We start from the raw sequence: 268,275 nt of genomic DNA on the forward strand, positions 1-268,275 counted from the left end.
CCAACAAGTGTATTTGTTCTTTTTATTTGACAGACAAAGAGAGCAAAACTTAAATGCGTTTAACTTCGGTGATGTGGACTGGCATGTAATCCAAAGTTCTCAGCAAGTGCCTGCAAAAAGAAAGAAAAATTTGCAGTCACTTTCAGTCTTTAAGGGTGATTTAAACTATATTGCTTTGGAATTTTAGTGTTTGCAATTTCATAGGGAAGGGGAAATTCTTTATTTAGCCATGTGAAGGAAAGAAAACTTTGAGCAGAAGAGGAGAAAAGGCTTAGGGGAGTGTTGAATTTTTCATTAAGTCTGTGTTAGTTATAATGGCATAAGAGATTTTTGGCGATTTTTTATCATGTTAGAAAGTGGTTGTGTGAGTCTGTGAGTTGAAGACTTTCTTTAGCTATTCTTTTGAAGACTTTCTGTAGCCATTTGTCCGTTTGTAATTGAAGTTACAACTTCACTATTTCATTTTAATGGTGTCCAACTGTGAAAATGATGTTACATTCAAGTATAGAGTAATAGCAAATAATAAGTAGGATGGCTGAAAATGTTATATTGGTAGAATTTTCTCACAGTTTTTACTGCTGCTTGTTTTAACTGCTTCAAATAATGTACATTTTAAGTGTTAGATTTGAAGGTATTTTGATCTAGATTTGTTTTTTATTGAAATTCTACTAGTATTAAAATATCTTTGAGACTTTGTTGCAGAAAAAGAGCTCAGTTCTTAGACTGGGGTTTTTCTTTCAAAATAAATGTCAGTAAAAACTGAAGCTTGGGAAGCTCAAGCCTGCCAAGAACTCCCTCTGAAAATGATGTTAGCAATGGATAGTGACTAAGTTTTCTGCCCTAAGAAATGCATCATGTGGTTCACTGCAGTATCCAAACAGTCATGGGCGTATTTACTCTTGCAGATTTCTGATAAGGCAGTAAAATGCTATTGTTAAGATGCAGAACTAAGGCAGAGAAATTTAGTGACTAGCACATATTTCCATGGCAAATATGCAGCAATATTTATATTCCTTTTACCAGCACCTAAAGCATCAACCACTAAATCTGGCAATGGATTTTTTTCAGCAGGCACTACCTTTCTTCTGTCTAATAGTACTTTGTAAGTCTGATGATAAATTTCCTTTAGGACAGGCATGTATTTTAGGAAATTTTTATTTTTTCTTCTGAGAAAAGGGGTTTGTTTTTTTTTTTTTCTTCTGTCCTGAAATAATCAACTGCAATTGTGTTTTGTATGTAATAGGGAACTTCAAATAGAATCACAGTGCAAATATTTTTTACTTTGCTTCTAATTGATAAATAATGCACAAAACCAGAGGAACAAACAGAATTTCATCAATGCTCCAAGTATTCAGGTTTGTGTAAATTACAGGGAAATGAGGCCTCAACACAGTTAATGAACCTTATGACACAAGGAGAGGCAGGGTGATTTAGGTATCCCAAAAGAGCCTGTGCAATAGCCTGTGTACTTTCAACCAATGCATAAGTAATTAAACTCATATATTTAGATTCTTTTGGCCTGGCTTCTCATTCAATCAGTATAACTCTGTTCTTCTGGATTTTAGGTACAGTATTTCAGTGAGAGTCTATGTCATTTGTAATGAGGAATGATGTTTTTCTTAGAAGCCAGGTGCTATTCAGTGCCATGAAAAAAGATACAATATATGTCTAGAAGAATGATTTCAGCATGTAGTGCTTTATTAAAAGGACATTTTATTCTACAAATTATTGAGAAGCTAAAGATACAAACACAACTGAGATTTCCATCAAACCAGGTGCATTTTGCTTCAGAATGCTTTATTTGTTCTGTGTGTGATTTATGACAATGTTTGGATGGTTGGAGCACTAATTCTGACTCAGGAGTTACGAAGCTGCAAACTATTGGTCACTAAAAGGTGTGTTTGTAGGGAAGTACAATTAATGCCTACCTTGTTCTCTTTTATGTTTTCCAGGTGTCTGGTTTAGGTACAATATATGTGTTAGAGACTGAATGTTGGGCAAGATGGAACTGGTCTGGGCCAGTATGGCTAGTGTTCTGAATGCAGAATTATAAAGAGCAAGACCTAGTGATTCCAAAGTCTGCATCTTGCAAAGTGGCCAAAAAATGATATAAGTTTTTTGTCTCTTTTGTGTTTGTTTTAGGAACTAAATAAATTGTTGAAGCAATCTAGAAAGGTATTCTTATATTGTGCCCAATCATTGTTGTTTTTGACCAAAGAACCCATTGATCAAATTATTGTTTTCCTAGTATGGCTCTTATGAGTATGTGTGTGTGTCTTTATGGAATTACTGGTAAAAAAGAACATTCAATAACTCCTGAAAAAAATAAAGGTTAGAGGTAAAGACAAGTAATGAAAAAAAAAAAAAAAGAAAAAACCAAGGAAAAAACCAGTTAAAAAATGTAAAACTACTATTTTACTAACTACTATTAATAGTAATTAGGATTAATAATAACTATTAATTACTGCAAATTAACCTGATGCAACATAAGATTGTACAGTCTTGCACTGCTTAAAATTGCTATGTTCAATTGTAGGTCTTGCTTGTGTTCTGAAAACAATGCCTTGAATTTGAGTGGTGCAGCTTCATGGAAGAGCGCTGTGATGTAGTCCTGTTTCCTTTGTGTTTGGCATAGCATTAGTAAAAGGCCTTTTTTGTGGACAGTTAGCTCAGACAGTGTGCTGCTAACATTCTCATTATGTTCTTAACTTTTAACTTCCCTTGTTTTGAGACAGAATTTAAGTAGAACTTAGGCAATTTTTTTTCTCTTCTCTTACCATTAATTTTATTGGGGTTTTTTGATTGATTTATTGGACGATTGTTATTACAGAAGGCTGAAAGTATACAGTGAAACTTGGTTTCAGTCTGAAATTTACTAAGAAACTATCTAGTGTTTGTTGGTGGAGGAAATATCCTAGGGGAAGGCATTACAAGCAAATGGCACTTTTTCTATAGGACTAACTTTGACTGCCAAGGAAGAATGTGGTCATAGCAAAAAACTTGTAATTGTACTCATGGATAGATTTGCAAAATGTTCTCATTGAGAATTAAAATAAAGGCTATAATCAGTGTGGTTAAATGGATCAGGGATTTCATCAATCGCTATCAAGCTACTTATTTGTAGTTTTAGCCATGGTATTTAACTTAGTGTAAAACACAGTTTGCTGTTATATTAAAACACTAAAGAAGCATTAGTTTACTTCTTGGTTTGTAGAAGACATAAGTGATTGCTATGTCATTTCTCTTTGCTGACATTGTGAGGGAAGAAGGATTAATTGTTGTCAAAAATACAGACAACTGTCTGTTATGTAGAACAATGGAAAAGACCAAGGTTTCAGTTCCATTGGGTTGCTCATCTCTCTGCTAAAGGGTGTGCCAATTGAAATGCAGCATTAGGCATGAATGACCAGTCTGGGTTTGTGAGCTCCTTGTGCGAGCTCGGAGCCTGGCAGGAACGTAAGGCTTTGGAGAGAACTGTGCAGGCGCTCTTTGACTGGAGCTGGTCCAGCTCCGGTAGAGCAGGCAAGGAACTGAAGCAGTGGAGTCCTGGAAGTAAATGCCTCCATGTGGTCTGTTTTGTGGGTCTCTGCACTGTGCTTATCAGCTGCTTTCGGTCTGAGGAACGCAGTGTAGGAAACTTGGGCTCTGTGTTTCAAAAAAGCAGTTCTGGTGCTGCAGAGTTGAGGCTGTCTTTGGAGCAGAACAGCTGCTGTGTGCATAGACTACAATTTCAGAATGCTGCCTTGGTCTGTGATGGTTCATGCAAGGCATTGAGTTCAAGTGTCTTACCTGAAAATCACAAATTTCTATGATTGTTAGTCATAAGCATGAATTGGAACAAGAGCAGACTGAAAGGAAAATGAAGTGGTTGGTTGATCAGCTGGTATATCTTAGTACTAGATGTTAGCATGGTGTCTAGCCATAATTTTTTATATTTCTGTTGATTATGAATGCTTTTTCTAACCAAACAAGTTTTCTGATAGGGTTTAGAGGGAAGAGGTAATGTTCCTCTACTTTATCTGAGAGAACATACAGAACCGTAACTAACTTCCATTTAGGATTTCCCTCTACTTTTTTGCTGTTTTCCTTGCATCAGGCAGTACAGCTGATGTATTATCATTTCAGTTGTATATATGTCAGTGTTGAATTTTTCTTCACAATTACTTTGGGAGCACATAACCGTAGAGTTTTGCTTTTCTGCATTTTTTTCTGAATTAAGAAACTAATTAACTGTAACCCACATCCATTTGTAGAACATAGAAGCTCATTCATAAGAAAAGCCATCAACTTTGATATGAATAATCCTTGTAATTTTTGGAGATTAGATGTTTTGCTTTGTCTTTGTCTTTGCAGTTTTGCCAGTGCTAATCTAGATAATGAATCTTTCCTGGCAGAGGGGTTTTTTATGGGAAATCTTTGGTTCCTTTTATAAAACTAAGTAGTCCGAGACATTCCCTGAAGGATAGTATTTACAGCTGAGGCGTATTTTGTGTTTTGTAGACAAAGCTGTAAACATTAGATGAAGAGCAGGGATGGAAACAAAGTTTTTGTATTATTCTATGCCTATTCTCCTACTGTTTGGTTAGTAATTAAAAATGCATGTGCATTCCTTTATGCTCTCCAGTCCTGAGCTGATGTATCAGTGTTTAGATAATCTTCTATTGAGCTGCAGTGTAAGGCCCGGTTTCCTTTAATTGTTTTATTTATTGTTATCCTTACTGTAACTAAGCTTTTGTGGGGGACAAATAGGGAGGGAGTCTATTTTTTCTTCTAACATTGAGCCTATTTCTTCTCTACCTCCTCTCTCTGTTTCTTTAGTCTTCACCGGGGACTCTTGTCCTATTAAAAAAATTTGGAAGGAAGAGTCACAAGGGCTTCTTTGAGAGTAACTTTGGTTTAGCAGTCTTTATAGCTGAAAAGAAACAGTGAAATATATAATCCAAAGCAGAAGTAAGAATGGGAATATAGAAGTTTAGTGATTATGATGACTTTTTAAATCCTTCTTGTTGAAATGTAATACATGAAAGGAAATGCAAGACACAGCGCTTTAGTGTCTAGGAAGGTGATAAATTCAGTTGTATCTGACTCTGCAAACAGTGAACCAGTGCTTTGGGTATTCATATCCTCAAACTTTATAGTTCAAATGAAAAAAAAAAAATATCTGTTGATAGCTATACTGCTTGTGCCATGTTTTGTGTGCACCTTTATGATGTGGTTAAACAACCCTAAAATATGTTTTTCTATTAATTAAAATTAATGGTCACAAGTGAACATTAGAAAATTAAAAATAATTAGATACAACAATGTTAATATATGATTTTTATTAAGTATAGGGATTTTTCATACATTTAGAAATATACAAAGAGGTAATATACGTCAACATCTTTGTTGACAATTAAAAATATTTTTTTAAATTTGTATTTTGATTTACTTATACTTTATTTATCAGAGAAAGCAACCAGTGAGATGAATACTGCAGAGGACTGGGGCCTCATCTTAGACATCTGTGATAAAGTTGGACAGTCACGCACAGGGTAAGTAACTTCAGGAATTTCCTCCCCAAATGTTTTTAATTCTCTTATTTCAGTCTCATACCCAGGTAAGAGGAATGAATTTTTTGTTATCTTTTATAAACTTCTGCAACAGCTGAATTTAGCTTAAATTAATTACAAGTAAAAGGAAAATGTATGGGGTTTCTGCTGAAATATTTTGCAATCCTTACTTTGGATATACTGGTTGATGCGTTAAAATTAGGACTTGTGTACAGCAGCTTTTCACCAGTGTAACAGATAAATTGATATGTTTTAGCCGTATCCCTGTAAACCCAGGAGGCTTCATGAGGCATTTTTCTTACAGAATCGTAATCTAAGTTGGAAGTGACCTCCAGAGGTCATCTAGTCCAACCCCCCCAGCTTCAAACAGGTCTAATTAGATCAAGTTGCTCAGGACCGTGTCGAGTCTTGAATGCCTCCAAGGTCAAAGGTTCTGCAACTTCTGTGGGCAACGTGTTTCAGTATTTAACTAGTTCTACTTACTAAGTAAGGAAATAAAAAATAATTCTGCAATCTGTTTGCAATTTTTACTGTTCTAACTTGTCTGTTGTATCTTGTCCTGTGACTGTGCAGCTCTAAGAAAGAATCTGGCTGCATCTTCAGTGTATACTCTGAGTAATTGGTTGTTGAAAGCAGTAAGCCCCACTTTGTGGCTCTTCTTCTCAAAGCTGAAAGCACCTCTCCCATCTTTTCCTTGTATGTGACCCTCCCTGATCATCCTGGCAGCTATCTATTGGACTTAGGTAAATAGCCTTCTTGCACTGGGGAGCTCCAAAGTGGACAAAATGCTCCAGATGGAATCTTACAAGTACAGAATGGAGAGAAAGGCTCACTTTCCTGATCTTGTTGGAAAGGCTCACTTTCCTAACCTTGTCCATGTGGTCAGCTCCTTTCTTCATTTAAAACGCAATAGCTTATCCTTGTTCTTATTGGACTTCCAGTCTGCCCATTTCTCCAGCCTGTCCAGGTCCCTCTGAACATTAGCCATGGACTCTAGTGTACTGATTGTTCCCCTTCAGCTTGCTCTGGTCAGTAAGTTACGGAGAGCACTGTTGCTTCAAGCAGAAATCCCTGAAGGATACTGCCTGCTAGCTGGAATTTGCAGTACAAGTGACAACTCTTTGAGCCTAGGAGCTGTTTATACCCACCTTTATCCAGCTGTGTGATAAGGACACTACAAGGGCTTCAGCTGTATGTCAAAAATTTCCTAAAACCAAGGTATAAAACATCTGCTGCCCTCCATTGCTCTCACCATCAGACCGCCAATGTCTTTGTTACAGAAAACAATAAGGCTTTGTGATTGTTCTTCTTGTTTTTAGAAGCTATTCTCTGTCAGCAGGTCTTGAAAAATGTACATTTTGGAGATGTGATACTAAATTAAACACATCTTAACATGGGCTGTTAATGTTTCCATTTTTGATTATTTACTGAGCTCTTTCATAGAATTTATGCATGAACTTCCTTCTTGGACAAGAAAAGATAAAGTATAATTTGAACTAGCAACTAAAAATACAGTTTAAAGACATAATTTCAGAATATTTATAGTGCTTTCAGTCAGTGTAGTATTAAGACTAGTATTAAATACACCTTCTTGAAGCATTTCTTGTAAAAATTTAGGAGTGGAATAAACTCAAGAAGAAAGTTTTGTCACTGATGCTGTGGAAGGCTTCTCTGAGAATGACTTGGATTGCCTTGTAGAACTGCCAGAATCAGTATGAGATGCCAGACAGCAAAGTCCCACCTGGGACTTTTGTTCCCAAGGACTGGTTTGCAAATAAACTTATTCCTTGGGATTAGAGACGGTCTCTGGAGGAGTATATAAAAATAGCACGGCATATTGAGACTTCTGTGCTGTTGTGTATAACTATAGTTAAGATAACAGCTGGCAACTTGTTAATAATGTTTCCTATTAGTCTCTATATGTAAAAATGCATTTCTATTCCTTGAGCATGTTGATGCCAAACTTGTAACAGTTACTATATTATTGAATGTTTCAGTATTCTATTTGATCACTGAAAGCCTTTCCACAGATGAAATTTACTCTCACAGCAACATAGTCTGAACAGTGCTCTAATGTGTGTAGCTGCAAGAGACAGCAGTACTGATAAATCAAGAGATCTTCTGGTAATGTGCAGTTAAATTCCTCTTAGGATTTCTAAGGTTTGTGTTGGTTTTGGTCTTTTTCTTCTGCGTGTTTGTATTTTAATCTTTTTCTTAATAAAATTGTTTTAGAAAAGTGGGACTTTAACCTTTGTAATATTTATCCTGCTTGTAATAGGCTGCCAGCGGACTTGTTGCTTAAATTCAGATTCTGTTAAAACTTGCTGAGAGTGGGTTTTCTTTGTTTTTAATGGATTATGTTGTACAATAGCAAGGTAAAGCAAGACAGTGTTTCCCATTAAGAAGTTTAAGTGAGATATGCTTAGCTGTTTGAAATTCTCCTGCAGTCTAAGTTCCTCTGACAAGGATGCAAGTCTTCTTAGCTGGGATCAGCTTTAATCTTTTAACCAATTCTGCTCCAGTACAAGCTGTTTGTTACTGTTCTTGGCAGAAGTTTAGATTGCAAAAATCTCTCCTTTGTGGATTTTCTTTGTACTAGTCTGTAAGCTCCGTTGCATCCTGCAGCATTCTAGATGTGGATTGCCTTACACCTGAAGCCACAGCAGCCTAAAAAACACTTATTCATTAAGTAGCGCTTCTGGTACAGCACATTGTCTGCAAACTTGTTGGTATCCTGATTAATTGTTGGAAACCTGTTACGCTACAAAGGTGTTGCATTTTCTCATAAGATAAATTAGTTACAGTTCCATAACATAATTGCTACTGTTATTTTTTATGTTGTTATACTTTCCATACCAAGAATTGCAAATTGCTGAAAATGTTATCGTGCTTCCTTTAATCCAAACAGCTAGAACAGATTTTTAGCAAGGTAGAATTCCACTGAATCCCTCTCTTTTGCTATTTTCTCTGTTTTTTATGAATTTCAAAATCAGAGTTGCTATTAACATTTTTGTAGAAAACACAGGAAAGACAGAAAATATGTCAATATTTTAAACAATATGACTTGTTTACAATAGCTTATACTAAATACCACTCTATGTAGTATAGAATTAACATTTTCTGCATGTTTCTCATATCAGGGTCATAGGTGATCTAAAATTTGTCTAATGATGAGACAATACTTTGTTTAATCTCTGAATTTCCATTAGGAAGTCATACAGCTCAGCAGTTGCACATCACATTGTTTGCATCCTGTTTTTTGCCAATATTAGCTCAATGAACAAGTTGCCTTTTCAGCATAAAAATATGATTAAAACAAAAGTTTTACTGTTAGAGGCAATCCTTTCTGTTTCCTGGTTTTGTACAGCATTCTTGAAAACTTGTTCATTTTTAACATTTTTAAAATTTTAATCACAAGTAGTGATTGTTCACGCTATCCTTTGCAGGGCCATGAGTTGGACTTCAGTGGTCTTTAGGGGTCTCTTCCAGCTTGGGATGTTCTATGATTGTATATTTGACTGGCATTTTAAATGCAGGAAAAGCATTGATTTTTGCATAGTGTTGCTTTTCTGCAATGAAAATGCTTACAAAACTGAATCTATAGTTTATCATCTCAGAATAAAATAACATTAAAAAATTTGAATGATTCATTAAACAGAATAAAAGGAAAATTAATGAACAGGTATGGTGTATTTTAGCAAAGATGGCCCCCCTTTTTCAGTCATTTCAGTGCTAGTCAGTTCCTAACTCCAATCGGGTTTGCATTTGGCTTTGAGACACTTGTACTGTTTATTTCATGAGACGTATCAGTCTACATTGCAACTTTCACAACTTCAGATTTTTTCTGGAAAAGTTACTCAATAAAAAAAAAGATGGCTGAAAAAAAATGGAGTCAGTGGCTGAGAGGCACATCAAGGGTTGAGAAAATAGAAAGGTTCATTGCAGCACTCTCTGTTGGGGTGGGTATTGGAAAATTGTCATTGGGAAATGGTTTGTCCATATTGCTGCTTGCCTAACTTTGTCTTGATTCCTGTAGGATTAATCACTCTCTCAGCAAGTGAGTGTTCTGGTTAGCTGTTTCTTCTTTGGTTGTTTTTGTGCCTGTTCATGCAAGAGAGAACAGCAAAATTGCTTACTTGATAGTTTTCCGATGTGTCTTCCATTTTTTCCCCCTCACATTACGCAATCTCGGTAGCATTTTGCATTGTAATTGCAGTGTATGTCTAGCAGGCTGACCAGGAAGCTTTGTGACCAGTCTGTTTCTGAAGAAGCAAGAAGGAAAGCTGAGTCCCACTGAGTTACCTTAGACTGTAAATAAACAATAAATTCCTGAACATATCTGAAATGTTTTGTGCAGAGTAGTACTTTAGATTGCAAATGCTGCTAATTGTGCCCTTGTTAAATAAAATACAATCAGATTTTTTTTCTACTTTCTAAAAAGAAACCTAAAATTCGTTGTATTTTCTATATGAATTTGTTTATGATACCATATGATGCCACATATGATACAGAGCTTCTATTGTATCTTGCCATATTTTCACCCTACTTATTTGTTATTACTACTCATTGTGATGCCTCTGAAATTATGATCATAACATCATTGGAGTGGAGCTGTGGCCAAATATTTATATAGTACAATTTGGAGAGATGCCTAATAAGTCGATAGAATTCTACACTCATAGAGTGCATGCTTCCCTCTGGTTTCTGCATAGTGCTTCTCATAATTTACACACTAAGTTGTATGATGAATTAATTAGAAGTAAAAATAATAATTACAGGCCTGTCTAGAATAGGTTTTCTTACTCTGTGTGACTAAAGATTGGTACACCTGGATTATTTTCTTTACCTACATGTAATCAAAAGATTTCTTATTTTAAACATTTGAGTACTTAAAAACATTTAACACTCAAGTATTGATAATTTCTTTTAAATATATGAACAAGTAGATTTTGCTTGAGATATGTGGATGATCATTTGGCTTTGAGGCTTTCTTGTTACTTTTAATAAGACTTTGGATTCCTTTGTAAAAAACATCATAGGCGAATGATCCTGTTCTTGATCTGCTAAGCTCTTGATCCTGCCTTTATAAATACTGGCTTCACAATGGGCAAGTACTTTTTTGAGCTTGCAATCATATCACATTGTTAATCCTATCATAAACTAATGGTTAAAGAAAGCAGTTATTTCTAACAATTTTAGTCTGTATTCTTTCTCAGTTAAAGTGAACATATGAGAAGTCTTGGATAATTAATAGATAAAAAGTAGTACTTGCCTTCATCTGTGATAATTGGTATATGAAGGTATACACTGAATGATATGTACTTGTGCTGCATGACAGCACTTTCTATAATTAGTGCCACTAAATATGAGGTGGACATTTCTGTAAAATGTAGACACTGCCAAATATAGTATAGCCAAGCAGTAGTGTAACTTATACTTGAGTTTCATGTTAGTTTTTGGATATCAGTTCAACAGAAAAATACTTATGCTTCCAAAGACAACCATGCTATAAATGTGTAAACTCTGTAAACAGTGTGTAAAATCTTAGTTTAGATTTACCTTCTCTTTTCCTCCTTCTCTACTTACCCTCTTCCAGGGTTATCTTTCCAGGGCTCTTCAACAGATAATGATTGTATGCCCTTGACAATTCCTACCTCAGCCTGGCTCAGCTTTCTCCTACTTTATAGATGGAACAAAGTATCAGAAAGTCACATAGATTTTAACATGCTAAACTTTCTGAAGTCCCCTTTCAAATTCTTTGTTGAAGTTGCTTTTCATGTTGTTTCTATCTACCACAACATAGGTATTTAATTGTTTTGAAATTTTGATGTAGATTGTCTAACAGATTTTTTTTTAGATATTATTGGTTCATTACATGCCTTCTTTATAAATGTTATTCTGTAGATTAATAGAGACTCTGAGGAATATGGTGATAAGTCAAAAGTAGCAAAAGGGTGTTGGTAAATCAGTATGTAAGGAAGTGTTCTTGCATATATATTTGAAATATAGAGGAGTAGGTGCATGGACTGCAGAGAATTCCAGTTCTCTAATTGTAAGGGATTTTATGCATTTCTGGAGTATTTACAGTAATTCGCTCTAAGTACAAGAAATAATATAAATTACTGAGAGATTTTGATAATTAAGAGAGATACATCCTAGAGATATAGTCCTACAGATAGAAATGGTGTTTAACTGTTTATGGTGTTTAACTTATTTTTGAATGTTCTTGTTTTAAATTATAAGCTACTAAATAATTTACTCATGGTGTTCAGGAGCTCTTGCTATCTGTATGTTGTCAGCATTGTCATGTGTGCAATGGGGAATGTTCATTCCATTCCATATTTTTGAAGCTGTCTTGTGTTTTTTAGGCCTAAAGACTGCCTCCGCTCTATTATGAAGAGAGTGAACCATAAAGATCCGCACGTCGCTATGCAAGCATTAACAGTAGGTTCTTTTAAACGTAGTTCATTTTTTTCCTTAAAAGTTATATTACAAAAAAATTTCTAAGTTTTAATCTTTCTTTCATTAGCTTCTAGGAGCATGTGTATCAAACTGTGGCAAAATCTTTCATTTAGAAGTCTGTTCAAGAGATTTTGCCAGTGAAGTAAGCAATGTGTTGAATAAGGTAATGTATTACATTGACTTTTACATTTCACCTGTAAGTGAAATTAGATAGAGAGTTGGGGTAATCTGTAGTGGAATAGAATCTACTTTTAGAGGACTGGAAAGAGTGGGGAGGGGAAGGAGAGAAGATTACGGTAAAAACTGTGGCTGTCAGAACTTCCTGAATGCCACTTCATACTAGTTAACAAAGGTATTCTGCCTGGTCGAGGTGTGGCGTGTTAATTTATAAATAAGCTATTATATTTTCACTTTAAATAACATCAGTAAAACATTAAATACAAATATGATGAAATGGAGATAGAATGGGGGTTCTATGTAATCTTATTTTATTAAGCACATACTGTACTGGCACAAACAAAATGCTGATGTATTCTGCCTTTATTTATTTTACTATTCTAATAAAGACTGAGTGCTAAACTTGACTACAAAGTAAGGTATCTGTATGTTTTATATTGACAGTAACATGCAGTTATTTGAAATTAAGGTCAGATTCTTACATTAGTTAACTAGTTTCTACTGTCCATGCAGGGTCATCCAAAAGTTTGTGAAAAGCTGAAAGCCCTTATGGTGGAATGGACTGATGAATTCAAGAATGACCCACAGCTTAGTTTAATATCCGCTATGATAAAAAACCTTAAGGAGCAAGGAGTTACTTTCCCAGCTATTGGTTCACAGGTATATTGGATTTTTGTGTTTGTTCTCAAAGTGTCACAAATCCTTTTTATCCTCAGCTCTGTATTTTACAGTTTGTAGTCTTGAATTCTAAAATGTTTGGCAAACAAAATGAAAGCTACCTTGTCTTAATAAAAGACTTTGTGGAGTGAAATGCTCTAAATTATTTTAGATTTTTATGTGGCAGATGAATACAAAGCAAAATGGTGAACTTAATGCACTGTCAATTTTTTGTTGGATTAATTTTTGCATCTTTTATTTTTGACCAGGCTGCTGAACAGGCAAAAGCAAGTCCAGCTCTAGTTGCCAAAGATCCTGGTACGGTAGCCACCAAAAAGGAAGAGGAGGATTTAGCTAAAGGTGAGTGCGTTTATTTGCTGTCATGATGCATATTGATTTATTTAAATGAACAGTAGCCAATCTGTATGTGTTATTAATGGTTTCTTCCATAGTCAACCCACCAAAGTCTACTTTTAAAGTGGTCTGTGTCTCAAAAGCATATCTGCATGAGTTTCATAATTTTGTGTCCACGCTGCCCCTTCTTAAACATTTTTTTCTGTAAACTTGAGCTGCGTTTAATATGAGTGAAACTTCTCTGCTCAGTCAAGCTTAATTGAAAATGACCCAGAAATGTGAAATTATTCAAGGAAATGATAGGGAGGAAAATAAAGGAAGGGGCAATTTTTTTTGCTTGTTTAAGCAAAAATAATTGTGTTAATTATGAATTAAGGAGGGAATTTACTGTAAAGGTGAACAAGCACTAGCACAGGTTTCCCAGGGATGTCATGGTATCTTTATTCTTGGAGATGTGAACAAATTGTCGTTGGCAGTCAGTTGTAGTGACCCTGCATGAAGAGGGGATTGGACCAGATGACTTGCAGAGGTGCCTTCCAACCTCAGCCAATCTGTGTAAATCTGATTCTGTGAATCCAGGCTAAGAGCTTCTGTCTAACAGAGAACCAGTGTGCACTGGAATAGATGTACTTTTTAATGTTTCAAGCAATCTGGAAAAGTTCAACAGGGTGTAAGATGTAAAATAAGAATGTAAATATTTTACATCAGTTTAAGGTTGTAACAATAATAAAAATTTGATGACTTTGTGGAGTTATTCTCTTTGTTCTTAAATGCTATTTATTCATCCTGTCCATGTTGGAAGGCTCAGTAAATCCATAGGCAGAATTCTGCTCTCTTTGTTATTTACCATTAATTCTAAGAGAAAGACATAAAGTCATTAAAATGCAACAGGAATAGAACTATACTAAAAGTTTTCACTGAATTAAATTTTCATATCAATCAACCCATTTTTATAGGGAATTTTCATCTGAATAACTGTTCTTTTGTAGCTATTGAGCTGTCACTAAAAGAACAAAGGCAACAGCAAACAACACTTTCCAGTTTGTATCCAAGCACCTCAAGCCTTTTAACAAATCACAAACATGAGGGCCGAAAGGTTCGTGCAATCTACGATTTTGAGGCTGCTGAAGATAATGAACTAACTTTTAAAGCTGGAGAACTTATAACTATACTTGATGACAGGTAAGTTATATAGAAAACCTACTAGAATTATGTTAAACTGTAAAAATTAACTCGAAATAATTATATCTTCTATGTAGAAGCATACCCTGAAATACAATGAATGGAAATTTTTTGTATCAATACTTTTTGTACTTAATACTTAATTAATTAATACTTAATTTTTGTATTAATACTTTATTTTGTTATCTTTTCAATTTTTTTACAAATAAATGTATTTACATAAAAATTCCTGTGTAAGGATTTCTGCATATATGCAAGTTATATTTATGTGCTAGTGATATAAAAGCCTTTACTGTGCAATTCCTAGGAAAGTTCCATGTAAGTATGTGATTTCTGATGTATGGGGGCTTTACTTTTTTTTTTTAATCTTTAGTGATCCAAATTGGTGGAAAGGTGAAACTCATCAGGGTATAGGATTATTTCCATCTAATTTTGTAACAGCTGATCTTTCTGCTGAGCCTGAAATGAGTAAGTAATTTTACATTTCTGTATATATGTCTAACTCTGCCGTGGCTCATGGGTGATTTCCTTTCCCTTATGCTGGAGTCAAGTTGAAAATGAATGTGATAATTGAATTAAAACTGAGGAGCCCTTGCTATGCTATCATAAGTTGCCCAAATTGTCTTTGCAAAATAATTTGTTTTACTATTTTATTTTAATCATGAACCTGCTGAAAAATGCTGCTGTCTGCTGCTGCCTTTGTCAGGAGGTTTTTTAAGACTCATGAAATCACTCCATTAACACCTAAATAAACATGGGCAACAGCAGCTTTTTTTCCAAATTACTTTTTTGTCCAGTTGTTCAATGGTGCATGTCTAACTGAGATGAAAATGAAGGCCCCATGGCAGATAGGACTTGGAGACAGACTACCAGTGTTCAAATTGTTCAAGAAACCCAACTACTGTAGATATGTACATGTGCATAGTGGACAGAGGGATTTTCTGCATGCAGCTTATTTAGATACATCCAATCTACTTTAAATATTTAATAAAATATTAAATATTAGGTAAGACTTCCAGATTCTAGAGCTGATTTCTGTAAATCTCATGGGTTTGTAAGATTAATCTTCTGTGATCTCAGTTTGAGGGTGTTGGAAGTATGAGCAGGTCAGCAGAATTACATGCTCTACAGTCATTTGTGCTATGCTAAGACTATCTAACAAGAGTCATATTTGGCTTTTTTGCTAAATATAGAGCTTTTTTAGAAGGATGAGCAGGTCAGCAGAATTGCATGCTCTACCAGTCATTTGTGCTATGCTAAGACTATCTAACAAGAGTCATATTTGGCTTTTTTGCTAAATATAGAGCTTTTTTATGCTAGTCTCCACTATAGAGGAATGAGATCCTTTGCATATAGGATTTGGTGATGAAGGAATAGAGAAACATGAGACCTTTCCACTGTAGGCTTTGCTTTGGAGAAAAGAAGGCTCAGTTTGTCATAGATTGTTTTATCAATTTTATCTTAAACTTGACTTGGTAGCCCTATTGTTTCCAATCATTCTTTCCAAGTCTTTTATCCTGATGACTTTTTAATATATGTTATTTGTAGGGAGACAATGCTATAGCCATTTGCTTGCTAAATCATATTTCTGCTGAGCTTGTGTGAACTGATCTATTTTTTACAATGTGATTTACAGATCAGAAAATTATTTAGGTCTGTGGCTTTCAAATGTCAATAAAATACTAATTTTTAAAATTGTCACAGTAGAGATTTCAAATGCAAGGAACCTATAAACTATAGTTTATATAATATTTATGTCATTGTTTATTTTTTCTTTATAAAATTAAACTTGGCTGTTTATCTTACAGTGAAAGCTGAGAAGAAAACAGTGCAGTTCAGTGATGAAGTTCAAGTAGAGACAATAGAACCTGAGCCAGAACCAGTTTATATTGATGAAGTAAGCATGGCAAAAATACTGATTGGTATAAAATGCACTGCTGGGACATTTAAATATATCATGTTTAACCCTTTCATCTTATACTTCAAAAGTGTGATAAAAAGAGCATGGAAAGAGAGTTTTCTTTAAAATAATAAATAACATTTTCAGTATTCTCTTTTCTTTAAGAGTCTTGAACTTTTTAGGAATTTCTGAAACTGATTTTGGAGCTGCATTCCATTTAGGACCCTACTTGAGGGTTGTACATCTGTTTACTTCCAAGCTAGAATCTTCGTGCTGAGTGGCACATCTACTTTCAGATTTTCTTTGAAGTACTTCAGTACTTCATAGAGATACCCATCTTGACTGCTCACTTAGATTTATTTCCAGTGTAACTACCACTGTCTACCCTCTTTCTGTCCCTGAAAAGTCTGAAATTCTGTTCCCGTGTAAGTAATATTTAGTAAGATATTTACAATCTCACCACAGTGATCCTATAGGGTTTCCAGGAACATTCAGTCCAGGAAGTTTTTCCCCCTTCTTTTTTTTTTACCTCAGCTTGGGTTCTGTCATTGTTTTTTGAAATGAGAAATCAGTTACTGCCTTCCTGAAGTCCTATTGAAGTCCCACCTCAAAAACTCTTCTTCCCAGGAGATACTAGTTTGTAGCCTGCTGAAATAGATTATCTGAGGCCTGTGTTGAGGTGCATTCCAGCTTTTGTTGTCTGTGAGTCCATTGTTGATTTTTGTTTTAGTGTCTTCTTTGGTTTTTAAATTGGCCACAGTATAATTTTTAAGGAAGTAGTTAATTTGACTTTTTCCAACCTTTCCATGGTTTAAGGAGGACAAAGCATGATTTTCTACTTTCATACAACCTATATAACTCAATGTGAAAAAGGCTATTTATTTGATAGTGCTCAGCTAATAAATGATTAAAAATAATTTAAGTGTAATGTTTTTGGTACTTTAACCAATATACTTCAGTCCAAGACATATTTTTCAAAGACTTTATGCCTGTTTGTTTTTTAACCTTTGATGTTTTTATTATAAAAGGGTTGCACTTAAACTCCTTGCTCAAGCTCAACTTATTCTGAAGTAAATCCTAAGATGCCTCCAAACATTATCTTAAAACAACATTTCATTACATTGGTAGTGACATGGCTTGTACTGAACAGGCCTCATGCACTTAAAATTGCTTTTCAGTGAATTTGAAGTACTTTCTCAATGTATTCTGTCAAAATATATCCAGCAATCCCACTAGGTGGTGGTATTGCATATGTAATATCTAGGCTGGAAAAATAGGAGCTGCTCAGAAAACAATACATGTTCAGAAGGACTTTTAGGAATAAAGGACATTCCACTTGTTACCACTATTTTTTCTTATTTAGCATTTCCTTGTTCGAGCATCTTCATTCATGTAAAGTAGCATGTATAATTTGCATTTTCTTAAAGTTAGTCTAGTTGATTCTCAAGCGCCAAGAGATCAAAATGGCTGTTCTGAACAGCGGCTTTAATTCACTATCCTGGAAGTGTTAATTCCCTTGCTGCCACATTTGCCCTAATAATACAATTTGTGTTTCAGGATAAAATGGACCAACTTTTGCAGATGTTACAAAGTGCTGATCCATCTGATGACCAGCCAGACCTCCCAGAACTGCTTCATCTTGAGGGTAACAGAAAAGAATGAGTTTTTTCATTGTTGTTTTCCTCACTGGTAATTTTCTGTATCAATGCAAATTGAAACTAAGCTGAAACTACTTCAGCTTCGTGTACATGTGAGAAGCATGCCTGAGAAAAGTGCCTGAGCCATAATTATCTTCTCAAACTATTTACCCTCTTCAAGACACATAAATACTTAATTTGGTCATATTCATTCATCATTTTTTCCTTCACAGGGTAGCACAGCATGAGTAGCAAAGGGAGTGTCAGGAAGATTCCATGAGAGGAAGCAGAAATACTAGGGAGATTAGAATAGATCTGTGGGTGTGCCACATGCTTTTCACTTTCATGTGTATTTGTGGAGGAGTTGCATATTAACAAATAACTCATAGAGTGCTACAAACTAATCTTCTCTTTGAGTCATTGTTTAGACTGCTTCTTCATAGAGATATTATAGATCATTTTACCTAGGCTGATAGATGGACCAAAATTTTTAAAATGGAATTTGAAAAAGGAAGAAAGGAAACTTCCCAATTACAAGACACAACATAGGCTTAAACTGTTAATTCAGATGACACCAGACTTTGTTAAGAAAATGGCAGTTTCTACATCTATCTAGAAGTTAATAATTAAAAAATGAATAGGTTTGTAAACTTTTAGATATCTCCCGTCTTTCCACACCCATTTGGTTCATCATGTCTGTAAATGAATCCTGTTTTAGAAACTCACATCAGCAACATGTCTGCACATATTCTAGTTCCACTGAAACTAAAGAGAGGTGAAAAGAAACGTGACTGGTTTTATTCTTTCAAGTCCCAAATATAGGTATAGAGGCTGTTATCTAAGAAGCAGATTGCCTGTATTTGATCCAGGGCAGAGGCAGAGAAATTAAAGGTATGCTGGTCAACCAGCCTACAGATATGGCTTACTTTAGGAGTTGCTTCAAAATGCACTGTGAGATCATTAAAGCAATGCTGAATTTTATATTGAACTGTGGGACTGCTCCTAGAATTTGAAAGCAGTAGTGTAGTCAGATGATTACTCCCCAGCTACCTGTAACAGCACTTGCCAAACTTATGGCTACATATAGTTCTACAATGCTAATTCGAGATTACTTGCGCTACACTTAATTAGGTTTTGGTAAACTACTGTTTTTGGCGTAGGTTCTGAAAATTTTGCTGTAGATGTGTTTTGAGTCCTTGGTTCATACCAGTGATGGTACATGCTGATCAACGTTTGATGGAAAAATCCCTTCATTTTCTTCTGCCATCCATGTGTCCAGTCACAAATGTCTTTGAACTGGAGAGCTCATCTGTTCAGGAGCCCAGAGTTTGTGGTTGGCAGCAGAGCCGTCATCAGGTTAACAGACATCTAAGCGATCCTTGTCATGCCTTTTGCCACACTTTGTGCTGTACATAAAAGCAGGCAGAACAGCTTTTACATCTTTTACCAACACTTTTGCCAATGTATTACTGATCCCAGGTTCAAAGAAGCAGATAGGTACCTCTCATACAACTCCTCTTTCACCTGGACTTGCCTTCAAGGAACTCAATAATTATGTCCTTTGACTCATCATGGCTCAGATGTTTTCAGGACCTTCTGCATTTCTAATATTCGAAATTTCCCTTTCAGCTTCTGAGTCTGTTTATTTTATATTTTACAAACTCTGCCTTTCTGCTAATTAGCCGTGGTTTGCTTGGCAGTCAGATGAGCCCCATGTCCTTGTGCTGAAGGGAGGCATGGGGTGCATTTTTATTTTAATGCTTTTTCATTCTGATTCTGGTAAGATTTTGTGTTGCTTTTTGTACATGTCAGTGGTTTGAAAAACCCCCTTCCCCCAGTTAGAATTCTAGTGAGACTAATGTGCAATTAGTGTCTTTGATGTGCAGATGATTGAATCATTGCAACCAGTTTTCTCCTTCATTGTTTTCATAGTCTACTTGTGGTAAAGTTGGATGTGCACATGATCTAGGTTGCAGTGCCAAATCCCCTTCCTTTAAGAAGAGGTCACCTTTGAATTCACATTAACCTTTTATGCAAAATAATTTCAGTTTTATACTTCCTAGATGTTAAATGTGTTTTGTTTCACTTTATTTTTATTTTAAAATATACTTTTTAAATTCTACCAGTACTGAAAACTTTAGCTGGGTCTCGTTCTTAAATTGGTCATGACGCTACCTCTGTTAGTAAAAATTTTTTGACGCACAAATTATAGTAATGAACTACAACAAAATTGGACTAGCATCTATTTCTAGCTAATTTTTTAATTGCTTTCTGACTTTGCAGTATAGAAATGTTTATTACTCTGATATATTTTAATGTCTTGCTATTTTAGCAATGTGCCACCAGATGGGACCTCTCATAGATGAAAAACTGGAGGATATAGACAGGTAAAAAGAAATGTCATGTGCTTTGACCAAAATTAAAATTCGTTCTTAGAAACCAGAGTTATTACTTGATAATATCTTAATTTCTGTGAATACTGGCAAAGAAAAGATGTGTATTTATTAGTAGTTTCTCTGAGAAGAGGACTGATGATTTTTTTTCCCCATAGTCACATAACAATTTATAGTGTTGTACCATGTGGCTTTCTGGCACTTGTCAGGCATCTCTTTGCAGTAAAAAAATGTTACTTAACACACTTCATGAAATTACTCTGTGTTGTCTGTCTTATAATAAAGTTATCTAAATTGTAAGATTAACTGTAATATATATTTTCTAGGAAACATTCAGAACTTTCAGAGCTCAATGTTAAAGCAATGGAAGCTCTTTCTTTGTATAACAAATTGATGAATGAGGACCCAATGTATTCCATGTATGCAAAACTACAAAACCAGCAGTATTACATGCCGTCATCTGGTGTTTCTGGCTCTCAGGTATGGATGTAACCTTTAATAGCCATTGACCTTATCAAGTTCTCTCTGAGTGAGCAGTGTTTTCTCTTAATTTTTTTGCACAGTATGTAAAAAAATAAAAATGAAAAAGTTTGTTTTCAGCCACAAGCTTTGGATGCTCTTCTTTTGTGGGTTCTAATGCTTTTAGTATTTTTCTGTTCAGTTCCTTTTGATCAAAGAAAAAGCCCATCCTGGGCTTTAAGTAGCATAAAATTTAAAAATTGCCAGGACTTTGCATAGTGGGTCAAAGAAAATAAACAACCAAAGGTGTACCATTTCTCCCTATCTCGTCATAGATAATTCAACATGAAAATGATGCTATGAAAGAATTACCATTTTTAACTTCAGTAATTTAAATGCTAAATGCTCTTCACTGATATTTTAAAAAAAGAAAAAGGAAACAAAAATATTTGAGAAGTCTTTAAGTTCTAAATCAGATATTAAATAGCAAATTTTCTTGTATTTTATTTCTAATACTGCTTTATTTAACTTCCTAGGTTTATCCAGGGCAAACTCAAGGTAATGCATATTTGGTGGCAGGGAGTGCACAGATGGGCCACATTCAAGGTTACAATCTTCCTCCAGAACAGCTCCCTTCTCTCAGCCAAGGCACAGTTACTCCATCTGCCAGCTCAGTAATTCCTGGGCAGCCTGCACAGACGTCTTACACAAAGTAATTTTAAGCATTTTTTTTTATTCAAGTTTAAATCAATTTAAACAGAGACTCTTTTTTAAATTACAGAAGTATAATTATAAACACAACTGAAAGATATTTTAGTGCAATCTTTTCCAGAGTGCTTTTTATTGTTTTTGTGTATTTGGTAAAAATTCCTGACAAACTTCTTAAGTTTTCAATTTTTTTTAAAAATTTTATGTAGTTTTTAATTTTCTGTATACAAAATATGTAATATATATAGCTCTATACTTTTTATATAAAAAACATAGAGAAAATGATACAGACATGATTTTGTAGTATTAGTAGTAACTTTTAATATAGTTTTAATGGTGAAGATTATATGCTGCTCTGGCTGGCTCTGCATAATTTCTGAGAGCATAAATTCTACTGCTGCTTTGTCAAATATCTTACCACAGAAGAATGGGGAGAAATCTGCTCATTTTGGGAAAAGAAGTGAATGGGCTATGAATACTGACTGAGCCCAAATAAGGAAGCTAAAAGAGGCTTTTTGCATTGGCTGGGTGGCCAAAGATGCTAAGTTTTGGTTAAGTTACCTATATTGTGGAAAGGTTTGTGGGTTTTTGTTAATTGGTTTTTGTTTGTTTGGGTTTTTTGTTTTTGTTTACTCTCTGTGGAAAGTAATTTTATTCTAAAAGGATGGGAGAGACATCTGAGTCATTAATGTATTTGTTAGTCCTTGTCCCCAAAGGTACTTATTTGGGATAGTAAAGCATACAATGATAATGAGTTTCTGCATATTCATCTGACTTGTTTTGCTATTTAAAAGAGTTTGTTGGGTTTTGTTTGTTTTCATGAACAGAATGGAAGATAGATGGTATTCCATGTTGCAATTAAAATCAATCAGAAATACAGATACATGGTCTCATTTTAAATCCATGGGGTGTACCTACTGGTATGTTTAAATCTGAAGAGTGTGTTTGAGTTTTAATGGGAATACTCATTGGCTACAGTTTTAAATCTGCGGTGTGTCCAGAGTTTTTCTGTGTATAAATACAACAACTGAAGAAACAAAGTGTTGCTGTTCTGTTGGTAAATTGTTAATTCTGCACTTTAAATATTTTTTTCATATTTTCTCTTTATTTCTTTGCAGTGCAATGGTTGGTTCTGTTGCTGGAAGTACCTTCTCTAACCAGCCTTCAGTGTATAGTCCACCACCTGGTACTGTTGATGTTGCTGCTTATCAGAATGCTGGAACTAATATGTCCCAGGTGCCAAACTATAACTTATCATCTACAGCTCTGCCACAGACAGCAGGCAGTCAGCAAGCACCTCCACAACAACCACAGCCTCCACCACCTCAACAACCACAGCACAGTTACTCACAGAAGGCTCTGCTATAGGATCTAGGACTTCTGATTCCTAATCTTCTTTAACCTCTGCTAAAGGCGGTTGGCGATTCTATGAGTTCCTTCATTTAATCTCTTAAACTCTGTTTATCCTCAGCTTAATAAGAATCTCTCTTGGTGAACAAGTTCAATTTGCACTGACTTTTTAGGATTTTTTTTTAATTTTGCGGAAGAACTGATATATTTAGGAAATTTAATTCCTTTTAAAATGCCTAAAATTGGTACAAGATTATTTATGTATGGTTAAATTGGCTAGTTTGTGAAAACTCAACCATTGCAAACTGTTGTGGCATATATGTTATGTACATATAGTGTGTGATTGCAGTAGTGCCCATTTCGTATAACTATGGTGGTCATGTGAATATATTTAACACAATGTTTAAAAATAATTTGCTTTACTATTTAATTTTAATCATGAACTGACAACCATATTTCATAGTTTTGTCTAGTTTTAAGACAGATGCAATGTCTTTTTCCAGTGCAGGAAAAACAGTAATTCGGCATGTCATGGTTACAATTACAAGCTAAGGTCTATATATGAATTTATAAACTTAACTAAGTTTCACTACTTCTTGAATTGAACAAAAGTGTATCGTAACTATTAGATAGCTTATCTACCAAAGTAAACTTGTTAACTAGTAAATAATTTGGGGGGATAACAGCAAATTATGATTCTGCTTTGGACATAATTACTAACTTCAAACTACTATTCAGAGGCTGCTAAACATATCATGGGACCATGAAATAGAACATCATTTTATCATGAGAAGCATGTAATTTATTTTTCCAAGTTGTTTTTTAAAATGAGAACCAGAACTGTATTCTGTGTGTGTTGGTAGAGATTACACCAAAGAAAGACAGAGGAACTGATGTGAAAGAGAAACAATGGAGTTTTAAGCTGGAACACACAACATGAATTACACTATTTTATTCAAGTCTTCTTAATTAGAACATGTTGAATTATGGACATGTAAATTACTTTGCTGAACAAACCTTCAGGGCTTCATTATATCTCTTGTGGCCTTGCTTAACAATTTGTTCTGTTTACTGTTCTAACACAAACACTTCTGCCTTAAATGTCTGTTTCAATTTCCAGTTGTACCATTTAAGTTTATTAGCCCTTCTACAGTTTGAGTAGTTCATGAGGCATCTCATCTAAATCCACTTTTAGGTTACTTTAAATTTTCTTCTGCAGCAACATGCATTAGCCTGTTTTAAACCCTTGTGTTCCTCAGTAACTTTTTAAAGCATGGTATTTTCTTTCTGTGAATGAGGTGCTGCAAAAGAAATGTGGTAATGGAAGGCAGCATTTCACGTGTGCTTGAGCAGAGTTTCTTGTATAAAGACTGTTGTTACTTTGTGCTTGTAGTCCATCTTGTAATGCATCCTGGTTTCATCTTTTCCAGCAGTTCTAATTCCACTAGAGCGCTGGGTGGTTTCAACATCAGATCTGGTTTTAGTCCTGTGTGTATGTCAGAAGTTGTTTGTTTTGTGTACTATATTTTAGTGTGATGCTTCTGGAATTAAATGTTGCAATTGTACATTATACTATAAAATGAGCTCTGTTATCCCATATACTGCATCTGTTCACAGTTACCTGACATGTCTTTGTTTCACTATTTTAATTGACATCACTGTTCTGCCAGATACTTTCAGGTGACTGCTTTGCATAACTTCTGACTGGGGTGGTTACAAAACGTGCCCATGGTTGATCTATTCCAGCTGGGGATGTTCTAGCCAGCTGGTTGATCTAATGCTAGGATTTTCACGTATTTGTTTTCTCTAAAATTTTTAAGAATCCTTGAAAACTGTCATTAATTATTTCAGTACTTTGTGTGACCACAAAAGGCTGTGAAATTTGAAAGGAAATACTAAAGAAAAAAAAAATAATCTGACATACTCTGTCATGGATGGCTTTTTATGGATTGAAGAAGTGATGTCTTTAGAAAGGACTTGTAGTATAATTTAGATTGTGTTCTTTGTGTGCATTAGGTGTCTTATTCCAAAATCAGATAGTCAATGTATAGAAATGTATAATTTATACATAAAAGTGAAAATAATTTTTTTTATTCCATTGTTCTTAGTCCCTGATTCAAGGAGAAGCTTGAAGAATCAAGGTAGTCTTTTTGATATTAACAATTGTATTCTTAGGTTTTCACATGTTGTGTCACATGTTCCCTAATGTGAAACTTCCATACAGAAATGACCCAGAAAAAAATTTGTTAGTAATCTGTCATTGTTTTTAAAACTTTTGAAGCTTTGCCGAAAAAAATGACCCAGAAAAAAATACATTTTGTTAGTAATCTGTCATTGTTTTTAAAACTTTTGAAGTTTTGCCTTGATTTACAGAAATGTTAGATCCTGGTTTCTCATTGGAATACTGAACCCTTATGTGCATCACAGTTTTTCTGCTCTCCAACTTGCTTATTTTGGTCATTCATCCACTTTTATGAAAATTAAAATCACCTTTCATGTTCATCATGAAAAAAACCTCCACTTGCTAAAATTCAATGCCCCTTTAAATTCAATATAATGAAAGTTGTGAAAAAAGATAGACATTTCTATTTTCCTTCATACTTTTATTTAAGTCACTGCTCTAAGGAATCTCCTGTAGCAGGCTGGGAATTTTAGTTGACTTTGATTCAAAGTTCATTGTCTACAGTTGGTGGGGTACGTCACTATAATTTTAGGCTCCAAGTCTTAGTGTTTCTGTTGCAACCTACATTTTCCATTTCACATGCAATTTTCAGATTAATTTGGAGCTGTGTTACTTCATGTTGATTTTTTTATCAGAAAATGTCCTTGGTTGTGCCCTGTATGCTTGATACTCTGAAGTGATGCCTTCTCCTACTTTGCTAGATGCTGTTACTGCATGAATTCCTGCAGTCATCCTCTCATATTCTCTTTTATAGCTTAGAAATGATACTTCAGTTCACCTCCTCTTTGCTGGTTTGTTATAATGAACCTGGAGATGCCATTGCTGGTGCTTCTCTGCCATGATTTATTCTCAGATTCTTTTTTTATGCGTTTTTTTTGACCAAGTTCACTTTTGTTCTACCTTATTATGGTGTTGAACACTGAAATGTTAGTGAGCAGGGGAAAGTACACGTACAGCTACTGTGTGGAAAAGCTTTTTAGGAATTAAATAGTGTCAGAATGTAAACTGTTTGAAAGTACGGAATCATTGGAATTGTTATTCATGTTCCAATAGAAGACCTGATTTTTGAATGTCTTGTTTTTTTACATGTAAATTGTCAGTTTAAGGCTAAAATGTCTTCCAGATATTTTGTATAACCCTTTTTTACTTAACCCTTTCATTAAGAAATACAATAATGCTAATTAACTTCAGAAGGGGCATTTCAGTGTCTTGGTTAGCATGAACTGGAGCAAACTCTGGAAAGTGCCTTTTGTGCATTTCACTTCTATAAGCAAAATTTTTTTAGCCATATGTATCATCTCAATATATGTGGGCACAACAAAGGTGTCAAGATTTACTGTAACACCTCCCAAGAAAAATACTGGGGTACTATGTTAAAGTTTTCTGTGTTGACATCATGGCAGTGTGTTCCAGAGTGTGCAGCTGCAGGAACAGTCACAATATATTTGCCCAACTCTGTTTAGTAACTGGTGCTGTGTAAATGTGTCTGTAATGTCATTGGCCAAAGCACATAGAGACAGCAGTAAAAAGGAGCAAAATGTAAGAATTCCTGCATGCTTCTCAACAGGTGTGGAGCAGCATGTCACAGTATTTATGTCAAAATACTGTTCATGAATTTTGAGGCAGGGAGAACTGAAATAAATTTGAACTTCAGAAAATTCTGCCAGATTGCAAATGGTTAGATGTAACAGAGATAGATTTGCTTTTCGTACTATCTACATATTTTGCTGATCGACTCTAGGCTGCTACTATAGTTCTCTGATTTCCTCTAGATGGCAGGAACATCAGATTTACACTGGAGAACTGCTTAATACCTCATTCTCCAATTTTTTTTAGTATTGTCTCTTTGTTTTTCACTTATATTTCAAAGATATCTGTGCAGTCTTTATATACAAAGGTCTTGTCTTATTCCTTCTCTGCTGGGGTTCACAGAATGAAAAAAAGTCATCTCTAGTTAGAGCAGCTACACTGGCACTTTGAATTACACAACTGCACCTTCCTTTGGAGAACATGTATGTATCTGTTTTAAATAACAAGGGAGCATAATTTTTCCAGTTAAGAACTGGAAGATACATTTTTAAAGATAAAGGTAGAATAAAAGTTACAAAAACCTTCATTGCCAACGGCAGGCAGAATCATTTTTTACTCTGTTATTCAATCTTAGTAAAGCTGATCAACTCTACACTACAGCTTCTCCTTTCTCATTTTCAGCTGCGGTGAAGTTCTGACCTTCATACATACACTGTCCAACACCATAGGAAAGCATGGAGAAGGCCTTGACATTTGAACTTTTTGCTTCAGTATGTAAAAAACACTATGTACATTTTTGAAGCCTTGTTTCTTAAATTAGGATGGTTGTGTTTAAAAACATTCCATTTGCTACTATGTAAATTGCAGATCTAAAGTTCCCTTTTCATGTTGCTTCCTTGGCAAAAAGGTGGTAGCAGTTTTTGTTCTATCCTGCATGTTCTTCTGGAATCCAAATAATTTTTGTCTATGTCACGAAAAAGAAAAACCTGCTGCAGTCTGCTTTGGTTTTAATAAAGTGTACACAGTAGCAAAGTGCATTTTTGTTTGGCTTTGTTTGTTTTAATGCTCCCTTTGATGTTGGCATATGTATATATTTAGATATACTGCACTGTTGTACAAGAATTGTTTTAGTAAATAACACTATTTGTAAAAACTGTTAATTGTTTTTGGTATGAATGCAAAATATTAAAGTTGGAGTATTTAGTTCATTATGTTGCAAAGTCAATTTATAAATTTTATAGAATAATAATCTGAAAAGGGCTTCTTTTGCTGGAAGGACTTAAAGATACAATAAGCAAGGTCTATTAGAAGTACTTAAGTTTTCTGGTTTCAGATGAGGTGGAGGTGGGGTTTTTGTTTGTTCTGGTTGGGGAGGATTTGTAGGTTTTTTGCTCTTGTTTGATGCTTACACATAAATTACATTATCTTTTTTAAAACAATCTGTCATTGATTTCCTTTAGCTAACTCAGATAATCCATTGTAGATCTTATTTCAAGTATGCTGCATGTCCTCTATCTTTTGGTAAATACAGCATCGGTATTTTAAAGGGATTTTAAAGAACAAATGGAACCAACTGTGTCTGTACTGTCTGATGTTGGTTACAGATGAATAAGCTGATTTTATGGTAGCTTGACAGTTCATTTCTGATGACAGCAACACAAAATAATATAGAACATGCTGTTTTGATTGATGTGAAATGTCTTGAAGATCAGGCTAAAACCTAGTTTATGAATCTTAAAGTGCTGTCAGAACTGAAGCTTAATAGACTTGACAGCTGTATGCTGTGCTCTTAAAACAATGTTAAGCGTAATTTTCTTGCTTAAATTGCTATGGACACCATGCATGGGACTTTGGGAGCAGTGGGCAGCAGTATCAGTGGCCTGTTCTTAGGGTCGCTTCTTAAAATGTTCTTAGGGTCGCTTCCTAAAAATATGAGCCAAACCCCTTAGAACAAGAGGTTATGTGGATTGTGGGTTAGTCAGTAGGAAAATTTTTGTCTTTCAAGAGAATATCTATTTAGTTGACAGAATTAAAAGTTCTGCAGATTGTGTAGAAATGAAACTTGTGTTTTGGAACAGGGAGGGGCAATTAATGTCGAGTTTACTTTATTGCCTATCTCTTAGATAGAAAGCATTTCTGTTGGGATGCCTATAATAAAAATAGATTTTGAGAGTTTGTTTCATAGTACTTAAAGCTTATTGTAAAATCTGTTGCCATGAACCTGGGCAAGAGGTAATATAAGCACGAGTCTGTATTTAAGGAGCTGGAGCCAACTCAAACTTTTGAAGAACTGGTTCAAGTCTCTCTTCATAGCACTCACTTCATAACACATTTGTGAAGCTGGAGACCTTTATGAATTGTCATGTTACTCTAACTGGTTTTTGAAGTCTTATTCTACTCTGTTGCAGGATAAAGATTTTTCTCTCTCACAATATTTTTGAATTTAAATTTCTAGATTATTTTAAGTCAAGTCTGTTATTGTTGATACTGATTGTGATCTAAGTTTTAAGTGAGAAATGAGAATTAAGCCATTATGAGACAACCTGTGGGAGAACTTCCACTGATTAAGGCTGATTTGTACTCTTTAAAATTCACATCAACCCTGGGCGTGTACATGGGGAGAACACACTAATGCAGATAATCATGTAGGGCTAAAAAAGACAAATGTGTTTTGAGTAAAAGGTTTAGAGCATTTTTAGCATACAATCTTCTGATATAATATGTGGAATGTGGTGATTGTGTCACCTAATATTTTGCTTTGACTTTGCTTAACCCTGTTCAGCATGAGTTTGAGTCCTGCTGCATGCACCTTTGATTGCTAACAAACAATGCAGCTTGCTGCCTACGCCCCATGTTCCCATCTTGGTGACGTGCACTGCCTTAGCAGCTGTGCTTTGGGCCCTTGGAGAGGAGAAGAACCCAGCAGGAAGGTGGAGGGTGCTTGGCAGAGCCTGTTGGCATTGGGACACTGCTCAGCAGCACAAACTGGCTGGTCAGTGTCTCTGTTTATCGCTTTCTGGCTACAGGAAGCATGCATATCAAGGAGTGGAAGCCTTCAATACATACATACCTGGGCCGCTCACGGTTTTGAAGCTTGATTTACTAATGACACTGACTGCTACTGAAATCACACTGGAATCTGTTTCTGACCCGTTGTGATGGCTCACTCCTGTTGACTCATGCATCCTCAGGTATTTGTGGATTATGCAGATGTGCTTTATTTTGCAGTCTGTGTGTCAGACTGTCCCAAATAACTGTGCTTTTTAAAGGAGTGTGATCATTTAGTTTTACTGTGCTTCTTAAAGGACTGTGAACCTTTAGTTCCCTTGGTTTTAATGGCTTTTAGACTTGTCAAAATTTCCCCAAATTAGTCTTTTTCTTTGCCTTGTGAAATATTGTCATAGCTGATGCTGAAGAATGGTTAGGCAAATCCTTCAGCAAAACTCATATGGCCTGATGATTTATAGGCAATACAATGATTTTCATAAAAATATGTTGGTTTACATAAGAACAAAGGGAAGTCTCCAGAGAATGGCAGAGAAGCCATGGTTCTCTGAACTGGAGTTTGAGCACAGGGTCAGGAGCAAGCATCTCACTGAAATGTGCTGTTGAAACTTTCAAATAAGTTGGTTGGGTTTTTTTTTTCAGAGAAATCATGGGTGGTGTCTAAAAAACTCTTGTTAGGGGTGTGTTTGTTCAGAGAACTCCCTTTCCTCCTGGTGGGGTGAGACAAAACAATAGTGAAGAATTTTTTGCTTTATTCAAGTCTACAATCTCACTTTTTAGCCAGTTTCTTGAAGCTTCTCTGTAGTACTGATTTATATTATCTGATTGTGTGGCTAATGACACCCTGCTATATCCACTGGGATATAGCGTTAGGAATTTTTAAAGCTCTTCCTGCTCACTTAAGTATAAAGTAGGGGATTTTAATTTAGTTGTTTATTTTAGTAAGCTTGTTCTCTCAAAACAGACATGCTTTCTACTCGAGCACTTCTTATCTTTTGGATAATCAAGGCTTTCTGTAAACGTTAGCTGTTCCTTCCAAGGTTTCAGAATCCCATTGATCACTTCAGAGGGCAGCTATGTGTTCTAGTTGCTCAGACCAGTTCCTAATTGCCTCATCCAAGTACTAGACTCCTTGAATTTGTCCATTCAGGAGGCTCAATTTGACACCAGATTTGTTCCAAAGCTTTCTTTATTCAAGACAGACAGCAGGCAGCATGAAACAATTTTGTGTATCTGTGAACAACACTGAGTTGAGCAGCATTCAGTGTGATCCTGTCCTGCAGCAATGCAAAAAGTCAAATCCATGCTCTCCTCTATACATATTCAATCATTCATGTAGCACGTGTATTTCTTAATGATTATCTCCTTTCATATGCTTTCTCTTACTTGATCCTTACAGCAAGCATGCCCAGAAATATTAATGGTTAATAATAAATTAATTAATTTCATATATACACATACATACAACCTCTCTCTCTCTCTCTGGATATTTCCAGTCTGTAGATTGTCCTTCCACATAATGCAGGTGTCTTATGGAGTTTTTACCTTGTTTTCTGAAATGCAGGCAGTCCTGATCTTTAACCTCTGAAGTACTGTGTCCCTCATCACTGGTCATACAATTGCTGTGACTGGGCTTTGTATTTTTCATGTTTCTGCCATATTCCTTTGGCCTATTGGGTATCATTTACACAGCACCTTGCCAATTAACTTGGGATCATTGCTTTCTTACTCACTTTATTTTCTCTTCATCACTGCTGCAGTTTCACCAAGGGAATTGGCCAGATTTCAACCCAGGAAAGAAGCACCTCTGTGCTTAGGGATCGAAGTTTGGTTCCAAGTTGTTTAATGATACATGCTGATAGTTCCATCCTACTTGCTAGTTTTATTTGTTGCAGGATTGAGAAACGCAAATACTGTAGTATGTGTGGCAAGTCCATCATAAAATTTCATGAGTAGTTTGCAATACGCTGTGTGTTCCTTTCAAGATTCACAAAATCATGGAATGGTTTGTGTGGGAGGGGACCTTAAAGATTATCTAGTTCCAAACCTCCTATCATGGACAGAGACACCTTACGCTTTCTCAGAACCACATTCAACCTGGCCTTGAGCACTTTCAGGGATGGGGCATCCACAACTTCCCTGGACAACCTGCTCTTAACTGTTGTTAAGAATTGTTGTTATTACACTGCAATACAGTTTCACATGTGGGCAGCAGTCAGGTAAAAAACAATGTTGACCTCCTACATGTTCAATTTAATACTGTTTATTAAGGAATATGATCTCCTGGCTCATCACTGGTGGTTTTTATCAGCAACTCTACTTCATGTTCCACAACAGTAAATCCTGTAGGCTTAAAAATCTTTCCTATCAACAAAGTCAGAAAAAAGTCTCCCTTTCATGATTCCCTCTTAAACTCTGGGATCCTTCAGGTCAGCTGTAGCATTGTCTACATATTCACAGAATATCTAAGCCTGCCTTGTACACAAAGTTTACTAGAATATCAAAAATTGTCTCTATTTTTTTTCCCACCGGTGTTACAAAGTCCTTTGGAAAATAAAGGACTCAGTCCCTGAGGTCCAATAGTTGGGTTAATTTCTATTAAGAATGATAATCAGTTTTGCATAAGATCAGTATCTGCAGCACAAGACTAAAGAGATTGTATTTCATTTGAGAAAGCTGGTAAGAAAGGATCTTTGTCTTCTTTGTTAGGAGAATGCTGTATTCAGGTATTGATACAGATATCACCTTTTGGTATATGCTTTGCATGGATAGTAATCTTTCCCTCACTGATTTTTCAATCTTTCAGTGATTGTGACTCCCAATGCAAAACTGTAAGGGATGTTGTTCTGTTAAGTGGATTTGACTCCAGATTGAGCCTGTCATAATCACTCAGAAATACTTTGTCTGAATTTTCAGCTAAGCTCGACTTGACAGGCTATCCATAGCTTGGTACAGGGATTCAGTCTTTTTTTTTTTTTTTTTTTTTTTTTTTTTTTTTTTTGTGGTAATATTTTTTGTCTTGCAGAAAAGAACAGAAGAGGCAGCTGTTGAAGGTATATCTGACAAAACATGAAATGTAGTAGTCAATATTTTTGGGTAATATTCTACTTTGGAATAATGATAAGCAAGAGACCATAATGAAATGTTTTTAGTCCCTATTCTTAGTGCTTTACTGCCAATGTGGCTTCACTGTGATTGAGCATGACATGTGGGGCAGGGTATCTAGGAACCAAGAAAGGTGGAGAGGTTGAAAGAAAAAAAGCAAGAGAGAACTTGAGGTGAATGATGCAATTAGGAGAGACAAAGAAGGAATAAGACTTTGTGCAAATAAATGAGTCTTTAGTAATAAAGCTTGGTTTCTGGAGGACACACATTCTTTGTCTAGAGAGGATTAATCCATAGAAACCCTTTAATTTTTGTAAGCTAAGCAGTATTTTAAGTCTGTGTCAAAAGTAAATCAGGCCTCTGAGTGAAATCGGAGTTCTCATTGGCATATTCTGTAATTTCAAGAGATTTACAGAAGTTTTCTGCTTTGGGTGCATTAGTCAAACATCTCACCCAGAAGAATTATTAAAACAAACAAAATTTAAGGATGTTTAGGGCAAAATTTTTTGGACCATGTTTTGACTCCAGTGGCATGTGATATCTTGAGCACTTAATGTTCACATTCAGTTGTTTATGTTCGCACTGAGTGGTTTGTAGGGAGAATCAGATTTTAAGATTTATGAAGCTCTTCAACTTCTTCCCCCCTTATACCTATGTTTTCTGTTTGCTATTTGGGTCTCAGCTTTAAACGTGTAAAGGAAGCTCAGGATGTATATGTGGAGCATGGTTTACTATATCCTGCTTTGCTGCCTGTGTGACATTTGCTGATTTGGTTTCCTGTGAAAACTGATGGATCAGCTCACTTCTGGTCATAGATAACAGGCAGGAAGAGCTGCCAGGACTCCTAAGAAGAATAGTCCATTAAAATCCTGCATGCAGAACAGAGCTGAAGTGAGTATTTTTATTTTAGGAAGAAAAAGCAAATGTCATGTTTTGATACTGCAGAAGGAAGCTGTTCTCAGAAAATACAGATATTTTGAGTTGTTCGTGATTTCAACCCCATTACTCTACAGAAAGCTTAGATAAGGTGACAGTGTCAGAATGAAACACAGAGAGGATGAAGCTGTTGTCTCGTTGCTGTCTGGGTTGCTTGGCAGGCTGCCACAGTGAGCTGCCTGAGCTCACACTATTGGGGGACACAGCAAATGGCACAGTTGCTGCTGTACCTTCAGAAACAGACTCTGAGATCCTCTGGTACTGGACTGACTGCTGCAGATATCTAATTTCTGGTGGAGGTAACCTAGCCTGGGTTTAAATGCAGGTAGCATGGCTGGCTACTAGTCAGTGAAAAATTGGTTTGTTTTATTTAGGAGCTATCACGGTGTTTGAAATAGCAGAAGTAATTTGAAATATTTAAAAGTTTCTTATATGAAATAGTGGAGATGGAAAATTGCAGAAAAGATATTGGCAAAATAAGTCTCAGAAAAGCAAATAGCTACCCTATCAGGAAACTATTCTTAACCTACCAGAGTAATTATTTTAATTTGATTTTTTTCTTTTTTAACTGCCATTTAATCAGTCTTGCAACTTCACATTCAGAATTAAACTAACATCTAGGTTTCAAAGTTATTATACCTAACTCCCACTGAAATGAAGCATCAAAATAAATTTGCCACAACTTTGTCTGATCTCTTGCTATTAGCCAAGGCACAAGGAAAGGCAGATACCAAATCCAAACTCTATTTGGTTTGGGATTCTTTCTGTGGAAATACCAACAGAAATTGGAGTCTAGCCCACCCATAGACAACCTGTATCTGTATGGAAACAGGAGATGAAGCTCTCCTGGTAACAGAACTGCTGCTGTTTGGTCAAGGAGGAGGAACAGGACTATTTTGTAGGAGAGATGGGGAGATGGTATGAGGATCCTTAGCCCTGTAGTGCTGTCAATATCCCCATGTGTGAGGGCTGGTCTCCACTGCTGGTGCAAAAAAGGCTACAATAATCACAGAAAATACTGTGGGAGTATTGTATCCTGAATAATTTTATTGGACAGGACATTTTTCAAGTAGGACCCAGGTGCTGCTGCCTTGTGTTTTGGTCTTTGATGTGGTTTTCAGACCCACCTGGCTCTCTGCTCTTCCAAGGGAAGCTTTCGTGATTGTACTTAATTGCTCCATCTACAAACAAGTTTTTTCATGATGGAGCCATCGTACCCAGGAGTTGCCATCGTCCTGCGAGTATTGACAGATTTCACAGGACACTACATCAGCATGTCTTAAACCGGAGAAACGAGGCACATGGTGACTGCCACATACCATGAACATGCAGAAAAATGGAATCTGAGTCCCTTATTCAGGTCCTTCTGGCCTGAGTCATTTCAGTACTGGCTCACCCAGCACTTTGCCGGTGGCAGGTGTTTCAGGGTGGTGCAATGCTTACATGTATTTAACATATTTTATTAACTTTAACATTTTTATTAACTTTGGAGCTAAAAAAAAAATTCAAGACAAGACCGCTGAATTTCACAGAAATTATTATCTACAGACTTAGACTCACCCCTTCTATGTTACCAAAACTTCATAAGAGGAAGAGAGCAACTTAAACTTCTGTTTTCTCTTTATCTTGTCCAACTAAGCCTTGTGCAGGAGACACTACATCAAGAAGAAGTGCTAAACTCTCTATCGCTTGGAGCCACACTGCCCTGAAGTTCAGTTACAGAGGAGTAGATGGAGGAAAAAGTGAAAAGGCTCATTATTAGGTTATGGCATTATTTTAATTTCAAGTGTGTTCTGCTCTACTCCCACTGAGTTCCAAATTTTAGATATTAGATTTTTTTTCCCACTGAAAGAGTGGTTAGGCATTGGTATAATTGGCCACGGATGTGACGGGCTCTTCCACTGTCTCTGGAAGAATTCAAGAGATGTCTGGATTTGGAGATTTGGTTTAGGGGAGATTGTAGTGGTGTTACTTTGATAGTTGGACTTGATAATCTCTAGGGTCTCTTCCAAACTTGATGGTTCTCTGCGATTATTATGCTTGGAGAAACCTTATAGACCACTGGTGCACTCACAAAGTTAGGACCAGGATTAAAGATACGTTTTTATTTTGTTTAGAGAAGTAGTCTTATCAGGAGGCTTATTGTACCTAGACAAAAAAGACAGTGCAGTCCAGAATTTGTCTCTTGTGTAGATAACAGCCATGGGTCCCACTGCTCTGGGTGTGTACAGTTCTTTAACATGTGGAACACTGTAATTAAAGAAAAAAATCTGACAGTGATAGTTAGGAGTGACTTATTACTACAGAATGAGAAAGAAAGTGGAATAGGCTATGAAGATCAACAAATGCTTCTAGAATTCCCTTTCTGCCTTCTGGCTGCAGGGGATTTGTAGTATGGATTTCATGTAATTTTAAAAAGGAAGACGTGTAGGGTTTCACAATAAAAGCCTGGGGTGTTGTCTCAAGGAAAAAAAAAAAAGTCATTCTAATTTAATATTTATTCTTTTGTACTGGTTAGTACAATGATGTATCTATCCTGTTCAGGAAGGCAGGCTCAGGCTCAAGTTAGGTAAGAGCAAGCATAAGAGTATGACATCTACATTGGTCCTCTGTTTGTTGCTCCTCCTTTGCCTCATCCACTGACAACAAAGGGAGGTGAGGATGACTCTACTGCAGTTTTAGGACATGCAGGAGTTGAATATATTTGTGTATTTTCTTTTGGTTTTTCTTTTGGCTTTTCTTTTGGTGAAATTTGAAGTGATTACAGAGCAATGCATTTAATTTCTTAGTGTATTACTGCATTATTTTTCTTTTTTTTCCTTTTCTCACCAGTGGTCACAATTTATTAAGATAATGGTATTGTAAAACCAGTGCTGGACTGGATCCTACTGATATGTTGTTTTGTGCATTGCTCCTATTAGCTGTGTTGTGTGCTTGCAGAAGTTAACAAGATGAGCTTAAGCCTTGCAAAGCAAAAAATTAGATGGAAAAGTTCTCAAAGTATTCATAACTCTTCTTTCTACTAGCTCCTGTATAGAGGAAATGTGTCTGATTCAGCTTTAGCTACACTTGGAATCAACTGTGGTGGCTGTTGATCCACACCCAGCATTCACAGGTTTGTATCCTGGCTCTGTTAGTTTATACACAACACTGTATGAGCTAAAAAAATTTACCTCAGCTTGATAGATGCATTTGGTTTGACTGTCATTGAAAATTCAAGATTTCTGTCCGTTTTCTGTGATTTTCCTCTTAGCTTTTGATCCTGAAGTATTCTGGTTTAAATGAAAACAAATCTATCACTCCTAAATACTAATTGGAATGTGTAGAACAGTAAAGTTATTGAAACCATCTTAATAACTACTGTTTCAATCTATGTCTGTTGTAGTTTTACCCCAGCTGGCAGCTCAACTCCACACAGCTGCCTGCTCACTCTCCAGCAGCAGGGTGGGGGAGAGAACAGAAGGGTGAAAGTGAGAAAACTCATGGGTTGAGATAAAGATATTTTAATAGGGAAAGCAAAAGGCTACATGAACAAAACCAAAAAAGAAAAAAAATAGATTTTTTCCACTATACTCCAGTGGCAGACAGGTGTCCAGCTACTTCCCAAGGAAATCAGGGCCTTGGGAAGACAGACACCATAACTCTGAACGTCCCCGCTCCTTTCTCATTCCTCCAGCCTTTATGGCTGAGCATGACATCATAGAGTGTGGAATATCTCTTTGTCCATTGGGATCAACTGTCCTGGCTGTGTCCTCTCCCAGCGTCTCCCCACCCTAGCCTACTCACAAATGGGGTAGCATGAGAAGCAGAAAATGCCTTCAGGCTGTGCATAACTGTTCATTAATAACTAAAACATCCCTGTGTTATCAGCACTGTTTTGGTCATAAACCCAAAACATAACACTATCTGAGCTGCTACAAAGAAAATTAAGTCCATCCCAGTCAAAACTAGTATAGTGTCTAATTTTAATTATCTTCTTACAGCAGTAAAATCTTCTAGAAAGCTCTCTCTCCCAAATCAGTCAGTAGTGTGAGAATGTTGTTTAAATACTCTAAGATGACTAATGAAATACAAAAATGGTTTTAGGCTTCCATTGCAGGTAACCCACTGCAGCACCCATGTGAATATTAGTAACGTGTAGATAACTATTGAATACTATCTGAGAGATACAGGTTCCCAGAGGAAACATCAAAAAACATCTTGGATGCAAATGTAAAAACATGGACAGTAATCCATGATTGGATTTCTATCCATGTTTTCCTTCCACACATACAATTATTCCACACATATTATGTTTTAAGTCTGGATATGATTTCATTTAGGACTGAACTTTCCATTTTCCAGTCTGTTATAAAAATCAAGGGGCTTCAGGATTTCAACATATTTTGCCAGGAAGAATGACCAGTTGCAAGAATTGGATGTGCCACAAGAAGAGAGGGTCTGACCTGTCTCAGAGGAATTCAAGCTTTTCTGTTCTGTGTAAATGTCAGCTGGCTTCCTACCCACGGGAAAGATGAAAACATATGTCTATCTAGGACATGTACCCTCTCATTAGTTATTTAGCAGATTGAGCTTTTGGTAGCTTTTTGCCTTCAAATTACTACAGCCTGAGACTTTGCTGAATACTTTTGTCTCAGAAGAGAGAAAATCTTTCCCTTTGACTATATTAGATCAGAATACATGATTCACGATGAAAGAGGGAGCCAGATCCAGATATAATTACTGATGAGTGTGCTGCAGATGAGACACAGAGAATATGTGAATAAGTTCATCAAGACCTGTGTTGCTCTAGACAGGGGCTGTGTGTACACACATAGACATGTAAGTGTGTATCACACATGTCTGTGTCAAAATGGCTGGTAATATCTCCAGTATATACATCCAGTGAGAGTAAGGGACAATGAGAAAAAGGCAGTTTTCAGATCAGGAGGGGAGGCTGCAATACTTCACTGGGAGGTAGCTCTTCTGAAGTCTCATTTTGGTTGGAAGAGACCTTGGGAGGTCATCTAGCATGACTTTCTCTCTAAAAAGAAGGGGCTGACTTGGATCAGGTTACTCGGTATCTTGTCCAGTTCAGTTTTGAGAAACTCCAAGAACAGCCTAAAACAGTTTCTTCTGTCACTTCGAGAAATAGCTCATTCCTCATACGGCCACTGACAGCCAAAAAGGTATCACTACTCATCTACTTAATTCCCTTTTTCTGCCTATTTGTGCAACACATATATTAATTTAAGTTACATGCAGCCTTTGTTGCACATAATCATCATATAATCAGTCTTACACAACCCTGTAAAGACTTTGGTGGCAGTTTTATTTTTTTTATATTGGGACTGAACTTCACACAACATCTTCCTTCTCTGTTTATCTTGAGTCAAAAGAATACCACAAATACCCAAACTTTCAATGATTGTCTTAGAAATAGCAGTGTTCTATTAGGGCAGCAGCACTTTCTGAGTGTTCTGACTTGTTCCTTTTAACACTAGATGTTTTCCTGGGCTTTCAGGTTTTGCAGATAATTAGGGAAAAATAAATATCTCCTATACACTACAGCAAGAGATTAAGTTTCCCACAAGACAATTCATCAACACAACAATACAGAACATTGCTGATTATGGCTGAAACACTTCCCACCTTCTGTCCCTGGGCCAGGCTGTTCCTGACCTTTTTGTGGTTCTACAGATGTTGAGAGAAATTATGAAGCACTTCCTCTTTACTCCCCTCATGTAGCCCCCAAGAGGACCCAGCACAGCTGAAGTGCCCGGCTGGAATCCTTTCCAATGCTAACAGGAGTTTCATTGACTTCAAATGAGCTTGTTTTTCATCTCCATTTTTTCTTCTTCTCTTATAATAATGTCAGAGTACCTTCTAACTCTGCTCTGCCTATTTCCATACTAATCTCATATTGGTGTTTCCCTGGATGTGCTGTATTTTCCCACCCAGAACTTCCACCAAGGAGGATTTTGATGATTTTTTTTAATACTTACCAGAGATTTCCAAGTGCATGACAACACAGGGGTGGAGCCTGCTGCACAACAGGCTTTATACACATGGTAGGTTTGATGCCTTACAGGTTCACAGAATCATAGACTTTTTAAGGTTGGAAAAGACCTCTAAGATCATTGAGTCTAATAATTAATCCAGCTCTTCCAAGCTAATCCATAAATCATGCCTATAAGCACCACATCTCCACACTTTTAAACACTTCCAGGGATGGTTATTCCACCATTTCCCTGGGCAGCCTTGATGCTTGACCACTCTTTTAGCAAAGAATTTTTCCTCATATGCTGTCTAAACCTCCCCTGGTGCAACTTCAGGCCATTTCCTCTTGTCCTGTCACTTGTCACCTGGGAGAAGAGACCATCCCCCACCTCACTAAGCCCTTCTTTCAGGGAGCTGTAAAGGACAGTAAAGTGCTCCCTGAGACTCATGTATGCCCCGTCAAAATACCCAGTAAGTCCCACATGTTATAAAAACCTTTCTATGTAAAGCAAGACTAATGTTTTCAATCCATTTGGGACTCTTCAGACTGTATATTGATAGTGATCTCAAAGAAGTAGCGTGCTCCTCTGTATCCAGCACAGCAAGAAGCTGTAAAATCACCAAAGCTGACTGTGCTCTAAAGGCACACTTTCAGAAAGATCATTTAATTCCAGGCAGGTGCTTAGCTTGTGAAACCCAGGAAACCAGCAGGCAAGGCTTTTCCCTTTCCTGCACTGATTCACGAGCAAGATTTGAGTCCTGTTAACAGCAGATAGTGCCATCACTGTCGGTAGGATAAACAAACAAACAAAAAAATCGGCTGAAGTTAATTTATTGGACTGCAGATAATGCCTCGTAGTGTCCTTACACCCCTCGTCGCCTGGTCGGCAGCCCCGAGCCCCGGCCGCTCCCCGCTCCCGGCGGAGCGACCAGCCGGCGCCCGGCGGAGGAGTGATGGGGACGGGGCGCAGCCAGAGCCCGGGCTCCCAAAAGTAGGTCTCTGCTCCCGCTGCAGTCCTCGCTCTGAGGAGCAACCCGGGTGTTTGAGTAGGGGTTTTCTTTGAGACTTGAGTTTCTTACCCATTATCCTTCTCCTTTCCTTACCCCAGAAGAAAAGGAGAGGGATATCCTCCTCCCTCCGAGCGGGGTTGGCTCATTTTCTTGGAAGACAAACCACTGACCCAGATGCAGCGCTGTCAGAGTCGCAAAGGGGATAAAAGAAAAAAAAAAAAAAAAAACAAACGCCACGCACAACGGCAACAACACAAAAAGCAGCGCTCCTCTCAGCTATCACCGCGTTATCACCTGCACATGCCTGGAAGAACGCTCTTTCCTCCGCTAAGGGAAAAAAATCAGCTTAGGAAAGCAAAGTTTGAACAGCGAATTCCTGTTATTTCAAAACGCCCCATGTGACAGGATATTTCCTTATCATTTGGAGCCCAGAGTTTTCCCCTGATCCAGCAGCCCTTCCCAAGCGCGGCGGACCTGCCCGCGGGACGCCCTCTGCTCAGCCGCGGGGATGGCTCCCGCGCTGCTCCTGCTGCTCCTCGCAACTCTCCCCCGGGCTTTTCCGCTGCTGGGTAAGTGCCCGCAGGGGCTGTGCGGGCCAGGCGAGCCGAACAACGAGGGGTCACGGCGGGCACAGAGCCGAACCTGCTCTGGGGCCCGCGGGGGGCAAGGAGGGAGGTGCAGATGCGGCGCAGGTGAAGCCCACGACCATTTATTCAAGGCCTCTCTGCGGCGGCTGATGGAGGCGGCCTCCCCTCGGGACCCCTTCCTCGCCCGCACCCAGAGGTGCCCGGCGGGCAGAGCTGCCTGGCAGGGCGGCATTTTGGGTGCCCGCGGCGCTGTGGACTCCGAGCAGCGCTGTCACCGGCGCTGCCTCAGTTTCCCCCAGCGCTCCGGTCAGTCCCTGATTGATTTAACACCATCACCCCTCACAGAGCTGCTCACCGCAGAGGTTTGCAGGAGTGCCCTGTACTGGGGCTCTGCCCGTCCTCCAGCCCTTCTGGATGGGCCCTGCTTTTGACAGATTGCTTTCATGGGGAATATTAGGGTAGCTGAGGTGCTGGGATGGACAGAGGGGTGAGAACAGGGAGAAGTTGTGTTGCTTGGTGGTACCTGGAGTTTGTACCCACTTACTCTGGGAGTGCCGTGATTTCCGGCTCACAGCTACTTTTCAGTGAAAGTTTTGCACCTGCCCTTCCTGAAAACCTTTCAGCATCTCTGCTCTCTAGATTGAGATCTAGCAATGCAAATCTTTGTAGCACTGCTTTGTAACCTTTCATCCTTTTTGTGTAACTAGCAGCAATCAGTTTAGACCATCTGGTAGGCAAGAGCCTGTGTAGGGAAGACAGTCGTCCTATCTGCATCTCCCTCCTCTTTTGCTTCTGGCTTTGGTTCTGTTTTTCTGGTGCTCTTCATTAGAGTTTAATACTGGTAGCACTTCACTGGCTGCAAAAATTACTTCCTTATTTACGCTCACGTAATCTGTGATGGTTTGGAAAAGCTGCAGAGTGTGAAGTCAGTTTGGCATCCTGGAAATCTCTGCTATGGAGATGATACTGTCCGGTGAGATTCTGCAGTACTTGGCACAATTCTTAAATACAGCTTGGGGCCAGAGATAGATAGGCAAATAGCCACAGTGTGGTGAGTAAAGAAAAATGAAAGCCTGTGAGAAAAATTCTTTTGGGATCTACTGGGGACATTTGAGGGAAAAGATGTTAGATCTCCTTGAATGGCTGCTTGTGCACTGGTAGTGGTGAAGTTGTTTCCCAAGGCTGGCACGTTCTTATGCATTTTAAAGACCTTCCTTCCAGGAGTAAGTTTTAAATTACTGTTAATTATGAATTACTGTTAGAAATAAGTTTAATTCAAAGTACTAACATTGTGGTACTCATAAGCACACTGTGGTGGACATGAAAGTGTTCCACCCACGGTTCATCTGTAGTGAAGAACAGCACCTGTTACAGAGTTCTATAGCAAGTGTTGCTGCAGAACACTGAAACACAGCTAATGGTGCTATGTCTGATTCTGCTCAGCCCATTTTACAGATACAGCTCATCATGTTGGCAAGAGTGGTATCAAGTGTTTACAGAGAGGACTTGGCAGGGCAGAGGAAGTGCTGCACAAATACCTGGCTTGTTTCTTCTAGACTATCTAATTACTCACACAGATACTGCTATGTGGGGATTGCCTTCGGTGAGCAAGATGGCAGAATAAACAGAAATAAATCTGTAAACTTGAGCAATACAGCACTAAGTTACGAGTCTGCTTGATGGCCATGGATTAGAGAGGAGCAGCACTGAGGGAAAGGAAATCCTGCAATTACAGCCTCAGCCACAGTTGTTCCAGCATCCTGCTCCCTCCTGTTCTATTCTCCTGTTTTGGTGTCAGCTTGTTTTCAGTGCCTCCTTGGCTGAGTTGGCCTTTTCGCTGCTTGCATATGTACTATCCCTGCATTGGGAATATGCCCTTGTGTAAGCAGGTGTGTTGGGTTCACACACTTCTAATGCTTTGTAAAGGCACCATCATAATAGTAGAGAGCCTGTTTTGTCCCCTTCTCCATCCCCACTGGCCAGACCGCTTTGTTCAGCTCTTTAACTTCATTTTTGAAGCCAAAACTCTGCACCCTCTCATGCTTGGATGCAGTAATCCAGGCTTTTGACTTAGTGATACTTTTTTTCCTGTGAAATAGCATCTTCTCTTTAACACCACAAGAACCAGAAAATAAGGACTGTTATTTTAGGCCACAGATACAATTTTAGCAGTTTGAAAACTCAGGTAATGTTTTCTACACATGTGAAATTGTTTGACATCTCTTTTATCCAGAAACTTTAAACATTATTTCAGGAAAAGGAGAGTTGCAAGCACTGCATATATCAGTTTACAATAGCATTGTGCTAAATGCTAGTAGAAAAGCAGAATAAAAAGAAGTTGTCACCAGCAGTGATAATTATACATTTCCTTGTATTGTCTGTGAGTAAAACAGATTGGCAAAAGACAACAATTTCTGCCTCCAGTGCTCATCAGTTTTACATTACTTCCTAGTGAGTTGGAAGCCAAAGGACAAGAGAAGGAAGCTGAGCTATAGATGAGATACGTCTAGGTCAGCTCTTTCTCTGAGAGAGAGGTTGTTTGTTCCCAGATTGTTCTTCTGCAGAAAAATATGATCATTTCCACATTAGAGCCACAGTAGAGAAGGGAAGACTTTCTGTGGTTAACCTGCTTTCCCCTTAACTATTTCTCCATTATAGAATTTGTTTAGTTTGGTAATCATGCACTAAAATAAATAGTATTTTAATCAGCTTCCATCCCCAGAGTCACATAAATTAATATTTATCATTCCTATCTCATAGCCCACTTAAAATACAGTTTTAAAATGTTGCGCATCCTGTTATCTTATGTGAAAGAGCATGATAAAGTTACTGTGCCAAAAAGTATCTCAGGTGGATCAGAGAGGAGAAATTTTCAGTTTTTCAGCAAGACTGGCTAAGAAATGTTACACTCATAGCACATCCAAGTGCAAAAGATGTTAAACATTTCAAGTGGCTACAATTTTGAAACCAACCTCTAATATGAAAATGCATGCTGTGAAGCACTGTTTGCTAAGAGGGACAAATAACCTGGGAAGCAATGAAGAGCTTTGTATATTTCCATAAGTCATGAAGAGGCATGACTGGTGATGGCAAATCCCACTGCTGTTGGTATTTCATTCATAATGGAGAGATGGAAGAAAGAAGTCACTGATGACTGAATTGAAAAATAAATATGTTTTTAAGCATATTGAAGAATATGTTTTTAAGCTTTATACTTAAGCTTCTTGTTCTACAAGAAGCTTAAGTATAAAGCTTAAAAACATATTCTTCTCCTCAGTTAATACCTTAAAGATTTTAGCAGAGCTTTGAGAACAGAGCTCCCCACTGTGAGGAAATGGAGCCTGAAGAACCTAGTGGCTGTTGTCATCCCCCTGCCTGGGAGCAGTGCTGCTGGAGAGTTCAGTGTCAGGATCTGCTCTCTACAGTGTCCATGCTCTTTCATTTCAGTAATTCCCATGGGTGCAGCTTGGATTAACACCACGAGTGTGTTTTCTCTTTTCAGTTTACCCATGTTTTAAACCTACAGGAGACACTAGGTCTACACCTCTGCTGCCTTTTACTTTTGTGTGTAGATGCTTTCACTGACACAAAACAGTTGAAATGTCCTCACACCTAAGCTGGTTGCATCATGCAGCCACTTTAACAGATGTAGTCCACACCTTCTTTTGCTGAATGATGAGATGATGAGATTTTCACATCAAGACGAGTGTCCAGATTCATATTTCATTTAGATAGCAGGTAAGGTTACTTCAAACCAAATCATTCCAGAGGTTTTTTTTTTTCTTACAGATACTAGCATCTTCTTAATATATAATGAAGATCACAAGCGCTGTGTACTGGCTCAAAGTTCTAATTCAGTGACCACTGCTCCTTGTGTTCAAGAAAATGAGTCACAAAAATTCAGGTGGGTCTCAGATCACCAGCTTATGAGCATAGCATTCAAATTGTGCTTGGGAGTGCCTTCGAAGAAAGACTGGGTTCCCATCACTCTGTATCCCTGTGACAAGGCTAGTGAACTTCAGCGATGGGAATGCAGAAATGAGACTCTCTTTGCAATCCAAGGGGAAGATTTGTTTTTCAACTATGGAAACAAACAGGAAAGGAATATTATGCTGTACAAGGGATCTGGTTTATGGAGTAGGTGGAAAGTCTACGGAACCACAGACGATCTGTGTTCTCGAGGCTATGAAGGTAAAGTTCTGTAAATTAATTTCTGTATTTCAAACTCGTTTTTATGTGTAGATAATTAAAATATTTTATACGTGTAGAAGAATTTCTTTAATCTTTAATGATTAGTGAGTGTGAATTCAGGTGTATTGCAGAGGTTTTCCTAGGTGTTTGAAGGGAGTCTCAGAATTGGTGCTAAAATGTTAGACAAAGAAATAAGATATTTTAAATAAATTTAAAAAGTTATGTATAATACTTCTCTGTATATATTCATTCATCTCTATGTATATTCCTGATAAGTATCTGGAAATATATTTGACTTCCCATTTAGTATTCCTTGATAAACAAAATGGTCACAGAGGGAGGTATGGGTGCAGTTTCTGTGTTTTACACTATGGCTGATTACAGTATTAGTCCTTGGCCAAAAACCAGACTAGAAGAACCCTAGCAAAGCAAATTATGTGAAAGATGGCAGAGGGGGGAGAGGTAATAATGTCCTGCTATTCCTTCCTCCTCTGTTTTCTAGCAGTTCTGTGAGGCAGTGACCCTGGTATGTCACCTCTCCAAAAATCCTTGTCAAGTCCAGTTCCCCTGTATGTCCTTCCATCAACGAATGTACACAGATATTAAATGTGTGCACACCAGAAAGCTGCTTTAGTTACTTTCATCAGTTCTATTGAGTCAGGTTTCTGATAAAACAAAATGTATCATTACATGTGAATACAAAATTTATTTGGCCTTAATATACTGGAGTCACTCTATGGTATATCTTTCAAGTTTATATGGACAAGCTCTTCCATGTCCCAAATGATCAGCAGTTGACTGGGTTGTTGACAGAACACTCAACAGTCTTTTGTGCTTTAAAAAACTGCATAAGTGTGTGTGTTTTACACTTTTGATTGTTATGCATGGGAAATTTAGCATACTTAGATGGGAGCATACTTGTCTTAGCTCAGTCAGTTGTGGTCTGTTGTCTCCCTTAGCAACAAAAATTTGTCTCACTGTGAATGTGGGTATCAGCTTAGACCTAGAGAAAAATTATTGAAGTTCCAATTCTAGTACAGTTGTATAGTATACTAAGCTAGCAAGCTTTCCTTGCTATAATATTTTGTAACAGGATCATATAGACGAACTCCTATATATCTCATGCTTATTAATTTTTATGCGTTTTTGAATTGTTTTGTCTCCTTAGATACCTACACAGTGAAAGGAAATGACAATGGAGCCCCTTGTGTATTTCCTTTTAAGTTTGGTGGTAAATGGTATGCTGACTGCACAAATGCTGGCAGATCAGATGGCTGGTTCTGGTGTGGAACCACTTCGAACTATGATGTTGACAGGAAGTATGGATTTTGCCCAATGAAATGTAAGATTTTTACATTCACAGTTCCACTGTTCTGTTACTCAGCTGCCTGGGAATATGTCCATAACCTGTGCTTTATAGTTTGAAATGTCTCTGTTTAGCCTGTTTTCCTTTTAAGAGAAACATAAATATCCAATTATAGGACCCAGCATAAAAAACATTGCCCAATTATTTTTGGGTGAAAGTATTTTAATTGTTTTCTGGAATCCCTATATGCACCATTTACTTAAATAGAAATTAAATTAGATGCTTACATTAGCATAAGTATATATAAAAGGTCAAAAAGTAGAAGTCGATGAAGTGGAAATGAAAGCTAGAATACAGTTTAATTGAAAATTAAGATTACTTTGGAGAATGAGTTGCCTTTTAGACATGAAAGAACTTTCATGAACTCTTTAGTACATCCCAGTGTTTCCCAAATCTGTGTACTATGTTTTATTTCTGTCTTTTAAATTCGAATGAATTTTCTCTGGACCTCTGTAAAATATGTACTAAACATTTTGTCTGCAAGCTGCTTTTTCTGTCATGCTGAGAAGGGTAGCACTTTTTCCTCCTTTCTTCTTTATTATTGTGTTTTGCTGTGAAGCTCCAGCTGACTGCAAGCAGAGCTAAGGAGAAAAAAATGCCTTTCCTTTAATGTGAAGAAAACTGTTTGGGTTGATCTTAACTGGTTTGATGACAAAACTGGTGTCCTTGCCTGATTTCCATGAATGTTGCATTCAGTATTTCAGAAAATAAAAACTGCACTCTTTTTTTTCTTCTATGCCAGTATCATTTTCAGGACAATAAAAACATGCTGGGAATATCAATCCCACTAATAAAGCACATGCAAAGCTGACTTAAGAATACTCCCTGCTTAGTGTTATTTGAGTGCAACAAATAGGAGGCATCATTAAAATTCTGTTTAATTCTTTGGCATAATTCAAGGAAATCCATTCAGATGGCAGTGATTGTTTTTGGAAAAAGCTGCTTTATGCTGACTGCCTGCATGTTTCCTTCCTGATTCTTCAGTACCAGCTATAAAATATTCTAGTTTGGGTCATATATTTTAGTGACAGACAGGCCATGGAAGCAGAAGTTTTAGTCATCCCTATGAAAGAGAAATGAACGAGATATAAGAGTGTGATAAATTAATAAACTTCAACAACACCTTTAAAAACAGAATGTTTAAGTCTGTGTGTGTTAAAGTTTATTTACTAAGAATAAAGTGTTGTTTCCTAAACTGTCTTAAACGGACCAAGGATGCAAGCACAAAAATATGCGATGCAGTCTCTTGCAGCTGCTCATACTGGGGCCAGGACCTTCAGTGAAATTTCTGTGACTGACAGAATTTCTGTCACTTCTCATTGTGACCAAAACCACCTCAGATGTTCTCCAAAATGAAGAGGGCGTGAGGCTGTACCTGCAGCAGTTATTGTAATCAATAGAGGTGGAGAAATTTTATCAGTGGAGGTGACACAATTGTGATTATGACCCTTCATTTGGTGATTTAGAGAGAGATGCTGAGACAGTAACAGCAGAAGCTTAAACCCTAAGGAAAGGAACTGAGCAGTGTTGTTACAGCAAACAATTTTTAGTAGACTAGGAAATGCTGCTTCTTTATGGGTTACACCGCGAACTGTATGCTGCACTTCAAAGAAGGTGCTGGGGAAAAAACAAGTTGTACAGTGTAAGACCATCAGGAGAGTGACTCAGTGTGTACCTATAGCTCTATTCCAGTGAGAAAAAGTCCATTGAGGCTTCTCTTGATGGATGAAAGATTCAGAAACCATGCTGAAGGGTTTTTTATGCATTAAGCAATGCATAAAAATGCAGAAACAAAACCTGCAGAAAATAAATGCATGCTGAATTCATCTGTGTAGGGATAGAGTTCAGATTTTTATTAATTTTCTACTTGTGTACTGAGGACAGGTGTGATTTAACTTTAATTTATCTTAGGTGCTAAAATATATTATTCCAGGGAAGTGTTTCATCTTTTTGTTTCTCTGGGGAACTAAGTTTTCAACAATAGCGACAGATTTTCCAAAATCCTGCTCTGCGAAGGCACTTGAACTCTGAAAACTCAAGCAACTTAAAAGCAAATTTTCCAAGACCTAGAAATGAGGTTGATTTTTATGAAAGGCCAAAATTCTACAAGAGAGCACCATATGGAAGTCAGCTATAAATTATGAGACGAGGGAACTGAGGTGGAAGGTTGGATGAATGCCCAAGACTTGCTTACCTCTTCTCTGTAATAATTACACAAGATTTATAAACCCCTTACTATCAGGTCAGAGCCAGTTTTCTTTATTGAATTATAGATTTTATTATTTTTGCAATATTAATTTTATCCCAGACTTGTGCACAGGGATTTATGGTCTTCTAGAACATAGTGTAGCAAAGTTTTGATTCTGATAGTTATAAAATATTTTGGACAGAAGTTGATTTGTGGATAATGACAATCACATGAAAGTTACCATTTTTACTGAAATGCCGTTATTACAGTAGGTTATATTTTATTTCTTTTTAAAATAAAGACAATGTGAAAAGAAGCACTTTATATTGCCTATAGATAATCAGATTTAATACAGGAAAAAGTGGAACTGGTAAGCAAACTCCTAGTATTTAACATGATCATCCTTTGTTTTGAGTTTTGTTTATTGTACTGTTTCCCTCTTTTTGCAGGCTGAAGTATTCTGAGCACTCTGAATTTAGATAAGACCTCTTTCTCTCAATTTTTTCAGATTGCAATTTGAGAAGCTGATAAAGGCTTCAGGAATTCATTTTTTTTCTCCTTTTTGGCAGACATGCAGTGATCCCTGCTGTGTCTGCTTTAGTCATGCAACTTTATTCCCTTTATGTGATATTTAGCTCAGTGCTGGGACCTCACGTAGGTTCCATTTTTGGCAGAACGAGATCACACTGTTTTCTGTTGCTTGTTTGTGGAAAAACAATTGAGATGAGCCAGGAGAGACTGCAGCAAAGAGTGTGTTACCTTCTGAGGCAGCTTCTACTCTTGGGTCCTTTTGGATGATGCTTTCACTGGCATTGCTTGAAAGTGCCAATTCGGGTATTCAAGGAGTTCAGTCAGGCTCTGTGGCAGAGGAGAAAGTCCTGCCATGTCAGACACACTTAAGAAATCAGGAATTGCAGGGAAATGTGAGATTGATGCTGATGATGTCAGCCTTGCATTCAGCACTTGGGTCTGATTACCACAATCACAGAAAGAAAATCCATAGCAACTTTACATAGTGACCCAAACTAGTACAAATAAATTGGGGTTTATCTCAGAAAAAAGGCCAGCTTGATATACACCTTAGCTAGCATCAGCCTGAAAGTTTTTAGTCTTTTTCTCCACAAATTCACAAATCAACTTTTTAGCATGTTTTTAGCCACTTATTTTTTACCTTAAACAGCAGATTCTTTTGTACCAGAGAAAACAGTGACCTCGTTTCATACCCTGTCTACTGTCCTGGATCTACTATTACATTAGAGAACCTCAGGATTCCTTTCAAACCACTTGTCTATAGCAGTGTTCAGGCATTTTTTGTCTTTTGCTATGCAATTTTTTTGTATATTTTATCTGGCTCTGTCTTTGTGATGAGTTACAGCGTTTTCGTTTCTCCCTATAGTTACTAGCAGTGATTTGTGGAACACAGACCCTTTAACAAATGTCCAGTACCAGATAAACTCTGAGACAGCTCTGAAATGGCATCAGGCAAGAAAAAGTTGTCAGCAGCAGAAGGCAGAGCTATTAAGCATCACAGAGTTACACGAACAAACATATCTGACAGGTAGGTTAATATTATCCATCTTTTCCTTAATAAAGTGTATTATTGCAACAGTGTCACTAATATGGCATGTTCCATCTTGAAGATTGTATTTGTTCAATTCTGGTAAATAGTAAATTGATATGGTTATATTGAATGATTCATCTGGAGATGTAGGAGAGATAATATTTATTTTATCATGATTGAATATTGCCATAAACTAATAGTGACATAAAAAATACAACAATTAAGTCATGTAGGCAATAAAGAATGAATGTTAGAATGCAGAGAAATGCAAAGCAGTTTGTAAACTGAAGATGCAGGTACCAAGATTTCACCTTTTTTCCACTCTTCTTGTATTAGTCAGCAGTTTTGCCTATTTCACTAAAGCCACTGCATCTTCAGTATATCCTAAAATATGAAAAGAAAAAGAACTAATAAGCAAAAGGACTCATAAATATTCTCTTTTAGTTTCAATCTCCTTCAATGTTTTTGGAAAGAGTTTTCACACTTCTCCTATGAGAAAATTCTTAAATTTTACTTGAATATAATACATTCTACATTGAGAAAGTCCTCATTATACCTTCTCAGCCTGTGTAAAAGCATGAAATAGTTCACTGGTTCATCTATTAAATAGATTAGAAACTATTTTGAATATGTTACATCAGTTGAAAGATAAAATATTCTATACCATAACTTATATGTTGTACTCTCTAAATTTGTAGAATAAGAGGATTAGAGAATGGTTTGGGTAGGAAGGAACATTTAAAGATCAACTAGTCCAACCTCTCCGCCATGGTATGGGCTATCATGGATTTGACTAGGTTGCTCAAAGTCCCATCTAATCTTAGCTTGAACACTTTCAATGATGAGGATCAACAATTTCTCAGTGCAATCTTCTCCATCAACATTGTAAAAATGCCTTCATTATATCCAATCTAAATCTACTCTTTTTCGTTTTAAAACTATTATCCCTTGTCATGTCACTACAAGCTCTGGTAAAAAGTCTTCCTCCAAATTTATTAGAAGTCCTTTCAATTTATAGAAAAGCCATGATAAGGTCTCCCCACAGCCTCCTCCTCTCCAGGCTGAACAACCCCAGCTCTCTCAGCCATTCTTCACAGGAGGGATGCTCCAGCCCTCTGATGAATTTTCTTGCCTCCTCTGGACTTGCTCCATGCCTTTCTTGTACTGGGGACTCCACAGCTGAATGCAGCACTCCAAGTGTGGCTCCCCAGAGAAGGGTTGAGGGTCATAATCCCTTGCCTTGCCCTGCTGGCCACGCTGCTTTGGAGGCAGCCCAGGACATTTTTGGCTTTCTTGGCTGTGGTCATGGCCAGGTCATGTCCAGCTTTTCATCCACGAGCACCCTGAAGTCCTTCTCTGCAGTGCTGCTCTCAATCCATTCATCCCCTAGTCCATATTGATATTGTGAATTTCCATGACCCAGGAATAGGACCTGGTGCTTGGCTATGTTGAACTTCATGCAGCTGGCATGGGCCCATTCCTCAAGCCTGTCAGAAGCCCTCTGGTTGCCATTGCTTCCCTCCAGTGAGCCAAACCACCTCTCAGCTGGGTGTCACCTGCAAAGTTGCGGGGGGTGCACCAGTCCCACTGTCTCTGGTACTGACGTAGATATTGATAATATTGGTCCCAATACAGACCCTAGAGGAACGCCACTTGTTACTGGTTTCCACTGGATGCTAAGCCATTTGCTGTAGCTCTTTAGATGCAGACATCCAGCCAATTCCTTATCCATCTAGTAGTCCACCTTTCAAATCCATATTTCTCCACTTTAGAGGAAGGAGAAATGTATTTTTAATGCTATGAATGATTTATTCTGTCTAAACTTCTGTTTTCAATTTAAAAATTTGGTCAAAACATGGGTTGTTTTTTAAATGACTGTGAGAAAATTACAGTTGAAATTAGTGCTCGAGGCAGCAAACTGGTGCTGGCACAGAAGGTAGCTATTAGTTGATGTGTTTTAATTGCAAACTGATAGATATGGCTGCTAAATCTAGGTGAAGATCAGTTTTTCATTATACAAATACCCTGGCAGTAGTAGGATTTCCTGTCATGCTCACTTCTCAGTTCTCCTAACCACAAATTGTTTGTCCAGGAGAAGTAATAGAGCATGTTAATGTGTTGGTGCAAAACTAGGTCTGAGATTCCAATTCTTTCCAGTCAGCTACCTCTCCTTTTAAGTTGGCCATGCTTCAAGTGCTGCCCATCATTGTGGTATCAAAGACAACTACAAATTGCAACATCTTGGCACAATGCCATCAATAGAAGCAGAAACAAATGATACATATTGCAAAATGATTTTCTGTGAACTATGCAGAAACACACTTAAATTAAAAAAAAACAGCAGGCATCCAGCTGCTCTTCCAAGCTTTATACTGAGGGCAGAGATAGACTGATTAGTACTGACTATGAATATGTTATATATCATACATAAGCATGATATTTCCAAGTGCTTTTCAGAGCTGGAGGAATACATTTGAACTGGGTTTTTTTTGAAGCCTGATTTAACATTGGCTAAAGAACTGAAATCAGATCAGTCTGAAAAATGCATAAGATATGCTGTTAAAAAGATGTTTGCAATGATTGCATTTTAATGTATTTTGGTAAATGAGAGCAGGTTTTTTACACTGTGAAATTCACTCTCATTAATTTTATGGAAGAGAAAATACACCCTGGGAAACTATATCTTTCATTTTCAAAAACTGATTTTTGGGTTTGTGACCTTTTCTGCAATTTTATCCATTTAATATTTTATAGTTCTGAAAAAAACAAGTTTCATGCTTGTTGTCAATGGTGACAGAGTAATTTTGTTTTCTGTTGTAATGAAATTCTCCAAACCTAGATATGTCAAAAGTCTAAAACTGAACTGACCAATGTAAGATGACTGGTTTATGAGGTTTCGCATAACCACCTTAACTAGAATGTTAAAAATTGTTTAAACTTGTACTAGGAAAAAGAAGAAGGCTTAACAAGAATTCAGCTCTCAAGTTTTGAGGAGTGTTTTCTCTTGCTGTGGACTTGCAATGTCTCTCTCTGTCTCTGCTACCCAGGTCTGACTCGCACACTGAGTTCAGCTCTCTGGTTTGGTCTCAACAGTTTGAATTTCAACAGTGGATGGCAATGGGCTGGTGGTGCTCCCTTTCGGTACTTAAACTGGGTTCCAGGTAAGGTTAAATGCATTGCTACTCGGTTCAAAAGGCAAAAATTTGGTCATTGTGTAACAAATATCTTTTCTGGCACTTTATTCTCCTGCAATTATTGAGCTTGTTTTGGTGCTGAATGATTCTGATTGTGATTATCAACGCTGTGAGTAATGGCCCTTATGCTAGGGGATATGGCCCAGGCTTAATTTATTATTCATAAGGGAAATGGTAGGCTCAAAATCCATAGGCAAGTTTTAAGTCATCTGTTGGCACTTCATTTGCATATCCTCCTAATTTATTTTATTTCTGAATACAGAAGAAATCAAGTGTTGTAGAAGTCTTCATTTGTGAGATTAGAGTGATCAGTGGTGGGGGTTTTTTTGTTTGTTTGCTTCTTTTCTTCAAATTCCTTTCCAATTTGTTTTTGTTAATTTTTTTATTTGCTTCAAGCATAACTTTTCATTTTCATTTAGGATTAATCTACCCTCAACAGTAACATATATCAAACTGAAAATTTGAAGCTAGACTTCTTTGATGGAAGCCCAGCTACTCCACAGCTGTGGCAGCAGTGTTGAACTCTGGTGCCATCATTAAAAAGTTTCTGTGCCCTCTGTGCACGTGGTGAAGGGCTGCATCTCTGGTTGACCATTCAGGGTGCCCATGTAATAGTGGTTTTTTGCAGGACCCTTGCCTTGTACCTTTGCACTGGCTATTCAGTGAGCTTTTGGAAACTAATTTAAAGTAGGTGTCTGAAGTTCTGCAGTGTGCTCTTTATCTTCACTGAGCATTTAATCACCAGTAACTATAAGTGCATGCTCCGGTGTATCACCCAGAGCCTTCCTTGCGTAGATAAGGTCAAAAGCACATTTTGGGAGGACAAACTTTGTGAGCAAGCAAGCTTTGAATTGAACAACTTTATAAATAACTCTCCAGTGGAGAGAGTACACAGGAAAACAGATGAACTACAAGTGTCTGGGGAGGTATTTAGAGGTCTGTAGTCTGAGTGCACTGATGAGAATCTGCACGCAAAGAGGAGTGGGGGAAACACAGCTGTGAGATGGAGCCAGAGCAGCAAGAGGAGCTGCTCATGATTATTAAAACTGCAGACAACTCTCAGTTGTACTGTAAAAAATTAAATAGCTAAGATGGGTTTTGGTGTAACAAAAATGGACTCCATTTATCCTTAAGTCCTTACAGTCCTTAATTTCATTAAAAGGTAATACTCTACTCTTATGTCCATATAAGATATTTTATATTTGTGCTATCTCCTTCATGACTTTACATTGGCTCAGCCATTCTCTGTCTCATCCCCATTACACTGGTTGCTTAAGAACTGGCTGTTTTTCCATTAACATATTTTAAGGGAATTTGTGGAAACTTCATATTCTTCCATCTCACTAGCCCTAAATAAATAAATAAAAAATTGGAACTGTTTAAACAAAATGGATTTTGCTTAGACATTTTGGTGATCTAGCTGCTAATAGCTGAAATTCTTTGTGCAATAAAACAATTTAAAATTGTATTTTTGAAGCATATCTATTTTCCCTATGGAAAGAAGATAACCAACTCTAACAAAAAATATACAAATATCTTGATATTGTCATGTTGCTTAGACAAATTAGGAGGAAGTTCACATCAGCAAAATAAATTCTTATTTTTCTCATACCAAGTACAGAATTTGACTAGCTTATGGAACAGTTTTTAAGTCTAAAACTGTCCTCTGGAGCTTACACATTCTCCATTTAGAAAAGATAAAAATCCTAAAGAAAATAAACACATACACTGTAATACCTTCTACCAGGACTTTGAACATGTAAAGAGGATGTTAAATTATGAACTTGCAACTTGTGGTTGCTGTGGAAAAATTTTCTCTTAAAGGAATGAACTTCCCCTTTGAGGCTAAAGGACCGTCGAGTACCGCAGCTGTCTTTGTGTTAATGCATTTTATGGTTGAAGAGTGGACCAGAAGGGAATGTGAGAGTCGGGAGGATGAGCGTGTTGTGCTTATACTATGTTGCTGTTGAGATTTGTGGTGGTAGTTTTTTGGTTTGTTTGGTTTTTTCTTTCTCTTTTTAAGGCCATCCTTCTCCAGAACCTGGAAAAATCTGTGGTGCATTGAATCCTGGCAAAGGTGCTAAGTGGGAGAACTGGGAATGTGATAAGAAACTTGGCTATATTTGTAAGCGAGGAAATGCTACTTTAGACTCTTTCATTATTCCTAGAGGTAGGTTTGGTAATAAACCCTCAACAAATCCTTAGTGACCAGTGTTTTTACCTATAACTGGAACAGGTGTTCTTGCATGTGGTAAAATGAAGCAAAGGACTCTGTAGACTGTGGTTTGACCAAGATTCCCTCTAAAAGTAAACAGTGTGTACTTTTTGCTCTAGCCTCCCTATCTACTGTAATAATCTTCAATCATCTTGAGAACTCCACAATTTTGCAATTTAGAACTCTTTTCCAAAGCCAAGCAGAACTGTGAGATTCTGATTATAAAATAATAAAAAATTAATTTAATGTTTTTTATATGATGTAATTGTCTAAAGCCACATGTACATAATGAAACCAATCCACTTCTTCCTGTAATTTTTACTACTTATGAAGTGCAGCAAGTCAGTAGTGGAGCAGAAGAATGTTTTTAAATTCTTTTCAATTAGATATTTTTAATGTATCTATGTGTTTATAAATATAGAAATATTTACAGAGAAATATAAAAATCATTATTTGTATACATAGAAAAACTTATACAATTCTTTATGAAATTATTTAAATTATATATGTATATACACTTTTTAGAAGAAATATAACTCTGGAACCTGCCTCATGTACTTTAAAAAGACAGAAGAGAGATAGGCTTTATTTTGACCTCTTTCCTTATTATCTGTGTACTATAAACATCTTGTAACTTCCTCCTTTGTTTCATCACTCCTTCTTTCTGTTCTGAGTTCCTTTCTTTTTCCAGGTCATACCTGTATCTCTTAAATCCTCTGATATTATTTTGTATAGGCTTTAGAAGCAGAAGGCTAAACTGGAACTAGATTTCCAGTTCATTTATTAATATGCATCACTACTACATCCAAAACAGATGTTTCGGAAAATCAGTGTTTGATATTTGGCTTAAAAAACAGTTGATGTTTTTTAATACTTTTTCTGCTTTTACCAATATAGAATCAGTCCTGTTAAAAACAATTAGGACAGAGAATTCTGCCTCATTTTTTTTTGCTTTTTTTGCAAAGAGAAAAATCAAGAATTAGCTGGTGTCTCATTAATTAGACATTGAAATACATATTAATAAATTGATTTGATATTGAAATCAAGTATGTTCATTGCCTTAGCTGAGAAATACTTCAATGTGTGCTAAAATTATTTCTTAATTTAATATGTAAAGTTTTGTTAGTATTTGTATACAGGTGATACCCAAATAGTTTCATTTATATAGGTTGTTTTAGGTTGTTTTTCTGGCTACCACTCAGCTTTTCAGGTTTCATACATCAGTTCTGACACACTGGTGCCTATAAATATAATATCAGTTTAAGACTGGCTGCTATATTATTTATATTTAAATTCAGGGGTTTTTTTTGGAGGGAGGTGTGTGTCTAATGGTCATTACTCTCTTTTGCATTCAGCTTTTGTTGCTAACCCCCACCTCCAAGTTTACCAGCAATTTAAAGGAAGAGAAAAAAAGTTTTCAATTAAACAGAATTTGCTGAGTAAACACTGTGACAGCTAAACCAGAGACTGGCAGTAGTTCAATTAATAAAGTATTTTCCAAAATGTCCCATGGGGGGAAGTAATAAAAGGAATAAGCATGGAATCATGCAAGGTGTTAGGTGCCCTCAGCTTCTAAAGGTGTAAAGGAACTCATGGCTGAATATGTTTTCCTGAGTTAAGAAATAAATTAATTGCAAAACAAATTCATACCTGCGCTTCATATATTGTTCACTTGACATTAAACACAAAGAAAAACCTTTGAAATTGTGTCTAACAGGGCAGTATGTGGGACAGAGGAACGTTTTACAACAGAATGTAATCATACTTGCATTCAAAACAAAGTTGGGAAAAATCTTTACAGAATTTGTTTTCATTACAGATGGATTTTCACAAAGCAAACACCTGCAGGATTGTTTTTTTTCTTCTTCTTGTAACAAGCTATCTTTTTCCAGCAGGGGGCCACATCATGTTGTACATCAAACTATCTTCGGGCTACAGAGCGTTTGTTCTGTAACCCAGCAAAGTGTATTAACAGAAATGTGTTAATTTCAAATTCAAAATGCTGAAAGGCTGTCTATCTATCTACCTCCACCAAGGGACTGCCAACGCAGATTTCATCCCAAGCCAAAAAAGTGTGGTGATCCTAAAATACTGTTTACAAATGCTTTAAATATTCAGTTATAATGGGGTAAATGCTCTTACTGTTATTGCTGAGATGCTGTGCATCTGTGTCTTATCAGACCATCATAGGAGGGGTCTAAGAGAGTTATTTGAATTTTAGAATCATGAGACTGACTTCAGCTAGTGTTTTCACCCTTTTAAACACACGAGTCAAGCACTGTGAGAGTTTTCAGACTTCAGAAAGTCAAACTTACAAGAAAGTCAGCTTCACAAGAGTACTTGCTCTACATTTGAGGAATAACTATTCTACAGTTACAGGCCAATAAATTTATCAGCTTGACATTTGGAATAATATTGTTTGAATGTTAACGTAATATTATCTTTTACCTTTCATTTGTGATATTTTGCATTGCTTCTTTTGTTTAAGTGAAATGATGTCCAGGGAGTAGTACTTGTTTCCATTAGGATGAAAAAGTACACTGGACCGCTTTGAGTTGTCTACTAGTCTCTTTAAAAGTAGAATGGGGAAGCACAGAGTTAATTTTTGCTGAGTAGCTGAAATGAAGAACTGAAGAGTTTCTAGTACTAAGAAATCCCCAGCAATGTAATTCAATAAGACTTACACCAAAGAAACTAGACCATCAACAGCCTTTTTTATTTTTATTTTTTTTTTCTCGTGGCCTGCAATAAGTTCCCTCTTGTTACTGAGTCTACAAGAAAAAGCTTTGCTCTCCTGCCATAGTTGCTTTAGTGTTTAGCAAGTAATATTGTCACAGTCTGCATCCAATTGAAAAAGAGCTGCTCAAGGACTCACTGAGACACAAATACCTTTGTGACTCTCTGTCTTGTGGCTGTTGTCGGAACTGCTGATTTCTGTTCTGTGCAGTGTTTGTAGTTTGCAGAAGGATATGCTGATGCTGAGTATTCTCTGATTTGTGGCAGAGCACTGTAAGATGCTCAGAGCTGATAGCAGGTAGAGGAGTAGGCGGCTGACCGAAGCATCAGACTAACTTCTACAGCAGCGTTTGTCACCTCTGCGCTCTCTTGTTTCTCCCAACATCACCACCTACATTCAGTTTGTTTTCCTGGGGTTCCCCCACCCTCTATTTCACCTTTTCCTCTCCTTTGGCAGAGTTGAGAAGTCTTTGACCAGTCATTGAGCCCCTTGTCCTGGGGAAAAAGTTTAGTTTTACTCAAAATTTGTGAGAATGTGCCGGCACTTTTTAGTTGTAGGTCTGAAAGAGTAGGTACTGTTAATAATAGCAATGTGTGTTATGACACTAAGTATCTATTAATCATCAGTATCATCCAGTGGAAACAGAGTGTGTGCCTGCAACAAGGGCCTGACTGACTGGTCGTGAGTTTGGGTGCCTGTTTAAACATTTCTATGGGATACATCACACTGTTAAAAAACCACCTTGCTTCTTCTTCTGATAGATACAAATTTTTTGCCAGCAGAATTTCTGAAAACCTGCTGTCATCATTCTACTGTATATATTGGTGTTTGCTAAACCCATCTGCTGATTATGAATAAAGAGCTGCAATAATTATAATTTGTTTCTACAACAGAAATATCCTGTTTGTTATATGTTCGGATGGCACTCCTCCCAAGGTTGAATTGTTTGCTGAGCAGTAATGTGTTTGTTGGCAATACCCTGGTGCTCTTCTACTGAGCTTCTGAAAGCAAGTTTTAAGCATAAATAGTTTACTTTGACAACATAATTTTCTCAGTTAAGCTTCTGAAAAGGATTCCTAAATGCCATAGTTTTATTTGGGTTCTTTTAGGATTTGCATAACCAGGTATTTCTTTCAGTAGTCTAGCAGATGGGCTAATCCATTTTGTGCCTAGGTTTTTTTGAAAAATAATTACTCTCATAAATATGTATTGTAAAGTCAGGTTCTTAACATATAGCATGGGGGTTAAAGAGAGGTGCTGACATCAGTGTAGAAAAATTATAAAGCACCATTCTGCAGACCTTACATTTTAGTATGTATATATGCATGCCTATAAAAGACAAAACTGTGTTTTAATTTAAAAGCACTTGTTTGCAATTGTAGTGTTCTTTAAAAAGTGTGGAAGCTTCAGCTTTTAATCATTCATGCAGATTTTTATCACTGTGCATATTTTTAACCTCTGTTGTTCTTTGTGAAGAAAATCTATGATTAAATTTTTTGTTAAATATTTTCTGATGTGATGTTTAGTCTTTAGTTAAGAACAGAATTCCGAAACTCTTCATGGCAATTTTTCTTTTCAGAGACTAATGTGCCTATTAGGTGTCCTGACCAATGGATGTCATATGCTGGTCACTGTTACATGATTCATAGGGACCCCAAAATATGGAAAGATGCCTTAACATCTTGCAGAAAAGAGGATGGAGATCTGGCAAGCATCCATAATGTTGAAGAATACAGCTTTGTTATTTCTCAACTTGGGTACCGTGAGTATTTTTTCACAATAACATGTATCTATATATACTAAGTAAAGAAGGTGTTTTGAAGGTGTCTTACCTGCTAATAAAATGAGGAGACTGTTTAAAAACACTAATTGTCCTGATCACAGGGTGCGAAGGAGCTACATTTTAAATTTAAAAAAAATCAGAGGAAGATGAAACACAGAAGAGTATATAATAATATCTTATAATTGTCCAGATCACAGAGCACAAAAGGACTTTAGTTTGAAACGAAAAAATCAGAGAAAACAAGAACATAAGAGAAAAAGAAGAAGACAGGATATGAGCACCAAACCCAAACAGGCTTTATAGCCACTAAAAAGCTGTGGTCAGTGATGCAAATTGAATTATCACCAAACTCTTATTTCTTAGGGTCTGCTTCTCCTTCCTTTCTTCTTTCATATAGGTCAAAGCAATTTAAAAGTTTTTGATACTATAAAAGGATTTTACAATTGACGTTCAAAAATAAATGGGGGGAAGTGAGGTCTGCTGGTCCAAGACAGTTTGGGAAGATCTGTGTCATATTATTAACACTGCCATGCCCTTATGTCTCAAGTCATGCTGGTTGTGTTTCTCCTGAAAAAAGAATCCATCTGTCCCAGTATATGGATTCAGGTGTGCCCCATATGAAATACAGTACAGTATTGATTTCTGAGCACATATTTGAGCAGTTACAAGGCAAGTTAGCCTGCAGGTGCAAGATGTGTTCATTAGGAGAACGCAGCCATGCTGACTCTGGGGCAATTTCGTGGCTATTGCTTTACGTGAGCCTGCTCTTGCATGAAGGAACACTTAACTGCTTTTCCATGGAAGAAGCAGGTTCACATCTACTCGTGCTTCTTGGCAGTGACTGATCCTATGTGTGCTTTCAGTGCCACGTAAAGATGAGTTCATTTATCCTTCACTTAAAGTGTAGCTGTGTGCTTTGAGCTGCAGCATAGCAGCAGTCCTGGAGTGGAAATCATAAAACAGCTGATATGCTTTACTTTTGTATCCTAGCTACCTCCACAGCAACTTGTGCTTATCTTCACATTCCTGAAAGAGTGACTTGTTCTCTCACAAAACTTTTACTCTTTCAAAAGATATCCTTAGGAAAGATGGAACCTCTTGATGAGATATTAGGACATTTGATAGAAGTTAGGTTCTAAAGGAAATAGTTGTATTTTCACCTTACATATGCAAAGTAGGTTATTTCATAGTTTGATACCTCCTCCAAAGACCTTTCCTGAACTAACTGCTGTTCTGTTTTTGTAAAATTTAGTGTTTATGAAAGGCAAATAATCCTGAAGGAAAAGAGGCTTCTCATAAATGACACACTAGATGCAACAGACTATTTTGAAAGCATTCTTTTCAGAGGAGTAAAATTGCAGTAACTAAAGAAGCCTTTTACGACAATTTATGACTGTGTCAGATGACCCTTGTTCACTACTGAGAGGAGAATGCCATGTATTGCAGTGACTAGAAAAATCTTGTCTGCCTCAGACCACTGCTGTACAGAAAGAACAAAAGTCTATCTTTGTGCCAAACAATTCACAGTCCCATGATAAAACAAAGGAAGAAGGGGCACAATGAGGTGAATATTGTCATGGTAGCTGAGCTTTTGTTGGCATCACCCACAAAGGAGAACTTTAGAGAGGAACATGAAGAATAAAGAAGTGCATTCTGGATGTTTACACGGAAGTCCAGCATGTGACATGGCACAAATGTGGCCCAGTGCATGACTGAGAATGGGAAGCAGCTTTAAAAACTGCTGGAAAAAAATCCTTCTCTTGGTATTTAGTCATACAGCTGTAGAGATGATTGCAAAAAAAGCAGCAGTTCTTCTAGTGAGAGAAAAAATGTTATGTAGGAAGAGACTCCTGGCTTTTTTTTACATGGCTTATTAAATGGCTTTGATGTAGTTATTTTGTTGAAGAATGTTGTTTATTCATATTACCATGGTGTGAGCCCACCATTGCAGGAGATCTGAGCATGGACAATGTCTCTGCTGTGCTAAATGCTCAGTAAACACAGACAGGAAGATTTTAAGAGGTAACTCGACAAAAAATAAATTAAAGAGCATGGATGGCAGTGGGCAAGGAGGGAATAAGAGCATGATGGGCAGTAGAATTGGATCAGCTTTCAACGTGTTACCAGAAGACAATTTAAACAAGGGCTCTGAAATGTAATTTTAGGAGACTTCTGAGCATGAAATGCAGTCTGCAAGAAAGGGTAAAGGTGTGCGTTTGAAAATGGAGCCTGAGAATTTGAGGGCTTAGGGGTAGAGAGATGGTAAGAAATTATGGATGAGCTATGAGGGCCGATCACGCTTAGGTGTAATAAAGGCAAGAGAGTCAAGGGAGGGTAGGAGAAAGCACAGAGAACTGACTCTCTCTGTCATTCAAGTGACCGGCTGCAAGGGTGACATTTGCAGTGTCAGTCGGCCGGAACGGAAAACCTCTCAGAAACAGATAGGGTGAAGCAAATTTCTTGACTGGCTCTGCTGTTTCCTACAAGCCAAAAGCCAACAGCTAACTCCTTTAACTGTAAAGTGAATCCAACAATCACAGTAATTTCACTTTACTCTGAAATAAAATATAGGAACACATAATGGAAAAAACTTGCAAGTATTCTGGTTTTCAGCTCTAAAAGACATCACTGGGTGTCTTAGCATTAGAAAATAGGACATTTCTTTCTTCACTATACTAAAAGTAGGAGGAAAAGGGGAGGTAATGTTTTATTTAGGTGTTTATTCATACCTTGTTAAAAGAGTTTTGATTCAGAAAAGAACATGAACCTAGTTGTGTTGCAATATAACTCAGAAAAGGGAGTATTTTGGCTGTTTCTATGAAGTTGAACACCCTTATTTTATTGCCACTTTGATAAGTGGCCTTTCCTGATGACTGGAGTGGGTATATGAGAATCAGTCTGACCTCTACGAGGCTGAGAACCCTAATTTCCTGGCTGCCTTGTCAACTTCCTGAGAATAAATTTTTTCTTTTCTACAAAGAAGAAATTTCACATTATGTGACAGGATTGCTAATTGTATGTTTTAGAGCCATCTGATGAGCTGTGGATTGGGTTGAATGACCTCAAGGTTCAGATGTATTTTGAATGGAGTGATGGAACCCCTGTCACCTACACTAAGTGGCTTCGTGGAGAACCCACTCATGCAAACAACAGACAAGAGGACTGTGTTGTTATGAAGGGAAAGGTAAAGTCCCACAGCTATTGACTAAATTGTCTTATGATTCCCTTTATATTTTGAGCTTTTTCTATGCAAGAGCAAATAAAAAATAATTTTGAAAATGGGGATATTACTGCTTGAAGCAGCCTATTTTGGAGTCAGGAATTAATTTTTTGAGGAAGGATCTCTGTTTGAGGTTTCCAGAAAATTTCAGTGTCTTCACTGAGAAGCAGACAAGTAGTGGCAACTCCCCCCAAGATCCATACTTCTGGATTTGAATTTGTGCATGTGGAGTTTTAAAAGAATCTTATAATTACTCCAGGAAGCAGACAAACATGTAAATGTATTTCTTCAGGAAGCTAAAGGGACATTTTGGATATGTTTGGCTTTTGTTTTGACTGAGTATGGGATTCACTGTGAAAAAATGCACAAGCAATTTTTATTGATGCTAGAGAGAAGTACTCTCTTTAGAAGAAAATAGAAATCTTAATTTTATTTTTCTAGGCAAAGTTATAAATCTTGGATCTGGGTGGTTTAATTGCTATGAGTGTATCTACACTGCACATGAAGACCTGTGAGGAAAGTAGTAAAGTAGCAGTGGCATTAGTGAAAGCCTTTCCTGAGTGACTTTATACCTACAGTGTAAAGGCTGCTTTGAAAGGACTGTCTTCTGGAATCTGGCAATGATCAGTGACCTAGGAGTATTACAGGAACAGAGCTAACACTGGGCATAAAAGTCAGTCTGTGTTGATGTACACAGGCATCTCTTTTTGTGACAGTTAAAAGTATCAAACCACCTCCTTTAGAGTTTGCCTATTTTATCAGGAGGAAAAAAAGCATGTACCATACCAAAGGTATTTTCTTACTTTGTAAAGTTAACAATGCACAACTACAAGTTGACCTTCTCAGTTTGTTGACGTTCACCTGCTTAAGTACATTTATGTTTCCATTGTTGATAACAACGGAAACATTGTTGATTAACCCATTTTTGGGTTAATCAGTCCTTGGTGGAAGCCATCTGAATCTATCACTTAGTTTTATGGAACAAAGCCTGGCCCTGTCTGTACCATCACCTTTTCCAAGGAAGCATTTGGGTTTAGTTAACGAGAAAATAAGAGAACAGAGATACATTTGCAAAAGGCAGCTCATAAGACACGGTAAGGAGTATCTAGAAATTACTGCATGAACTTCCCACTGAAGACATAGTTACAGAAAGGCAGGAAATGTTCTTCCTGCAACCAGAGACCTGTCACAACATCGGTCACAGTCGAGATGGCCAGGATACGCAGAGCATCACATACAATAACAGAATGCTTCAACCCATGCAGACTAACACCACACCTCATCAGAAGGCTCCAGGTATCTGCCCACAGAGAATAACATCCTATCACATCAGAAGGCTTCAAACATCTACCTTTCTTGTTCTTTAGCCCAACCTTTTATACCCCTCACGTGAATGCATTGCCCCTGTGTGCCCTCTGCTCCCTTTGGTCGTTGGGCAGTGCCCTGGGCACTCCAGGCTCATTGCTGTCAGTGGTGCTCACCTGCTGCTCACAGCTGTGCCCACTGGGGATGAGGTTCCACCACAGCCCCACTCCCAATTACCACAAACTCTGTGCCTACAGAGACCCACAGCTTCAGAGTAGGTTTTCCTGTGTTGAAGAAGTCTGAAGGTTTTGCAAAGCTGGTTTCTCCCAGGCTGAGAAGGTCAGAGATTTGGGTGATTATTTGAAGGGTCTGCCACCGTATGAGAAAGACATGGTAGGGAATGATGTAACAGCAACCAATGGACTTTCCTTGCAGTAAGCATAGGACAGACACAAGCACCAGGTGAACATCTATGGCTTTGTTGTAGGCAAGTGTTGAGCTTTGGGAGAGTTTTTGCTGGAAGCAGGGTTTGTTGAGTGTCCTGAGAAATTGGAATATTCAAGTTTTATTCTTTAAAACCCCCCTCCCTGCCAAAAATGTAAAATAATAATCATGTTAATACACAAGTGTCTGTGTATTAACATGATTATTATTTTACATTTTTGGCAGGGAGGGGAGATTTTAAGAATAAAACAAATGGAAAAAAAAAGATATTGCCATCAACTGCTGTGAAATTACAGTTGTAAAGGTGTAGCAAGGCACAGGTGAATGGTGCACAAGTTTCCTTTTGTCTCCTAATATCTTAGTTCATCTGTTCAGTCGAAATGTACGTAAAATATTTTGGGAACATGGTGTGATGTTCCTTACTTTCAGTACAACTCCCACTGAATGTCATTGTTTCTTCTGAGAACCTGCAGTATGAGGAATAGGAATATTAATTCTAACTTTGACAAAGAATTTTTCACATCTTCAAAGTTTTGTGTAAGTATTAACTAAGGAATGCAGTCCTCTGGTGTTGTTTTTTTGCTGTTAGAGCTGTATTTCTCTGGGGATAGCTGATATCTCCCCTTCCTTCAACATGATTATTAAATCAACAGTCTTTGTAAAGATGGTACATTGCAGTCACTAACAAGCGATTGCTTTTCAGAAGAGTAAATAATCAAAGAAAGTGTAAGTCAATGGTAAATCAGCTCCAGAAGAAGTGAGATAGGAATGATGTTGGAATTAAGTACCTTAGAAGTACTTAGAAGTAGAATCTTAGAAGAAGGATTTTCTCTATTGAAAGCTAGCATAAAATTATATACTTGGAAATATAAACCAGCTTTTTTTTTTTTTTTTTTGAGATTAAAGCCCAGTTGACTGAGGTTCTGTTTGTATGTTCAGGATGGATTTTGGGCAGACCATTCTTGTGAAAAGAAAATTGGCTACATCTGTAAAAGGAAACCTATGTCAGATGCTCCTACAGAAGAGGAAACTATTGACATGGGCTGTCAGAGAGTAAGTGAAGAAAAAGCTGTCTGATCTAAATAAGCTGCTAAGAATGATAAAAAAGATAAACTGCCACCTAGGTGGCAGAAAAAAACATGAAAAATAAGTTATGTTTCGTCATAATCAGAAGAGTTTTCCTTCTCATTTCTATGGCAGAATGACTAAATATGACTAAATCTAATCTATGACTCTCATTTGGCACTTAATATTCACTTTCTTTTTCCAGAACTTAAACCAAATCTCAAACCTGTTATCCCTGCAGCAGACCATTTATCCTTGATTAGCATTCAAGCTTCCCTAAAGAGTTTCCCGTACCATCAGCTGCACTTCAGCTCTGGCTACAGTTTTCTAAAAAATTGTTCATAGCAGGAAGGGTGTCCCTGTCTAAATACTGTTCTCAGGGCTTTGCTGTGGTCTCTGGCAGTGCTTTCTACTTTGAATAGCTTATTACCACTGGCCAAATAAAATTAATCTATTGTGCTTCTTCTGAATTGTCAGCAGATCTATTTTTTACTTGCTTGCTTTCTAATGACATAACACCCAGTAATTACTAAAACCTACTGAAATTTATTATGCCATAGGAAATCTTATTGAGTATTTGTTTTCCTTGAAGAAATTGCCTTTTCTTCCAAGTCTGCTTTACACAACTTCAGAAAAAGTCTCTGATGATTATTCCCAGTATTTGTAAATATTGCCTGGAATGCTTGCAAGTGTTGGAGGAAATAAAGGGTTCCTCATACTTACATTGCCTACAGAACTAAGCGCTTGCTTGTAGAAAAAAAGTCTTTCAAAAGTGAGCAATTAAAAATCATCAGAAGAAATTTTTTGTGAACTGCAGCTGATCACAGCAAGGTTCTCTGAGAGTATGTTCCTGAGTAAACAATATTTGAGTGACAAAACTTTGGGAGTGAGTTTTAATGTTAGCTAAGAATAAAAAAAATTGTTTGAGGTGTCATTCCCTTTCTGAAAATTCAAGCTGAAGTTTGCTTTTCAAGACTGTCCTCATGATTTCATGATGCCTATGTGCTGGTTGTAATCCTGTTCTGAGCACAAAAAGTGCACAACAAAACCTCTCATCCCTTTGTGAATGGAATACAATGATTGAAAATTAATTAGATATGAAAAATTGTTTTATGAAACAAAATTCTAAAAAGCTTTGATCCTGCCTTCTTCCACTCTGAATTTTTCAGTTACATTTTTCCTTTGACTAGTGGTTAGGTAATGGTGGTATAAATGAGTTTTCTGTTTTGTTGGTTCCCTTTCCTTTTCCCTTTCCCTTTGTGATCTCTTCACATTTATTTTGACAGGGCTGGAAACGACATGGTTTTTATTGTTACTTCATTGGAAATACATTTGTAACATTTTCTCAAGCAAATCAAACCTGTGGAAGGCATCAGGCTTTTTTAGCAACAGTTGAAGACAGGTATGTAAGCATCTACTTGTCTGAGGGGGTCACATGAGGATTCGACTTCTAGCATGACCTACATATCAGAATAAAGACTCTGACTGGGCAAAAATCTAGCTTCAGAGGACAGCTATCTGCCCATACAGAACTTCTCACAGTTTTTACATGTAAATTCAAATCGCAGAATCTGTTTAATACTGAAAGTAAGTCATGGCTGTGAAATCAGTATTGATATAGATGGTTTTGTCAAATAAAAGCAGAACTATATCTTCTACTTCTTAATTGTGGTGGCTAACTTGAGTAAGGAATATGGAATCCAATCTTGATTATTAAATGAAGAGGTATGGCTCTGAATTCCTCTCAAAAAGTAGTACAAATGAGCAAGATCATATAGTTTTCCACTATCTGGTCTTTGAATTGAGGTACTTTTAAAAGATTAAATGAGAAATGAAATTATGTAAAGTGCTTGGTACCTGAAAATCTGTCACAGTCCAGGTTCAGTGTGTGCAAAATTTCTGGAGAAGTGGTGCACATTACTCTATGTGAAATACAGGAAAAATAAAAAGTTTAAGAAACAAAAAACTTCTAGATGACTTGATGCTTTACACAATCTCTTATTTGTTTCTATATAATCAAAATTGGTATGTTCTACTGTTAGAGCTCCAGCTGTCACAAATGGTGGCTCTATAAACAGCACTACAGCTGCCATAAAAATGTTTTAACATTAATGTGGCCTTCTGACTACACCTTGTTAGGAGGTGACTTTTTTTATTTGCTCTGATTTCTTAAGAGATATTTGTGTAAACACCATAGTGAGCTATGACAGGCTTTACCTCTACGTAGGTTTGTTTGCTAGATATAACTTGACTTGCCCAATCATTGGATCTAATTTACAGTGTTTCTTAGTTTTATAATTTAGTACCATACTACTTTAGCCTCTACTTTTTTAACTTCAGTAATGCTGAGATTCCTTTTTCAGTTTTGGATTTGTCTGAAGCAAGAAATAATGAAATACAAGAGTACTAGAAACTCACAAAATAAGTGGTATAAAACATAAGGACTGTCAGGTTTCTTCTTTACCATCAATTTCCTGTCAGTCCAAGATTAGGCCATCTTATTCACTGGGCATCTGAGAAAAAGCAAAATACTCTGACATCGAAGCTTACAAAATACCTATTATTTAATGGTTTTGTTATATTCTTTGCTAAAGAAGATCCATTCAAGCTAGGCTTTCAAGAAGGTGCAGCTGTAATTCTGAGAAAATAACAAGCCTTTTGCAACCTTAAAAAATGAATTTAACAGTATTAATTTATTGACTGATTTCTTTTTAACAGATATGAACAAGCCTATCTGACCAGCCTGGTTGGGCTGAAAAAAGAAAGATACTTTTGGATTGGACTTTCAGATGTAGAAGAAAAGGGAACATTCAAGTGGTCTAATGGTGAATCTGTCTTATTTACACACTGGAATTCTGAAATGCCTGGTAGGTGTGACTCTGTGCTGTTTAATGGGTCCAAGGCCTGAAATAAATTGCTCACTGCTTGAAGATTTTTCCTTAGCGATCTCTTGATGACATAATGGACAATGACTTTCAAATACATCAGGCTGCTCTCCCCAAGAACCCAATGAGGCTGGTAAGTTCCTGCCTAGTGCTGAAATGAGTTTTTAGTATGAGTCTGGGAAGAAACTTTTCATTGAGATCAAGTTTCTGATTTACAGCTGTTTTGGGAAAGTGTGCACCTGTACTGCTCTGGAGGAGCAATCTCTGCAGGACTAGTGACCCTCCTTGCAAGTCCTGCCTGCTCAGCCACATCTCACAGCACGCTTGTTCACTGCATGTTCTGAGTGTGTGGGATATCAGCATGCATGAAGCATCTCTGAGTCCTAGAGAAAATAGGATTGCAAGGTCGGACAAAAGGGCCAAAGTGTAAAATGGGAGGTCATTTAATCTGGCATGATCACATCAGAAAGTGGGTGGTTATTGTGTTCAAAGTTCTGGTACGTTGCATATGCCTTTCAGGAGGTCCTTTGATTCTGTTTAATTCCAGTACCTAATTGCTGATTTGAATGTGTCAGGTGAAGTGGTAAGGCTATGTAGGCTTATATATACCTAGTTAGTTCTTGAAAATTTTAAGTCAAATTAGAAAAAACCTGAAAACTTCTCTCTAACCACAATCAGTTTTAGGAGGGAATTTCTTGGATCTGAGGTTATGATTTAGTTAGCGTCAGCCACTGCAGGTGATTTGGTGTGAGGCATAATTCAGTATTTCAGAGTGGATGAACTACAGACTTTTTCACCTTTTTTTTTCTTCATGAATTAGAATCATAGAATCACAGAATGGTTTGATGGTTTGTGTTGAAGGAACGTTTCAAGATCACCTAGTCTCCACCCACTGCTATGGACAGCTTTCACTAGACCAGGTTGCTCAAATTCAAGTCCAACCTGACCTTGATATCTTTCATGAATGGGGCATTTACAACTTCTCCAGGCAACCTGTTCCACTTACTCACTACATTCGTTTAAATAAATAAAAAAAAAATCATTCCTTATGCCCAATTTGAATCTACCTTCTTTCACTTTAAAATTATTGCCTCTTGTTCTGTCACTATAAGCTCTGGTAAAAAGTCTTTCTTCACCTTATAAGCACTCTTTAGATATTGAGCAGTCAAGGTAACATTTCCCTGGAGTCCTCTGTTCTCCAGGCTGAACCACCCCACTCCCCAAGCCTCTCTTTGTAGGAGAGATGATCCAGCCTTCTGATCATTTTGTGGTCCTCCCAGGGAGCTGCTCTAACATTAGAAACATTTTTGACTCTGGACAACAACTTTATTTCTACCAGGCGAGAATATAAAATTTTCTAACTTATAACACCCTAAATGGCATTTTTGTGCTTTCCTGTTTACAATCAGGAAGAAAGCCAGGCTGTGTTGCCATGAGGACTGGAATAGCAGGTGGATTATGGGATGTAATAAAATGTGAAGAAAAAGCGAAGTTCGTATGCAAAGTGTGGGCAGAAGGAGTGACACTTCCACCTGTTCCCACAACAACTCCTGTTCCCCGGTGTCCAGAAGGCTGGGAGTCAAGCAATCGTATTAGCTTCTGTTTCAAAGTAAGTAGGTTGGTTATTTCTGCATTAGGTAGTTTTCATTTGCTCCACATACATGTGATTAGCTCAGTTTGCTAGAGCATGGTGCTTATAATGCCAAGGTTGCAGGTTTGATCCCATTATGGGCCATTCACTTAAGAGTTGGACTTGATTTCTGTGGGTCTCTTACAACTCAGAATATTCTGTAATCCAAATAAAAATTGGCATATGTGTGTCCTATTGTTTCATAATCATTTTTCCAGATAATCTGTAGAAGTCTTCCTTTCTACTGAAATGCTCATGGTTTTGTTTATTCTGTTAAAAACTAATCTTCAGGTTTGACCTTTTGTTCCTAAATTCCAGTTCTGGTTTGTGGTCTGGTTGCAGTAGAACCTCCTATCAGCAATGCAGTGTGCTAACTTGACTTAAAGAAATAATTCCAAGCCTGTGTTTCACAGACAACACTCCTAAGCCCTGTACTCAGTTTCTGTAATCCTCACAGAATATAATTGTAAATCAATTGCTTTGGGGCAGCTAATATTTCTTGATCTTGTGCTCTGTATGGTCTGTTTTGTCTGATGCCAAGATGGTTTCTTCAGCCTTTTTCCAGAGTAGAGCACAAGAAGACGTGGCTGGAATCGCAGGAGTTCTGCCGGTCCCTAGGAGGAGACCTGGCCTCCATTAACGGCAAAGAGGAGCAGTACGTGATATGGCGCTCCATCGCGTGAGTGTCCGCGGGGCCAGCGGGCCCCTTCCGTCGCCTCCAGAGCTTCCTGAACTGTTTCTTCTTGGCTGTTTGTGTGTTCGCTTCTGTATAAGCCAGTCTGCATTCCGTGTCTGTGTCAAACACACAGCAAAAGCGTAGAGCTGATGAAGTGGTTGTATGACTAGCAGCAATCACCTCAAAAGCTAGTGCTGAAATGGCGTTGGCAAGATATCTAGTTAAAGCAACATTTATCATCTGAAGTAAAGCTATTTACTGTGGAGTTGTTGATATTATAAAATTACTACAGATGCCAGCCATTTTCATGTTAGTGTACAAAAATGGTAACAGTTTAATAAATCTTGATAATTGATTTTTTGTCACTTTTATGAACTAATATAAAAGAGGCAACTTCAGATTATTTTTTTTCTTACATAAGAAAGGTTTAGTAAGTCCCTGAACAGCAAAAAACAGGTGTGAGATTTCTAAATAAGATGAAAAGCTAACACTTGCAATATGACCAGAACGAACCAGGCTCGAGGATCTTGTACACCCCTGGCTAACCAAGAAGCAAGACTGAAACATCATGGCCCTGCAAAATGCTATGACCATACTAGAATCCCAGTTGTGTATTTACAGTGAGGAAGAAGTCTCAGATGCCTCATTGTCACAAATTAACCGAATATATTCAGATTAATCGGTAAAGTCTGTCTGCTTGCAGACAAGGATTAGTTGATGTTTTTAAAATGTGATTCAAATGCAGAAAATAACTCTCTCTTTGAAAGCTGTAAGTGCCTTTACAGAGAAAATGAGGAGTTGAGAAATGGAGGAACAGTAGCCAGTGAACCATTATATGAAGGTATTAAGCCACTTTATGTACAGGAGTTGTATCTGGTAATTTTCTTGATCTGTATTTCAATCTGAGTTAACGCATAAAGACAACAACTAGAAGCAGCTGCTTTTAAATTTATTTCCACCTTGGTTTTTATTGTTTTTAACAGCATTATCATTAGAGAACTCTTAACTGTAGTAAATAATAGATTGTTAAAAATATTGTAATGCCATTATTAGTATTGGTACATTTTTTTTTTAGAAACAATGGCTATTACCACCAGAATTTCTGGATGGGTTTATACTACTTGAATCCTGATGATGGCTTTGCTTGGAGTGATGGATCTCCAGTGAGTAATTTAATTTTCCACAACTGTCATTTTGCATTGCCTGTGCTTCTTATTTATGTGTAGTGTGTGTGTTTCTGTGTATTTTTATGCTTAATCATAACCCTCAGTATTGTGCACTCTTTAGGCAAGTTAATGAATAGCAACTTCATGGCTAGATATTTTTGGCTAAAACATGCTGATTTTTGATAATAAGATACACATTGAATCAATAAGGAAACTAAATACATGCAGACTAAAAGGATATTCTTATGAATGTGAGGATTTTTTGTGGAAAATGGTCCTACTGTAGTTGTTCTTTTCGTTGCACGTTATCTGCAATGGCTTACATTCCATGGAATGAAGACAATTTTTAGTGCCAGTTGGACTTACTGCACTTTAAACTAAGGTATAAAACTGTAGAAATGAAAATTATTTTGGAGGTGTAGGTCTGTTTGATGCAAGGTTGGTCAAGATATATTGATGGGGATTTACCGTACAGAAACCTGAAACTGGATTTTATATAGGAAAATTGGAATAGCAGTAATGTTTTTGAGGCAAATGCCAACATTTTTATTGCATCTAAATGAAATCCTATTCTACTCATATTGTATACTTAATTAGTTTTATATAAAGTTGTAGCATGCTCCAGCATTGTAATTAAATGTATTTTAAAGAATTTAGGTCCCATCAAAAATGTTTATATTCTTCCAAGAGTGTACAAAAAGAACTGTTACCTAAACTGCCATCCATTTGCAATCTGAGAAAAGTTTGAAATGTCAGCATTTGCAAGGGAGGATTCTCGTTTCCTCCTAAGTTTTTAACCTGATAATAGGAACAATTTGTAGGTCTGTGCTTTGATGCTGTCTCCTCCCCCTCTCCCTTAATTTATTTCCATATAACAAAATCTTCAAAAAACTTCTTCTGTCATAGGTGAGGTATGAAAACTGGGGCTTTGGAGAACCAAATAATTATCAAGGAGTTGAACTTTGTACAGAGATCAGTGGTGATTCCAGCATGCTTTGGAATGACAGGCACTGTGATTATATGTATGGATGGATTTGCCAAATAAGAAAAGGTATTCCTCACTCCTGTGTATTAGTGTAATAAGAAGATATCCTTGGCTGACTTTTGCCTTCATTTTAAGAAATAAAAAATTTGAAAACCTCTTTATAAGAATAGTTCCACCCTTCATTTGCCTCAGGTGCTGTTTTGTTTGATAAGAATGTGTAGTTTGAGGATGGAGCTTGGATTCAAGATACTTTATTTCTATATTCACATGTTGATTACTTGCTAAATTCCCATGAAATATGTGTTTGGATGCTTTTTATTTACTGAAAATATCAAGACAATATTTATAATTTAGGGAACACTTGAGTTTCACTGGCAGTGCATCTATCTAAATTTGAGCTTTTTAGAAAGTGCAGCACATTTAAGTGTTTTACTGCATTCTTATAGCGGGACGGAGAGAAGCAAAATAAAGATCTTGCATTAGATTAATGACAATAAATATCAGCTCTGCCTTTTACTGGTAAGATAATTTCTTAGGCATATATTTTCTTAATAAATGTCATTACTAGTAAGATTACATTTTAGTAAAAAACTAATTGGTAAGCCTAAACTGACAGAGTTTTTCTGTATAATAAAAATCCCTTTCCTGAGATACTACTTATGGCATCCAAGATCCCATCTCCATGATGCCATTGCAAAAACAAATGGGAATTCTTTAATCAAAAGTTTTTCTTTTCATTAAGGACCACTTAATTTCTTGAGATCTTTTCCAGTGAGATTTTATCTAGGGAAATTTGTAAGATCAGGATAGAAGTTACTCTCAACCAGAGGACGATGGAAAGAACCTCACCCTGTTGAAGTTAGGGCACTACATCAGATGATAACCCAGCCTGCATTCCTGCTGCCTCTGGCTTAAGTCAGAGTTCAAGTATTTGTGGCCAGGGGAAGAGAGAGAGATGGAGACCCAGGACAACTGTCTTAACAGAGTTAATGCTTTGGGACATAAGGTTTACTGCTTTCAATGAGTAAAAAAAATTACTTGATTCAGGTAAAGTTACAGGTATTTAGAATACTTTGCATGTAAGGAATAGCTTCAGGGAAAAAGACTACGTATTTAAAATTGAATATTATACCAAAAATAGGAGATTTAGGTTATTTAGTTCCTTCTACATTTTGATGCTAAATCCATTGCTAACCATGAAAGTCAATGTCAGTACTAAAACACGCCTGTCAGTCACAGAAAATATTTTCTCTTCAGACAGAAAGCACACAATCAAAATAAGTATTTTTTTTTTTCTCACAGGGGCAACTGTGAAGCCTGAACCAACAGAATCTCCTACACCCAGTAGGTGTTACTGCTATTGTTCTTTGTGTGTGTTTGTGGTCAAAAGCATTAAAATTTTATTAAGGAGGACTCTTGTATCTCAGGAGCAGAATAGTCAGCTTGGCAATTATCTTACAGAATACAGGACTACTGAGGATGGATGGATTATACATGAAGACAAACAGTACTATTTCAGCACTGAGGCTGTTCCTATGGAAAAGGGTCGTGAGTTCTGCAAAAAGAACTTTGGAGACCTTTCTGTCATTGAGAGCGAAAGTGAAAGAAAGTTCCTCTGGCAATATGTAAGAAAAATCATTAATAATATGGAATAAACCATCCAAAACAAGTGAGCATGGGCACAGATCCTTTTCACCGTGGTGTTCTCTCTTTAAGTTTTAATAGTGTAGTTGCTGTTACACTAAGCCAGATTAGTATAAAGAATAATCTAATGCTGACTTTTAGGGAATCTGTGACTTCATTTTAGCAAAAAGTATTGCACTGATGAGTTATGATTGTGTAGGATATCTTAAGTGGTGGATCAAAGCAGCGATTGACTTACATGCAGCACTCAGAACATTGGATTTAGATCTTCCATGTTTATCTGGGCTATAGTCTACCTAGCATACTCTTTTTGGTCCTCAAGTTTGCTTCTTTGCCTCCTTCTTGTGAGAATATAATTATGGAGAGAGAAGAAACTGGGACATGGATTATGCCAGGAAAAAGACCTTTGAAATCCTATTTCCTATATAATTGGAATTGTTTGCTTTTTATGCTGGCTGAGGTCAACTTATTTTTAATCAGGGATGTGCTTAAAAGTTATATTTGAACTACACAGAACATTTCCTGAGCTAGCTGAAGAGTGACAGTGAGAGGACACAAGGACATGTATCAATTTATATCCAAAATGTAGTAAGGGGCTTGTCTTTGCAAGAAATTCGTCAGATAAAGTCCATTGCAGAGACTGTGCAATAGGTGCTGATTTCAGAGGCTTTCAAATAAAATGTGGGAAGTGTTGGTACAGTGACCACACTTTTTGGCCAATGATGAAGTTTGACTGTGGGCTGTCAGCTGTGAGCTGCTTTACCTTAAATGTCGTAGCTAGAGAATATATCCAGTTCATATCCTCTGTCAGTTAGAGGTATATTACTCATCAGTAACATAATAGGTTTATATGACAATAGAGGGCATTTGTACAATTTTAATTTTTGCATTCTAGATATTGAAAAATGGCAAAGAGGATGCATATTTCATTGGTTTACAACTGAGTATTGACCAACGTACGAGGTAGGTCATACCCAGTTTTGAGTAATAATTAAAAAATTATTGTATTCCCTAGTGGTTTAATTACATCTTAATTTAGCTTTAGATAATCCAGAAGAAATACTGCATGTTTCCCAAATAGAATTTGCGCAAAGCTAGACAAAAAATTACACTGCAGCTAATGTATTTTGAATTTTTATTCAGGAATTCTAGTTTCCTTTATTATGTGATTTATACTGAAAATATAAGTAGACGTTCTAACTGTAAATATATAAGACTTTTTGTAGTTAAAAATGTTCTTTTACCCCATACTTAACTGTTGAGAACAGACTCCAATAAAAGAACAAATGAAACCTATTTTCTTTTTCTGGAACAATGACAGCTGTTGCACTGTGAGGTCAAGCAGGTTTTCTGCAGGCCTTTCTGAATGTCAGTATGCAGCACCATATTGATTTTGACAGGTTATGTTTATTTAGGCCTGGATTCAGTTCAGTCTGTGTTTGAAGTGCCTGGATATATGCCTAGTAGTTCTCAGTTCTCCTTATAGCCCAGAGTAACAGTGAGGGACATCCAGAGGATAATTAGGATGTTAGGTGAGCCTCTAAAAACGAGGTGTTTCTGCTTTGCTGGTTTTGTAGGGACCCTAAGATGAATATACTTTTACATACCTTGTGCATGTGTCTGAAGGATGAGCCTGGGCACCTCTGTCACTTGCAGACCACTAGAAAGATGTGTCCTAATAATTTTCCTGGTTACAATTTTGTTCTTCATTGCCCAATCTACATGGATGTTCAGCTTATTCAATGCTTGTATTTTACCTTGTATGTTTTTGAGCAGAGAGTAAGTTTAGTGTAACTAGTAAAGAGGCAATTTGTTCAAAAAACCTTGTGCATTTTACTATGAGCAGCTATATTAAGCTTATTGAAAAATTACTTTTTTAACATAGAAGAAGTTCTGTTTTATGTTAAAGAAGCATTTTGTTGGATTGTTTTTCTTAAGCTGGATGGATGGCACTCCAGTGAATTATTTGGCATGGGCACCACATGAACCTAACTTTGCAAATAATGATGAAAACTGTGTTGTTATGTATAAAAATTTAGGTGAGTTTTGTATATTATTTCATGAATTTCATTATTTGTGTGTTTGCATCACAACATTTTTTTTTCTTCTGAGAAGCACCTCTTCCTCCTGTTTCTTCTTTTTTCTCTTTTATAAAAAGTAATCAAAGTAGACCATAATATTACTTACAGGACTTAATAGTTTTGTACCCTGGTGCTTATCTGAAGCCTAACATGGGGAAGATCTGATAGAGATCTGTGGCCAGAGGTCTATGGTTGTAATTGCTTGTTTATCTGTTTTATTAAAATTGACCTAATGTGTCAGTATGAAATTTCTAGTACCTGGTTCTACAAAGCTGTTAGCATTCTGTAATTATGGTATGTAGAAAGTGACATTTTTTTCCTAGACACTGATATTGAATGATAATAAACTGAGAGACAGATTTGATCTTATCTTTCAACTAAAAAAACTGTATGTGAGAATGACTGAAACGGATTTCCATTAACAAACTTGAGAAGTGGTGTCATACAGTTCCCCATTTATCTTACACCCAGGATTTTGGAATGATATAAACTGTGGCTATCCAAATCCCTACATATGTGAAAGGCACAACAGTTCCATTAATACAACTGTTCCTCCAACAACATTTTCAAGTCCAAGAGGATGTCGTCCAGCTTGGCTTTCTTTTCGTAACAAGGTACCATAACAAATGTGGTCTTTGCTGGATGTTTGGCAAAGCATTACATAGAAAACAAGGGAATTTTTAATTCATACTGTTTCTAATTAAAATAGAATGTTGTTATTTTTATGCAGAGAACTATGATACATGCATGCTTTTCTTTGTTTGCCCATCCATTGTTTTGCAGGAAACGTGCTTTTCTGATGCTTCTAATGAAGCAAATTCAGTCACAGTTGATGAAAGACAATTCTCTAGTCAGCTTCTCATATGTTTTGATACATATTTAGTCAGAATTCCTAAAGTATTGATGCCTTGATCTTGGTGTTTTTTTAAGCAAACCATAATCCTTTTTACTGACTACATTTTGTCTTCCTTAACTTTACTAACATGGTATGTGTTGTAGAATAAAATTAATAATCAGGCAGATTAAGATCAGTCATGCAAACTTAGCACTGTTAGCTGTTTATAGAAAAGTCAGGATTTGCTAATTTTCTAGGGATTTCAGATCAAATCTAGTTGTTGAATAAAACACTTTAGTGAGACTTCTAATTTTTTATAGAACTAGAACAAACACAAAAGCTCATTGAAAGTTGAATGCATTTTTTCAGATAAATGCATTATTTTACTGCTTTTTTCCCATCCTGCTTTGTTCAAAACAGTGATTATCAATTCAGGGATATTGGAGTGAAGATAATATATAGAGAATTTGTTCATATTTTAGTGTTACAAAATATTTGGATCTACAGAAGAGGAACGTGTTACTTGGCATGCTGCACGAACAGCTTGCATGAATTTAGGAGGAAACCTGGCCTCGATCCCTAATGAACAAGTGCAAGGTACTGTGCACAGTTTTGTAGCACCTAGATGAGATGAATTTAATCCTTAAGGGCTGGCTGGGATTTTTGGTTTTTGTCTGAATACAAACAGATTTGAATAATGTTGATTTTTGTTCTAAAACATATAATTTTTAGAAATCTACAATGAAGTCTTGAATTTACCAAATTTTAGTGTTGGCTCAGAGATATATATATGCATATATTGTCCTGGCAGCCAAACTGGTGTTTTTTTGCGTGCACATGATGCCAGCTGGACCCTGCAATTTCCATTCCAAACAATGTGGTTTCATTAGATGGCATTAACTTGCTGCATGTCTTTCCTTTTAAATCAAGTATGACACCTTTAGGATGAGAACCTGCCTGTGGACAACTTGAAACAGGCTTGAGTGCTCACACACATAGCCAGAGCTCTCCACACAGAAGTGCCACTCTTTTCACTAGAGGAGCTTATTGCAATGAACCCAAGAGCTGCATCCATGCCTTAGGGAGATGAGAGAGGGAAAGCTGCCCCATGCTTGGAAAAACAAGGCACACGACCAAACTAAAAATAGGGGAAGATCTTGATAGATTGACTTTGATAGATAGACCCTTTTTTTAGGCATATTGTTTTATTCTACATGTGAACATGATGAAAAACAAATGCTGCAAAAATTTACTGTCTGTGAACTCAAGAGAGCACAATGAAAACTCAACCATTGTAAAGCAATGCATTGAAGTCTGAGCAATTAAATTGTTTTAATTTAAACTTAGTATTAATTATGTTTTCCATTTGTGAAGAGCTGAAGAATCAAACTTTCATTTTTCAAACAGTTATATTCTTATTCTACATAATTTCTGCAGTGGTTAATTCATGCACAGGACTTGAATTCTAGGTGAAAGAGAAACGAGGAATGGAGCTATTAGCACAAAACTGTTATCTTTGCAGGAAGCACAGACATAAAGGCTCAAGTTCCTGTTACAGTTTTTGGCAGGACAACAATGCTAATGTTTGGCAAAAAAATCTACAGGTTGCATTTCTGGAGGAGTAAGCTGCATACATTTAAAAATGCTGAAGGAAGGCAAATGATTAACAGAGCAGGCAGAAATTAATCTATTCCTTTCAGAGGAAAAAACACTCATAACCATGACAGCAGCACTTGGCAAAAGTCATGGTATATTCATTTTATCACCACATTTGATGTATCACGGATTAGTAGATTGAATATAATTCATAATGGATGAATATCAGCCGACCTAGCCTGCTCTATTTGTGAGCTAGCCACCTTTAGCTAAGGCACATCAGCGCTCACCTGGACTGTGCAAAGCAGTGATAATTGATTTGCTTGTGTTTAATAGTTCTGTTAAGTCTCATTTGAAGCATGTTTCTTGTGCAATTTGCTCCCTGTCAAGGCAGTGCAGGCTCTTGCCCAGCTGTCCAGGGAGGGAAGAAACACTCTCATGGTTCTGGAGCAGCACTGCTTATGCAGATACACAAATAGCAGGAGCTTGGTGGTGCTGTTGTGTCACTGGGGGGCAACCACTGCTGTGGGATAATCAAAAATGTGTGTGATCCCCACAGCTGTTAATGTCTTGAACTAGGATTGAAAAATGTCTTGGGACATTATAAAAACAGTTTCTGTTATGGTCTTGGGGTTCATTCCAGTACCAGCTTAGATACATAGATAAAGTGTTTTGCCCGAAGCTACTCATTCATCAAACTCAACATTCATCCCCTTTTCATCTCACCTGCTTGTGTTATCAGCAATGGAGTGTTCTGTATTTCAGAAAAAGGATTTAATATCACCAGTCTCAGTGAGGCCAAATGTTTCAACTACTTTATATTAAAATTATTTATCTTTTTCTTTGCATTTTTTTATTCTAGCTTTCCTCACCTTCCATTTAAAAGATTTTGCCACTGAGACATGGATTGGATTAAATGATATAAATCATGAAATGAGGTTCCTCTGGACAGATGGAACAGGGGTTTACTTTACAAACTGGGCCAAAGGTTTCCCATCAGGACATTTGGGTTTGTATGCATATAGTGGCAAGGTAAATAGCAATCACAAACTGTTCACTGAAATTTGATTTTATAGAATCATATGATCATTTAGGTTGGAAAAGTCTTCTGAGATTGTTCAGTTCAACCGTTAATACAGAACTGCCAAGGCCAGCACTAAACCATAACCCTAAGTGCTGTATCTACATATCTTATAAATACCTCCAGGGACAGTGACTTAAACACTTTTCCCTGGGCAGCCCGTTCCAACACCTGAAAGCTCTTTTAGTGATGAAATTTTTCCTAATATCCAATCTTCTTGTGTCAACTTTGGGCCATTTCCTCTTGTCCTGTCACTTGTTATACTAGGGAAAAAGATCAATACCCACCTTGCCTAAGACTCAATTCATGCATTTGTGGTGATTTTAGGTATGTCACTGCTTGAGTTACTACTTTGATACTTGTACACATCAGATATAAATGCAGGGAGTGAATGCTTTTGAGCCCTTGTGCAGTTGCTGTATCAGCCGGTGACAGGATCCGTGGAGTGCTCATACAAAGCCTTGTTTCAGTTTTCAGTTTGTGAGGACTACACAGCTTTTTTGTGCAGCCTGTGTTCTCTCATGGGCTGTGTAAAGGGGGCAGTGGTTCTCCTGCCCCATGGCACTTTCCCAAAAGCACAACAATGAGAACATCCTCCTGGTCCTCTGGTGACAGCTGTGCCGGAACTCGGCAGGTTTCCCAATTGGCATGCAGTTTGCAAGGGGGCATTTACAAACATTCCCCTGAAGCAGGTGTCTTACATGTAAGAAAACAAGTAAATTCTGCCAGTCACAGTTGCAGAGAGGACATGAGTCTATAAAAAGACAGCCATTCAATTTTTACATGGAAAAAACCCCGAACCACCAGAAAATCGCTTTCTCTATTTCTCTGTGAAACAAACTGATCTGATAGGTGACAGAGTTTCTTTCTCTCTGATCATGTGTGTGTACTCTGGAACTACAGCACTTTATAGTGCTAACTCTACTTCTCTTGAATAACATTTTTAATGTAGAAATTTTATTTTTATGTACAATATCCTTTTCTGTGTCTTTGAAAGTAGCATCTGTGAGCTTCTTATCTCTAAAGGAGGAAGAAAATTAGGTAGAATTTGGAGTTCTAAAGGAAAATACTTAAAAAATGCTACTTCTCAAAAAAAAGAAAAGTTTGTCTCTTTTTATGCGAAGTAATAGGACTTTATGAAGGCTTATGTGACAACTTCTAAAGTCCCTTTTACTTAAATTTTATATATTTTTAAGTTTACTTGATCTTAGACAAAACATTTTCATAGGTAGTAAAAATTAGTACAAACTATTCAGTTTGAAAGATTTAAATCCACATTGTTTTCACCCAAAAAAATTAAGTAATTCTTATGAACAAAAAGAAACCCAAACAAGTAAACAATAAAATAAATATGGATGTTTCATTGCACAAAGCCACTTGTAACCCTACAGGCTTTTGCACAAATCCCTGTTTATTTAATATGTGCTAATCTAATTTCTGGTTATTGTGTCCATGTCAGAGAAGTTGAAATGTCACACTAAGGCTGGTGCTGACAGAGCAGTGGATGCCTTTGGGCATGAGCTGTTCTAACTTTGCTGTGTGTACTATTACAGCCTGAAACAATAAGTTGTTGCATTGCACTTTAAGGGTTCTGTTTTATTTCTGGGGCAAAGTTTTCCAGCCTTTTCGACAATAACTGATCTAATTTCTCTTTAAATTGTCTGTGACTCCCCTCCATGCTGTATGCCTGGGGATTGAGGACACTGAAATTTCTCTGGTCCTCTTACTCACCTCAAGTGGTGCAATAGAAAGTAACAAAGAAACTTGTGAAGTGTGAGAGGAACAGAACTTCCACATCACTTGTGTGATAGGAGACTAAAATTGCAGTCTTACTTGTGTCTGAAGATGCAAATGGGGGTTAAAAGTTTCATATTTATTTACTGGAGCTATTTTTAACTGATGTTGTGTCTCTTTGCCTCGAGGCTGATTGTGTTGCCATGAAAAACAAATCTGTTAAGGAAGCAGGAAAGTGGGCTGATCAGAGTTGTGATAACAACAGAGGATATATATGCCAAATTAATGCAGGTACTTCTCTTTTTAGTCAAAACCAAACATTTTAATAAATACACAAATTATTTTTCAGGCAGGAAGAAAAGAGTCAAATAGTCAAATGTGTCAGAAGTCCAGTTAGTCACTGCTCTCATCTGACCCTTCCCAGCAAATGCTGTGTTGCTGTTTTCCTGAGCTGGCATTTGTATCTGCATCTTTGTGTCTAGTATGACCATTGATATGACATTTGTTCCATAGTTTTTTAATTTTCTGAGTACATTGGCTTTCAAAACATTTAATGGAAAATACTAGCTTGTACATGTAGCATAAACTGTCTGTAATGAGACTGTAAGCCATCTGCACTGAACTTGACAAAAATTGCCTCCAAAAACAGATTTAAAATGTTTAAATCTATCATATGTTTAAGTATCTGAGTAATTTTTAAGGACTGGTCTGTTGTGACCATTTTGTTTCTTGGAAAAAAAAACTTTGGGAAACCAAACAGTTGCTGCAAACCATTTCATTTGATGAAAAAAGATTTTATGAAAAAAAATATGACATAATCCTAAGTAATTTCAGTAATACTACTCTTGATGATTGTACAGAATGCTCTTTTACTGTTTATCAGAAGTTGCTCTAAGCAGCTTTTCTTCCTTTCTACAGCTTTGTAATTGAATTTTACTGCTGTTGCTGGCTTAAAGCATAGTGCATCTTACCCATGCTGATTATAAACCAGGGAATATGAAATAAAGAAAGAAGACTTTTTTTTTTAGTTCTATTGGCAACCACAGTGAAATCATGCTCCCATTTGAACAAGTATATGGGTCTTTTTTCATTGTTTATTTTACAGAGGCTGAATTTCTGCCTTCTACAACTTCATCCCCATCCAACGTTATCCGTTATGGGAATAGTAGTTACTTGTTCATCCACACCAAAATGACGTGGGAGGAAGCACAGAAAAACTGCAAACAAAATCAGTTTGACCTTTCCAGTGTCTTAGACACCTACAGTCATTCGTTCCTGTGGCTGAAGATATTAAAGTATGGGGTGCCTGTGTGGATTGGTCTTAACAGTAATATGGTAAGAACATTAAACTAATTGAATATGATGTTCCTTTTCTTATGGACAAGAACTGGAAATTTTTATCATCTCTCTTTACTTTAGCTTATTTGCTTACATCTTGGACCTAAATACTTTGTGCTGTCAGAGGAATCCCTCCTCTTCTGTTAATGCGATTAAATTGTATATATTGCATGTGCTTTTCACACTTTTTCCATGATATTCCACTCTGTGCACTTCCAAATAAGGCATTTTAGTCTAGCATCTTGGAATATTTCAGGTATAAGTGTGATATATAAGTGATATAAAATCCTAATATTTTAGAATTTACAGAAGAAAACATCTACTTTAATAATGATACCTAATTTTGAGAAGTATAAAAAGGTGATATTACTATGAATATTTTAACATTTTTGAGGATAGTTAGCAAAATAATTAATTAGTTTACCTGGTTTAATTTTATTTGTCTCCCGCTTCTCAGCTGTTTGGTATTTTAATACTTTCTGCATATTTAAGTACAATATAATTTTCTTCTTGGCACAGATACTTGCCCCACACACTCTGGCTGAGCAAATGAAAAAATCCCCAAATATAAGAACATAGCATGCCACTTCCCAAAAATCAAAAGATGACTCTAAAATTAATCAGCAGAATAAATCACTGAGTTAAATAGCTTTGGTGGGAAATGATTATGGATTAAAATGTATTTCAAGTTAAAATATTCTACATGTCTTGAAACTTCTGGGGAAAGAACTAGTGCAAAAATTAGTCATCAGAATTTCACTCCCAATAAATTTCAATTTATTTTAAATAAAATTGTTATTAATCCCAAATTAAAGGTATTATTAAGTTTAACATTATCTCAATGTCACTTTGCATTCCTTTTGCTGAAAAGTACTTGTTGCACTGCTGTATTTCTCAATAAATATCTGTTACAACAAAAATTTCAAAGTTTAATCCATTTGTATTTTTTATTGGTTTCTAAGAAAAGACCCAATCCTTTTAGCAGAAAGTACTGTGTAGACAGAGTAGATTTCTAGAGTTTAATCATTCCAGCTGATGTTTTTTTTCCTTAGACCAATGGGCGTTATGAATGGATTGATAACTGGAGAATGAAGTACACAAAATGGGCTGAAGGGGAGCCAAAGCAAAAACTAGGCTGTGTCTATCTTGACATTACTGGAGTCTGGAAGACAGGATTCTGCAATGAAAGCTACTTCTCTGTTTGCAAAAAGTCTGATGGTAAGAACCTGAAATCTGACCATTGCAATTTAATAAATATCTCATTAGAGATGCTGGGGTTTATTTCCAGAGCTAAATAGACAAAATCATTAGAATATACTTAGGTTGAATTGGGTTACTTTAAAGTTAGGGTAAACACATAGTAAGAAAGAGCTAGTGTGACTGTGAACAGCTATCACTTTACATCAATTGTGTTAGACAAATTTTGGGAAGCTAAAACTCACACTACTCTGCTATTTATTCTCCTATTGAATAAACTTGTCAAAAACTGCAAAAATCAAAAGGCAGTGAATGTAAGGAAGTAGTCACATGGGGTTTTTTAAACTATTTTTAATCAGTTCAAGCTCCCACTGAGCCCCCTCAGCTACCAGGAAAGTGTCCTGAGTCAGAAGGACACAGATCTTGGATCCCTTTCCGAGGTCATTGCTACTACATTGAATCTTCATCTTCAAGAAACTGGGCCCAGGCATCTTTAGAATGCCTTCGACTAGGTGAGTATCCTACTTTTCCTAAAACAAGTATCAAAAGTGTCAAGTAACAAAACCTACTTGTTTTCCTAACTGTGGAAAGTGAACATGTGTTATGTGTTTTTGTGATTTCAAGGATGGTCCAAGTGTTGAGACAGTTTTATCCAATTATTGCCTTAGTTTGAGAGGTAATGGAAAACCTATGGCCCACGCTGTCTCATGCATGTGGGACCAGGCGTGAGAGGAGCTGTGTGGCCTGGAGTGAAGATGATGAAAATGGAAATCTTGTACTTTGACCCTAATAGGAGATAAACAGCTTCATCCTCAGCAGTCACTAAAGTTTAATGGAATTTGTATGTTTTGTATTCTTGATCTAATTTCTCCCTTGATTATTGCAGTTTTATACCACTGGAGTGAAAGCTGTTTAGTCTGGATATTATATGAGTAAACTAGGGCTGTTGTGCAGTTCCATTCTCTCAACTTCCTTCTTTGGGAAAGGGATGAAGATTGATTATGCTGAACTTCATATGTCCGTAGCACTGTTGTTTATGGCACTGGTGGTGATGTGACATAGGTGTCTGGTCTCCCATCAGATTATGCAGAGATGTCATTCACTCTCCAGCAGAATTTATTATAGCTTTGTCTTCACTGGAAGTGTATACTGTCGTGCGGTCAATAAGAACCTACCAGTGAAACCCATGGCAAATGTAGGCACCTGGTACTGGGTGAGAAGATTTCCCCCTCTCTTTTCTGATACTCAGGTTGAAGCATTTTGTTGAAGCAGTTTGTTGACAGGACAATGAGAATGTTTTCCACTGTGAAACATCTCTAAGAGATTTTTCTTTCCCTGTGTTTTCCAGGTGCCTCTTTGGTCTCAGTTGAAGACTCAGCTGAAGCCAGCTTTCTGACCTACAGCCTTGAACCACTTGAAGGCAAAACATCAACATTTTGGACAGGAATGTACAGAAATGTGGATGGTACTTTCTCTACTTTTAATGTCTTTTTTTTAGTGAATAATGACTGCAAGCTTTTTGACATGAGTGTTGAAAATTTCACATAACAATTCTGTAATAAAGAAGTTAAAGCAAGACAGAATAGGCAAGAGGCTGCTTCAATTAAATACGATATTTCATGATTATTGCTTTTGCATTAATGCAATTAATATTAAATTAGATATTTCTGTCCTTATCATAGACTTTAAAGTACAGTCTTGTATTGTTCAGGTAAAAATTACCAGTATAACTGTCAGTGACAGGGTTGCAAAATAGTTCAGGTGACTTGAGGTGGGGTTTCCTTGAGTTTTGGAAGATTATTTTTACAACTACCTACCCAAGCACTTGAATGACAAACTTCTTAGGGAAAAGACAACTTTTCAGTTAATGGCTTTTCAATTAATGGCTTGAATCTTGACCAGAAATAGTGAAAATTTTTGGTAAAGGAAAGAATTCAAGGGTAGTCATTTATATGCATGACACATAGAGGAAAGCTGGGGTTTACTCATGTGGTCAGCTGACACAAAAAGTGTTTCTTAAAGTGCTTCTAGAGCAGTGTGGAACAGCACACTTGTCACAGTGATCTTCAGAGTTCTTCAGCTCTTCATTATCATTCTAGATAGTGATTATAGCAATTTCAGCATAACTGCATAGCTAAATGTCATACCTTTATGTGTGTATCCAGATTGTATTCATTTGCCATGTCCTCACACAAAGGGTGTCAGCAATTATAAATAAAAACCCCAAACAAATGCAAAATATGTAGAATCTTATAAAAATCAAAATACTATTTTCATGCTGAGTCTAAGAATTTGCTTGAGTACAACTTACAGTCACAAGGAGTACATTTATTCTAAATAAATAGCACTATTAAAGGAAAGAAAAAAAAAAGGAACCGGAAGGAAGAAGTAGAAAGTCCCAAGCATAGCTGAGCAACAGTGATCACAAGATTTTGGAAGGAGATCTATAAAAAGGAAAATTGTCTGTGTAAAGCTTGTGGAAATGAGTAGAAACTCAAAAACAATTTAAACAAAATTGGACCTAGAAAGTCTTCAGTGGGGGATTTGAAAAGAGTAACACAAAACCTTCCTACAAATTGCTGAAATAAAGAGCATTCTGGTGAAGTTATATTTTAACATCACTTATTTCTATAAATTGAATAAATAATTGACATTGCACCATTGCTGTCACTTGTGGGAGATTCTTCTTGGAACTGTCTTGCCTTTGCAACACCTTAAGCTAGATTTGTCTGCCATTTTCCAAAAACTGATATTATATAATTTACATAAAACTTAGGAGCAACTTGTTTTGTCAGAAGTAAATTGTTTAGTGGTCTGTCTCCAAAAGTGGTGGCAAGTAAGTTTCTCAGGAAGGCAATAAATATGGAGCATGTGAAAGTCTGGAAATTAAGACTATCTTTTTTTTTTTTTCCTTATTCAATGTTTTTAAATTAGGACTATGGTTGTGGCTAGACGGCAGTGAGGTGAATTTTGTCAACTGGAATGTAGGAGAACCTTCTCCTCAGCAAAATGAGCACTGCGTTGAAATGTATGCAGACTCTGGGTACTGGAATAATTTCTATTGCTCTTCCTACAAGGGATATATTTGTAAAAAACAAAAAAGTAAGTGCTGCATTTATGAATTTGTTTTATGTATGGATTATGCTCTCTGTAGGATAGTATTAGTAGATGTTTGTTACACACAATGCATTTCAGCTGGATGTTCTGAGGTTTTATAAATGAAAAAGGACGCACATTTCCATGCCAAAAAAAGATAGAATGATGTAATATTTCTCTTTTCAGAATGTAGTTCTGGACAATAGTAAAATCCCTTAAGAACTGCATTTAAAAGACTGTGTTCATATCATAGCTGTACCTAGCATATACACTTCACAAGTTTGCGTGTTTTCTATCAAAAATTTTTGAGAAATCACAATGTGAGGACCATGCCTTATATACACAAATCTGTCTCATCTATATGGAAACATATTCCTCAGGGTATCCCCTCTGATCTGCTTGTGGAGTAGCCATTGTTTATTTCCCTCTGCCAGTCTCATGTGCGCGTGTTTTCTGAGTGTGAGGTGGTGTTTCTATTAATTGAGTATTTATAAAGCATGAATTATTTAACAGCTTGGGATCTTTTGTCTCTGTGGCCTCCTGTTGTGAAAAGATGAATGAATGAATGAAAAGCAAAGCAAATAGCATAGTTTGAATGTGCTAAACTGAAGGTGTCCTAAAATAACTGAATGTGCACATTTGAAGTAGGGACATCTAGTGCATATGTATTCCTAAAAGTCATCATAAAAATTTCTTTCAGCATATATTGCAATATCAAAATCTCTTACTTATGCTTCCTAAGAAGGTTGAAATGTGTAGCTGCAATATACTAACTTCCTCTACAATACTGGAAACGAGAGAAATTCTGCTATCCTTTCTGTAAATTTGTTCTCATGCAAAATTATTCTTACTTACTCAAATGCTTGTAATGATGACTGTGTCTTTTACAGGAAGTACTGCAACATCTCAGTATACCCACCCTTTCAGAGTCCATTTATCAATCTTTTCGTATTGTCATTGAGAAAAATTCATAGATGTGGGTACCAAGTGTTAAAATAAATAATCACTGCTCCTTTTTGACCATTCAGTTCAATTATTTGTGCTGCTACTGGCATTCACCTGTTTTGATGCTGACCAAAGAGCTGAAGCAGATGAAAGCTAGTTACTTTTTTTCTAGGATTAACTTTAGCCAGTCTAGTCTACTAATCTGGAGTGCCAAATATTCAACCTAATTTCAGTTTCAATGCAAGGATTATATAGTCACCCCAAATCACGACACAATCTAGTCCTACATTGTCATAGCAATGCAGCTGTTCTTGGCATAGTTTTTCAGAACTGACAATGCTCCATGTGCAGAATTTAAACAAACTGTTATAGCTACAGACCAATAAATGGAGAATTAGAAGCATGGCTTTACTGTGTTGCACTGGCTATTGCTGTCTATGTTTGCTGTTTTCTGAAGAGACTGAAACAAAATAACCTGATGGAGGTCTTTCCATAGAATAGATGTTGTTTTCTGTTTCAGTTGTTGAGCTGTTTTTTACCATAGTAATTTGAGAGTTCTGTAGCAGGTCTATTCCACAATGTATCTAACTTTATTTCACAAGTGAGGAGATGCTCAGTCTGGCAAAGACAAGACTCTAAGGAGGCCTTAGAGCACCTAAAGGGGGCTCACGAGACATCTGGAGAGGGACTTCTTATAAGGGCTAGTGACAATCCAAGGATTGAAATTCACAACCTCCCTGGGCAGCCTGTGCCAGTGCTCAGTCACACTCACAGTGAAAAAGTGTTTCCTAATATTCAGAGGGAACATCCTTGTGTTGCACAGTGGTGCCCACACCCTCTCCTCTGTCACTGGGCAGCACTATGGAAAAGATGTAAGTGGGGAGTGGTAAAAATAATTTAAATTCCTGAGTTTACCTTTTTCACAATGAAACTTGATGTATTGATACAAGATTTAATAATACACTGATTTTATATCCACATGGCAAAATAAAGACCTTCATCTTAAATGATGGCCCATTTACCCAGCAAGCCAGATTTAATGGCCCTGATGTTAAAATTTAAGTGAGTTACAAACCCTTTAGTTCAGATGTGATACCTGCTAGGGCACTGTGAAGTTCCTGAGTGATTTCAAGTGTCTATGCAGGTAAGACATCAATGTCTATTGGGAAACAAAATTTATTACAGTTTCTATGTTTGTATGACAAGTATTGGAAGAATTTTTAATTATGTTGAGGATTATGTTTGACCATGTCTGTGCTCAAGATACTATGTAGATTTTCTTTTGGTTTCACTCTGATGTCTGAATCAGTCTTCATGGAGCTTTTTGATATTCTATTTTTGCTAGTTTATGTAAATAGCTGCATATGAGACGAGAATACACTAGACCATTGTGCTATGCCTTAGGTGTATAAAATTTTGTATGAACTAAGCCCAGGTGTTTTCAGTATTTAGTGGTTTGTATTACCATATATTTCTCTGAGCATGATTTTCACTATGTTTCAAAATATAAAAATAAATAATGTAGAAATAAATAATAGTACAAAAATATAATTTTTTAAAATGTTTTCAAGTTCCAGCAACTGAAATGCCACTAGCATCTGAAATGGCACCAGCTGAAATCCCTACAATGGGTAAGAATATTGTCTTTCAAGTAGAAAAAAAAAATAGTCCCGCATAAGATCATAAACCAGAAATATTCTATTTTGTATTATGTCTCTTAAATTTTCTGTTACACCCAAGTACTGTACCTGTTTCCTAGGATGACACTGTTTCCTAGTAGTCTATTTGGGTGCCTCTCCAAATGCAGATTTAAAAAAAATAACAATTTGTGATATGGCATGAAATATTAGTGATTTAAAATCAAGTTATTTTATGTTGCTACCTCTCCTTCTCATTACATTGAAACAAATGAATCCCTTTTTCTTAAAAGATCATGCATTCTAAAGAACTTCCTTCCAGTAATCAGATAGAGACTTCTGTAGCATTCTCTTGATTTCTTCCTATTTGTTTTCAGCAATGACAAAAGATGAGAAGGCTTCTACCCTAAACCACAGCAAAACAGGAGTTATAGTTATTGTTGGTGTCATCATCCTAGTTGGAAGTGGCCTTGCAGGATATCTCTTCTACAAAAGAAGAAAGAATTGCTTGCCAACAAATGACAGCTTTGAGAATAATTTGTATTTTAATGGTGATGCAGTTCCTGGAATTAGTGACACAAAGGATCTTGTGACCAACATAGAGCAGAATGAACATGCAGCACTGTAATGTAACAAAAGGAAATGTAATGTAATATGTAATATAAAATGTAATGTAATAAAATAAAATGTGCCTTGTTTTATTAAAATTATGCAACTAGAATGAAGCCAAAGGTATTTTCTCATGTGCAATTACTGTACTAGCCTGTTTCTGTGTGTGTATAATGTCATACACTGCAGTTATTTTATTTTGTAGCCATTATATAAAGTAAAATATTTCAGGTCTCAGGATTTTCTGATCACATTGGTGAATGTGGGTCTTAAGAAAAGTGATAATGTTGACTAATTATTAAATGGAACAGTAGAAATGGATAAAATAAAGTAAAATCTAAGAGTCCCTTGAAGAACACATGCAAGATTTGATGTTTCTGCATCAGATTTGTTTGAAACCATGCTATTGAACAGATACTCAAAGCTATTCAGTAAACATCTTCTAATTATACCATCTTTCAAGTATTCCCGTGGACTTAAGTACAGGCATAGTCACTAGAGAATAAGTCAGTATTTGGACACATTTCCCCTTTGAGCCACGTGGGCAAAAAGACCTTTATAAAATTTCAGTTCTCACAACTTCATACAACACAGAAAACAAAGAATGTAGTACTTGCAGTTTATGTATTCTAGGATTTAATCAGGTGAAATCTGAAGACAGACCTCTGGAGTGGAAAAGTGTGGTTGATATTAGCTGCCAGTTTTGGCTGGCCACAAGTGGGTTTGGTGGTGAGAGGTGATGAAGGTCGTGGCAAAACTTCCTTCTTGTCAGGCAGCAGTTACTGAGGAGAGGGAGGAAGATTGCCTGTGCATGTTCTGAAGGATTCTAGGAGCAGAAGGTTTCTGCACTGCTGTTATGGTGATCACACGTTGGTACTGCTCTCTACAGCTTCTCAATAAGTAGCATAGGTTTGTGGTATGTGTGATGCAAGTAAAGAACAATTTAGCTTTACCAATATAGTAGTTACTATTGATTTTATTTGCTTTCTGAAGTGGTTAAATCAGCTACTATTTATGGACATCTTTTATTCTCCAAAGAGTTTATATTCTTAATTTTTGTAGATCCTGTAAAATGTAAATCATTTGTGATTCCTCACTTGCTTACAAAGATTTGCAAGAATTGATTTTGTGGTGTCAGATTTTGCTCTGTGAAATTAAAAAAAAAAAACCAACAGAAACCAACTGCCTTTGACTTTTAAAATAGGTTTGCATTTTATAGTCTCATCTATATAAGACACTGTAACATGGTAAAGTGAAAAAGGAGATGATACCACAGGGGACACATTCCAGCAAAAGTTGTGGTCAAGTATTGTATTAACCATATTTTCCTGAATTTGTCCCAGGATAATCTGCTTAAAGACTGAACAAAAATGTGAGTCAAGAGATTTAGTGAAAGTCTTAAATTACATACATATGTAGGTAAGATGGGAAAATTTGTTTGGGAACTCCTTTTCTTTGGCTCTGCTCTCTTTCTCCAGCTATTTCCTTGCTCTGTTCCTACTGGTGTTTCCATTTTTAATGCACAGTTGTTTAAGCATGTTTTTTCAAGGGTTGGTACCTCTAATGGTTTTTTATGCCATCTGATATGGCTCCTGCGTGATTAATGATATTAAGGGTCATGTTGTTGCAGTTATATGGAGGAGTGGTGCCAGGTAGAAATTTATGTGAAACAGACAATGAAAGGCCAAGAGAGCCTGACTGGAATTCCAGCCTCACTGTGTTGGCTGTTGAGCAAGCAACAAACTTGTGCAGTCTCACCTAAAAGAAGCTCAGTCCTCTTCTGGGCCCTGCACAGTCTTAAAGTGGTATCTGTACAGTGAGTCGTTCTTCCAGATCACCTTTATTCCCATGCACATATGCAAAGGTTGCAAAGAAGACAAAAATAGAGGGGATATTTCATTTCTGGTTCTTTGCCATGCTTACAAAGTACATCACTGAAAAGCATCAAGGAGGGAATCCAGCTACTGGAACCTGGATAGTTCTGAGTTCATTATTGCATTTAATTTTCCTGAAATCCAGCATCTTCTCTGAGTTGAGGAGAATTAAAAATGCCATGCTCATTAATAGCTGGCAGTAGATGTAGGTGCTTCTGTGTCAGTTCTGCTCTCCTGTCCAAACAGGTATAGAAGAAAAAGAGAAGGTTTCAAAAAGGAATCCCTACTCTGAAGATGGAGCTGCTTAACCTGCACATTTTAGAAAGAGTGTAAGTTTAAAAGTCTTGAAAGACTTTCAGAAGAGGGGGAAATTTAAGCTGTATGGCTTACAGTATTTCCTATTTCAAGACAATGGAATTGAAGCAAATTTCCTATTAAAAGGATGGATATAGAAACAGTAGCATATAGAAACAGGAATCCATGTTATAAGCAGAAGATGAGCACTGATACTTTATATACAAACCATAACAGAAATTTTTGAATAAAAGGTAGAGTAACAAACAAACTTGAACACCTTAAACAATATCTAATTAATATAAGATCAAATGGAAAGCTTTTACCTAGGAACAGAGATAAGTAATATATACTTCTCTATTTGACTGGAAAAAAGAAATATGTCTTACTGGAAATGAGTCATGTTCATATGGGCACACTTGAATTTTATATTTTATATATTCTGATCCTTCACCAAATCTTTCAACCTTTTTCTGCCACTGACTGCTGCTCATATTGGGGCTGGTCAGGTGCCTTAGAATCAAACTGTTGCTCTTGTGATCTTTAACTTTGTCTCCCAAGTAAATGATACTACTTAGGGGAGGTCTCAGGCTGTATTTTGCATACATATATATATATATGTATATATATATATATATATATATATTCACAGAGGGATTGGGTTCTTGCTTTTCTGAAATATACTTGCTGTAAAAACAAGGAACATAATGTCTTGAAAAACAAGACAATGAATAGTATGAACAAGAGAATATGAATAGAAAAGCAAATAAATGTTTTTATATATCCTTAATAGTTTATATCTATAATCCTCTGATGCTGCCAAGATTTCTTACATTTGATCAGGAGGTTTAGAAAAATGAAAGGAAAAAATCTTTCATTATGTAGCATGAAAATAGAAAAATAGAAAGGTTGTTCCCTTTTTTTCTTTTGGGTTAGAATGTTCCAACTGAAGTTTAGAGTGTTTTTTTTTTTAAAGAAATAAATGTTTATAGCTTGGAAACTGTGATTGTCCTCTGTGTGGGGATTCTGGATTGAAATCTTATATCAAGTTATAACAGGCTAAATGATCACAAATTACTTTCATATTTTAATATAACTAGGTTTTTGAAAATGAATATAGGGAAGCATCCAGTTGAATCCAGATGGCCTCACCCATCCATTTCTGTGAGCACCTGAGGAATGACTTGATGGCAATATTCAATAGTGTGTGGGGTTTTGTCTCTTCACATTGCTGTGTTTCTTGATGCACTTGTGTTTAATTCTCATTTCCCCTTTTCTCTGAAAAAGTTTGGACTTTAGAAGAAAGGTGGTGAATCTGCACACTGCGAGTGTAACTTCCTGCCTGGGAGCAGAGATTGCCAGAGGAACAATGCTGACTCAACACAAACCCCAGCAGCTTTTGTTCCTCGCCACTTTTAAAATGTCAGACTGTGCCTTGCCAAATGGCAGATCCTGGAGCACATCTTCCCAGTCCTCTGGTTTTCTTTCCCGCTTTATGGGCTGTGATGTAATCTGCTCAAACACACAAACACTGAGGTAAAGCTGACTTCAGTATGTTTTACTCTTGTTCAGCCTCTCTCAACAAATTATCAGTACCAGTCCCTCACCAACCACTGGTCTTTGTTCAGAACAGAACCAGTTTCCTTTTCTCTGTTGTAATTGTCCTTGTTACACTCTGGTAGATTTGTATATTCTGGGATGTTTTATACAGCAGAACCACAAGATATATTTGTCTTGGTCCTGAACAAGGAAGGAAGGAAAGTTGGAAAATTGAGGCTGCATGTTCAAACATTCCAGTGTTGGGGAGTACCAGAATGCTTGACTGCAGCCATCCTTACATATGGATCATAGCTTAGTGAGTAATTGGATTCTGCTGCTTTGTGGAGCAGCCCTCATTTCTTCCACTTTGCTCAAGTCTCAGTATCCTTTTCAGGCTCCCTTCTTTGTGTGGCTTTGCTCTAGCTGTGTCTGCTGGCCTTGGGGTTCCACCGTTCTCCCTCACTGTTGTGGCTTTGTTCTACTCCAATTCCCTGCATACATTTTCAGACCCAGTCGTTCATCTACATTTGAGTCAGAGTAATAGAAGCAAAATCCCACAACTTCATGTGGGTGTCCAGGGTTTTCACTACCTGTAACAGCAGCAATTTTGCTGCAGATGTAATACTGGGGAAGGTATGCCACACCAGCCTCTCCTGCAGGTATGGGAAATGAAAAATTTCAAAGTCCATATGCAAAAACTGATGCAAAGCTTCCACCAGAGTTCCTTTTCTTGTCCCTGTGCTCTAAGATTTTTGAGCTCTTTCAACTATCATGGAGAAAGTTTTATCAAAGTAAACATCGGAATTTTGTCAGAATGCCTGTAGGGTGCACACTTTATGGGGTGCAAACTTTCACAGACTAGTGGGATGCAAAATGAGGCAGTATTCCTCATCAGTTTAATTTTCCTCACTAGCAGTAGTTGAAAATGCAGTATTTTCCAGTTACAGGTTTTTTTCTTCCTAGAACTGTGTGTTTTCTTTCCCAATTTTTTTCAGCTGTTACTGTCAGTTGGGTAATTATTCCTGCATATAGTCAAGAACGGAGCAGAAGAAAGAATAGGTGTCTCCTGTAGAATGCAGATCTGACTTTCTACAGCTTATTTTTTTTCTTTTCTGTGGAATTTCAGGCGTGGAAAATTCTGTTTCTCTCCGACTCCAGGGTCATAGTTACTTGATGTAACTATGCATGGTCTCCCAGCAGATTTTTCACAAAACTGCAGTGCACTCTGGCTTTTTTCATCATGTATTGATACAGACATATCTTGCTCTTCTTTTTTACTTCTTTTATATATTTTTGCAAATGAGACAGTAACCTCATTTTTTGGTAAAAATAATGATTCTGAATTATAAGGTATGTCTTAAAATCTTACCTGTTACATCTTATATTTCCTTGGCAAACTTTTATACAGTAGAAAAACTAGCTTAGGAAGCAAAGTTTACTCATTAATGTATTATTTCAAAATTACTCATGTGACATGACACAGTTCCTTATTTGAAGCTCAGAACTTCCCTGTATCCGTCGGGTCTTAAAAAGGGTTTGTTAATCCATTTCAGTGCAGTGGGGTTTTCTTGCAAGGCACTGACTTGGTCTTTAGGACGAATACGAGGTGAAGGGAAGAAAGGGGTGAAATATTTGCCATGTCTCTCTACTTGCAGCTGATTTTTCTTCTCTCCATTAGTACATCTCTTCAAATGTCTGGTAAGTCTTTGTCCTCTGCTTAGTGTGGAGGTTTTCAAGTTCTTTAACATGTGTTCTTGTTATCTCGTTTAGTGGCCAATGAATTTAGATCTAGTCACAGCATATCATTTGAAAATGTTATGTTCAGCTTGAAGTTTGGTGATGCCTGCATAGGCATTCTCTTTCCTTAACCCAGGTTTCAATGTGGCATATGAGTGAAAGGAATATGCCAGCAGAGGTGGCCATAACCTTGTCAGTGCTGATTCTTGAGAAAGCTGATTGCAGACAAAAGCTGACAAAATTTTACTCCATTGGAGGATAGAAGAGTTCAGTACAGAGCACTTCAGCTGAGTGAAGTCTCAGCATGCACAGAACTACGGGCTGATGTGTGCTTTGAGTTTTTGGCCTCTCTTTTAGACCATAGCATGCTGATCAGTGAATATTGAAAACTTGTTTCCAAGCCGAGAGCTTTAGGAAGGACCTTAACATCTCCCATCCATTAGATTTCACACTCTCCTACTGCTGAGAGATAAAAAAAAAAAAAAACACTGTGTCTTTTCCATGGCAAGTTCCCAGCTAGAGAACTCTGGAAGTCCAGTACTATTGCTTGAATGGCAGCAGGGACCATCCAATGCATCAATGATGTAATCCACCACAGACAATTCCTTCTGGGCATGCTTTTGGGTGAGACCAAGCCAGCTCTATCCCATCCTCTGCTAACCTGCCCAAGAGCCACTGCAGCCAGAGAGCTCTGTCAGGGAAAATATTATCTGGCTTGTTCTGGTCTGTAGCCTTTCAGAGCAACAATACCAAGGCTGCTCAAGCACTCCCTGTCAGCTTTGGGATGGGAGGGTTGTGAAGGCCCAGTTAAGCACTCTGGCCTTGGCAAGAAACCTTGGGTAAAGGACAATGGCACTGCCCAGTGAGTTGGGTGATGTTGCCTGTCACCTAGAAGGGAGCAAAGGGATGCAAGCTGAGATGCAAAAACAGTGAAGATTTGGAGGAGGCTTTTTGTTGAAGTGGATTTTAAGAAACAAAAACCTGATGTTCTGTGTCTCACACTTCTATTTACAAATGTAGTTATTAATAGCACTTAGGACATTGGTGTACTTTAACTGTTCTTAGAACTGATGATGCTGCAAGTTGTGGCTTCCCTCCTGAGAAACCTACAAGTAAAACTCTGTGAAGAAATGAATTTTTGCCCAGCTGCTAAATATTTCCAAGATAATTAACCAAAAAAGAAAAACACTTTCTTGGTGAGCTGAAAACCAGTGTTTTTCTGGACCAAATATAAAAATTATTTAATTTTGAATATGCAAATAATTTTTAATAGCTCTAAAGCAAAAAAGTACTCTTACATGCAGAATTAAAGCCCATTTAAATATGATTTTGTGGAACTTTGAAGTAATGATGAAATGTAATGAAGGTCATTTTTGACATGCTTTTTGAGACCACTGTGGTTCAGGAGGGATATGAAGAAGAACAATTTCTCTTGAAAGGGCTGTATTTTCAGCTCTTGTGTTTTTTCATTTTAAGAATATTTTCATAAATGTCCTTCATACCAATGATTAACTTTGATTGATTTATCTCTCTGTGAACTATATATACTATTTTGGGGTTTTTTTGGTTTGGTTTGGTTTGGTTTTGTTGGTTGGTTTGGGGTTTTTGTTTGTTTTTGTTTTTTTTTTTTTGTTTTGGTGTTTGGTGGTTTTTCTTTCTTTTTTTTGGTAGCAGACTGTCATATAGCAACTAATTGCCTTTATCTCCTAAGAAACCTCTCCTCAAGTGTTTGCATTACAATTTTATTTTGTAGGTAGGGGAATGTTTTCAATCTATAATGAAGATAACAAGCTCTGTGCTCAAGCTCAGAACTCTAGCTCAGTCATAACCACCACGTGTGATGAGCATGATGAGTTTCAGAAGTTCAGGTGGGTCTCTCCCACGCAGCTGCTGAGCGTGGCACTCAAGCTGTGCCTGGGAGTGCTTGCCAAGGACGACGAGGCTGCCGTCACCTTGGAATCCTGCAACAGGACAAACGAACTCCAGTGGTGGGAATGCAGAAATGAGACACTTGCAACCCACGGCAAGGATTTGTTTCTCAGCTATGGCAAGGGGAAGGGGAAGAAAATGAGGCTGTCCAAAGCATCCAGCAAAGGGAGCAGGTGGAAAATCCATGGAAGTGCAGACAGCGTGTGCTCTCAGCGCTATGAGGGTGAGTACTGAAATTCCATCTCTATTTCTTGGTGACTTGACTGCCCCTTCCTACAAAGCATGCCACTGCCTGCTTGACAGGCAGAACCATTATCATAGGGTGACATCAGCAGAGGAACTAATTATAAATAGGGTGTAGAAATAAAAGGTGAATATATTAGTATACTCTTCAGCAAATATAGCTGTATACATTTCTGCATAACTTATAAAGGGCAATTCTTCCAAATGATAGAATAAAAGGCCCATGATGCAAACATAAGGAAGAATGGGAATTCTGTTTGTGCAACAACAGCAAAAGGAAATCTATGACTGCTTTTAAAATATGTCTGATCAATTTGTAGAAGAGATGCTTGTGTTATATTTAGTTTTTATTATTGCTTTTATTTGTTTGACCATTAATAATCTCTAAGAAGTGAAATTCTACTTTAGATAGAAGGAATCCACAATTAACATTATTTACCTAGTGTTTTCCAGGCCTAGTAAAAACAAAAAGTAGAAAAAAAAAAAAAAAAAGGAAAAATGGGGCAAAATGGTGCAAAATGGTTTAGGATGCAAGGTTTTATCATCCTGGAAAAAGACCCCTAGAGAGTAAGACCTCCTTTTCCTACAATTTTATGACTCTTGGGCTATGTAGAAAGGGCATTCAGGATCAAGTAATCAATCTCCTTTCTGTTGTGACACTGGTATGTTGGGAATTTATATAACAATAGAATAAATTTTTGTTGTACACTACAGCTGTTGCACAGGAACCAAGTTTGTCATAAGTTTGTACAGACAAATTAGAGTGGAGAGTGATGGAAGGGTCACTTCCTAGCAGAGTCCTTGCAAATTTAAGATACAGTTTCCTCTCATGAAGACTAATAAAAATGTTGTGATACTTCCTTTCCAAGTTTTTTCAGTAATGCAGGGGAAAAAAAAGAGAATATATATATTATCTAAGGACAGAAGTATGTATGTCATGGGAAAAGCTCAGTCACAGGGACCTCTGACACAATAGTCCAGAAAACAATGGCATGACAAAGATAAACAGAAATTAGTTTGAGGCCCAATTAAGTGTTTGAGAGTCTAAAAGTTCTGAAGGTTTTGCCATAGCCATATCTGATTGGCACAACAGCCCTTTAGAGGTTTGGAGCAACAAAGCACTGGTGTGTTGAGCCCTGCATGACTCAGCTTTGCCCATGGAAAACTGGCTGTGAGCATCACTGTGGTGAGCATCTGATGCCAGCTGACTGTTGAGTATTGATGTCTGCTTTTCTCCATAGATATCTATACCCTGGGAGGAAATGCCTTTGGTGCACCCTGTGTGTTCCCTTTTAAGTACCAGGGGAAATGGTATGCTGAATGCATCCCTGGAAGGGATGATGCAGACTCCCTCTGGTGTGCAACTTCTCCAGATTTTGATAAAGACCACTTGTTTGGAAACTGTCCACTAAAAGGTAATTTATTTATAAAAATCTCAGGAGAGCTGTTAAGAAAAAGTGTCATCCACTGTCATGGTCAAAACGTTCTTGGGATGTGGAAGTAGCATTGGACAGTGAGCTGAATTCTGGCTCATCTAGTTCACTGGTGAGCCGTGCCACAAGGACATGAGGCATCAACCAAGGACATGAGGCATCAACAAGGACATGAGCCATCTGCTCTGCACTCCCACTGTCCTACAGTGTCCCCAAGACTGGGACTCACAGGGAGTATTCTGAGGGTGGTGACTGGGACTGATAGATAAACAAAGAGGAAACCCCTAGGACTTTTGTCTTCCTTTTCAAGACAAAAGGAAGTGCAGTGGACGAGGAAGGTGAGATTTATCAGGAGACTGTGGTGGGTAATGGATGGAGGGCTTTAGTGAAGGGAAGGGTGTAGGACACACTGAAGACAGTGACCTTCACCTGCCTTCAGTGCTTCCATACACAAATTCCCTGCCCCTTCATCCCCAATTCACATGTTGTAATTTCTGTTTTATTGGGTGGTCTGGAGGAGCATAAGACCGATCTCAAGGTAAGAAATGGGTGTGGAGACCAAAACTTCTATATGGTGAAGAGAGAAATATTCGTAGAGGTAGAATTTATCAGTGAGTGGGTTAATGTGGACTGAAATGTGAGAGAAGTAGATGAGTTACATAAATAAAAAGGAACGGGGTCAATGTAGAAAAATTAGGTTTGTAAGGATAAACAATTCCTAATGTGATTGAAACATTTTTAATACTGAATGGACAAAAGTATATTTATGTGAGGAAAAAGGTATGTAAAAATCATCAAATCACACAGTTATATAGTTTTAGTCTGCAGCAAAGATTTTATTTTCTGGGTTAGTAAACATGATTATCTTGTCAAATTGCTGGTATCATCTTTTATAGACACCACCCACAGAAAGTTTTGGAAAACAAATCCTGTGACAGAAACACACTATCAGATAAACTCAGAGTCACTTTTGACATGGCACCAAGCAAGAAAAAGTTGCCAGCAGCAGGATGCAGAATTATTGAGCATCACAGATCTTCGTGAAGAAATGTATTTATTAGGTAAAGTAAAAATACCCTAAAATTAAAAAAAAAAAAAAAAGAAAAAATACTGTTTAAAATGTAAGTCAGATCCAAGGCTTTAACATGGACACTTGTATTTATCTCTTAAAATAGGTCCCAGTGACATTCTTACAAGAGTTGTTCTTCTCACAGAACCCTATATTAAAATAATGAAAATAATCTAATTTATACTGAAAAAATATACCACTCGTGTTTTAAAATATTATTTCAAGTTTTGTTGAATAATTTAAAAAAATCAGTGGTATTTAAAACCTGACTGTTTTGGCCATTTAGGGCTCACTAGTGACCTGGGCATCAATGCAAAGCTCTGGATTGGTCTCTATGATGCACTTGACAGCGGCTGGAAGTGGGCTGGGGGAAGTCCTTTCAGATACCTCAACTGGGCTCCAGGTAAGTGCACTTTTCTTAAATGATGATCAACATCTGGGTCAAAATTTCCTCCCCTTCTCTCTCCTCCTCTCCTCTTCCCATCACAGTGATGCTCCCTTGTCACACCTCTTGGGATTTATTACTCTAGAGAATAATACCCCTGTGGCTTTGCAGCTGCAAAGGTCATGCACACCCCCTCCTGTGAAGAGGTGAAAAGTTTAATTGTTAACAGAGGGATTCTGTTGCTTTTTTTTAAAGGAAATCCCTCAGTGGAATCTGGAAAAATATGTGGGACCTTCCAAGGTAGGAATGGCAAATGGGAAAACCAGCTGTGTGATCGGAAACTGGGATATATCTGCCAAAAGAGAAACACCTCCTTGGATTCTTTCACTATTGCCTCAGGTACACTGGTCAATAGCTAAGGCCACTTTTACACTCAGTGAGAAATATTGTGAGGATGTTCTACATGAAAAGGGAACATACTGTCAAAACACACTGCTTACACTTGTTGGCCTGGGTCAAATATTAAGAAGACTTTAATTTTCTGGCTCATTTTGAAGATGATATCTAAATGTTGTTCATCATTTGGAAAAGAGCCCAGGGTACTGAAGAATGCAAGATTAGGTGTTTAGCCGTGTTATCCAGACCATGAAATACTGATAAAATCCTCTGATCTGATATACACTCTAAACCTATGTCCTGCTAAAAGATGTGAGCTAGGTTCATGCTCCCCTGCTGTCTGTGACCCTTTTTGTTCTATTCTGAAAGAAAAAAATCAGACTATGCATCTGGAACATTTCCGCTGTGGAGCTCTCTTTTTACTTGAGGCAGATTAGGTCTTAGCTATGTGAAGAAATAGGTGCAGTTGCTTAACTGGGAATTCCCAGCACACAACTAACTTCACAGCACCTCACTCCCCTAATCTGTATGAGTATCTGAGATTATACAGCTCAGGGGAGCATGCACATCCTGTACTTTCTGGCTGTATCCAGGCAGCTCACTTGAACACGTATCTGACCCTGATAACCTTCAAACCATGTCTGGATGTTGCTCAGGGGAATGTAATTTGCGCAGGTCCAAACCATGCCCAGAGAGCATCAGACAAAGCAGTTGTCTACACACCAATTCTGGGCACACATCCTCCCCTCTTCAGTTTGCTCTGTAGGTGCAGAGCATGGCAACTTTCCAAGCAATGGAAGATGGGCTGGCCATACTGAATTCATACCAAGAAATCAGTGTTGAACAAAGTGTGTGGCATTTCTGTGCAGCTGGAATGCCTGGTATAGCATTTCTGGTACAATGTGGTTGTGTCTGGACTCTCTGATATGATTTGGGCTGTGCAGGAGCTCCAACTGGCTCCTGAGCACCTGCTGCTTCCAGAAAAAAATAAAAACAGCTACAGAATTCACCAAGATAGAGTCCCTGAGTAGGAAAAGAGGCCCTTTTCTCTAGAACTTGGCTGTTCCCAGCCAAAGGAGGAATTGAATGAGAATTTGTGCCCTGCACTTTTGCATGCCAAATTACTCAGTGTTTATTTAATTCTGTAAAACAGTTTTTTTGGGAGCTTGAAGCACAAATAGGAGGGGAAATTTTGTATTTTAGTCTTTGTACCCTCAGATTTTGGCCTCTCTCCTCTTTCAGTATGTGCTCCAATATTTCAAATTCATATCGGCACAGGTAATTTTTTTATGTAAATAAAACAATGAAAAAGAACTTTTCATTAATAACATAATTCTTTTAGGCGATTCAAAGCATTTTAAATGCCCCAGGGAATGGGTGGCCTATGCAGGTCATTGCTACAGAATTTATAGAACACCAAAAGTATGGAAAGAAGCCCAGTCTTCCTGTAGAAAAGAGGATGGAGATCTGGCAAGCATTCATAATATTGAAGAGTACAGTTTCACAGTGTCACAGCTCGGGTACAGTGAGTATTCCTGAAGATCACTTTCTTTCTTTTTGTTTTTAACCTGGGATTATGCTCTTGCTATTATTCATGTAATCATTATAACCATGGTCTTATTTTTTTTTAAGTTCTTCAGTCAAAATTGGGTGTGAGATGTAATTATTCCATTCTATGATATATCCATACCCACAATTAACTTTGTATTCCCAGAGCCAGATGATGAACTCTGGATTGGTCTAAATGACTTCAGTGTTCAAATGTACTTTGAATGGAGTGATGGCACACCTGTGACTTATACCAAATGGCACTATGGACAGCCAACCCACACTTGGAATAAGGCAGATTGCATCCTTATGAAGGGACAGGTAAAAATACCTTCCCCCTTTCATACTTTCTTCCATCCTTTTGCCTCCCAAAATGAAAACGTTAATGATTAAAAAGAAAAAGAAATTATGAACTTGGTTTAATTTAAGATATTTTACTGTGGAGGGATACTTGAAACCAGATCTAGGAAGCTGTGTGATGCACCAGAAGCAGTACACTGCATGGAGACTTTGTCTTCTCTGAGACAATTCCCATCTGAAATTGGTTGAAATCACTCATCATCCACATGGAACATGACTGGTCATAGACAAACAGATTCTTGGAGCACAGACATTCTCATTTTTTTTCTAAAACTACTAAAATATATGAGTTTTAGAGTTACTTTGGAGGCACAAACCCAGATTTTATTTTGCTTTCTACTCATTATTAAAAAAAGGTGTAATGTTGTGGAAAAAGACTTACACAAGACATTTTTTCATATTTTATGTTTGGTTTATCAAACATTTCCTTGCCATAGTCATCATTATATGACCATAATAGATGCTATGCTGGTGAGAATAGAGAGGAACCTAATGTTTCTTTCCTGCTCTCCTCAGTCCCTGAATCTTTAATACCTCACCTCTGAGGAAATGTGTCCCTTACTGTATGTATTTGTGAGTTTTAGAGAAAAAAAGAAGGCAAGGAAGAGATCTGATACAGTCTCAGACATAAGAAGACTGAAGGGTTCTTTCTGAGGATGGATATTCTTGTTGGACCTGAACTGTCTCTAGCTTTCACTTCTCTTTATGGTTTCTTACAATATTTAGGATGGATCCTGGGCTGACAGTGCTTGTGAAATGAAATTTGGCTATGTCTGTAAAAGGAAACCCTTGGCTGAAGAAGCAGGGGAGGCTGAAATTACCTACCCAGGCTGCCAGAAAGTAAGTGTAAAACAGAAGCAGTAAAAGGTGATTGGATATTGCTTTCTCTCCCATGATAATAACTATGATGGAAGTAAATTATTTTGACTGTTCTTGGTGGAGTCTAGAAAACTGCTAATTTCATAAGTATTGATACTTAGACCGATAGGGAAACTTTTGCTTTATTTAACTGAAATGTAGATTGACTTATTTTTTTATTCCCTTACAAGTGTATTTCACTCAGCTGTCTCCTACTGCAGAACTGATCACTGCACCCATAAAAGCTGCTCTCTGCAGAGCAATCTTTTCAGGGTGTAACACACGAGTCAAGGGTTGTATGCCTCCTCAGTTCTATCAGTCTGCCACAGGAATCAGGAATATTTGAGCTGACTGTTTTGCAGATTGTAAACTCTTGTAACAGCTGCTTATGCACTGAGAAGGCAGAGGAAACTTTACACAGGGAGCTGCAAAGTGGTTGTGGCTGCCAGCCCCAAGGCATAACCACTGCTCACTGCTTGCAAAGACCCCTGGTGTGTCCTGTATCAAGGGACAAGACATGGAGTTATAGTCACAAAAGCGATGCTTGATTATCCTCCTGGTTCCTTTCTTGGCCTTTGGGATTGGTTTTGACTTGGGGTGTGGTACTAATGTGGCTTTTGGAAGTGCAAAAAACCATGCGATCTGACAGCCTCTCTGCACATCTCTGCTTTTACACTGCCAGGGCTGGATGAAGCATGGCTTTTACTGTTACTCCTTGGTGCAGTTGCCAACAACATTTTCAGATGCAAAAAAAGTTTGTGAAGAAAACAAAGGTTACCTGGCTACTGTAAGAGACAGGTATGGAAACACAACTGTCATCCTCTAATGTATATAACAAGGATGGATGTGCTGAACAGAAATTTCTTCTTACCTAGCAGCAATTCATAATGTCTATCTAGTGTGATACCAATCTTTCCCAGGAAAATTTAAGGTAGAGCTGATGAAGTATTTCATAATACATCAGGGGCTTTTAGGTCATCAATAGAAACATTCAGGCTATTGTTACTACACACACTGTTGTCACCTCTGGAAATTAAAAAAATGGGTCACCTGCACAACAACTCCAGATTGGCAGATTGTTTTAAAACTTTTTGAACTAAAAATAAACAGATAAACATGGAACTATTTATTTCTATCGGATTCAAGCTTTTCAGCCTTTTTTTTTCATTCTTTGCAACAGCCAGATCTGGAAGAATATTAGAATAAAAGTTGATTTTTTTCCCCCCCACAGTTACAAGATTTAAAGATCTAGAAGCTCTTACTGAGCTTTATCATAAAGCTCAGTAAAACTGTAGCTCTTATTTATAGAGAATAAGAAATATGTACGCATTACTTTAAGTAATGGCTTGTGTTCATTGCACAGTATAAAAGGTGAATAGAATCATCCTAAATTCTAGATATAATTTACTTTGGCAAAATATAAGGGAAAAATTATTTAGTATGATAATTATACCTATGGAAGTAAGATAATTAACAAGTGCTTCACTTCATTTGTACTGACAAATCACCTTAGCCTTACCAGTTTTGCTACCATTAACTGTTTGAAGAAATGCACAGATTCTGATAAAATGTGATACAATAGTTCGGTGCTTACTCTTCGCAGATATGAACAAGCTTTTCTGACCTCCATAATTGGATTCAAACCAGAAAAATACTTCTGGATTGGTCTTTCAGATGTGGAAGAACAGGGGACATTCAGGTGGGCTAGTGGAGATCCTGTCACCTTCACTCACTGGAATGTAGGAATGCCTGGTAAGTGCCATGGGGCCATTGAGTTCCTGCTCTGGGGAATGACAAGGTGAAGGTTTGAAAGCTAAAAAGTGTTTTGGGAACTCTCTGGCATAAAACAGCAAAAAGGATAATGCTGCTTTTTATTTGTGCTAAAGGGATAGATCAGGGATTGTGGCAACTCCCTCTAGAAGATCACTTGGGACTGCACATGTCTGTGGGTATCACTAGTTTTTTGTTGTTTGATGGGTATTTTTAAGTAACTCCTAGCATAACATAAAAGAAACTTACATTACAAAAATTTTTAAATGATTTAATAGGAAGGCATATGAGCTATTGTGAGCCACTGGTATCCAAACACAGTGGGAACAGGTTACTCTTAAATAAGCAGCAGATATTTTGAGAAGATGTAGTCATCAATAAGATTTAACAACTTTATGTTTTATGAAGGAGAGGAGACAGGCTGTGTGGCCATGGCAACAGGACGTTCAGCTGGATTATGGGATATTTTGAACTGTGAAGAGACAAACACGTTTCTCTGCAAGCAGCTGGTGGAGGGAGTCACCCCCCCCCCTCCTCCCCCAACAACATCCCCTCTCCTGTTTTGCCCAGAGGGATGGCAGTCTGTTTCTCAGAGCAGCTTCTGCTTCAAAGTAGGTGTTTCGTTTCTGAATGCAAATGTTTGCCATTTAAATAAGAATATATTTTGTTCATGCATGGGAGGTGGATTTTACCCTGCCTATTTAACAGACAGTCTGTGATAACGTGCCCAGCCATCCCCAAGTGGTATGGTTGGGAAATGTTGGAAAAATCTATATGTGTGTGAAGTTTGAAGCCACAGGAACTCTGAGATGACAGGAAAAGCAATAATCAAATTTAATAGACAACCACAGGTTGAACGGTTGAACAATTAAATAGTCAGTAATAGAATGAGACCAGAAGATCACAACAAGATAGAAGCACATATTTGTGTTTTTAAATATCTGTAATATCCAATAGAGTATTTAATTGCCCACTTTCTATAGATTTTTCAGGGAGGAAGGGAAAAAATGCAAACGTGGTTTGAAGCAAGAGATTTTTGCAGAACTATTGGAGGAGATCTTGCATGTATCCACAGTGAAGAAGAACAAAACCTGATAGCTAGACTGTAAGTATCTGCAAAGTCCATTATTTAAATGGAAGAAGAAAAAAATTTAAAAAGTACTTGTCTGAAAGACATAAAGGCTTTCAGGGGATCAATTTCTACTTTACAAAAATGGTGTAAAAAGTGTCAGAAAAAAAATGGGTAAAAAGAGGTGAGCAAAAGGTTTTCTTGACACACCTCTGGGAAGGTGGCGCCATGCACTAAAGTTGCCTGAACATAAACAAAATTGAGAGAAATATAATCAAAATTGGTTTTAACTGAAGTTAATTCAAAAAGATAAAACAGATCTTCTTACCTCATTTGTAGCTGATCAGTAGATAAAATACTCCTGATTAAAAGAATGTTTTGTGCTGGTTTCCTACCTTAAGTAAGGGGGAAAATTGGAAGACTAGGAAAAGCCTGACCTATTGATATGCTTGTATAAATGTTTAAATCAAGTCCATGAGTGCCTAAGCAACTTAGTGGAACCAAGACCTTTAAATATATTTTCTTTTAACTCGGTTTTTGCGGACTTATGGCATTTGTGATCTTTCCCATAAAGATCTGTGTTTCACTGTTTCCTGGCACATGTAGTCCCACATGATAATTGAATGATTACTTTATATCATTGTCTCAAATTATATCTAGAGTATCAAGTTTGCTGACAATAATGTAATGCTATACATTCCACTTCTCTGTTTCATGCTGTGTCTGATTCTCTTTATTTGTAATCATTCAGAGACAGAGGTTATATTCACTATTCTTTCTGGATGGGTTTAAGTGCCTTGGACTCTGATAGTGGATTTACATGGAGTGATGGCTCACCAGTGAGTAAATAATTTGCTATTTCAGATTTTTGACACTTTTTAAAAATGTCTCTCTTGGCAGAAATCTCTCATATCTCCTATATAAAATGCAATTAACCTTAAGCCTAGTACTTGATTCCTTTGTAGGAATTAGTCTTAAATCTTCTAATAGTTCATAGTTACAGATAAAAATACAGAATTTACAGTAATAAAAGGTGATGGAGTCTAGCTCCTGTTTCAAGCAAGTCTGATTGTGCTAATCTCTATATTCCCATTTGTTATTTGCTGCAATAAATAATTTTATACACCTACACCAGCTCAGCTTTGCTGCCCTCATTGTCTTAAGTAGATCGAGATCTGCCAGGCCCAAGGCCATATGGCCGAGCCAATGGATTGTCTTGGGTTGAAACATCTGAGCAGGACATACAACCCAGAAATCAGAGAACATATTTCTTTTTAGAGCTTGACATGAGAACATCGTCTCTCCTGGTAACAAATGGGGCAAGAGTTTCCTGGTTTACTAACATGGCTTACAAACACACAGATGAATTGTTATTCTACTCAAGTGTCATGCACATCTCCTTAAAAGGTCTGGCATTAAAGAACAAAATGGACCATGAAATCAAATGGAGTACATTCTTTAACAGAATTATTGTTTCCTTTTACAAGGAAAATAGTAACAAAGTTGTGTTTTCACTACAGGTAAATTTTGAAAAATGGTCACATGGAGAACCAAACAATTATGATGGGAATGAAAAATGTGGCGTGTTTACTGGCTATCTCAACATGAACTGGAATGATTTATTTTGTGAACACATGCTGGACTTTGTTTGCCAAATTAAAAAAGGTAAGATAACTTTCTCTCTTTAGCACCTTTGAGAGGTAAATAAGAACATCCTTCCCAGGTCAGATCACACTATCTGCATGTGTTAGAGACAGCTGTGCCATCAATCACAATAAAACAGTTTATACCTATAATTTCAGTAAAGGCAGTTGAAAGCTATTAATTAATCCATGAAATACACAGACAAGTTTGGAAGGTATATGTAGTATGTTGGGGAAGAGAAACACAGCAGCCTAAAGTTGGGCAGTTTCCGAAAGGTTAACTTATGATGAGCTCTAACATGCTGCTTGCTGAATGAAGCCCTTGTTTTTTTCAGATACTCTGAGAAATTCTGTGACAAAAATAAGCATACACTGCGTAACCCTTAAGATTATTGTTTGTAATTAAAATGCTAACTACTGTGTAAATATAATTGAGAGACAGCTGAGAAACATACTCAAATATTGATTTATATTGCAGGAACCTCACCGAAACCAGAGCCTAATTCCACATTCAGTAAGTCTTGTGCTTCCAATGAAAGAAAATTAATTAACATGTAATGAGGTTAATTTCTATTACAGGTAATTAATGTTTTCATTTGCAGATTATGAATATGTTGTTGGTGAGGATGACTGGATCATATACAAACACAAGGAATACTACTTCAGCAAAGAAGCAATGTCTATGGAAAGAGCCAGAGGCTTTTGCAAGAAGAATGGTGGTGACCTTGTTGTCATTGAGAATGAAACTGAAAAAAATTTTCTTTGGAAATATGTAAGAAATATGTTTGCTTGAAAAGTGCACCGTTTTCTGTGAACTGAGGCACATTTTTTCAGCTGGTTTGTGAAATATTAGAAAGTAATCCCCATCATAAAAAAAAAAAATCACTTCCACCTTTCATCCTTTCATTGGCTTATCTACTTAAAAGCTTTATTATAATAATTATTTTAATAACTTGTTATACATAGACAAATCCTCAGCTTCCTTTTAGGAATGCTCTCAACTTTTTAGGAATGCTTTGCAACTTTCAAAGATTTTGCTTTTTTTAGCTGAAAGCTGCAACTACTAATTATGTTCTTTTCTAACTCATTCTTTTCACAGAATTCAATAAAAGCTTTTTGTCAAAGTAGATCCCATATTTGCAGCAAAGGTTTAAGTTAGGATATTGTCTTATAGGAAAAGAATGCCCTGGTGATGATATACTGTTTTGGAATCAAATAAAATCAAATTTTATTACATTCTTTCCTCCACATGACCAAGTACAAACCCCCAAAATTAACTGGTAGCCCTTCAGCAAATTCTCACTATGTTTTCCTAAAACTCTCAAAAATATTGTTATAAGCCTGCTTAAGAAGTCATTCTTGCCTTCTTAGCCTAGTTTTTTTCTCATTTTTTTCAGATAATTTAAAAATTTTTTTGGTTGTTGTTTTTGGTTTTGTGTTAGTTTTGGTTTTTTTTTTCTTTCCCCTAGTTATATACTGAAAATTGGAGGAAAATTTTGCATTTTTGCAGTTTGGGCACGTAATTCCAGCAACTCCCTGAACATTACATACTCTGCCATTGACCAGCAGAAACTACAGCATTTCTGGAACTTTTTTTGATTTTACTTGAAATCTATTTTATTACAGCTAAGTAAATTTGTTTTTTGTTTTAGATTTTCTATAAAGACTGGGGGAACAACTTCTACATTGGCTTAAGTGTGAGCCTTGACAGGACGTTCCGGTAAGTAAAAACAAATTAATTTTGTCAGACTCATAATGTATCCACGTTTGACACGGTTGGCTCTAGGAGATAGTTGAAATTCAATGACTGACACAACCTGTAGACAGGCTTATCTCCTCACATAGTTTTGAAATGGAATTCTGCTCTTCAGCAAAGCACTTCTCCCATCATATTTCTACTATCTATTTCTACTTCTTTTGGTTCTTTACTCTGCTTTTGTGTTCTGAGGCTGAGATGTTGGATCACAATAAGTCAGGCATCATCATCTTTTCTTTGTTAGATGAAAGAAAAATTTGGTTGGAGGTCTCCAACATATTCCAGACAGTATTTGTAGGTATTACTTAATGTTGAAATGATCAAAGAAAAAGAACCCTGGAAACCTGCAGTGAGAGGCACCAAAGGGGTTTTTAGAGGTGAAATATCAATCCTGGAGAGCCCTTGTCTGGTTTTCCAGATGGTTGTACTCTCAGAGTTCAGGGCAGGACAGCTTCAGGTGACATGGAGTTGTTGCTTTTCTACAAATGTTTTTGGAAACAAAGTGCCCTGGAATTATCTTAAATGTCCCCTGGAGCCTTGGATGTCTCCTGTGGCATTCTTCTCTCCTGCTGCATCTTTTTCTAGTGCATTATTTTGGGATTCAGAGCTTGGTCAGATGAGTCTCAGCCTCTTCATTTTAGTCTTTCTTCTGTTGTCACAGGTTGCCTTTGTTGGCCACAAGCCACAGAGACTCTGTAGTCTCAGCTCCTGGAGATTCTGCTTTCTACATCACATTCACTGCTCAGATGATCGTTGTTTTCCCAGTCCTCCCTTGTTCCCTCACTAGTTTAATTCTCTTCCCTGTTGGATGAAGGTGCCACTATTTGCTTTGTATTCTTTCTCCTGGTTTATTACGTACTGCTTTTTCTAATTTGACTCAGGAGGTTTGCAAGCAGCTAGGCATCCTGATGAACTCCTAATCTGTAATTTACTTCCAAAGCCATGCATGTACTTAGTCTCAAAACTGGAAAAACACTGGATTGTCCTGGAGGTGTTGTTGCCTGAAGATTGTCAGTCTTGTCTGATTCATCACTTGACTTCCAGCACACTGAGGCCTTTTCACTTTTTTCTTGGCTACTTTTTGAAAATAAATTTGTGAATCACCAAGCTAGGAAATGATTGATGCATGATTGGAAAAATATAGCACATAGGTAAATAACATGAAAGATTTCCTATGCTTAACAAAATGGTTCCAAGTGGTTCCCAGTATATGGTTCAAGACCATTTCTTACCCTACAAGATTTTGTATTATTGCTTTTGACCCATGAAATTGCTAGAATAAGCTCAAGTGTCTGTTTCTGTGCCCCAGAGAAATCCAGGTCCAGTCCTAGACTGATGCATTTCCAGCACACTATCAATGTTCAGAGACCAAGAGAAGCTGGGACCACCAATAAAGATGATTTGTTCAGATCTGGTCTGAGTCAACACTACAGTTGATATGAAAATATTTTTCACTAATTCCAAGTAGAAGGTCTTGGTTTCCTTTTAACAGAGAAAAATGTGTTAGTAAGCTATGATACACAAAACTTAAAATAAAAAACTCAAATGTGTCCTTTGCAAAGAAATATTAACTAATTCAACTTATGATTGTAATTCCCTCAAATTTCTTCTTTCAGTTGGATGGATGGAACATCAGTGAACTATGTTGCCTGGGCTCCAAATGAACCCAATTTTGCAAATAATGATGAAAACTGTGTGGTCATGTATACCCATACAGGTGGGTGCTGTAAGAACATTCAGTCTCCAGAATGTGCCTTAGGCCTGGGAGGGCTGTGTGGGCAAGGCTGGATGGGTCAACATACTGAACAGGCTGATGTTTCATAATGTTCAAAAAGCAAAGAAAACTAAATTCTAGTCTCTTATTTATGTACTTTAAAAAATTAAACTCTATGTAGCTAGCACGTTGAATTACACCTGCAATTTTGTAGGAAAATTGCTAAGTGGATAAATAAATCAGGTCAGCATCAGACAATTGGCAGATAGAGTCAGTATTTTTTCTCCTCTAACTTCTGTCCATTTTATGCCCACCTCCCCAGGATATTAGCTATCTGCTTTCATTTCTGCAGTTCCTAAAAACTGACGGTTTGGCCACGGCTTGGATTATTATTATTAAGCAATGTTATACAATATTTAAATTAAAAGAAAATATTCTTTAATGTCCATTAATACAGAGAACTGGAAGCAATTGTGTTTATACCAGCCAAGAACTCAGTCCTTTTTTGACCAGTAAATCTGTTCTACTTTTAAACATTTCTAGTCTCAAAATCTATAGCTGAGGTGATTTTCCTAGGCTCTCTTAGAGGTGAATGGAAGGATATGGACACTTTTGGGGAGTAAATATTATGTCCTGTTTTGAAAACCTTCTTTCAGATAAGATGAGTCATTTCCTTAACTTCTCTGAATTAAGATGACAATGCCTCCATTAAACATTAGGTGTGAAAAATTCTGCTGTAGGTGGTTACCTGTAATGCAGCCAATGAAATGTATGTCATTTTCTTATTCATTCCTGATCTGTAAAATGGGGGTGATGACGTTAATGCTGTCCTCTTAAATCACGCTCCAACAGGCAGAAAAGATAGCAGAAAGCTCTCAGATTGTGAGAAGCTCAGGTAGGAAGCCACCCATGACTGAGTGCCTTACACAGAGAGATTCCAGAGATTTTACAGACCTCAGAGGTTTAAGCATTTGAACTAAAACTCCCTTTTGTCAATGCAATGGTTTAGCAATATTGAAATATCTGTTTCTAGACAAATTATTTATATTCTAAATTTTGCTGGAAACATGAATATTTTGAAGAAACAGACATACAATAACTTATTGCTCCTGGGGGAGAGAAGTACAAATGCTTCCAATTTTGCAAAACCAATTTTGCAAAACCAATTTTGCTTCCTACAACAGATTTTCTTTAGGAAAGGACAATTTTTATCTCAGTCTTGGTTGCGTTTTGTTTTGTCTGGTTCTAATTCTAATTTTCTTACAGGCACGTGGAATGATATCAACTGTGGCAGTGTTGAGTTGTTCATCTGTGAAAGGCTTAACAACACTGTTCGTCCAACTGTTGCTCCCACTTCACCACCGCCACAGGGTGGGTGTATGGAAGACTGGCTCCTCTTTGATAACAAGGTGAAGTAAGAAATGTCAATGTACTGTATTTTTAAAAGAGCAGAATGAAAAAAAAATCTTTGAATCAGTTTTTCAATTGTAGCAGGGTTTTTAGTTACCACAAATTTGCTTGAGCAAAAATATTTCAGTTTGATAGAAATCCTTTGTTTGAGATCCAGTGGCTGATGTCTTCCTTTTCCTTCTCTCTCTCAGCCCTGAGGAAAAATCACAAACTCAGTGTCTTCTATTTCATGGTGCTCTCTCAGCCTAAAATCTCTCTCTCTTCCTCACCTCCTGGAAGAGGAGCTTCAAACTCTCTTCCCTTAACTCTTCTCTTAGTGTTTATATACCACTTCTGCCCACTGTCCATTTTCCTCAATTATTCCACAAATTAACTGCTTAACTTTTCAGTTGCATGCTTTAGGTAGCACATTTGGGTTGCTTGACTCTGACAAAGCTATATTATGACTTAAACCTCATAAGATCATATTACAAGAAATTATAAATTCATGGCTTTCTTTACAATGTCAGAATAATTTCCTTTCTGTGATTTTCCTGTGAGAATCAAATCCTGTTTAACAAATAGGGCAACAGAAGATGAAATATTTTGCTTCAATAACATATCCTTTTTTTTTTTTTTCCCTGACGTCTTCTTAAGCATTCTTCTCACTGTCACATCTCAGAATTATGCTCACAAGTTTTAATGCAATTTCTGCTGAGATCAATAGACTGGCATATCCCTTCTTTTAAATATATGCCAAAATATTGGGCTCTATAATTTTCTAGTACAGATCTTCTCTGTCATTTAAACCTGAAGACAAGCTAGAAAGTACTGTTAAATTAGTTAACCTCCCCTTTTACATAAAATATCCAGTTTATTTTGTTTGTTACAAACAGAGATATTTTCATCAGAAATTAAAACAGCATCTAGATTCAGATTTGGCGCACTTCTTTTTTTCAGTGTTTTAAAGTCTTTGGCTTTAATGAAAATGATACGTTGACATGGCATGCTGCACGAAACAACTGCATTGATCTTGGAGGAAATCTGGTTACTATATCCAAAAAGGAAGAGCAAGGTAAACATGCCAATGTTTTGACAACGATGACACACCATGTAATTTCTGAAAAAAAGATTTAAAAATATGTTAGGCCTTCTGCCATATATGCAATTATTTATTCCATATCAATACAAATTTATGCTGAATGAGGAATTGCACTTTTGGAAAAATGCTTGCACAGGTTTTAGTGTCATGATTAAATCCTGAAATCATATTTTGGAGTGTAATATAGGACATACTGCTGAAATATTATTTTTAAATAAATTATATAAATGATTTAAATTAATTTCTAAAATTATTATTCTGATGAAATTTTTTTTAATTATATAAATTATTTTATATAAATTATATATATATATTAAATTTTAATAAATTCCTTTTTATTTTGCCATATAATTAAATGCCCACTTTTTTTCCTTTTAAGAAGCTAGCTGATCCTTGAGGTAACATCCATCTATGGTCAATCTCTGATTCTATGATTCTATGACTCTATGACTCTATGATTCTATGCCAAAATGGCACACAAAAGGAGTAATATCCAAACCCAAATCACTGGGCAGCAGCTTCTGAGCCAGGTGCTGTGGGTGCCAGTGGAGGACACATCCTCAGGCAGCAGAAGGCTCCACTGCTGATGTCCCAGCTTCTCCCTGTTCCCCTTGTTCTGCTGGACCTCAGCACCTGCTGGTCTTGCTGCTCAGCATGTTGCAAATATTTTAAGAGGCCTCATGTTTGCTTGGGAGGTGTGCTGCCTCAGGTCCTGAGGGATGCATATGGACCATCTCCTACCTCACTCCATCAATGCTAGTGGTTTACATTTCTTTTTTTGTAGCAGAGGAAGGAGATTATTTCAGTGGAAAATCAGTCTTGGCAGGAACTAAGGAGAGCAGCATCTGGTATTCCACAAATTCATACATAGTTCATAGGTACTTGGTTACTAAGTCAGGTTTATTTAGTGCTATGTATGTTTAGAAATTATGTTATTAAGTCATGATAAAAAATGAATTAACCAAAGAAGAAAAGGGAGTGCACACTTGGTGGACTCAATTTCTATGTGCCAAGGCTTAGTGCACTCATGTTAATTTCTGTAATATATTAGGACATTTTCCATGCTTGCCAGATGATGAACAACATAGAAGAGTGTACAAAAAAATTCCTGTTTCATTAAAAATTTGCCCATCCTTGAATTTGTATACACTTTTTTCCAATTTCAACTTCGGATGACTGATGTTAAATATCCATTAATATATATAAATTTCATTCTTGTCCTGAGATTGGCATCTTATTATAAAGAGAAAACTCATCATCCTGGTTTCAGGCACTCCAAAGTTTGTGGAATTGGGGAAGAGTGCATTCCGTTTCCTTTCTTATGCAATTTTTCTTTTTTCCCTTCAGCTTTCCTTATGTCCCTCTTAAAAAATGCAGCAACTGATGCTTGGATTGGACTGAATGATATAAATCAGGAGCACACATACTTGTGGACAGATGGAAGCCCAGTAGACTACACAAATTGGGCAAAAGGTTCCCGAAGTTATTATAGTATGGTAAGCATCAATTTCTGTTTGTCACTTGAACACTACAACTTTGGTAGATGAACAAAACGTATGCAGCTACTACTGTATTTCTGTCCTTCCCTTTATGAAGGTTTTTGTTGTCTCATTGCTTTTTAAAAGCAGAGTATCCATGTGGGAGGTGTATCTACACACTTTTTTTCAGCTTCTGTATTTGTCATGGTTCTGTATGAGTTCAGACAGAGGTTTAGAAGAATCATGCGAAACTGAAACATGTGAGCAATTTCCCTCGCTTTACCATGACTCATCAGGATATTCAAATTAACCATAGCATAAACTATATCATTTCGGGATGCAGTGAGTGTTGTTTAGATTTGAAAATACTCAGATAATTACATGCATTGACATTTCCTGGCACTGAGCCTGTCAAGATAAATGCATTGAATGAAATACTCAAAAGAGGGAGTCTGGGTCTTCATTTCTAATTTTTATCTTCCCCTAATCTTCATTTTGAAAAATCCTTTCTCTGTGCTTTGAAATTTCTGGGTTCTCTATACCTTTTGTGTGTAATTGTAAGACAAAACTTAGCTTTACTCAGTAATTGTGAAATGGTCAATGTAGAGTACTGTCCAATAGTATTGTTTCTACACCCCTGTGCTAGCTCTACCAAGTTTCTCTTTTTTCATTAAGAGTATTGCTTCACATTCAGTTAAAATGCAAAAAAGTTCTTTGAGGTACAGCTACCATCAGGCTAGAGTGGGATTTTGGAATCTCCAGGGCTTCCCCACCTCACACATGCCTATGCTTTCTGCAGAAGACTGTGACCATTCCCCTCCAGAAATCACTGCACGTGCAACTTCTGTCTCCTGCAGACAAGCCCTGGGCTGGTGCCAGAAAGGGGTTTGGAGGAAGCATAGGGCTAAACTGAGACAAGGGGGGCCTACCCCTGCAGGAGGCCAAGCCACATCTCATGCTGTGGGAGGAAAGGAGGAAGGTAAAGGGTCCAAAGTGCAGCAGGAAGGGTGTGGGAGTTTCTCCAACAAAAGGTTGTTTCTGACAAACTACCTCTACATTACTGCACCGTGGTGACCACTTTGCCTCCTACTCCTGAACTGGGGCAGAAGGAGGAATGCAGCTCTCCAGGTAAGCTTCAGTGCTGAGGAGCAATTCCCCACAACTTCTAGGAAAACAGCAACAGACCTGTGGGCCAGAGCTAGCACACACCTGGGAGCTTGCACACAGGCACACACGTACAGGGCCGCGCACAGAGCTGTGTACGTCCAGGCAGCCCCAGACACATCCTCCTGCCTCTGTGCTGAGCCTTGCAACTCCCTCTCTCATCCAAGGACAGACTTTCCTAGGGCTGAGCTGCAAAGGCTTATTGCCATGCAATATGCCTGAGCATTGGTTGTATGAGTTTTATGAACTTCATATTATTCCTCTGTATCTGATGCATGAGTTTGTGTATCCAGAAGACGTAGGAATGCTTCCTACTTATCCACAGCTTTTTTCTTGTTAATCTCACTTGTCTTGTAGGATGATTGTGTCTTTTTGATGAAGAACCCTATTGAACAGGCAGGGAAATGGAAAGATGAAGGGTGTAAAGCAAGCAAAAGTTACATCTGCCAAAAAAATTCTGGTGAGTTTTCTTTCACCACTTTATAGTAGACCTGATTTATTGTGGTGCTAAAAGTGACTTTCCTGTAATTTTGCTCTAACCTAACTGAAATTAATGACAGTATCATATGCATTATGGACCATTTTAAAAAGATGATCACATATTTTATTTCTTTGGAGAAAATCTCTTAATTTTTTTTGATTTCAAAAACTAGACCTGTAAACAACAACAACAAAATAGATCTATGTATCATCATGCAGTTTACAACTTTTAGTAATCAAAGGTGGCTGAGAGAATTTGCTTTACATCTTCAAAACTGGAATTTTTAATGGTATACTAAAAACACTGCAAGTTCTTTATTTTTTAAAACTGCCCTGCTTGACTTCCTTTACCTTCTTTCTCAGACAATTTCAGCAGCAGAGTTACATCCCTCTGCTTGCCCATGGTGTGTTTATCATACCCTGTTCCTTGTCAGAAATACAACAAATGCCAATATATAATGGAAAATGGAAGGAATGCCTTTAATGCCCTACATTGATACAATGTGATTTAGGTAGGTCTGCTGCTTACAAGGCTTATTTGTGGGCATGATACAGATACTTATGCTAAAAGGTAATTCTGACAAGTATTAGAAAATCTTGTCACAGTACATGAACATGTAGATTTCATCATTGCAGGGATTTTTGGACATATCTTAATTTTTTGTTGCAGTTTCTCATCATTACATGACGACTCCAGTATACTAGATTGTCTCTCAGTGTTATAAGTCTGAGCCAATATAACGTTAGATTTTTGGTTGCTCTTTTGCTTGTTACAGACCCCAAACTGCTGCACTCCCAACCCACAGTTCCAGTGTTTGGCTTTAACAATTATGGTGATGACCGCTACGAAGTTATCAACTACAAAATGAGTTGGGAAAAAGCAGAGAAGAACTGCAGGGACCAGTCTGCAGAACTGGCCAGCATCCTGGATCCTTATGCTGAATCTTTCCTGTGGTTACAAATATTAAAGCATGGGGAGCCTGTATGGATTGGCCTTAACAGCAACATGGTGAGTCCAACCCAATTGCTTGTGACAGTCACAGCACCACCTTAGATGAACTATTGGTCAAATCCATAGACGTGTGACAGGAATCAAAATCTTGGAGAGGCTCCTAACTTCCCTCCACTTGAAGGGATTTACACATCTAAATGTTTGCACATAATGTAAACAAGAACTGCCACAGCCCACACTTCAAAGACCACCAAGGATGTAGCTGCAGCCCTGAGTGGCTTCAGTGGTAAAAACAGCAATGGAGCTCTCACTTCCTCCTCCATGGTCTACCACATGCTCCTGTGGTGGAGCAGTGCTGTTTCTGAAGGCATGCTGTGGAGAACAACAAAGAAGAAAATAGGTTAAAAATAGTTCTTTCTTTGTGAGTTTAAGTTTTTGTTTCAAGTCACAGCCCAGCAGTATGAGAGCTCGTGCTGGGCAACAGTGGAAAAAGCAGGGCTCTGGCAATGGGGACTCCTTAGGCTGGCTGTTGGACCTGAAGCTGGTGCCTTGTGTAAAACTGACAGCAAACTCAGCTAAGAGTGGGAGAGGTCTGAAATGACAAGCATCAACACAGGCATATAAAAAAGAACACGGATAAATAAAATGTAGCTGGATATTTTTGGAATTGAAGCTGGGTAGAAATCAAGTGGAGAGAGGTACAGCAAGAGCTTGGTGGGACACAGGTCTGAGATAGGGCACAGGTGCTGAGGTGAGAGGAACTGGAGCTGCACCTCAGTGAGACCACTGGGAAACTGGGATTAGACAGGAATCTGGAATGAAACATGGCCAAGGGTCTCAAAGCAGACAGGAAAGGAAATGACACAAAGAACAGGATGGGAGGATCTAGGCTGCACAGGATAGGGTGGCAGAAGCCATGTGTGACTAATGTCAATTATCCTCTGCAAACACTGGTGAAATCCACTGACAAAATACATGCTTAGCTCATCTCTGGTAGCTGGTCCATGCAAGGCTCACAAACTTACTTCAAGCCCAGTTAATATGGGTGACAGAGTTCTGTGGTCCAGCCCCAAGGAAAGCCTCATCAGTTTTCTCTCTCCAGTGAAACCTTGGATTTTCCTCTTTGCTTTCTAAATACCTAGAGAAGCCTGTGTTAGAGGAATAGTTTCTCTGCAATCTTTATTTGATCTGTGTGCATATGTGGACTCATTTGATGAAATCTTCATCTGTATATTCACATTTATTACCTCAAGACACTTTGTCCACTTAGGGCATGAGACGAATGGTGTGAATTGAATAATGTAGGCTGCATGCTAAACATCTGTAGGACCACTGCCCTATCTGCTGTGGAGAGTAGAAGTATGGACCAGTTCTTACATATTCATTACATAATCTTGTGCAAGAAACCATGATTCTAATTTTTTCCTAACTTTTTGCATGCATTCATGTGCGATCTTAATGTTCTTCCAATCTAATTCTTGTATGTGACATAATCATAACTCTGATTTTCTTTTAGACTGGTGGCCAATACGTGTGGTCAGATAGAAGGAGGAGCAGGTATCTTAACTGGGGCAGTGGAGAACCAAATAAAAACAAAGCCTGTGTCTATTTAGATTTGGATGGTTTTTGGAAGACAGCATCTTGCAATGAAACGTTTTTATCACTCTGTAAGCAATCCAATGGTAAGTTCCGAATTAGACAAATGTTTTTTGGGAGGTTGGAATTTAAGTTAATGTCTTTATTTGAATTTAGTTTTTCCACATATGCACAAGTTGTGATAGACAGTGTATGCCTTGTGATAAACTCTTACTTTTTTAAAGGAGTAGATCCAGTCTGATCCAGTCCATCTTGTGTGATTTCCAGACACTTCATTTCACAGTCCAGTCAACACATGCACATCATAAAAACATCTGCAATATTTTGTGCCACATGCCATAGTGGTTTTTTGCATCCTTATTTGTCAAGAGCTACAGAATCAATCAACTTTAGCCTAACTATAAATATATTAATGATATACTTTCACACTTAGAAGTATCTTTTGAAATATTGTGAGTTAAGAAACTTCTGTCAGTGTAGTAGCCAAATCAATTAGTTTGTTGCTTCTGCCCGAGTACTTTAGTGCTCAAATATTTCATGCAATTTTCAAACATGTTTCAAATTATATATGAGATTCATAATTTCTGACCCATAATTCCCAGCAAATTTTATATTAACTTAAGCTCTGTTTTGGCTTTAATCAGGTGATGTAATAGGCTATAAATTCTGCTTTTACATTGATTAGGATGTATGATGCACAAGGGCAGGTACAGACAACTTCTCTGACTTTTCTAGAAACTGGCTAGACACTAGCCACAGAGTTGTGGTGTTGAGATCCCTTACGTACGCTGATTCATTCCTCATTCTGTTTCACAAATTATAGATAAAAATTACAGTGTTGAAGACAATTTCAATTAGACTGGTGTAAGCCTCCTTTAGCAGACTGGAGAACCAGCTCCAATCAGGAAAATGTATTGCTAGTTTGTCAAGCTTAATTCAATACATTATAATTAGTTAAGTCTATGGGATATTCCTTTTCCTGGAATAAATGTCACATTTGTAGGGCTGATGTGTGGTTCAGGAGTACATATTTCCCTTAGGTTTTAAAACTCCACTGAAACCTGTGTGTCTTCTTAACAGAGTTAATCCCTAGTGAGCCACCTCAGCTTCCTGGGAAGTGTCCTGAACCGAAGCGTGGTAGATCTTGGATTCCCTTCCGTGGGCACTGTTACTATGTTCACACCACTTCTGAGGAAAGTTGGCCTGATGCTTCCATGATGTGTATTCAAATGGGTAAGTGCCCTTTTTTTATTAGGATATTTTACAGGTTGTTTTTATGTTTGGCTTTTTAATCCAGAACCAAATTATAATACTTAATGTGTGTATCAATTATAGGCTACACCTAATTTAAATTTGTTATCAAGCAGTTTTACTATATGGCAATGCTGATCATGGAGCATGTAATGAATTTTTACTGAGATAATTAATTTATAATGAAAAATCTAACTGAAATTGTATGTAATCTTTAATTAATATTTTTAGGTGCCTCTCTGGTTTCCATAGAAGATTCAGCTGAAATGAATTTTCTCTTACTTTACTTGTCTCCACTTGCAAGTGACTTCAGAAAGTTTTGGATAGGATTGTTCAAAAATATTGATGGTAATTATTTCACAATGCATACTGAGATGAAAATAGATACTAAGTAAACAGAGTGAATGCTGAGCACTACTAACACACTAAATAATAGTACAAATATGCTAAATATTTAATAAATAATCAGTGAAAAAACCTTATAAATATTCAATAGCTTTTCTGCTAAAATATGTAAAACATTAACCACCAAGAGGTTTATGCTTTCTGTATCTTTGTTGCAATTAGAGTATATTTGTCTGGAAAAGATTTTAGCTTAGCATTGCAGTAGTTGACTAAAAATATTTCCTATTGCGTTTTTAAATTCAAATTACTTAACATTTAACCACTGTAGTATTTTAAGCAAAATGTTGTCTTGTCATTAAATGCTGAGTTAAATTAAATTTAAATTTATTTCTGGACAACACAGGGCATAGCATCTCATATGAGCTGCCTAGAAAAAATTTATTAATCTAAATTTCAGTGGTTTTTTCTGTAAATTTTTGGTGGAACCTTTCATTTATATCCAAATATATTTAATGTGGTTCTTTCATGTTTTTTTTTTAACTGCTGTAACTTCAAATTTGATACTGTATTCTATATCATCATAATTCTGAATCCAGTTTCTCTTGTCAGACTTTGAGGGTAAACCTCCAGACTGAGCCTAGACTGGGCTCCAACTTCTGCTCAAGTCTGTGTCTCTCACCAGCAGGAATGGTGGGCCAGGCTGATCTGTTCTAGCTGAAACTGAGCACTACAAAAGCAGTGACTTGTTCCTGACCTGTCCCCTACAGTGCCACGGTGCAGGGGCAGGAGGGAGGTGCAGCTGCAGGGGAGGGACACAGGAAGCAGCACTGAGGCAGCTGGATACACCAGGATATGCTGCCCCAAAAGCACACACAGAGGGAGGGAAGACAGCTATTATTCCTACTTGATGGGAGATGCTTGACAGTCAGCAGATGAGATTATTAAAGAGAGAGCTAATTCAATTTGCAAAGATAATTAATTAATCCAGCTGTAATAAAATAGTCATTCACTGATCTTGAATATACACACAAAGAAAATCTCCTGAACATTCTGTATGCTGAGCACTGCTGATACTGGCTGGTACAGGTGCTCTGCTTTTCTTAGGGTCCTCAGGAACAGCCTTGGGTGCAGGCTTCAGCTAAAGGTCCCTGGAAAGCTGGACAGGACTTCCTCACACCAGTGACACCTGTGAACAGTAATGAAGTTAACTTTGTGAGCATTTGCATTTGCTACACTTCCCCCTGGAAAGTTCTGGCTGTTAAAAGAGTGAGGAATAAGTTCTCTAGAGTGAGAAAGAGGTGCTCTGTGATACCACTTCAATCAACTAAAAAATCCCAGATCTGATCTGTCATTGAGACCAGTAGACTAGAAGTTATTCTCCACTTCATTCACTCACTAGGTAATGCATTTGATTTTAGGAGAATGGATATGGATGGACAGAAGTGCAGTAGAATATGTCAACTGGGAGAAAGGAGAGCCTACAGTACTTTTTGATGAACACTGTGTTGACATGGACGTCTCAAGCGGAACCTGGAGGACATATTACTGCTCTGTTGACCAGAATTTTATTTGCAAAATCCCCAAAAGTAAGTTCTGAATTTCTGTGCTTTGGGTGATTATCAAAGTAGTGGTTGATACACATCAGGTCATCAGCGTTTAGGCACTGGTACACTTCATGCATTGATGCTGATGCATGTGCATCTGAATCAAAGCCAAGAGTAATTTTTGTTTAAAATGGTGAGAAATAATGTTGGAGAATAATCTGAGTCACTGTTCCCTCCTCTCAGTTTAAAAGCATAGATTTCTGGGCATTTACTGGGCCCTGGGGTAGGGAAGGACATATCATCTGTTGAGAGTGCAGAGAAGATTCATGGATATTGTGGTTAGAGTGCAAGAAGCAGTAGATGACGAATAGAAGATTAAACTGGAAAGTGCTGAAAAGAAAGGTAGATTCTCTCCCCATAGGTAAGCTGAGGGGAAGAGTGCAAAGTCACTGAGCTCCTGCAGAGAGAAGGTAGGTGCCTCTGGTGTGGACAGTACCACCATGGTGAAGCAGCTGGGATTTGCTGGATGAGCAAGAAGAAAACATCAGAGAGTGGGCAGTGGGGCCCAATTAATTTCTCTGCTGACAGGTGCGCAGTGAGATGTCAGGACAACCAAGCATGGTGTGCTTCATTTATAATGGTTACTTGTGGCCCTGTGGTGTTTTGGCGCAGTGAGATGTCAGGACAACCAAACAGCATGGTGTGCTTCATTTATAATGGTTACTTGTGGCCCTGTGGTGTTTTAGAAGACAACTGATAAGAAATCTGATGAAATGTCACAGGCTGGAGTGAGTCCTGCTTGTGTGCACAGCAGTACTGCGTAAAACATGAAGGACATAAACCTGCACACATGCAGCTGTCGTGGGTCAATGTATGTGCACAGACCTTGCTGTGTTTGCACACATCAGCTGGGAGACACTTTGGAATAGGTCACATTTGCTACTGGCAAACAGATCCACCACACAAATGTAATTCTTGTAGTGGGGACCAATTCTGCCTGTGAATCTTGGTGGGTTGGCAATGGAGTCATCCATGAACGTTTTAGGGTCCAGCAGTCAGTCCAGCAAGCAATTAACTGAATTGTATCCCCCAAGCAATGGAGGGAGGAAAAGGAATCTGCCTAAAAATACAGCTAAACTGCTAAATACAACTGTGCTTTTCATTTTTGGAAGCATAAAAATTGGAATTCTTTGTGTGTGAAGTGTTAAGCTTTACACTGTGGAAGAGTAAAAACTTTGAACACAATCTACCTTACACAAAAAGTGTTCAAAGCAATGGTGAGATGACGACAGTTAGTCTTGAGGTTTTCTTCTTTTACAAATGTTTTTAGCAAGTATATTTCATGGATTCAGCAAAATTTCTAAAAATAAATTTTTATACATTTTTCATGTGCACATACTTTGTTCAGCTCTGGGGCTCCCCACCCAAGAAAAACTCAACTAGGTTATTTTTAAACCATTTGAAATAACCTACTTTTAAAATAGCCTACTCAGCTTGGTTCAGAAAAGGACATTGAAGATAATCTGAGGGCTGGAGCATCTCCCATATGAGCACAGGCTGGGAGAGCTGGAGTTGTTTAGTCTGGAGTAGAGAAGGATCCAGGAAGACCTTATAGAACTATCTAGTTCCTAATGGGGGCCCAAAAGAGAGCTGGAGAGAGACTTCTTTCACGGATATGTAGTGACAAGACAAGGGACTTTAAAATAAAAAAATGAGTGTGTTTAGCTTATTTATTAGGACGAAATTCTTTAATGTGAAGGTGGTGAGCAACTGGGACAGGCTGTCCAGAAAAGTTGTGGGTACTCAGCCATGGAAATGTTCAAGACCAGGTTGGGTAGGGGCTTGTGAGAAACTTGGTCTCTGGAAGGTGTGCCTGTCCAGGACAGGGGGGTTGGAACTCAATGATCTTTAAAGCTCTTTCCAACCCAAACCATTCTATGATTCTATAATTATTTAAAATTTGTTATGAACACAAAGTAAATTTTATGTATGCAGTATTTATTTCATTGAACTGTTACTTTCAAACTGTATAATATATATATTCTTTAATTTTGAAGTTGCTGAAGTTGAGCCAACCCATGATTCACCTGTAAATAATGGTAAGTTGGTTTCTTTTAAGCCAAAACCCCAGAAATTTCAATAGGTTTATAGGCATTCATTGTTTAGAAGTGGAATTTCCCCCAGAAACTTTAATTAAAGTACCCATTTTACTGTCAGGATTGTTTTTTTTTTAATCAGTTTAAAATGAGAGCACTTCTCTCAAACTGGATGTCTTCTTTTTTTTCAAGTTGTATATGTAGTACAACATAATGTTCCTTAGAACAGATTAAGCCAAATTTTGCATTATTTAGCTGGAACATGCATCAATTTTAACTGCTATTATGATTGTTCAGTACTTTGTTTTGACTCAGTTGCTTACTTAGGGAGATATTTGTTGTATGCCACAGCAGTCTCTGGGCATTTGTAGAAATTTTTCTGTCTTGTCTTCTACAGCATCAAGAAATGAAGCTGCTGCTTCATCCTCAAGTGGTTTAGGTGGGATGATTTTTGTACTGGTCTTCCTTCTGCTAGCTGGCACTGGCCTCACCTTGTATTGTTTCTATAAAAGAAGACGTGATCGACAGATGTTTACAGCTGGGTTTGACAATGCCATATACCGTGGTGACCTTGGAACGCATGAATCAAATTGTCTTGTGACCAATATTGAAGAAAATGAGCAGGCAACAGTTTAATAGGCTGGGTAATCTTGGGCTTGATTTTGAAAAGAATTAAAGTGTTGGCATGCAAGAATTCTTAAGGAAAGCAATTTTCTCCTGTGGAAATTCTATTTAATTTTGCATGGAGTACTTCTTGCTTTCTCTACTAGCAGGGACAAGCAAACTTGCAAGGCAGATACAGAGATCTGCTCGCAAACTTTAGTACCTGGGAGGGTTTCACACAGACCTGGAGCTATTTGTGTCAGCCAACACTCAGGCAGCTCCAGCCGCCGCGCACATCCAGCATCGTCTTTAGGCACAAGAACTGTTTCCACCATATTCAGTTGTGAGAATATGGTCCTTAGCATACTTCAAAAAGTATATCCAGACCTGTAGGTACCCTGAAAGTGTCCTGTTGATGTCCAGCACAGACTGGCAGAATTACACAGGCTGGACAGGATGTCCAAGCTCACCTGGTGCAGATCCCTGTTTGAAGCAAGACCAGGTCATAGCCTCAGCCAGGCAGCCTGCTCCAGTGCTGTGGGTCCAGGTATTCTCTTTGCTACTGAGGTACCACAGAAACTCTTTGTGTTGCCCATGAGATCAGAATTAACATAATTTCCTCCTCTGTTTATGATTGATGAAAAGCAAAGTGTAAATTGTATTTCTTCTGCTGTAATTCTGTAACTTAAGCATTGAAAGATCAGCTGTGATGAGAGGTGGGAATGTATTGTGAATATAGTGGTTTATCATAAACAGTCAAGTAGTTTAAATAGTCAAGTAGGGATTCAAAGGATGCTGCAAAAGGGCAGGAAGGAAAGAGAAATCATATTTAATTCACACCTGAACATTGATATAAAAAGTATTCTTGATATCTCCAATGCCAGTGTAGATTTCTTAAATTTTTAGGCCAATTTGTCAAAGCCTAATGAAACTTACCTTTAGAATGTCTTTTCTAATTTCTAACCAAATTCTCGCTGTCCAAGTCTGTTTTAAACCTTTGAGTTTCATTCTAGACTTCCATCATGATGGAGCTGCTGGCATTGCATCTTATACTAGTTTACTGGTATATTCTCAGGCTTCATAAACCTTAAAATAGGCTCACATACAGGTGTTTTTCATTTTTACTTTCGAAGTGTCTTTTATGCCAAATGCAAACAACCATATGGCTCAAAGCTCTCAGTGCAGTGGATGTCCTTATTTAATTTGATACTTTTTGATATTTTAATCTTTTGACATGTTTTAATTGTGTTTAAGTTAAAATATTTTGTGTGAGTATGAAAAACATGTAAATAAGTTTTTATTCTGCGTTGGTTCACTAAATGGGAATTAAAAGGCTGATTCTAAGTAAAAGTGTGTGTCTCTTCTTAAACAGAACAATTCATCACAACAGAAAAAAGAGAAAGGAGGGATGGAACCTTTAATTTTTATACACAAATGAGCATCCACTTTTCCTAGTCTAGCATGTTCTTAAATGCTCCTTACTAATCTGTGAAACTATGTCTCATTGCTTCTTTATCTGCAACATTTGAAGAGTTTACTCATCTAATGAAAATGTTGCAATTTAAGACTACTTATGCGCTGGTCTGCACTAGTAGCTTCTGAGACAGATTTTATATATTGATAGCTCTTTCATATCTCCTCTCAATATTGGATGATAGCAACACTAGCTCTTTCTTTCTGTATTTCACTGGCCACATCTTCCAGGTCTCTCATTCCTTCTGCTGTTTCCTTCTAGACCCTGTGCTGTGACTTCTGTAGTTCTTCTGACTACATACCACATGCATGCATACTACAGTGCACTGCACCAGTAGAGAAGGTATTTCAGCTGAGATCCTCACAGTACTGAGCAGATTAAAAATTTCAATCCACTCTTGTAACACCTTCCATAAAGGACCCTTCTCTCTGGCTTGTCTGAATTGGTTCCACAGGAAGCATAATTTTGGATAAAGAAGTGGCTACCAGAAAACAATAGGCCAAACCCAGGAAATATGCCTAATGAGAATTTAATTAGTCAACATTTCCAAGGACTGATAAGTCTTAGCAGTCCTGTTGCATTTGTGAGAATTGAACCCAGAGTTCACCGGATCTGTACAGAGTTTCGAGTGCCCACGAGCATCAGCAGAGAGGGGATTGTGTACCTTGGACTGTATCAGAGACAGCAGAAGCTGGTGCCTGCCTGGTGTTGAAAAGTAAGACCCTCTGAGGAACTTTCCAGACATCCCCTGAGAATTCTCTGGAGTGCCAGTATGGCTCTTTGAAGCTGAGTGTACAGCTGGGATTAGTTTCAGAACATTGGTCCAACCAATATTGATCATTGCCTGTGAGTGAACTCTGTGAGTGAAGAAATCAAATGTGCTGTGTGAATACTTGCTTGTTATTAGAGGAGATTCATTCTATTCATAATAACAGCTTTCTAGAGAAAAACCCAAACAAACAGAGCCAGCTGTTTTAAGAAACACAGTTTATCATCTGCATTTCTTCCCTACCAGTGAAGCAGGAATTTACAAGAAAGTTTAGTTTTCCATACATGCTTATTTGATTGATTTTCTTTACACCTGTTATTTGTTACTTGTAGGGTTTTTGTTTTTTTTTTATTATAAATTAGTCTCCTGCAGCTAAATTTCTGAAGGAAAGCTTCCATTGCCACTATTTCCTACCGAATCCTGGCTAATAGACCAACTCCAAGAATGCTCATCAGACAAGACAGGTCCAACACCTAGTTTACAGACTACTTGTGTGGAGCTAGGAAAGAGATACTCATCAAATGCTTGGACACAGAATTTAGTGGTAAAAGCAATCTTTCTACCAGGCCTAGGAACATTTGCCATTACACTGCTGTAAACAGAAATGTAAGAAACACAATTTGTCAACTTGTCCTGCTTCCACATAGATTCTGGATTTGTTCTTACATGCAACAATAGCATTTGTAAAATGCCTCTCCAAAGATTTTGACACTTACTTTCTCATTTGCTTGCCCTTGCTTTCTCTATATTAGGATGGTATTTTAGAGAGAATGTCCTGCCTTTTCTCACCTATTTTCATTATATCCCTAGCCTATAACATGGATGAAAAATTAATTGATTCTGTACTTGAACTTATTATAATGTAAGAAGTAGTAACTGCTTTAAGGAAGGAAAAGTTGTGGGAAAATTCACCATTGTAGCTTTCTCTAAGGTTGGACAGTGATAGAGCCATGGCAACACATATACAAGGAGGAATGATGCATCCTCCTCCTCCAAAAGAATACCAGTTTAGAGAGAAAATTTGCTAATATCAGTATCAGTACCTATTAGATTCAGGATCCTGGCTAAACATGAGTCTAAACTGTTGAAGTACAAGTCCTTACTTTTGTCATTTAATTTTCTGAAACTAGGGGACAGAAAAAGGAAGTAAAGAGTAATTTGGAGCAAAATGTAAGGAAGTTCTATAAATACAAAGAGAATAGATAGATAGTTGTGAAATGAGCTAGTGCCTTCAGGCCAGATTCCAATGGGCAAGGGCCAGGTTTTCCGGGGTCAATAGGAAAGGTGTAAACTGCTCCATAAGCAGAACGTTGTCCCAATGTCACTGCATCCGGACAGAGGAAGAGTTAGTGTTCGTTTTGTCTCTTCTCAGCTGTGTCCTTATCTAACTTGTCCAGCTTTCTCGGCACAAGTTTTTGCTGTGCACAACTATTCACTATCTGATATATAATCTTTTGAAAGATTTGGTGAGTGTTTTAAGGATGTGGTTAGTGGTTCTGGTTCCTCTGAGGAAATATTGACTCTCATTTCTGGAGAATGTATACAGTGCAACCATTATACTGTTTTTTTACCCAGACTGTAGATCTAGACATCTAGATGAAATCCATCTCACCTACTTTTAGAACTGACTGGCATAATTTTGCTTTATAGTTGATAGTCAGGAATATGTATGGAGGTCTTGCAGGTGTTTCATTGCCCATCAGAAGAGGCAAATGATGACAGAGAGGTTCTTGACATAGGAGGGAATAATATTCAGTAATTGAAGGAGAAAGGATTTGTGCAGTGAAAACCATCAACTGAGGTTGGTAAGAGGATGGCAAACAAAAATACAATGCAAAGTGTCCAAACAAAGGAGATTGAAGGGAAAGGCTGAAGTAGAAATGAAGGAGTTTGAATTGAGCCAGAAGTGCTGACCATTCCAAGGAGAGACAGGCAAGGCTGAGCATGGCAAAGCAGAGGTCTGGGAAATGCAGATGCTGCAGGGAAAGGTGCAGGAGGATAGGACTTCTGGTTGTGGGGAAGGACTAGAGGGTTAAATATACTTTGCCTATGAGAATTGAGAAAAAAAAAGCTGATGCACCTAAAGTGAATGGTTGCCTCAGGAACACTGTTCAGATGAGGAAAGAGAGTGTGTGTGAGGGTGGGGAAAGGCTGGAGAGTGTAAGATCTTTGTGTGTTTGTTCCTATTTTCTTGGGTGTTCTTGTGTTCTTTGGAAAGGCCACAGCTGGGGGTCAGAGATGAAGGCCGGATGCCTCTCCCCTTGCTCTGGCTCCTGATGTCTTTCACAGGGCAGAGCCATCTAGAAAAATGAGGAGATGATTTCTTTATTGAGAGTGGTGAGTGTGCAAAGGATGTGGCTGATGCTTCAGAGCATTGTGCTAGAGTGCAGAGGACACGAGGGAACCTGGGTTTTCCCAAGAGGAACAGAAAGTGGACCTGTGGGGAAGCCTCTGGGGCAATGGAAAGGAAGAGGTTTTTGGCTAGAGTGCTACAGAGGAACTGTGTGGGTTGTTTTGCAATCCAAGAAGCCACTGAGAGAAAGCTTACAGCAAGCACTTTCTCTGCAAAGTTACTGTGAAAAGTGGAGACATTTGTTTTTAAACCTTTTGTTAGAGAACAAACACCCCCTGGTGTTCGTTGTCTCTGCAACACATTCAGTTTGAAGAAAAGGTGCTGATTTTTCAACCTGCTGGATCTGCCCCTCTTGGGGTTCAGTGGGTGTTGAGAAACCAGAACAAAAGGCAAAATAAAAGGTGTACTGACGTCTAATTAGTGATGGGAGTGAGGAGGGTGGATAATCTGTCAAAGGGCAAACAGAATAGTAAAAATGAGGCTAGATTACACATCTCCCATCTGCCCAAAGATTTCTCCTCCACTCCATATTTCAAGAAAATATTTTTTTTTAAATTCTGGGCAGTGGGAATAGTACAGAACAGAACTTTTCTCCTAATAATAGTGCTTTTCATTTCAGAGCTACCACATGAGATGGTCATGCTTGTCAGGCTGCTTATGAAAGTAAGCTTCTGTCAAAGGCACCATTTGCTTTGTACATTGGCTTAATCATACATTTAAAAGTACACAAAATTTAGGGTCTATTCAGAGTTAAATCTGTTTGCAACCAAATTTTAACAGGAAGTAGGAAATTAGAAATGTGCAATTTCCATATGTTGCAAAGATAACAAAAGCCTGGAAAAGAAGAGGCCATTTATCTTCTTGACTGTTTATTTGCCAAAGCAGGTTCATTTAGTTCATATAACTATGAAACTGCTATTCTTAGTTGAAGTTCAAATGAAAAGGAATTGATTATGCCACAAAGAAATGGCTACTTCACTGAATATGTGAAACTCAATGATATAGAAACTTAGCATAGTGACACAAATCTGGAAGGGCTTTTAAGCAAATGAGGAAGCAAGTTAAAAAGGAAGGAAATCCTAACACTTTGCTTGAAAACCATTTGCATTCACTTAAAGAATCACAAGAGAAAACACTGCCTATGAATTTACTTCCTTTAACAATTTTCCATTACTTCTTGTGTGCTTTTATAATTTGACTAAAACTGCATTGGCTACTACAATAATTTCAATTCCAGAACTTTAGTGTTTTCTTATAACTCCAACTACTCCTAAGTTGTTTTTTCCTCAATTATTCTTATGATGTTTGATAGTTCAGACACCTAAAGTGTCATTCAGAGTGATTTTCATAAATGGTTTCTGCCTATTCTCACATTTAGTGTGTTCAACGTAACATGACATTCTACTCTTGTTCTCATGCCAACACAGCTTGACGCATAGTTTTTCAACTGATGACTTCTAAAAGAAACATATCTGAAGAACTTTTTTTTCTGTAAATAGCCTAGTGGCATACTATTATGATTTAGTTCAGAGGAATAAAATGTACATGCACTCTTTCCCATGAAGAGCAATGTTAGCTCTGTGTGTGTATTTTTTACTATTACTTTAATTAAAAGAAATTTTCTCTGATCAGTCTTTCCTTACTTTGGAATCTTCAATTTTGCATTTAATTCCTCAAGCCAGTTACTGTATATTCTTTATAAAATTCATTCTGTATTTTAGTCTTTGAATGCTTCCTGCTGCCCCTGTGTGCCCCACTATTCAGACTTTATCAGGAAGTGTACATGCCCAGAAACTGCAGGACTGGATGTCTTCTAAACATGGTGAAAATAGTCCACATATGTTTTCATATGTAAAAATGCCTGAAATGAAAAACCACATTCAAGCTGGTATGACTATTAAGTACAGTTACTGATAAAGAGTAAGAATGAAAGAAATCTGGAAGAACCATCCTATTTTGTGAATTAGTCCATATACAACATGACCTAAAGGTCCTGTATCACTGGTAATGCTTTAGGAAAAGTCCTGCAATTGCTGAAATAGGGATGGAGATGGTAGTGAAAGAAAGGAATTCCTTACCCTATGCTTTGAAATATTCTCATGATTTTTACTATGTTCAGAGAAAGCTGTCTGTCTGATCTTCATTAGTGAGTGATTTTGCTGTAGCTCTGAGATCAGCCATGGACATTCCCAGCCTCTCCAGAGGCAGAGCAGGTGCAAGGACAGCACACGAGGATCTCTGGCACCTTTCTTGCCCTTTGAAGCAGGACAGCCTGGGCACAGGGCTTTGGTTGCAGACAGGAGTGAGGTGATCCCACGCCAGCCTGGGTCAATGGCTCTGGCATGTGGACCCCAAGCAGCTTCCCTGACATGCTGCTGCACTTCAGAGATGCAGCGTCTTTTATTTACCACTGAGTGGAGTCCTTAACAAGACTACAGATGTGCAAGTAAACATTCTCCACTTGCTGTGTGACATTTTGCTCAGAGCAGCTTGGCAGCGAATCTGTGCCTGACATCACAGCCAGATTTTTCAGGGTATGGGTGAGTGGCTTGTCATCAGGGTACTACAAACAGAGAGTTATCTTTTCCACCACTGTCAAATACAGTTTCTATCAAGTATTAAACACAGATTTTTGTTTTGTTTAACAACTGAGAGAAATGCTTCTAAAACAACATTATTTTCAAAATTTGTGTATCTCTACTCATTATAGTTCACTGGCCCTTTCTTTGGACAATGTCTTATATCAGATACTCACCTTGAGCCTCTTCCTGTAACTGCATTTACTACATTAACCCACCTGCAAAGCTGGCTCGATGCTCCCATATATTCAAATCCCATGGTCAAGCAGATGAGTGCTTCCATTAGGTTGTAAAAGTTGCATTCCAAATCAAGGTCCAAACCAGATGTGAGCTTTCAAGAAACTGGGGTCCCAATTCTTCAAGAAATTCATTATATTGCAAGTGTGAAATGAAAGCACAACAATCAAACAATCCAAAGAATTCAATCGTGAAAAGAAAGTAAGGAAATAGGAGCTAAAAGCAGCTATTTTCCTCATCCTCATATTTCTGAGTGGCTGTGGATACCTGTTTGTCATTCTGCAGTCACTGATATTGTCTCCCAGTATCAGATTCTCTTCCAAGACTTCTATTTGCCTCTCAGTACTCTGCTTGCTGGTAGTACCTTAACCCCTGCAATTGTCTGTTTTCCTCCATCTTTTCATGATGTGCAGGGTCCCCCAGTGAGTGCCCACTACCTACTGGTCTCTGCAAAAGCAAGTTGCCATGGGGGAGCACACATTGATCCAGTCTCTTCCTTCATATCACTCCTGTGTGTGTGAATAGACAGAGAAAGCAGAGGAAAGCACACAGAAGATGCTTCACCTGTTGCGTGCAGAAAAGTTGGTGATGATGCATCACATGGGAGCATCCTTTCTCAGAGATACTCAAAATGTGAAGTTCAGCAAGGCAATTGTAAAAATAACAATTATAATTCCTAACAAACAGCATTGGGCCAATCTGTTGTCGTGCTGCAACTATCAAGTTCTTACCTTGCACTTTACTTCATATTCTTATGAAAATAAACATTATATAAATCTTCAGTACACAGACACAGTGTGTTATCTTACTGGAATGTGTTACTTTCATGTCACACTAATTGTATTGTGAAACAATGTGCCACTTCATAGCTTTAAGCTTCAAAATACCTTCTTTTCAATTTAGGAAGCATTGTGAAGATTCTTGAATGATAAGCATTTCTGTGGTTCTGAATGCCACTGAAAGAGAAGTGTGAATGCCATTTCTTTTTTCAAATGCTAAAACACACAATACAAGGCATGATATAATTTAAAGCTTTAAGGTCTTAGATTTTGATATATCCTGTAAATACGAACCCATAATCATACACATAATAGAAGTAGGGAACTGAAAAGGTCCTGTCCAAAAGCAGTGTCAGCTAAAACTGATCAACTGCTGAAAGATCCAGCACCTCTTTTAAAATTTCCAACAGCATCTGTGATTTCAGCTCTTTCCTGGGCAGCCTTGGCAACGCTGCTGTCCTGATAGTGTTGGAATGCTTTGCTGTGTCGCTGGCTCCTCAGCACAGCTGAGCTACAGTGGCCAAAATAAACTCTTGGTTCCTCCAGAACAGGCTGGCACCAGCTGTGTTCAACCTGCTTCATGGGAATGGCCCCTGGAATGCTGGTCATGCCAAACTGGACCTAGAAACCCTTTTGGGGATGTGTTCACTGTCATGGGTGAAGGACACATGCCGGCACTAATTTACTGAATAGACAGATCTGCAATATTGCCTTTTCCTGAGTACTATTTAAATTAATTAAAGGTGCCTAGTTACCGTCTGGGCTTAAACCATGAAACAAAGCTGAAATAATTTATTAACTACACTTTCCCATTATTTGAGCTGTTAACATAGAGAATGGCACCAAATCTTTCTAACATCCTTGTCAGTACACCTACCAACTCAACATAAGATACTAATTACTATTCTTTTTTTAGGACAATGCTTCCTTATTATCTAGTCATCATCTCATGATTAGCAAATAGTACTGCTTTATCTATTACTTTTTCAGGAATTCATTTCAGTGTGCCTGTCTTATAATTCCTTGGTATTTTGATACATTCAAACCTTGCCTAGCTTCTCTCAGCATTTATTGAGAATTGCAAATTTCTCCAAGTATTACAGCTTGTCTCTAAGAGTTAAAAACAAGTTTAAAAAAATGGAGTTGCCTTGCAGCCCAAACATCACATTAAGTTTTCATCTTTCATCTGTCTTGTTGTTTTACGCATAGTTGGGCACAATTTTTGTAAACTAAACAATGCTCCTCGTATAGAAAATGGTCTTGCAAATATTTCCTTATCTTCCATTGTTTACAGGCCTCCTAATGAAGTGTCTGACAAAATGCTGTGGAAATGAAGACCAGGCTTTAAACATTGCTTGCTGTGTTTTGGTAGGAAGCATTAAGCTCATGAATACAGCACCACTGCGTCATGTAAAATGAGAAGAAAAATGTATTCTGCACTGAAGCTTTCCAGAACATACTTAAGTGTGATAGACTATGATGCTGCCAAGTAAAAGTGTGAGATTATTGAAAATGTGAGCAGGAGCTCCAACTTATTTTAAATGCACATTGGCTTCATAATACGGAAAAATCAGCTAAATTAAGAGTACTCTGTACATGCAGTGATGTGAATGGCATCCAAAAAAAAGTACTTTGATGGATGATGTGCCTACTTCAACAAATATTTAGAGAAAAGTAGTGACTGAAAAAATCATGACATTGGCTGCAGAGCCTTGGATAGTCCTTTATTTGGAAACTGGCTCTGACTTGAATTTGAAGCTTTGACCAAGGCTCACCAGCTTTCTAGAGGCAATTTAGATCATCCTAGCAGTTTTTAATGCAGTGTACCACGACACAAGGTCTTGTGTCTGAAGAACTGAAAACATTTTCCTAGATGTCATATGGGCTTCAAAACAAGATAATTTCATGCAGATGCAAAAATTAGAGGTGTTATGGTTTGAGTACGATAGGGAGGAGCACCTGATAGGTGGCACAAGGGCAGAGCTAGGAACAGATACACTAAACTTTAAATTATTTTTTCGTTCCTGCATGAGTTCAAAATCAGGGTAGCTTTGGGTTATGCTCTGGCCTGATGAAGTATTTTTTAAGGTAATTACACATGGAGGTTCTGAGATGCTACCAGTGGCTGCAGTTCACTGACTGTCCTCTTCACAACAATCAAGGAGTTGTGGAGTATCAGCAATGGATAAAGGAAGATGAATTTAATTCTCTCAAAATTTGTGAATGTGGTGCCTGGTTTACCTCAGGTAAGATCATTCCCCACCCCTTTTTCTGTGTCCATACAGCAAGGAATAGGTGAGAGAAGAGAGAGAGAAGGGTTAGGGAGCAGCTGGTCTCGCTGAATGCCTGTGGCTGGTGGCTGAGCTAGCACATGCCTGCCCTCGACTCCCTGCAGAACGAGGAGTTTGTATTGTCAGCACTAAGAAGGCAAACAAAATTGGTCCTGAAAATGGGATCTGAACCGTAAATCCCATCCGTGACCATCACCCTTGTAGCTCTTTGCCACTCAATTGACTGTCTTACTAAATCTGGATTAATTTAGGGAAAGGATAGGTGCCTTTCTCTCCAAAAGAGGCAATTCTGCACAAATGGTGTGACCAACATAGTGTGCCCAGGGCACGTTCAGGCTAAGTAAGGTCATTGTTTCAGCATTAGACAGTCCTGAGAAGTATGTAAACTGAACTGATGTTGTTCAGTTGATGACTGAGGCATAGACAAATCACTATCTGCTCCTACAGACTAGGAAGTGACATTCCAAAGACAAAAGGAAGTAAAAAAGAAGAAAAGGCACTGCAGTGATATTACAATGCTCACACTGTGCCTGGAAGAGCTGTGAGAGAATTAGATGTCCTTTATAACAAGGAAATTTGGAAACTATTTCAGATTAAAGCCAGCCCTTACAGCTATTTACGGAACTCATTTTGCTATTTTATTTGAACAAGTGTGTGCAACTTACCAGGAAAATAAAAAAAAAAAAAAAAAAAAAAACAAACCAAAGAAAACCACAAAACCTAAGCCCTACATTCACAGTAGTAGTTTTGCAGTTAAGAAATTCCTTTGGTAACCGTCCATGTGAATGTCTGCTCTCTTTCTGCTATCTCCTTCTATGCTGTTAATTATGAAATTTCCTTCCTCTTTCAGAAAATAGGCTTGATACAATTGTATTTTGAAGGTTTGTGAGGAGCGGAGGAAGTCCAGTGTCTTCTTTGCCAGTGGATGCAAAGAAACTTCAGTCACTCCCCCCCAACAGAGACTGACACATAGGTCACGCCATGGATCTGTGTTGGGCATCAGGACATTTTTCAGATATGGAATTTTTCACACACCTTTGTTGCCCATCTTTAAAATCATGTTCTGGACCTCACCAATCCACAAACAGTGGGGGAAGAAAATGTTTTAAATACATTTTCTTGCCAAGTATACTGCTTCAGCATGTTTCTCTGATTTATTCAAGTCAAATTTGGTGTTTAAATTTGGTAGGGAATTCTACAAAAACAAAAGGATTTAAAATCTTGAAAAAAAAAAATCACAGAATACCTTCAGTTGGAAAGAACTCATAAGGATCTTTAAGGACAATTCCCTGCTTGTCACAGGACATCCTAACACTAAACTATATGACTAAAAGCATTTCCCAGATGCTCCTTGAAGTGTTTGCCCATGGGAAAATGGTATACACTTTTTTTTTAATAAGAAAGGAAACTGTGATAAAGCAAAGGAAGAAAACAAAGGTTAATAGAGATAATATAAAGAACAGGCACTTTTCCAGTTATTTTTAAAACTATATACTGGTATCCGGGAAGTACGACTGGACTAATTATTTTTTCTTCCACTATCCATTATTTAAACAATAGTCCAAAAATGCATGTTGATTATTTCCAATGATTGCTGAGCTCAGTTAACAAGAAGCAGTTAAAGGGTAGTACAAAAGGTTGATGAGTGTATCTGTAAGCCAGTGCTCATGGAGATATGTTTGTCTGCTGTGCCTCAGCCAAACTATTGAGGTTCGGGTGCTTGTGCCACCAGGCAGGCCTATGCAACCTCTGCAGCTGTGACGTGCACCCTTGGGTGCCCTGTCCTAGATGGGGGACTCCTCCATCCCTTAAATGGGGCCCCTGTTGTCAATGGAATTTTTCATGATCTTTTAATTGCATTATGTAATCCACAACCTTCCAAACATTAAGAAAATTGTATTTATTCTTAAATATTATTTAAGCATGTGTAACATTCTTAGATGTCATGCAACTTGCACACTTTCCAGGAGATTACATTAATGGTTTAGCATTGTTACATTAAATTTTTCAAAAGTTCAGTCTGAATATAAGCTCATAAGGCAAAACTGATTTAATTTCAGTACACATCCTTTCCTTGCTGTTCTTCCCCAAGCTGACATAATTGACACTTGTACCACAAAAGACTTATGGGTTGAGATGAGAACAGGGAGAGATTACTCACCAATTACTGTCACAGGCAAAATGGATTCTGCTTGGGGAAACTTGTTTAGTCTATTACCAAGCAAATCAGAGTAGGATGGTGAAAAATAAAAATATTTCTGCTTAATTACTACATGCTTTGTGGTTGCTTTCACTAGGTAGGTACAGAAATCAAGCAAATTAATGCAATAGCCACAGTACTTTCAGTCTCATGGCTCATTTCCCTAAATTACTTCTTATTTTGTTCTGTGTGGATTTCATTTTTCTGACCTTGTTAGAACAACTTTAAACTGTTGCCTTTATCATTCTGAATGAAAAGGATTGTGAAGGATTATGGCAAAGAGTACCTATCCCCCTTGTTAGAACCTGACCAAAAAAATAGCAGGCTCATCAAAATATTCAACGAAATTTGGCAATGGAAGACCAACTAATGCCATAACCCATGAGAACACGGAGCCTGCAATGAGCCCCCATGGCTGGGGTGCTGCTCTCAGCCACTGCAGCTGCTGAATGGGCACACTTACCCTGCCCATAGTTGCTTTTTCATCAGAGCAGATCTTTGCTTGGAAGAGATCCCAAAGCACTGTATGGGTCTTCCTATGTCACTGCAGCAGTCTGTGAATGCCTAACATCAGTAACTGGCAAATTATCACCTGCAAAGCCATCATGGCTTGTTACCTCCCACCCCCTATCCATTCAGACCCATCAGACAGGTAAGGTAATGTTGAGGTTGTGTTTTTCCCCTTAATCTTAGAGATAGTAGAAGTTTAATTAACTTGGTGGGATTCCAGAGTCAGATATAGGGACAATATTACAGTGTTCAGGAACAGGGTATTGAGAGTGCTGCTTTTCTCAAGTCTCAGTCTTTAAGTTTGGAAACTAAGGTGCTGAGGGCTGGCCCTGGGTAGGATCTTGATTTGGGTAAAAAGCAATATGTGGCATTTCTTGAAATTGTGACTGGCTTTTGGTATGGCTCTCAAAAAAGAATTACCTACTCCATAAGAAAAGGAAGCATTGATTTTCCAATAAGCAATTCTTCATGTAGTTTTCTACGTAGTTGCATTTACGTAGATGGCAAACTCCTGTAGAATGGCAGAATTTTTTTTATTGTCCTGCAGAATGAATTTTGATGAGACAAAAGTGAATAAAATTCACTTTTTTCTCATCTCACAGATAAAAATATGAGGCTTCTCTGTTTTCCTGCTAGATTTTTTTTGTATACTTCATAGGTAAGATGTAAGATTGAAAAGCTGAGGCTGAATGTCTGTCTTTAGTATTTAGCTGTTGATTTGAGGCTTTTGTGTTTTCCTGCAATATTTTTTTGTATAGTTAATAGGTAAGATGTAAGATTTAAAAGCTAAGGCTGAATTTCTGTCTTTAGTATTTAGCTGTTGATTTGATCCAACAAGCTCCATGTGTCTCATCAGCAGGGACAGTGGGAATGTACTGAGATATAAACTTGGGACCACCTGCTTTCCCAAGGAAGCATGGTCTGCTCTCAGTGAGATGTCATTCTTTTTGAGGGTAAAATTTGTGCCACGTGGTCTTGTTTTTTAGAAATGTGGCATGTGACAGAATGTTTCCTTATTTAGCACTGGGAGTTTTTACCCAACCGCCCAGCCTGCATCACCCAGCCTGCAAAGCCGCTGTCTTCTCCTCAGCAGGACTTTACCCCCAGCAACTCTCACCATCCATGTTTTGCTGAAGGGAAGGAAAGAAAACAGAATTTACAATTATGTTCTCTGGGCTCCTGCTTGTTCTCTCTCTTGTTCACAGTTCTTTGCAGCTGGTGGGTAAGTGCCTCCTGCTTGCTTCCTTTGAAGGTTGTCATGAAAGTGCTTCCACTCCTCTGGCTTTTCTGGGTGATTGTGGTTCTGTGGTACTGCCAATATGTACATTATTAGTTTGGGGATGGGGAACCTCTTAATGCCAGGCAAGAGGCAGGGGAACTATCTCACACAAAAAAAAGAAATGGTTAGAGAAAGAGCCAGAGACACAATCCTTAATGGTTTTATTAATATATAGTGGCACTATCATTTCAATTACTCCAGAAGATCAGACGTAAGAAAATACATATTTAAATACCATTAAAAAAACTATTTAATTTTTTACTACCGATTTTTGAGCTGTTGGTGTCTGGGTAATGCTTTGCAAAATCAGGCAGGGAAAATCTCCAGAAGTGGCAAAATGCAGAAATATTGTTAGGACATTAAGATATTCACAGATGGCTGTAAAAGGGGTTTTATTCATTGTTTTAAATAGACTTATTGAATTCACTGGCATTGATAAAGTGGATAGATTTTTTTTTAACACAATTGGATTAAGTTTAGGAAATCTCTTGTGGAATTGCAGTGTACAACATTACAGCTCTCCCTTTAGCTGCATTTCTCTCTTGTAGGTATTATGCAGACCTAAATGTTTGAGGTTAAATCCTTTCACCTTTCTAACTCCTGAGTACTGGCACAGATTGTCTCAGAGTATATGGTATTTTTTTAACCACCATGGTCTCCCTGCAGGCCAGAAGAATTATTTTCATTGTACTGGCTATTATCAATTACATAGATTTCATTTTTTTTTTGAAGTTTTTTAAGGAAATGTCTTTAACTTCTTAAATACATTTTTATTGAATATGACACCCACTGCTCAATGTGTGTATCAAGGACAAAAACTGGTTATGAATCCCACAAGCTTTGACAGGAAATACAACCAGATGGGTCACAAGGCAGCAGAGCAAATTCATAGGCACGGTTCACAACTGCTGCTGATAAGGACTGAAATTAGCTCCAATGCTTCTACCTTACCTTGAAGCCAACACTCCAGGCATGATCAGGTAAACTGCCTGGAGAGCTAGGGACCCAATCTCTGGTGTAGGTGTACCTTCTAACTTCCACCAGCCTTTACACACCCGGTCAGTGTCAGATGCTACTATTCCCTGCTCCTTGCTACTTTCTCAGACTGCGACTGGCTTCCCAAAATCATTCCTGGTTTTATAGTCAGTGCTCATAGTAGGGGATGGCAGATCTTGTAGACAGGAGGAGCCCAGAGTGACCCCTGAGAAGCCCAGACCAGTTCACTCACACTTATATGATGAAAAGGAAAGGAAAGGAAAGGTGGATTTGGGGAAGGGGAGGCAAATGGCTCAGCAAAGATGGCAGTGTGCCCGCTGGGAGACCTGTAAGATCTGGAAGGGTGGGAAAAGTTCATAGTGGTCAGAGATCTACCAGGCCATGCATCTGAGCATAGGCTGGATGGAACAAGGTAATGGTAATGGCAGTGTGGCTGAGGGAATTCACTGATGTAAAACCATCCAACAAGCTGTTCTCAGCTCAGCTGCTGCCCACTACTTATCCACAGCATGGTGATGTATAATCGTGACATACATTTTCTATTGTCTATTTTATTTTCAATCAGTAGAATTGATGTTGGTCTGGACCCTGTTGAAAAACAGAATGTTTTTATCTGACATGAATGCAATGACTTCTTCATGTGAATGGGAAGTATAATCATATTGCATATCCACTATACATATATTCTACAATAACTATTTGCTATGTGTTGTTTTGTTTTACAGACATTAAAACATTTTTACTGTATAATAAAGTCAACAGGCTCTGTCTTGAGGCATCTATTGCACAGTCAGTTAGAACCGCCACTTGCAATCAAGACAATGAATCACAAAAATTCAGGTGGATCACGGATCATCAGCTTATGAGTGTGAAACTGAAACTATGCCTGGGGGTGCCACTGAAGAAGGATCAGGCCATGGTCACCCTGTATCCCTGTGATCAAAAAAGTGAGCTCCAGTGGTGGGAATGCAGAAATGAAAGCCTCCTTGCAATCCAAGGAGAAGATTTATTTTTCAGTCCTGGCAATGAAGAGCATGATAATGTTTTATTAAAGAAGGAGCTGAGTGCAAAGAATAAATGGAATATCTATGGGGCCACGGATGTGTTATGTTCCCAAGAATACGAAGGTACAAAAACTTGATTCTTTCCTCCTTTGCATTAATTACTTTGTGAGTACTAGAGTGTTTAGGATCTTTGGCTCTGACTATTCTGACTCCTTCAGTGACCACCAGTTTTAGAAAATTCATGCACTGAGGTACTTAACCTTGAATTTAATTTTATATTTATGTCCAAGCCTGTATCATACACACACACTTTTTTAGGCTATGCATCATAGTACATTAGTATTTCAAGTACTATAAGTATTACATGTACTCTTTCTGTATTCTATAAATACACATTAATAGTAAATATGTATATACATACTTACTCTCATACCATTTATAGCAATCTATACTATGTATAAGTATTCTCCAAAATCACTATTGCTCACCATACTGTGTCACTACCTTATTAACAGAGCACATAAAGACTAATAAATTTCTTATACATTCACAGGAATATGAAATTTACATCCCCATGAATGAAGCACAATATGGGTGACCTGAGTGAAAGTACTGATTTAAGCAGAGAAAACGTGGCTTTTTTGACTCAGGAGATGAGGATGCTCATGGTATTATTACAGTCAGCAGTGCAATTACCTTTTTTGATTAGCTGAAGTCTAATTGTTCTGACTGGCTTTCTCACATCCAGAATGAATGCTCCAAAATCCACCTCACAGGATATCTGAGCAATGAATTCTTAGCTTTGCATGTGGGAAGCTGCTTCACTGTACAATATGTTTAGAATAGTCACTGGAATAAAAACACACAGAGATAGTATAATATATGTTTACTTTTTTCCCGAGGAATCAAGACTTATAAACATTAGTTCTTGCTCTTGCACATGTTACATAAATCTTAACATTGTTTGAAATAGAAGTATCTTAGGGTAGAGCTCTGGATCCTTATTAAGATTGTAAAAGCGTCTTGGTCAGAAATTTAATTACAGACCCCATCTATGATATGTTACTTTACATCAGAATAGCACCACTCTAAAACATGTTAGCAGCTGAAATCTGAAAAAGCGCTGAAGCAATTTTTTTTTATGATTGTGGGACCGGAACCACGGAAAGCACTTTGAGATGCAATTCTGCCCCAGACCCTACTCTTTCTCTAGTTTACATTCATTTGTTATTTTCATATTCATGTTATCATTTTGTCTTCTCAGAGACCTTCACGCTGCTAGGAAATGCTTTTGGGGCCCCGTGTGTTTTCCCTTTCTTGTACGAGCAGCAGTGGTGGGCGGAGTGCACGGCCGCGGGCCGCGCCGACGGCTGGCTCTGGTGCGCGACCACTGCCAACTACGACAGGGACCAGCGGTATGGCTTCTGCCCCTTCGGAGGTAAACCTGCTCCCTCCCAGGTCCCCTCAGCATGCCTTTGGCAAACCAGCACGAGCAGAATATGATTATCTTTATAATAACAACTCATAACTTACAAGAATGCATTTTAGTATACGATGCATTGCCACAGGCTGCAGCTCACCATGCAAATAAATGACATGTCGCACAAAGATGTGAAGAGAATGACTGAAGAGTAAATCAGCATTCAGTTGCCACTTACTGTGAGGGTGTTGCTGAGCAGTACAATAATTCTGAGCTCCTTACTGCTTTCCAGCCAGGATGTGTGCTGCCACTGCTTGTACAACCCTCTTCTGAGGACTCCCGTTGTGATGGATGTGGGCACAGAAAAGTGCACTGTAGGAAGATTGATATTGAAGCCCAGCCAGGATGTGTGCTGCCACTTGTACAACTCTCTTCTGAGGACTCCCGTTGTGATGGATGTGGGCACAGAAAAGTGCACTGTAGGAAGATTGATATTGAAGTTAATGTTTCAATTTGCATGATTCTCATGTGAACATATTTTTTTGCTAAAGTGGAATGTGTCCTTTTATCCATGCTTTTAAGCCCTGGTCATATTGTCCAGGAAGCAGCCTTTCCACCCCATTGACATCTGCCTGGCATTTCTCTGCAATTTCAATCACTTTCTTTTTATTTCTGTGGTCACTTCTCCCTCCATCTCCCTTTATGGCCTGGTGCAGCGGCGGCTGGCCTCGGAGGGGAAAGACGATCACCCCTTCGGGACGTCCCTGCTAGCTGCGGCCAGCACCACCAGCAGCACTGGGGCACTCTCCAGGTCCTGGGTCCGGTCAGGAGGGCGCCTAAGGCTTTCGCCTTAAGGGACGGGGTCCGCAATGAGAGGGCTGCTAGCCAGCAGGAGAGAAGAGACAGACTCCAGCTGCAGTATAGTCCAGATTTATTAACACCAGGCAGACTGACATCTGAGGACCCCGAACTGGGGTCTGACACCAGCTTATAAAGAGGGGAGGGTACAAAAGTGGAATTTGGTCTTCAGCCAATCTACAGGAAGGTGGGAGTAAGGAGAGGGTGATAGACACAGTGGGATAACTAATAGGGGAAAGCCTGAGGAGGGGCCCTGGCCCCTGAACCAATCACTCGATGCCCTGACTGGAAGATTCTAGATGGAAGGGATGGGCTACTGAGTGATGGACAGGGCACCAGGGAGGGACTAAGGGACGGATACATGGGTTGCCAATGGTAACGGGGAGGGGAAAACTGGACTGATGGGGCGAGCAAGGAGAGGGAGAACCAGGGCAGAACCATTGCAAATAAAGGGGTACATGGAACGAGCCAACTTACAACTTAACCAAGTTAAAGCATAAGAAACACACCACAACAGCCTGGAGAGCTTTGTGTTCATGATGCTGAAATCTCCACCTGACACATCTCATCTTTCCTCTATATTTCTCCCCATGGCTCCTGTTCAACATCATCTTTTGTTATTAGAATATCCCTTTACTCCACTTGATTTAAAGTGGACTTTCAGTGTGGCACACATCCCTAGTCAACTGTGCTTTCCAGGCTCCTGCAAAGATATCTCACACACTGAGCCCTGAAGGTGTAACACAGAGTCATTGAATAATTTTCAGAGTTTTTGAAAGGTAGTCCCAGCTTTCAGTTCTTTTTTCAAAATCCATCTTCATGTCGACTTTAGGGAGTGATCAAATACCAGATAAAGTTTTGTATTGTGCTTGATAGAGCGTGTTGGTATCTTCAACAAATCAAAAATAGAAAGGTAATCAGAGGAGGAACATGGTGCTGCTCAGCACCATTGCTGTGTGACAGGCACATCCAGAGGCTCTTTGAACAGGGATGGGAGTAATCTATGAAATATTTTCATGCTAAATTCAGGTCTATAGCTAGTTCTTACAGCTCTCAGTGGGAGCTGCTGTCCAGAGAGAGGAGATGTTGCAAAAATACTTCAAAATTTTCTCCTGGGACTTCTGCCACGCACTCCATGCAATGTATTTTCCTGTGCAATCACTTTCCTTGTGGTAACTCCTGACTTGTCTCTCCTCATGGAACAGGAGGCAGTACAGGCCAGCTTTACCTGTCAGCTTACTGGCCTTAATCTTGTTCTTCCCATCTGCTCGCAACATTTTCAGTGGTCTTGAGAGAGCAGCCCAGGTGAAATTTAAGGACATGAATGAGACCTGCTGCACAGAATGAGAACCTGCAACTCAGTTTTCTGTGGCCGGTTACTATGATCTCTGCTGTTATTATTCTTTCCACAGATAAAGACAGCACATGGACTATAGATCTGTCAACAAATGTTCACTACCAAATAAATTCTGACTCGGCTCTCACATGGCACCAAGCTAGGAGGAGCTGTCAGCAGCAAAATGCAGAATTACTGAGTATCACAGACATTCATGAACAAACATACCTTAAAGGTAAGGGAGTAAAGCAAACCCTGGGTTACATCCAGGATCTGTTCAGGTCATCATAATAGCTAAGGATTATTTAGTATGATTAGGCCATTGCTTTTGGAGCTAAATATGTGTAGGCAAGAAAAAAATATTTTAGAATTTGCAAGTTCATATCAAAATTGCTGCCAAATTTACATAGAATTCAAAGTATCCCAGTATCATGCAAGTGTAACAGTTTGACTTCATATTTTCAAATCTTATTTTTTATATATTTTTAAATTGAGAAAAAATCTTGAAAAGTAAATTAAAGGCTTAATTTTGGAAAGGAAACTTAAAACAAAAAAAAGAAAAGAAAAAAGATTAATCTTTATGCCAAAAGAAGGACTTGCTTTGTTTCAAATGCCATTTTGACACCTGTTTTTTTCCTTCACTTGGCAAACTGAAAAAAATCAGTTATTTACAGATATCAAATTGCAGCCTTATGTATCCACATATAGATGAAGAAATGATATGGAAGAAATATTTATTGTTGGTTTTAAGGATTAATTTAACTTCTAACAAATTTTTATTAATTTTTATATTTATCAATAATTGTACTTAAATGTACAGAATTTAGCCTATTCTGCAGAAGCAATTTTGTTTTGGATATTTGGATATACTCCAGATATAATCTGTGTTAATTTTGCATTAGTTGACAGAGTAAAACAGAGTTTCTGTTTGTTTGCTTTCTTACAGCATTCAAACTTTGGTATATTTCAATGTATTAGGTACCATTATATCTACAGATATTTGCAATTAGATATTTTAGAATACAAGTCTTCCTAGAGAGAGTTAGAGACCATTGTTAAAAGAGATTTATAAAATAATTCCTCTTATTTTTGTAATTTAGAATTAACAGAAGGTACAGATTCTGCACTGTGGATTGGACTCAACAGACTGGACTTGAGTAGTGGATGGGAGTGGATTGGAGGCAGCCCTTTCCAGTACTTAAACTGGGCTCCAGGTAGATTGAACTTTGTTCGATTTTTTATTTCCAAAGAGAAAAGATACATACCCCAAATACTGCTGTAAACTTTATTATCAGATAGTTATGCCATGAGATAAGTATTTTAGCTTTTCTTGCTTTAGCTTTAGAAAAATCTCTTTTTCTATAGCAATATAAGACAGAAACCTTCAATGTATTGCAAAAATATTTTAGCTGTGAAAGCAACACTGCCTGTCCCCAAAATATTCAGTCTTCCATTTCTTGACTAGCAACTAAAGTAGGAGTTTACAGGTTTGTATCCTCTTATCTAACTTACACACTACATTTCATACAGACATTTCCACTACTGGAAACATACCTTGGCTCTTACCAAAGCTGGGAAAGACGTGACCTCCATCACTTCAGCCAGGAGTGGTCTCTCATGTGCATTTTAGACATTAGAGCTCTGTTTTTCATTCAGAAAAGTTCCTTTTTTTCTCTTTACTTTTCCCAAAGGAAGCCCGTCTCCTGAATCTGGAAAGCTCTGTGCAGTTTTGAATCCTGAAACAAAAGCTAAATGGCAAAACTGGGAATGTGATCAGAAACTTGGTTATATTTGTAAGAAAAGGAACTTTACTTTGGTTCCTTCAGGTATGTTGATACATATTGGTAATTAAAGTAGAAGCTGTTACCTGAATGCTCAACATATTGACAAAGATGAACAGAAGAATTTTATTAGAAATAGAACTATTTCTAGATTCTCTGGTTTACTTTGTACAACGACTGTAAACTTTGTAGTCTGATCTCCAGTTCCACAACACACAGACTGAAACAGATAAAAGCAAAGAATGTCCAGCTAGTCCCTCCTGTCTTTGTTTCAGGGGCCAGGTCTCCCCCTTAAGTACACACACTGCTGACAATCAAAAGGGAGAACAACTCAAAAATTATTTTTCAGAAGCAGGACATTAGTAAATATAATCCCAAGAAAGAGAGATGCATAAATTAGTGTGGTTCTAAGTCATTCTCCACGACTTGTGGTCAATCAGCATCCAGACAAGCAAGTTCAGAGTTCACTGCAGAAGTGGTGGAAGTGGAAGATCGACACAGTGAAGTGAGAAAAGATATTTTAAGTGTATGAAGATTTCCCTGTTGGTGTGACCCTATGTATTCATCTGGCTGTAACTTTGTCTTGATGGCTTTTGCTCTATCAATATACTTAATCCTTTAAAAATTCATAAACCTTCTATGTTAGCTGCAGATAATGTCTGATTTCTCCTATCTGACAAATAAATACTAGGTGATACAGAAGCTGATAAAATTAATGAGTTACAAAATGAATATATTTGATTAATACATTACAGAACTAATATATTTGTTGCAGACATTTGACTAAACTAAGAATTTGTATTAGATATTACTTGTATTAAAAAGCTTTCCTTCTCCAAGCTAAAAACTGCCTGGTTTAGAGAATCACATTTATGTCTACTGTATTTCCTTATGAAGATAATTTAAAAAGAAATTCTTAGTTTAGAACTTTTGCACGGATGAAGTGGAAATATTTTCAGTGTTTTGTCTCTTGCATGGTAATAGGAGCTGTAAAGCCTTGGGACGTGTTCCTAGGTGACCCTGGGCCTGTCACCTGCCCAGATGGATGGGTGCCCTATGTGGATCACTGCTATAAGATCTTCAGGGACAGCAAAGGATGGGAAGGAGCTTTCACCTCTTGTCAGAAGGAAGGGAGTCACTTGGCCAGCATCCAAAGCCTTGAGGAGCACAGCTTTATGGTGTCTCAGCTTGGGTACAGTGAGTATTTCCAGGGGGTCTCTTGCCTTTGCCTGTATGGAAAACAAGACATTGATAGTTCCTGCTGAACTCTGGATGTTGTCAAAACTATTATTTTATTTATTGCCTACTGATTGATGTAGGTCTGGGAGGCTGGGCTTAGGGGCTTTCTATGTTTTTTTCATTTTGTTGAAAGAAGCTTAAAACATTCATGCTTCAAGTTACATAAAAGCAGTATTCTAAAATTTGACCAGTTCCATTGCACTGGAAAAGTAACTATTCAGACTTCTATCCTACCATCGTGGTGTATCAGCATTAGGCTGGTAATTCACACCCACTGTTATGAGGAGGAAGAGCAAAATTTTTTCACCCAGTGCAAGAATTTCCTTACAGCCTAATTTTTCAAAGCATACAGTCTTTATTTTTATATCTATATGAAAATATTAATTTACAAAATTATCATAGAACATGCTGCAAAATTTTGTGAAAGGAATTGTATGTCCAAAGCCCAGTGGTTGTTGCTGTGGAAAGGGTGGCGTGCCAAAAGAGGTTTTATCTCTGTTTCCATCTTCAGAGCCAACAGACAAGCTGTGGATTGGGCTGAATGACCGTAAGGTTCAAATGTATTTTGAGTGGAGTGATGGTATCCCAGTGACATACACAAAATGGCACCTGGGAGAGCCATCCACTACAAACAACAGGCCAGAAGACTGTGTCCTGATCAAGGGCCAGGTGACATTACTCAATACATATTGTACTTCCATACCAAAAATAACTATTTAATAAAAGAATAACATGCTATGTTATTTCAGCAAATGGCTAAGGCCAGAAAAAAAAAGAGATGTAGGGATTGAATTGCATGAGATTGGGAATGAGATTGAATGTGACCTTTAAAACAAACAAACACATTACTGCATAACTAGTGAAATTTTCTCTTTAAGCACATCTGAAAGTCACAAATGAAATTATTAGGATGCTACAAAACAGGTATCTGAAGGTATTTTGAGTACATTCTCTCCTTTTCATCTGGTGGTAGTGATGGTATATGGGGATGTCTGATTCTTGCTGACTTCTCTTTGCCTGCTTATTTGCCATCCTACAGCACAACTGCCTGTGCAGGACCCAGTACAACAGGTCAGGGAGCAGCTCCATGCACCTTCCTTCCTTCTTATCACAGCCAGCTGAGGCTATGCTGCTATAGCCCAGTCCACTATTTCACAGAATGTGAGCAGATTTGGTTTTGAGATCATGTAGGAAAATTGGATAATGAAAAATATTCCATTTAAAAATAAAGGAGAAAGAAAACAATTTTCCTTATAAAGAAAGACATTATTTATCTCCTTTAGATTATTCATCTTTATCTTCTTTTTGTTTCAAACTTTTTCCTGACACAGAATGGCTATTGGGCAGACCATGTCTGTGAGAAGAAGGCTGGCTACATTTGTAAAAGAAAAGCTATATCACAAACAGCTAGAGAAAAAGAAAGTAGCCTTGCAGGTTGCAAAAAAGTAAGTATGTGGGAATGGAATGTCAGTTTCTCAGATGAAATATGTACATTGAGAATCAATTAGAATTATTTGAATTATTTGTATTATTTACGTGGAAGGGTTTTTTGTTTTATTTATTATGAAGTTTCTCCCTCTCTCTCAGTTACTCTAAATTTTAAAAACCCATTTACAGAAACCACTTAGGAGAAATCTGTAATTTCACTGCAAAAAGTTTCTAATTAATAATATTCATGATGATTATGTTTTATTAATTTTTAAATGTCATATTTCACTTAATACATGATACCAAAATTATTTAAAATTTGTATGAAAATCCTAAAATCATGTTACAGGGCTGGAGAAGATATGGGACCTACTGCTATTTTATTGGACATGTTCCAGCAACATTTTCAGAAGCAAACACCACTTGTGAAGGAGAAGAAGGTTACTTAGCCACAGTTGAAAGTAGGTACGATAATGACTTTTTCTTTGCTTTTAAATATCTAAAGACTGTATCTTATGAAATATTCCTAGAAAAGCTAACACAACACCAAGCAGCAAAATGGTTAAGAGACAGATGAGGTCTCTAGTTGAATAACAAAAAGTCTTGCTTTTTTTGTCATTCATATGGAATCTGAATCCTATGTGGGGTCTTCTCCCCAGCCTGAGGCAAGGAATAAGAGAAAAAATTCCATCATTACATGAGACTGACAGGATTTGGGTAAACGCCTTTGTTTTCACTTGCATCTTGATGATGTCTTTTCCAGGTATGAACAAGCCTATCTGACTAGCCTTGTTGGGCTGAGGCCTGAGAAATATTTCTGGCTTGGCCTCTCTGATGTGCAGGATCAAGGCATCTTCCGCTGGGCCAGTGGTGAAGCTGTCTCCTTCACGCACTGGGATGCAGGAATGCCTGGTAGGTGCTGGGATGAGGGATGGTGGCTGCTCTCTCACAATGTGTGTAATAGGGGTTAGGTTGCGTGGGTAATGTCCTCTGAATTTTTTGTTTTAAACTTTTGGTATGTTTTATAAGTACTGGCACTTTTCATATCCCATATTCTAATTTCAAAGGGAAAGTTTTAAACTGCGCTTTTATATTAGGACATCTGATATATTTACCCATAAGATTAACTTTTGGGCCATCTTCACAGGGAGATAAAAGGAGTTACAAATGGGTCGTAAGACTATTTCATGCTTGTCCCTCTATTGAAAAAGCTAGCCTGGGAGAAGAGGTTGAAACAAATATGAATTTTAAGTTAGAATTACAAACTCAAAGTATCAAAAATCACTGTGGCATTATTATTTTTATGTGTGATACTAAAAAAACTGCATTGATGGGTTCATACTGTACAGGAGTACAGAAAATAAGATTTCATTATGCCATGAGGAAATCTGCTTTTTGTGGGATATACTATGCTCCTCTTAGTGATTATTTGTCTGAAGACTTTTTAAAAAAACCTTCAGTGAGGTTATAAAATTTAAAATAAAAACAATAAAAAATTCTGAAAGACAAAGACTAATAAAACCTTAGCAAATGCCATAAGAAGAAAGCTTGCCAAGGAGTCTGTGCTGTCAGAAGATGATCAGAGCATGAGGAGAGCACTCGGAGGTCATGTTAAGGAATTTTCCCTCTCTGACCATCCAAGTGTCCCTCTGCAGTCACACACCTCCTGAGCTGGGACCAAGATCCTTCCCTGCTACACCCCCACACTCGCACAGTCAGACAAGGTTTCCTTAACAGCTTGAACCCAGATTTTTTGATCCCTAAAATAATTCAGTCATGGTGTAATAATAAAATAACCCCTTGAGCTGGGTGCCTCCAAGGAGGGTCCATGAACAAAGGAAACCCTGGGCTGTTTTACATCTAAATGCAGTGATGTCTGGGGTCCTTGGCCCCTGCTGAGCCTTTGGGTGTGCAGTCACCTGGCTGGACCACTTGTCCTGTGCCCTTTGCTATGCAAAGTGTCAGCAGCAGTTCAGTTCAGTCAGCCCTTTGCCTTGGGTCCCACCAGCCAGAGCTTGAGTTGACACTGTGACTTTGGTTTGACTTTGGCAAACCAAACTACCCACAGCAAATGAACTCCTCAACAATCAGGCTGGAACAGTAAAGAAAAATCTGTTTCCTTGCATCTATGTTCACTGAGAAGAAAATGGACTTTGTGCTGGAAAGTTTCTTCATGAGAGTATCTTTGGAGAGTCTATTTCAAGCTGAAATATCAAGAAAATAGATTATGGAGGAAATTGATGGCATGAAGTCAGGACTAAGCATGGCTGCAGAAGTATCCAGGGACTGTTAAATTACATGAAATAAAAGCTTCTCTTTAATGTGTAAAGAGAGCTTCAGCTTTAGCTTTCTTGCTAAAGCTGCCTTGACATCTAACCTTTGCTAAAAGACAAATTTAGTGCCAACATTTAAAATGGTTACAGAGAGATATGGGGAAATATAGATTAATAAGTCATTAGTAAATTAACTGAATCTGTAACAGAGAAGCTATAGTGGGAAAGATACATAAAATCACTTCTGGAAAGGGAGGTCATGCTTATAGATCTCTCAGAGCTCCACACAGTAGGTGAAAGCATATGAATGAGGGAAATCTAGTAAGTGTGGTCTATCTCATTTACCAAAAGCCTTTCAGCTAATCTAATATAACACAGAAAAGCTCTTACATTAATAAAAATATTGATAAAAAGCCACTGACTGAAAGTTGAAGGTGGATTTTTTTAATGGGGGCTATTTTTCACTAGGGAAGTGTGTTCACCAACAGAACCCCATAATGACCTGTGCCAAAGCCCATGCTGTTCAATGTATTTGCAGACCATATGGAAAATGTGCAATAGTGAAGTGACAAGATTTGCTGATGAGAGGAAATTATTTCTGATAGCAAAGATGTTCTTGTGAGAAAACTCAGGACAGTATCAGGAGAATAAGTGACTGAGCATGACCAGTAAAACATTAGGTGCATTTGATGCAGGCAAAGGATGTTCTTAGGAGAAAACACATGCATTGAATTGCCATAAAATGATGGATTTATAGCTGAATTTCATTTCAGCTCATGGCACCACAGTAGATGAGTGCATTAAGACATCAGGTCTGTGCCCAACAGAAGTTAAAAAAAAGAAACAACAAAAAAATCCCCAAACAAAATGTTAAAAATACTTAGGAAATTAAGAGCACAAAGAAGCCCATTTTGGGGATTTGACTGCATCTTGTGTGATGTAGGCAGCTCTGTTTCCCTCTGAGAGAACAATCTAAAATCACAGCAAACATCATGGGATAAGTTTCACCCTGAAGCTGCCTAGGTTTGCACACCTGCCCTCTGTATGCACCAGTGGGGCTGCTGCCATCTATGTAAAAACCACTCATGGCCAAGGTAATGTTATCTCATGTAAAACAGGCGCAACATAAATAGAAATTAGATTGTTACTTGAAAACACAAGATTTCACTGTAAAAACTCTCGCTCTACTTTCTACCCAAATAATTAATTATGCGGGATATTCAAAATGAAAAAAAAAAAAGAAGTAGGATTCTATATTGATCAAGACCTCCTCAAACAGAAAATGCTACTCTGCTGGTATGAACACCAGCTAAAATACAAATTTTCTTTTCAAATGTTATTGCATAGCAAAAAGTGAATAGCTACTGATTGACAGATTTTGGCAGAATTAAATAATTCACACTTTAGAAAATATCCAGCATGTTTGTTTTGGTTTTCTTTCTTCGTAAAGGAAATAATCCAGGATGTGTAGCCATGAAGACAGGGACTGCAGCTGGATTATGGGATGTTCTTGACTGTGAGACAAAGCAAAAATATATTTGCAAGCAGTGGGCAAAGGGTGCAACAGTTCCACCTGTTCCAACTACGACTCTGGTCCCCACATGCCCTGAAGGCTGGGTGTCAAACAAGCACAGAAGTTCTTGTTTTAAAGTAAGTGCCTGAATAGTTAAAAGAAGCAGCTTGGGTGGGGAAAAAATAAAAAAGAAAAAAAACGGAACTGACATCTTCATTTTGCAATATCTGAGATTGGAATAAAGAGAAAAAAAAACCAAAAAACTAAATTCTTCTAAGGACAATATCCATGAGAGGGGAGAAACTAAGGAAGAAAGATAAGGTTGAAGGGAGGGAAGGGAGGGGAGAAGGGCACAAGAAAGAAAATGAGGAAGTTTGTGCTTTGGGGTTGAAGGAACTGGAACAGGAAATGGAAGAAGAGGAACATAAATATCAAGGCGAAAAAGAAAAGAAAAGAAAAGAAAAGAAAAGAAAAGAAAAGAAAAGAAAAGAAAAGAAAAGAAAGAACTCCATATTAAAATTTTTAAAAGGAAAATGTCAAAATTCCATATTAATCAGCAGAAGCAGCAAAGCTGGTTTGTGGGCGCTGCTCTTTATGTCTGTTGTGCAAAGATGTGGTGTTTGCCTGAGACTTGTGGCAATTCAGGAAACAAACAGAGAAACAGTGAAGTGTAACCTCCAGCAGCACAATGCCTAAGACTGGACCTTGCTAAAATCAGCACATTACCCCACAAAAAAAAAGATAAAAAGTAGTGTGCAAGGTTAATTAAACCAGCATTAATGAAGGACATTTACTTGAGAGTTTCCCATGCAAAGCTACAGAAAACTGGTGTTTGAAGTACAGCCAGCTGTATCTGAGCAGGCATAAAAAAGGAGTTTGAACAAGAAATGAGTGTAATGTGCAAACAGTGATTTGGGGTGATGCAAAGTTGAAATGTGTTAAGTGCAAGGTGTTAATTTTTTTTATCACTTTATTGAATTAATGAATCCTTCTCTCTTGTTTTTTTTTTTGGTAATTGCTATTTATTTGGCCTCCTTTATCCCCAAACCATAATTTAACTTTGGTAAAATCTGTACTGTTGTCTCTTAAACCAGTTAGACATCATATGCTGAGAGATGTAAATTACCATGAGGTTGTTCTTTTGCCTGAATCTTCAGACTCATTCCAGACCATTTTGCCTCTCAACCACAGCTACTCTTCTTTCCCTTCATATGGATGTTGGCTTGTGCACTTCTTCAGTTAAAACAAATTAATGGGAGTTGGGGAGCTGTATTCCCTTTTCCCTTCTAGGAATTCCTTTTTTTATTTATTTTTTTTTCCCACTATGCTAAGTAGGTAGGCAACCCTAGTGTAAAAATTCGAGGAACAGAGTGGGAAATGTTATTTATCTTATGGACCTTCACTCGGCTCATATGAAACCTCATTTATGTTTAAGCAAGATGCTAACTTTTTTATTATTGTAACATGTATATAATATGTTGTAAATTGATTTCTTCATAGTGTTTTTGCAGATCAAAAATTAGAAAGAAATCATGGTTTGAAGCTCGAGATTTTTGCAGACAAATAGGAGGGGATCTGGTCACCATTAACACTAAGGAGGAAATGCCATTACTAATCGAAGCAATGAGGTTGGTATTTGATGTGTGTTTATCTTACCTGATTCAAAAACTTTTCATATAAACTATTATGAATGATCCCAGATGATTTCTGAAATGTGTGGTTTCGTCAAAAACCAAAAGACCTGTGATATTTTGAAATTTATCTGTTCAGTACTATTTTAACCTTTTCATGAAAAAAAAGAGGAAGAAGAGTTTTTAAAAAGAAAAGCTTTTAAAAACATCCACCAGTATCATGATTACTAGATATAGTTTAGAAACACATGAAATTAGCGGTATTTCTACAAGGGTAGAAAATGTGATCAATGTATCTACTGTTGAAGTAGGTTTGTATCAACCTTTCAGTGGTCAGTGCTGAAACCACTTTTTGAATCTGTGAAGGTTTTCCCTGAGTGAATAGTACATTTGGGAAATACATGACCAATACTATTAATAAGTCTGATAACCAAGCTGCTGACACTGAACCACAGAAATATTACACATTTCTGTGAAGAATAAGTGTATGCACTTCACCAAAGGTAATAGGGAAATTTGCAACTTCACTGCTTTTGCAATGTGCTTTAGAAAGTTCAGTTATGTATTTCTGGATTTTTTTGTGCTGATGTTTACTCACTGCTCTGTCCTGTACTTTCTTTTAGAGCCGCTCGCTGTTCGTTTGAAATAGTTTGGCTTGGTATATTTTCATTGAATCCAGATGAAGGATTTGCCTGGAGTGATGGCTCTCCAGTGAGTATCTTAATTTTTCATCATATTTGTTTGCTTAAGATCTTTTGGGATTTGATAACAGCTTTTTGCTGTTATTCTCATTAAAGAAACCACCAATCCTACAAAAAAAAATCATGTAGATGCTAATCTGTATTGTCATGACTAATATCACAGCTAAACATTTGAATACATGGAAATTATTGGCATCTCATCAGATTCTGTAGGTTTCCGTGTAACACTTCAATTTATTTTCTCTTCCAAGATGATAATATTTATACCTAAGGTCAAAACATAAAAACATAAACAACTAAAAAGCTGATCACACAGCAAGCATGTTTCCCAGTATACTCCTGGATCCCCCAGTAAGTGATGGCTCAGGGTCTTTTAGAACTGGAGCTCATATCTGTAATTTTAATTTATTTATTTCTGGGAATTTATCCAGTCATCTCTTGAACCCATGCAAATATCAACAGCTGTGGAAAACATTCCTGCAGGATTCTGCTCCTTATTAACTCCATTGACTACTACTCCCTGTATTTGGTTTTCTTTAACACAAGCAGAGACCTTTTATCTTATCCTGTTTAAGTTACTTTCCAAAAAAGTTTCAGAAAGGGTTGTTATCAAGAATTCTTGGCAATAATAGGTAGGTTGTATCACCTGTGTTTCCCTCACCACTTGGATGTCACTTTCTTCAGAGGTACCTCCTCTAGATTTGTAGGATATGACTTCCCTGCCCAAAGTCACACTCCCATCCTCATTAACCACAGGGAAGGGAAAAAGTAATGCTGAATTGGTGCACAACATGATCACTGCCACCAGAGAGATGCTGGACAATGTAATTTTGAACCAGCTCAGATGTGGAGTGAAAAGTACCCTGTCTGCACATGATTAGCATGAGTGATATGTGGGTAAAGTTCACAGCCAGGCAAAGTTCATTAGAAACAGTTCCTTTGCCTGTTTCTCTTCTGTCTGTGTCTATGGCCCAGGGCACAAACAAAAAAGCCCTCCATGGCAAGACAGCCACGTCTGAACACTGACACCATTGGCCCACTGTAAAATCCTCTTACCTATATCTTTCCCTGCATTTCCAGCTCTTTTTAGCTAAAACCAGAATATTTGAGACAAAAGCAATTAGTTTCCATTTTCCAGTGGAAAGTATGGCTACTGAAAGAGATGAAAAGAGTAACAAAGTTGATTTCTCCTATAGGTTAGGTACACAAACTGGGATCATAGTCCAAGGAGCTCAGGACGACTCCAGTTTTGTGGCTCGTTCCATTGTGCGGGATATTCTGAACCATGGTCTCTTTCGGTCTGTCAAGTACAGCATAACTGGGTTTGCCAAATAAAACAAGGTAGATTTCTTCTTTATTGGCAGGAAGATTAAAAAGCTTTAAAAAGTAGTTGCTTTCTAAGTTAAGTTACTGAAGAAAGAGACAAAATTTTGGAGGACTACTTTTTCCAAATGGATGTCAAGAACATTAAGTAACATATTATGGGCTGAGATTTTTCAGTCATGAATTATATGAATTAATTGAAGGGTTTTTTACATAAAAAGGTGTATAAATAATCCATATATTTGCAAAATTACAAAATTGTTTATATTAAGTAACTTTTGCTTTCATTTTTGTAATGTTGGCGTTAAGGAGTTGCAAGGGCAAGTATTGTATTCCTTACAATACTGGTATTTATACTAACACAGGTGAAGCTAAAAATCAAGTATGATATATTTGTCAGATTTGTTGGCACTTCAGGTTCTCCTATAGAATTATTCAGGATTCAACTGAATTTTGGAACTGGTTTTGGAAAAGCAATGGTTCATAGCAGCGCTATTTATTTTTCTATCCCAACCAGAAACAACTCACAGTTATTTTATATATCTATACCTATATAATCTATATCTACACCTATATGTATATATATATGTGTGTGTGTGTGTGTGTGTGTGTGCGTGTGTGAGTGTGTGTGTGTACATAAAATCATATTTCCTTTTGTTTATGAATATTACTCAGAGAGTTTTTTTTGGTAGAGCTAAAATAAATCTAGTGGAAAATTTCTCCTTCATGGTGAAAATACCCCCAGGTGAATTATGGAATATCTACTTATGGATCAGTAAAGGAGCTGTATGCCACAGTTTAAAGTGTTTCAGATAAGTCTGCTGTGACTTACAGGCTTGGAAAAGCAATTTTCCCTTGCCTTGCTCTTTGCGGGAATGTGATTCAGCCAAAGCTGTGGCGTTGCTGAAGTGAAGCCCTGCTTATGATATAAAATTAAAGTAGATGACCTTGCATATTGAGCAATGTGAAGCTGAACTGTGTGGCTAAGCCTGCTTGCCACAATGGCAAAGGGGCGCAGAATCCTGCTCTGTTCCTCACTCTTCTTGCAGTCAGTCACAAGCTACATCATAACATACTCTAAAGAGATGCATCATGCCTTCTATTTTCTTCTTTTGCAGGAGTGTCATTAAAACCTGAACCAATTGACACATGTGGTGGGTCTTTGTATCTATTAATTATTTCTATATTTTTATTATTAATAATTTTTTCATAAAATGGTTATTCTAAAAAAACTTTGTGTTCTACACATATAAAATTTAAGGATACTTTATTTATCTTCCAGAATATAAAACCACTGCAGATGGATGGGTCGTATATGAAGATAAGCTCTACTATATCAGCAAAGAACAGGTCTCCATGGAAAGAGCCCGAGAGTTTTGCAGGAAGAACTCTGCAGACCTAGTTGTTGTTAATAGTAACAGTGAGAGAAGGTTCCTAAAGAGAGCACTACAAGAAAATGTAAGAGTCATTATAAACATACAGCCTAAATTAGAAACGCTTCTGACAATCTGCTTGTAAATCTTGAGTTGTCTCAGAAGCAGAGCCATCAGCATTTTCACTAATGAAATATCCCCAAAGGCACCATTTGATCCCATGGGATTTGGCTTCTCCTGCTCCACGCCAGCTGCACTGATGCAGTTGACAGGAAGAGTGATGTGGAAAAGTACCAGCTGTCTTGGGAAGTAGCTGGTCTTTGAGGGAGAATAAAAAAGGAGTACCAGTTTTTGACTCAAAATCTGCTTCTTTTCTACTCCATCCTAAGGCCCTTCAGTGCTGCAGGTCTTGGCTCTGATGTCCCAGGTGAAAACCTGACTTCTGTGCCTGGGCATATAAACACGTTGCAGTGGTTAACTGCAAGCAGGTGCTTTACTGCTGTGGACTTCAGTGGCTGCTCTGTGGACCTTATCAATGGTGTATCAATTTCTGTTTGTTTTGCTTCAAAGATTTCTTTTTTTAATTGAAGTAGTGTCTTTCTGATTTAGGAGAGGTACGGGAGAGAGCCAATAGGATACTTCATTGGTCTAAGAGTGAGCCTTGATAAAAAGTTCAGGTAAGTTGAGATGATCAGTGCAGGTTCTAATACAGAGAAAAAAATAGAATATTTTATGAAGCTGGAGAGACTCAATATGGTCTCTTGAAGGCCTGAAGGCTGTTCCACATACCGTATACAAAGCAAAATGGAATAGTCCTAGAATATTCTAAAGTCCAATTGTTACCCCCAGAAGTTATCTTGAGTAAGCACTGAGCCAACGAAAATCTTGGCAGCTCTACTCTTCATACACACTTTCTCAAGTTTCTTCCAGAGATTTGTCCTATAAATTGGAGTGATACTTTCCTATGCTGAATTTTTTACCTATAAACATACACATGTACACTTAAAACATGCCCTATGTCATAGGATTTGGTTTCTTATGCTTTTTATCTATATATCAGAGGGGTTCTCTGATATATAGACAGAGATGATACAGCTGAATTTTTCCCACTTCAGGCTTATTGATCTATATTCTGAAATACTGATTAAAATGTGGTGAAAACCTCCTCTTCCTCCAATAGCAATATATTAAAGTAAAAAGCAGGTAAACATTGAGGAAAAAGTTTCAACTTTGGTACTTTAGAAAGGATGGTTTTAAAGTTGACAGAATGTCCTTCAGTTTACACAAAAATAGAACACTCCCCCCTACTCCCCCATAGAGCAGGGTAAATCCAGAGAAAAATATTTCTCTGGAAATATTTCTTGTTTTCATCTATGAAAACACCACAAATGCTCAGATTGAAAAGCACAGCATTACCCATGAATAAAATAGTTATTATTATTTTATTTATATAGTTATTATTTATATTATGCAATAACTATTAAGATAAAAATAATTATTGAGATAAAATTTTAATATCCTTTCTGTAGTATGTATTATGAATAAGTGATTTTGATTTCTCTTATTAAATGTTATCAAAACAATTGTGGCCATTAACAGAAAATATGCTTAGTGTATGCTTTTTCTAATTTGCAACCAGAAATATTTTACAGAAATTTCTTCAAATTGGAATAATCAAGTAAACAAAGTTAAATCTCTAACAGTCCCTCCCATTGTTGTCTGTTTCCATGAATCCTCATAGACCTTCTCACTCATGAGGTGTTCATTAAGACTACCACATCACAAATGAAGGTATTAATTAATAACTACTTGTGCATTTTTTTCTTTAAGCTGGGTGGATGGAACTCCAGTAACCTATGTGGCCTGGGCTCCTAATGAACCCAACTTTGTAAATAATGAGGAAAATTGTGTGGTTATGCTGTCAGAGCATGGTAAGTGACAACACAAAACTATTAGATTTTATTTGTCTCTGCTTGGATTATAACTGATGCTGTCAAACACCTGCTGGCAACTGTCACAAAATCTTTGGTAGCTGTTTTCTGCAATTTCTTTCCAGTAACTAACCAACACAATGCAGAAACTCCCAGTCATGGGACCAGCAGCCATGGAAGAGTCTATGCCCTTAGAATGGGGGGATTTCAGTACCATAAGTAATTTAAAGCAGAGTTTCCTTCTGGGTTTTGTCCTTTTTACAGGGTTTTTCACTACTTCTTTCAGTAAAAATTTGAATAGTCTATCTTCTCTACCATGAACTTAAGAAAACATTTATAGCAGGTGCAGGAAACGGGAGTTGAAGGTACAAGTCAATGGGGAAAGAAACAAATACATCTAATGTCCAAAGATATGTTTACAAGTACACTGAAATGCAAATGTCTTGCAAATCCTAGACCTCTACTTCCTTTTGGGTCTATTTCTGTAACTTTAATGAGGCTAATGGGAATTTAGTATATATGTGTTGATCTCTTAACTTATGTTTTACAAGGGATCCATGCAGTATGTTTGTACATCTATTGTGCCATTAGATTGACCTGGTATTTCTTATCTCATCCATTCTGATCCTTTTCTTTTTTTCAAATTTGTTTACTGGTGTATTTCCCCTGTGGCCTGCAATGTGATGATGCCACAGCTCAAAAAAACCCAAAAACCAATGAACAGGTATAGACATTCCTGAACAAGGAGCAGATGGGTCAGGGACCTCAAATTAACTACAAGGGGCTACAGTACTCTTACTATTAGAGTTTACTTAAATGTGCCAGGTTACTTTGCCTTCAGATCAAGCTATAGCCTGAAATACAAAATAGAGAAAATTGTGTTTATTTTTAAAAAAGGTGGTAAATTATTATTACTAAATATTAAATACTGTAATGTTGAATTTTTTTTTCCCCAGGCTTGTGGAATGACATTAACTGTGGTTCTGCCAATAAATTTGTATGTGAAAAGCATAATAGTTCTATTAATGCAACATTACCTTCTCCATTGCCTCCTGGAGGATGTCCAGAAAGTTGGATTTTTTTTAACAACAAGGTATGTCAACAAACATCTTCAGTAAATTGTATAAAGCAGTAGAACTGAAGAGAAAATACTGAAAACCTCACATATTTTTATGAAAACAAAGAAAATCTGGAGAGTAATTAATTAGTCAAAATGGGCAGACTGGATGGCTGGGCTTTTTTTGAGGTGACTTAGACATCTAACTTTGCAGAGAAGTACAGTAAAAGTACACTGAGTGTATTTCACATGTACACTGAGTGTATTTCAGAGAGCATACTTTGTGCAGGCTTAAAATACACTGTTACTGTTTAAGAAAACCTCTCCTTCTCTCTTCATGTACATTATTTTGTTTAGAAATGCAAGTTTGTAATGGTCAGTCTTGTAAAAAAGGTGGAAAGGTTTAAAAAGAATGTATTCGAGCAATCCCTTCTGCCTTTAAGAGTTCACAAAGCTTTGAATTCAGAAAGATTTTCAAACTACAATTGTTTTGAGTACAGCTTTGCATTCAGACAGAGTCTGGAAGTCCTCATCGCTGTAAGACAAGAGTTTGTACCAATCTGAGTTGAAGCTTCATCTACCAAAGTATATTTTGTCTATTTTATGTACACTGTGCTGTTATTGCATCCTCAGAATGCTAGGTCAATGTGCCAAAGGATGTTTCACACCCTTTGGCAGGATGAACAGTTGTAACCACACTCATCAGAAGGAGGACAAAGCACAGTAGAGATAATTCCCTGCAACTGTGTCACCCAAAGCTACATTTTCTTGGTTTCAAATGATGCCTCTATTACTTCAGGAAGAAGGGAGATGAAAATGTGAAAAGTGATCATGTACTTGACCTCGTTACAATCAGTTCATTTGATACCAGACTCCCAGATTACACCTTGTACAATGAGGGGGATAAGTGTATGCCTGGGTAGACATCCAGACTTTCTACTCCTGAGCTCTGTCACTCATTCTCGGCCTGATTTATTTTCTGCAGAAAAGTACATCTTAGAGATAATTGATAATATTCATATGTAGTAATTCCAGTCTTTGCTAGTTTGAAAAAGTGCTTGATTTGTTTCCAGTGTTTCAAAGTATTTGCTTCCAATATAACAAGAAATCTCACATGGCTTGCTGCACGAGATGTTTGCTTCAATTTGGGAGGAAACCTGGCTACTATACCAAATGAACAAGTACAAGGTATGTATGGACTGTATTGAAAGAAAAAAAATCTTGATCTCTCACTAAACAAACTGTTGAAATCTCCAATATAAAATATGGGATTACCTGATGAAAATTGCTTATTAGCCAAGTCACTCCATGGTGTATTTTAACTTCAAACTGCAAGGCAATAGCTAAAATTATTACAGATAAAAAATGAAGTTTATTTCTAGTTCTTTCAGCTGCTTTGTTTTCATGAAACTTCCAGTCTGTTCTGAGGGTGTTTGCACGGATCTCTCATACTGACAGGAATCTGTATTTCCTGTCTCTTTCACTGGCAGTAGGACTTTCTGAAACCCTATGTGTGCATACACAGTGGGGAAGGGATGCTTATCTGAATATTTAATTAATGGCAGATAGGCTGTGTAGGGGAAAATGTTATCCTTTTATTGTGTCCCCCACTCTGGGCCTTTGCATATTTTCTCTCTTTTGGGCAAGTCATAATGAGCTTTCCTTAATGAGAAAATTTTGCTTCTCTCCAGCTTTCCTTTTCTATAATTTGAAGTATGCCACAACCAATGTTTGGATTGGGATGAATGATATCACCAGAGAGTCCACATTTCTTTGGACAGATGGAAGCACTGTTTCCTACACCAACTGGGTTAATGGTGCACCAGAAAAGCAGCAAAGCTACTTTGACTTTTATGAGCATGAAACATTGACAGATGATGCTCTGGAGGTACAGAAAATTTAAGTAACTTCTATGCTTTGGGCAGCTAGTTGATTTTCCTAAAAGAAAAGTTAGTACAGTAGCAATAATAGGATGCTGAAACAAGCCCTTTTGTAAGCACAATGAGGTTTAGTAAATCATTTGGTAATAATTCCAAATACAGCCAAATGTTTGGCAAAGGTTCTGTAGAAGAGGGATTTTAAAACTTCCATCTGAGCTATTGCAAAATAACCAGCTCTGTAAAAGAAGCTTGGAGAAGCTTATATCAGTTCCTCCCCAAACTGCATTAATGCAAATACTAGAGCTGCAACACCAAACAAAGACAAGGTATGATAAACCAAAATTAAGATTTTTGATGCAAAAATAATTTGGCTGTGTGTGTGTCCCACTTCTGGCTAATGTGCTCCCACGCTGCTTTACTCATTTCTGATGGTGCAAATTGATATCTTCAGTGAAATTACTCTTTCTCTGCAGAAACTCAGGCTCTTTTCCAAAAGGTGGTAATTTCTGAGGAAATGATTGGCAGTTATTCACCCAAGATTTTTAACATCTGCCATCAGTCAACTTTAGCTGATGACTAAAATTTATTTAAATCAGCATAAAGGAGAAACTTGGATGACATGCCAAAAGACTGCCATGGCCGATCTTGAAGTCAGGGGAGTCATGAAGGAAATACTGGAGCAAGTAAATACAAGGAAGTAAAGAGAAAATATTTTGTTGCATCTGATAATGGTAACTTGATAATAACTATAAAAAACCAGCAAACAGCATCTGCTTTCTTCAAAGAGAGTCTGCTTTGGTTAGACTAGTGTAGACTAGAGCTCTTAACAGTAGTTCTTATATTGTTGGTCTCATTGATAAAAAAAATTTTAAACAGATTTACATAACTGTAAATCAGAACAGAGAAGATTTATTATAGGTACCTTTGTCATTTATACAGTCATTAGAGAGTTCTTAATAAAACTGGTAAAATGAGTTTTAATTGACTTCTTTCAGACCTTAACTGGCACCAGTGGAAGCCTGGTTCAAATTTAAGGGGTCACTAATAAATACCAGGTCAAGCTGCTTGGCAGAAAACGAGGAAATTTGAACTAATTACAGAGGTGTTCAATGAGCTCCCCTCCTCTCTGCCATAGGCCTGCACTAGCAGTACAGGAGCTTCAGCTCACCCCCTCCCCACTGCCTCTGGTAATGGCTGTGCCTCTTCCCCTCCCCTTCAGACAGATTGTGTCTTCATCAGGAAGTCAGATGGGCAGTGGAGAGATGATAGCTGTGACAACGAAAGAGGCTACGTGTGCCAGATGAATTCACGTGAGTTCTGTCAACCCAGTCTCCTAAAGAGAAAGAAAACCTTGGTTAAATAAGATGAATATATAACCTGATGTGATTCCTTCCAGCTTTGAGTCTTATTCTGACTCTCAGGCTTTCAGAGCTCCATCAGTGTTAAGCCAGTGCTATGTTTAAAGTACAAATTGTTCCACAGAAATTGCTGGAGAGGAGCCACTATCTTAACTGGGATTTTGTACCTAATAATGAATAATACTAAAGAATAATAAATAAAAATATCTTTTTTTCTCAATGAAGTATAAGAGCTTTAGGTATCCTGTCTAAGTGCAGCATAAATAATGTTCTTGCAGTGATCTTCCCATTCTCTTGGATGAATCTGAGCAGAGCATTTAATCCTCTCTCACAATTTCTACTGAATGCCATATAATGTCAATCAAAATGCACAGCTTCTTGGATGTGTCTTTATTGTAGAAGAATATTGTTATCTTCTTTTTACACCAAAATGAGTAATGAATGTTGACTCTACTCTTGTAGAATTTTAATTACACAAATCACAGCTGCCCAAGCATATAACGGGAGTAGAGAAGGTGAAGCACTGATAACAAAACAATTTTGCCCCAGCTTTATTAAAGTAAAAACTGTTCCCTGATCCCTCACTTCAGTCAGTTCCTGCAGCCTGTTCACTCAGCACAGCTAACATTCTTGTAAGAAGATCCCCTCCCTACACAGCAAATATATAGTTTTATGGAGGCATTTTTAATTTTCTTGATCCCAGTTCCTGCTCTTCTGAATACATCTACAGTCACAAAGGTGGAAATATACACTGCCTGACTCAAACATGCAGGCAACATTCTGGCAGCCCTTACAGACAGGCCAAGAAGTTGGAGTGAACAGTGAGTGGTGATCAAACAACATCAGGTCTCAAAGTCTTAGGCTGAGTCTAGAGATTACAACAGTTAATACCTTAAATGCCTTGTCCTAAGTTCTATCCACCAGTGATGAGAAATAAATGTATACTCAGATATTCAGATTTAGTCAAATAAAGCACAGAATCTGAAATATGCAATTTAGGAGTCTTAGTCTGAACCAGTCAAGTCTGTAGCAAGTATACTTCAGGGCATCCAGGATTTCACTCATCTTATTACATTGACAAATTTGCTCCATGTCTTGAAAGTTATGTTCGGCACTTTTTTGGGGTTTGGAGGGGTTTTATTTGGTTTGGTTTTATATAGGTTTCTGATTTTGTTTTGTTCATGGGCTTAAAAAAAGATTTTGACTTATTGACTAGTACCTTTTGACCAATTTTTATAGCTTGCATGCTACAGAGGAGCAATATGTTGTAAATTCATCCATTCAGTTTTTCCTCCATAGTTCCCTCACAACCTGAATTACCAACAACAAATCCAGCCTCTGGCTTTACTCATTATGGTGACAGTAGCTATTCAATAATTTCATCTGAAATGCAATGGGAAGAGGCCAGAAGAAATTGCCAGGACAAATCTGCAGAACTTGCCAGCATCTTGGATGCCTACATCCATTCATTCTTGTGGATCCAGATGCTGAAATATGGAAAACCTGTATGGATTGGTCTTAACAGCAATATGGTAAGTGCTGGATAGATGGGAAGGGCAGGTGCTCAGGGAACTTTCCTGCTCTAATAGTCCTCTGGATGACCAGTTTTGAACACTGGAACAATTGTATTCTGAATGGCTTCACTGTGTAAATGCACAAAAATCTAGGGGTTCTGTAAGAACTAGTCAAGAATTTTCATCCTTGACACCAAACAGAGTGAAGAATCACAGAAAGTATTATGCAAGAAGCAAAGGATGAAAAACAAAAGTTCTAGAAACAGTAGCAGAAGTCAAGCTGCAGACTGAGAGTCAGAAAGTGCAGCTGTCGTGAAGTGACTGTTGGCCACCCTGAAAGTCAAATGCCCTGCTATACAGGGGGGTACTTAGAGCTATTAATATATTAATAGAAGTTACTGTGAGTATTAGGGAGATATTTTAAGATTTAAGCTGACTGTTTAATGTTTAATGTCAAGTAATCTCTATGCACAAATAACTCCAAGTTTTAATTTAAATAAAGCAGAGCAGAGAGGACAAATTCTCTGTAATTGCTTCTCTTGATGTAGGATTTACTAAATGACCCAATATGGCCCCATCTGACTTTCTTGCCGTGTTGTAAAAGTTTGTTACTTCAGAAAAACCCTCCCAAAAGCAATGCAGTGTTGAACACTGCTCATATGTAGTTCTTGTGTAACTCAAATTGCCCGGTGACATTGCTTAGAATAGTGAATGGGATTTTTAAAAATGGCCCTTTTTTCCCCCAAAAAATCAAATAGACATATGATTATATTTACACTATATTTATGCGACAGAAATTTTTATGTGGAAAAAAACCCAAACCTATTACCAGTATTCCTTTGTTTTCAGACTGGTGGCTATTATAAATGGACCAATAACTGGAAAACCAGGTACACAAAATGGGCAGCAGGGGAACCAAAGGACAACAATGCTTGTGTTTACCTTGATCTTGATGGTACTTGGAAAACAACATCTTGCAATGAAAGCTACTTTTCAGTTTGCATGATATCAGATGGTAAGCAAAGGCATTTAACAATTTTTAAGACACATGCCTAATTCCATGAGCCTGCCTAATCCTAGAGACTCTGCTCTACCCTGGGCTACCCCTGCAGAGGACTATGCTTCAGGGTAGCATGTACATCCCAGCAGAATGTGGACATTTGTTATTGGATGATGTATGAATTTAGGCACAGGAAAGGCTCTTGTGCAAATCCAGATGGCTGCACTGCTATCATGATAAAACATGTTTTCATAAGATGAAGCTCTATCTTCAAGGTCTATCTTGCTCTTTACAAAACATGACCATAAACCACACGAGTCTGTGTGTAATATAAGTATGTGCTGGGTTTGTGCCCTGACTGTATGAACTTCAGCTGGGGAAGGTCACACTTGAGTGTCACTGAGCCAAAACACAGCCAAGAGTTTCACTTCCATTCACAATTGCTAGAGCTAAAACTGTAAAAGCCTTGGCAATGTGAATGTCACTTTAACTCTGCAGATATATGCAGAGGCCCGTTGCATCTAGATTTTGTAGAATCGTGCTGTTTTCCCTCTTTTATGTTTTAAGGTTGCATATATTTGGTCTGCTTATGCAGTGCAAGATTCATCAAAGTGAATTGGAGTTGCAGCCATGAGCAGAAACAGAATCTGATTTGGCAGAGGCATGCTACATTGATGGCTTTTTTTTTTCTTTCTTTTCTATAAAGTGACAACATTAAGAGACCAAGCAGCCAGACATCATGGGACTGTGGCATTAGTGATTCATTTGCCTACAACAGCTTTCTGTGTTGTGAAAATGCAAATTTGAGATTTGTATCATCCCTCAGGGTTTGCTTTCCTCACAGTACTGCCAAGGCAGTTAGTTAGATATTGCAGGTTGCAATTTGATTCCTTGTCCTGAGAAATGTGATTTGAGAAATAAAATGTTTAACACTTTTGGCTGCTTAGCTCTCCCTGTTGTCTGGGTTGGGGGAATGTGGGAATAGTCATGAGTAGATGTTGAGACAAATAAAGCTGGGTGAGAGAAATCCCACACTACTTACACACATGTCATAGAATCAGAGATGACTCACAATGCAATACCAGTTTCATACCATATGGCTTCTTTAGAGTTAGCTCCTACTGACCCTGCTGAGCCGCCTGGAGACTGTCCTGGAGAAGATGAACTCCAAGCTTGGATCCCTTACCATGATCACTGCTACTACCTTGAAGCATCAGCTGGGAGAACCTGGGCACTGGCCTCCCTTGAGTGTGCTCGCTTAGGTGAGAGCCTTCATTATCGACTAAAAAGATATTGATTAAAAAAAAAGTTAGAAATATATTTTGTTTTACCTACTAAGCTGTTCTAAGGCTGGCACAATGGAAATGTCCTCTCAGGTCTACAGCTTCCCTGTGTATGAGCTCACCATTATGTCCTGGCTTGTGGGATACCATCCTGGGGGCAGCAGTGGGGGCCACAGCCTCTAAGTACCTCCAGGTCATTGTCTTCTGCAAGAAGCAGTGGAGACACCAACAGAGCAGCATTAATACAGGAGCTATTGCTTGTACAGACTAAAAAGGAGGTCATTGCAGTGGTTGGTCATGTGGGTTATGGTTATTTGTTTATTAATGCCTTTCAGGAGCTACCTTGGTTTCAGTAGAAAACACGGATGAATCTCACTTTCTGACTCATAAAATTCAACCACTTGGAAATAAAGTAGGAGGCTTTTGGATAGGACTTTACCAGAATGTAGAAGGTATGTCTAAATCTCAGTTTTTAATGGAAAAGTGCATTGCTAATACAAGAAAATTGAGACAGTGCTTGACAAAAAAAACCCATGGGTTTCTGATGAACAGTGGCTTACTAGAGATATTAAAAGTAAATTGCTGAGCTAAGGAGTTAAAATATTAATGAAATAGATATGTTTTAATTTTTTTTACTCTGCGAGTTGCTCTGTAGGCCAGTGGTTGTGGCTAGATAATGCTGTCCTGGACTTTGTTAACTGGGAGGAGAAAGAGTTGGATGTGGAGCATCAGTGTGTGGAAATAACTGCACCATCTGGCTACTGGGACAAAAGTGATTGCTCTGCTGAAAAAGGATTTATCTGCAAAAAAACCAAAGGTAAGTCCTCAATGTGTCATCCCTGAGTGATAGGACTGACCTGTTCACTAGGAACTGTTACAGCCCTTCACCACAGCTCTGGAAGTAATTCCTGGCAGTTTGGTTTGGCATATCCCACTTCTCTAACCATCTGTAGCTGCCTTCTTTTTGTAGGCTACAAGCTCTCCAAATCACTGTCTACATGGATATGCAGTAACATCCTGCACAGCCTAGGTCGAGAATGAAACTTTCAGAAATGTTTGAGTACCTAACACAGGTGTTGATATGGCACCTGTCAAACACCTGTGCAAGGATATGACTATTCCAAGAACTGATTATTGTAACAATTATACCCTTGCAAGGAGGAATCAGTGTGAATAATCAATCTTCCTCTTCCAGCTTGTTGTTCTCAAAAATATATATTACTCCCAAGGTACCAAACTGGCTTCATATTGGCCCTGATTCAGTAATGCCTCAAGGATTCTAAAAGGTCACCTGTTTGTATTGCAATAATGAATGATATGAGAAATACTTGCATTCTTAATGTAAACTTCAAGTCATTAGAGAAGCTGTCTCATCAGCATTTCTGGAAACTTTCACTCAGTACTGTATATATCAGACTAATGCTTCAGAGATAAAACACTACATGCATTATTCCCAAGTGGAGATACAAAGGAAAATGTCTGCAAGAAAGCAGCATCATTTTATTCTTCTAACCTGGATGTTAAAAGTCAATCTATCTAACTTAAAAAAGTGGTAGGTAGCCATCATTAAACCTTTGCACTTCCTTTTGTAGTAGCTGCGGGATCAGGCTTAATTTTCCAGCTTTTGCATTGTGCATGTTCCCAGTAAATCATGGGTAGCATCTCTGTCCTGTGTTGAAAAAAAAAAAGATTGGCTGTAAAGCCAGTTTTAAGATTCTATTTTTCAGATGAAAAGTTGAAAAAATTTGGTTTCAATGTTAAAGACATCTCAAGACATGGTAGGTGGTGAAAAAATAACTGAAAATTTAGGGTTAGCATTTACTCATTTTTCAAGTAGTTTTTAATTGAAAAAGGTGCTGCACTGTAACCAAGAAATAGTCATCTCCCGTGCACTGTTAATTGCTGTGCTTAAATCAGCACATGCCCATGGCAGTAAGTCAATTAACCCTTATTAAATACTTAATAAAACATCCAAATTACATCCCATCCTACATAGTACTAAAATAATAAGGAATCTCTAAAGTTCCTCCATTGAGTCATACAGAGCTCCCATATGTACTATTTCCTGCCTTAGCAGGGATTACTGTTGTATTTATCTATTAATTTTGCATTCTGTATTGCTTTCACTTTACATTTTGCCTTTATAAATTCTCCTCTGGATATCAAGGGTGTTTGCAAACTAATGTAGAAGAACCAAGAGAATAAATATTTTCATGATAATTTAGAACTCTTTAATTCTATGTGTATAATTATAATTCTTCATTCCTGAGTGCCAACTTTTTTTTTTTTGCACTTCTTCAACAGCAACACAACAATGTTATAAAGGTCTTTCATTTTTCTTTGTCTCACACAGAGTTGAATAGGAAGATTAGTCATGTGATTTAGCAGGCATTTTCTTGGGAAGACATTTAGCAATCAAAAACTTTGTAGCAGCTAGACATGCAGATCTTCCCAAAATATGCCATGTAAAACTAATCTCCAGAATGATAAATCATGTTCTTAGTACATTAAAATTAATATTTCAGGAAAAATGAGAAAAGATGTTTTGAATGAACATAAGAATCAGTATTTTAATGTTATTAATATAAAAACAATATAAAGTTTCAAAAGTGGATAAAGTAATGCTAAGTAGGAAGGTGAAAGCTTGGCAATGTATTCTTTGTCTCAATGTATCTTTTGTCTCAAGCCTTTTATAGTAGATATATATGTTACTAATGCAATGGTAGAACTTGATGGGGTTTTGTTCCCGTACTATTTTTGCACAGTCAAACATACAGATTCTAATAAAGTGTAATGTGATTTCTCTCTGAAATTCATTGCAGTTGAGCTGAATGGGAGTCCTTCAAAGCAAAAAGGTAAGAGCTTTCATAAGAAAATTAAGAAAAATCTAAAGAGAGGAAGAACTTAAAATGAGTTTTCCCAAACCACTCTCTTTTGGAGCACAAGCCCTACTGAGGGTTGCACAGTTATCAATCACTCGGGGTGACCCCACGGTGCCTTTCACAGGCACAGGAGCACTCATCTGTTCTTGTGGGACTGCTGCAGGGCTAACCCTGAGCTGGCAAGCTCAGCAGTGACCACACTCGAGAAGAACTTTGAGAGCAGCTACACAGTGCTTTAATAGGTTGTTAGAAACTATGTAGATGTATGTGAAAGTTTCTTACAAAGATATTATTGTAAATCATGTCACAAAATATTGTAAAGCTAATTTCCAGTAATGAGCATCCCATATCCATCTAAGGCATACATTTTCATTACATTCTTAAAGCATACCTTGCACCCATTGTACATTACTGTACCCCAGATCCACTAAAACCACATCAGCTTCAGGAACAGCGACCTGACTACTGATCAGCAACAATTCAGGGCTCAGCTTTACAGCCTTCAAGTTCAGGCTGGAGAGGGCATCTCATTCATGTTTTTCATGTTGTATGTGGAAATAAAAACTTCTATGGTTTCTCACAGTTGCATGAATTCATTTCAGGCAAAGAAAAGAATGAGGAGACCCACCCACCTGTTCAAGTTTCTGTTTGGCCACTCATTTTCTTGGCTGTTTTAGCTGTCTTTGGAGCTGGCATGGCAGCCTACTTCTACAAAAGAAAAAGACAAAACCAGCTCTCAAGAGATTCTGGCAATGAAACACTATTAAGATGATATCTTGGTGACAGAAGAATTGGTGAGAATGGGTCCTGTGGTATGTTGGAGAAGCAAGTACTTGGAGAAGCAAATTACTCACTGAAATTAAAGAATGTGTCTGTAGTGAGATCTACATCTGATGTAACCTTAAATTAAATCACTTTCCTTTTTTAGTGCTTGTGGCATTCACATTCTCTGGAAAAATCCCTTTGCCCAGGATTTTTCTTCTGGGAAGCTGAGAAGCCTCAGAGAAAAGGAAAACAATTCTTATCTCATTTGCTTCTCCTGTGTTGTGCTCACTTGTGGAAGGTGTTTGGAGATTGTTTGCCCACAGGTGATTGTTTCATTGGATTCTGGTGTGAATTGTTTTTACTCAGTGGCCAATTATGGCCGAGCTGTGTCGAGACTCTGGAAAGAGGCATGAATTTTCATTATTATCTTTTTAGCTTTTATTAAGGATCCTTTCTGTATTCTTTAGTATAGTTTAGTATAGTATTCTTTAATATAATATAGTATTATAAAGTAATAAATTAGCCTTCTGAGAACATGGAGTCAGATGCATCATTCCTCCATGCCACGCGTGTCCCTGCAAATACAATAAGTATTAGCAGATTTTTTTTATCATTAATATTTTACAAAATCGGAATTAGAGTTTGATGTTACAATTTTGCAATGGTCAAGATGTTCTCAAGTGCCTTAACAAGGATGGTTGTGCAAAAAAACTTGTCAAAAACAATTACATGTACTGAAAAAGGACTATGAAAGTCAACCAGTAAGAATGAATGCCCAATAAATTGTGAATGTTATTTAGAACTTAGATGCTGTGATATTGTGGACATTAAAAAAAATCTCAAAAATTAGAACCTGTCTAACTCTTTTGCAAATTTGAACTCATTTAATTCCACAAACTTCATTGCATCAGACCAGTACTTTTACTGTTTTTTATGGCTAAATCCTATTACACGTATAAAACTGCTTCATATTTTTTTTCTGAGAAAACTGGGATAGGAAACCTTGTCATGTTCATTTTCTGCTATGGAAAACACAGTTCATGTCAGCAAAGAATATTAAGATCAGGTATAAGTTGTAATCTTTTTTCAATACAGTGATGTGATTTTTAACTGTATTATGCTCGCTTACATGAATTAAAATATTCTTACCCTGACATGCTTACTTCTTTTCTGTTAATGCTTTGAAATAAATAAATAAATAAATAATTTTTCTATTAGTATAATTTTCAGCTTCAGCATTCCCTGTGAATCAAGTGAGGAGAAGGGGAAAGGGGGGTGCCCCTGTCAGTACAATAACTCTTTTGTCAATAACAAGAAGGGCTTCTCTCCTCCTCACTTTGAATTCAGCTTGAATAAGCACCAACTTCCCATTTTTAAATGCAAGAAAAAGGAACTGAAAACTAAGGAATGCAGCAGATGGTTCTGTACTAGAAATCTGCAAGAGCCTAAATTTTAGATGTCAGAAAAACAGTAGAAAACACTACAAGATAGCTTTTAAATGAGTTGTAAATACAAACTAAATGCTTTATGAGAAAGAGTGCTCAGCAGATATCCCCAGGAAGCAGCCTGCCTTCCCCAGGCTGCACAGAGTCTGTTGAGCAGGCTGGAAAGTTGGGAAAAAGAAAAAAACAGAAAACCCCCCCCAACCAACTAATGAAGTTGTTTTGCTAAGCACTGAAATCCAGTTTTCTTGGTGTAAATACAAGCAAGAGTGTAGGACACTGCTGAGAACAGGTTATTGCACAATGTGTTATGCAGCACACAAGATACTGACCCAAAAAGTTTGCAACTGGCATGAAGCTGGTTGGTCATGCCAAAGGGGAGCTCTGAAGTACTCAGTTCCTCTTTTAGCCTACCCCAGTGTCTGCATTAATCTTTCCCCACTACTGTAGCCCTGGACAAATCCTCAAGAGCATCCATTTACACCAGAAGGAGAAGAAAGCCCAGTTTGAACCAGACCCAGGCTGGTGTTTAGTGAGCAAAATGAGAGAACTGGGCAGGAATTGTTACCTCCAGGTATTTTGCCTTGGGATTTCCTTTGCCAGAGCAATTTCATTTTGTTATTTTAGATGTATCTGAAATATGGTTTCACTCAGGAAAGCCAGGTTTTATTTCTGCCCCACCACATTGGTGCCTGTGGCACCATTCAGCTGTACGACTTAGAGCTACTCATGCAAGCCTTGCTCATGCTGAGCCCTCTCTTAATGTGACCTGCAAATAAAATAGTTATTATTAAACAATTAATTAAATTCCTAACTTTGCTGTAATCCAAACACTTTTTCTCAGAAAATGTTTTTTCTCTTACTGCTTTCTACAGGCAAATCAACAAGTTTGTCTGGTTCTTGCAATAATTTTTCACAACACTCTTCAAAAAAAAAAAAAAAAAGCAATGATAGTTGCTCCTCCTATGACACCTACTGCTCAGCTGCTATATATATCTTGCTACTGGCTTTTTCACTTCTTGATTTTTTCAATTCCATTATCACAACTTTTAATTTCACTGATGTAAATAAACAGAAGGAATAGGAGGACTTATGAACATTTGCAGTAGGGCTTTGCAGAATGTTTGTACAAAAACTGCCATGCCAGTACAAGTCTTCAGATGAGCACTTTGCTTACAGGTTAAAAGGAGCTTTTGCAATTTCGTTTGTCTTTGGTTTTGCCCTGAAACAGCCTCAATGGGAATTTCTCAGATAGATAAACACATCTTTTTACTTGGTAAAATATTCATGTATTCCAGGCAAAAAGTTTCCTTTCTGTTACAGGGAAGCTTACCACTTGACTACGGTGCTGAACATCACTTTTTTCAGGTATTTGACAAGAAATTATAACAATTCAGCCCCAAACCGAGATCAAATAAACCAACATAATAATGCTAATTTTTTCCTCAAAGTGAGCAAAAGCTCATAATGCACCAAAAAATGCAGTTTCTGCAGTTTGCTCTCTTTCTTCTAAATATATAATGCTGTGACATTATTGCAATGTATTGAACCACTGGGATTTTGAATCTGCTTGTTTCTGAGATGTAAGGGTTAAAGCAGAGGGCTTTAATTGATGATATTTCACTGCTGGTTTCTTTCCCCTGATTCTCAAGTTGCTTTTCCAGATCTGTCCTGTGTAGCACCCCAACAACTAACCTGAATTAACATTAGCAATGTCACAGAAGATGGCAAATGTCTCCACCTGTAGTTACAGGGATGGAGACTTCAGTTTTGGAAGGGACTTGCTCTTCAAAGAGAGCAGTGTTTACAGTGTGCACTCCAGTTATTTCAAAATACCACGTGACAGAACATTTCCTTATTTAGAGTACAGAGCTTTATCCATCAACCCGTTAACACAGAGAACGACCCATCACTATCTGCAGAGAGAAGGATTTTTATATATAGCCAATTTTCTAATCCAACTTTTGGCAGAAGAATGCGAAACAAGTTACATTTGCAATGAGTTTCTCCAGGTTTCTAGTTTTCCTTTCCCTCCTGCAATGTTCACTACAGTCATCAGGTAAGTTTCCTGCTAGTTTTGTATTAAACTAGATATGAAAATGCTTTACTTTGGGCAGCTTTACAGTTTTAATGCAAAGACTGATGATTTTGTATGTTTTATCAGACTTGATACATGATCTAAAGAGTATGTTATGTACCCTGGCAGTTCTTGATTCACAGAATAAAAGGGCAGGGAGTGTAAGGATGATAGAAAATTTGAGGTAATAAGAGAAGGATCTTTAAACTGGAATTTCTTTCTGTGGAAATATTAAATCAGATGGCATTGTGTGGGATGGAAATGAAAAATGAGGGAACATGGACCTCTTCCTCATTACACCCACAGTGCAGTGATCAGTTGAGGAATTTACGTATTTACACGATAGTTATGTGAGTTTCTCTTTCTGCCCCACGACATGAGGTATGAGAAGGAAGAACTGGCTCCTCCCCTCCAGCCTCAACAAATTAGATGGGCACTTCTACTTTGAAGATGTTTATCAGTCATTGGCTATAGCTATAGAGGGAAATGGTAAAGCAGTAATTTCTGGAGAACTGAGTGGAGGAACGAGTTTGCATGAATGTGAGACTGAGGGTCTACATCAGTAATTTCACCATAAAATAACATTCCCATTATACTGTAATAGTTTAAAAATATGAAGCATTGCTAACCCTAAAGAAACTGAGTTCAGGATTAATCTGAAAGAGTTCTCCAAGTGGAGCAATGTGCAAGTGAAACCTAATATTTTCACTGTGTAAATATGCTCATGACAATATTGTCTCTATTTTCTCTGATCAGTCATCCTTTTTCTTTTAACAGTTAAGGAATAGATGGGGTGAAAGAGTGGTTATGGATAGAGTAATCAAGCAAATAAAGCAAACTTACTGAGCTGTGCAGAAAGCAAAAATGCAGTGAATGTACTGTTGTTTCTGTTCTTGCAGTTTTTCTCTCTTCAATAACCAAAATGTATCACCAACTTTTCATCACAGAATTTGACTTGCCTACAGCGTATATATATCAAATTCTAACCACAGTATTTAAACTTCTCATTTTACTAAAACATTTTATTTAAAATCTGTAGCCATGCTAGGGAGGAAATTATAATAAAAGTTAATTTTAAAAGATTGCATAACTGCTCAATTTAGATAGACAAATATATAATAGATAGATCCATTACTAGAAACTTAGATATACGATTTTATTATTATTTTCATGTCCTTTAATGCTTTTTTCCCCTCCTAGTTACTTTTACATTCCGAGGAAATGCCAATGGACAGCCTTGTGTATTCCCTTTCAAATACAAAGACAAGCAATACAATGAGTGCACAGATGCTGGCAGGTCAGATGGGCTGCTCTGGTGTGCAACAACTGCAGATTTTGATGCTGATAAACTCTATGGATTTTGCCCACTAATAAGTAAGTCTTGCATTTTATTCATTACCTTGTCATGAAATGTTGTTGAGCAGACCATCTCTTGAGCTACCAGGTTTTTATGAGCCACCAGCTGCACACCTGCCTGCCTGACCTTGTTAGAGTAGCCCAAATGAAAACCACCAGACAGGACACTAGTCCCAATGGCCAAGAGCTCTTTTTGTAGTGAATGGAGAGCAAGAGGTGCCACCGAAGAGTGGCTCAGCCCAGAAAGGTTCTGACTCAATTGCTGGAGGTGACTGTTTCTCTCTGTGAACCAGAGGGATGAAGAGGCTCTTTCATGGGACTTAAGTGCAAGGCATGAACAGCATGAATTTAGACATTCATCTTCTTTTCAAAAAATTCCTATTTCTCTTCCTTCCTCTGGCATTCCCTATAGGTCAATTTTCACTTAAACTGCTATTTTCTAGTTTTGTCCTTTTATTTTCTACCTTATTCTCGTTTCCTACACAGAAATGCTGCTGTGTGAATTATCTTCCTCTGCCAGTTTTGTTCTGTCTTCTGCAATGAACTTAGTTTTGGATCCTTCCAATTCAGGACACAGGCATTGGTCTCATGAGTGTCCTTCCCAATTACACAGCAGCTTCACCAGGTTTGGTGAGTTGCTCTGCAAAGTCAGCAGCTGAACTGTAAATTGGTGCTACACAGAGTTATTCTGCTGTTTCTCAAACTGTCAAAGGCCACTTTCTGTTATTTTTGGAAAAACTGCTTCTCTTGATGGTGAGTTAAGAAGAAGTTCCTACTCATCAGGCATGAAGAGCCTCCAGGGTCATAGTTCACTTACACACTTGCTTTTCTCCTCTGACTTCACCTTGGAATCTCTTTATTTCAATCAATAGATATGTCTGGTTTACCTAGAATTGCATGGGCAGTATTAGAAAATTCAAAAGCAAATATTGGGAAAAATTTCACTCCTTTCTAAAAATATAGAAAATTTAAATAATATTTTTATTAAAAAAATATACATTTTTCTAATTTGATGCCTAGACTTATTTTTTTTTTCTGATGCTTAGCACACATCTTTAGAGATTTTGCGTTATTACACACTTTATTTTCTTTTAGTTGGTATATGTGAGCCCACTAGAACAGTGCTCTATGTCACTTCTTCCAGACAACACAGAAAGATTTTGGACAGAAGACATTTCAACTGGCATTCACTACCAGATAAACTCAGAATCAGCTCTAACATGGCACCAAGCAAGGAAAAGCTGTCAGCAGCAAAATGCAGAACTACTAAGCATCACAGAGACTCAGGAGCAAGCATATGTAGGAGGTAAAAGGATGGATAATAAGACCTTAAAATGTCTGTGATGAAGTGGGCTGCTTTGTTGTGTGCCTCAGGGAAGAAAGGGAGCAGGGTGTCAGGGCTGGCTGGGCAGCCACCAAAGGAAGATGCTCTGAACTGCCCTTGCACTGCCTGGTTTTTTTTATGAAGCATTGGTCACAAACCTCTTTGGCAGTGAAATGTCCCCATGCCAGCACTGTGCTCCAGATGGGAGCTCCTGCAGCTCCTGCAGTCGGTCCCAGGTGAAAGGTTTCCCTCTGCTCATCTTTGTGAAAGGGCACTCAAACCTGACCAGGGCTATGGGCTGGTCCTCTAATTTACCTTTTTCCAATGTGCTTCAAGGATTATTAGTACTTTCAGGAGAACATATGCTGATGGTTAGATTGGTCCTAATATGGATACATTTGCATACACAAAATCAAAATAATTCTAGTGGATTTTAGGTACAGGTGTCATGGCATCTGTTTGGTTATACATAGTGTAAAGGAGGCTTTGAAAGAGCTCCCACAGAAAAAAAAGCTGGAAAAAAACTTACTGAGTTTTACTCCATGAAATCTGTTACAGAAGACTTTTAGAAAAATTCCCTTATGACTGACGGGGCTTTTTTACATATCTTGTGTTCCAATAAAAGCAAGTGAGAAAAAGAAAGTCTTATTTAAATAGTGAAATAAGATGCTGATTTGCCCTACTAAGATTTCTGGTAAATCAATGTATATTCATTTTCAAATTTTACTTTTTGTAATCAGTGCATCTGCAGCAATGCAGAAAGTACTGGTTTGGGGCTGGTTTAAAATAAGAAATATGAATTTCTTACTTTACACTTAATTTCTTTTAAATGACCTTATTATGAATAAGAATAGAAAGATACAAATGAGGGATTTTTTTTTTCTAATTTAGAGCTAACTAAGGAATTTGGTTTTGCCTTCTGGATTGGATTGAACGCTTTGGATTTCAACAGTGGATGGCAATGGGCTGGGGGCAGCCCTTTCAGATATTTAAACTGGGCTCCAGGTAAGAGATGTATCTATTTTGTAATCTTTGAATTAATTCTGATAAGACACCAACTAATAAAAACTGCCCTAGCTAACTTTATTTTAGTGAAACCCATTCTGATTTACAATAGCTCAAGATCTAGATCCCTGTTTTAAGACTAACACCTTCAAATTACAAAGTTCATTGTGGATATCAGTTATAGCATATTATTCTATTCTCTTATCTAAACAGAGAGCTTGTTCATGAAAGCAGAGTCTCATTTGGAGTGATACACAACCCTACACATCAAAGATCAGAATTTTCCACAACATGTTGTTCACGAGTGTGAATAAAAGTCAAATCTTCCAAAGGTAGCAAAATATTCAGCAAATAATGGCTCTATGTTGTTTGGAGAAATTCTAAACACTATTGAGAGGCTTAGGGAGCCAGCTTATAATTCCCAATAATTTATGCAAAATTGCACTGGACCACTCCAGGAAGTGAAATGGGGTAGGTTTATGATGTTCCTCATACAGGGTGAGCTCTTCTTTTTGTTTTTTGGGGTTTTTTGGTTCTGTGTTTGCTTTGTGCCATCAGTATTCCAAACTGTCTATTGATTTGGAAAATTTTCAAAGTGTCAAATGAAAAATTAAACTCTCCTCTAAGTTTTCAAAAGCTATATCAGGAAATTTCCTCTGCTGCTTACAGAGGTTTGTACACACTGCAACAGAAAATAAAAGAGCTATTTCATAGGAAAGCAGAATTGTAAAACTCTTGCAATATACCGGAAATATAATATAACTTAAAACTCAGTATACGAAAGTTTGGAAGTTTTTGTCCAGTTTCAGCAGTTCTTCCTGTAAGAACCAGGGTGTCAGGAAAAGAATTAGACATTTCCCTGTACTGTCCTGGTAACAAAATCAGTGGAGGTCATTATTTCACTCTCAGTGTATTGACTAAAGGTAGTATTGTATAAACATCAAGGCAATTATCCTGTAGGGAAGAACTTCTTCCTCTTAGTGATTCAAGGAATCATAGAAAGCAGATGTGTCCACTGGTAATATGGTGTTTCTGTTAATGCTTTTTATTAAATTCTTGCTGTGAAATTCTATTTTCTCTTTCACTTAAAGGAAGTCCTTTCCTGCTCCCTGGGAAAATCTGCGGACTGTTGAATCCCAGAAAGAATGGTAAATGGGAAAACCAAGCATGCAACCAGAGACTAGGCTACATTTGTAAAAAAGGATCCTTCAGCTCAAAGCCTGACATTATGCCCAAAGGTAGGTTAGTCAAATAAAAAGAAAGATTTTTATGACTTCTAGAAAGAGAAACTTGTGTGCAACATTATTTTTTAACAAGGGTGTTAGAAACCTTCAAAATACACAGCTGTACATGACACACAGACTTTTATAAGCTGCCCTTTTTCTTCCTTTGTGTATTAAACATTCATAGGAGAATTTTATTATTTTGTTTCATCACTCTGTCTTTCATTCTTGCAAGACAGATTGTAGATGCTTCATCATGGTAACCAGACCCAAAAGGCAAATTTGCATAAATATGGTAAGAAATATTATTCTCCATTGCTCCAGATGAATACCTGCAGTTACTCGTACATTCACGAAAAAGTCCTCCTCTGTCTGATGTCTGCAGTTTGCAGTGCTTTGGTTTCATATGAGCAGAGCAGGAGCAGCAACAGCACTGATACAGACCTTGATGTATCCATGGGCCACCCCAGCACAGCTGTGAACATGGCCCATGTGAGAGGCGTCCACTGGAGACTGTCACCTGGGAATGTTGCAAAATCTTCTTTTAAAGAATGAGTTACACTAAAGAAAGTAGAAAAATAAATTCAGAGAATCTTTATTCCAGTATTAACATTAAAAACAAACACAGGATTTTATTTTTAAAGCAAAATTCTATTTTTAAACCAAGGTACTTTTAAAAGAATGTACGATATAAAAATGCCACTGAGAGGATATGCAAAGTCCCCCTAATTTACAAGGTTTACTGACCAGCAGTTGCCAAAGAACTGCTTCATGCTTTTACATACCTGAAAAATAAGTTTGTTTGTGAGAAACCATAGACCAGCAGGCAGACCCAATGTGAGTCAGCACAAGACTGAGAAGCTCTGGGGGACAAAGAGAGGAGAGGCTGATGTCTACTTTGTTCTCTCTTTTCTCACAGATCATTATTTCAAACTGCATTTCTGAAACAATGTGGGTATTTTTCAGTGGTTCTCTGTTTAAGCAGAATTCATTCTATTTACATATTTAGCATCCTGTGCCTTAATGATATTTGCTTTTAATTTGAATGTATTTTGCATTGCCAACTACAGATTTATATTTACTAATACAGTTCTATTTTTGTAAAGAGTACTCAAGAGACCTCATTCTAATGCCCTCTATTTTCCTCTTGTTCTGAAAAAATTCTGTTCTAATTTTAGGGGAATTGAGGCCTGTTCAGTGCACAGATGGCTGGTGGCCATATGCAGGTCACTGCTACAGCATTCACCGGGACCCCAAAATATGGGAAGATGCTCTATCCTCATGTAAAAAGCAAGATGGAGATTTGGCAAGCATCCACAACATTGCTGAATACAGCTTTCTAGTGTCACAGCTTGGTTACAGTGAGTATATATGTAGACCTGTATTGCATTTGCTCTATCTGTGACATAAAAGCTGAACTTCATATTAAAGTTTAATGTTTCTCTAAAATATGACAAGTGAAAGACTGAATTCAACTTACCATGCTCTTTTATGTCATTGCTGTTGCATAAATACAGAACTATATCCATATTTTTCAAGAAATAAGCCATGTTGTAAAACATTATAAAGGAGGAGAAAAAAACAAAAAAAAAAAGGAATTTTTTCCAGAGACACATAAAGATCTCTAATGATTGCACTTTTGGCACCTAAATTTTATGTACAAGGCTTTAGAACTCAACTAGAAACCTAGAAGCTAAGCTTGTTGCTGAGATTCAAATCTCTTGCTGACACTAACCTCTTGCCATATATCCTTCTAAGAAAACAATATCTTTTCACTTCTGATATTCCTTGGATCTGTAGTAGCAAGTCCTGACACTGCAGATGCTGGCCTTGGTGAGCACACCTGGTGGGCCAGCACAAGTCCTCTAATGTCCTGGCAGGTGTCTTCATGGCTTGGACTCAGTATGATCTCCTGACAGGTGGGACGCCCACAGTGTCCTCATGCTCAGGACCATTTTGTTCTGAATCACAGAAAGTTTGCAAAAATTTTCTGCCAGATGTAAAAAGCCTTATGCGCATTAAAATCAGCATTTCTGAATGGAATCTGATGGTTTTCCCACAATGTATCTCCTACAGAGATCTGAGAGGAAACAGCATTTTTATAAAAGCACAAAGACCACCTCTTGTGTACCACATGCCAAATTTATCACTCCCTGCATGTTCTGCATGTGGAAGTATTCACTGCACGGTGGAGAATAACCAAACCCATTTCTTGTCATGCTTCAGAGCCAACAGAAGAGCTGTGGCTGGGTCTGAATGACCTGAAGGCTCACTTCTACTTCGAGTGGAGTGACGGGACCCCTGTGACGTTCACCAAATGGCAGCGCCGGCATCCCACCTACACCAACGGTCTGGAGGACTGCGTGGCTATGAAGGGGCAGGTTAGCATGCACTCATCTTACAGCAGTGCAAATTACTGACATTATCTGCTTATTCAGGTACCATTCCTTATGTTATCTTGAAATAGTTTTGCTCCAAAACTTGGTATCAACCAGAAGACAAGTTCAGAGGCCAGGAGACATCAGAAAGAGAGGAAAAGTTTTCCTAGTACCACCTTCTGAAGTTCCTTGTCTGGTGAAAATTATGATCCAGAAATTTTACATTAAATTCTTTCCCTTGGTTTCAGCAAAGAAAAAGTTTAAGCTCTGGGAGAGGGATAGGGATGAACTAGTTAACACCCTATGTGGGTACCACTGGTGCTATTTGCATACCTCATATTCCAATCAGAGAGACAATTTTGTCTCTCAGTGTCACATCACTGAGACATGGCATCGAGGCACAGAGACCTGCCAGTAGGACATGTTTCTTCAGCTGTCGTCTACCTGCCAAAAAACTAATGTACAATTCTATAGTATTTCTGAAAGCTTGACTCACAAACTTAATTTTATTGCAACACATGATTGATACAACTACCTGCATGTGCATGCCCATGTATGCACACACAAAAAGTGTCATGAATTTTGAAAGAAAAAAAATTAAAATGCTGGTATGAAATGCATGCTGTTATTAAGAGAACTTTTATGTCATACAATAGTGTTAATGTTTGTCAGTATTAGACATGAAAAGAATTGAGCCTAAATCAGATTTTACTGGGGGGATGAGGGGCAAGCTCTTCTTAAACAGGCTATATTTTTTAAGTAATCAGTCACATTCAGATTCCTTGATGGATAAAATAGTTAGACTTACTACAACCCTAGCAGATGTGCATTAGTTAGGTTTAATTAATCTTTTTTTCCAGCAGTGTAGTGAAATAATCTTGCTCCAAAGGCAGATCCTATCAGCTGCAGATGAGACGGATCTTTCCGTCGGAATGGGACAAACCCTTTCATTTAAAAGTTATGATAAGAAGTAATGTTGAGACTTCAAAATGTTAATTTCCTTCTTTCACCTCAAAACAGCATTAAATGGATCTTAAACTAGTACTCACAGATGTGCCTACTTGTTTTAATAAATCTCCAGCTGGCCTTGTGAAGAAAAACGACTAGTTGTGCTTTTGTGTGCCATTTGTTCCTTCTCCCTGCTTTTCTAGGATGGATACTGGGCAACTGATGTTTGTCGAAAAGAAAACAAAAGTTGTGCTTTTGTGTGCCTTTTCTTGACATTTGTTTCCTTCTCCCTACTTTTCTAGGATGGATACTGGGCAACTGATGTTTGTAATAAGCAACTTGGTTACATCTGTAAAAAGAAGCCTTCATCACAATCCTCTGCAAAAGAGACAATTGAGGACCCAGGCTGCCAGAAAGTAAATGCTCTCTCGTAAATAATAATCTTTGAAACAATGCACAGGAATTAATTTACTTGTTCTCGCTTCTTTTGGATACTATCTTTGTATCTTATAGAAAATCTACTGTTGAGGCAACCTGTCTCTTCCTGGTAGCAGTTTACTAATACCATTTTTCATTTCTGTTCTGAAAATTTTCAAGAAAGTTGAGATTCGTGTACGTATAAGTGAATATTGCCTTGCCCTCCATTCCCAGATGAGCCACCCTGTGATTCAGAAAAGCATTGTGTCTGTATTGGTCAGCAGAGATCTCTGTAAGAGCAGGAAGAAGTGGGGCTGCTTTACTGATATTCCTCCTTTCTGCTCTCCCTGAAAACAAGCGCTTCTGGATTCCTCTTGGCTCAGAAAATCTCCTCACTTCTTGTACTTGGGAGTTGCAGGGACAGCTTTGGGGGGCTGTGCTTGAATGTGAATTCATTTGTGTGCTGTAGTACTCGGTATTTCATTATGTCTAATTGTGCAGCTCTGGAAAGCTGGAGCTGCAGGTGCCCCTGAATAAATCACAGGCTCCTTATAGACTCAGTTTGCGTAACCTCAACCTTACAGAGCACTGGGAAGCCACTGCAAACAGCAGTCACAATTTTCTTTGAAAAGTCATGTATGCTAAAAAGAGTTGAAAACTGAGATTTTTATGTCATCCCTTAAACAAAAAGGCCTCCTGTAGGATTGAACAGCATAAAAAAAAAAAAAGCTTTTATTTACTAACAGATCAACTCAGTCTCATCTTAATTTTAAACTCAGCTGCAACAAATTGAGCATTTAATGTTTATACACACAGACCAGAGAAATTTCTACACTGAAGTCTCTTTCCATTGCACATTAAAAATCTTATGTTTTTCACAGGGTTGGAAAAGATACGGTTTTCACTGTTACTTTGTGGGTTCTGCACTTCTGACATTCTCAGAAGCAAATAAGACATGTGAACAGAGCAAAGCTTATCTGGCTACAGTGGAAAGCAGGTGGGAAAACAACTTCTTTAAAAATCAATGTTTCTAATGGAGAAACTTGCAAGAATTTTCCACTTTTTGATCCTGTCAAAGTGTTTTATCAAAAAATATTATTGTTGCAAAGCATGCAAATAATAATCCATGCAGGAAACCTAAACCCAAACCAAACACTTCAATGTTGTAGGGCTATCACTTAATCCATTACAGCAACTTTCAAATTTGGGGGCTTCTTGAGCTAAACAGTTTCCTCTTATCTTTCAATTCATAATTAAAAATTCTGGCATTGGTGGGGTTTTTGGTTTTCTTTTTGGTTGGGTTTTTGGGTTTTTTGGTTTGCTGGGATTTTTTTCTGTTGGAAAGTAGGTACTATAATTTTCATCTTATCGAATTCACTTATTGACAGGAGATTTCTCATTATGATAGGAAAGCTTTAATAAAAATATTTTCCTAAACTACCTTCTAAAGCAAATTCTGAACAAATGTAAGAAATCTTCCCCAGAGCCTGCCCTTTCCTACAGCCAGGATGTATCATCTCTAATCTACCTACATCCCTGTCAGGCTTCAGAGGCTACATGGCCCCTGAGGAACATGACTGCCTTCAGAGGTGATGGGTGACCAAGCTGACTGCTTGGTCCTGTCTTGGTGGTCTGTTTGAGGCACCTCAGAGATTTGGAAAGACAGTGAAAAGAGTAGAATATAACTAGAAGCCCATGGGAGCAGCAATTTGTGACATTTCAGATGCATTCAGCTGTAAGAAGAAAGTTGTCCCTCATTAAATTCTTTTGACTGCAATTTAAAGGCTGCCAAAGTTTTGCTTCGACTTCACTGAGGAGCTTCTGTTTTAGGGTCATGTTAACGCTCCTCTGTTTGCATCTCTTCAGTGAATATTGTACACTAACAGGCTGTGAATGAGCACTGTTTCCCATGCAGAAATGAGCAAACCTTTCTGATTAGTCTGACGGGGCTGAGGTCTGAAGAATATTTCTGGATTGGACTCTCTGACACAGAAGAACGAGGGAGTTTCAGGTGGACCAATGGAGAAACTGCTCATTTCACACACTGGAACACAGCCATGCCAGGTAAGCTCTGCATGGGCTCAACCCCTGCGACAGGAGTGCAGCTGCAGCTCACACAGGTTTGTGCTTTCATCCCCCTGGTAAGAAATTAGAGTGGGCACTATGTTTTGTGCCTGTAGCTGTAGGTGGCCAACGCCATCAGACCTGTGTCTGACACCAGCACTGTCACAGCTGAGCTACAGGTGATGGTGTAAGTCAGCCTCCTGCCAAGGTGTGCAGAGAGATTTTGGTAGGTTAGACTGAAGGCAATACTGTGTAGGACTTAACAAGGTCCATGGTACAATTATTTTTGCCATTTTTAACACCAGTTAACAACTACTCATCAGCTTTAGAAAAATTATTCTGGACAGATTTTTGACCCACAACGTGCATATGTGAGAAATGAGCAGTGAACAAGAAGCAGTTTGGCATTTCAGCAATACAGCTTAGCAGCTACCTGTGAGCTCTTGCCTTCACACAGCTAGTTGTGCCTTAAAAGAAACCTGCTGTACTTGATATCACCCTTCTTGAAATTGAGTTACAGGATACTGAGAACTCTGAGTACTTGTCAGGTCATCTATTATGTATGCAAATTTAATCAAGGGCCATTTTCCCTGTGATTTCCCCAGGGTTGGCAAGATAAGGAAGATTTGTTTTCTGAAGCTGCAAATCTCTGGTCTTGGTAAAGCTGTGTCTGTGGACTCATTGGCCACTATCTGGCCTCTGACAGTTGATATTAAACATAGCTTTATATCCAGGATATTTTTAATATTCATAATCTGCATCTTTCTTTTCATAATTTTCAATTAATAAAAGCAAAGGTCTCATTCCTTAGACAGCAGTTAAGGCTTTGGTTTTACTCATTTCTTTTCCACATCACAAAGGGAAAGAGCAAGGCTGTGTTGTCATGAGAACTGGAATTGCAGCTGGATTATGGGATGTTGTCAGCTGTGAGAAGAGATCAAATTACCTTTGCAAGCAGCGGGCAGCAGGAGTGCCACCTCCTGCTCCTCCAGGACAGGTCCCTGTGGCCACGTGTGCCGAAGGCTGGGACAGAGCTTCCCGGGCAGACTCATGCCTCAAAGTAAGTGTGTGTCCACCTTCACTGGGAGCCTCAGCGTGGCCCAGACCAGGGGACAGTGCCCTGGTCACCAGGATGCTGGGGCATTATTGGGGAATGATCTCTTTGGTATTCAAGGCAAGAAAACATGGGGAAAAAATCCATCAAATGTAACAAAAGTCAACTACAGAAAATGATGAACACAGAGTGCTAGAAATGTGCTTTCTTTTACCTAAATGCCAGGTGAGAACCTCACCTAATTTATTTGCTTCCAGGAGATTGGAACTTCAGAAAAACCATAGTATTACATCTCAAGAACTGGCAGTGTCATTTACATAAAACAATGTTTCTGAGAGAGATTGTGCCCCTCTGACAACCTGTTCCCGCACAGCATGTGATACCTGTAGCAATATTTTGAATCTGGGTTTAGTTGGTAACCCTTTACAGCAAGTAAAACTTTTGAGCATTTTCTTGATTTAGCTAAAAATGCCTTTTAAAGCTCTCCTTTTTTGCAAAGGAGAAAATGAAAGAAAAGCAGTACAGACCAAGTAAATAAACACGCAGCATTGCTCTTCCATGTCTTTACATAAGTCTGCTCTCACTTTCTTTCCTGAGACTCTCTGCCTGTTGGGAGACCACAGCTGATTTTATTCCTGTATTTACAAGGGTCTGAGCTTCTATGTCACAAGCAATTATGATTAAATTGGTTCTGCCATTTACCAAATTGTTAATTATAATTTCTATAAAGTGTCAAGCACTTAGTCCTGTTAAACATTTCCTTAGTCCAAGAATGTATGTTCCTCATGGCAGAAAGTGTATTTTGTATTTGTATGCTTGCACCTCAGTACAAAAACCTCTTCCTTAGCTGGGGTCCACACTTGGCCAAACAACTTTCTATCCATTTTATCTTTTCTAATCCAACTCACTGACTTAGCCTTCCCCTTCCCCTTCCTTTTCTCAAAAATCTTCTGCTTTCTGCTGCAAAATGCCATGGTTGAGTTTTTCCATCTTTTTTTGAACATTTCAGTGGACAAAGCTTCAAGTAAATTACAGATTAGCTTTTTCTCCTCTGTACATTCTGATAACTTTTGTTCTCCTCAGATGCCTATACTACTTTTGCCTTATTTTAAAATAGATGATGCTAAGAAAAAAATATTTACACTTCCCATTTTTAATGTTTAATATTAGAGGCTTGGACAGCTGTCATGTTTCACTCAAGAATAAAGGCATGCTAAAATGATGCTGATTTTAATTACACATATTTTATAAGCTTCACAAATTTACTAATTTATTTTTACTTTGTGTTGTCAACAGTTTTATGTGAGAGAGGGAAACCAAAAGAAGTCTTGGTTTGAGGCTGAAGAATTCTGTAGACAAATAGGTGGAAATCTGGTCACTATCAATACAAGAGAAGATCAAATTTTATTATGGCAATTAGCTTCGTAAGTACTTGCATAAGGATTCTTTTTCATATTCCTGCTATGTTAAATAAAAATTACTTAAAACATACCTGGAGCTGAACAAGTGAGTGAGTAAAAACAACCAAATTTAAATTACATTGATACAAGAGTTTAGCATCCTGCAACATTGCTTTTGAAAAAAAATCTTGGAAGTCTCAAAGAGGTTTAATATTTTGGTTTTAGCAAGGCTGTCTTCCAGATCTTATGAAAGATAAGTCCCTCTTCCTAAAGGGAGAAAATAAAATATTCAACTCTAACTGGCATTTTGTAACTGTCTGTAATTCTTCTTTAACCAACTCATATAAAAAATCCCTTGAGTTACAGTGTAATGTAAACCAATATTCAAGCAATTAACGTGATTTTTTTTTCCGACTATAAACTGAAGAATTGTGAAATCAAAGAGTAATTCAATTTAATTAACCTTTGGTAGCATTGTAGATGCTATGTCTTGCTTGTGACATATAAACTTGTGACATTATTTTCCCCTCAAATTAGATCAATATTCTGATTGTATTCCATAATATCACGACAGGTCAATGACACATAATATACAGCTTTTTAGCCAAAACTCTTCCACATAGTAGAGCATTGAGGTTTACTTTCTGAAACAGATTTAAAACTTTGCTATTGAGAAGTTTTTGTGATCTTACCCTTCTTAATTTTAAATATATTTCAGAATTGTGATCACCTGAATGTGGTTTTATTTGTCTGTTAAGTCTCTTTGCTTTAGAGTATAAAATATCTGCGGAAGGAAATCTTTGTGTTATGCAGTGACTGAAATAGTAATTTTATTTGGTCCATAGGCATGACAAAATAAAGAGCATGAAATATTAACTAAACTACTTAGGAAGAGCTAAGAAGCAAATGAAAACAGTTGAAAATCAATCCTCACTGTTTTTACTAGTGAAATAAACATCTATTTATGCTTTACTTTTGCTACAGCCTCTGTTATTGAGCTTGTACTACAATCAAGATATGTGCTACATCCACAGGGATGGGAACCTGAACTGGCTCTGGGCCACATCACTTTAACTCATTTTTAAGTATGAGAAGTTTTAGCCCAACACAGAGTGCAGGGAGTGAGCTTGGCTTTGGGCCACAGCTCCCAGTTCAGGTGTGGCAGAAAGCAGGATATTTCTGTCCTTTTCAGGATTTATATCCCAGCTTTCTTTCTATGCCTTTTTATCTATATTTTATGAATTATTTTAGGGACAAAGGACTGAACACTCAGGCTTTCTGGATTGGTTTGTTACTCTTAAATCCTGATGAAGGATTTGCCTGGATTGATGGCTCCCCTGTGAGTATTTATTTTCTGGATATTAATTGACTTTCTGTCTTTTAGAAAATATATACTTTAGAATATATACTGAATAGATGCAGTGCACTGTCTTAACACAGCATTGCTTATGTTTCATCCCTGCTACCATGTGATATCCCACCTTCAACAGTCTGTGCCCTTAGACCTTCCCAGGCTCCCAAAATGGGCACTGCCGTGTGGCAGCACAAGGAAGTCCAGCTGCCAATATTCACAAAACAAGATAAATGTGACTCTGTCTATCAGTTTTTCTTTTATCAAACACATGGTTTTCTATACCATGTAGTCTCTGCATGTTCTTCAGGGGATGGTGGGGAAAGTAACCTGACCAGCATGACCTTCACAGCCCTCTCAGGTCTGTTTGAACTCCTACTGATCCTATAAAAATGGTACTTGAGATGATGAGATACTGCAATTGTGTCACGATGGCAAACTCAATTACTTCTATTCAGCTCGTATCACACAGTAATTGATATATATTTCCAACACAGGTAATTTATGAGAACTGGGAGGAAAATGAACCCAACAACTATGGAGAACTTGAACATTGTGTTATGTTCAATAGATCACCCCAAATGCGCTGGAACGACCTGCGCTGTGAACATTTACTTAATTGGATTTGTGAAACAAAAAAAGGTATTATTACTTCCCCATTTAATTGGAGCAATAACCACAAGCTTAAAAAGCAAATTTTATGGATTTAAACAAATTGAAAGGAAGAAAGACACTGGGAATTATTCATTTTAAAACCAGCAGTAAAGGCAACACATAAAGCAGGCAGAATGAATTGAAATATTTATTTTGTCCTTGGGTGCAGGAAGTTAGAGTGACCCTATTACTTCATCTCTAGTTTTTTCTCTTTCTGGCATGGGTTCAATAAGTTTGTGAAGCAAAGTTACTTATCCCCTCTCCTTTTACAATTTCCTCTATTTCTATCTGCTTCAGGCTTACCCGGGATAGCTGTAGATGCAGGACACTGGCGTTCTCTCTACGAAAGTGAAAAAAGCTTTGCTTCCCACTGAGACACAGCTAATGGGAACCAAGAGGGGGATCAGTGCTATAAGAACCAGAAACCCTGGAAACCCAATCTGATCAAAAGCTGAGGCTGGTGTAACCTTGATGGACTCCTGCATCCACCAGCTTTGCCTGGAAAGCAGCGTCCCAGTGCCAAAACTCCCCCACCAGGTGCCAGGCTCACAAAATGGACCTGAAAGATGTTGGGGTGCCCCCCAGCAGGAGATGGGAATGGGGTCTGCATGGGCTGAAGAGATCAAGTGACAGCTGACAATGAAAGAATTTGTTTTGCTTGCTCAGTCCTACTTCTACATCCCTGCTTCCTGGTTGTAAACTGAGTATTTGTATGCATCTCCATGGAGAAGGAGATTTTTAAAACCTTCTTGAAAAAAAAGAAAGTTGGATGCATACAGGGAACTACTAGGAGGCACAATAGGAAGGGGAAGGGATAAGTAATTACATAGAAACACTGAGTGTTTCTAATATTTGATGACTCTGCCAGCAAAACCCTTGAAGGGTGAATAAGGCACCATGGTAACATTGAAAAATTGCTTAACCAAAAAGGAAGAACCACTGTTCCCTTTTAGTAAACTAGTCACATAAGTGCACCACCCAAACCCTGATTTCTGCATAGCAGCTCAAAGCAGCACATCCTGTGCAGCCCCTTCTGGCACACTGAGCATGCTGCTTTGTATGGATGTGACTCTCTGCTCTTGGTGAGATTACTCAGAAGGAGCTCAGAAACCACGACACAAAGACTGATCAGTTTATCTTGAGCCTAGATGACATTTCAAAAGCACAAACAAAATCAAGAAATTCATCTTGTAATTGTGAATCTAGATTATGCGATGAGCAACATGAGAGAAGATGTGCTCAGATATGAATTCCCTCATGTGCACTTAAGACACATATTTACAAAAGATATTCCAGATTTCTGAGAACAATGAATGTTACAGTTATGTTAGGATTAAGCAATAAAATCAAAATGACCAAAAGTACATAAATGAATAATGAGACATTGAGATAATTTTAGTTCTATTGTTACTAAATACTTAAGAAGAAAGTGTTTAAATGATCCCAAAATAATTTTACTTGATTTTTTTTTTGTTGTTGTTGTTTATTTCTCATCAAACTATTTCTGTCATTTCTACAATACTGTGTTTCTGTCCATCAAACCAGAGCAAAAATGTGAAAATTAGTAGTCCAGAGGTACAAAATAACAGGCATTCATATGAAAGCAGAGTTTCCTTTGAGAGGCTATAGGTGGCTCTGGGAATCCAGCTAATTTGCTTCCTCCTGATTCAGCTTGTAATCAGAAACTTGAGTTTGATATCTCTTGGCTCTCCAGGACTCTTAAAAAAAGACTGTCCTAGTAAAAGCCAAGTCATCAGGAAGGGAAGAATTCATTGACACACTGGAAGTTACATCTGACATTAGCAATAAACCAGCATTAAATTTTCAGTGCTTGTCGATAGTCTATTACCATCTAGGTAAGCTTTAGAATTTACTATATTAGATTATGTTGTTTGGTTCTAGTCCCAAGAATATAAAAAAAAAAAAATTAATCATAGAGTGTCAAGTGAAAATGCTAAAACAAATTTTCAAAGTAATTTTTGTTTAATCTACCATAAATTTACTATGAAACATGGATTTTTTTTTTTTGACACAGTGCTTTTGGATATACATTACTGTAAAGTACATATTTTTCACTAGCTAAATATTTCTAAATTATACACTTTAATATGGCAGAATGTGCTCTAAATTCTTGAAAATGCATGATCTGATTCAGTTTGCTCGGTAGGTTTGGTTTTTTTCCCCTCTATTTTACAAAGCATGTGAAACTACTTAAAGCAAACATCCCTGATATATTTTGTTTTTAATTTAGGATGTTGCTTATGAAAATCTTCTATTTTACAGGTACATTGATAAAGCCTGAAGCAAACTACAAGCTTGGTAGGTTTTTTCCTCTTTCACAAAGACTACTGTATAGTTTTCAGACTCTGTACAGACCAGATAGGAAAGCATTATATATGATTATTTATCTTTCAGACTATCAGCTCACCAATGGTGGATGGATTATATATGAAAATAAGGAGTACTATTTCAGCCAAGAATGTGTCCATATGGAAGAAGCACGGAGAATTTGTCAGAAGAACTTTGCTGATCTTGTTGTCATCGAGAAAGAAAGCAAAAGACGATTTCTGTGGCATTATGTAAGCAGAAAGCCTATTAGTTATATACAGTTGAATTTTGAAGCAGAGCAGGTGATAAAATACAGGGAACATACCAAATATTTGACAAGGCTGGAGTCCTGAGCTATTGTCCTACACTACTTATTTATAGAGCAATAGATTTGTTCAGGACTTATAAAATTACTATTGTTTCCAATAGGTAGAGGAAAATGCAAATATTAAAGAGTTTGCAAATATTAAAGGTGCAGCAAAGGATAGTTCAGGCCCAGGTTGCTTATCTTTTCTAATATATGTAGAGTTCAGCACAGTGAAAATTGCTTTCCTGTCCAGTGAGCCTCACTCCAGGATGTTTCACATATCTCTGTTGCCTGCTCAAAACCTGAGTCTGAACCTACCATATTCTTAAGTGAAGCTTAAATTAAAAAAAAAAAAGAAAAAAAAAAGAAAAAAAAAGAAAAATAAATCATAGGCATGATTAATTGGCTTTCAGATTTTTCTTGACATTGAGGAGCAATTTAGTGCTTAACTATTAATTACTTCTCTTTTAGATTTACACAAAACAGAGAGGAAAATCATATTTCATTGGCTTAGTTGTCAGCTTTGATCAGAGATTCAGGTGAGTAAAGAAAAACTGGTAATGGACAACAAATGATGGTAATTTCATCTCAGGGAGCATTTCTGTGTGCTTTCATCTTGCAAGTTAAAAACAGTTGTACAAGTGACTTCTGGACAGTTTTAACGAGAAATCTCAGATCCAAAGTATTACATTCCTCTATATTTAAGCAGAGAAATGCATTTTCCTTCCAAACTGGGAAGAGCAAACCCAATAAAAATTCATGGCTAAGATTCAGCTCACTTAATACCTTACACTGTGAGAACTGCAACCCTGCATAAGTAGTGAGGAGAAGCAGCTAATTTTAAGATGTTATTTACCTGCTCTGTTCTTGGCATCAACCTAAGCTTTAGACTTACCTTGACCAGACCTCCAGTGGCTACAGAGAAAGCCTGGGAAGTTTTGATAAAATATATATGCAAGGGTTAAATCAAACTAAGCCCAAGTGGTTCAAGTTATGTGAGCGGGAAGCAAGAAGCATAAGCAGCATCTACTCCAACAACTTTCTGAAATTTCTGGCAGGAAACTTGTTTTAGCAATCCATTTGTAGAAGACTTTCAGGAGGACACCTTTCTGGGAAGTGAAGGATGTCCATCCGTGCCTTGAATGTGGTAGTACTAAACAGATGAGAGGCAGCAGTAGTGCTGTGGCTGTGTCCTTTCCAGGATGTGTGGAGCTTTTGACCTCTGGTCACCGCTAATACTTTGCTTAGCCCTCTGCCCAAACCGATCCTGTGAGTAACTGACTGCTGAGACGTCGGCTGGCAGCCACTGTCCCCTTGTTTCTTCCAGATGGCTGGATGACAGCCCAGTGAATTATGTTGCCTGGGCTCCAAATGAACCCAATTTTGCAAATAATGATGAAAATTGTGTGATAATGTCAGAAGATTTTGGTGAGTAAAATAGCAACAAGAAATATTTGGGTAAAATTTAGCATCAAAATCCAAAATGTTTGGTACATACTTAAATTTGAGGCTACCCCACAGAGAGGTAGTTCAACAATATTGACATCTTTTCGTAACACGCTCAAGTTTGAAACTGTGTCATCGCTTAGAAAAGAAACACATTGCAGGGGAAGGAGGAGTGCATTTGGGTAAACGTGTTTCACTTGTGCTTTATGAATGCCATGTGAACCTGACTGCTCTAGTGGTTATACAAGAGTTTCTCTGTATTCTGCAATCTTTAAGAATTATCTGTATTCCATTGTTTACAGGCTTATGGAACGACATAAGCTGTGCTGTGAAAAATGCCTTTATCTGTGAAAGGCACAATTCAACTTACTCAGGATTTGCTCCTACTGTACTTCCACCTCTGGGAGGATGTCCTGAAACTTGGCTTTTGTTTAACAATAAGGTACAACAATAAATCTCAGACATTTTTAGGAGATTTGCTCTAGGTGAAGAAAGCAACTATCCCTTTTATCTCATTAAATAAATTCTCTCTCTTTAAACACCAATTTACTAAGAAGTATGCTAGTTAGCAGTGCAGTGCATTTTCAGGTTGGCAAATTTGTAACTAAATATGAAAAAAAAAGGTGATTTGAATGTTTGAAATGATAATTTTTTGTAAATTACTGTGTACCTTTAGCCATAGTTACTTTTCTAGTTTCTAGATACTTCTGCTTATTTTAGGCATATTTACTGCATGGAAATCCTGATCCATTATCCTTATCTGTAAATGTAACCCTGTTTTTCTGAGTAACAAAGATGAAAAAATGAAAGGTCACACTTTTCATAAGTAATTGGCCATCACAGCAACTCATCCTAAGCTGAGTAACACAAACAGCAATAAATGTCAAATCAAATATAAAAGACAAGCAAGCATTGCTTTCTGCTAAGTTAAGCAAAAAAAACCTGGACATATGAACTTCTAAAAAACCCAAAAAACAAACAACAGGGGAAACCCAAAAGTCAATTCCACAACGCAATCAATAGGAAAAGTTTCTATGCATTCAAAGGGCATGAAGAAGGAGGAGCTGTGTCTTCTGTCCCTCAGAAGAAACACAAAAAACATTTTACACTGGTATTCAGGGAAAACACCCATTCAAAAGGGCACTTCTTCCTGACACTGTTCCACTCATGTGAGTTCTCACATGAGCTGAGGTTTTGGCACTCCATCTGTGGTATATAATTGAAAAAACTTGACCTGAGAAATGACTACCTGCTCCAAATTATGTTCACAATCAGGAAATAGTTCCAGTCCCTCAAAATTCTACTTTTCAGTAACATAGTTCCTCAAAATCTTTTGGTGGTCGTCTGCTCTTTCCCAGCAGTGACCCCACACGATTGTCAGTGTTGTGCACATGTCACTGGGATTGGCTGGGTCTCCTTAGGAAGGAGACCCAGCATTTGTGCTCCAGCAGATCCCCCATCTGCAGCTCTTTGCATGCAGGGACTAGCACAGAATTAATCCAAATCAATCTTCTTAATATTCTTTGACACCTGAAAGTTTGTCTAATCCTTTACTCTCTCCACAGTGTTATAAAATATTTGGATCCAGAGAAGAAGAGAAACTAACTTGGCACTCAGCAAGAGGTGTTTGTAGAGAATTAGGAGGAAATTTGGCCTCTATACACAATAACCAAGTGCAAGGTATGACACCTGAGCCTCACAGCACTGTGTATGAAGTCACATATTTCACCATCTAATGATGAGCCTGAACCTACCTCCAGACCTAAATTACCTACGAAGAAAGACCTGGAGGTGTTTGATCTGGAGGGAAGACTGGAGTGAGATATTATTACACTTCCCAAGTTTTGTTCATCTGTGGAAGGAATAGGATAATCTGTTCCCCATGGTCTTGGGAGATGGGATAAATTGTAATAGTTTATAGTCATCAAATGCTCACAGATATTCAAGTTATACATTAAACAGATATCCATCAGAAATTACATATATGCAGTTGATGTTACCCTGAGAAAGACAATCCTTTTGAAGTCACTTCTGACCCTGACTTCGAGAACATTTCCAAGAAGCCTAAATAATTTTTATCAAATTTTTTTTCCCTTTTTTCCTCCTCTTTTTTTCCCCTGAAATCAAACTGCTTCAGCTTGATTACCCATAGTGAATTTTTTCTTTTATCATTCACTCATTGCCTAATAATACTGAGGTTGGTATTGCCAATATATTTAGAAGATAATTGGTTGTTGTTTTATCTGTAATTTGATTTACATGGAATTTACATTGAAAAAAGGAAAGTCTTCAGGTACTTTTATTTTATTTTTTAATTTATTTTCTATCAGCTTTCCTTGCCTTCCACCTAAAGGATGTTGCCAATGAAACATGGATTGGGCTGAATGACATTAACAGTGAGAATACATATCTTTGGACAGATGGAAGTGTTTTTGACTATTCAAATTGGGCCCCAGGATTCCCATTCAGAGATAAATTCACGGTGGTTGACTGGAAGTATATTACAATAGAGGTAAACAGAAATAAATCAGAAAATGTACAACATAAATGACATACTCAATGTTTGAGTAACCAGCCTGACTTCTGTCTCAGCAAAGATCTGATCTTTAATAGCTTAAAGCAGAAATGAACTGAAATTGCAAAGATCAAATTTTTAAAGCTTTAATAAGAAATTAACAGGCCTGTTTAGAATCTAGGCTTAGTCTCCTTTGTCAAAGTCTAGAAATGCAGAAAAGAAATCTTTACTGCTAGAATTAATTATACTTTTTATAACTATTACATTATAGTGAAATATATATTTATATTTTAGTGAAAATATTCAGTGTTACTAGTTGTGATTTTTATTCTGGTTTATTGTTTTTCCTTGTATGATGCAAATTCAAATGAACCTCCAACAAATTCAGTACAGATTACCATAAATTCCATGCTAAAAATGTCTTCAATACATTCCAAGGAATTTTAATTAACTGACATAAGTTCTTGCAGCAGTCTGCCAATGAAAGTACATTTGCTTAAGATATATAAAAGAATACATTTAATTTACAAGAAACAATACATGAAAAAAAACAGAAAATTAGAAAAGAAAGCTATTAAATTTTTCTCCTCACATCTTTTTCTATTATTTTGCTGAAAATTTTGCATTTTATCAGCAACAATTCTATTTTTCTTTTTTTCTCCTAGACTGATTGCATTACAATGACAAAAAGGTCTGTAGATGGTGCAGGTTTATGGGAAAATACTGACTGCCAGCATAAAAAAAGCTATATTTGCCAGATGGACAGCGGTAAGATTTTTTTTTTTTTTTTTTTTTTTTTTTTTTTTTTTTTTTTTTTTTATTGCAAAACATTTACTGAACAGTTCAACCATTACAACTCAGAGAAGCTGACCTTGCCTACCCTGCAGACATCCACACTTAAATCAGGCACCTGTCATCTAGACACTTTGAAGACAGGATTCATGTTCTTAATCATAAGAAAAATGCCCTAACCAGGTTCCTAAAAGATCTGTAAAGATCTGTGCCTTCAAAATGCCTGTTTTCCCTATTAACAGAAATGTGTACCAATCTGTGCTTTACCCAGCTATCACAGATGTAGGTGGCTGAATGCAGTTATTTTGCAAATACAATACAAAAGATGAATCCCTCAGTGACCTGCAGCTGGGGGTCAACCGAGGCCAATTAAACTGATTGGTTTGCTAATCAGTCTTTAGCAAGGCCTTCACATCACAAGAACAGCAATACTCAGAAGGGCAAAAGTTCCAGTTCTCTTCATGGAGCCTTAGGGTGAGAGACACATCCGTAGCACAGCTGCACTGCAGAGTCTGCAGGAACAAAAACAGGGAACTGCTGAGCAGCAAGTCAAAATAGAGGAAGAATCCACAGCTGGGTCAGATGATTCACAGCTCTGTCCCGTGCAAGTGCAGAAAGCTGCATGAGGATGGCACTAGCAAAAACAATCGCCAGGGCATCCTCAGCAATGACTGAACACAAAGTTTATGTCTTTTCTTCTGCCCCCATCACTACCTCTAGGCCCTTGCCTTCTATTTCTGCATACATAATTATAGGTACAAATACAGTTTCCTTTTTCACTTCACCCTAGGAGAGAAAGATGTAGCAGCATGGTCATAAAATTTGCACAGTCATAAAATTTGCTTAGAAAGAAATTATTTTGAGACTGAAGTGGTGTGAAGATCTTGTCCTGTGCTCATGCTTGGGATAAACTTCACCTGCACTGTGGTCACGGGACATAGAGATCTTTGGGGGGAGGATGGTGGTGGAACCAGTATTGACATAATTTCATCTGGACAGTCTGTGTCTATAGATACACACAGCTCATGCTCTGCCTCTCTCTAATCCTTGAATGTGTTTTTACACTGTAGTGTAAAATAATTCCAAATTGCCATTAAAATAAATCTCTTTGGTTTTATGTAAGAAATGCTGTTACTTGATGCTTGTGCTGCCATGTTATATTCGTCTGCTACTCAAAAGTAATACTGCTATCCAGCAGCTAGTAAATTTTCTGTTTTCTCCTCTTCCTTTCAAATTTGTACCTCTTCCCTACAGACCCTGAACTGTTTCATCCCAGAAGTGCTCCAGATTTTGATTTTGTCCATTATGGCAACAGCAGCTATTTAATCATTCCTTCTAAAATGAATTGGGAAGAAGCAAGGAAAGCATGCAAGGAGAAATCTTCAGAGCTTGCCAGCATTTTTGATTATTACAGTAATATATTCTTGCTGCTGCAGGCAGTGCAGTATGGAGAGCCCTTATGGATTGGGCTCAACAGCAATGTGGTAAGATCAAAAAATTAATAGTTGATAAAGTTAAATGCTGCTACTATTAGCAGGAGATTTGTAGCATGAACATTTAGAAACCTAGGACAGGTGGACAGTCTCACATCTTTTGACTTTATCGATCTTAAATCACTAAACTCCATTTTAGGCTATGGAGAAGGATAAGAACCTTTGGCAGTGCCAGACTGTCTTTACTAGCTCTGTGTGAATCTTGGAAACTTAGGTAAAAACACCTGGTAAACTTTCAGATGGCCATTTTTAGGAGAGGTGACCCCTACCCAAAGAGTGCAAGATGGTCAGTAGGGCTAGTGCCTCATGATCATTGGCAGCTGTAGCTTTTCCATTATGTTTTGGTTCAGAAGGGTTCATAGGCCAAACCACACACCTTTGAACAAGCACTCTTTGTTGTACCTGCTGGGTCCCAAAGGTTAAAATCAGTAAAAGCTATACTGTAGCAGTCGTAGTGAATACTGAGATCCAGGTCCACCACTTTCTAAGGGAACACTCGTGTGACAATCAGTCTTATAAGCTCTGTGACTGAGTGACAAATTGAGCTTCAGCTTCCCCACTGAATATGCAGATGATAAATGTACTTAATTATCATGTGTCTATTTCATTGTTCTTTGATCTGACTAAACCACCTTGATAATAAAAATGAGCTTTTTCATCAGTAATAACCATCTTAACTATTCATTGTTCTTACTAATTGTGATTCCACACTGATATATAACATAGCAAAATATGTCTGAAATTCAGTATCCCTAGGGATAGTTATAGCAAATATTGTGTAAAAATAGTATTTCCAGTTATATGATGTAGCAACACTCTGATACAACCCCTCAGAAGGCTGAAAAATTATCTCAAAAAATGGACTTGTTGCTGAACAATACATATTTCCACTATTCTAACAGTGTCGTCCCCACACCCACCAGTAAAAATGCTCACATAAGTGATGGATAGTCACCAACCTTAAAATAAATCCTTCCACTTGCACAAGTGCACAGGGCATCTCTACCCAAACAAAAATAATAGTGTTGAAGTCCACTTGGTACCAAAGTTGGTTGTTTTTTAGTCATAGCAATATGATTTAGAAAGCAGCTAAAATTCCTTTTCGATCCAGCTTGAATCCCCAGACATTCCCCTGGTACTTATAAATAAGCCATCCTTGATCTTGCAGAGTCAAGCTTTGTGGTTCCTCCTGCTCCCCAGGCAGTGAGTGACCTTGCCCTGATGATGCCAAGCTCAGTATGACCTTGTGCACCTGGCATCTCTCTTGACACAGCCAGACACTGCAGTGAGATCACATCTTATCCCCCTCTTCTTAATGGCAGCAATATATTGCTTGTGTCTTTTCACTTTTCCTTGTAATTCTTCTGATTTTTCCCAGAAAAGAAAAAAAAGGGAGGAGGAAAGACTAAACAAAGACTCAAGAATTCCTGCTCAACATATTTCTCTTTTGCTTCTCACAAAGTAATAATTTTCTCTGGTTCCTCATAGTGATGGCTGCAGTTTACTCCTGAACAGTTCTCCTAAAAACTGCTGGAGCTTAAAGTCCTTTTCTGATAGCAACTCTGAGACACATTTCCACCTGAACTTTCCACTGGTTTCATGTTCTTATGGTCTTCCTGCTTTTCTTGGAGATCTGACTCTTCTGGGGCGGTGATTCCACCTTACAGCACTGTTTGACAAGGGACTGAGTCCCCAGGGAGCATTATTTACCCTTAAAACACTTGCATGGGATGTTCCAAAATGGGAGCCATAGTGCTGTGTCTGGTTTTTATGTTGCTGAGTCCTGATTCAACCAGTATTTTAACAGTACTAGCACAGATACACAAACTCAGCTGCCTGTATCACTTTGAAAATGTGCTTCTGTGCGACTGCATTTAGGTGAAACAGCAGATGAGAGTTTACAAAAGTAATGTCTAACATCTGTTTCAATTTCAGAATTATGGATATTATAGATGGACCAATAAAGTGAAAGTAAGTTTTTCTAAGTGGGACTATGAAGAACCAAAATGGAAAACAGCCTGTGTCTATCTAGCACTCTCTGGGAGGTGGAAAACAGCACATTGTAATGAGAAACATCTTTCTGTCTGCAAAAAATCTGAGGGTAAGCAATGGCAATGACTTTTGGTTTTATGACAGAGACTTTGCTTGATCTGCTTTGCCTGAGTTACAAATTTTTAAGTATATATTGAAGAATAATAAGGCTGACTATGTAACGTCAGTACCTTTATTTTGCATGCCAGTGTTTTATTTTGATGGAGTTGGCATTCACCAGCCAAGATATTGCCATTTTACTGGACTGGAGTGATAGCTGCCATGGGAGCAGGCAGACCGATCATAACGATTATGGGAACATCAGGCATCTCACATTGAGTCTAGAATGCAAATTGTTTTGCTGATAGAGGTTTTATGAGAAGGTCTGTAATTAATGAAGTCCACTGAGTATAAAATAAATTTCTTTCCTTCAACATAAACACATGATTCCTACACTGGTTGTTACTTCACTGCTATTAGATTCCAAAAACTGGGTATAGGAGAAAGAGTTGTATCTGATAAAAAAGGGTCTGTTCTTAGACCGCAGAAAAAGTTCATACTTCATAGGGTTTGTATGGGCAGCACTGAGGAATGCTACACAGTGAAACTACAGGCAAACCTCAGGATGGGACTGGGTTTTTTGCTTTCTCATTTGTATTAGAATAACATCTCTTAGCTCTAGTGACACACACTTAATGGAAACTCAAAGTTTATTTGGGGATTTTTGAGTTTGTTTTTGTTTTGATTTGTTTTGGGTTGGATTGGGGATTTTTTGGGTTTTTTAATTGGTTGGTTGTTTTTTAATTTCTTTTCTGGGCCATGTTCTGAACTTCATAGCTGTTAATTTGCAACTTTTGTTATAAAACCACAAGTACTAAGTGAAAATGTTGTCTTTTCTTTTCATAATATCATTGCTTATAGGAAAAAGAGGGGTTACTACATAAATTATCAATGAGCCTCAGATTACTCTATACTTTGTCAGATATAAAGATGTTCAGAAATTTTATGTAAGGACTGTTATCTTGAGGAAAATATAAAATGGGAAATTTCTATTATATGATATTTAATTTAAAATAAAACTTACTTGCACTTTTTGAGAGTTTGGGAGTTTTCTAGGGGTATTTTTTTCTGCTTTTTAATGGTTCTTTTATTTATATAAATTTTTTGATTATAACAAAACAAACTAGAACCAAAATTCTTGAACACTCAAATATCCTTGACACAGTCCAAGTTTGATTTAGTTAGAACACAGAAGAGCACAGATTCACACTGAGTCATCCTCTCACAGCTGACCTGATCCTCATTGTCATTCTTGACTTAGCCACTCATAATTCTAGCACCGTGTGCCAAAGAATACTTCAAACACTTTTAAGAAAAGGTGGTTTTAATGTTTGATTTCATATATGAACTGCAATCCTTACTGAATGAAAGCATTTATAATATCTCATTTCTTCTAGATGTACTTCCTTCTGATCCCCCCCAGGATATTGGACAATGTCCTGAATCTGATCACATATCTTGGATTCCTTTCCGAAGGCACTGCTATAACTTCAATGCCAATGAAATGAGCTGGGCTCAGTCTGTGACTCAGTGCATTCAATCAGGTAATTATTACTTTTGCCCAAATATAGAACTTCAATCTTGACATTAAAAAGAAGTCTTGAAAAAAATCTTGAAAAGTAATAATGCAAAATCTACAAATATTAAAAATAAGGAATAAATGTCTCATTTATTTTTTACTGTTATGTGCTTTTAAGTTATGTTGAGTTTAAGGTGATTTCCTTGTTCTATTTTTCCAGCTATGCTTGTTTCTTGTTATATGTCTTCATTCACAAAATTTCTCCTTTTAGTAAGATCTTAAATTTTATGTGACTTGAAAAAACCCATTTGTTTCTGGCCTTATCCCTTCTTTTTCATATATTTCCCTATACAATAGGCAAAGTAAATATCATAATAACAGCCACTCACTTTTAACATGGGCTGTGTAGAAGGGGTTGATCCAAAAGGTGTTGCTTGTGCTGCCTGGTAGCCCTTACTCTATGAGCAAGGCTCCGTGGCAGACTGCAGAGTCCAGGGAGGGAAAACGCTTCCCTCCTTCTCCTTGGAGACATCTGTTCCTGGCCAAGACCAGAGCAGCACCTTGGCACTCTTTCACCTCTGCTGCTAAGTCATCAGCTAGCTCATCCATGTCTCAGGAGGCCAGGAAAAAGAAAATAAATGGATCCTTTGTTTCATACCTTTTTAGATCCTCTTAGCCCTCTTATGCTACCACCACTGCCACAAAAATTAATACATAGGTTTGAACTGCGGATTTGTTTGTTGCGCAGATTTTGTTGAGCAGTATTTCATGCTACATATTATTCTGTCAAACTATGAAGAACAAATAAATAATCACTCATAATTCCTATGAAAAATATCATCTAACCACTTGAAAACATAGTGCACTTTGTCTGCTGTTTAAAAGTTATCATATCTGTGCCTTTGTGTCTTTCACTTCAGATGAGATCTCTCACTGTCTGTGCTGTTCCCCTACAGCTGGACAATTCCTTGTGGTCTCTGTTTAAATTCTTCTTTACTCCCTATCAGTGGGAGAGGTTTTTTAATTAAACTTAACCTGTCTCAAAAGCTGTAACTATGTTGGGGATATCTCCAATCATCTTCCATTGCTTTTTTTATAGGTGGTATGTTGGCTTCTGTAGAAGATCTGTATGAATCAAACTTTTTAATAGAACATGCAGATTTATATGCAAGCAAGACAAGCGGCTTCTGGATAGGAATATACAGAAATGTAAATGGTAACTATTTAAAGTTCTATAAATAATCATAAACAGACTTTATTAAATTGAAAAAAATATTAATAAAATTAATGGGTTTTAAGCAACCAATTGAAGTAGAGTTGGAGTTCAGACCTGAGTCCTCTCGGAGGTTGTCTCCTATTCCTGGTATCTGAGAAAGCTTTTCCTGTTGGGTAAAAACTCCTCACTGGCTGTCATCTTCTCTTGGCTGGGGAAGGCTCATGTGGGACCTGTGGGAGTCCCACAGCATCAAGCTCCTCTGTGACTCTGTATGGAGAAAATTAGGCTGCTTGCTAAAGCACGCAGTTGTAAATATGCATCTGGAAGAAAACACTGTTATTAGACTACAAGCAGTCAGAAAGGGTTTTATTTTAGATTATTTTCAGTCCATTGAAACATCAAAACTTCCTTTAGAGTTTATAAAAAAAGTTTTAATTTTAAATAAATGCATTTTGAATGCATTTTAAATTTAAATAAATGCTAATTTTACATTTTGCATTACAGTAAAAGCTTCATGATTTTCATTGAGTGCTGATGAAATAATAATTGAGACATTTTTATAAAAATTCTGAATTGATTTTTTTTCAGTTTGAAATTTTAATATCCTAGGCAAACATACGGAGAAATATAAATTAAAACTATGATATTATAATAACTGATAAATCTGCAAATCATAATTTGGGAAAGCAATTCTATTGTTTTTGAGACAACACTCAAATGAGATAAAATGCATCAAAAAAACAAACACAGATGGAATTTCTGAAGAAAGTAGTATGGCCTTATAGGCTGAAGAAAGTAATATGTCAATATTCACTAAGGTGAAGACCTTTCCTGTGGATCTATTAGCATTGATACTAACATTTGCCACATCAGGGCAGCTGCTTTGGCAAGACAACAGTGTCTTAGACTTTGTCAACTGGGCTGAGGGGCAGCCCTCGGGGGACAAGCTGGCTTTCTGCGTGGAGCTGTCTGCGGCCACGGGCCACTGGAGTGTCCTACCCTGCTCTTCCCAAAAAGGCTTTATTTGTAAGAAACCAAAGAGTAAGTGACTTCTTTAATATTCCTTCTTTCCATTTATGGTTTTATTTCAGTAGTAATAGCACAATATGAGTGTTGCAAAGGACTGACACAAATATTTCAATGTTCAGACAAAAATAATACAAGTGTATTTTTTGTTTGCCCTGTTTATGATTTCTTGCTTCATAACCTCAGATTTTCTTACAGTGTATTTTTTACGCAAATACTTCTTGAAAAAAACCCCAAATTTCTTTATTTTTTTGTTCCCTTCCAACATAAACACATTTTTTTTTTTTCTACTGACATTCCTATTTTCTTTCTATGGAACAGGAGTGACATCAATAATTTGCTATTCTTCCTCTTGCTGTATTATGATACATGCTGTTCCAGCAAGAGATGGATGAAGCAATCCTATTTAAATAGGAGCGGAAGTGCAATCCAGAGAGCATATAGTGACTTTTGAAAAGAGTAGAAGTGTTTTGGTTAGCTTTTTTTTTTTTTTTTTTTTATATTGTATTTCTGTATAACTGAGTACCATCTGCTTTAGTCAGGAAGTAGAAATATCAGAATAGTGTGAGCCAAGCAAGCATGTGGTATTTTGGAGTTTAACTGTTAATTCTGCAAAAAAGTCCTATTTCCTGCCCTGTTTCACAACCCCAAGGTTCAGGATGTTTCTGAGGTTCAGACCTTTCACCCATCAAAGCCAGCCTGCAGCTGCTGGGGGAAGCAGCAGTCACAGCATTGTTCAGGTCACGCTCTCGAAAGGATAATTCTGCTTTCAGGACAACGCCTAGTTTTCTTTGGAGGCAACAGACACTACTGAATGATAGCTCTCTGCTACCAGATGTCAGAAAGCAGAAACCCACTATCACCACACACTTTATGTGATGGGTTTAACTGTGAGTGGCCCTGATGCGCAATGCCAAAGTACAGAGGGTATTTTATTCCAGCAGAACGGCATTTCAGCACAACCAGGTGTTTATCCCATTACAGCCAGCTCTGCGCCCTTTCCAGAGACAAATTTAACATCTGCTTCTCCTTCGTGCTCGCAAAAACACCGGAGCCCCATGTATTGCCCTGGTTCTGCTGCAGCAGCCCGGCTCCTGCGCATCCCTGGGCTCCCGCTGCCCACGGGGAGAGCCGTCCTTGCGGGGCCAGCTCCCAGCATCTCCCAGCATCTGCCGGCAGCTCCCGGCAGCTCCCAGCATCTCCCAGCATCTCCCAGCAGCTCCCGGCAGCTCCCAGCATCTCCCGACAGCTCCCGGCAGCTCCCGGCAGCCGGCCGGGAAAAGCCTTGCAGACTGCGCCCTCTGTGCACAGCCGGGAAAAGCTGCACAAGAAAGTTGAGTTTATACGTGTAGTTACAGATGCAAATAAATAATGGTAAATTAAGACCTGCTGGGCCTCAAAAGAATCGTGATACATGAAAGCTCAGCTGTCCTCAGCAGTAGATCAAGTTTTCCCAGACTCCACAAGAAACAGAGCCGGTGGAAAGGGCAAGGTTAATTAATCAGGAAGAATCCTCTTAAAACAGTCAGGAACCACTACTGCTTAGATTGGACATATTCTGGTTATTACAAAAGAGGCAAGAAGGGGGATTTAATTTGAAAAACACTGCAGTTTTATTGAAGGGAATATGGAGTTAAAACTCTTTCGTGCATTTTCAGCTCTCCTAATTTAGCAGATGTGTTTCCAGAAGTGATGATGATGTGCAGGTTACCAGATCTTTTGCTAATATGAAGCTGTCAGGAAGAAAATGTGACCTTTCTAGATTTTGACTAAACATTTGTCTTTATCTTTGACAGCTATTCTTGAAGCAGCTGGAAATGTGAAAGGTAGGACTTTCCCCCCTTCCAATTAATTTCAAAGATACGTGCTTAAATTTAATATTATTTATTTAGTTTATATATATATATATATATATATATATATATATATATATATATGAGCTTAATTTACTTAATTGCTATTGATTTCTTTCCCAGCCAAATTTATCAATATCTGTAAGACTCTTAGGGAACCCCAAGATAATCAAATGCTTTGGTAAATTGAACATCCCCTCTCTGATCCTCCTTTTGTAAGATTCTCCTCTTTTGGTAATATCTATGAGAAAGACTGACACAGAGACATTACAATAGGTTTTCCACGTGGTAATTGAAGAAGAAATGACAGTTTTCAATAGTCTTATATGTGTTTGTGGCTACAGTTCATTCATTTCTATTTACTTTTTATTTATTTACAGATGCCAAAAAGGACAAAGCCAGTGGTCACCTGAATATGTGGATACTACTTACTCTGCTCCTCATAATTTTATTGGGGGTGGGCTTCATGATTTATTTCTTGTTCAAGATCAAAACTGGAAGTGGAACTGGAAGAGAGGTGAGGCGGAGCAGCAGGCAGCTGGAATACCGCCGTGTCCTAGCTGCAGGAGACAGTGGAAGTGATGCTACCAACAACAAAGAAAAAAATGAACATAGTGCTGTCTGATGGGATAGCACAGCCAAAATAAATGATTAAGCTGAAAAAAATATAGCTGAACTAAAGGAAACCTTAGTCTCTCAGGTGCATGTAACTTCTATTATGGAGTAAAATTGGCATTTATTCCTTTGGTAAAGATTAGGAACTATTGCTGTATGCTCCTCAATAAATACTCTCAGGTATTTATTGACTTAGTACTGTACAAAATGTCTAATTAAGCAAGCAAGGAAAGTAACAGAGCTAGTGGGAATTTAGATTTAAAAGTTATGGGTTACTTATTCAGGAATTTGTGACAGCATCACATACAGAGTCAAGACTAATACTGAGCACTCTTTGCAGAGCCATCAGCCCTAGTTTCTGCACTTTGAGAGTATCTCACCATACTGTTCTGAAGCCTTCACACTGTTACTTTAGTGATATGTGGAATAAACAGAGATTTACATGAATTGTTTGTCCCCATTGCTGCCCTTGTGTTACACCCTTTACACAAATGTCTTGCTTGTGATAGCATTGTAAGTGAAATGCAAATACTTGTCCTTCATTCATGGCTTTAACTTGAATTTTGCAAAACAAATAAATCTTTACATACAGTCTTATTCTATGACTTTGAATGTTTTTCATCTATTACGAACATGAGACTATATCAATAAACAAGCTATATATTATACAATAACATTTCAGTGTTTAATTAGCATGTGGAGATGATACATGGTCTGTTGATCTAATGAGTCTTCTTCCTTAAAAAAGAGGCTGACAGCAGGAGACACAGAAACGTGAACAAGGCATATGACTAAAAAAGCCATAAATAAACTATAAAATAAAATAGTTGCCAAATAAATTTTGAAGAATGCACTCCTGGTTTTATTCCACTTCATCACTTATTTTAGGATAGCTTTGCTAACTATCCTCCACCTCTCTGATAAATGGACTGATAACTGGGGTCTGTGTCCATGATTCAGGCCAGTAAAAGAGTGGGGCATAAAGCAGTACCTTGCTAGTGAAATGTTTTAGAGATTTACTGAGATGCTTAAGTTTTCTAGGAATTCTCTGTGGTCTATGACATTCTGAAGAGAAAAAGATCTCAAGGACCTCTGGGAATTACAAACCTTTAGAAAGAGCCTAAGAACTGCAGAGGAGATGCTACATTGGATTGACAATTTACAGATATGTCAATTAAACAAAACATATTGCAGAGGATAAGGAATAAGGCCATTTTTTACTCAAACTACTATTTTTTTATTCATTTTTTTAAAATTCATTTTTTATTCAAACTACTTTTAAATGGCAGTCCTCTTGATCTTCTTTTCTCCCCTTCATGTAAGTTACAAAGAATATTTTTTTTGGTAAATATGGAAATGGATTCTGTGCTGTTTGATTAAGGCAAAGTAAATGCAAAGAATAAACAGAGGAAAAACTCCAACATAATATAATTATTTAAATGTTTTATATTTTATATTGATAACACAACTCCAAAGATTGTATTGTGAGAATGAGTTTCTTCTATCTTATTAAGTGATGCTTTGCTCTTGCAGAAAATACTGTGAGATTTCTTTTCATAATAAAGCCAAGAAAAATGAGAAAAAATTTGAAGGGCAGTTTCAGCTGAATTTCTTTCCTCCCTTTTTTTCAAAATTACTAAGGGATTGTACATCATAGCTATAGTTCATTTCCACTTAATAAATGGCAGACGCTCACTTGTAAAATTTGAAACTATTCCTGTATTATTGTCTCACTTATGCTTGGTATAAAGAAAGAGTAAAGTACTTAAGTTCATTTGTATTTTATGAACGAAATAATTTTGAACGGCAGGAGTTTGTTTTTCAAAATCACAGAATGATTTGTAAAGATTTGGCTAATTTGTGTTGGTTCTTCTAAGATAAATTCACATGAAATAACAACTCACTAGTTCTACTAGCTGATACACCAGATAGATAAAGGCAGGTGCATGCATTTTGTCAAGTCACCGTGCAAAATTAAATTGTCCTGTGCGGGTTAATTTTTTTATACTGAAATGGTCAATATTGCTCACTGCAGTAAATTACATCAACATATCTTTTGCAGCAGTGAAGACCTTTCTGGCTAAGAAATTTGCATGTATTTTTCTCTGAGTTCCTCAGGTACATATGTCTGACATTTAAGATTCATTTAAAGAGCACTCCCTACTTCTTTGTCTTTGAGGACCAGAATGTTACAATTCCAGCACAGAACCAAGAAAGTTAAAAACAATTCAGTGGAATGATCTTGAACTGTTCAAACTTTGCCACTTGCATTTGAATGGATGGAAACTTCACTTTCAGATGCAAAGTTTAAATTTTGTAATTATTTATAGATTTCAAAATACCACATGTGACAGGATATTTCCTTATTTAGAGCCCAGTTTTCTCTTTCAACTAAAAATCTTCAAAACCGAGAAGGAGCCAGCACCAACTGATTCTTTAAGACCTCTACTGCAGCAATTAATTTCATTTCATCTCATCTCCTTGTGAATAAGAAGACAGAATGAAAAACTTGACCTTTTCTACAGTTTTAGTTTTCCTGTCATTTGTTCATACTGCTTTTCAGACACTCGGTGAGTCTATTTTTTACTATCCCTTGCAAAAGTGGATGTGAAAGTGGGCATCTTTGTTGTCTTGCTGGCTTCTCTCAATCTAAGATTTTCACATAGATTTACTAATCTATATTTCATATTTCTGCTAATGGGAGTGGTCCACAGAAGTTTCCACAAAACAGATACAGAGATGTTGGTTTACTTTTAAAGAGAGGCAAATATCCAAAATGGGGTAAAGCTGGGAATCAAAAGTCAGGACTGAGTCACATATATGAATAAAGATTGCCTTTTAGGTACAACTTATTTATTGGTTATGTTTGCTACTGTAAAGTAGATGGACTTCACAGTGTGCTCCATAGTCTTTGTCTGTAAGCGTGACTGACTCACAAAAAAATGAAAAGGATAAAGGAATTAAATAGGGTGTTGCATGTGTATCTCCTAACCTTAGCATGAGATTGTGTGGTATGAGGTGGAACTTGTGGATTGATGTAAGGTGTAGCAATGTGGCTGAGAACACGCCAGTGAAAAAAAAAAAAAATTATAAATATTTGAAAGTCAATAACAGCTGTGGAATAACCACTACAGCAGTAAGAGTAAAGATGAGAGGGATACTTAAGGCTTTGAAGTTGGCCAAAGACAGATCACAGCTCCCTTTTTAAGTATGATGATAATTTTCAAAAATGTGTTTACTTTAGCCTTCAGTTCATTAGACTTGTGGAGTGGGGTACATATCACAGCTTCCAAAAGCAGACCCTGTTCCATGTGAGCTGTGACAGCACTACCCTGTGCAAAAAATGGGGTCTCTCACCTGCTCTGTGAGCTGGGAACCTGACCCAAAAGCAGAAACCTCACAGTTTCCAGCAAGAACTCCTATTATTAGAACCAAAAATTTTATGAGGGACAACAACTGGTACTTAGGGGACTACACTAAGCACTTATTTACTCAGCAGTAAGGAATTAAAGACTTTGTAATATTTAAAACTTTTTGCCTAAATGGACAACAAAAGAAGAAACTAAGTCTCAGCTTCAAATTTAGATTTACAGAAGTGAAACTCCTATACATTACTGAGCTGGTCAAAGTAATACAGGGACCTTCTGAAAGAGCTCAAGAATTCTTCTTTCTGTCATACCTTCCCAGAATTTCCCAGAGACTTTCTCTTCTGTTCACTACCCAACACTGGCTTGCCCTAACATCGTACACTTCTAAAAATTTACTTTAGGATGTGGAGGGGAATCTCACTGCCTTTTCTGAGCTATTCTCTCAGAGTGATATGGCAGTGAAGCTGCATCTCTGTTTCCAGGTGTGAATTTGAGGAACAGAGGGCTGAAGGGCAAAATTTTGCCCTCCTGTTCTATAGGTGCTAGAATATTCTTTGTAGTCCAAATTCCAACCCCTCATGACCCAAAGCCAGTGAGAGCCGCATGCTACCTGACATTTTTAAGAGCATGCAGCTGTTTGCCCAGGAGGACTTGTTTTGTGTGTCACAGCAGAGCTGCAGTTCTGGACAGCCCTTCCCAGCAGGGTTTACTAATCTCAATGGATTACAAGAGCAGGCTGCCTGTAACCCTTTGGGAGTGTGCATTATCTTGTGTGGCACTCACAATGCACAGGCATGCAGGCCCACACCTATAGTACCTACATAGATAGTACCTATATAGTATCGGTATTTATATCAGTGTTTGTTCTTGTGACAATGTTTGTGATGTATTGCGCAAATTGTGTTGACTTCGTATGACAAATGTGCTATGGAAGTTATACTGGATCAAGGCAAGGTAACAAGTCACCATTACATGGTTTTTAATTCCAAAAAATACCCCAAACCATAACAGAACACGTAAATTCCAGAAGGAGCACTCACTAACTCTATTAAGCACAAATGGGACCCAATGGAGATGTATGTCACAGGAGCTAAATCTGTAATGCATGAAAGTGATGGCCAACTTCCAAATTTTCAGTAAAGGTCTCTTTTGGAATTCTTGAATGATATGTGCATTTCAGAAGAAGATAAAATTCCATTATTATGATCACATATTTGAAGCTGTCTTAATGTAGTTTATGTGTTCTTATTCCCCTGTATTGTGTTCCCATGTATTTAGTGAGCTGTACTTACTTTTCCTTCCCAGAATGAAATGTGTCTTGAAAATGCCATTTGATCCCACTAAAAATTTGCAGCCTCCTGACATGAGTCAGAATAGAATCATAGCATAGATCAGCATAGAATAAACAGCACATATTTCTCCTCACAAGCTCGTCTTACCATGTGCTCACCCTAACCAGTTATTCTGAATTATTTGTTTTACAGACAAGGAAATATTCTTAATATTCAATGAGGATACTAAGTTCTGTTTAATTGCTCAGAGTTCTGAGGCAGTCACAACAGCTGCTTGCAAGAAAAACAATGATTTACAAAAATTCAGGTGGGCCTCTGATCATCAGTTAATGAGCGTGGCCTTTGCACAATGCTTGGGAGTGCCCAACAAGAGAAACCAGGCTAAAATTTCTCTGTACCCATGCAACAAGAAAAGTGAATTCCAGAAATGGGAATGCAGAAATGCAGCCTTGGCAATCCAAGGGGAAGATTTATTTCTCAGTGCCGGAAAAAAAAGAGAAAATATTGTGCTGAAAGCAGGATCGGATGCAATGGGTAAATGGAAGATCTATGGAACTGTGGATAATTTGTGCTCTCAAAGCTACGAAGGTAAGGTTTAAGGTTATTTTTGTGGTCTATTGAATTGTCTTGTTTGCCATCAGAGATAAGGTCTTTTGATTTCTGCCCTCCTTAGCCTAATACCAGCTTTTCCCTCTGAGGCCATTGTGGACTAGAGAATGATTAGCTCACATATTCAGGCCTGTGTCACTCCATCCTAGAGAAAAACAGCTGCTTTAGGATCAGACACAGTGCAGTATGTGAGAAAAATGTGCATATCTTTTGTTCTTTTCTTTTAAAGCAAATGTGGATGTAGGTTTTTTTTTAATTGTTAGTGTTAATCACTTTTCCCAGTGGTGCCTAGCAATAATACAGTGGGCAGAAACCAAAGCACACAAAGTTCTGCTCGAACAAGAGGAAGAAGTTCTTTTATCAAGCACCGGAACAGATTGTCCAGAGATGTTTTGGAGTTTCCCTCACTGGAGATATTCAACAGCCATCTGCACACCATCCTGGCCATGTGCTCTGGGATGGTCCTGCTTGAGCTGGGAGCTTGGAGCAGATAACCCTCTGTGATCCCTTCCAACCTGAACCATTCTGTGATTCTGGGACTTTGTAATCAAAGCACTTTATTTAACTGCATACTATTACTACCGAGCTTGTATTAGTATTATTGCATGAAAGGGAAAAAAATCTCTTCGTTTAATACATCAATATTTAATGTAAGGAAATAATTCCATGCGCAATACCTTCAGTTGCTCTAGGAGATTTCAGGTGCCAAAAAATCCCACAATATTGAACCACATGAAGTGGAAGTTAAGGCACATGATAAAAAGATAGCATTATTTTTAGAAGATTACAGACGAGATAAAAATATATTATATATCTATTATATACATAAAATATATAAAATATATATAATATATATAATATATATAATATATAATAAATAATATATTATATATATGAAACATATTATATATATAATATATATTATTATATATTATTATATATATTATATTATATATGAAATAAAAATCGCTGCAACTCTTTCATAGTTGACTACAGGATGAAACTGCTCAATCTCTAGCTGGTAGAGCTGATGTCATATCCCAGAAGCAAAGGGTAAATTGCAAGACCTACCAAGAACTTCCATGGAAGACATTGCTGGTGACAGCAGTTCCCCAATTACACTGGTGAAACATTTGTCATGCTTTCTCCACATAGTCTCATGGAGAGTACAGACACACATATTCACAAAGCTATATTAATACTTCTCTTTTGCTCCCTCAGACGTGTTTACACTGTTAGGAAATTCCAATGGAGCCCCGTGTGCCTTCCCCTTCCTGCTGAGTGGAAGATGGTACGCTGAGTGCACAGCTGCAGGCAGGTCAGATGGTTTGTTGTGGTGTGCAACAACGCCCAGCTTCGATGAGGACCATTTGTTTGGGTTCTGCCCAGCTGCCAGTAAGTCCCACATGCTGACACAGACCCTGTAGCACAACCCTGCTACATAAATATATCAATATTGAGATGCTGTTAATGCACAAGGGAAAAACCTTGTAGTGGCCTAAATTTTACTCCAGAATGTCTCTTTCATGCAATAACTTCCTGACAGAAGTAACAAATCTACTTGCTAATAGCCTACAGTAAGTTTGGAAGTTGTCCAGGTGTGTCCATCAGTAGTTAAGACTGTAGAAAAAACAGTGTGCTTTAAATATCACTCTCTTGAGCATAGAATCACCTGAAAATTGAGATGCCATTCACAGTCTAATACTCACTGATATTTGTGATTGCAGTAGTCTAACCTTTTCCACCCAAGCAAAGCCCTGTTCTGTATAACAAGATTCGTCTACAGTTCATGGGTGGATGTTTTTTTAGAAAGATATAAAATTAAAAGATTGGCTCAAAGGTTTTACTGAAATGTTAGCACCATCAGCATTTCCCTTTTAGAGTTTCAGAATATATTACAAAATAATGATATCTTAAACAGATAAAAGTAATGTCATGGGAGTGCAGGATAAAGAAGCCCAAAATACATGTTCATGAAGATATTAAAAATGCTGCCTCTGACCTAAAGTTTCAGTTCAATACCACAGAACCAGAATCACAATTTGTCATTTTGATGGGAGCATTGCACTGGTAAACCAAGTTCAGCTCGCTCTCAACCACCACCAACCACCATCATTCTGACTGATTTGGTGAAAATTATTCTCTGGTGCAATATTGCAAGCAGTAGCTTCAAAAATCTCATAACATCCTCATTATATAAACTAGAAAATATGAAGTATTTGCCATTATAAAATTGTTGGGACATTATCACTAATACTCCAGTCTACAGTTAAAAAAGAATGTTAAAAATGTCTGAATTAGCAATGAAGAAACACAATAAGAAATAGAAAACATTTCCTCTAACAAACCGTTTAAGAAATTTAATGTTTTTTTCTCAACAAAAGAGAAATTTAGGACAAGCTGTAATCACAGCTCATTTTAGTACTTGCCAAGTGAAGAGTTTTGCTATCAGTGAGCACCCAGAATACAATTTCAACATTTGGTTATCTAAAACACATGCGGTGGTCTACAATCTCAATTCCCTCATCTGCTCCTGACAGGGCCCTTCACCACCTCTCTTGCCCTCCTCTGGAGGTGCTCCAGCACCTCAAGCTCTTTATTGCAGTCAGGCTCAAGACTGAGCTGAGCATTTGAGGTGTGGCCCCACCAGTGCAGAGCCAGAGGGGCAATCACTGCCCTGCTCCTGCTGGCCACACTCTTGCTGATACAGGCTAAGATGCTGTTGGCCTTCTTGGCCACCTGGGCACTCTCTGGCTCACATCTGGCTGGTTATCAACCAGCACCCTCAAGTCCATTTCCACTGGACAGCTTTCCAGCTGCTCTTCCCCAAGCCTATAGCATTGTAAATGTGATCAGTCATGGCACTTTCACAAGAAAGGTTTCATTACTGCAAATGTTTGAATTTCAGTTGTGTTCCAGACAAGAATAAACTTGGGCATAGCCTATGAGCTTCTGAACAGGTTCTCAGGGTAGACAATGATCAAGATACAGTTTTGACTTATTGGCCTCTTTACAATATTCTTTTTCTCCTGGAGATTACAAAATTTGAAGGGGAAAGTGCAAATAAAGGATGAAAGGCTTATCATTGATAATGTCAATGACACACCCTCTTTTCTTAACAAAGATCAAGATAACTTGTGGATCTGAGCCTTAATTGCTCCAAAATGTTATTTCACAAATAAGCTTGCAGTTAAATTTTGCCATAACACTTTGTGTAACATGTTTATTACAACCTCAGGTACTAAATCTCCTTTCTCTCACACAGACATGGGCAGATTTTGGAGTACAGATCCTTTGACAGGAACCTACTACCAGATAAACCACCAGTCAGCTCTCACATGGCACCAAGCAAGGAAGAGCTGTCAGCAGCAGAATGCAGAATTACTAAGTGTCACAGAGATACATGAGCAAATATATCTAAGAGGTGAACTAATAAGCAAGATTCAGTAAAAGCTCTTTTGAAAAGTATTTTTTGACTGATTAGAAATGTTTCAATGCTTTAATCACATTACAGTGAATAGCTGATGTAAGAAAATGGTATCTATACTAATCAGAAATAACACAATTACAGTACATTAGGATTTTGATCTGTGGAACTTTAGCAAATTGTGAAATTACTATTTGAAATTATTATTGTTGTTGTTGTTGTTTTTATTTTATTTTATTTTAAAAATTTAAGGATGTTCAGCTAATTAAGCAAAAGTTAGCTCAAGCTCAGAAAACACCAGAAAGATTCTGGAAAGGGTCACATGGCAATTACATGGCAATTACATTATATGACACATTCTAAGATTATATTTTGTGTTAATAAATCAGTATTCTTCATGCATAGCTAATGAAATAGTTGTTTTGAAATATGATACAAATTTTATACAGACTTTATAGATTTATGCACACTGTAGAAGGAAGGTTGCACCACAAGCAAGAAAACTTATAACAATATTAATAATAGAAATCCAATCTTTCAATTTTCAAAGCTTATTGTTTATATCAAACTGTAGAATAGCATTAAGTTCAGGTAAACTAATATGTTAAATAAACTTTTTCAATTCTCTACCCTTTATCTACAGAAAAAAACCTCTGAGTTTATTACCAGTAAACATGAATTCTGTACTGAACTTACAAATCACTGAGACTTTTACTAAAGTTTTCCCAGCAAATCTCATTAGAATTCAATTCTTTTGGTTATCTAGATTTGATTGACAGCAAGAGATCCTCTCTCTGGATTGGGCTTAACAGTCTGAATCTCAACAGTGGCTGGCAGTGGAGTGGTGGCTTTCCCTTCAGATACTTCAACTGGGCACCAGGTAGTAATCTTTTTAAACAATTTTTGGAATTCTAATTTGAGAATTATGCTATTCTTAACTAGATATAACTAATGGAATTTCAAGCAGAAGACCTAAATAACCTCATCTCCTATCAGAAGCAGATAAAGTAAAACACCCTAGTTGAGTTGTATCATACTGGGATGATACTGGGATGCCTTCAAGGCAGTGAAATCCTCTGTGTCTCTACAACTGTCACAGGGTTATCAGACCCTGCATCCTGCAAGGACTCAGCTGTCAGCCAGCATTGCTCTTGCAAAGCCTTCCTCTTCACTTCTTATGCTTTTTTCTCATTCAAGAGTTCATGGCATTGACAGTTTATCTTTGAAAGTCAATTATTGCCATGGCAACAGCTGGTTGCAGCAAATTCTGAATAAATGCAGGCATAGCCCAACTTTCTGCCTTCCCAAGACTCAGGTGTCACCCGCTATTACCTGGCAGAGAAGATGAAGGGAAAGCCCAGAGTTCCTGAGTCTGGAGGAAGATTTTCTACCTTCTGTTGAGCTGATCAAATTCCTCAAGCTTTTCAGGGCTGAGAGGTCTTCTCTCGGGGCACTCAGCCCACAGCCCCAGGGCTCCCCACGCAATGGCTGTGGTCATGAGCTGGTCTACACACTTCCAGTTCATTGCAGAATTAAGTCGTAATTTTTGTGGGGAGAGGGGAAAAAATTAATTCTTTACACTGTGGGCCTCTCTGAGAAGAAAACACTGATCATTCCCCAGGGATAGTAGTTCTCTGGAAAAACTCTGGGGTGGAAGAGACAGGCACAGGAGAGACAGCAATTGTGAGGGAATGTCAGGAGGTTCTGCTTGCAGCAAGGAGCAAATCTGCATTCAAATTGCAACAGGACATGCAGAAAGGACCACTGTTCTGTAATCAAATGTGTGAATTATGCAATAAGCATCAAAAGAAATATTTTGATGGGTACTTCTAAATTACATTTCGTTATCTCTGGTAGAAAAACAATTGTAGGAGTGAAATAATGAGCCCGTAATTGACACATGAAAAGGTGAACAGTAAATTGCTCTTTTAGCTGCTGATATAAACCCTGTGCTACATAAAAATAATTGGTTTTTATCCCATGAAGGAAGGCCTGAGCCTGAGTCTGAAAAGATCTGTGCAGTACTAAACCCCAGAAGAGATGCTAAATGGGAAAACCAGCCATGTGAGCTGAAACTTGGCTATATCTGTAAAAAGGAAAAATCTACAAAGGATCCTTTAATTCTTCCATCGGGTATGTCAACCAAATAAAAAACCTCTTGATAAAAGCATAACTTGTGTCACTAAAGTTAAATTTAATGGCTATTAAAAATAAAAAGAAAATGCAAGCATTGAAATTTGGTTTACTGCTATGATGACAGGTACAGAACATAGCTTATTGTTATTTCTTTAGCAAAATATATTTAAATACTGAAAATGTTCCTGGAGCCCACTAACCACACAAGCATTTTTTACTTTATATTATTATTCACAATTCCAGAGGCACTGGGTTAAGCCATAGAGTTTCATGAAAATATCATGGTCTGCATGGACAACAAAATAAAGTTAGAGATGCTTCACCCTTCCTGCAGTGCATTCTAGTGGAAAGACTGAGGTTTGTCACAGAAGGGTTGGGAAAATGTCATCAGTAGGCTCAGAGCAAATTCTTGATGGCAAAAAGATGGCAATCTTTTTAGATTGCTATAAATATTTCTAAAATTTTAATCCAGAAAGATGGCAGAAAGGAGCTTCCTTTGGACCACTTTTCTACTATACTTCTCTCTGGTTTATTTAGTGAGAGTTGGCACGGAAAGCCATGTGTGCAGAGAATTACTTGTGCTGCAGTAATAACACCTTTCCTTTATGAAATATAAAAAACGTAATTGGGTGGGGTATATTGCGTGGAAATGCTGCATATGAAATTCCAAAATATTCCTGTGGCCAGTGAATTCTTCACACTAGTGAAGCCCAGTAACAACTGGCTCTAGTCTTTTCCTCTTTTGTTTAAATGCAGTTTGCTTTCTCTAACAGTACCATGAGCAACAACATACAGACTAAAGTACATGTGTGAGGAATGAAGTACTGCTTGTTTGTTACTACCACCTTTTCACTCTAATTTGTTAATTAGCTAAATTTCAAATATAATTGCAGTTATTCTAGGCTTCAGTTTGCACCATTTAAAAACTTGAAATATCTATTGATTTTGAGGGGATGTAGAGCCTGTTAAATGCCCAGAAGAATGGTTGCCATATGGAGGTCACTGTTTCACGGTTCATAGAGACCCCAAGGAATGGAGAGAAGCTCTAATTTCCTGCAATGAGAGCAGTAGTGACCTGGCCAGTATCCACAGCCCTGAGGAACACGGCTTCATACTGTCCCAGCTTGGCTACAGTGAGTATTTCTACAGGGCAGTGTCTGGCACAGAGAACTGTACTACTGGAAATCTTACAGGATTTAAATAAAATAATTCTTTCTTGCTTTTTATGAATATTTATAGGGAAGGCCACAGATATATAGGTTAGAAAAATGTGAAAGCCAAAAAACTCGTAAGAGGAGTCATTATTGTCTTTTCATTTTCATTTAAATTCTTTTAATTTTGATTTTAATTTGTTTTTCACTGCATGAAATCACTTGAAGTAAATAACAGCTCTAGTCACTACAGCATTTGAGTGGATTATCTGCATCAGACACCTTGTAGCTGTAGATACAGTAATGTACTTTACTGATAAATCTGACCAATCTAATTTCCTGCTGGTATATAATTTTTAACTTCTTGAAAGAAGAATGAGAATTGCATTTTAAAATAAACTCCTCTGTCTTTTAATACAGATGAATTTGCATTGCAACCTTGCAATTTCAGCTCATCTCCATAAAATCTCACTCCTATGGACTGTTTCAACTCGGGTAATAACACAAATGAATTCCTGTCCTTAGGAGCTGTGGACGAGCTGTGGATTGGCCTGAACGACCTCAAAATTCAAATGTACTTTGAGTGGAGTGATGGGACTCCTGTGACATATACCAAGTGGTTGCCTGGAGAACCAACCCATGAAGTCACTGGCCAAGAAGATTGTGTCATTATGGCAGGAAAGGTGAAGCATTCCACATGAATCATGCCGTGTAGCACTGCACCATTTGACTTTTAGCTACATTTCTAGGGAGATTTTTAATGCAGCTTAGCATAGTTGCTAAGCTGTATAAAATGAAAGAATGTCACCTTTATTCACTCAGACATATGGTTGTTCTAAATTAAATTGAAAATGAAATTTCATAAATATATAAAATATTCATAGCTGATTGTGAGTGTACATTATATGCCAAGTAAACCTTAACAGTCTGGCTGTGTCACTTAGCTTAACATAACCTCACCTCCAAGCTCAAATACCTGGAATCCACTAAAAAATACAGCTATTCACATTGAAACAGTATTTTGAAAAGAATGATAATGTTTCTAAAGTAAAAAGTTTCTGCCTCACTGCTTTTCACCTCTTCCCAAACTGCAACTAGGATGGGTACTGGGCAGACAGTGCCTGTGACAGGAAGTTAGGCTACATCTGCAGAAGAGACCCACTGCAAGGAGTTTCTGGAACAGCAAAGACTGATCCTGCCTGCCTGAAGGTAAGAAGAAAGCATAACCAAGTGGTTAGCAAAATTTCACAAGCTCCTCTTGACAGTGAAATGATATTTTTTTTTTTTCTTTCCTAGCAAGTGTTATTCCTGAACAAATTCAGGGTGATATTTTTCACTACATTCCCATATAAGGAATAATAATAAGCCAGGCCTATTACTTCTCAGAACTTTCTGTGAAAGGAGCTAAAGCCAATTCTGTGGTTGTCAGCATATTTGTTACATTGTTCTGCAACCATCTGTGGTTATTGAATACGTAGTAAGGACTGGTAGCAGTTCTGGACTATGCAGCATGATGCAAGTGAATTTGTTTTGATCAAGTCATTGTATCCTACTAGTTTTTTCCTTGTTTTTCCTCTTTTTTCTTTCCTATTTACTCCTGTTCTATATTTAGTAACCTTTCCCACAAGCCCATATGGGGAACAGAGCTGAAACTCATTGTGCTCAATGGAGTTAAGCAGCCAAATACAGAACACAGAGTTCATTCACCTTTCTTGGGTGCAGCAAGCAAATCTTGAGATGTCACAACAGGGAAAAGTGACTTGGAATTCAGCTGTAATTTTGAGGATTTTGCTCTTCAGTGATTTCTATGTTACCTCTTCAGTCAGACTTTTTAGGTGATCTGATGTATTACATCAATTAATTAGTCAATTTACTGTTCCTTTAGCCTCAGAAACATAGTAACTTGAACCAGCATCTCTACTATAATACAGACTACACTTTTCATTTGTTCCAAGCAAAAAATAATTTTATTCATCTCTGAGTCCCTCTGACTTCTTACCAGTAAAATTTTTTCCATTATTGTCAAAAAAGTGAGACTCCACTTTTAATAGGCATTAAATCTCTTCTTTCTGCATTGCTAATCTCTTCTCAGCATTTGCTAAGCTGAATTTCCATTGGTACACTGGAATTCAGATTTATATATAATCATCTTACGTTATATTAAAAATATGTTGGCTTATGTATATTCATTGAAATTCAAGTGCTAGAACTTATGGTTTTTTTAATTGCAAGTTTATGTTATGTGTTCTTGACAGGGTTGGGAAAGATATGGTTTTTACTGCTACCTTGTTGGACATACCTCTGTAACATTTTCAGAAGCAAAGAAAACCTGTAAAAGGAGCAGTGGTTACTTAACAAGTATAGCAGACAGGTATGAAAACAGTTTAAAAATTGTATATCTGATGCAATAATATTGTAATTTTAAAAAATATTTGAGAACTTTTTGAAAAAAACCAAACAAACCAAACCAAAACCCCCTCAATATCCCCACAATAAAAAAAAAAAAAAAAAAAAAAAAACATAGTATGGCTTTTCTCCCCCACAATATCCCCACAATAAAAAAAAAATGAATAAACATAGTATGGCTTTTCTTACTATAAATAATTTACACATCAATATTTTCTAGTACTTTACTTTGAAAGAACAGACAACAGCAACTTCAGCTCTGTAAGGAGCAATTTTTCAGTATAGCACAACTTCACCCCCTCTTGCAGCTGGGGCCCAGTTAAACAACATATTCCCCCTAAGAGGAAACTTAAAGGAGAATCTATTCATTCTAGCTGTGTGAAGTTTGGATGCTGAGGAGTGGAAGATGGAAGGAAAGCTAGACTTAATCCCATCTAACTCCTATCATTTCAGATATGAGCAAGCCTACCTGACCAGCCTCATTGGTCTGAACTCTGAGAAGTATTTTTGGATTGGTCTCTCAGACATGGAAGAGCAAGGGATTTTCAAGTGGGTGACTGGTGAAGGTGTTCTGTACACAAACTGGAATGCAGCAATGCCTGGTACTCTACTGACGCCAAATGATTTTTGCCTTTTTCTTTCTATATATTCTCTGTATTCTTTACACATATATTTCTAGCTTATTATGGTATTAGAAGCTAGTCCCAATGCTTTTCCCTATCTTTCCCCTATCCAGAAGAACAAAACATATTCCAGACCTCCAAGCCCCAGGGGATACAAGGCCCCCATCCTGTCTTGTTTTTTTCTGGGAACCAAGGCCAAAAAATAGCACTTCAAGATATATTTTCATAAACGAAGTTTAATTTCCATCTGAGGGGGGATAAATCTATAGGCCCAGATGGGATCCATCCCAGGGTGGTAAGAGAGCCGGCAGATGAGCTTGTGAAGCTGCTCTCTATCATTTACCCACAATCTTGGCTCACTGGTGAGGTTCCAGATGGAGGGCTCTGCAGAGGGACCTGGAACAGTTGGATGGATGGGCAGAGTACAGTAGGATGAATGATGGTCTTTAACACGACCAAGTGCCAAGACCTGCACTTTAGCCACAATAACCCTCTGCAGTGTTATAGGCTGGGGATGGTGTGGTGGGACAGTGCCCACGTGGAAAACGACCTGAGGGTACTGGTTGACAGCTGGCTGAACATGAGCCAGCAGTGTGCCCTGGTCGCCAAGAAGATTAACAGCATCCTGACCTGTGTCAGGAATAGTGTGGCCAGCAGGAGCAGGGAGGTCATTCTTCCCTTGCACTTGGCACTGGTGAGGTCACATCTTGGGTGCTGTGTCCAGTTCTGGCCCCTCAGTTTGGGAAGGATGCTGAGACGTTGGAGCGCGTCCAGAGGAGAGCAACTAGGCTGGCGAGGGGCTGGGAGCACAAACCCTGTGAGGAACAACTGAGGCAGCTGGGGGTGTATAGCCTGGAGAAAAGGAGACTCAGGAGTGACCTTATCCCTCTGTACACCTTCCTGAAAGGTGGCTGTAGTCAGGTGGGGGTTGGTCTCTTTCTCCAGGCAGCAACTGACAGAACAAGAGGACACAGTCTTAAGCTGTGCCAAGGGAATTATAAAATGGACATTAGGAAAAAGTTTTTTACAGAAAAGGTGATAAAATACTGGAATTGTCTGCCTGGGGAGGTGGTGGAGTGATCCCTGAATTTTTTTAAAAAGATTGGATGCGGCACTCAGAGCCATGGTTTAGTTGAGATGTTAGGGCATGGGCTGGATCCAATGGTCTTAAAGGTCTCTTCCAACCTAGTGATTCTGTGATTAGAGAGGGTAGAACTGAGGGAAATTACCTCACCTCTTATATCTCTTACTGGTGATTTTTGTCAATTATGCTAATTTTCTAAACTTACACAACTGTATTCACCCTGTGGTGGGCTGGGAATTTTGTGGACATTTTCCATATCTGCCCCTGGAGGCCTCCAATAAAGATCAGCCTTTATATTACCTCTTATACTAATGTTGTCTCAAAAGTCTGTTGTTTCATTTCTAGGTTCTTTAAGGCATCACTACCACTGGATTAAATCTATGCTACTAAGGAACTGTGTTCCCTAATTCTAAACTGTTTTCCAACTGTTTCCCATGGATTTATCAAAATAAATCCATGACGACACATATGAACATTCTGCCTTTGAAACAGAAGTGTCTTTGCTACATGCACTGGTGAGGCTGCAAATCAAATCCTGGGTTCAGTTTTGAGTCCCTCACTACAAAAAAAATAGGGAGATGCTGCAGCATGTCCAGAGAAGGTCAACACAGCTGGTGAAGGGTCTGGAACATGAGTCTAACAATGAGTGGCTGAGGGAGCTTCAGTTGTTTAGCCTGAAAGAAAAGAGGGTCAGAGGAAACTTTATCACTTTCTACAACTGCCTGAAAGGATGTTGCAATGAGGTGGAGATCAGGCTCTTCTCCCAAGCAACAAGTAATACGGGAAGAGGAAATGGCCTCGTGGTGCATCAGGAGAGCTTTAGATTGGATACCAGGAAATGTTTCTTCACAGAAGGGATGCTCAGGCCTTGGAATGGGCTGCCCAGGGAAGTAGTTGAGTCACCATCCCTGGAGGTATTTACAGGATGTGAAGATGTGTAGATGTGGCACTGATGGTTTAGTGGTGGGCCTGGCTGTGCTGTGTTAATTGGTTGGACTCCACAATCTTACAGATCTTTTCCAACCTAAATTATGCCAAAGCCTTGCCACGAGTGACAGGGGAAAGAGGCAGGCAAAGAGTTGTTCATGCATTCAAAGGGAAGGGACAATGATGAAGGACTTGCTGGTTTCCTCTTTTCACAAAGCTTTTCCTCTGATTCGACACTAAATATTTCAAATAGTCTTTTGAAAATTAATTACATGAGCCATAAAAATGCCGAAAGAGCCTCTTTAAAAAACATTTCAACTTTCTTTTTTATCTTGCAAAGGGAAGGAAGCTGGTTGTGTTGCCCTTAGGAGTGGAAATGCAGCTGGACTATGGGACGTTCAGAACTGTGAAGTAAAGGCAAAATTTATCTGCAAAAAATTAGCTGAAAAAGTCACTGTTCCTGCTGCTTCTGAAACAGTTTCTGATTCCAAATGTCCCTTGGGTTGGGATACAAGCAATAGCACTAATTCATGCTTCAGAGTAAGTATTGTTTTTTTGCCATAGTCCTACCTGGGAAACAGGAGAGCACCAAATGCATAGGCAATTGAAACCTCACAGAATGGCACAACATAGCAAGCTTTTATACAACTATTCAAATACCACTGCAATTTTCACTCTATCAGTGATAAGTAAGGTTATCCAATTACTTTTGAATCCATATTGTAATGGATAACCGTAATGGAAGGTTTATTTATTTTTCTTATGCAAGGCAGCCACCAGATTTCTCTTTAGCACACTGAAAACATGGTGTTCTACCTGCATCTAGGGTTTTGTGAGAGAAGAAGATCAAAAGAAAACATGGTTTGAAGCCCGAGATTTCTGCAGAGAAATAGGAGGAGACCTGGCTGCCATTAGAAATGAAGAAGAGCAAACAGTGATAGAAAACTTAATAAGGTAAGCAAGCAAACTGTCTAATAATTTATATTTTGGTGTAACAACACATGATACAGTAATAAATAATGTGTTGTTTTGCTCCTGAGATAATTATTTTAAAATCTATCTGGTTTTCACCATAACAATAGGAAAAGTAACTGAGAGAATGTCTCATATGAGTAATGTTTTCAAAGAATTTTTGGAGCTCCTAAAATGTGTCATAACCGCAAACATTTTACACTCAGATAAAAACCAACCCAACAACAGAATTTGTTAAATGCTTTTCCACAGACCCTATTCTAAATTTGTTTAGTGAATAATTTTTGAAACCAAATTTTGCCTTCTAGTAGCCTGAGCATTTTATTTCTGAGAAAAAACCACTATAATCACAACATCAATGCAGAAAAACAACATGCTGTGTTTTCAATACAACCATTTGCAAAGCAGGAAATTTTAAGCTGTGAACTTCATGTACTTGCCAATGGAAGTTTGCTGATCAACAGTCAGCATCAAATTTAAAATTTCTGCATTGAAATGCTTATTAAGTGTCAGAGTTATTGTCCCACGTAACTTTTAAAATTGAGCAGAGCTAACAACATTATCCTCTTCCACTGTACATTTTTTCACACTAGAAAGAAATCCTCATCATTTCAGCCTTTCTGGATAGGTTTGCAGTGTTTGGATCCTGACGGTGGACTTTCCTGGAGCGATGGTTCTCCGGTGAGTGTTTCACCATGCCAGTTTCCTTCTGTTCTGACATTTTTTCTATTGGAGAAGCTTCCATTACTGGTATGTATAAAAGGTGTATAAGAATTTCCAAAAAAGCCTATTTTTCAACTGGGTAACTCTGAATCATTATTCTCCATACTAGATTGGAAAAAAAACAAAAGAGGCCAATAAACCCTGAAGTTATACCATCACAAAAGTGATAAACAACAAAGGACTACTTTCAGCTACAGAAATTCTTATCCAAAGGCACAAATATATGAGAAAGGTCTCTCCTGATTTTTGTTAGTCTCTGGTGATAAATTGCCAGAGACTTTTTCCTGTTTTTCATTTATAATGTCATTTGAGTCCAGGTTTTGTGGGACAGCTACAGACTGTTAGATGCTGCATAAACTCAAGAGCCTTTGTTTCCTCTTGCAGTGTTTGTAATTTAATAGCTAACATTGGCTTCACAGCCAGAGGAGGGGGAAAAGGAGTGGTTGGAAAGTTTTGTTCTACTTCTCATTCCTTATAGAGTACAGTTTTTTTCCCTGTAGATTAAAATAAAAACCACAGGTGTGTTTTCTCTCTAGGTGAATTATCAAGCAAGCAACTATTTTTATGATACTGCTTTTCAAGATTGTGGAGCAATCAGTGAAAACCCTTCCTTGTCATGGATTAAGGAGCATTGTGAATACAGTCACAACTGGATTTGTGAGATAAAGAAAGGTAGGTTACTTTTTACTCTAAACTCACCTTAGGAAGAAATTCAAGTCGAATCCATTCTATCATAACAGGAGACTCTACACGTTACATATAGGTAGAAAGTTTTGTTTATTTCACAGGAATTTTGCACACAGGAAAGTAGGTCAAGACCTTTGGAATACAAGATTTCAGCTGTTAACAATAAACTTTTTTGTTTCATTATAAAAAAGTGTATTCCATGATAAGCTTTACTAAAATTACACTTCTTTACGTAATTATGCAAAAATAGAAAATATTATTAAAGCAATCTTAAGAGCTTACCTTGCAATATTCACTGCTCTGCAGAAAAGCAGATTTTTGTCAAAACAGAAATTCTGACTGAGGGAGGAAGAGAGGACTATAATTCAAAGAAAAAAAAATAAAAAGAAGAAAAATACTATTTTGAATTTCCATATCCTCTGTGAAGTGAAACTTCACTCCTCTGCTCAAATGTTGGTACACAACAGCACAGTAGTCACCTACTCTAAATTAAACAACACTACCAGCATTATAGAATTAGTCTTTTTGTAAGATGACATGTAAAGACATGCCTGTAACAACAGGGCTGCTGTAACAAGAAGATGGTAACAAATGCTTCAAAATTTAAGATAGTTTCACGTCTTCATCGCATACTAGTAGAAAAATTTCTACTTCTCTGGTTTTTTTTTTTTTTTCTCAGCTATTGTTGGGAAAAATATTCAGTGAATGTTTTTCAAGAGGAATAGCTATGTGTTGGGCTACATATTTTACTTCCCACAGTAACAGCAATGTTCCTCTGGTGGCTCCCACACTAGCCTCTGGGCTCCTTCACACTCATTTCATTTATTACTTCTCTAAAAATGTCGTTTCTGTGCTGCTGGATTATTCAAAACAATTTCCTAACCAAGACACATAGTCTCAGCTTCTTATACTTATAAAGCAATAATCATAGACCTCTATCTCAGAGAGATATTGTGAAGATATTTTTCCAGTTAGTTGCTTTATGAGTTGCTTTACCTGCATAATCACCACAGCTAAAAATCATTAGCAAAGTGTCAATAGTGGCTGTTTTATGTTAATTAGTAGTACCATATGAATGGCAGAAATTACAGCCTGAAGAAATTGCCATCATTAGTCAGTAGTGCATAATGGCATGCTGAAATAGACACATTACTTCATACTTGAGGAACAGAAGTATATTAGGGTTTTCTTTTAAATCTTGTAACCATTTGCTTTTTAAGATTGCAACCAATCATACAATACATTATTTTTAAAAGCTGACTTTTTTTTTAACCCAAGCATATGTCAAAAAGCAAAAATTTGTTTAGTATTTGAATTTCTTGTTCAAATACAACACAATGTCCATAAAGAATTGTTCAAAGTTTACCAACATTGGAGTATTTTCTCTATTTTGTGTTCTTTCAGAAACAAATATTCATTCAGACTAACTTCAGCCATCCAATTTAGGCAATATTCAAGATATTCAAGATACACGTATCAAAAATCTACCAAGACAGAGATGTAGGCCTGCAATGCATCTTTTATTCACCAAGCATCCATTTTTAACTTTGCACCAAAGATTCCATATGATTATATTCTGCTTTGAGTATGTAAAATGTGAAAAGTTAATAGACATTAAAATAATTTCCATTAATCGAACACTTATACTGGCTCAGTGTTTGGGAAATATTTTACATCACCTTTTTTTTATCCTATTTCATTACAGGGACACCCTTGAAACCAGAACCTCTGGGCCCTTCTACCAGTAAGTTTCGGTTTATTTACACTTACAATGTAACACCACCAGCTTTGCGTAAGAACTGAAAAGAATGTAGAGATTTCTCTTCTGTGTTGCAGCATATGAAGTCACAGAAGATGGCTGGATTATAAAAGGAGACAAACAATATTTTTTCAGCCTAGAAAAGACCTCTATGGAGAAAGCCAGAACATTCTGCAAAAGCAACCACGGAAATCTTGCTACTGTTGGAAATAATAGTGAAAGAAAATTTTTGTGGAAATATGTAAGGGGAGATTTTGTTATGTTACACATTACATGGCTTATATCCTCTGCTTGTGAAGTACAGAAAAATGTGCTTGTTGCATAATATTACCACTTTTACCAAATATTACTACGACTAAAATTTTATTAGTATTAGGTTTAAAAATTCTATTAAAAAATATTTATGCTACTAAATGAATTTTCACTTTGGGAAAAAAAAAAACAAAACATGTAGAAGAAGTTACTGTTTACTAGAATGGGTATATTTTTGTCTATTTTAGTCTGAATGGAGTTCTGAGCAAATACATAAGGAGCAAGGAACAGGAAGAGTAGGTGTATTCTCAGAAAACTCTCCTGCTGACAGGGTGGTTGCCTCTATTCTGAATATCATATACTAGAATACAGTGTTGGACATAGATCAGGCAGGCAACTGCCAGTGTAGCTTTGATGGTCCTACCTGATGGTCATGTTGCTCTCCAAAACAGCTTTTCAAAGAAAGGCTGGTCCAGGTTAGACTGATCATTCCAACAACCCTTCATGGATCAGTTTTCCTGTACCATGACCGAAGCACAGCAAGGGAATGCTGACAACTGAATAGCACGGATGGTATCTAAACCTCTGCCATATTCCTGCTTGGTTTGCTGATACCAACATAGCCACACAATCACCTTTCTGAGGCACACTATTAGCTGTTTGCTTTTATTGTGTGGGAAGGGATATGACAGGAGGAGAGCTCAGCCAGCTTGAGATACAAGAATTACATAGCTGCTTACAACCAGGAAAGTATCAAAAATTCAAAAATTTTACACTTCATGTTTTTCTCAAGTCTTCTATGAGTTTTTCTTCTTAAATTGAGAACAGAACTTTGAAAGCTTTGATCATACCAGTAATTCAGCCAAAAATGGGAATGTATCAACAAAAATAATAATAATAAAGCAAAACTATAAGCTGTATGGTAGCTCAGGTGACTGTGCACAATAATTTAAAGAATATGTATTAATTTCTTTGCTTTCATAGCACAATATTTACACTTTTTTTTGTATTAGATGACTAATAAATATTATAAAACACTAATTAAAATATATTTTTATGTTTAGATCTTAAAAAATGGCAAACTGAACTCATATCTTATAGGATTAATCCAGGATGCTGATCGACAGTTCAGGTAGGTAAATAAGCTACATCAAGATCCATAAAGAGCAGTTGTAGTAGTATTGTACTGCCAAAGTTCTTTCTGGAGGAACCACTGTAAAGGAGTTAAATGCAGATTCAGAGAGTGATAATGCTTGTTGAAATGTGTGGTCTCCCTTGGTTAAGCAACACTGTACATACATAGTTCAAAATGGAACTTTCGTATCTATGAATATGTCATATATATCTGTTAAAAATAAAGGTATTTTTGTCTTTGACTTGATATGCAGGGATTTGATTATATAGGGTCTTTTAATCCTAATGGAAACTCAATTCACAGAGACACTCAGCTCTAATGTTTAAAAAATAATTTTTCTCAAGTGTTTCATGGACATTGTCTCAGCAACCACTACTGTTTTTCAGTTGGATGAGCGGAAGCCCAGTGCACTATGCAGCTTGGGCACAGGGTGAGCCCAGCTTTGCACAAGCTCAAGAAAATTGTGTGGTTTTAAATAAAAAAGATGGTGAGTTACACAACTATGGTTTGTAAAGCCATTTTATGGCTGCTGCTCTTCCAATGTTTGTTTGAAATCTGTTGTCAATTTTCACCCATTCTTTACCAGAAATTTTGAGAAATATGCATTATAAAGAATAGTTATTATATCTGAGGTTTCTTCAGGGGAAATATTATCCATAAAAGTGGAGTCTAAGAAATTTATTTTAATGGGGAATGCAGTGGCAATTTAAACAGCTGCACAAAGAAAATGTTCAATTCAAATCAAGAGCAATTAGTTTTTAAAATCATTATCATTATATAATAGTGAATTGAAAATATTTCCTAATAATAGAAATTATTTGAACTGATAATAATAGTTCTATAATTTATTTTTAATAATTAGATGTTATTTTTAGTAATAAGAGAATTGTTAGCAAAGGAATAGAACATATACAGATTTTCAAATTCTATAATGCTTTCACTGATTAAGCTTTACTTGGCACTTGCATCTTTGAGTGCAACAAAGCTGTTTGGGAGGATTTCACTGAGAGGCCATCTCATCTGGCCACTTCTCCCCCAGTCACAGCAGGACCAGTGCCCCTCTGTACAGGGACAATGGGAGGTAGAGCTGAGCTAATGCTGGTTATCCCATATTCCCAGGCAGATTGCTTCTGAACTCCAGAAACCAGTTCACCTTCCCACAAATTTCAATCTTATTCAGTGTTTTAATACCTAAACTTTAATTGATTTCAGGCTTGTGGAATGATGTCAACTGTGGTTTTTCCAATGGCTATATCTGTGAGAGGCACAGAAGTTTTATAAATGCAACTCTTCCTTCAGCAGTACCTTCAGCTCCTGGAGGATGTCCTGCAGATTGGATTTTATTTAAAAATCAGGTATGATATTTGCATGTAAGCACAATGATATTACTGCTTTGGAAGATACTTAAATATACAGTAAAGGCCTTTTGTGTCTCAGATATGTTTTGTCAGTTGTATTAAAAAATGAACCCATTGGCTAATTACTGCAAAATTGTGGTTTTACAGATGTTTAATTGTTTGCTTGAGAAGTTGTCACCTGAGGCACATTGGGAAAACTGTTACATTGTATATATGTTTCAAAAAACTGGAGAACTGAATTCATCTGAAAGCACTGGGCATAGCACAAAATCAGTCATTTGAGATGGAACAAAGCAGAAATAAGACAAATTTTTTCTAGACAGGCTTCAATGTAATGCTTGCCTCTTCCCAAAAGGGACAAACTTGATGTGCTTAATAAGTGAGGGTTCTCTTTCCATACATAGAGCATTGTTATGAAGGCATCCACTGATATCACACAAGGTGAGTTTATGCCAGGTTACAGTCATCAAAGTTATTATTTTCCACAAACCATGCAAGATAATTCTCTGACTGTGCTACTGGCACGACACAGAGCAGAGGGTGAGCTGCAAACATGGAGGGCACATGAGGCACCCTGGTAATTATCAGAACTTTGAGAGTGAATATATATTGGCAATATGATGGCTACACAGATTTTAAGAAATGAGTCACATACTTCCATTAATAAGGGAGCTGTATAGTAAAGAAGGCTGAATAGAAGGCTGATCACAGACACTATGTCAAAAAGGGTTTTCATGAAGTTACAGCAATCCCACACCTGGGCTGGGCTTTTCCTAGTTAGCACTTCGTCTTTTACTTGTGGTGGTGTACGGCTTCTCAAAATCTCTGAGTTAATTAAAACACTAGATTCTCATCAGACTCCTACTGTGGTTTGTCAATAGCTATTTGAGTTTTGTTGCGACTTTCTCAATCCTTTGCAGAAAGCCAGAGAGCAAATTTAAAACTTGTAAATCGTTTTGACTTGGCTCCAGATCCAAATTAACTGAAAAAATATTTTGGGGGTCTGAATTAGGCTGATTTTTACTTAAGTGTAATTCATACCTAAATTCTTCCTCCTGTCACTCTAACAATCTACACTTATTTTTCCCTAGTGTTACAAATTTTTTGGCTCTGGCTATGATAACTGGAGTACTGGAAGAAGAGTTTGCATGAGCCTTGGAGGAAATTTGGCAAGCATACCTAATGAACAAGTTCAAGGTATAGTGCAACAGCCCCTTAGGTAATAGAGAGCCTTTATTCTGTATACAGTGGACATTTCCTGCAAAGAAGGCAAATGTCAGTATGTAAATATATGCTTTTTATAAATTGTGTATTCAAATTATGCTTATATGGCCATGGCATTAAATGTTTTTAGAACTGAACAATCTGTTTGGGGCATTGCTAGTGATGCTAAGGATTGCTTCCTCATGTTACTTGCAAAGCGTCTTACATTATTCATAGGCATGAATTAGGATAAAATTAAAAATCCAGATATGGCATTTGTAGCTTTAGGCACAGAGAAAAAACCAGAATGCATGGTCTGTTTTGCCAGAAATAGAATGGGATATGCTTCTATACCTCTGCCTAAATTCTGCAACTTAATGTAGCAGAATGGCAGAGAAAGGCATATTTTTACCTTGCCTCTGTTCCCTGGCTTCCATTTGCAGCTGTATGTATTTCCATCATCCTGACTGCTGAAATAAGTGAACTCTTTAGATATCATGGTGGTCAGACAGGCTTTTTTTTCTTTCCCATTTCCAATCTTGCTTCATTGTTCCCAAATACTATGACTCTTTGAGATTTTTCATGGGCAAAGGCTTGGCATAACCTTGAAATAATGAAATCAGGTAAATTTCTGATCAAATATAATTAAAATGTTTTTATAAGACTTCAATGAAAAAAAACAGTTAAGTATTTGTTTATGAGTTGATGTTTTGACTGATCATGTAACACATTAATTTTCTCCTCTACTGGCTTTTTATTCCAGCTTTCCTCACGTACCATTTGAAGGAAGTTTCAAATGATCTTTGGATTGGCTTGAATGATATGCTCAGTGAACTCAACTTTGTTTGGTCTGATGGAAGTGCTGTCTCATATACAAACTGGGCTAAAGGTTCCCCAAAACTTGTAGAACCTGTTTTGTATGACAGTCTGCATCCAGAAGATGGCCTAAATCGGCAACAGGTAAATATTGCTTAGTGTTTACCATCAAGCCTAAATCTGAAGAGCAATACCACTCCCAGTAAACAGATCACTTCACTACAGACCTTGCCCCAGCCTTCTCCACTGGTTGGTCATCTATCTTTACATTGGAACTAGATATAAAACCTTTCACTGTTTGAGTATTCTAGCTATTTCAGAGCATAAAATGGCATTGCTAATTTTGTCAAAGTATTTGGCAAAATTGCAGCAATGGACAGATTGAATAAAAGACTGGATATATTGAATAAAGTTAGCAAAGTTACTTTCTTTTTCATAGTAAATTGTTAATTTTTCAGAGAATATAAATGTAACATTAGAATTTTAGAAGTCAACACACAATTACTTTCATGTCTATGAAGGAAGGAGAAGAGGATGCAAGAGGAAAGCACTTTAACTTTTTCCCTTTTTAAAACTGTAATTGAATTACTAAGGGCCAGTAAATGTCAACTATCTTCTAAGCCCATCAAACTCTCTCCACTGCTAGCACTTAAATTAAACCTCATAATGCTGTAAATAAAATAGCATTCTACATAACCATACCAATACAGACTGATTTGCACACCCACATGGCCTATTTTCTACTTATTTCTTTATCTTGCTTTCCAAACTTGCCCTTCACAATATGTCATTCCACTCACTGTCCATTCTCCCAGCATTTTTGTATCCGTACTTTTAGAGAAGTCAGGGATCTGGGCAACCAACTTAATCTACACCTGAGCCAATTCATGTTGCTCTTCCCCATGTAGCCATTGGTCAAGGCATGCAGGAAGACATAAATGACACTGCACAAACCAAAGCTCCTCTGCAGCTCTAATAACACTAGGAAATACCAAGCAGGAAAAAAAAAAGTGCAAAAGTACATCGTGCTTTTCTCCTTCACCTTCAAGACACTAACAGCTCTCTCCTTTAAAGGGTCCTTTTCAAAGGCCAAACAATTACCCCATGGCAGCTGAGCAGAGGAGATTGCAGCTTGTAATAAACTTGTAATGAATTTCAGCTTCTTAAGCTGATCTCATGTAGCTGAAAGAGAAATTCTAAGAACTAGAGCTGATGAGAGCTCTGCCAAGGACTGTAATCTAGGTGACTTTGTCAAGAAACAGCACTATTTATAGCTGTCTTTGTAAGTGAAATAAAAAGTACAACCTCTATTTCATTTTTATTCAAAAACTTAATGATAGTCACCTATTAGTTGGGATAGATAATGTGGAAGAAAGTTCTTGAAAATAAGAATGTCTTTCAAGCATTTCTCCTGGGAAATAACTAAATGAACAAGCAGGCTGAGCTGAACAGTGTACAACAGGGGAACTGGCCATCACACGGGAGGTCAGAAAGGACAGAGAAGGATGAATGAGAGGTATTTCTAGAGTTGTAACACACCCTACAACATCAGAACTAAAAAAAAAAAAAAAACAAAAAACCAAAAAACTAAAAAAAACCCAAACCTGAAACTACTCAGTTATAGTACTCTGTTTTATAACTTCTAATATGCATGTATATTAATTTCCTTACTTCCAACAGTTTGACTGTGTTTCTCTGAAGAGAGGTCCTGCTGATGACACAGGAAAATGGAATAATGAGGAGTGTTATAAGTACAGAGGGTATATATGCCAGAAGAATAGTGGTGAGCTCTGTAATGTTAATCTTGAAAATTATAACATAAGGATAAAACCAAATTTTCTTGTTTAATATACTTTATTTCAGTTTATTTTTGGTTTTCTTTCATTTTGTTTTGGTTTTTAGGTAAAGGATCAGTAAAACCTAAGGGCCCATCCTGCTCGCTTCCCAGTGTTAGTAATGTTTTTCAGAAAACATAGCAGAATATAGGAAAAGAAAATTATTTTATTTTTTAAAAGTGTAATTAAATAGATGAAGCCCAAAACCATTTTAATTACATGTGTTCATAATGATCTATAGGGTATCAAAACTAGTAAGTTTAACACTTATCCATATAAATCTTATAGTCATTAAGCTGCAAAGAGTATTTGAAAAGCAGGCAGGACAGATGTGTTATTTTTGAATGATGGGGAAAATTTACCTCTGCAATGTAAAATACTGTGCATTTACTGATTCAGAATTGTCAGAGGTTGAACATGCATGTCTTTTATCATAACTGTTGTTTTGATGTTATATTTAATTATAAAAAGCTAAGAAGATGTTCCATTCCATTAGTAATTTTATATTAGGTTTGTAAATAACAAAGATGTTACTCAATTGCTCAAGTCAAGTGTGTGACTCCAGATTTAACTACTCGTGGGGCTTTTTTTCCCCCCCTTTTTTCCTACAGATCCTGAACTTTTTAAATCACCAGCAACAGTGCTGGACTTTGCTTTTGACCCTTCTAGTGGGATTAGCTATTCTGTCACCCATTCAAAAATGAACTGGGAGGAAGCACACCAAAACTGCAATAACAATGCCTCAGAACTTGCCAGCATTTTAGACCCACATGGCCAGGCACTGTTGTTCCTACTTGCAGAGGAATATGGAGGGCCTCTGTGGATTGGTCTTAACAGCAACATGGTAAGAACCAAGGCATTGCATACACGCAGTCAGGCTGACACAGGACCTGATTTTACTTCATGCTCTCATCTCACTGCCATTGGGATTTCTGCCAGTGTAGAGCTGAAAACAGCGTGTTACATCAATGTAACAGCCATTTGCAATGGAAATCTTCAAATAAGACTCATACAGTCCAGATTTCCTTTAGCACAAGGAAATGTTCCTGTAAAACCAGTATACAACAGCGTAGTGTGTTGTTTGGAGTAATTTAAAGTATCTTGGATATAAATTGTAAAATTTCCTATTTTTTGAGTTGATTTTAACCTAAAAGTGATTCCAGGCACATTATACATCCTGCCCTCCTGCCATGTGTTTATGTACCTCAGTGATCAGTGACAAGGTATCAGAGGTCACACACCTGTCACCTGATGAGGAATGATTTTTATGTGTGTGTTTATGCTCACACATTTTACTAGAGTAGTCTTATTTATGGTAGCAATAGAAAACTACAGAACAGAAACTGGGGTAAATACTAGTAAAAGGAATATTGAGGCTATATCATATGGTACATATTGACCATGGCTGTATTTTTTTTTAAATTTGAAAATACAACTGGTGTAACTGCTCCCATTAGAAATTAGAATACTGTGGAAAAATAATCCTATCTATTTGTGAGATGTCTATATCAGTTGTATGACAGGAGAGGATGAACATTTGGATGGTAGGTGTGTTTTGACATGCTACACTCTTCATCCTGAATCACAGTCACGACAACTACAACAAAAGCATTGGTGATCAGAGCTGCTTAGGAGCACTCCCACACACACTCCCATTCTCCATGCAGATGTTTGGGTGGTCATACCAACAGGATATCTTTTCTGACTCCGAATTTTAAGCCTTCTCTCATGCCCCCCTTTTTTACCCTTCAATTTCACAATGCTTGAAAAAAAATGCTCTGAATTAATGTTAGATATTTTTTGGAGACGTTCACATTTGTGTATGACAGATGCTGTACATTTTAGTCAGTTAGCATTTACCAGCTAAGAAGAGGCACTAGTAAGCAGATGATTCTACACTGGTTATGTGAGAGTCCTCTTGAGGATCCTGTATAGTAACTGTGTCTCTGTAAGCAAATGTGAAATTACCTCCATTTCACTTCCAGACCAGTGGCAAGTATCAATGGATTGACAGGTGGAGTTTAGTTTACAGCAAGTGGGCCAGTGGAGAACCAAAGCAGACATTAGCCTGTGTCTACCTAGACACTGACGGCACCTGGAAGACAGCTTCTTGTGAGGAAAAATTCTTTTCTGTCTGTAAAAAATCAGATGGTGAGTAACTCCATAAATGCATCTTGACTCGAGGCTGTATAGTGCAATAAGCCAGTGGAAAAATACTTTGTTAATACACCAGTATACAGGAAGACAGGATTACCTAACTAGTTCTAAATATTGACATGAATTCTTTCCAAAAGTTAATTGATTCATAGTAATTACCAAAAGCCTAACAACTAAAGGATTGAATATTCACTTTTTAAAACTACTTATCTTATTAGGAAAAGTAATTCACTTGCTACAAGATCTGTTTTTATTAGACATTATAGGGAACTCTGTATCCAGTTTGGGGTAGCAAAGTTTGAAAAGCTTCTCAGTCAACTAGGGTTTTCAAATCACCAGTAACAATAATTTAAAGAAAAGACTGGAGTTGGACAAAAGACTAAGAAACCAAAGACTATGAGAAACCATATTATTAATACTAAATATTAAAAAATATTTTTACAGCCTTACAGGATGGAATTTAATTTTTCTATGTGTCTGATATGAGTTGGAAAGGGGTAACAGACTTAAATACAGCAAGAAAAACCTTCTGATTCTATCAGTACAGAAGTGTTTAATAAATATTCTGGACAGATCAACAAATCTCCATCACTACAGCTTGCAAAGAACAGACAGGACTAATATCTGTCAAAAACAATATATCAGCTTCATGTCACCTGTGAGCACAAAGATGAAGTAAATAACCCCTTGGAAATCACAATCTTGTATAATTTATATGGAAATAAGTAAAAATATTGTTTAAAAACTTAGCTATATTCTTGGATTTTTTTTAATGGAAGAATTTGAATCATTAGCAAATTTAAGTCACATGTCAAATTATGTTCTAAGCTGTTTTAATAGGACAAAAAAACTCAAAATTCATATAGAATGTATCTTTTCACTTTATGATTCTGGAAATTTCATTTGAGAGCTAAGTATCCCTTAGGGGAAAGCAAGAGACTGTAGAAGACTCACAGGAAGAAAAGGTAATTTGGCAGAATATATAATATACATTGCATCTGTATTTATCTACCCATCCAAAACCTTTCTATTATATCAGTCACCATGGAATGTATTCAGAATGCAGTTTAATAAAAAGTCCTGCAAGCTATGCTTAGTTATACCAACACTTTCATTCACAATTACAGTTTGTATTGTCTCAAACAGAAAGTCAGAACCATATTCAAGCTTTTAGAACTGGCTTAATTTCCTCTAAGATTACAAACCTAACATAATAATTTAGTTTTGTCATACTAGTATAATGGGAAAAACAAGTCATATAAAATAGCTGGATTCCACCTACCTGATCTCTTATCAGTAATGGCCCCTACTGAACCCCCACAACTTCCTGGAAAATGCCCTGAATCAAGAGGACACAAATCTTGGATACCTTTCTCTGGTCACTGCTATTACTTTGAGGCCTCCAAGAAAAGAAGTTGGTCTCAAGCTCAGCAGGAATGTGCCCGACTAGGTGAGTGTTTAGTCTTAGAAAGATTGATGATGTAATTAAACACATAAAATAATGGATAATATTGCTAAGCAAACCTCAAATTACTTTAAAACTTCATATTTAATACCTTTTTTGGTTGCTTTTCTGAGCATGCTTTTGCACAATAAACGTAACTTTTGTCAGAGACAGCAGCATCTCATATCTCAAATATCAGGTGAAATACAAGAACCACAAAAATATTAAATTCCTACTAGTTTTATGGCAAAAAAAAAATAGATAGGGAAATAAACACTTTTACAGACCCACTAAGGCACAGGCTGCAGGATTGGCTTTCCTTTCCCCAAGCAAAAGGATCTCCACATGCAGTGCAATCTGGGAGACACAAAGTCATAGGATAGCTGTGTTTGTTAGTTACAGGGCACAGTTCATTAAGTGGATCTTAGTGGCTGGACAAGAAATGAGATGGAGGAGCTGCTTATATTTCATGAATCAGTAAAACACACCAACTGGGTGTGCTCACCTGCTCTGGAACAGCCCCATGCTTCCTCCATGGAAAGAAGAGCAGTACCTTCATCAGAGAAGGGAAAAGACACTTTGCTCCACATTTCTGAGAACTGGTGCAATGCAACACATATTTCAGTGTGAGTAAGAATAAGAAACATCCTATACATTTCCAAAGGCACTTCCTCATATATCTGAAAACACTGACCTATAACTGAGTAAACAGAAAAAATAGCTTTGTAAAGTCATTTTGCTCTACAGCTGTACAACAACAGAATTCCTGGAGTGGTTTTGTAGAAAGATAAATCACATAATTACTACAAAAAATAAACATTGCACTAATAACCAGGATGAAAGGTTACAACTGGACACTGCTCTGCGTTGTAAATTCCTACACTTTTGCCTGCCTGTTACCCACTGTCCAGGCCAGGAAGGTGGTCATTTCCTCATGTTCCCAACACAGCTTTGTGTATTTCCAATGCCAGGGCATATGACAATTATAAATCAACTTCTGGACATCTTCTGGACTGCAGCCTCCATCTGCTGACACATCAGGCACTGCCAAAACTGCTGCCCAGCCACCAATGAGGGACAGAGGTGTAGTGGCAAGAGGCACGGTGGTGACTACATCACATGCACCTGTTTCAGCTTACTAGCACCACAATCTGGGATGTGGTCAGGCCTGTCCAAAAAGTATTGCAAGAGAGCAATTGTTCTTCTCTAAAATAGCAAAGACTAAAAAAATCTAGAAAATTTCAGAAAACCCATATCTTTGTGCAGATTTGTATCCATACAATACACAGTCACGCTCAAAACAATACCATACAGTGATATAATACCCACAACAAGACTAGTGAATAATATAGAAGAGTTGGTGTCTTTTATATACTTTTGCATCTCTTTTATGTGTTTGTTGACTTGAGCTCTAAGAAAATGACTCACTGTGATGTGTTCCTTAACATTTTTTCAGGTGCTGATTTGGTATCAGTAGGAGACTATAGTGAAACAAACTTTCTGTCAGAAACCATTAAGATACTCCATGGAAAATCACTGAACTTTTGGGTAGGGCTAAAGAAAAGTGACAGAGGTAATATTTTTCATCACATTACCCTATCAAATGAAATTACATGGTAAAAGAAATCAACTTTGTACACTTGAAACTACATCTATATATATAAAAATTACACAAAGTTTATTTCAAATTATGACTAAATGTGCATAAAATTATATCTAAAACATTTAACTAGCTATTCATGTTATAAATATTTGTTTTCTCCATTACAACTCATTCTATTTGTCTAGACCCATGTATTTTATACATACATGTTAAATTTTTAATATTAGGACAGTGGGTATGGACAGATAAATCTGCAATGGATTTTGCAACTGGCAATTGGGAGAACCATCAAACCAAAGGCTTAAAGACTGTGGAGAACTATGTGCAGTGTCTGGCTTCTGGAACGCCAACCTCTGTTCTTTCAAAAAAGGATATATCTGTAAAAAAATTAAAAGTAAGTAGTACTTGTAATATTTTAAGGTTAATAATGTCTAATAATGTATCTTCATTGTACAACACAGAAATGTAAAATACTCTAAGTCTGTGTGCAAAACCAATTGATTCTAATGGATGCCTAAACACTGACAAGCCCCACATGGCTTCTGACTGCCTTCTCAGAAGGCTGCATCTCCCCTGTGTCCTCTAGAACTACCATCAGCCCTGTACAGCCATCATGAATACTTCAGGCCCCTGAGTTTAGGTGAAAGCTAAGCTCAAAAGCAACACTTTGTCTAATTTCAGCTGAATGTATTCTCAAACAAAATCTTGTTCTGATGAGTGCAATGCAAACTGTCTTGTAGTTTGCTGGAATGCTGGAATTGGTGATTCCTTTCCTTACTGACCACCGATCTAATGGATTACAGGAATAGCATGGCAAACATTCTTGTGGCATTCTTTATCTACACTATGACGGAATCACGTTTAATAAAATACTGATAGCATCCTGATAGAAAAATTATAATCTGTAAGAAAATGCATAAATTAGTTTACCAGTTACTAAATCAAAGTAGTACAGAACATGGACATTTTGTTTGGTTAAACTTCATATTTCTGGTCACCTTCGTATCACCTGCTATGTTCAGGAAGCGCAATTACCATAGGGACCACATCCACATGGAATGGTTGTCTCTCACAGAAGGGGGCTACAACAATAGAAAAGTCTTTCCAGCTCAAGTAAAATGCTCAAGATGCACCGCTAGCACTCAAGACATCCTTTCAGGAAACACCTTAAAATGACTAAGGATACTGTGGGGAGATTCTTAGAAAGAAACATATTTGAAAACACTTTTTGAAATAACAGAAATCTGTCTCTACATGTTGTGTTGGGTATCATGACTGAGGAAGTCAGATGCTGTTAGGATGAAAGACCCAATCATCCTACTAGAGTTTTACACATGCTTAGTTCCATCCCTCTGGAAGAGTGACTGTCACCAAAACATGAATTCAGGGGGAATTATCAGAAACACTGATACTTAGGAACTTTGAAATGCCTTTTTTTTTTTTTTTCTATAAGCATTCAGAACAAACGTGTTTTTTTCCTTTCAAAAGCTCCTGAAAACAAAGAAATGTCAACAGAAAATACAGGTAAGCATACTTCCTTTTAAGTAGAATAACAAGAGCATGCTAAAATCAAACAGGAATATAATTACATAGTTTCACAGTATTTGTTTTGAGAGTGTTTAAAAATAAAAAGTCCATAAAGTTTTACTCTGTATCTCAATATAGGATATAGAGATTATCCTGAAGTAAACATTTATTTACTTTTATGTTTACATATTTAATATTGGCCTTGGATCAGATTTAATTATATTTTGTTTGGTATTCATTAAAAAAAAAACCAAACCAAAGCACATGTTGAACTGAAAATCCATGTGCACATTGATTTTTTTTTTGTTTTCTTGTTATAGAAGTCTCATTTATTACTAAATTCTGATATCTTTTAACCTTTATTCCATTGTATATTCTTACAGAAGAGAAAATGGAGAAAGCACTTTCTGCTGGCATCATTTGGCTGTTCTTTCTTCTAGCCCTTTCTATAGTTGGAGCTGGAAGTATAATTTATTTCTGCTTGAGGAGGAAAAGACAAAACTTGCCACATATTTCAACCAGAATGAGTGGATCAGAAGCAACTGTGGATATTCAAGTAAAAGACACACATTCAGACATGCAGTCTGACCAAATGCCCATGTGATCCAACTACCAAAAACCAGTCCACAAATCAGTGAAATCTTACTCCAGCTTTGTCTTCTCCTACCCAGACAACAGTCTCCTTTCTTCTCAAATACACATACATCTTTCAGAATTCCTTCCAAAGAGTTACAGAGTAGTTTAGTCTAGGGAATGTGTAGGTGTTATTCATATAAATGGGCATGGGTGAAAAGATGGCTCCAGAGGTGCTATGGGGAAAGTCTGACAGATATTTATGATGTGAAAATGACTTTATTTAGCTTAGTGTAGAAATTCTCCCTTTTTAAAAACAGAGGAAATCATTAGTCATTACTTTAAATTATTTTTCTCTGTGTGTTATTTCAGTGGTATCTAGACTATGATGGGAATCACAGAATTAACTAGGCTGAAAAAGACCTTTGAGATCAAGTCCAACCTATGAAACACTGCTCATATCAGGTTTTCAGTTTCATAGTTTATGATACTATCTTTTTATTCATGTAAAAACTGTTATGATACCTGCATCTATGCATTAAGTACTATTTGTTTATAAAAGAAAATTGCAAAATAATTGAAGAGGCTAATTTAATTTTGCCTCCAGTCTGAATTTTTTAATAATGCAATTTCCTACAGTCTTGCACTATTCTAGTATTCTGCAAATACCTCTATTTTTCTGCAGTTCAAATTAATAATAATGATAGAACAGGAGAGGACCTGTCCACTGGGTTTTATTTTAGTATGCAGAACTGCCCCTTTCTAAATCTAAGCATGTATAATAAATGGCTGTCTTATAGTGCTTTCTGTAATTCTTCGGTGCAGCAATATAAAATCACTGACATACTTTTTGAAAATACATTCCTTCTTTTTTGTTGTGATTTCGTGTGACAAGGTGCTGCCTAGACCCTTCTCAGCTTTTCTTCCATTGTACACAGTAGCAGCGTTTGCCTCAGGGAGCAGTTTATCATTCTGCATATTTTAAGACATGCATCACCCCTCCTGAGAAATGGGAACACTTTTCCCCAAGCCACAAGAGGACATGTGGCACTAACAGAGCTCACTGAAGGCCATTTGGAGGAGCAGGACAAGAGCAAAGGGGATTCTACCAAATGTATGTACTGGGCAACAGATTCTTTCTTTTGCAGTTCTGTCAGAACTTCTCACTCACTCCACATGCTTACAGTCTGACTGACAAAAAGATGTGGCCACACTAAAAATCTCTGCAAGGGAAGAAAATACCTGGAATAAGTGGAATAGGTTTCTGCACCAGGACTTCTGTGTCTATGCCTCAGCAGCTTGAGAACATGCTTGAATTACCTCTATTATTTACTTTTATTCTAGATAGCCATCAACCAATAAAGGCTTCTAATTAAAAATGTTATTGATAGTTACTTATAATGGAATTCCTCCCTCTAGGAATACTTATTCACATATTTTAACAAGGGCTATCTTGAAACATGGGTCACCTCTGGTAATATTTCCTTCTGAAAGTTCAATTTTCCCCAGCACTCCTTTGCTGGATGGACACACATTATTCCACACATTATTCTACACCTTTGGTTAAGCTGGTAAAGAACTCTCACCAAACACAGAAACAGAAAGATATCTGAAGAATGTGTGGCTTTCCTTTTCTTACTTAACCGAGTAATGTTGTACATAAAAGACCTGGTTAAAAACAAACCAAACCAAACCACCAAAAAAACCCAAACACAAAACTCCCATCCACAGGTTATTGAAAACAGAATTAAAAATTAAGTAAACCAAAAGTCTATTTTACAATTTATGTAATTTGAATACTTTGCAAAGCCCAGAGATAACAGCCTTCAGATAACAGTTCCTTGTTACTATAATAAGTCCTGTAGTACTCCTTGCAATAAAGAAAGTCATAGCCATTTTCAGGAGGAAATAGGAAATAGCTGTGGGAGCTTTGCACAAAACTGTGCAAATGGGAAAAACAACACCTGCTTCCCACGGAGGTGACTACAGATAAAATTGTTTCCTGGTATGTAGTACAGATATCTGGGGATACACAGTTCTGCTTGCCCTTTGGAGGAGTTAGTAAGGCAAGCACTTTTCCTGGTCTATGTTTGCAAACAGTACATGCTGCTGGTCCTACTGTATTTATGCCCAGCTGGGTGAATCTTATAAATTAAAGTTACCTTCCCAAAAGAAAAAAAGGAAACATACAATAGAAAAGACTGGGTTTTTTTAAAGGTATTTTTAAGTTAACTACAAAAATTGGGAGTTTGTGACAAAAGTATTCTGGTGACCAAATTCAGCACAGCCTGGGACCTTCAGAGAAGAAGCCTGGCTGATATTTCCACAATACAGGAAGCACAGAGAGCTCAACAGTCAGGCTGCTCTGCATACCAGCTCTATGTGTTATCTCATGAAAATATTTTCATATGTGTATATTTTCATGTCCAGATACTCTATAGTTGGACTGAACATCATGACTGAACAAAAACTGGACAGGATCACAGGCTAGACATGAAGTATGTTGCCGATCCCCCTGAAAGGTACTGAGAGACCAGAGCCTGATCCAAAATGCCTCCTATAGAAAGACAGAGAGCACTGTAGTGAGAACAGCAGTGAAACTGACTGCTGAGTGAGCCAATGCAGCGGTGCTCACACCCAGGGACAGGAGCGGAGAGCCATAGCCCCGACCAGATCTGTTCACTGTCATCATTAGCTGCTGTTTGCAGCATGGGACAGCAGTGCCAGAGCAAGGACACATCATTCAGCCTACAGTCTCTCAAAGAACTGAACAGTCACTGGGGACCAATGCATATGAGCACAGACTTTTCTGCATTTGTCATTTGGACCTGACAGTGGCTATGAGCAGGACACTGCCCACACACCTCACACTTTGCTCAGACACAGAAGAGGGGTGGGTTGCACTTGTTTAAACTCCACAAAACAAAAAAGGCCATTACCAAATACCAGTGTTTCTGCTCAAGTTGTTTGCATGTTTCTCTTTTCTTTCCAAAAAGTCCTGTATACTTAAAATCACTGTCCTGTCAGTTCAGTTCTTGGAATAGGAAAAAAATTTCCTATTGCTGCTGTTTAAATTAGATTTAGAGTGGAGAAGACACCTCAGCATTGATGTGTTTCATAATAATGTGTGTGATGTGGGATTTTTCTTCTCATTTTCATAAATAAATGGTGCCAAATTTTCCTCGGTTATAATCATTACCACTTGCAACGACAACATAATCTCTTTCATACGTAGGCTCAGCTACCTAAGGCGCCTGAAGGCGATGCAATTCATCTCACATAATGCAGATATCTAAAATGCAGCCATATCTAGCTAAACTACTCACCCAAGGTCATCACTGTGGTCAGCACAGAAGGATGGATACATTAGGGTGCAATTATTTGATCTGGTCTAGAGACTGAAGAGAATTCTAGAATCTCTCTGACACAAAGCCTAAAACAATTATCTCACAGTAAATGAGCTCTGCAGAATCCAGTTCTTAATTGATATCTTATTCAATTTGTAAAAAATACACTAATAGCTTTTAGTTGATTATATTCATCATCAATAGCTGCAGGCTATTCAGAAAACTGCTATCAAAACAATTCCTTGTAGATTTTTTCCCCCTGGCTTGAAAATCATTACTTTTGGAAAAAAAAAGCATCTGTCAAACTAAAAAAAAATTGTTGATTTTATTTTCCATACTAATTCAGAATGGAGACTGAGCTGGTAGCACTTCTTAAGCAAATGTTAAGAACACAGACAGAAGCTCCTACAAAATTACAAATAAACTTCCAAGGCAAGCATCTGCCTTGGTACCTCCATAAACACTTCCTAACCTAGTGCCTGGACAGGTGAAAAATCAGTGAAGTGTGTCTGCTCATAATCTTGATACAATCTCTGTGTTTAATGCACACCAAACTGTTCCCCCAAGCAGCTACTGATGTGTTCACACCAGTGAACCCTTGGGAAGGTTAAGCTGTGCTAAGCGAGGGCTCTGACACTTCTGTCTCCACCACTGATACACAGAGTAGAAAAAAATGAGCATAAAAGTACTTTTCAGTCCCATACAGAGTGCTGCTGCTAAAAGTTCCCTCTTCTATTCTGCACAGACTGCCATAAAACCACTGCACCTTCTTTGGCTATATTCTGTTTAAATTTCTCCCATTTATTTCCTTCTGTATCCATGACCTTGATGCTAAGCTGATAATTGCTGTTTACCAAGAATCGTGCAATTTTCAGTTCACCTAAATCTGGACAGAATTTATTTTTAATTTCTGTAACCCCCATTTCTGTTCACAATACCATAGATAAGTCTTATGGCATAGATACATAATGTCATATAAATCTTAACTACTATTTAAACATCATTACTTATTAATATCTGTATATCTCAGCCACTCCACCCAATGCTGTCCTCATACAATGCAGGAAACATTCCTGAATTATACAGCATTATTCTCCTAATGGTTTCAAATGATGCCATGTTCCACTGGCAAAAAGTGATCAGAAATGGCTCATTACTTGAACTGTATTAACAAATAATTTTCAATTTTTTTGCACAAATACAAATACAGGTGGGTAGAGAATGGGCTGAGAGCAGCCCTACAGAGAAGGACTTGGAGACAGTGGATAAGAAGCTGGACATGAGCCGGCCACTCCCCCCTGCAATCCAGAAAGCCAAACATGTCCTGGGCTGTAGCAGAAGTGGTGCAAGCAGCAGAGCGAGGGAGGTGATTCTCCCCCTCTATTCCTCTCTGGTGGGACCCACCTGGAGTGCTGCATCCAGCTCTGGGGTTGCTGGCGCAGGAAGGACATGGACCTGCTGAACCAAGTCCAGAGGAGGCCACCAAGATGATGAGGAACACCTCTGCTATGAAGACAGGCCGAGAGAGATGGGGTTGCTCAGCCTGCAGAAGAGAAGGCTCCAGGGAGACTCAGAGCACCTTAGCTACAGGAGGCTACAAGAGAGCTGGAGAAGGACTTTTTACAAGATCATGTAGTGATAGGACAAGGAAGAATGACTTTAAACTTTAAAAGGACAGGTTTAAATTAGATGTTAAGAAGAAATCCTTGACTGAGAGCATACTGAGACACTGAAACAGAAAGTTGCGGCCCGTCCCATCCCATTCTAGGATTCTATGAAATTAATTTATTGCTACATTCTTCTCCTTTTCCCCAATTTATTCTCTTTACCAAACCTTGCCATTTTAGTAAATTTTGTCTCAACAATTATTTTTTAAAACATTTTCAAAGGAACACTGCTTTCTCAATTTTCACCCTCAAAAATACATCCAAGATCTCTTTTAGTAGTCAACTGCTTCCAGTTACTGGCACTGATGATTACCACCAATATCTAGGCTATTTCCTTTCACGTCCAGTCTGAACTTTTCCTGGCGCAGCTTTGAACCATTCTTTTAACAAGCACCTCTCTTCTCCCCCTAATTTTCTTTCCCTGCTGTGATTTTAGTATTAAGTTCAAAACTGAAATGTTAGAAGGAGATCAAAGTATTACACCACAGCTTTTCAGCACCTCTTTTTGCATCAAGGAAAGTGGACTGATGACTGCCGTTACCTAATTTGTCAAATAGTTGTAGGATTCTCTAAGAGAAAACTCACTTCATTTCCTAAACTTTACATCTACCACATACAAGTTTAGAAGATACATTTAGAAAGATACTTAAATGTAAGGCCTTCATGTACTCTCATCAGTACTTTCTCAGTACTTTCGTTAAACACTTAAGAATATTTTGCAAATTTTATGGCTGAGAAAGAGTATTTGAAATTTGACATATGATACAGTTTATGTTCGTTTAGCACACAAGCACAACCAAACAAGACTTTTTTTTCCTAACTGAACATTAGTTTCATCCACTCACTAGTGGGTTTCTGCAATTCCCAGCTGCTCTAACTAACTTCATAATTTCTTGTTTATAACTTTCTACATATTCAGAGGAAATTGTTCATTACTTGATCCCTTTTTTAATAGAAGGAGAAATTGAATTGTTTACATTATTCTGGACTTTGTCTGAGTCAGGTTCCAGGTATTTCTAAAGAAGCTGCAAAATGGAGAATTTTTTTCCCACACTGACATTCAGATGACAAGTTGGCACTGGCATCCCAGTATTCCATGACCCACACACTGAGGACAGGGCTTCATGAAAGACCAGCTGACAAATAAGCTTTTATTGTTTCCTCACATAACTGCAAAGCAAGCGAAGAACATATTCCCCATCCTGGGGTACTAATAGATGTCTCATTACTCTGGTTATTGGGCTGAGGAATGACCATTGGAGAGTGTACCTTGCGAACAATGGAAGAACCCAGGTTCTGAGCGTGCCTCCAACTCTGACACTGGCTGGCACTGCGGGCTCGTGGGGCTGGGAGATATGCACAGCCCCTCTCGGTGCCAGGGGCTGCACTGTGTGATTTCTCTTCCAACCCCAGCCTGCGGTGGCTTGGCCATGCTTTCCCTCTGCCAGGGTAGCCACGCTGACGTCCGATGCGGCCAAGCCTCACAAAGTAGCAGCCCCCCAAAGCCAGGGCAGACTGAGCCCGCTTCTATCCTTTTCATTAAGCCCCGGGCTGCAAGTCCCGCAGCCTTCCCTGACGCGGGGGATCATCCCTGCAGGGCCCGCACCTCACACCCGCCTTGGGCCGCACCGCCAGCAGCGGCCCCGCTGCCCGGCACGCACTGCAGGCCTGCCCTGCCGCCTCTACGGGAGCTGCGGGAGTCAGTGGGGCTGGGCAGGGCTCGCAGTCTGTCGGGGAGCCGGGAATGGCGGTGGGGCAGGTACAGGAGAGGAGGGGAGGGCAGGGGAGAAGCACGAAGGGCAGAGGAGGACAGAGCATGGTAGAGGAGGGCAGGGCAGAGGAAGGCAGGGCAGGGAAGAGGAGACGAGAGCATGGTAAAGGAGGGCAGGACAGGGTAGGGAAGAGGAGAGGCGAGCATGGTAACGCAGGGCAGGGCAGGGTAGGGCAGAGCATAGGAGAGGAGAGCATGGTAACGGATGGCAGGACAGGGTAGGGAAGAGGAGAGGCGAGCATGGTAACGCAGGGCAGGGCAGGGTAGGGCAGGGCAGAAGAGAGGAGAGCATGGTAACGGAGGGCAGGACAGGGTAGGGCAGGGCAGAAGAGAGGAGAGCATGGTAACGGAGGGCAGGGCAGAGCCGGGGCCGGGGCCGGGGTCGCAGCAGCCGATGGCGCCATCTAGCGAGCGAGCCCGCGCGGAGCTGCGGCGCTGGCCGGGCCCCGGCGCGCTGGGCTCCGCCGCGGTTGTTGCCGCTGCCCGGGGCCAAGGGCAGCACCTGAGCCTCGACGGGGCCATTTTCGCTCGGCAGGCGCGGCTCCCGAGCTTGAGGTGTCCGGGATGTGCCCCCGCACGGGCGGGCTGCGCTGCCCCGCGGGCTGATCCCAGCAGGACGCGTGAGGCCCTGGGAGGCACGGCCTGGGCCGGAGGGAATGGGCTGCCCTGGGGATGAGAGGGAGCGGCTTCAGAGCATCATTAATTTTTCAGATGTCAAACGAGATAGTGGCTTGGTGTTCTCTCTCCAGCTAAAATTGTCTGTTTTTCTAGCTCAAGGTTGTAATTTTTTTTTGTGTGTAATTTTTTTCTTATGTTTGGCCTGTAAGTGAAGTAGAACTAGTAAAATAATGGTAATTTTCTTCAGTTTCTCTTTTGTTTCTAGCTTTTTTCCCCCCTTCTCACAATTCTTGTAGGACCATCACAACAGTGTTCCAGGTAGGCATTTGTCATCATACATGACATTAGGGTAAGTTTAAACAATATTAGCAACAGACAGGATGTGTGAGTGATTCACTGGTACTTCTAGTTAGCAGCTCATTACATGGCAAATGAAAAACTGTGTGCCTCCATCTCCCTTGCTAATAAAGGGATAATGTGTGTTTGTCTCATAGAAGCATTATGAAGATCAGGTAATTGCTTTTAAGTCTTAAAATTGAAAAGTCTACAGAAATGCAAAGAACATTAGCTTATTATCATTACAGATACAGAACTGACAGGAATTCTCCTGGCTCAATTTCAGAAACTTGTTTATACACCAGAGTTTCCCCTCTTGGGGATATAAATATGGTCACTTTTATTTCCAACTTTTTTGTCATAATGTCAGGATGAAGATATTTTGCTGACTGCATCACTTGTCTTTCTGTAAATGTCCATTTATTGTCTTTCAGTAAATGTCCATTGTGTTGTTTTTATGGGTTTTTTTTTTTCAGACTTTAATGAGATACATTTATTTCTTTACAGATTTCTGAGGAAGTGAAATGGAGTTGCAATTAGAAGCAATATGGCTTTGACACATTAGAGAGCATCAGTGTAATTGCAAGCAGTACTTCTGGTTTTGTTGACTCTTTAAAATGTTTGCTAAGATGGTATTGCCTACAACTGATTGAGATACTTCAAATGAAGCAAGAATATTTAGTTATCTGCACAATGTTTATTGTATGGGTGGGTAGTCATGTAGACAGCACATGTGCATGTCCATATCTGCTTTTTGTATCAAAAGCTCACAACAGAAGGCTAATCCATCCTAAGAACACAAGGCCATGTAAGTGTTGTGCTGAGTGAAGGTCACTCTGACATTAATTACATTCTCCTCAAATTTTACATATGTTAAAAAAAAAAATTAAGAAGTATCCTAAAAGTTGTTCTCAAAGAACTAGAAATTGCTGTTTGCTCTATTGCATAATCTCTTACTGAAAACATTACCAGTGCCAGAGGAATAGCAAGACACAAATGTTACATCAGTCTCTAAAACAAGCTCTGTGTTTCCTGAGTACTTTAAGATGGCTAATCTAATTTTCTGTAAGGTAGACTGATAGAAACAGTAATAAAGAAAGAATTAGGAGATAGCTATGATAACTTATACAACAGTAAATATGGGGTCTGTATTGGAAGATGAGGCCTAAAAACTACTGGAAGGATCCAATAAATGTGGAGAATGTAGATCAGAGCCCTATTCAGAGTCCTAAATCACCTGGAAGAAAGAGGTAGTGATGGTGTTTACTGATGATTCACATGTATTTGTGGTCACCAGAACTAGAGCTTCAGTATGGATACCTGCAGAAGATTTTTCCACTGCTGAGCTATGACTTAATAAAATGGAAACTAAATTAAGTGCTATGAAAGTCAAACTAAACTACAAGTTCAGTAACAGCTAAAATTAGCAACATTAGCTATGAAATGTATTTCTCTCTCTCATACTGGGATGATTTCTTTAAAGTGTTTCTTTACTGTCTGAAATACTCGGCTAACTTTCCTTTGTCAGGAATTCTGACAGTTCATAGAAGTGTTTTATTTTGTCTTGGAAAAGAAAATTTATGTTTTCATAAGTCATTGCCAAATGTATTCTGTTGCAGAAAATACTTGCTGAAGTTCCATGCTTGCTTATATAATGGTTTTCCAGCATTTGAAAACAAGCCCGAAATATGAACTGTATATTTGTATGGAAACGTTCACATAGATTGATTTTACTGACTAGCAAAAGACACTTTCTGTAACTAAAAACCACATATGTACTTCATCTGGGATGACTTCCAGCTCTGTTTACTAAGAGACTACCTTGAAGACTTTCATACCAGTTCTTTAAGTAAGAGCTCAGAATATGAGCAGAAATCCATATGTTTGGTATTCTGAAGATGTTGAGTTCATGATGGGGCAGTTGGAACTAGAGGATCTTTAAGGTCCCTTGAGGCCCAAACTGTTCTATGGTTCTATGATTCCACTTATACTTTTCCATTGGTTCAGATGCTTAGCCAGTATGTAGGGCTATGCCAACTTGCTTGTATTCAAATACATATTTATATAACACAAGTGGTTAGTAGATTCCAAGGTCAGAAAACTGTGTGATAATTGCCTTCTTTAATCAGAGACCAGATTATATGACTTAGATCTGAGTCAATTCATATCAAGCTATTCTTCTATTATATCTTTTGATTATTTAACAGAGATTGCATATTTTTCCACTACCATCAATAAGAGAAACACATTAAACTGTCTCCCTGCTTTGTTCTTGTAGCATTCGCTTTGTTTCAGAAATACACTCTTATTTCCTGCAAGATTTCCTTCATGGGCCTGTTAGTCCTTCTCACTTAGATTAAAAATATCCTTTGATCTTGCTTTGTGACTAAGTAATGAACTTCCAGCACTGTGTTTATCTGTGCAGCATGCTGGAAATACTTTGTCCCTCAAATCTTAGGATGCCTGGAATGCCGGCTGCTTAACCTATAAAGACCTAGGATAGGGCAACTAATAATGCTTTTCAAGATAGCAGCCTTCCAACCACCATCCATTCAGCCACCCTATCAATTGTTCAGAGATGTGTGCCTTGTGGATTCCCTCATATTCATTAACTGACTTTTAGTCAGTTTAAAATCAAAATTTGAAGTTTACAACAAATTATACTTCAACATCTTTTTTTTTTTTTCTTTCAGCTTTAGTGATACCAGTTTAAATATCACTTTCAAAACTGACATAACAGTGCTACATGTAAACGAGCCTGTAGTCCTGTGCAGCTGCTTCCTGAGAAATTTTTTGAATCTCGGCTGCTGAAAATGTAAGCTGGATGTATTATGCCTGATGCAAACTGTATTTATTTGTGCTCCTGTGTAGGCTTTGCTCACTGTAGGAAAATGCTCTGTGCTGCACATCATGCAGTAACTGGCAGGACTGGAGCCCTACAGAAATATGATAGAGGAGGTGAATTGGTGGATTCAAGTCCAATAATTTGTGACCATCTAGCTGATGTACTTTTATCTTTCTTTCCTTGAGAAAGGGTCTCAGGGGAATTTGATACATCTTTTGTGATGGATTTTTCATAGCAAATATCAGTCCCAACCAGTGAGTTATTTTCTGTATTTAAATTGGTTTTGGAATGGCATATATTGCACTTACACAAATTTTATCAGGGAAATCCATTATGGTCTCATAAATTCAGCAAAGGTTTCAGTGATTTTATCTTGTGTGCATATCCCACAATTTATTATTAAAACAAACATTGTTGAAGACTGTGGTAACAAACTACGATGACTTATTTCACCACTGAATAACGTCTGGATAGAAATATTTTCCAATTATACAGAAGGAGTCACTTACTATCTAGTTGTACATTTTAATTTTTATTATAAGGTCTTTTTCCTATATTAAACATTAATCCAGAAATTTATATTAAACTAGTAAGAAATTGATCAAGAATTATTGCCAAGATTAAACAATCATTGTGCAAAGTTTTAGGTGCAGTACTTGGAATGTTCAGTAATTTTACTGTTTCATCTTTAGTTTATGTTTGTAGTAGATAAGTTATGAACAATTGAAAGTGCCATCTTTTTAAGCAAAAAATTTAAATCCGGTTCTCTAAACTGTGATGAATCAGAAAAAAAGTATATGTACAAAAAACAAAGAGCTCTAAAGGATAAACTTCTCTTGTGGTCTGTTTCTTTCCCTGTTCAAAAGGACATGAATTTAAATCTGAGTAGGATCTTCAGTATAGTACTTAACTACTGCATAGGGAGTAAGAGAAAATGTGGAAAGAAGGGAAATTTGAAGAGAAGAAGGGAAGTTTTCTTTGGTGTTTTCTACTAGTCTGGATTTTTATGGCAATATTGCAAATCACATAGCTGGCAAATGAACTATGGAATCACTACAAGCTGGAGTTCATGAATATTCGTAAGCTCACTTACCATATTAAGAATGAAAGCTTGGTAGGTTTTAGTGATAGTGTTGCAGCTGTCTTGCATATTTGTACAATATATAATCAAACTAATGAATTCTTTGTCTTGATAATATTTTTTATTATGCTGTTGTGATCCTTAATGTTTCATGTATGGTCCTCTGTGATACATGATTTAAGAGCTCCATTCTTACCAAATTAAATGGATTCTTTACTAAACTAACCATTTATGGAGGTGTTTTACACATCAGTTTAAGATTCTCAGCCTTGGGCAGTATCCTGGATGAGTTCCCAATTTGAGTTATAGCTAAAGCTAGAAGTTGAAATTCAAAAACTCTTACTTGATAGGAATATTTAAATAACACATCATGGAATGTGGCCAAGTGTACAAATCTTCAGTTTCCTGCAGTTGAATAAGGCCGGATTCCTCTTTGAGCTGCTGGAGTTGTGTGCTGTTACAGAGTGGTCTATGTTGTAGCCACTGTAAGAAGACTTCAGACCTAAAAGCACTAGAGGCCATTTTCTTGATGAATGGAACCTTTAAAATTTCATCAGTGATTACCTCAGTGCATCCCAAAAGGATTTTCTCAGTCAATAGCCAAACGAACAGTATTTTCTCATACAGATAATTGAGAGCAGCAGGACTGTAAATGAAACTAACAGCTAATGCCTTTATAGGGGCAAGGACTGTGTTTTAGGCAGGCTGACAGGACAAAGGCTGCCTTGGTGTGTACACTCAAAGTTAGCACCTCCAAGCAGCCTTACCTCGTAGTGGTAGCATGCACACTGTACTAGCGTGTGGTACTGCCCTCACTGCCACACCTGTGCAAATCCCTGTGACAAGGCACGTCTGCTCTCGTGTGCAGCGCTGCTCCTGCAGTGGCAGCGCCTGTCAGTTCAACTATCCCACCTCTCATAAACACCACCCCGCTGTACTAGCGTGTGGTACTGCCCTCGCTGCCAGTGTCAGCGCCTGTCAGTTCAACTATCCCACCTCTCATAAACACCACCTGAAACCAGGCTGACCAATAAGAGAATAATACCTGAGTCTCCAAAGGAAGTTAGTATATTTGTCTAGTCTTCCCTCACCCTGGGTCCCTCCACAGCAACTCTTTGCTGAACTATGTGATTAGTGGAAGTAGTATAGTGGATCTATTCCCCTAGCAGCCCTAGCCAACAGAATCAGCCAGGATTGACAAGGTAGGGTGTGTCTGTATATATGTCCAGCGCTTCCTAGTTTAGGCAGTTTCTGTTTAGGTACAGGCTTAGAGATCTTGGAGAGTATCAAGCTAATCTTAATCAAAGAAGCTTTGTTGGGTGCTTGGTGCAATGGGTGACAGCTCTAAACACCCTTGGGTGGTGACTCCCTTATTTGTGGAGCATTCCTCAAGCCTTTCTTTTTATTTTAGACTAATGGTGTTTTCAATTAGCTTGTCTGTTGAAAATGGCCTGTATTGCTAAAAAAGCCAGAAGAAAACAAAAGCAGAACTATACAGAACTTTATACAGAACTAGCTGAAAGACTGTAACATAAAAGGAAAATTATATTTATGCCAACAGCTTCAAAGTAAGCAGTTTAACTTAATAGTTTCAATATGGGGACATGATATTTTCTTTAGTGCAACAAGGATACCATTTAGCTTGCAATTTAACAATGACAAGTTAAACATGAGTCAGCAGTGCCCTGGCAGCCAGGAGGGCCAGCTGTGTCCTGGGGTGCATTAGGCACGGCATCGGGAGTAGCTCACAGAGACTGTGCCCCAAGACACAAAGAAAATGCTTAGAAACAAGATTTCTTGAGGAATACAGGATGCAGTTTATGTGCAAATCTGGTAAATCCAAGCAATGTTTATTTGTAGTTGAGTAAATTCCTGTAAAATGCTTAACTAGTCACCAGGTGACTCCATAGAGCTTACTCCCATGTCAGCAGCAAGAGGCATCTCCTTGTAACTTCTGATTGCAATGCACATGCTGTGAGACAGGACTCTTGGAAGGAAAGGTAGGTGTTTTCCTGCCCTTACCTTCACTAGCCATAAACTTTAGTGCCATCATGCTGTACTTATCTACCTCCTCCTCACATGTGCACAATTTTTTCTTTTGATTTTTAGAGCCAGGCACCTTGCAGAACATGTGGGAGAGCAATGACAGGTGCTGGAGATTACTGACTTTATGCATTGATACCAATGTTAAGATGACCTACAAAACAGTATGATTCCAGGAGCTGTATTATATTAAGGTGATAAACTAAATCAAATACTTGTTATTAGTACTGGCTTAGAAATACAGGAAAAAAAAAAAGGGTTCTGCTAGTTCTGCTAAAAAACCCAACATAAGTACATGCAGTTTCAGCTATGAGGAGTGTAGTATCCTCACATATTGAGTATTATTTGAAATGGGAAGGACATGGGGTTTGAATGTATACAAAGGAAAGCATTATTTAGTGATAGAACAACTCTCTTATGAGAGAGAAAATGTAAAGAAAATGCCTAAATCTGGACTGGAAAAAGCTGATGAGCTGATGAGAGATATTGGTAATGATTACAAAATCAGGAAGGTTGTGAATAAAGTGGGTACAGAACTGTTATTGATTTAATTTTACAATATGCTAAAAATTTAATAAGGAGAAGTTAAGAGGAAATTGATTTTACACACGAGGTGGGGAATTTCAAAAATATTTTATCACAGGATGTTATGAAGGCAGTGCCAAGATGGATTAGCTAAATGTGTGGAAAATGTTTATGAGCATTTACAAAAGGAAACAATCATGGGTGTGCTCTCTAACAGCTCATTGTAATGACTGCATGTGCTGCATGTGAGGGGAATGGACCCCAAACAGTGTTGGGCTTGCATGCACTGTCTAAATAGCATTTTCTGTTGCTGTGATATAATGCTGAGCAAGGTAAAGCAATGCTTAAGGCCAGAAGAGCTTTTCTTAGTCCTGACAGTCCTCTGCTCTGGCTTATTCCTTTAATTTCACTTTGCATCCTTCTCTTCCGTGCCTTGGAGCTTGTTGCTTATTCCAGTTGAAAAGTAATTTAAAATACTGCAAATACTTATTGAACAGAATAAAATGGACAAAAGCCATGGACTTTTGCAGGGTTTTCAGCAAAACCATGGATGTTTCAGAAAATGCACAGGAAGAAAAAAACGTCTCATAATTTGTGAATATGGCTAAGCTTTGTGAATATGGCTAATTTGTGAATATGGCTAATTTGTGAATATATATCTAAGCTAAGGTTTCTGCTGTAAAAATAAAAATGTTTCATTTTTAGAGTATTGTTAAGAATCTGTGACAATCATCACATAATTGTCTATGCCTTTTATTGGATAAATGCAGGTGTAGTTGGATGTGTACGCATTTGAGGATGTGTTTTCAAAGCTATGTTATGTCACAATGTGACTGGGCTACCCTGCAGTGCAAGTCACATCTTTGCAGATAATAGGCTTATTATTGTTGGGAGTATGGTATAGAAGAGTAGCACTTTCTTCTGAAATGTACAGATGGATGGACAAATTTAAAAAAAGAAGAGTAAGAAAGAGAAATGTTGGAACAAACTGTCCTGTAGACTGTTCATGTTGCATCTTCTGTTCTTACTGCCTCCTCATTTATAACATTCATTGAGAGATGACATTTAAAAAGACATTAACATTAATGTCATGAGTATTGCAGCGTGTTTAGTTAAAATATCTCTTGAAGTAAGTCAATGTACTTTGCAAGACAAAATTGAGAATGTATTTCTTCATTGTATCATGTATCATCTTTGATAATCATCTATTTACTTTGACAATTCTGAGTCCTACTGTAAAATTCACATTCCTCTGCTGCCAAATAAACTTCATTGCAAGTTAGAGAAATAAACAAAAGCAATCTGGCATATGCACTTAAACATCTACCTCTAAAACTAGTCATTCACCAGCTTAATGTGAAATGGAGACACGTGGAAACTGTTCCGTGCAGCAGAGGGCAGCAGTAGTAAAACGGAGTAGCAAGGAGGTGATTGCAGCATGCCTACTTTTATAATCTCTAATACAGTATAGCTCAAATAGTAAAAAAAATTTAAAAACCCTGCTAAAAGAAAACAGACTTAACCCTTTATTTCTGTCTTCTTAAGGATGATGTCAGCGTTTATTGTCATTAATAAGACAAAATTATTTTCATCCATAGTTTCTAACTTCTGGGCTTGAATTACTGTGGTTTTCACTTCACAGAAAGTTCCCTGAACTTTCTACCCTGTAGAATTTGTATTTTTCTTTGAAAAAATCATATGAGATCTGGTTCTCAACTAGCAGAGATAATAAATTGCTGCTTCTACAGATGCATTTTATTAGAGATTGCTTCATTACATTCTAGTGGTCAACATCTTGTTTTACTCCCTCACAATCACTGAATTCTTTTTCATGAATATAAAAATATTGGAAAGCCTTTATAAATTAAACAAGTATCAGATGCAATGACGATGTCTGTGTACAATGACTTTGAATCTTTTCTTTGGATTCATTTTTAATAGCATGGTTTATGGTTTTTGTAGCATTTCTTTTTGTTTATTTCATGTCTATAGCTAAGTCCTATGTCTGCAGCTTTCCTGCACGTAGGTACTAGTAGAATGCTTTTTCCAGTCCTTATTTTGCATAAAACTTGCCAGAATCTTGGATATTTTTGCTCTTCTGTCAGATATATTTAGAAGTGGTAAAATTGTTAATAACTTACTGGGATGAAAGGAGTAAGGGAATTCATACAGGGACAGGGAGGGATTTAACTGGCAAAATGTAATTAATAGTACAGATGTCTACAGCAAAGAAAATCTCTCAAGGCTCTTTTAGCTGTCAAGGATGTTATAATTACAGAGGCTACAGTGCAATTCCTCTCATCCAAAAGTTTGGTGTGGAATAGGCCTGACAAATTGCCTCCTAACATGCCTCAGTCTCCAATGACTGTTCAGGGATCCTAGGATGACTGGTCCAAATGCTTCCATATACTGCAAATTTAGATAAGACCCATCTTAACTACACACAAAAATCTTGTCAGCTTTAGCCTCACTTATTCAGGATGACGCTGAAAAAAGGCAAAAACCCCTTTTTTAAATGAGGGTGGAAAATGAAGGTAAAAGAAAGAGAGAAGCTAAATAATTAAGACTATACTCAATTATGAATAATAATGGTTGCAAAGTATTTTCTTTTTATAAAAAACATGGTGAAAGAGAATTAGTGGTTTCCATGCATGTCTTAAAAGGCTTTTTGGAACTATGCTTTTACAGAAAATATTCAGATTGGAGACCAAAGAGTAGTAGGCAGGTAAAGGGTTTTACAGTAAAGTTTGTAGATTTTTAAATAATTGATTCGTTGACAGAAAGCTAGAAGTTTGCATTCTGAAACTATAATTCAGCTTTATCAATATGTTAAAGAAGAGATTACATAAAGGAGCATGCCAAAGGGAAAGGGGGTCTGCTTTTCCCCCTCTCACGCACATGTAATTTCCTCTTTCAATGATAGTAAAGGTGGTCTTTGGCAGGTGTATCTATCTCAGATTCCTTGCTGCAGTAAGAGAGCAAACTGAAGTAATTACATACACAGAAAAGTGTGAAGTTAGCCAATATACCAGTGTCATTTATTGATTTTAATTTATTTGCAGAAGAGTTCCATGTCCCTCAAAAGCAGGCACAGAAACAGTGCAATGAGTTATCACTCAGAAGATGGGGAGGAAACCCAGTATATTGGACCTATCCATCTATCTGAAAGTGCTTACAGACTCACACTGCTCTTTTTCTTCACTTTGTCACAGGTTTATAAGAAGACTCAGTTATCTTCCTCTTACATTTTAAAATTGCCTCTGTTTCCTCCTTAGTTCTTTTCAAGGCTTCTGCAGAAAAAAAAAAAAATTTTAAAAATATAAAATTCTGGTAAAAAAATCCCCCAGCTCTCCTTGTAGGGAGTTAATTTTGAAAATTACTTCAATGCCCTAATGCTCTGCATACTAATCCACTTAGGCTTTATTTTTCTAGCTTATGAGTGCCAGCCATTGACTTGTTCTACTTGGCTACTTTAAATCTCACACTGGGTTGCAGATTGTATATTGTTGAATGTAAGAAAGTGTATCCAATTGTTAATAATTACTTACTTTAAATTCATCTAAATAAAATGTGAAAATTAAGATTACACTTTATAATTATGGTTTTTCAAATTCCTCTGGGGGGAGGGGTGTGTGTGTGTATTTAAGAAAGGCAGTGGGGAAAGGGCGATTAGAATAAGCTTTATTCTTGAATACTTCAAAATCTATTTCCAAGTGTGTGGAAGGTAGCGTGGGAACAAGAACCACAGCAAAATCAGAGCTGCAGGAGGCTTGGTTAGTGTTATACTAAACAGGTAATTTGCTTATAGTAGACCCTCAGCTCTAGGAAAGTTTCTGCTTTCAGTGTTCACAAGCTGCTCACATTGAGCCCTTCAGTATAAATCTGTAGCACACATGAGAACTTGCTTGCTGCTAAATCAGCGTACAAGCACTTGCTTAGAAAAGAGTTAGCATGGACTGCAGTTCAAGACTACCTGAATTATTATTTTTTTTCCTTTTTAACAGATTTTTTTCGTTGTCCTTATCTATAGAGAAGAGACATGAGGAGCAAAAGAGAAGATAAATCTTATTTCTGTACTTTTGGAAGAATTTGTTCAGCAGAAGGAAAGGCTTGAAAAATCTTCACAGAGAGATTATTGGTACCAAATTTTCCCTGTGCTATGGATTGCTGTTTTGCTTTTTAAGACATAACTTACACTTGTGTGGATTTCTAGCTCTTGCTCTTTTTACCTCGTTTTAATCTATTTGTTAGCTTTAAGCTGAGCTTATCTTTAGCATAGTGCTTTGATGATAGCATTTCAGGATTTTCTAAAAGTATAGTTGCCATTGACCCACCAAAATCTATACAGCTTAATTCAAATTAAAGGCTACAGTAACCGATGGAATTGGATTGGCCCTGAACTAACAGTTGATGCCTATAGATGCCTACAACAATTCTTTTCTAGGCCAACACTGAGCAGAATGAACATTGTGTCCTCTTATGATAAAAAAAATTTGTTCCTAAACTGGATAGAACAATTCTACAAGGATATATGGTGTGTTTAACTCAAACTGTATTTGCAAAGTTAAAATAGTAGTTAATTTTGTATTTTCTTATAGGTTAGAAAAAAGCAAGCATTTACTTCAGAATGCAATGGTTGCATGTGTGCATTTATTGTGAATACTGGTATTCATATACTGGTATGGTATAGAGAAACAATTATTTTAGAAACAGTCGAGAGAAACAATTATTTTACAAGTGAAAAAGTTTCTTTCATAAAGTACAAACATTTCTTATTATGAACTCCCTTCTCAGTACTCTTGTTACCAAGCATTCGAACAATGAATATACGAGGCCATAAAGGAGAAACAGTGGTTTGTCAGTAGTTTTAATAAAGGTAGAAGTAAAGTCACTGACATGCAGTGAAATTTGCATTTGTCTACTTCTTTTTCTGTCAATACTGGTTCTTTCATTGTTCTTCCATTCTAGGATTTTCCTTTTTTTTGTCCTTTTCACCTTTATTGCTTCAGTATCTGTTACTTGAAGCCCATCTAATCAGTCAAATATTCTGTAAACTCTTCTTACTATTGGTACCACTTACACACTTCCTGAATTTAAGACAAAGAGATGGAAAGAGACTTTCTCCTCTCATTCTGGCTTGTATTCATGCCTAAGAAACTTACATAGTTTTCTTTTATTGGTGGTAGCCTAGAAGACCTTGAAAAACATTAATCTCTCAGACAACAGGCTTTTGCCTGAAATTACTCTTCTCTGTTGTGAGAATTTCTTTAGAATTGAAAAGTGAGTCATAGTTTAAAAAATGAGTAATCACTTGTTATCTCAATTTCTCTGATAGTAAAAATTATTTATAAATATTTTATGAATATTTATGTAAAGAAAAAATACAAAAGTACATAAAGAACATTTGAGTGGTTTTCAAGAATAAGGTAATAAGTATCAGTAGGAAAAGAAAAAAATCAATATGTTGGGGTCAGAAGTCAATGGCTAAAAAGATGCAACTTACAATATATGTCAGTTTCCTACAAGGTGAACAGTATAATTTTCAAAAGGTTGTTTTTCAATTTTGAACTCTATTTTTTTTTTCATTGAAATATTAGTGTTCTATGCTGTAGTACTACACAATATTTCACTTGGGATATTTAAATTAATAGTTCAACATACATGAAAAGACTGTAAGTGCTTTGCATTAGGTAACACACTCTTAGTAAGATCAACTCAGTTTTTGAGCCCAGTTTCTTTGGAAACCTAAAGGAACAAAAAAAAAGAAACAACATACATAAACAGTCTGATAATACTGCAGAACAAAACCCTACAATAGGCAGTGAAAAGCTTAGAAATTGATTTCTGCATCTCTTTGGTATAACAGGAGGTGAGAGAACTGAAGCTGACTTGGTGGTCTAGTAGCTTTACTTTAATGTTTAGATACCTTCATAAAAGTTAGGTTTCTAATGTTCCTAAGAACAATAAATACAGGTACATTTTTTTACCTATGTGTTCTTTAAGTAAAAAATGAGCAACATTATATCCATATTTATGAAACCTTTTTTCATACCCAAAATACTAATATCCCCTGTTCTGACAAAGTTCATGATAATAATTGCTATCACTGAATAGTCTTGATGGTTATACCTACATCCAAATGTATTTCAGTTTTCTTTTTCTGTTTTGTTTTAAACACAACCAGACAGAGCAGTAGAGAGATTGTGTGAGGGAGAAGTCTGTAGTCAGATGTAGGCAATTAATAATTTTTAAATCACACTTTCCATATAAATGAACACTTTTGTTTAATTTCAAAACTGTGTTCATGACAGTAATATTTTAGGACAATAAATGTCACCTTAATTCTGTAATATGTGAGAAGGCACCTCTGGGGGTATATTTCTTAAAATGTAAGAGGATTTGCTGGCCTCGAGTGTACAGTAAACTGTAACTTCTTTCTTGCTATTCTACTTTAATGTAAATAGATTTCCAGGTTGTCTTGGAAAACTTTCTGCTAGCAAGTGAATTTTGTAATCCTGAACTAAAACAAGATTTGTTCCAGATATATATATATATCAGATATATATATATATGCTAATACATGTAACTCAGATAATTTCAGTAATATTAATTTATTTTAATTCATTGGCAACTTTAATACATGTGATATTGCTAAGATTGGCATGTGATGCCAAAAAAAGCTTAATTGACTCTGGTAATTTTAAAGTACTGACATTTTTTATTACAGCACCCTGGCATTACATTGGCAAAGATACTTTATGTATTGAAATTCTACAAATTACATGCAAAATGTAGTTCTTTCATATGTCAATATACTGCCTATGGCTGTAATTATACAATGTGCACACATCACATTAATAACACGGAGGAAAGCTGCAGTGCCAGAAGATTCTCTTCTGTTTGCCATAATTGCTGCCATTAGTAAAAAGGAAGAAAATGCATTTGCATAGTCCATCAAAACAAGTTACACAGCATTGAAGGAATAAGAGTTATATAGCTGCATTACCCAGTATGATGTGAAGTTCAGCAGGGGTCTTGCTAAAATTATGCCTACATCCTCTCCTATTCCACTGTAAAAATAAAATAAAGCCACTTGTCATGTTGGTAGGGCTCATGGAAATGCCCTTGTCATCTCAGAGTGAGTCCTCAATAGAGTTTTCCTATTCCTACACAATTTATTCATCAGTCATTGAAACCCAGTAAATTGCAGAGTGCAGTTATCCATGGCATTTGTGAATGGGCAACTTGCTTTTGTTCCCACAGCAGGTGTGAAGGTGGGAGAAGCCAGATAAGCTGCAATTAGTCTTACTGGTTCACTTAAAATTAAAACTAACTAACTAAACCCCTGAAACTAGAGAGGCCTTGCTGCATGTTCTATGTCTAGTTGTGCCATTTCTAAATTGTGTTCATTCCTTTTCACTAAGACCATAAGTTGCAGCTGTATGAGCTTTCTAAATCATAAAAGATTGTATCTGTGGGTGGAAAAAAATTTATATGCTGTTTTCTGGGATCATTAATCTGGTAATGAAATAGAGTTTTGAGAAGTTCACATTTTTTTCACTCTTTTTTTAATCTTATTTCTTCTTTTACTTTTTTTCCCCGGGTCATACACCTATGCCTGTCAGCAATTAGTTGCTTTCTTGCAAGTACCCCAGCATGGTAATTGTTCAAAGTAATTTTAAAATCATGATTTTTTTTTTTCCTGACAATTCATGATCTCAGTTCCTTGCTTTTGCAGACCAAGGTTTGTAAATAAGTGCAAAATGGAATAGTATTTTTAAAAAATTGTTTATTTTGTCAGAAAATTCATCCTACCTTTGGTTTTGCTATAGAATGTCTATTGTCATGTTAGAATGGTAATGCACTTCACTCTGAGTTACCCCAGTTCTCCAGTTCTTCTCAAAGTTTTCTTCCATGCATATTATGATTCTCCAGTAAATGGAGAGTCTTTGGCTTATGAGTATTGTTCATGGAGTTTTTTTTCACTTTATCAAAATTTTCCAAAAGGCACACAGTAAAATCTGAGTCAAAATGTTAGTATCATATCACATGAGTTACAATATTAGTGATAGGTGCTTTGGGAGGTTTTAAGATATTAAACTGTATAAATGATTTTTTTTTTTTCTGTGTATCGGTAAATTTCCAATAGGTATCTAACTACACATCTCTGTATTTGTTGTGGTCCCATTTGATCAGTTGGCACAGCCTCGGGATGGGTGAGTAGTGGGGGCATAATGCTGCTACACAAGGGTTTGAACAAAAGACCTAGCAACTGATGCCAGCAATTACTTCAGAAGAAGTAATCCAAGTGCTGTGTAGACATAATAGTTCTTTAAGAACAGCGGCATGACTGTGAAAACACAGTGTCAAGGGTAAAAGCAGAGTGTGAACCTTGAGTCACTGTCAGTGATTTTGCCACCACTGAGAAGCTCATTTCCAAGCCAGGAGAGGTTTGCAACACTTAGTCATAGAAAGGGATGTGAATTCCCCTTTGAGATCAGCCATTGTAGACTGTACCAATTATCTGTTGTTTTCTCATGTACTGAATATTTTCTTTTTTTTACCATCACTCTGTAATATAAATATTAAAGTAAGTTGTAGCCAGTATTATTATGCAAATCTCTCAGAAGCTTTCAATAGTTATGAATAATCAAATGTGTTTTTAAATGTTAGCATTTCTCAGTAAACTGAAACAACTTACCCTCTGTTTGTACACTTTAATTGTATGGAATGAATTCTTAGTTTCAGTTTTTAATTATACATAAAACATCAAATAATATACAGATAAACTTATTCTATGTTTGTTTGGAGATTAAACAATCCCCAGAGTTAAATTCTGGAAGATATTGCCCCATTATCTGAGGAATTATTTTTAT

At 37.5% G+C, this 268,275-nt stretch overlaps 6 protein-coding genes across 8 annotated transcripts; all 6 read left to right on the forward strand.

Annotated features, from left to right (window-relative positions):
• The first annotated feature begins 5,454 nt into the window (after positions 1-5,454).
• STAM (signal transducing adaptor molecule) lies at positions 5,455-25,057 on the forward strand. Its single transcript, XM_041408577.1, has 13 exons — positions 5,455-5,534; positions 11,921-11,996; positions 12,082-12,177; positions 12,705-12,851; positions 13,118-13,208; positions 14,192-14,384; positions 14,758-14,852; positions 16,193-16,281; positions 17,842-17,929; positions 20,254-20,308; positions 20,641-20,794; positions 21,310-21,485; positions 22,600-25,057. Exons 1-13 carry the CDS (start codon positions 5,467-5,469, stop codon positions 22,847-22,849), a joined length of 1,578 nt encoding a protein of 525 aa, XP_041264511.1. The 5' UTR covers positions 5,455-5,466; the 3' UTR covers positions 22,850-25,057.
• A 15,991-nt stretch (positions 25,058-41,048) lies between these two features.
• LOC121338197 (macrophage mannose receptor 1-like) lies at positions 41,049-92,684 on the forward strand. Of its 2 annotated transcripts, none has more exons than XM_041408915.1 (30): positions 41,049-41,149; positions 44,957-45,358; positions 46,527-46,700; positions 50,309-50,470; positions 53,521-53,634; positions 55,691-55,837; positions 60,199-60,381; positions 63,429-63,586; positions 66,311-66,424; positions 67,723-67,838; positions 69,155-69,303; positions 70,731-70,930; positions 71,506-71,630; positions 72,703-72,790; positions 73,700-73,844; positions 75,081-75,122; positions 75,240-75,403; positions 76,318-76,385; positions 77,361-77,461; positions 77,975-78,117; positions 78,821-78,935; positions 80,797-80,966; positions 82,938-83,040; positions 83,855-84,084; positions 85,140-85,305; positions 85,644-85,796; positions 86,633-86,749; positions 88,219-88,386; positions 90,897-90,956; positions 91,340-92,684. In XM_041408915.1, exons 1-30 carry the CDS (start codon positions 41,089-41,091, stop codon positions 91,588-91,590), a joined length of 4,389 nt encoding a protein of 1,462 aa, XP_041264849.1. In that variant the 5' UTR covers positions 41,049-41,088; the 3' UTR covers positions 91,591-92,684. The 2 variants fall into 2 exon arrangements, with proteins under 2 accessions (XP_041264849.1, XP_041264851.1); XM_041408917.1 differs by having other exon boundaries at positions 71,506-71,606.
• Positions 92,685-96,841: 4,157 nt separating this feature from the next.
• LOC121338199 (macrophage mannose receptor 1-like) lies at positions 96,842-128,532 on the forward strand. Its single transcript, XM_041408919.1, has 30 exons — positions 96,842-96,976; positions 98,769-99,167; positions 100,429-100,602; positions 101,517-101,681; positions 101,976-102,092; positions 102,330-102,473; positions 103,813-103,995; positions 104,185-104,339; positions 105,105-105,218; positions 105,919-106,034; positions 106,840-106,988; positions 107,415-107,617; positions 107,990-108,111; positions 108,827-108,914; positions 109,596-109,740; positions 110,197-110,232; positions 110,321-110,490; positions 111,371-111,438; positions 113,091-113,191; positions 114,455-114,597; positions 115,538-115,652; positions 117,027-117,175; positions 118,679-118,781; positions 119,578-119,810; positions 121,270-121,435; positions 122,430-122,582; positions 122,832-122,948; positions 124,364-124,531; positions 126,547-126,588; positions 126,983-128,532. The coding sequence occupies exons 1-30, from the start codon at positions 96,916-96,918 to the stop codon at positions 127,219-127,221; spliced, it is 4,338 nt and encodes a 1,445-aa protein (XP_041264853.1). The 5' UTR covers positions 96,842-96,915; the 3' UTR covers positions 127,222-128,532.
• A 12,938-nt stretch (positions 128,533-141,470) lies between these two features.
• On the forward strand, positions 141,471-174,739 carry LOC121338196 (macrophage mannose receptor 1-like). Of its 2 annotated transcripts, none has more exons than XM_041408913.1 (30): positions 141,471-141,602; positions 143,381-143,782; positions 144,924-145,097; positions 147,350-147,508; positions 148,374-148,487; positions 148,965-149,099; positions 150,039-150,251; positions 150,805-150,962; positions 151,625-151,738; positions 152,071-152,186; positions 152,485-152,633; positions 155,445-155,644; positions 157,008-157,135; positions 157,762-157,849; positions 159,036-159,180; positions 160,281-160,316; positions 160,445-160,620; positions 161,145-161,212; positions 162,366-162,466; positions 163,423-163,559; positions 164,597-164,711; positions 165,215-165,411; positions 166,623-166,713; positions 168,061-168,293; positions 169,125-169,290; positions 170,385-170,537; positions 170,894-171,010; positions 171,214-171,375; positions 173,381-173,413; positions 174,043-174,739. In XM_041408913.1, exons 1-30 carry the CDS (start codon positions 141,545-141,547, stop codon positions 174,210-174,212), a joined length of 4,308 nt encoding a protein of 1,435 aa, XP_041264847.1. In that variant the 5' UTR covers positions 141,471-141,544; the 3' UTR covers positions 174,213-174,739. The 2 variants fall into 2 exon arrangements, with proteins under 2 accessions (XP_041264847.1, XP_041264848.1); XM_041408914.1 differs by having other exon boundaries at positions 150,069-150,251.
• Positions 174,740-177,552: 2,813 nt separating this feature from the next.
• On the forward strand, positions 177,553-210,668 carry LOC121338200 (macrophage mannose receptor 1-like). The gene is made up of 29 exons (XM_041408920.1): positions 177,553-177,706; positions 178,925-179,098; positions 180,225-180,386; positions 181,296-181,409; positions 182,501-182,647; positions 183,811-183,993; positions 184,859-185,013; positions 186,261-186,374; positions 187,257-187,372; positions 188,291-188,439; positions 189,300-189,499; positions 190,790-190,917; positions 192,145-192,232; positions 192,742-192,886; positions 195,182-195,217; positions 195,314-195,477; positions 196,005-196,072; positions 196,861-196,961; positions 197,282-197,421; positions 198,545-198,659; positions 199,310-199,491; positions 200,160-200,262; positions 201,541-201,770; positions 203,715-203,880; positions 205,268-205,414; positions 206,489-206,605; positions 207,479-207,646; positions 209,428-209,457; positions 209,865-210,668. The coding sequence occupies exons 1-29, from the start codon at positions 177,646-177,648 to the stop codon at positions 210,107-210,109; spliced, it is 3,948 nt and encodes a 1,315-aa protein (XP_041264854.1). The 5' UTR covers positions 177,553-177,645; the 3' UTR covers positions 210,110-210,668.
• A 1,859-nt stretch (positions 210,669-212,527) lies between these two features.
• Positions 212,528-246,836, forward strand: LOC121338198 (macrophage mannose receptor 1-like). Its single transcript, XM_041408918.1, is given in 31 exon segments — positions 212,528-212,669; positions 214,952-215,347; positions 216,590-216,763; positions 218,634-218,792; positions 219,562-219,675; positions 220,782-220,928; positions 221,882-222,064; positions 222,608-222,765; positions 223,181-223,291; positions 224,338-224,453; positions 224,942-225,090; positions 227,463-227,662; positions 227,949-228,076; positions 228,688-228,775; positions 229,354-229,489; positions 231,210-231,248; positions 231,341-231,504; positions 232,580-232,647; positions 233,037-233,137; positions 233,863-234,005; positions 235,100-235,205; positions 235,975-236,171; positions 237,708-237,810; positions 238,474-238,706; positions 239,848-240,013; positions 241,317-241,469; positions 242,920-243,036; positions 243,294-243,329; positions 243,332-243,460; positions 244,555-244,590; positions 244,977-246,836. Coding segments are annotated over 31 exon segments (4,341 nt in total). The 5' UTR covers positions 212,528-212,599; the 3' UTR covers positions 245,198-246,836.
• Positions 246,837-268,275: the final 21,439 nt, after the last annotated feature.

This window comes from Onychostruthus taczanowskii, unplaced genomic scaffold (assembly GCF_017590055.1).
Source record: "Onychostruthus taczanowskii isolate IOZ18803 unplaced genomic scaffold, ASM1759005v1 scaffold3, whole genome shotgun sequence".
In the NCBI taxonomy this organism is placed as follows: domain Eukaryota; kingdom Metazoa; phylum Chordata; class Aves; order Passeriformes; family Passeridae; genus Onychostruthus; species Onychostruthus taczanowskii.

Coding starts and splice junctions, on each gene's coding strand:
- STAM (XM_041408577.1), top strand. CDS start 5,467: ATGAATACTGCAGAGGACTGGGGCCTCATCTTAGACATCTGTGATAAA. Junction 14,853..16,192: donor TTCTGCTGAGCCTGAAATGA/GTAAGTAATTTT, acceptor TTTATCTTACAG/TGAAAGCTGAGAAGAAAACA. Junction 20,309..20,640: donor AAACTGGAGGATATAGACAG/GTAAAAAGAAAT, acceptor TATATTTTCTAG/GAAACATTCAGAACTTTCAG.
- LOC121338196 (XM_041408913.1), top strand. CDS start 141,545: ATGTTCTCTGGGCTCCTGCTTGTTCTCTCTCTTGTTCACAGTTCTTTG. Junction 145,098..147,349: donor TGGCTTCTGCCCCTTCGGAG/GTAAACCTGCTC, acceptor TTCTTTCCACAG/ATAAAGACAGCACATGGACT. Junction 170,538..170,893: donor CCTTGAGTGTGCTCGCTTAG/GTGAGAGCCTTC, acceptor AATGCCTTTCAG/GAGCTACCTTGGTTTCAGTA.
- LOC121338197 (XM_041408915.1), top strand. CDS start 41,089: ATGGCTCCCGCGCTGCTCCTGCTGCTCCTCGCAACTCTCCCCCGGGCT. Junction 70,931..71,505: donor GTATTAGCTTCTGTTTCAAA/GTAAGTAGGTTG, acceptor TGGTTTCTTCAG/CCTTTTTCCAGAGTAGAGCA. Junction 85,306..85,643: donor TGTTTGCAAAAAGTCTGATG/GTAAGAACCTGA, acceptor ATTTTTAATCAG/TTCAAGCTCCCACTGAGCCC.
- LOC121338200 (XM_041408920.1), top strand. CDS start 177,646: ATGAGTTTCTCCAGGTTTCTAGTTTTCCTTTCCCTCCTGCAATGTTCA. Junction 182,648..183,810: donor GCCTGACATTATGCCCAAAG/GTAGGTTAGTCA, acceptor TTCTAATTTTAG/GGGAATTGAGGCCTGTTCAG. Junction 188,440..189,299: donor CTGGAACACAGCCATGCCAG/GTAAGCTCTGCA, acceptor CACATCACAAAG/GGAAAGAGCAAGGCTGTGTT.
- LOC121338199 (XM_041408919.1), top strand. CDS start 96,916: ATGTCTCTCTACTTGCAGCTGATTTTTCTTCTCTCCATTAGTACATCT. Junction 100,603..101,516: donor TGGAAACTGTCCACTAAAAG/GTAATTTATTTA, acceptor CATCTTTTATAG/ACACCACCCACAGAAAGTTT. Junction 106,989..107,414: donor CTGGAATGTAGGAATGCCTG/GTAAGTGCCATG, acceptor TGTTTTATGAAG/GAGAGGAGACAGGCTGTGTG.